Consider the following 244,145-nt stretch of genomic DNA (forward strand, 5'->3'; position numbering starts at 1 on the left):
CCCGCAGTGCGAATCCCGTCCTTGGGAGCGAAGGAGGGGGGACAATACGCTCATGGCCGGGACATGCGGCGAGAGCACAGGATGTCACAGTACCCCCCCCCCCCTTAGTTCTCCCCCTCCTTTTGGGGCTGAGAAAACATTTGAGGAGACCACGATCCAGGATGTTTTCCTCATGCTCCCAAGACCTCTCCTCAGGACCAAATCCCCCTCCAATCAATCAAAAAAAATTCCGGAAAATTTCCTTGAAAAATTTCAGAGGAATCGTAAACAGGAGTGGGAGCGGTGTTTCTTGATAACTAGAGGCTTGAAGAGAGATACATGAAAGAAGTTAGGGATGCGTAGAGAAGGGGGTAAACGGAGTTTGTATGAAACATCATTAATCTTTTGTAAGACCTTGAATGGACCCAGGAAACGAGGACCTAATTTGTAACTTGGGATTTTGAAACAAATGTATTTTGAGGATAACCACACTTTATCACCAGGAGAGAAGGATATCTTCTTTTCTTGTCTGCCTGGGTTTTCATGCGGGAGGAGGCCAGAGATAATGATTGCCGAGTCTGTCGCCAAATGGAGGAGAAATCTCGGACAAGTTCGTCTACAACTGGGACACTGGAAGAAGCTGGAACAGGAAGAGGAGACCGGGGATGATGACCAAAAACAATAAAAAACTGAGATGTTTTCGTGGACTCAGAGTCTTTTTGATTGTAGGAAAATTCAGCCCAGGGAAGAAGATCTACCCAGTCGTCCTGACGAGCTGAAACAAAATGGCGTAAATAAGTCTCCAAAATTTGATTTACCGTTTCCACCTGGCCGTTGGACTGGGGGTGGTAGGCAGAGGAAAAATCCAAACTGATGACAAGGCAGGAACAGAGAGCTCGCCAGAATTTGGACATAAACTGAACTCCGTGATCCCAGATGATATTTTCTGGAAGACCACGAAGACAGAAGGCATGAAGTAAGAAGTGCTTTGCCAGTTGTGGAGCTGATGGGAGACCGGGGAGAGAAATAAAAAGAGCTATTTTAGAAAACCGATCAACCACAACCCAGATGACTGTGTTATTATGTTATGGTGGAAGTTCGGTAATAAAATCCATAGATAGACGTGGCCACCAATAGTGCCGGGAGAGTAGAAGAAGAGTCTTGCGCACTTCAGGATGGCCAGCCAATAAGGAAGAATGACCCCAGTTTAGGACTTTGCGTCTCAATCTGACTGGTATGAAAGTTTTACCAGGAGGTAGTTGTAGAAGATCGGCAGGAGCTGCAGTAATAAGACGATCAGCAGGGATAATATGTCTTGGGGTAGGATCCAAACCCACAACGTCAGAAGATCTGGAGAGGGCATCAGCTCTGATATTCTTGTTAGCTAGATGGAAATGAATGAAAAAATTAAATCAGGAAAAGAACAAAGGCCACCTTGCCTGACAAGGGTTCAAACGTTGAGCAGACTAAAGGTACAGGAGATTCTTGTGGTCAGAATAGATGCTGATCGGATGAGGAGATCCTTCCAACAAATGTCGACAAGTTTTATAGCAAGCAGTTCACGATCTCTGATGGAGTAGTTTCTCTCCGCTGGCGAGAAGGTTTTAGAAAATAATTCACAGGTCACCGTCTTACCCGTGGCGCTTTTCTGGGTAAGAATGGCACCCGCTCCAACGGAGGAAACGTCATCCTCCAAGGCAAAAGGTTTTCCCGGATCAGGTCTTGATAGCATGGGGGCTGAAGCAAAGGCAGACTTCCGGCTGGAAAAAGCCTCTTCGGCCTCAGGAGGCCACAGCTTAGGGTTAGCATTCTTTTTGGTGAGGGAGCAACCACAGAAGAGAAATGTGGGATGAACTGACGATAATAGTTGGTGAATCCCAGGAAACGGTGAATAGCCCGAAGACCGGTAGGGCGAGGCCATTCCAAGACCACGGACAGTTTTACTGGATCCATTTGCAGACCTTGATGAGAGACAATATAACCAAGAAAGGGAAGACTGGATTTCTCATAAAGGCATTTCTCCAGTTTGGCATAGAGATGATTCCTCCGGAGGCGTCGAAGGACCAGACGAACATGAGTACGATGCTCCTAAGGCAGAGGTGCCTCAGCAGGATCCATGGCCGGATCTTACTGTAAGACTCACCGCAGACGATAGGTACCAAGGAGGTAGTAGATCCGTAATACCACGGTGGTCTGGAGCAGGAGATGTAGTAGATCCGCTGGTCCTGTGGGGCAGATGACGCGGGCCGTGACAGGGAGCGGAGTCTAAGGTGGCGCTGGTTTTCACCAGAGCCCGCCGTAAAGCGGGATGGACTTGCTGCGGCAGGCGGCACCCAGGTCGCTACCCTTGGCATGACTCGACCCCACAGGTGGCTGAGGTGAAGCGTTGCACAGAAGGGATAGGCAGGACGTAGTCAGGCTGGTAAGTGGTCAGGGCAGGTGGCACAGGAGCATAGTCAGCAAGGAAGCAGAAGGTCAATAGGCAGACGGCTAGAAAAACGGAATGCAAGGTCTGGTACACGGCAAGGAACACTATAGACTGCTTTCTCTAAGGCGCTAAGGCAAACAAAGAGTGGGGGAGGTGCAGAAACATAATAAATGTGCAGGTGTGAACAATAATTACAGGCGCACTGGCCCTTTAAATCTGAGAGTTCCGGCGTGCGCGCCCTAGGAGGCTGGGACACGCGCGCCGGACGTGTGAGGGCACAGCAGGAGACAGCAGTGAGTGACGGGCTGGGATTCACATGCGGGCGCGTCCCACAGGGCGAATTCCAGCGAAGGAGAGGGGACAGGGCGCTCACGTAGGGCTGGGCGGTATACCGGTTCATACCGAATACCAAAATTTTTTCCCTGCACGATATTACCCCTTAAGGACGCAGCCCTTTTTCACCTTAAGGACTGAGCCCTTTTTCGCAATTCTGACCACCGTCACTTTACGAATTAATAACGCGAAAACGCTTTTACCGAATATTGTTATTCTGAGGTTGTTTTTTTGTGACATATTCTACTTTATTTTGGTGGTACATTTTCGGCGTTAATTGCATCCTTTTTTGGTGAAAAATCCCAAAATTTCATGAAAATTTAGAAAATTTTGCATTTTTCTAACTTTGAAGCTCTCTAATTGTAAGGAAAATGGATATTCCAAATAAATTTTATTTTTCTTCACAAACACAATCTGTCCACTTTATGTTGGCAACATAAAATGGACATATTTTAGCTTTTTGAAAAAATTAGAGGGCTTCAAAGTAGAGCAGCAATTTTCAAAAATGTCATGAAAATTGCTAAATCTGAAGGGACAGATGTTACAGAACTACAACTCCCAGCATGCCTGGGCAGTCGAGGCATGCTGAGAGTTGTAGTTTGGCAACATCTGGAGGGCTACTGTTTGGGCACCACTGTAACAGTGGTCTCTAAACTGTGACCCTCCAGATGTTGCAAAACTACAACTCCCAGCATGCCCAGACAGCCTTTGGCTGTCTGGGCATGCTGGGAGTTGCAGTTTGGCCCCCTAGTGGTTGCCACAGTAAAGATCGATTTACTTTCACTTTCAATCCCCCCCCACTGTGGATTCCCTACCTGAGCAAAGATCCAGCAGGCTCCAGCGAAGATCCCAGGTCCCCAGGCATCTTCTCCTGCAGGTACGGCCTCCATCTTCTTCCCAGAGCCCCTCGACATCCAGGGGCGGGCTGAACGGGGGGTTGCCATGGAAACCCTATGTCCTGCGCTGCCATTGGTCAGAACTCGGTTCTGAGTAATGGCATGGGATGGGAGTAGATGGCAGCTTTGCGACCTCACTCCTATTCTTTAGGCTGATCGGGGCTGTCGTTGACAACTCCGATCAGCCCTATTTTCCAAGTGATCGGGTCACCAGAGACCCGATCAGCCCGGAATTGGAGAAAATCGCATGTCTGAATTGACATGCGATTTTCTCCGATCGCCGACATGGGGGGGTCTCAGGACCCCCCTGGGCAATGTGCCAGGGTGCCTGCTGAATGATTTCAGCAGGCATTCGGCTCCAGTCCCCAACCGGCTAGCGGTGGGGACCGGATTTCCCACGGGCGTATGGATACGCCCTCGGTCCTTAAGGACTCGGAATGCAGGGCGTATCCATACGCCCTGTGTCCTGAAGAGGTTAATTTTTCCCATACTGCAATACCGGTTGGGCCCCTCCCCCGCCTCGAATGAATGAATTATCAGCAGCAGATGAGTTGCGGCGGTGCTTTAAATTGAATGACTTGCGGGCCGTGCTTTAAATGAATGACTTGCGGGCCGTGCTTTAACCTCTTAAGGACTCAGGGCGTACCTGTACACCCTGAGTCCGGTCCCGGTGTGACCCCGCATCACACTGGGTCGGTCCTGGCTGCTAGTCATAGCCAGGACCCTGGGCTAACAGCGCGCGGCACCGATCGTTGTGCTGCGCGCTATTAACGCTTCAGATGTGGCAATCAAAGTTGACCGCCGCGTCTGAAAGTGAAAGTAAACGCTTCCCGGCAGCTCAGTCGGGATGATCGAGACATTGCGTTAAAATCGCGATGTCCCGATCAGCTAGGACGCGAGCGGAGACCCCCTTACCTTGCTCCTTAGTCTGGGTTTGATTGCTCCAAGCCTGAGCTACAGGCTTGAGCAATCGAGCCCCTATCTCGCTGATCCATGCAAAACTATGGCTTTGCAGGGATCAGGGTAAAAGATAAGTGTGTGCAGTGTTATAGGAGCTATGGGAGCTATAGCACTGCAAAGAAAAAAGTGAAACAAAAGTTAAAGGAGTACTCCGGGGAAAACCTTTCTTCTTTTAAATCAACTGGTGGCAGAAAGTTAAACATATTTGTAAATTACTTCTATTAAAAAAAAACTTAATCCTTCCTGTACTTATTAGCTGCTGAATACTTACAGAGGAAATTATTTTCTTTTTGGAATGCTCTCTGATGACATCACGAGCACAGTTCTCTCTGCTGACGTTATTATAATAATAATAATGCTTCATTTATTGTAGTCCTTAGTGGGATTTGAACCCAAGTCCCAAGCACTGCAAGGCAGCAGTGCTAACCACCGAGCCACCATGCTGCACTTAACATACAGCTGCTATGCATGGTTGCTAAAATGGACAGAGATGTCAGCAGAGAGCACTGTGCTTGTGATGTCATCAGTGTTCCAAAAAGAAAGGAATTTCCTCTGTAGCATTCAGCAGCTAATAAGTACTGGAAGGATGAAGATTTTTTTATAGAAGTAATTTACAAATATGTTTAACTTTCTGCCACCAGTTGATTTAAAAGAAAAAAGGTTTTCACCGGAGTACCCCTTTAACAAAGGTCATTTAACCCCTTCTCTAATAAAAGTTTGAATCACCCCCATTTTCCCATAAAAAAAAACCAGTGTGAATAAAAATAAACATATGTGGTATCACCGCGTGCATAAATGTCCGAACTATAAAAATATATAGTTAATTAAACCGCATGGTCAATGGCGTACGCGCAAAAAAATTCCAAAGTCCAACATAGCGTATTTTGGGTCACTTTTTATATCATAAAAAAATGAATAAAAAGCGATCAAAAAGTCAGATCAATGCACAGATGGTACCGATAAAAACTTTAGAACATGGTGTAAAAAAATATCCCTTATACTGGCCCGTGCGCGGAAAAATGAAAAAGTTATAGGGGTCAGAAGATGACAATTTTAAACGTATACATTTTCCTGCATGTAGTTATGATTTTTTTTAAAAAGTGCGACAAAATCAAACCTATATAAGTAGGATATAATTTTAACCGTATGGAACTACAGAATAAAGATAAGGTGTCATTTTTACCAAAAAATGCACTGCTTAGAAATTGAAGCTCCCAAATTTACAAAATGAAATTTTTTTTTCAATTTTGTCGCACAATTAATTTTTTTTCCGTTTCGTTGTGGTTTTTTTTGTAAAATGACAAATGTCACTGCAAAGTAGAATTGGTGGCGCAAAAAATAGCCCTTATATCGGCCCGTACGCGGAAAAATAAAAAAGTTATAGGGGTCAGAAGTTGACAATTTTAAACGTATAAATTTTCCTGCATGTAGTTATGATTTTTTTCAGAAGTACGACAAAATCAAACTGATATAAGTATGGTATCATTTTAATCGTATGGACCTACAGAATAAAGAGAATGTGTCATTTTTACCGAAAAATTTACTGCGTAGAAACAGAAGCCCTCAAAAGTTACAAAATGGCTTTTTTTTCAATTTTGTCTCACAATGATTCTATTTCCATTTCGCCGTAGATTTTTGGGTAAAATGACTAAAGTCACTCATAGGCGTGCGCACGGGGTGTGCCGGGTGTGCCCAGACACACCCTAATCAAGCCCAGGGAGGCATCCGAGGCCACCATGAGCAGCCCGCAGAGGACCCCCCCGTCACATTCGGGACATCCCTGTGTCCCGAAAGATCTTTTCGGGACACAAGGATGTCCCGGTTACCTTTCTACAGTGGCCCCCGTGTTAACTTTCAAAACACAGGGGCCGCCGGGAAGTAGCGCACGCAGGGACGTCATTGACGTCCCGTGCGTGCGCCCATAGCAACAGAGGAGCGGAGAAGGAAGGAAGGAAGAGGATGCGCGCGCCGGCCGGAATGGTAAGTGACCAACACGAGCTGGTGTGGGGGAAACTATGTGGAGGAAACTATACTGCACCTAATGTGGGGGAAACTATACTGCACCTAATGTGGGGGAAACTATACTGCACCTAATGTGGGGAAAACTATACTGCACCTAATGTGGGGGAAACTATACTGCACCTAATGTGGGAAACTATACTGCACCTAACGTGGGGGAAACTATACTGCACCTAATGTGGGGGAAACTATACTGCACCTAATGTGGGAAACTATACTGCACCTAATGTGGGGGAAACTATACTGCACCTAATGTGGGGGAAACTATACTGCACCTAATGTGGGAAACTATACTGCACCTAATGTGGGGGAAACTATACTGCACCTAATGTGGGGAAAACTATACTGCACCTAATGTGGGGGAAAGTATACTGCACCTAATGTGGGGGAAGTATACTGCACCTAATGTGGGGGAAAGTATACTGCACCTAATGTGGGGGAAACTATGCTGCAACTAATGTGGGGGAAACTATACTGCACCTAATGTGGGGGAAACTATACTGCACCTAATGTGGGGAAACTATACTGCACCAAATGTGGGGGAACTATACTGCACCAAATGTGGGGGAACTATACTGCACCAAATGTGGGGGAGCTATACTGCACCTAATGTGGGGGAACTATACTGCACCTAATGTGGGGGAACTATACTGCACCTAATGTGGGGAAACTATACTGCACCTAATGTGGGGGAAACTATACTGCACCTAATGTGGGGAAAACTATACTGCACCTAATGTGGAGGAAACTATACTGCACCTAATGTGGGGGGACTATACTGCACCTAATGTGGGGGAACTATACTAACTGTGTGTATGTGTGCGTATATATACATATATGCACGCGCGCGGCGTGAGTTTGTGCTTTAGGGTGCACACCCTAATGCAATAGGCTGCGCACGCCTATGAAGTCACTGCAAAGTAGAATTGGTGGCACAAAAAATAAGACATAATATGGATTTTTAGGTGCAAAATTGAAAGGGTTATGATTTTTTAAAGGTAAGGAGGAAAAAACAAAAGTGCAAAAACGGAAAACCCCCTGGTCCTTAAGGGGTTAAATGAATGACTTGCGGGCCATGCTTTAAATGAATGACTTGTGGGCCGTGCTTTAACCCCTTAAGGACTCAGCATTTTTCTGTTTTTGCATTTTCATTTTTTCCTCATCACCTTCTAAAAATCATAACGCTTTCAGTTTTGCACCTAAAAATCCAAATCATGGCTTATTTTTTGCACCACCAATTCTACTTTGTAGTGACATTAGTCATTTTACCAAAAAATCCACGGCAAAACGGAAAAAAAAAATCATTGTGTGACAAAATTTAAGAATAAATTTAATTTTGTAACTTTTGGGGGCTTCCGTTTCTACGCAATGCATTTTTCGGTAACAATAACACCTTATCTTTTTTCTGTAGGTCCATATGGTTAAAATGATACCCTACATATATAGGTTTGATTTTGTCGCACTTCGGAAAAAAATCATAACTACGTGCAGGAAAATGTATATGTAAAAAATTCTCATCTTCTAACCCCTATAACTTTTTTATTTTTCCGCATACGGAGGGGACATTTTTTGCGCCGTGTTCTGAAGTTTTTATCGGTACCATGTTTGTATTGATCGGACTTTTTGATCGCTTTTTATTCATTTTTTCATGATATAAAAAGTAACCAAAAATACACTATTTTGGACTTTGGAATTTTTTTGCGCGCACGCCATTGACCGTGCAATTTAATTAACAATATATTTTTATAGTTTGGACATTTTCGCACGTGGCAATACCAAATATGTTTATTTTTATTTACACAGTTTTTTTTTTATGGGAAAAGGGGGGTGATTCCAACTTTTAATAGGGAAGGGGTTAAATGACCTTTGTTAACTTTTTTTTTCCACTTTTTTTTTGCAGTGTTATAGCTCCCATAGAGACCTATAACACTGCACACACTGATCTCCTATGCTGATCCCTGCAAAGCCATAGCTTTGCACGGATCAGTCAGACAGGCGGTCGATTGCTCAAGCCAGTAGCTCAGGCTTGGAGCAATCGACGATCGGACGCCGCGGAGAGAGGTAAGGAGACCTCCGCCTGCGTCCCAGCTGATCGGAACATCGCGATTTTATCGCGATGTCCCAATCAGCCCGACTGAGCTGCCGGGAACCGTTTACTTTCGTTTTCAGACGCGGCGGTCAACTTTGATCGCCACGTCTGAAGGGTTAACAGCGAGCGGCACAACGATCGGTGCCGCACACTGTTAGCCCACGGTCCCGGCTATCATTAGCAGACGGGACCGACCCGGTGTGATGCGGGGTCACGGGGTGACCCCGTTTTTCACACCGGGACCGGGCTTAGGGAGTACAGGTATGCCCAAAGTCCTTAAGAGGTTAAATGAATGACTTGCGGGCCCGCAAGAGAAATATAGCAGCGCCTGGGGGTCATATATGATTCGTTCCTCAGGGGGGGGGGGGGGGAAATACCGTTAAATACCGTGGAACCGCCATCCCTTGCAAAAATAATGTGATATGCATTTTTGGTCATACCGCCCACCTCTATGCTCACGGCCGGGATGTGCAGCCAGAGCTCAGGATGTCACAACCGGCTGGTGTTTTAAAAAAATTACAGTTTTTAGGTTCATTGTAGCGCATACTGCATACGTACATCTAAGTAGTGTACTATTTTGTACCTGTTAATCTGTCAAGTGCCTACATACTGTGAAAGTCCAGGCAAAAGTAATCATCGGCTGGTGTTTTAAAAAAGTATAGAGTTTTTAGGCGCATTGTAGCGCATTTTTCTGCCCTTATAAATGCATACCGCAGATGTACAACTAAATACTGTACTATTTAGTACCTGTTAATCTGTCAAGGGCCTACATACTGTGAAAGTCAAAGTACTCATTGGCTGGTGTTGTGCTCAGATACTTTTTTAAGTGTACTGTAGAGCATTTTTCTGCGCTCATCAGTGCATACCACATATAAGTAGTGTACCATTTTGTTCCTGTTGATCTGTCAAGGGCCTAGATACTGTGAAAGGACAGCCAAAAGTGCACACCTGCTGCTGTTCTAGACAAATACTGTTTTAAGCGTAGTGAAGCGTATTGTACTCCCCTCATATACGCACTAAGTATGTCAGGCATAGAAGTGCTGGGACATGCACAGAGAAGTGGCAGAAGCCTAAATCCTTCAGGCAGAGGTTGCAGCAGACTAGGGGCGAGTCACAGCAGGAGTCGCAGCGAGGCCTGAGCTCACGCTATCAGCAAGCGGTCGTGTCTCGACCAGCAACCCATCTGCCGTCGTCGATTGGTTAACGCGGTCATCCACTTCATCACAAGTGACATCTGACACCCCCCAGTCAACCCTCAGTTGGCATGGCCCGGGAGCAGTCCTTGTCCTCCTATTTCCTCTGTCCTATGCTGTTTCCTCTCCTACAGAAGTATCTTATGCTGTGGTTTCAGCTCCACTATTCACTGAGGACGATCTAATAGAGGACAGTCAGCAGCTACTGCCCAGCATAGAAGTGGAGGAGACATCCGGCAGCCTACCTTTCCGGGAGGTAGTGGAACAGGGGTTCCTGGAGATGGCGCCAGTAGCAGTCAATTAGTGCAGACTGTTGGTGGGAAAATCAGCTACTCGGCGGTGGGGCAGTTTTTCATCAAGCATCCGGAGGAGGTTCACATAGCCACATGCAAGATATGTCGGCAGACGCTGAAGCGTGGCAAGGGTCCCAATGTAGGCACCACGGCCCTGCGTCAACATATGCTTCGGCACCATAAAGCGGCCTGGGAGAACCGTGGCTCTAATGTAGTGGTCCAGCCTGCTGGATCACCCAGTGGCATGCCGCTCACTCTTTCAGCCAGCCAAGGCTCCACCACCTCAGCCGAAGGGAGCTGTGTGTCCTACCCTCCTTCTGTCTTTCCAGATGCTCCTGCTCCTCCCACTTTTAGTCAGCCATTTCGCCAACAATTTATCTGTGAAGCCATGTCCAAGAGACAACAGTATGCGCTACTCATCCAACGGCGCAGAAGTTGCATGTGCTCCTGTCTAAGTTGCTGATGCTGCAGTCCCTCCCTTTTCAAGTGGTGGACTCTGTACCTTTCAGAGAACTGATGGCTTGTGCCGAGCCGAGGTGGAGAGTGCCAAGCCGTCATTTCTTTGTGAAGAAGGCAGTACCAGCACTGTACAATTTTGTGGAAGAGAAGGTGGCCCAGTCCTTGAGCCAGTTGGTGTGTGCCAAAGTGAACGGCAGCGCCGATGTCTGGAACTGTAACTACGGTCAGGGACAATACATGTCCATTACGGCTCACTGGGTGAATGTGGTTCCTGCAAAGCCACAACCCCAACTTGGACAGGTCACGCCGCTTCCTCCTCCACGCTGTCAGCCCGTTGGTCCTGTGACAGTGTGCAATTCCACCTCCTCATCCTCCACCGTGTCCTCAACCTCCATTGCCCAGACAAGTCTCAGTGGCCCTTCAGCATACCATGTGTACAGGGCACGGCGGTGTCACGCTGTTCTTCACATGATTTGCCTTGGCGAAAAGAGTCACACAGGGGAGGAACTGCTAAAAGTAATTCGTATAGAAATAAGAGCATGGCTTACTCCACAAAAACTGGAAATGGGAACCATCGTGACCGACAAAGGGAAGAACATCTTGGCCATGCTGCGACAAGGAAGGGTGAGCCATGCGCTCTGCATGGCACACGTGTTAAATCTGGTTGTCAAGCACTTCCTGAAGTGTTCCCCCCATTTGCAAGATGTCCTAACAACGGGAAGGAAACTTTACATGCACTTCAGCCACTCGTACACCGCAAAGCACACCCTCCTTGAGCTCCAGCATCAGAACGGTATCCCACAACATAGTCTGATTTTCGACGTCGCCACACGTTGGAATTCCACCCTCCATATGTTGGACCGACTTTACGAAAAGAGAAAAGCCATCACCGATTTCTTGATGATCCAATCGGATAGGGGTACTCCCCTGTGTAACTTCAATGTGAATCAGTGGCAGCTCATATGTGACACCTGCCATTTGCTCAGGCCCTTTGAGGAAGCCACATCATTAGTAAGTCGCCAGGATTACGGGATGAACGTCATTCCATTGCTTCATTTCTTACAACACATGTTGGAAAAGATGGCTGGTCAGGGCACTGGAGACATGGCGCCTACATCTCACGGCCACATGAGCCCTGTGGGAGATGAACTGGAGGAGGAGGGGAAGGGGCACAGTGGAGCACAGTTTAGGTTTCGCCAAATGGGCGTTATTTCTAGTAATCTGACAGGAGAGGAGGAGCAGGAGCAGCCAGAGGAGCTAGAGGGTTATGAGGAAGGTGAGACAGAGGACCCAGACACACCATGACAGTATGCAGTAGAGATGGAGGAAGGGAGTCCCTCCGAGTCACTTGCACAAATGGCACGATGAATGCTCATTTGCTTGTGTAGTTACAGCCGAATTGTCAACATTCGGCAGCAGGATGACTTCTGGCTCTCCACCTTATTGGACCCTTGCTACCGGCACAAAATGGGGGCCTTTTTTACACCCACTGAGAGGGAGGACAAACTGACCTACTACAGAGAGATCCTTCGTAGTCAGTTGGCCGATGCCTATAGGCGCCATCGTCCATCCACTAGCAGGTCTTACTCGGTGGGCCCTCTGCGCTCACATTCCACTGCCATGGCTGCTGGAGAGGGGTGGGGTGGCAGAAACAATACCAGCTCCATCAGCAGCCTGAGTCTACAGTCGCTGATGAGTACCTTTCTTCACCCGCATAGGGAAGCAACTCATCAGCAGGAGGTTGACATGGAGAAGCACCTGAACCATCAGCTGGTGGCATACCTTGACATGGCCATGCCAACAAACCTTGAAGATCCGCTGGATTTCTGGGCAGCCAAACTTGATTTATGGCTGCAACTAGCAAAGTTTTCCCTGGAAAAGCTGTCCTGCTTGGCCAGTAGTGCGCCATCAGAGCAGGTGTTTAGTGTGGCGGGGGCCATAGTAACCCCAAGGAGAACTCGTCTGTCCACGAAAAATGTGTAGAGACTGACCTTTGTGAAGATGAATCAGGCATGGATCAGGATTTCCACCCACCAATGCCAGATGCATCAGAGTAGATTGACCATGGTGCTACACAAGACTTCACAAATATGGATGAATAAATATGTTGTTATGGTAGCACTATCTACCCAAAATCTTCGGTTTAAAATTCAAACTTCATCTTTTTTTCTTAGGAATTGTGAAGCCCTTGTGTCTACTCATCCTGCTGCCAATTCCAGGCTGTGCCATTCAGGCAAAATATGGTTTACTGATGCTACTGGGACTGGGTCTAGGAATAAAAAATTTTTTATGGCAGCACTAGCTACCCAAAATCTTCGGTTTAAATTTCAGAATTCATCTTTAATTTTAGGGATTGTGAAGGTCTAGTGTCTACTCATGCTGTTGCCAACTCCTGGCTGTGCCATTCAGACACTATATGGTCTCCTCATGCTTCAGCCAACTTCAGGCTGTGCCATTCAGGCAATATATGGTTTATTGATGCTGCTGGGACTGGGTCTGGGAATTAAACATTTGTTATGGTGGCACTAACTACCCAAAATTTTCGGTTTAAAATTCAAACTTCGTCAGTTTTTTCTTAGGGATTGTGAAGCCCTGGTGTCTACTCATGCTGCTGCCAACTCCAGGCTGTGCCATTCAGGCAATATATGGTTTACTGATGCCGCTGCTGGGCCTGGGTCTGAGAATAAAATGTTGTTATGGTGGCACTAGGTACCCAAAATTCATCTTACCCAGAATACCCAGAATTCATTTTATAATCTTAGGGATTGTGAAGGCCTAGTGTCTACTCATGCTGCTGCCCACTCCTGGCTGTGCCATTCAGCCACTATATGGTCTCCTCATGCTGCCAACACCTCCACACTGTGTCATTCAGCCACTATATGGTCTCCTCATGCTGCCAACACATCCACACTGTGTCATTCAGCCACTATACTGTCTCCTCATGCTGCCAACACCTCCACCCTGTGTCATTCAACCGCTATATGGTCTCCTCATGCTGCCAACACCTCCATGCTGTGCCATTCAGCCAGTATATGGTCTTTTCATGCTGCCAACACCTCCACGCTGTGTCATTCAGCCACTATATGGCCTCCTCATGCTTCAGCCTCATCCAAGCTGTGTCATTCAGCCGCTATATGATCTCCTCATGCTGCAACACCTCCACGCTGTGTCATTCAGCCACTATATGGTCTCTTCATGCTTCAGCCTCATCCAAGCTGTGTCATTCAGCCACTATATGGTCTCCACCTCCACACGGTGTCATTCAGCCCCTATATGGTCTCCTCATGCTGCCAACACCTCCACGCTGTGTCATTCAGCCACTATATGGTCTCCTTATGCTGCCAACACCTCAACGCTGTGTCATTCAGCCACTATATGGCCTCCTCATGCTTCAGCCTCATCCAAGCTGTGTCATTCAGCCGCTATATGATCTCCTCATGCTGCAACACCTCCACGCTGTGTCATTCAGCCACTATATGGTCTCTTCATGTTTCAGCCTCATCCAAGCTGTGTCATTCAGCCACTATATGGTCTCCACCTCCACACGGTGTCATTCAGCCCCTATATGGTCTCCTCATGCTGCCAACACCTCCACGCTGTGTCATTCAGCCACTATATGGTCTCCTTATGCTGCCAACACCTCAACGCTGTGTCATTCAGCCACTATATGGTCTTCACATGCTGCCAACATCTCCATGCTGTTTCATTCAGCCACTGTATGGTCTCCTCATGCTGCCAACACCTCCATGCTGTGTCATTCAGCCACTATATGGTTTCCTCATGCTTCAGCCTTATCCAAGCTGTGTCATTCATGGTCTCCTCATGCTGCCAACACCTCCACGCTGTGTCATTCAGCCACTATATGGTCTCTTCATGCTTCAGCCTCATCCAAGCTGTGTCATTCAGCCACTATATGGTCTCCTCATGCTGCCAACACCTCTACGTTGTGTCATTCAGACACTATATGGTCTCCTCATGCTGCCAACACCTCCATGCTGTGTCATTCAGCCACTTTATGGTCTTCCCATGCTGCCAACACCTCCATGCTGTGTCATTCAGCCACTGTATGGTCTTCTCATGCTGCCAACACCACACTGTGTCATTCAGCCACTATATGGTCTCCTCATGCTGCCAACACCACGCTGTGTCATTCAGCCACTATATGGTCTCCTCATGCTGCCAACACCTCCATGCTGTGTCATTCAGCCACTATATGGTCTTCTCATGCTGCAACACCTCCACGCTGTGTCATTCAGCCACTATGTGGTCTCCTCATGCTGCCAACATCTCCACGCTGTGTCATTCAGCCCCTATATGGTCTCCTCATGCTGCCAACACCTCCAATCTACATTCAGCCACTATATGTCTCCTTATGATGCCAAAACCTCCACGCTGTGTCATTCAGCCACTATATGGTCTCCTCATACTGATGCCCCCTCCAGGCTCTGTCATTGTGCCGATCTGCGGAAGTGATTCTAAAAGTGATGCCGGTACTCTGCTTGTCATTATGTCACTACCCCAGCAAACTCCATATGCGTGTTAGAACACAGCAAAGTGTTCTACACCTCTATTGAGGCTCGCTGTAGGCCAGAAATAGCCGTTTTTAATATAGATTCACCGCGAATAAATTCGAATCGAAACAATTTTTTTTTTTAATTCGGCAAATCGGCCAAATCGAATTTTTCAAAAGTTCGCTCATCTCTATTGACAAAGCTATGACTGCTTACTTGCAATTGACTGTGGCTGCAGACTTGAGGCCTTCAATTACTCTGGACACACACCTAGACTCGACTTGACTGCACTGGATCTCAGCAACAAGAGCTCTAAGCTCCAAGAGAGTGAGCTAGCTCCATCCAGGGCTTACATGGGGAGACTAGCAAGGAGCCCATACGTCACCCCTGGGATCACCTGGTCACTGGTACCTCCTGGGTAACAATCACATGGTACATTTCTTTACTTACTTAAAGCAACAACACATTATATATTCTAATACATAGCAAAACATATACAGGGGGAAACAAGTACAAGGGACCCAGGGGACACTGAAGGGAGGCTGCCGGACAGGGCAGCAAGGGTACGGGGTAACACCTCCCGTACTAGGCCACCGAAACTCCCCCTCTTAAATACAGTCGTCCTTGACACCCAGTCCTGGAGGACCTAGTGACAGTTCCTGGGGAATTATGCAAAATGTCCTTCACAGGTCTGGTTATGAAAAGCAAAATGGGGGCAAGTCCTTGTAAATGTCCATACAGGCTCCTATATTTTAGGGCAATAAACATGTGGGGGTAACGGACCTTGTAACTGTTTTAGTAACACATTTAAGACACCAATACACATAAGTTGCGGATTGGGCTGTTGGAGGCTATGTTCCCAATGCCTTGGCTGCTGGGACCCATCGGTTCTCAACACTTCTCGACAGAACTCAACATACATTGTTATTCTATACAACAGTGTTACCTTTACATATTGTACTCTGTCTCTATACGTGCTTTTACCTATATCTCAGGGGAACCCTCTGGCCAATAGAATAGCCTGTACACGTGGACAGGAGAGAAAACATTATATATATATATACACATATATGCATACATTGAAGACTTGTGGACTGGGCCTATGAATGATGTTACAGTCCTAACTTAGATATTCACATGTGTGTGGACTATTTGGATTATGTATGGACTAACGATGTGTGGTACAACTTTACACATTATATTGTGACCTACTCTTTGTACCTTGCAGGAATTTGTCATGGAGGTGAGGCAGTTACGTTTCTCCTGATCTGGCAGGATACCTCCTAGATAAATCTCCATAAACACAAGGAGACATCTTAGACAACTCCGTGTATACATGTTATATACATTTTATTACAACACTCCATAAACAATATAGTACAGTAACGTGTGCATTCATCTGTGCAAAAATATAGATAAAATATATTACTCTGAATATGTATGGAGAGTACCGCTCTACAGTTCTGGTACATTTTAAGTTCTCAGTAAAGGGTCATGGCTATAAGCCGGGTATGTACATTTACGCATATGGTTACAAATAAACTTCTTGACAAGTTTGTCAGGCACTTCTTCTTGAACGTTGCATAACCTGTAACACAACAATGCTTCCGCACAAAATACAGTTAGTTGCAAGACTCAAGCACTGTGGCCTGGCAACTTTCCATCCCAACCTTGGGGGTTAGCTTGTTTTCTCGGCTGGGACATATACCTAGTAGTGTTGCTCACGAATATTGCATATTCGCGAATTCGCGAATATTCGCGAATATAGCACTATATATTTGCAATTACCAATATTCTTTTTTTTTTTTTCACAGTACACATGACAGTGATCAACCCTCTCTGCTTCCAGCTTGCGTGGTGTAAAGAAGGCTCTAATACTACTGTGTGAGACTGGCGTGTGCGAATTTTCACATATGCGAAAATTTGTAGGCAGCTCCCCCCCACAATAGTAGGAAGCTCCCCCCCACAATAGTAGGCAGCTCCCCCCCCACAATAGTCGTCAGCTCCCCCCCACAATAGTCGGCAGCTCCCCCCCACAATAGTCGGCAGCTCCCCCCCACACAATAGTAGGCAGCTCCCCCCCCCCACATAAGTAGGCAGCTCCCCCCACAGACATACAACTTCCAGCCATATAGAGTGTATGGCTGGAGGCTGTATGTCTGTGTACTGCCCCCCACAGTGTTCCGGTCACCGCTCCTCCGGCCCAGGGTCACAATCTACTGCTATGGCCTATGGACCATAGCAGCAGTCCCGGGACCGGAGGAGCGGTGATCGGAACACTGTAGATGACGCGCTGCCGGTCACTCACCAGGCCCCGGCCAGCTCTCGTTCTCCTGCTCCTCTATGGTTGTACGCACGGGACGTCACTGACATCACGTGCGTACAACCATAGAGAGGTGGAGAAGCGCAGAAGGACCGGAGGAAGACTGCAGGAGGACCGGAGGAGGATGCGTGGTGGTCGGGGAATGGTTAGTGACCCGCGGACATCCTTATGTTCCGAAAAGATTTTTTGGGGACACAGGGATGTCCGGCATAGGAATACTTATGATTATCTTCCCGGCTCCTGTGTGCGGCTGCAGGCGGGGGCCGGCCAGAGCATGTAAAAACAAATTCATGTATACTAAAAATCAGGGTGCCTCCAGCTGTTGTGAAACTACAACTACCAGCATGCCCGGGCAGCCTTTGCCGGTCCAGGCATGCTGGGGGTTGTAGTTTCACAACAGCTGGAGGCACCCTGGTTTTTAAGTATACTGTACAGTTATTAGTTTGTACATGCTCTGGCCGGCCCCCGCCTGCAGCCGCACACAGGAGCCGGGAAGATAATCATAAGTATTCCTATGCCGGACCCCAATAACCGGCGTATAAGACGACCCCCGACTTTTCAGAAGAAAATTCGGGGTTAAAAAGTCGTCTTATACGCCGGGATATACGGTATGTACAGGGGGAAACAAGTACAAGGGCCCAGGGGACACTGAAGGGAGGCTGCCGGACAGGGCAGCAAGGGTGCCGGGTAACACCTCCCGTACTTGGCAACCACACATATAGTTCTGTATATGAAATTCTTTAATATCATATAAATTAAAGGGAACCAATCATCAGATTTTACCCTATATAACGCTTGGCAAAGCATTATATAGGGTAAAATCTTTATTTTCACCATTCCCGGGGGATGCTCCTGCCCCCAGGGATGGTGAAGATATGAAGTTATAAACTAGTCACTGCCGCCGCCGTAAGTAGTCACCTGGGCGGGGAGCTCTTCTCATCTACTCCCGTTCTTAGGCCGGCAGCAACGCCCCCTCCGCTTGATTGACGTGCAGCGTCATCACTCTGCTTTGTCTGTTCAGTGAGAGGGACAATGAAGCGGCCCATCAATCAAGCGGAGGGGGCGTCGCTCCCGTCCGAAGAACGGGAGTAGGTGAGAAGAGCTCCCCGCCCAGGTGACTACTTACGGCGGCGGCGGTGACTAGTTTATAACTTCATATCTTCACCATCCCTGGGGGCAGGAGCATCCCCCGGGAATGGTGAAAATAAAGATTTTACCCTATATAACGCTTTGCCAAGCGTTATATAGGGTAAAATCTGATGATTGGTTCCCTTTAATTTTATATAAGTTATAAGTGTAACTATTGCATTTTTTCCCTTAAGTTACTTTCTGTAGATAACACATACTACACACAGATGGGTCAATGTTTCATGTTTTGTAAGAAAGCAGCAAGAATAAGATCAGTTCCTGTACAAGATTTCCTGTATTTCTCTTCCTGCAACATAATAAATCTTATCTCCTGCAGTAATATTAGTCTCCGGATCTCATTGTAATAAGGCTGAACCTCCGTCCCTCAGCTTTTGGCTAAAGGTGTCTTCCTCTGAAGTCTCAATGACTTGGAAATCCTGACAGCGAATGTCCCCAAAGACAGAAATCTCCAGGGGTCACTTATTTAGTGTTTATCAGATCACCTTTGTTTCCAGATGGAATTAAATAGACTGGGACAATTCTTGAACACCCCGTTTTCCAGTAAGTTTGTAAAAACGAAAACAGGGGCGATGATAAAAATGATAGTACATCTTGTAAATAGGTTGTGGGTCAATGCGACAAATAATAATATCTTGTATCTGATATAACAGGTCGTAACTTCCAGAGTAAGGGTAATGTCCCATTGGCATTTATAGCATTAATACTAATCTAACTAAGGGTCTTGGTAGACTAAAGATACCTTTGGCCACTTCAGAGGTGGAGAACATTTATCATTGTCTTTAGAGCTGTTTTTGTGTGTAGATTTATCTCTATTTAGGCGCAGCGCTGCGCCTCAGGCTATATTTTGCGCCTTTTCGAATTACACCTTTTTTTTTTTTTTAAAAAGAGCATACAGGGCAGATGTTAAGGGTTAATCTTGTGCAGTGGTAATGAATTTATCAACTGCGACTTTCGCAAAAAAGTCACAAAACCCCCCAATAAGGTGTAATTTTACACCAGCCCAGACCTAGCATTGCTTTTTGGTGTATGTGAAGAGTGAATTTTTAGAAAATATGTATCCTCCACCAAATTTATCACATGCCCTGCAACCCTGTAATAAATTTGGTGGAGTCGCACAAAAAAAAAACAAAAAAAAAAGAACTAAAAATTTGAACTAAATCACACACATCTTAGTAAATGTCCCCCATAGATACTATTGAATATCACTGGCGGCAGAGATGTAGGGCAGGGAAGAAAAACCTAGTGCACAAGTTCTTGATACTTACATCTTGGAGTGGGATAAAGCATGAAAACCTAGAGGACACTTAGACTCCTCAAATGAGTTTGGTCAGGTAGCATGCCTCCCAAAATGTAGAAATTGTGGTACTATACTAAGCACTCCAGTCCATCTTCAGATCCTTTAGCTTAAAGTGTTACTATAATTTATATGAATTTTTAACATGCTGCACAGACATGTCAAAAGTGAAGATTGATCAAAGTCTCAGTGCTGAGACCCCCTCCAATCATTAGCTTTAGCCGGATGAAACGGGTGTCAGCAAACATTTACTCCCAGTCTCGGCATGCAGTCCCACTCATTACAGGAGACCGGCTCCATCGTATTCTATGGAGCCCAGTCCCTATATTGAGTGCCAAGATGGTGATACTGCATGTTTATCACCGCTCCTGTGGATAAGTAATAAATATTTTTAGTTAGATAGAGCCTTTAAACGTTTGTCTGCTTTTCTTCCCCTTTTCATTAATACTAATCTAGTTAAGGGTTTTAGTAGACTAAATCTTATAGATTTTTTTGATTTGGTGACTAAAATAATAGATGGCGGCGGGGCAGTAGACATCGCATATCTAGATTTTAGTAAGGCTTTTGACACTGTCCCGTATAGAAGACTTATCTATAAACTACAGTCATTGAGCTTGGACTCCCATATTGTTGAGTGGATTAGGCAGTGGCTGAGTGACAGACAACCGAGGGTTGTAGTCAATGGAGAATATTCAGAGCAAGGTCTTGTCACCAGTGGGGACCTCAGGGATCTGTACTGGGACCAATATTGTTTAATATCTTAATTACTGATATTGCAAAAGGTCTCGATGGTAAGGTGTGTCTTTTTGCTGATGACACAAAGATATGTAACAGGGTTGATGTTCCTGGAGGGATCCGCCAAATGAAAAAGGATTTAGGAAATCTAGAAGAATGGTCAGAACTCTGGCAACTGAAATTTAATGTGGACAAGTGCAGGATAATGCACCTGGGGTGTGAAAACCCTCAGGCAGAATATAGAATATTTGACACAGTCCTGACCTCAGTATCTGAGGAAAATGATTTAGGAGTAATTATTTCAGAAGACTTAAAGGGTACCTCTCATCAAATAAACGTTTGATATATTTTAGATTAATGAATGTTGAATAACTTTCCAATAGCATGTTAATGAAAAATATGCTTCTTTCTATTGTATTTTTCCCAATCAGTCCTGTCAGCAAGCATTTCTGACTCATGCTGGAGTCCTAAACACTCAGAGCTGCCAGCCTGCTTTGTTCACAGCCAAACAGGCTGTGAACAAAGCAGGCTGGAAGCTCTGAGTGTTCTCCTTTGTGAACAAAGCAGACTGGCAGCTCATAGTGTTTAGGACTCCAGCATGAGTCTGAAATGCTTGCTGCCAGGACTGGTAGGGAGACCCCTAGTGGTCATTTCTTCAAAGTGGAAAATTAAATAGAAAGAAGCATATTTTTTAATAACATGCAATTGTAAAGTTATTCTGCATACATTAATCTATAATATATCAAAAGTTTTTTTGATGAGAGGTACCCTTTAAAGGTAGGAAGGCAATGTAATAGAGCAGCAGGAAACGCTAGCAGAATGCTTGGATGTATAGGGAGAGGTATAAGCAGTAGAAAGGGAGAAGTGCTCATGCCGCTGTACAGAACACTGGTGAGACCTCACTTGGAGTATTGTGCGCAGTACTGGAGGCCATATCTCCAGAAGGATATAGATACTCTAGAGAGAGTTCAGAGAAGAGCTACTAAACTAGTACATGGATTGCAGGATAAAACCAGGAAAGGTTAAAGGACCTTTACATGTATAGCTTGGAAGAAAGAAGAGACAGAGGGGATATGACTTAAATACATAATAGGAATTAACATGGTAAAGGAGGAGAGCATATTTAAAAGAAGAAAAACTTCCACAAGAGGACATAGTTTTAAATTAGAGGGGCAAAGGTTCCCGCAATAATATCAGGAAGTATTACTTTACTGAGAGAATAGTGGATGCATGGAATAGCCTTCCGGCAGAAGTGGTCCCTGCAAATACAGTGAAGGAGTTTAAGCATGCATGGGGTAAGCATAAGGCTATCCTTATAAGATAGGGCCAGGGACTATTGATAGGATTCATATTATTGGGCAGACTAGATGGGCCAAATGGTTCTTATCTGCCGCATAGGCGTGCGCAGCCTATTGCATTAGGGTGTGCACCCTAAAGCACAAACTCACGCCGCACGCGTATATGTCCGCCATTACCAGCGGGTCCCTGGCTGCGATCAACAGCCGGGACCTGCCGCACATGATCCGGGCATCGCTCCGATGCCCGTGGTTATGCTTAGGACGTAAATGTACGTCCTGGTGCGTCAAGTACCACGTCATCAGGACGTACATTTACGTCCTTCATCGTTAAGGGGTTAAATGGAACTTAATAAAAGGTATATTTTATCATATGGAAGGTCCCTATTCAAATCAGTGCCTAGAAGGTATGTAGGTTGGTTTTTAGCTAGCTAGGTCAGTTGGTAGCTAGGTGGATTGGTAGTTGATAGCTAGGTAGATAGCATGTAGGCAAAGTCAGATCACAATACACAGTGTCACTTCACACTTTGTATGTTTAGTTCACAAATAGAGCAACTGATAGTCACTTCACACAATCATAGATGCAGAGCCTCTAATGTTATTCATAGTGCACATATAATTAGGTGTTACTGTTTCACATTTTGTGTAAACTGCGCATTCATAAACATATGGTGCATAACTTTGCCTTGATGTCAGGACCCTTGTATAGTTGCACAAAGTCCTGTGTATTACATCGGGTCCCTATATTAGCACCAGGTAATGTATTCACTCTTCACGTCCCAACACTGCGCTATTGCATTAGTGCCCGTCACTGGTGGCCCGGGAAGCGATATTAGAAGAATACACGCTACAACGTGATCCCTGATTAATTGAAGCGGATGAAAAACGTAGGATCACCTATGGCAATGTGATCGGAGCCCAAATACTTGAAACCAGCTGCCACTACCTAGGAAACAGCGAAGTGCAATGGCATAGTGTTATACAATCTGCCGCCAATGCATAACAAAGGAAGCTGTGTACATGTGTGGATTAGGAAATGGAGTGAGGGGCACTAGTGCAATAGCGCAGTGTTGGGACATCTGCAATAAAGTGAACAGTGAATACATAACCTGGTGCTAATATAGGGACCCGATGTAAGACACACGACTTTGTGCAATTATACAAGAAGGGTCCTGACATCAAGGCAAAGTTATGCATCTTATGTTTATGAATGCGCAGTTTACACACAAAAAAACAGTAACACCTAATTATATATGCACTTTGAATAACACTAGAGCAGTGGTCTCCAACCTACAGACCTCCAGATGTTGCAAAACTACAACTCCCAGCATGCCCTGACAGCCGTTGGCTGTCCGGGCATGCTAGGAGTTGTAGTTTTGCAACATCTGGAGGTCCGCAGGTTGGAGACCACTGCACTAGAGGCTCTGCATCTATGATTGTATGAAGTGCACTGCATCAGTTGCTCTATTTGTGAACTAAACATACAAAGAACATTAACTCACATATAATTGGACTGCAAAATAAAGAGCAGTAATAAAAATTCATAGAAGTAACTGCATAATAGTGTGTCTATGTGAAAAGGGTCCAGTAGAGCAGTGTTTCCCAACCAGGGCGCCTCCAGGTGTTGCAAAACTACAACTCCCAGCATGCCTAGACAGCCAAAGGCTGTCCAGGCATGCTGGGAGTTGTAGTTTTGCAACATCTGGAGGCGCCCTGGTTGGGAAAAACTGCAGTAGAGTAAGTGTGAAGTAACACTGTGTATTGTGACTAAAAGCCCCCCACCGGGTCACCACCCCACCGGGTCACCACCCCACACGATTCCCCATCCCAAAGTACCAAAGAAAATAACAAAAAAAACTCACCTAGTCCCATGCAGCGATCTCCTGAAGAGCCGGGCCGCGTTCTCTCTTCTCCACAGTGCAGGCGCTGATGATTGACGTCATCAGCGCCTGCGTCTGGGAAGAGGTCACGGCCTTCTCTGAACTCTGTGCGCACACAGTCCAGAAGCTCCGGCAGAGAGTGAACAGCTATAAATGCCTCCCTGGGTTAAATAGACCCAGGGAGCATATCATACAGCAAAGTCTGCGGGCAGAACTGGGGAGGATTACCCCATGATCTGTCCCCCTGCATGATTTTCTGGGGGGATGTGTCCCCCCGATTCCTACGTTCCCGGGATATCCCGAATTTGACGGAGCCTGGGCTTGATTAGGGTGTGCCCAGGCACACCCGGCACAGCCCGTGCGCACGCCTATGATCTGCCGACACATTCTATGTTTCTATGTTTACATCAACTCAAGCAAATATATATTTATTAGTATTCCTTTTAACCAGCAAAAAGAATCCCGGCTTCAGGTTCCTCTCCTGGAGCCCAGTGCAATTAATGTTTTACCTTCTCACTCCATAAAAAGGCTACAACACTCCACCAACCCGCTGATGGGTGTCAATCAAGGTCCTTTAACCCCTTAAGGTCGTAGCCCTTTTTTGCAAATCTGACCACTGATTCCGATTTTTCAGGACATATTCTACTTTAACAAAGTGGTAAATTTTCTTTGTTACTTGGTGAAAAATCCCCAAATTTCAAGAAAGTTTAGAAAATTTAGCATTTTTCTAACTTTGAAACTCTGCTTGTATGAAAATGGATATTCCAAATAAATTATATTTTGATTCACAAATACAATATGTCTACTTTATGTTGACATCATAAAGTTGACATGTTTTTACTTTTTGAAGACATTAGAGGGCTTCAAAGTATAGCAGCAATTTTCCAAATTTTCACAAAAATTTCAAAATCTGAATTTTCCAGGGACCAGTTAAGTTTGAAGTGGATTTGAGGGGCCTTTCTGTAAGAAATAGCCCATAAATGACCACATTATAGAAACTACCCCCCTCAAAATATTCAAAATGACATTCAGAAAGTTTTTTTTAACCCTTTAGGTGTTTCACAAAAATAGCAGCAAAGTGGAGGAGAAAAATCTAAATCTGCATTTTTTTACACTAACATGTTCTTGTAGCCCCATTTTTTTTTAAGTGCTATAAGGAGAAAAAGCCCCCCAAAATTTATCTCAAGTATGGAAATACCTCATATGTTGACATAAAGTTTTCTGTGGGCTCACAACATGGCTCAAGAGGGAAAGAGCAATTAAAGGATTTTTTAAAACAAATTTTGCTGTCATTGTTTTTGGGGGCCATGTTGCATTTAGGAAGCCCCCATGGTGCCAGAACAGCAAAAAAGGGCTATAGTGAGCCTTAACACCTCACAGGTGTTTGACGAATTTGCGTTGAAGTTGGATGTAAAAATGGAAAATTTGATTTTTAACACTAAAATTATGGTGTCACCCCAAATTTTTCTTTTTCACAAGAGGTACCGTATATACTCGAGTATAAGCCGACCTGAATATAATCCGAGGCCCCTAATTTCACCCCAAAAACCCAGGAAAAGTTATTGACTCGGCTATAAGCCTAGGGTGGGAAATACATCATCCGCCCATGTCATCATCCAGACCCCCGTCATCATCCAGACCCCCGTCATTAACACCCTCATCATCATCACCCTGTCATCATCACCCTGTCATCATCACCGCCTGTCATCATTCCCCCCTTCATCATCACCCTGTCATCATCCCCCCTTCATCATCCCCCTTTCATCATCCCACACACCCCCCTTCATCATCACCGCCTGTCATCATCCCCCTGTCATCATCATCACCGCTTGTCATCATTACCCTGTCATCATCCCACACCCCCCTTCATCATCACCGCCTGTCATCATCCCACACCCTCCCCTTCATCATCACCGCCTGTCATCATTACCCTGTCATCATCCCACACCACCCCCTTCATCATCACCGCTTGTCAATGTCTGATTTAACAGTGGTCTGCAACCTGCGGACCTCCAGGTGTTCCAAAACTACAACTCGGCTGTCCGGGCATGCTGGGAGTTTTAGTTTTGAAACATCTGGAGGTCCACAGGTTGAAGACCACTGTGGCCTCATCATCATCCAGACCCCCCCCCCTTTAGTTTTATACTCACCTCCGCTCGGTGGGATGTTAGGGTGAGCTGGTCCGGGCCATCTGTGCTGAAGGGACCGTCCAGTGGGGAGGGATAGTTGTTCCGGGCTGTCCATCTTCACCAAGGGGGGCCTCTTCTCCGCGCTTCGCGCCCGGCCCTGGAGTAGTGACGCTGCCTTGACGACGATGCACAGGGACGTTCATGAGCAACGTCCCTGTGCGTCGTCGTCAAGGCAACGTCATTACTCCAGGGCCAGGCGCAAAGCGCGGAGAAGAGGCCCCCCCGGTGAAGATGGATAGCCCGGAACGACTATCCCTCCCCACCAGACGGTCCCTTCAGCACAGATGGCCCAGACCAGCTCACCCTAACGTCCCGCCGAGCGGAGGTGAGTACAAAACTAAAGGGAGGTCCGCAGGTTGAAGACCACTGAGGGCGGAGAGTTCACTCGAGTATAAGCCGAGGGGGGTGTTTTCAGCACGAAAAGTCGTGCTGAAAAACTCGGCTTATACTCGAGTATATACGGTAATAGGAGAAAATGGACCCCAAAATTTTAATTCCAATTTCTCCCGATTAAGAAAACGTGTGGACATTGCTGGCGCACTACAGGTCTCGGAACAGAAGTAGCGCCATTGGGCTTTTGGAGAGAGAATTTTGCTGGAATTGAAGTCGGGTCATCTGCATTTACAAGCCTCCCATGGAGTCGGAACAGCAGAAACCCCCCACATGTGACACCATTTTGGAAACTACACCCCTCCAGGAACATAACAAGGGTTATAGTGAGTACTTACACCTCACAGTTTTTTTTGAACAGTAAAAGCAAAAGTGAAAAATTTGATTTTTAACACTAAAATGATGATGTTCACATGTGTAATAGGAGAAAATGGACCCCAAGATTTGAAGCCCAATTTCTCCCGATGGGGCATATGTATATGTAAAGTGCTCTGCGGGTGCATTGCAATGCTCAGAATAGAAAGAGTGCCATTGGGCTTTTGGAGTGAAAAGTTTGTTGGAATTGAAGTAGGGTAGGGGGCCATGTGCGTTTACAAAGCCCCCATTGTGCAAGAACAGCAGTAACCCCATACATGTGACACCCTATTAGAAACTACACCCCTCAAGGAACATAACATGAGTTGTAGTGAGTACTTACACCTCACATGTTTTTTGAACAGTGGGCCGTAAAAGTGAAAGAATTGATTTTTAACACTGAATTGCTTGTATTAACCCAAAATTTTTTAGTTTCACAAGTATTAAGAGAATAAAAGCTCCACAAAATTTGTAGCCCAATTTCTCCAGAATAAGGAAATACCCCATATAAGCCAGTAAAGCACTATGTGGGTGCAAACAGGGCTTAGCAGTGAGACAGCGCCGATGAGATTTGAGGCTTAAAGTGGTGCTTCACACTGCAATGGTTGAGGTTCTGACATAAAATCTAAAAAAAAAAAAAAAAACCCTGGCAAGTGACCACAATTTAGAAACTACACCCCTCAAGGAAGTTAACAAGGGGTACAGATGAGTACTTACACCTCACAGGTTTTTTTGAACAGTGGGCCATAAATTGAAAAATTTAATTTTTTACACTAAAATGCTGGGATTACCCAATTTTTTACATTTTCACAAGGGGTAATGGGAGAAATTTGGTTGGAGGGCTTCTTCTCCTGACTATAGAAATACATCCAAATATGGAGTAATGTGCTGGGCGGGCACACAACAAGGCTCAGAAGTCATAGAGGTCTGTTTGCATTTGTGGCCTATGGCATATCAGTAACTGACGGTGACATACATTCAGAGGAAAATACAAATATGAAACACCCACAGGCAGGGCCGGTTTTAGGCTTAGCGTGGCCCTAGGCAAAATCAAAAGAGGGGCCCCAAAAGTCATAATAGTGCACTAACCAGATTTGCACATTTTTGGTCACTTCAAATACCATAAAAAATATCTTAAAAAGCAATTGAAAAGGCCCATCAAAACAAAAATGGTACAGATAAAAACTACAAATCACAGCGCAAAAAATGGCCTCATACATCCCCATATACAGAAAAATAAAAGAGTTATAGGGATCACAATAGTACAATTTTATATTTTTGTATAGTTCCCCCACATTAGGTTGGCAGTATAGTTCCCCCACATTAGATAGGCAGTATAGTTTCCCCACATTAGGTTGGCAGTATAGTTCCCCCCACATTAGATAGGCAGTATAGTTCCCCCACATTAGATAGGCAGTATAGTTCCCCCACAATAGGTTGGCAGTATGTTCCCCCCACATTAGATAGGCAGTATAGTTCCCCCCCACATTACGTTGGCAGTATAGTTCCCCCACATTAGGTTGGCAGTATAGTTTCCCACATTAGGTTGGCAGTATAGTTCCCCCCACATTAGGTTGTAGTTCCCCCACATTAGGTTGGCAGTATGTTCCCCCACATTAGGTTGTAGTTCCCTCACATTAGGTAGACATTATACTTCCCCCACATTAGGTTGGCAGTATAGTTCCCCCACATTAGGTTGGCAGTATAGTTCCCCCACATTAAGTTGGCAGTATGTTCCCCCACATTAGGTAGACAGTATAGTTCCCCACATTAGGTAGACAGTATAGTTCCCCCACATTAGGTTGGCAATATAGATCCCCCACATTAGGTTGGCAGCATAGTTCCCCCACATTAGGTTGCAGTTCCCCCTAATAAGGTTGGCAGTATGTTCCCCCATATTAGGTTTGCAGTATAGTTCCCCCCACATTAGGTTGGCAGTATAGTTCCCCCCACATTAGGTTGGCAGTATAGTTCCCCCCCCCCACATTAGGTTGTAGTTCTTCCACATTAGGTTGGCAGTATAGTTCTCCCACATTAGGTTGGCAGTATAGTTCCCCCCACATTAGATAGGCAGTATAGTTCCCCCACATTAGGATGGCAGTATAGTTCCCCCCACATTAGATAGGCAGTATAGTTCCCCCACAATAGGTTGGCAGTATAGTTCCCCCCACATTAGATAGGCAGTATAGTTCCCCCCCACATTAGGTTGGCAGTATAGTTCCCCCACATTAGGTTGGCAGTATAGTTTCCCCACATTAGGTTGGCAGTATAGTTCCCCCCACATTAGGTTGTAGTTCCCCCACATTAGGTTGTAGTTCCCCCACATTAGGTTGTAGTTCCCTCACATTAGGTAGACATTATACTTCCCCCACATTAGGTTGGCAGTATAGTTCCCCCACATTAGGTTGGCAGTATAGTTCCCCCACATTAAGTTGGCAGTATGTTCCCCCACATTAGGTAGACAGTATAGTTCCCCACATTAGGTAGACAGTATAGTTCCCCCACATTAGGTTGGCAATATAGATCCCCCACATTAGGTTGGCAGTATAGTTCCCCCACATTAGGTTGTAGTTCCCCCTGATAAGGTTGGCAGTATGTTCCCCATATTAGGTTTGCAGTATAGTTCCCCCCACATTAGATTGGCAGTATAGTTCCCCCCACATTAGGTTGGCAGTATAGTTCCCCCCCCCCCCCCCATAGGTTGTAGTTCTTCCACATTAGGTTGGCAGTATAGTTCTCCCACATTAGGTTGTAGTTCCCCCACATTAGGTTGTAGTTCCCCAACATTAGGTTGTAGTTCCCCCACATTAGGTAGACAGTATAGTTCCCCCACATTAGGTTGGCAGTATAGTTCCCCCACATTAAGTTGGCAGTATGTTTCCCCACATTAGGTAGACAGTATAGCTTCCCCCCATTAGGTTGGCAGTATGTTCCCCCACATTAGGTTGCAGTCCCCCCCCCATTAGGTTGGCAGTATGTTCCCCCCCACAGTAGGTTGCAGTCCCCCCCCATTAGGTTGGCAGTATGTTCCCCCACATTAGGTTGGCAGTATAGTTCCCCTCTACCCCCCTACTTTTTCTATTTTTCACAATTCCTTACCAGGCCGCGCTCCGCAGGCTCAGGTAATGTGGCGGGTCTTGTGGGATGTGGGGATAATATGACGAGTGACGTCTCCTGCTGGGTCCTCTATGCTGCATCAGGGACGTCACTTCTCATTTCCTGCAGCCGGACACAGAATGCTACGACACAGTTTTTTTCACTATACCGGCGCTGCAGGAAATGAGGAGTGACGTCCCTGACGCCGCATAGAGGACCCGGCAGGACACGTCACTCGTCATATTATTCACACAGTCCGCAAACCTGCCGTTTTAAAGTGACCGCGGCCGGGTTGCTTATCTTTAACAAGCAGCCGGCGCTGCTGACACTGTAAAACACCATTATAGAAAGTACCCACCCTGAGGAATAGGTATAAGGGTAAAGAGGACATTTTGAACGCACGGGTGTTTCCTATTCTTTTTTTCCAGTAATAGATGAAGGGTAGCTTTTGAAAATTAAAATTTTCAACCTTTGCTCTGCTTCATCTTTCTGGGAACAACCAACATGTGACTCCGAATTGTCGCCTGGAAATACGACAGAGCTCAGTGAGAACTCTTTGCATTTGAGGCCGATGTTTGTTACGGGCCTAACAGTTACATACATTCAGAGGAAAATACAAGAAAGGAACACCCACATGTGAGCCTATTACAAACAGTACACCCCTAGGGAAGGTGTATAGGGGTGAAGTGGAGATTTGGAACAGACGGTTGTTCCCTAAATTTATTTTCCAGGAATGGATGAAGTGTACTATGGGGGGGGGGGGGGGGGGCGATGAAAATTGCAATTTTAATATTGATATGCCAATAATTTTTCCAGAATGATGACCCAGAGTATAGCCAAAAGTAAAAATGATGCCCGCCCCAAACCCTATACTCTGAATCATCATTCTGGGAATCTGATGTGTGTGGCCGTCCCTATTCTGTTACCTCAAATGCGCACCCCGCTCAGATGGGGAGAGAGCGCTGCGCATATGAGGCAACTGCAAACCTCCAATGCTGTTGACTCTGTGTCCCATGACCCATTTTTTTTTGGGGGGGGGGGGGGCACAGTTCCAGAGGTGCTCTGACCCCCCCAAAGATGAGGGCCTTTAGAACTTCCTCTTGAAACTGCAGGTATGTCCCTGTGTTGCCAGCGTACTGGGACAGTACAAAAAAGTTATACATGGCAACTTTTTTCGTACCATACCCGTGTTTTCCGCATGGCATTATATGGCTTGAGGACTTAATCAGAAAGATCAACTCCCCCACATATATCGATTGTAGTCCAGAATACAATCGGGCTTGAGGACCGATCCCACGGTACCTCGCACAGGAACAGGGGTGCTCTGCCATTCCCATGAATTGTGGTGAGTATAAGGACATCCCTCTTGTCCTTATACCTGACCAGCAACAGGTTTTCATGGGTAAGGGCACGGGACTCACCCCGGGGGACAGGAATTTGGAGGGGATAGGAAGGAAGGCCTCTTTGATTCTTCCGGATTTTCCCACAAGTGACCGTGGATCTTGCGGTGAGGGATGTGAAGAGAGGTGTACCAGTATAAAAGTTATCCATGTAAAGGTGGTAATCTTTATCTAGCAATGGGTGCAAAAGGCCCCAAACGATTTACCCGCTAACACCCAGAATGGGGGGACATTCTGGGGGTTCAATACAGGAATCTCATCCCTCATACACCATAAAGTTGCAAGTGTACCCTGAGGTACTCTCGCAAATTTTATGCATCTTCACGCCATACCGCGCTCGCTTGGTTGGGATGTATTGCCAGAAGCTGAGTCTCCTCTTAAAGCTGATGAGAGACTCATCAATAGCGAACTCCCTTCCAGGGACATAGGCCTCCCAAAATTTGGCCCCGAAGTTATTGATGACGGCCTACTTTTCGGGGGGGGGGGGGGGGGGACATGCCGCATTATCAGCATAATGCAAACATTTCCGAATGGCCTCGAACCGAGGACGTGTCATTGCCATATTGTAGAGCGGGGTCTGGTAAAAGACGTCCCCACTCCAGTATTGCCTGACACAGTTTTTTTTTTTTAACTAGACCCATATGCAGCACGAGGCCCCAAAATGTCCTAATTTCGGCTGCATCGACTGGGAACCAGCCATTGGGCCTAGCCAAAAGTGAGCCCGGGTTTGCGGTGAAGAGCTGAGTGAACCCGACAATGTCAACATTCCTGAGTTGCCAACAAACTCAGGAATCAGAGGCTCGTGGTCTGCTGGCTCAGTCTAGACAAGTTCTCAGTACGGGGCACCAATGAACTTGGCTGGGGGGCTTGACTAGTATGAGTGCCATGGGAACTCATACTGGCATGGGGCACAGGGTCAGGAGCGGAGGAGGTTTGCTGTCCTGCATGGCAGCATCTCCGCCGCCTTGCTGGCTTATCATCAGAACTAACGATGATGAGGAGGACCAGGAAAAAAGGAAGCTGCGGTCTTCCTCATCCTCTGTGGTGCTGTCGGTGTCGGAGGCAAGTATGGCGTATGCCTCCTCCACTGAAAATGCCCTGCGGGCCATTTCCCTACTTTAATGGGAATGGGGGTGTGTGTGTATGTGTGTGGGGAAAACTTTATTTGTGTGTGGTGTGGTGCGAGACTACCTCCCTAACCCATCCTAACCTGCCCTAACCTAACTAACTACTAACCCGCCCTAATAGAAAAAATATAAACTAAAAAGGGAAAATGGACTTCTAGCACAAAAAAAAGCCATGCGCCCAAAAAAAAGCATGTACCTAATCAGTGGTGTGCGCACTGATTAGCGCTTGGTGGCGGCAGGGAGCATAAAAGTCAGTGGGGGTCTGGGTGGCATGTAAACAAAATACCCGAAAAATAAAATAATAAAAAGCTTAATCCTGAAAAAATGCACCCGCCTGAACTAAAAAAAAAAATGCTGATCAGTGATAAATCACTGACAGCCGTGGGGCAGGCAGCACACAGAGGTACGGTCCATCCACACAGCACAGGCCTGCTACTGGTGGCACGGACAACCTATAAGTGCAAAAAAAGCCGCTATAACCCGAAAAAGCGCCTGCACCACAAAAAAAAAAAAATACGCTGATCAGTACTATGGGACTGATCAGCGGTGGGTGGGCTTTAGTTAACGGTGGCGGACCGCTCTTTTATAGCTAAGTTTAGCAAAAAAAGAAATGTCTGCACCAAAAAAATATGCTGGCGGTAGACCGCAGCAACCCAGCAGGGCCCGGCTCATGCAGCTAAAGGTGCTACGGACCCGCGGACACCTACGGATGGTACGCTGAAAAATTATTTTTTTTTTTTAAACTCCTAACCTGTCCCTACCTAATCTAAACTGTCCCTGATTTCTTTCTGTGCCAAGGGGACACAGAAAAGGGGGGGGGGGAGGGGGCACTTTTTTCACTTTGAGGGGGAAGATGCCAGCATGGGATTCCGTCCTGCACTCCAGATCTCTGAGAAATGGTGGGCAGAACGGAGCAACATGCTCCTGCACCCACCTCCCCCTCCCCATACTGCTGTGATTAGTGCGGTCACTACGGCCACCCAATCACAGCTGTAATGGGGTGTGGCAACACTGCCACCTCCCAGTACTGTACAGATAATGATTGGTGGTGTATGATTCTACATGTAATCTTGTGCTTTCTGGATTTATGCTATACACACACACACACTGTGTGATTACAGGTTTTGCAAAACTATAGCTCCCAGCCTTCCCACACATCCTTTGAGTTGTAGTTTTGCAACAGCTGGAGGCATATGATTGGTAAAACTCAGATTTACAGCAGTGTTGCTGCAGGCTGTGGTCCTCCTACTGTTGCAAAACTACAACTCCCATCATGTCCACACATCATTTATTTCATTTATTCATACACATGCACATTACCTACACAACACAGATTTACACACATACATATATATCCACACACACATATATACATGCAGGGACACTTACTTTTGAAACAAAAAATCCTCCATTCAGTCCCCATCTTCAGTCGCCGACTTCTTTCATCGTCTGCTCACAGGCAGCAGTGTATTCCCACCCCTACCCCCTTCTCCTCACACAGAAGACTTTGAAGCAAACACAGACAGTGAGGGAGCCGATCACAGAAGCTTTAGATCTGCAGACATGTCAATCATTAAGTGTGTCCATGACATAGGTGATGACGAGTGGACACTTGCACAGTTTTTTGACTGGCTTTTTCTGTATGAAATACTGAAATTTTTGTAAGGAAAGCAATTGCAAAACCTATTGGTTTTGCATGCTTTACAACGTATCAAAAGTTTTTATATCTGACAGTGCCCATTTAATGTATTTGCACCCTCCGAATAGGGGACACTCCCAATAGTGGACACAGACACACGCAATAGGGGACAAAACACTCCCAAAAGGGGACAACCAGGCTTATGTGCCGTCCCACCTTGTTCACAGGGTCGCCATCAGGGGGTACAGCCAGTACCCCAGTAAGGGGCTCAGACTCCCAGGCCTCCACTGCAGCCCCAGCACAGAAGCAAAAGACCTCAGTGGTCTCATGATTCTGTACATCCGCCGGACACATCATTCACCCCCTTCTTCCCTGATCCCCCCTGCCACTTTATTCCCCCTGTGTCAAATCATTCCCCCCTCCCCTTTTACCCCCTGTGCCACATCATTTCCTTTTGATTCCCCCCTGTGCTATTTCATTCCACTTTATCACCTTTTGCCACTTCATAAAGAGGGGGGTGATGAATTTACACAGGGTAATAATGGGGGAATAAAATGGCTCAGGGTGATCATACTGTAATATTGCTTTTTAGCATGTTTTATAAGTTATACTCTGGAGTGAGTACAGTACAGTATTCAGACATTTAGGAAGGTTTTGGAGCCTTTTTTCCCCATTAGGGGACATCTCTCAATAGTGGACACTTTTTTATTCCCTGTGAGTGTCCGCTATTGGGAGATTCTACTATAATAACTTTAGAACGCACTATAATAACTTTAGAACGCTTTTTCTGAGCGGAGTGATTCTGAGATAGTTTTTTCGTGACATATTGTGCTTTATGTAAGTGGTACATCTTTGTTGACACATGCAGCTTTTTTTTGTGAAAAACTTTAATCTATTATTTATTCTGTGGGTCAGTACGATTATGGTAATATTTTATATAACTTTCCATGTTCTTTTTCCTTTTCTGAGCTAAATTGTTTTTCTGCCATTCATTTTACAACAACCCTAACTTTTTTATATTTTGTCCGACGACATTGAGTAAGAGCTTATTTTTTGCCAAATGAGCTGTACTTTTTTGTTGTTTTTTTTCTAAGGCTTTCACTACACAAGATAATTTACATTATATTTTTATAGTACACGTCATTATGGATGTGGCAATACCTATTATGTATATGATTTGTGTTTTAGATTTTTTTTTTGATGATAATACAGGGCTTTTATTGAGAAAGGGGCTTTTTTTATTTATTCTTTATTTTAATTTTTTGAAGAACTTTTTATTACATTTTTGACACTTTTTGCAGATTATGCTATGCTACAATACATTTGTACTGCAGCACAGCATGACCCGATCAGCTGCAAACAGTACAGTCTGTGCGATCCAGCCTGTCGCTGGATCTCACAGGCTTCCATAGCAGGAAGACAGGAGGTCATCAATCATCTGACCTCCTGCTGCCATAGCCATATAGCGCACTCCCCTTGTCAACACCATACATGCCGTGATCAGGATTATAGGGTTAACGCTTCTGGGACCAGAGCGATCACGGCCCCGGCAGCTGCGGCGGTACCCCGGCTGTGATTGACAGCTTGCTCCTGCAGATTAAAATTAAGTTCACTCCCATCTGACTGATTCTCTGAATTGTTAGACATATTTAAAACCCTCATATCTTGGGAATGGAAGGGTGTATCAGGAAACTGTAAAAAATGTGTTTGGTCAGGGTCTGATAACTTGCTTCTTTCTACACATTCAAAAAGAGAGTCAGCTCTAGACCACCTCAATTGGCGTGCAGGTGTCCAACCCGCCTGCCAAGGCTGGAATTACAAGACAGTTCCCCAAGAAAAGATACAGCACTTCTCACAAGGTCCTGTGTGAAAAAAAGGCTAAAGTTTTATTGCACCAATGAAGAATTCATGCAATGTTTTGGCTTAAAGGGGTACTCCGCTGCTCAGCGTTTGGAACAAACTGTTCCGAACGTTGGAGCCCACACCGGGAGCTTGTGATGGCATAGCCCTGCCCCCTCATGACGTCACACCCGTCCCCTCAATGCAAGTCTTATGGGACTTACATTGAGGGGGCGGGGCGTGATGTCATGAGGGGGCAGGGCTATTACGTCACAAGCTCCCGGCACTGGCTCCAGCGTTCAGAACAGTTTGTTCCAAACGCTGAGCAGCGAAGTATCCCTTTAAAGGGGTATTCCAGGAATTTTTTTTATTTGACTATGCTACAGGGGCTGTAAAGTTAGTGTAGTTCATAATATAGTGTCTGTACCTGTGTGTGACGGTTTTATCACAATTCTTATGTGATTTTCACCCCAACATTTATTTTTTAACAGCAAACAAAATTATTGTTGTCTCAGATTTTTCCCAGGTTGCAATGCAACCGAGACCTGACTCACTCGTCAGCTGATGACAGGGAGCCTTGTCTGCTTCAATGGGTGGTGGGATCGCTTGGTGGGAGAGAGATCAATCTGCAACTAATGCAACAGCTGTAGGCACCCGGATTGAAAACCACAGGTTAGAAATTCACATCACTCATTCATATTTTCCACCCAGAGTGGGGATTGGCCGGATGGTGGCAGCCAATCACAGCTCTTAGCGGGAAGTATGAATGAGTGAGTGGCATGCCCGAGTACAGAGCAAAGATGCGAACGCAGGAGAAAGCCGCTCTGCATTTCAGGGATGAAGGATGATCGCAGCAGGTGTCATGAGTGACACGCGCTGTGATCTGTCCTTAGCTGCAGGTACTACTACTCCCAACATGGAGCAGAGTGTGCTCCCACAGAGAATGTGCTCCATGTTGGGAGCAGTAGCACCTGCAGTTAAGGACAGATCACAGCGGATGTCACTCCTGACACCCGCTGTGATCCTCCTGTATAATGTATAGATGCGGGCGGCCGGCCGCTCTTCTACGGTCCACTGCACTGACGTATATATACACCTATTCATATTTCCCACAGAGAGTTGTGATTGGCTGGGACCATCTGGTCAATCACAGCTCTCTGCGGGAAATATGAATAGGTGTATTTATACGGCAGTGCAGTGGACCATAGAAGATTGGTCGGCCGCATCTATACATTATACAGGAGGATCGCAACGGGTGTCAGAAGTGACACCCAGGGTGATCTGTCAATTAGTACAGGTACTACTACTCCCATTGTGGAACAGTGTGTTCCATGCTGGGAGTAGTAGTACTACCTAAAAAATTTGAGAGAAAAAAGTGGAAAACACACACACTACATTTTTATTATTGTCGGCTACATTTTTAGTGCCCTGCCCGCCCACATAAATTGATCCCTGTTTAAAAATGAATTAAAATTTTGTCATAAAATAGATACATTTCATTAAATACTATTCCATCACTACTGTATTTTTTTATGCACCCTATGAAATGTTATGAAAAAAAGGTATCTCCATCACTTTTTTTGGATCACTAAAGTCCAAAAAAGAATAAAAACCGCCTGCAAAACCCCCAAAGTTAAAACCCACATGTCGTTTTTTTCCTTGCCCTTTTACTCCCCTAGACTCCTATGGGAGAAAAACACCACGATTTCAGGGGAAAAAACGCCATAGTCTCAACATGCTGCGATTTTGCAAAACCGCCAAAGAGCTAAAAAAAAGAGTGAAAAAACGCCAAAAGGATTTACAAAAATGCCAAACTGAAAAACACAAAGTGGAAAAAGAATTTAGCGATTTCTCATTAATTTACAGCTAATATCTGGGCGCGGCATTTTTTCAATGAAAAAACGCCATGGGGGCCGTTTTGTCATTTTTTGGGGAAAAAACACATACAAAACAGTGGTAACGTAGCCTTTAGCTGAAATGTTGCATGTATTCTTTATTGGTGCCATAAGTCTTCAGCCTTTTTTTCACGCCGGACCTCGTGAGCAGTGCTGTGTCTTCTCTTGGGGAACTCTCTTGCTTCTTTCTACACTATTTCTATAAACTAAAGAAGTCACGATCATGAAAGCGGATATTTTTTTGCACTTCCAAAATATGTAAGGAAGACAGAGGTTAGGCTTAGATCGTCCCTTTCACATTACACAGTTATGGCCCATAAATAATATTTAACCTATAAGACTGCAAATGAAGTCACAATGAAAAAACTTATGTGGCAAATAGTTGCATATATAACTGTTTACTAGCTGTAGTATTAGGAAATTATTTTAAGTAGGTTTTTATGCATTACGACATAAGAATCCTTGTCATGCTTTATAATATTTAATATTGTTTTATTATGTCCTAACTACTCTGTTTCTTTGTGTGCCCTCAATGGGCCAGGCCGAACCCAATGAATATTCTGAAAACATTTATGGAGCTTCCCAGCATTGAGCTACGTGATGTATCATAGCGCACTCATCGAGTGATTACTTTATAGGCTCATGAGATTTTATTATTGGCTCCTTGTAGCCCAGGCAGCATTCCTTGTAAAGATGACAAGGCCTGTATAACTGCCTGAAAACACATAAAGCTATAAAGTGAAATAACTTATATAGACACTTCAGGAATTGTCTTCATTCTCAGTGGTCTGAACAGTTTTTTGAGTTACTGAGAAAATAACAAGCAGATAAAACTATGATATGTCACACTGCTGACGACAATGGCCGTAAAGTGTATTTTCTCTCTCATTATCATACGCCATTCAGCTGAAGTTTTGTTGTGTAAGCTGCTTGACAACGTATTGTTCTGAGTGAGATACTGTATTGCTAGAATACCCCAATATGTCTTAACAACTGGCAAAAATAAAATATGTGTTGCTGTTTTGGTGCCATAACAAACCAAACATTTAGATAAAGTATCTGCAGTGTCCTATTGAGTGTTCCTGTGGGATATGAATGTTGGATATTTGTCTTTATTTCTGTTGTGTTCTAATGTTGTTACCCTGTTTTGCTTTAGTCTTTAGAATATCCTATGGTGCACTTTATTAACTGGCTATGAGTGAAGGAGCCCCTTATTTGCATTGCGGTACATTGAGGAACATTTCAGATAATGGGAAGAGTCCACTCTAGCCAACGCTCTCTCTCCAGTTCAGCCTAGTCTTAGAACAAGGAAAGGTGAGGAGCACTTTATTTCCCTCCTTTTATCAGTTAAGTATTAGTGCTCATGACCACTAGGGGTACAGCAAATACTGCAATGTAAAGGTTCTACAGGCGAAGATCATACACAGGATCACAGTAGGGAAAAACAGGAACACTCTTGTGGATCACACAATGGAAGAGGCAGACTGGTCTGTTACAGTTTAAATAGGCAGGGCCCAGCAGGGAAGGGACTGGCTAAATAGTAGGTAGCCAGGGAAACACGGAGCTGCTCATTAGTATTTAATGAGGGTAGCTATCTGCTAAGAAGCAAGTAGTGGAGCAGATGTTTTGTAGGGAGGAGTGCATAGGTGTTTTATGTGTGTTTTTCTTTTTGTTTGTTAAAAACAAAACTTTAATAAAAATTTCTGATAAAAAAAAAGTAGTGGTCATGAGGAGGGGAGAAAACAACTACAAGTGAAGATATAGAGACAATGATCTGTGGGGAAGAGATGTGCTTTTAGGGCTTTTGGCTGAGCCTAGCAATGTCATGGCAGCCTTATCACAGAATTGCCTAAGGATCCACACCCCATAGTGGGTATTGCAGTTTTTTCCCAGTGAAAACTATTATCTTACACAATATGCTGGGAGTCATTCAGTGGACACACCTCAGAGAAGAAATATAGGGCTAATATGTTACTTTAAAGGACAAGAGTGTAACATGGACTGTTCTGGGAATCCCCACATTTAACCTCACTTTAAATTTATGGCACTACCCTGCACAAGCTACTGTTTCTTCTGTAACATTACAAGAGACTGTGCCTCCTTACACTGAAAGATTTACCTGCAAGTTGTTAAGTACAGACCACTGCCTTGTTTCATTCATTTATTCCTGTGCCTGGCTCGTTGTCTTCATGTCTTAATGCCATCCTACTATCAATCTGACTGGTCACTATAGAGAATGTGCCCCAGGGGAACGTGTACCATTACTACCAGCTGTGAACTCTCTCCCTCCATTACTGTTCAAGCCCAAGGAGCATCCTGGAGAATACTGGAAGCCCTGGTGCCAATGTGACTATGCCAAGATGTAGCAATACCGAACCCAATCATCCCACAGGCTCTGTTCCCTGCTATGCCTCCTCTGCCACATATCTACTCTAGATTAGATTTCTCCCCACAGAACCCCTGCCAACTTGTATCTATCCCACTGCCCTGCAAACTACAACCCCTGACTCATTGGCAGTATGTAGCCCAGAAATTGCTGATGGTGGCCTTGCCTGTGTATATTAATACATTGGTGCATCATACTGCAGCCCCCTTTCCACTTAGACCAGCATATAAAGTACTGGACTGAATGAAATTCTCAGTAGTGTTATTGTATAATGTCTGTACCAACCTCCACCTCTCATATCTTTAAGCATCTCATATATTTAAGCATGTCTCCACATTGTCTCCACTGATACACATTCTGCCACATAGGAACATACTGAATGTGTAAAATCCCCTGTTTGGTCAATATAGGCTACATTCTATTCCAAGGTAGCGTTCAAGTTTCTCTTTGCTTGGATTGTTATAAGTAAATCATTTCCTCCCAAAAATGTCTCCCTGCAGTATAAGAAGCAGATGGGTTCACTCAAATGCTGCATAGGATTTCTCGATGCCAATGTAGAGATATAAAAAAAACTAGGCACATTGATATTAAAGTAATTTCATTATTTGCTGAGTTTTCTAATACATCGAGAGGTCGTACCTCAGAGGACTTGCTTGTTCCAGACAGTTTGGGCCATGGTTCTATCATAAACTTGTAATATTAGGCCTTGGAGACCTATTACAAAACAATCATTTATTACTATTTCTTTATTCTCAGGGGGTCTCGCATACTCATGTTGACATATTGCATTGTAGTTTAATTGACAAGATAAGGCTGCCTTCCATTAACAGAGCTAAAGACGCTGGAAGTGTAGTCCAGACTCAATATTGAGAAAGCTCTTGAGGAAAAATAAAAACTAACACGTTGCTGCTTTGTGATTGTGTTTCTATGGGAACACTGAGGAGTGGACTGACCATTTAGACATTTGGCTGGAGCAGGGACAGAATATTGAGAGGGCAAACTGGGCTATTAGGCTGAGGCCTCTCATCCTCAAGTGAACTCTATTGAAGGGTTTTATCAGGACTAAATCATTGATGGTGTAGCCTTTTTAGAGAAAATGGATATCTGACCTGTGGGGCTCCGAGCCCTGGGGCTCCTATTGACGATGTGAGTGAAGATGCCGAAGTTGTGTCTGGTACTGTACCCCAGCCCCATTCATTCTGATCAATGGCAGGGCCTGGTGGGTTCAGGAGAACCCCTTTTACTCACAAGCGTAGTGCTTATTATATATTTTCTCTTAAAGAAACTACAGCTTACAATACAGCCCACATGCTGGCTCACACAACCGACTCCTTTCTCTTTACTATGGTACACATAACCACATGCAGCACAGAAGACGACAGACTGTTTTGTGCGGCTCCCGACACTTCCTTTGGTCTTTCATCACCCTTGTTTGCCCCGAAGATGTTCTCAGGAAGAAGGATTACCATGAAAAGTCCTTCAGAAAATTAAACTGACAAAGGGTCAGTCAATGGACCAAGTTTTATCAAACTGTGTGAGAGAAAAAGTGGAGAGCTTTTCCCACAGAAACCAATCGCAGCTCAGCTAACAAACTCTGGTAAAGTGAAAGCTGAGCTGTTATTGGTCGCTATGGGAAAATCACTACACTTTTTCTCTCACACAGTTTAAAGGGGTATTTCGGGAATTTTTTTTTATTTGACTATGTTACAGGGGCTGTAAAGTTAGTGTAGTTCATAATATAGTGTCTGTACCTGTGTGTGACGGTTTTCTCACAATTATTATGTGATTTTCACCCCAATATTTATTTTTATCAGCATGCAAAATGACTGTTGTCTCAGATTTTTCCCAGCTTGCAATGCGGCCGAGACCTGACTCACTAGTCATTTGATGACAGGGAGCCTGTCTGCTTCAATGGGTGGAGGGATCAATCTGCAACTAATGCAACAGCTGTAGGCACCCTGATTGAAAACCACAGGTCTGCAACTCATTTATGTTTCAATGGGTGGGGTGGCTGATGTGTGGGAAGGAGGAAAATAGAATTGTGGGATTTGTAGTAAAAAACAAACAAACAGTCAAACAGGAAATACCAGTTCACAAAAAGCTAGCCACAGTATTATGGTAATCTCACAACATAGCCATTTAGCCCCAAGACAAGCGCAGATCCTTCCTAGGCATGTCCATTACTGTCTGCCAGGTACGTACTAAAATCACCTTATGGTGGATAACACCTTTAATAAATCTGGGCCAGTGTCCATAATTCCAGCTTCTGAAACCATCAGCAAGAAGGGAAACTGTAGAATTACTTGAAAAGTAAGGCTGCATTCACACCACGTTTGGGACATACAGCAGCCGGATCCACCAGAGGATTTTCAAAACCCCATCCTACCTGCCGTGCCATATACACCATTCATTTCAATGAGGTGACTGGAGTCAGTTATAAACATTTTCCCACCATATCCATTTTTTGGACTGGACTGAAAACCGTGGTCTACTACACTTTTCAGTCCGGTTTAAAAAACTGGATATGGTGGGAAAATGAACTGACCAGAGTCACTAGCTGACTACAGTTGACCTCATTGAAATGAATGGGTTACAGCACGGGTCGGGCAGAGATACGGCAGGAGGTGGGTTTGAAATTCCCCTGCCAGATCTGGCTACCTTATGCCCCAAACATGGTGTGAATGCTGCCAAATACATGGGTGGGCTGGGTCCGCTAGAGAAGGAGCCAGTGATTCTCTGAGACTTTACTCCGGTGTTCATCAGACAGAAAAAGTTTTATCAGTGGGGAAAACTCCTTTAAAACCAGGTATCCAGCCAACCATGTCCGAGTCCCCACTCTCCATGTTAGTGTGTTTCTGCTCCAGATTTTGGCTACCTGTTTCTGACACAGAAACAACTTACACCCAGCCGTCTCGTATTAGCTACCACCACAGAGACAAAAAGTTAAAAGATCTTTTTATAATTTTAGAAACATTTAGATATGTTGTATCTTACAGTATTCTGTATTGACACATATATTAAAATATTTTAAGATTTCCCATAAACTGTTAAATATATAAAAAAAAAAAAAAGTGTAAATTCTTCTTTACTTTTAACATTTACACATGGAGTAGATCTTGACAAAAACATTCTTAGGATTCACCTTATTTGTATTCGTATCTGCACTCATCTCCTGCGGATGTCATATGGGGAATGGTGTCCCTTCTGTAAGCCGTTCACATGACTATTTCCTGCCTACTGTAAAAACTATTTTTTCTGATGAAAATACAAAGATCCACAAGGAGGCAGTATAACAAAATCCTATTACATGTCATACATGTCTTACTAAGTTTGGTTCAGCAGAACTGTGGGGTCCAGGTGCTGCAGCTGTAACACAAATGTTAAATGTAAGTGTGTTATGACCTGTAAAACTTTACAAGACTGGCTTATACATACATTTTTTTTACACTTTTTATTAAGTTAAAAAATACAGTGGTAAGTGCATTAATAAATTCAATGGACAGTAGACATGTCATAGTTCCAGGATGCACTAGGGCCCTACCGCCTCATGCCACAATGGACCCACATTTATAATAGGACAAAAAGGGCAACAGCTGATTAGAGTGTATATGTTCTCTCTACATTTGCATCCCAACATGCTAACAGGACTGCAATTTATGAAATTGTCTCTAGTGCATAAAAAGCTATAGAAGGTTAAAGAGGTAAGAAGAATTAATAGGGGGTTCCAGGATTTTTTTCTTTAGCCTTTGAGTCCATGATGCCAAGTTATAATACTGTGTAATAGGCCTCTAATATCTCCGGGCACCACTTTGTTCCATTTTCATGCACGTAATTTACCCACCCACTGCAGCATTGCTACGCCCCCTGGAGACCATGTAATTTATGACATACTGACTCTGATCATATGGAATTCTGGGAAAGGTCAGAGACAACAGCAAAATAAAAACACTGGCACTACAGCAATTTTGGGTGTAGGTCCCTTGCATAAAAAAGGGGTGCATAGAGGTAATGGAAGCATATTACACAGTATTAGAACTTGGCATAATGGGCTCAAAGGCTGAAGGAAAAAAAAAACCTTTAGTACCCCTTTAAAGGGGTATTCCAGCTTTATACATCTTATCCCTTATCCAAAGGACATGATATCACGGCCACGTCCCCTAGATGACCGTCACGCCCCTTTCTATAGACGTGAATGGAGGGGGTGTGGCGGTCATCACGCCCCCTCCCATATACATGAATGGAGGGGGCGTGAGGTGACGTCACTAGGGGACGTGGCCGTGATGTCACATCCCAGTCTTGGAGGCAGTGTCCGGCACAAAATGGTGGGGGCTGCACCGAGATCGTGGGGAACACCAGTGGCGGGATCCCTGCAATCATACATCTAATCCCCTATCCTTTGTAATAGGGGATAAGATGTATAAAGTTGGAATACCCCTTTAAGCACATGTCACATGACCAAAGATTGAAGCCTTCATCACAGCTAATTAAATCTGCACAAGCCGTTGAGTTGCGACCCAACAGCTGCTAGAAATCCAGAATCAAATCACTTTCATTAGTTGTAATGCAAGAACCTGTTCGGCAATCTTTTCCATGTGGCGTATGTCCTGCCTAGTGTAGCTCAAGCCTAATTCACAGAGCAATATATGTCAAACATGGCAATAGTAACATTATACATTGCATGAATGAGACTCATTGGAGCCAAATGCAACATGTCACACTTTCACATTGAATACATTTATCTGATAAGATTGATTTTAAACAGAAAATACAAAAATGTAAAAAAAAGTTTGAAAAAAATCTAAGAATCTGTCATTTGTATTTTCTTCTGTCCAAAAATATATAATAAGCTGTATAATCCACATTTTTTTTGTACAAAAGTGGAATTTACAATTTGCTGACAAGGACGCACATACCTACAGTAAATTATAGCCCAACAAACCCGGCACAGATATAATGTAGATGTCAGGGATTTTCATTTGAAGAAATGTGAAGAGAAGGGGGCTATCTGCGAGACAATTGCAGTCTATGGGGACTCGTGACGCTGACCCCCTCCAAAGTCCCCTACACTCTGCGGTGACTACAAATTCCCACACACACAGGAATTACATAGATCTTCTCAGTGGTTCACCACTGCTCTCTTCCACTTGCCAAATTCAACAATGGAATCTCAAAAATATGTCTCTCCCAGATTAATTCCATTCATTTTAAGACTACACTGGCCGAATTCTCCATGTGTACCCAATGTATTTATGTTTTATTTCGGTTCACGACAAGCTTCCCTATTGTGAAACTCTCAGTGGAATTTTGGTTTCAAAAGAATAATGATCCAGAATATTTCCCTGTTCCCCTAAATTACAAAGCAAACAGTGAAATAAGGGGCATTTTGTGGTTTGCCCCGGTCAGCATAAAAATATCAAAAAATGTCAAATAAGGTAGCAATGTATCCTGCTATGCAGTCTGATGTAGGCCATGTTTTTAATATATAATATACTCTTTATATGAAATTACTGGGGTGGCACCAAAGTTGTGGTGTGACCATGGGGTGTGAAGGGTGTAGGTGGATGGGGCAGATGGTATAGCCCAGGGGCAAGGTGTTATTAACCCCTAATGTTTGTGATGCCAGAGTGGTTTTTCCTGTAACCACCCAAACAGTAGCACTTCTATCCCAAAATTAGGCAGTGCAATAATAGTCCAAGACCAGGTAAGGGTTAACTGTAGCTTTACTGAAGTTAGACAATTGTTAAAGTCTTTAAAGCTAGGCCAGAATCCCAGAGAGTCGACCATTAACTCGGAAATGGCCTTGCAGCTTGCTGGGACTTGCAGTACTTTTGGGTCCGACTTCAATACAGCCACTCTGACTGTAATTGACTTGACTAGTGACTTGACTTTGGTAGAGACAGCAGACATAGATGAGTTGACTTACTGACAGTGTGGCTGGTGTGCAGGCTTTATGGCCTCCAGGTGTACTGGATCCAGAGTGGTAGAAGAAAGCAAAGAGAGAGATTGTAATGGCTCCTCCTCTTATAAAGGGGGGCTGAGCAAGAAGCCCATAGGTCAAGCTGCAGTTCCCTTGGTAAACTGGTGCTCTTTGGGTAACATAACACATCATGTGAACATAACATGTGATACCTCCAAAGGTCCTTTATACTTTATACACATAGTTCATAGCATTGTACTGACTATACATAGTAACACTAGCTTCAATACTGGGGGAGACACTGCAGGAGAACCCCTAGGACAATGAGGGACGCAACCTGAGGGCCTAAGTACTGTACAGGGTTATATCCTGTACTGGGATATTACAAACCCCCTACTTAACATAAGCTGCCCTCGATGAAGGGTTCTGTCAAGATTGAGGGGTGAAGCGGCCTTGGGGCCAAATTCAGCCCTTTAACATCCCTTTCCAGGCTGTTTGGTTTTTGAGAAACTTACAACACAATAGAGTCTCTGTATAATTGTACATAAATGTCCTTAAATGCTCTGATGAAATTTTGCTCAATGGAGAACAGAGATTACTGGAGAATAAGGACTATGGCTAATACTGATAACTTTACTTAAGGATTATGCATACTATAACATTTTGACTATGCATAACATGACATTTCACTATACATGCTATAGCACTTTATACATGACATTGGCGGATTGGGTTGCCTGAGGCTTTCTGGCCAATGCCTTGGTTACTGGGGTCCCTTGGCATTTAAACACTTCTCCCCAGAATACTTATTACATATATGCTAGACAATTGTTATGCTAGACATTTTGAGTAGTTAACATTTGACATTCTGTTACCTTATACTTTATCACATGCTTTATTGAGTATCAGGAAAAACTTCTGGCCAGCAAAGTATCCTGCGCACGAACACAAGAACATTTGACATTTGACATTAGTGACATTTGACATTGGTGTGGTCTGTGTAGTTTTGAGTGTTAACCACAAAACTACCCAAGGGAGTCAGGGACCACCTTTAAACTAAATTGATACAAAAACCCGGGGCACAAATCCCAGGGCACAAGATCCCTATGTGGGAAAATAAACTCCCTTAAAATTTAACTTTTATTGATTATTCATATAAAACATTAACACAGTGACAAATTATTGTTAAAACATAAGCATCAGAGGGCTCTAGGTGTTACAAATTACTTGGGGCAAACCCCATAATGTTCTGGTGTAGGGACCTGCAGTTCCCTCTTTATCACTGGAATGCCTTAATGCTGTTTAAAAACAAAAATTTGCAAACTTTTGGCCAGAAGATTGTCCCCCCTCCTCTCCAGTTTGGTTGGAGTTGAGCAAACCGGTTTTATTCCGGGGCGGTCAATTCATAGCAATCTGCTCCGATCATTGGTCAACATACAATTGGGTTTGGATCCCTTCCGCTCCACCATATCACTTGATGCTAGGAAGGCATTTGACAGGGTGGAGTGGAGATTTTTATGGAGGGTCCTTAAGAAATTTGGCATAGAGGGGGAGATGTTGGAATGGTTTAAGTTGTTATATAAGAATCCTAGGGCTAGGGTTCCAGTAAATGGGTCTCTCTCACCTCATTTGAGTACAGGACGGGGTACTAGGCAGGGATGCCCTCTCTCACCTATGTTATTCGTTCTTTTTTTGGAGCCATTGGCGAGGGAGTAAAAAAAAAGCAGAAGATTTGAGGGGATTTGTGATTAAAGGAGTAGAAGAGAAATTTTTAATGTATGCCGATGATATCCTCCTATTCTTAGAAAATGCATATATAGGGGTCCCAGCAACAATCAGAATCTTTGAGGATTTCGAAAGGGTCTCTGGTCTCAAAATTAATTGGGAAAAATCGTCTTTAATGCCTTTGGTAACAGGTAATATTAATGGACCCATGGGGGTAAAAGTTCTGAAAGATGATGAGAATTTGGATTATTAGGGTATTAAATTGGCACCGGCAAAATATTTTTTTATGGAGCTCAATATCTATCCACTATTCAGTAAGTTTAGGAAAAAGATAGATGCATGGGTCAAATTGCCTCTTTCAATTGCAGATAGGATAGGGTTAATCAAAATGGCAGTCCTCCCTCATGTATTATATGTCTTGGGGCAGCCCCTTGTTGGATTCCTGTAAAATGGTTTTGTGGATTAGAAGCCCTTATGGGTAGATTGATTTGGGGGAGGGGTAAAGTACGGATGAAATATATAAGGTGGGTAGACTTGGAAGTAGAAGGTGGAGGGGGTTTACTGGAATTTAGGTTATATTTTTTGGCAAAAAATCTTCAGAACATTAGACGAGGGTGGAGTGAAGCACTTCGGGGAGAACTTTTTAAAGATTATAGGGGGCAATATGAGAGTTTTTTTTAATTTATTGAAGCTGGTCTTCCGAAGAAGAAGGATATGGGGCATGTTTCATTAATAGGGTTATTTAGGAAAATTTGGCAAGAGGTTAAAAAGAGATGTAAAATATAGGAAAGTATAAGGAACACGGTGTTATGGGATAACATAGACTTGGCACACTTTCAACGATTAGGGAGCGATTTTTTGAAAAATAAAGGGGTTAAAGGGGTTCTCCGGTGCTTACACATCTTATCCCCTATTCAAAGGATAGGGGATACGATGCCTGATCGCGGTAGTCCCGCAGTCGGGGACGCCCGTGATCATGCACGCGGCACCCCGTTTGTAATCAGTCCCCGGAGCGTGTTTGCTCCGGGTCTGATTACAGGCGACTACAGGGCCGGCGGCGTGTGATGTCACGCCTCCGCCCCCGTGTGATGTCATGCTCCGCCCATCAATGCAAGCCTACGGGAGGGGGCGTGATAGCTATCACGCCCCCTCCCGTAGGCTTGCATTGAGGGGCGGAGCGTGACGTCACACTGGGGGCGGGGGCGTGACGTCACATGTCGCCGGCCCTGTAGTCACCCGTAATCAGACCCGGAACAAACACGCTCCGGGGACTGATTACAAACGGGGTGCCGCTCGCCTGATCACGGGCATCCCCAGCTGCGGGACTCCCCCGATCAGGTATCTTATCCCCTATCCTTTGGATAGGGGATAAGATGTGTAAGCTCCGGAGAACCCCTTTAAATATGTTGCACAGATCTTTCAGGACGGAGAGACTAAAAAATTTGAAACACTAAAGAATGAGTTTGGATTGCGGAATGAACATAAACTCTGGTATATTCAATTGTGTGAAGCATTTAGATGCACTGGTAAGGAGAAATTGAAGTTATGCACACACACGGTGATAGATTATATAAATCTTGAAGGAGGTGGAAAGTTAAAATATATCTATAGGTTACTTCTTAAAACTGTATCTCTCAACTTTCAGCAAAATAAGAAAAGGAGGTGGGAGGATGTACTGGGCTCTATCGGTGAGGAAGAATGGGAAAGTATATTGATCAATGCTAAAAAGTGCTCAATTAATAAGAAATACCAAATTATGCAATTAAGAATAGTTTATCATTTATATTATTCACCGCTACAGTTAAAAAAGATGAAGAGTTGGAGTGAGGCAGATTGCCCAAAGTGTGGCGGAGCGGATGCTGATTTGATTCATTTGCTATGGCTATGCCCAAAGGTTAAAGAATTTTGGGGTAAGGTATTTCAGACTATAGAAAATAAACTTAACTTAGAGAAAGAGTGGTCGGCGACAGAAGTTATTTTAGGGGATCTGAGTAAGGTCAGGAAAGGTCGAGAGTTATTGACCCGGATACTTATGTTGGCCAAGGTTGTGATCCTCAGAGGGCTCTTAGGTAAGAGGGGGTTCCAAGTGTCACTGAGTGGGAGATGTTACTTTCGAAAATGCGAAAGTATGAGGAATGGAGGGTCGGTGGTTCCAGGAGAAAGTTAAACAACTTTAGATCGACATGGGAGGATTGGGAAGATTAGGAATTAAAAATATACAAAAAATGTAGGAGCTCAACGTAAAAGAGGGAAAACCTATAACGAGGATACTGCATTGCACATACCCATGTGCCAAAAAAGAGTACTAATAGTATAAAAAGGGAGGCAGTCCTGCTAGGTTAGGTAAGAGTAAAAGATATATGGTCAAAAATTGGAAAGAAGAGAAAGAGAAAACGTGTCAAAAATAGCATAAAATAATGACATTTATTTAGAAAATGATGTGAGGTCTGCGGCAGGGCCCTTGTCGCAGACTGGTCACTAGATAAAATGTTTACAATGGTATAAAATACTAAAAATGTCAAATATAAACAGGGATATTGCACTTCAACAATTGGACAATGAGACAATGAAAGTGGGGCAATGGGACAGTGCAAACAGTATCTGTTTAGTTATACTGTAAAGTCATATTATAGGAGCCGGGATTAATTCAAATGAAAGTGCATGGCAAAAAGTTAATAATCCAATAGGGTAATTTTCAGTAGCTCTTGAGCCTCCCAGATTGGGGCCCACTATAAACGTTTTTAGGTGCAGAGATACAGGCGATGCCCCCTCTATCCCGACGGCACGGTGACTGAATGCAAGATATAAACGCTATATAGTTTAGGCACTTTGTGCCTCTTAACGGCTACACTGTGCACGGTCAGATGTGTGCGGCTGTACTTGCGATCCGGATGCACGTCCCTCTGTCCCGGCGGTACAGGAGAAATGTAGGAGGGGTGATAGGATCTGGTGCTGGGGGTCGGAGATGATGGCTGGGAAGCAGCGTGTGGCAGCGCTGTGAAGCCTAGCGATCGCAGCAGCGTATGGCAACGCTGGAGGTATCCTCTCTACCCCGACGGCACGGGGAGCAGGTGAGAGGGTAGGTGAGGACCGGCAATGCAGTAACGATTGTCTCAGATGATGTGCAGGGTTGTCTTGACACCAGATGCGTTTCGGGGAGCTGCGTCCCCTTTTTCAATGGTGGAGGTTCAGGAAGACTGTATGGGTCATGGCTGGAAATTTCAGTCTTTTATAACCCATTTTGTGGGCGTCATCCTTGTGTAATACAAAGGCTGGATGCAGGTTTTGGAAGGGAAGTGTCAGGGTTTACAGTTAGCTTCAATAAAGTTCAATAAGGTTTTTGGACACGTTTTTTTTTTCCCCCTTCTGAACGTGTCCAAAAACTTTATTGAAGCTAACTGTAAACCATGACACTTCCCTTCCAAAACCCACATCCAGCCTTTGTATTACACAAGGATGACGCCCACAAAATGGGTTATAAAAGACTGAAATTTCCAGCCATGACCCATACAGTCTTCCTGAACCTCCACCATTGAAAAAGGGGACGCAGCTCCCCGAAACGCATCTGGTGTCAAGACAACCCTGCACATCATCTGAGACAATCGTTACTGCATTGCCGGTCCTCATCTACCATCTCACCTGCTCCCCGTGCCGTCGGGGTAGAGAGGATACCTCCAGCGTTGCCATACGCTGCTACGATCGCTAGGCTTCACAGCGCTGCCACACGCTGCTTCCCAGCCATAATCTCCGATCCCCAGCACCGGATCCTTTCACCCCTCCTACATTTCTCCTGTACCGCCGGGATAGAGGGACGTGCATCCGGATCGCAAGTACAGCCGCACACATCTGACCGTGCACAGTGTAGCCGTTAAGAGGCACAAAGTGCCTAAACTATATAGCGATTGCCCTCTTGCATTCAGTCACCGTGCCGTCGGGGTAGAGGGGGCATCGCCTGTATCTCTGCACCTAAAAACGTTTATAGTGGGCCCCAATCTGGGAGGCTCAAGAGCTAATGAAAATTACCCTATTGGATTATTAACTTTTTGCCATGCACTTTCATCTGAATTAATCCCGGCTCCTATAATATGACTTTACAGTATAACTAAACAGATACTGTTTGCACTGTCCCATTGCCCCACTTTCATTGTCTTATTGTCCAATTGTTGAAGTGCAATATCCCTGTTTATATTTTACATTTTTAGTATTTTATACCATTGTAAATATTTTATCTAGTGACCAGTCTGCGACAAGGGCCCTGCCGCAGACCTCACATCATTTTCTAAATAAATGTCATTATTTTATGCTATTTTAGACACGTTTTCTCTTTCTCTTCTTTCCAATTTTTGACCATATATCTTTTACTCTTACCTAGCCTAGCAGGACTGCCTCCCTTTTTATAAGATTAGGAATTAATTTATGTTTGTTTGTTTTTTTCTTCCTTTCTCTCTCGTTTTCTCTCTTCTGGTGGTAGGGGTGGGGGGTGAATGCAATGTACTGTAATATTATTTTCGTGAACTATGTTAACTGTATTTTAATTGCTAATTTTAATTTGATGTGTTTCAGAAACTGGTTGAAATTAACAAGTTTGTACAAAATTTGACAGTGAAAAAACATTTCCTGGACTTGGAATTACCATTACAAACGTTAAAACACATAACCAATTCACGTCATTTACATTTTCAGAACAACAACTGTTGGTTGCACTTGAGGATCTAAATTATGAAAATAAAACAGCGATCAGGGATATTACAACCAATGGCAGTCACATAAGTAAAAACCCATATTTTTATCCATAAAAGATAGACCGACAGAATGAACAGGTTCCAAGAAGTAATGGAACAAGAATTGGTTAACCTACATAGAAATTATAGACAAAATAAATGCAGTAATTTTAATTTAACACAACGTGCAGCATTGAAAGATTTACAAGAAGATGATTCTATAGATATTCATATGTCAGATGAAGGAGGTGTTGTGACTGTAATGAATAAAGATAAATATATTGCAGAGATTATGAGTTATCAGACAGTGAAGTATATGGAAAATTAGAAACAAATCATACTTTGCAGTTCGCCAGGGAACTGGAAATTCTCCTCAATGAGGGGGTAGCGTCAAAAGTGCTTACCAAAAGGGAGACAGAATATCTGTTAGGTGAAAATCCAATTACACCAATTCTGTATACATTACCGAAAACGCATATGGGGGTCAATCCCCCCCCCCTTCTATGCGACCCATTGTTTCAAGACAGGGCTCATTTAGTTTGCCATAGTAGGTACTCTGATGACCTATGTGAATACATAAAACAAGTCACATGGTTTTTAATGTCACATCATTTTTTCCGTTTTGACAAGCAATTCTACATTCAACGTAGTTGAGTTTCGATGGGGGTGAGACACTCCCCTTCATTGGCAAATTTAACCATGTCTTATTGGGAAGAAATTTTTTTTTCTGCAAACAATTATTTTTCGGATCATGTACAGTGGTATGGAAGATTCATAGATGATCTCCTTCCGGCAAAGTTTCCCTCCGGCGTACACCGGAGGGAAACTGATGCTAGAACTGATCCCATTCATTTGAATGGGACAGTTGACAATCATCCAGCGTCTCAATTTTGACGCCGGATGGTTGGACATGCCGGAGGGCACCGGACAGGGGAACGCAGCTTTGCTGCGTTCCCTGTCTGTTGCCCAGAAACAATGGATGCCACATGCCATACAACTGATGACAAGTTGTCATCAGTTGTGGCATCAGTTGCGTCGAGATTTAGGCTGAGTTCACCTATGCCGGATGCCGGACATATGTGAACCCAGCCTTACAGTAAATTTCTTAGATCTAAAATTGATGGGAATATCCAGATTAAACATTCAGACAGAAACCTTCAGAAAACCCATATCAGGTAACACTGTATTATGGGCAGACAGTAATCACCCTCCAAAAACCATTCGTGCTATATCGGTGGGGGAATTAACTAGACTCAAGCGTAATTGCACTTCACAATCCAAGTATTTAGAGGAAACACAATCTTTAGAGAACCGATTGCTCAGACGTGGTTATAGTCGGGCACAGATGTATGGAGCCAAAAGGATTGTGAACTGCAAAAATAGCTAGAACTTGATGACACCACGTGAGGATAGGAGTAAAATCCATCTTGGAAACAGTTTTAGTAAACCAGTTCTGGCCATTACATACAGCCCACAATTCAAAATCATTCGTAACATTGTGTACAAACACTTACACTTACTCAAGAAAGATGCTGAATTATCCAACATTTTAGCACATAGATTAGTCATAGTACCTAAAAGAGCCACTACACTCAGGGAAAAGCTATGCTCGAGTAATAATATTCAAACAATATTTGAATTGTAATTCTATGAATGTTGAGTACATGATTGAATGCACATCTTGCAATTTAAAGTACGTAGGGTGTACTATGCACAAGTTAAAAAATAAGAATTAGGGAACATCTGAATGATGCTGTAAGTGCGAGTGGAAACCGAAATAAATCAGGTGCATCGTTACACTTTTTTGAAAAACACAATGGCAGTGTGAATAATTTTAGGATGTATGCTACTGAAAAAGTTCATATGACAACACGTGGAGGTGATCTGCAACGCAAGCTGTTACGCTGCAAGGAATATGGCAGTGTGCGCTACAGGCAAGAGCCCCTCAAGGGTTAAATAAACTAAAGGAACTTATGTTTCATTATTAATATTGAATTTATCCCATAAGCTATTATATGTATGTGTGACATCGTTGGTGACTTGAGCAAATAGTCTACTTCTCGAAACATATATATATATATATATATATATATATACATATATATATATATATATATATATATATATGTGTGTGTGTGTGTGTGCATAGAGGTGTGCATATCTTCATGTTATCATCAAACTGACACTCAGTCAGTATGCACATGAAGTTTGTTTGGATAACATGCGGATCTGCACACACAAATTTCCAAGCTCATGTAAGTTTGTCAGCAAGCACTATTGAACCTGTTCTGTGATTTACTTTATAATTTTATATATATCTTAACCTCACAAATATGGACTCCTCCCTCTGGGTCATGTACTTAGAGGGTAAGGTGTGCACAGGTGGTATGGTGATCAAGAGCATGCATGCGCTCGAAACGCGTCCATTGGGAGTGTGTCACTGGCCGGGGGGTGTGATGTGTGTTCGTCTTGTAACTTTTATCGATTTTGAATAAAGACCGATGTTTTAAGGAATTGCTGGATCAAGCGTTTTCTCTTTTACTGTCACGTACCAAGCTGGGCCAGGCCAAGAATCCATGCAAGACTAACGGGAGGTGAGCTGAAGATTTTCTTTCATACTTTCAAATACCTGGTACAGTCCTTCAAAGATCTGCTCTACAGTCGCCTGCTCGGAGGCTGGCCAGGTGTGGACTTCCTCTACCGCTGGTCCTTGTAGTTGTCCTGTGAGCAATTGCACCTGTGTATTAGGAGGGAAAGAGTAAAAGACAAACAAACTCTGGATTCTCTTTTTGAAATCCCTCAAGGTGAAGGGGTCTCCATTGTAGGTAGGGAGGACAGGGTTCCCCATGAATACCGGTGCAGACGCTGGAACACCAGGTCTGTTGATGTTGACTCCAGGCAGGGCAGGCAGGGTCCCGACTGCTGGGGCAGGTGATGACCTCGCTGCTGGAGATGAAGGGGCGCTGCCAACTGCTTGATCTGTAGAGCTGGGGTCTGACATCCTGTTGATTTTTGAGTGCGCTGTTGCTTTAAGAGAAATAAGGTGCGTTCCCTTTTAAGATGCTTACTGAAGCGCTGCAGCGGCTTTGACTTGACCAATGGGGGTACTATAAAGGATGCTTCCCCTCTATTATGCAGGCACCCGTTTATGGATAGTCTTGCGACAAGACTTGAAGGCACCAACAGGGTAATTTTTGGTTCTTCCTTACAGTACTGAAGAGGCGTCACTGCTGAGGACTGATGGGGCGGAGCTGCGAACTCTCGCGTGCACGGGAAACACCGGACCAAGTTAACCCTTTCAGATACCGACTCTCTACAGTTCACAATGGCAAATAACAGTCTTTTCTTCACCTCCCCCTCTATTTCACAAGCGCCTAGGGTTAAACACTTTTCACTGGCAAAGTCCCATGCACTTTCTGGTGCAAATTTTATTCGCATCAGCATGCGATTCTCTGACAATACTTGACACAGTTCAGACAGGGGGAGGACTTTAGGCATAAGGCGCACACCTGTATCCTGTTCATGACGCCAAAAGTTGTGGTAGAGGGTGTGGGATGCAGGGAAGATGGCATTAACCCCTTGTATTTGTGATGCCAGGGTGTGGTTTATCCTCAATACCACCCGAAGTTATACCGCTGGATCCTGGGCTAGGCACAGGGGCAATAATGACTCAGACATCTAGTTATGGACAAAGGTAGCTTTACTGAGTGACAGATGATACAGTCTATACAGTTCAGCCAGGTCCATGGAGGTGACCAGTGACTTCAGAGACCTTAAGGGCTTGCTGGGACTTGCAGTAGATTTGGACAATTTTAGTGCAGGCCACTCTGACTTGACAATAGATGACTGTGACTGGCTTGACTTGAGACTGACAATGCTGTGGTTGTTGCTTACTTGTAGAATTGTGGCTGCTGGACTGACTTGAGGCCTCCCATGGACTCCAGACACACTCTAGGACTTGACTGCACTGCAACTCAGCAGAAAGTGAGAAGGAAGTGAAAAGACTCCTCCCAGGGCTTTTATTGAGGAGACTCCGGTAGGTCACCTTTATGTCACATGGTTACTGATACCTCCTGGATTACACTGACATGACAACTGGTGATCACATGTTAACCTCTCTTAACCCGATAACGACCACCGACGAGTATAGACGTCCAGGTTGGCGGCCGTTCCCGCACCTGGACGTCTATACTCGGCCATTATTCTCGTGGGTGCTGCCCAGTGCACCCACGAGATCGCGGCAGGGACTCGGCTGTATCACACAGCCGGGACCCTGCTGCACTGCCAGGACCGAAGTAAACTTCGGTCCCGGCAGTTTTAACACTTACAACCGTGGTCGGAAGTGACCGCGGGCTGTAAGTGTTATGACAGAGGGAGGGGGCTCCCTCTGTCACTCCTGCAGCACCCCGCATCGCGATCGCGGGGTACTGTGTGTGGCCGCGGCTGGCCGGGACCTGCCGCACTGCCGGGAGTGAAGTTCACTTCACTCCCGACAGTTTAATCCTTACAGCCGCGGTCAGAAGTGACCGCGCGCTGTAAGGAGTTCTGACAGAGGGAGGGGGCTCCCTCTGTCTCTCCTGCAGCACCCCGGAGCATCGCGGGGTGCTGCTGCATACCTGGGCAGCCGGGGGTCCTACAAAGACCCCCAGGTCTGCCCTGGGTATTGCCTGTAGGACATGCCAGAGGCACGTCTTAATATGCTGCCTGCTAGTGAAAACATATAACTGCAATGCTTTGGAATACTAAGTATTCCAAAGCTTTAAAAAGTGTAAAAATAAATAAATAAAATAAAAGTGTAAAAATAAATAAAAATGTAATAAAAGTGTAAAAATAAAAAAATACATAATAAAAATAAATAAATAAATAAAAAAAATAAAAATAAAATAATAATAAAAAGAAAAAATATATATATATATTATATATATATATATATATATATATATATATAAAAATACATTTATTAAATGAACCTAATTAAAAAAATGCATAATGTGTAGGATCGCATTGGCGGACATCCGCAGCATGTAATATGCTGCGGATGTCCACCATGTGATCCTACACATTATGCAGCAGTCACGGTAATGAGCTCCCTACTGCGGCTGGGTAGTTTTGTGTGTCCACTCATAGCGGCGGATTTCCCGCCAGCAGTCATGAGCGGACACACTGAGCTACCCAGCCGCAGCAGTGATGGATATATTCGCCATGAGTGGGTGCTTATTCCCACAACATGGCGGATATATCCATCAGGAGCCTTAACTGTCACAGACAGACGCGTTATACTGCCAGCCGACCAAGGACCAATCAGAGTGGTCCCTGGTGCAGCCAATAACTTGTAGGGGTGCGGTATATAAATGGGGTCACTTGTGGGGGTACTTTTCTGCCCTGAAAGCCAAATGGCGCTTCTCTCCTTCTGAGTCCTACCACGCGGCCAAGGAACCATATATGGCCAAAGCGGGGGTATTTCCGAACATGGGACAAGCAGCTAAATAAAATATAGGGTGCATTTCTTTCAATATCAGAAGTGATGAACAAAAAATATGCCCCCCAAATGATGCATTTGTGGAAAAATTGCAAATTTCTAATTTTTAACACTGACTTTGTAATAATTCCTGCCAAAAAACTATGGTGTTAAAATACTCACTGTACCCCCTAGTGAATACCTTGAGGGGTCTAGTTTTTAAAATGGGGTCATTTGGGGGGGTGTTCCTGTTTTCTACTACCTTTTAATTTCTGCAAACCTTGCATAGCACACAAAAAAAGATGTACTTTTCAAATTTTCAAAATTTTCAAAATTTCAAGTTAAATTGTTAGGCTTCTAACTAATTTAAAATGTTAATTAAAAACAAAAAAATGACGTCAAAATAAATTAGACATCTGAAAGTATAAGTTTCATAAACTATTTGGTCAGTATGTATATATGCAACCTATTAGTGTTAAAATAGCAAAAAATCATAATTTTTTTGTAAAAATGTCATGATTTTTTGCATTGTAAAAAAAAACTACAAATGATATCGGCTTACTTTTACTATGTACATGAAGGACAACTTGTGACAAAAAAACAATGTCAGAATTATCGTGATTGGCAAAACGTTACCAGAGTTATTCTCTACTAAAGACAGACATCCCCGATTTGAAAAAACAGGCCTGGTCTTTCAGGGGCGTACAGGTTTATTTGTATTGGTCCTTAAGGGGTTAAAGTAATAACACTTTCTACATACATTTTACAGTATAACACATGGCAAACAATATATATATATATATATATACATATATATGGGGACAGGTGTAGAGGAGGCCCAGGGGACACTGTAAGGAGGCTGCCTGAAAGGGCAGCAACGGTACGGGGGCACAACTCCCGTACTGGGCCACCACATTTTTACATAAGTACATATTGCATACATATATATATATATATATATATATATATATATATATATGCATATTATATTGCTGCATGTATCTGCAGCACATCGGTAATAAAAACTATACATTTGGATTCATAGTCAATGTGACATATGGTCAGTACATGGGTGCGTTCAATGGGTCCCACTCAAATCTGCATTTGCTGTAGACCCATTATAGTCAATGGGTAGCAAAATCATGTAATTGTACTATTTGTGTCATTTGGGGTGGGACTGGCCCACCAGTGCAAAGGAGGATCCTTATTTTGCAAGATCTAATTGTATTGCAGCGTAGTTGACAACATTTTTCAATGCAGTTAAAACAGACATGTACATGAGACAAACGTTTGGCCACAGACATTGTTTTGAGCATCCATTTGGCACATGAAAGTCCACGGTTATGGAAACAGGAGAATTTCCTGGCATAAACTCCTAACATACATACATTGTGAACATAGCCTTATAAAAGGGAGTCCTCAGGCAATTTTGGACTAAATGGCCCATGACAAGGAACTGTCTATAGCAGAACATGCCGTGGAGTGTTAGTAAAAGCGGTTCTGGAGAAAGTCATAATGATTAAGGTGATGCATACTGTGTATTTTTCTCACCTGTATTTTTATTACCTATGATAAGTAGTACTGTTGCTCACTTAATTTCACATATAAACTATTTTGACCATAAACATTTTTATGAGTAAACTGTTTTACAGCAGGATAATTGTGGCTCCATGTCATGAAATGCTAACTACATATTGTGGCTATAACTGCTACTGACTTTACTACCGTATGTGTGCATAGCAAACCACTAAAAATATCATTGCTTGCCCTTGATCTGAAGAACTGACTTTGCAAAAATCCCTTGGAAATGTTCTAAATTCCCCAATTTGCAAAAAAAATAAAATAAAAACTACACAGTAATGCAATGACAACCGGCCCCATAACCGATTCATGTTGTGCTTGTAACTTTGAGATTTCCCTGTAATGTTTACATAAATGAATGGATTGCAAATGTTTTAGAGAGGTTTTCCAACATTTTTCAAAACCTCCTGGCATGGCAATTATATTGCTAAACACGACAGATGGACATATGCTTACCTTACAAACCCGTTCTTTAGTTTGTAGACTGCCAAGATCATGCACCAAAACTAACATGTGACCATAGTAGAAAACTGCATTGGGATCTCACGAGTCTAGTTGAAAAACTAGGGGACGTGGGCGGTAATGAGTTTGTTGCGGGAGGGGGTGGGCGGTCATGGGCTATACCTATGGGTCTGGCCAATCCTGTGCACTTCCACACCGCAAAGCAGACTCCCTCTGTCTGTTATATTTCCCAGCTCACCCAACATACAAACCACAGCGAAATTCAGTAGGAATCAGACAATAGTCATGCTGTGTGTGTGCATGCAGCCTATTGTGTCCGTCTGTCCAACGCTTGGCTGCGCTGCTGTCTCCTCCGTCCAACATAAGTCGTCTTGTAGGTGCGGCAGCATTGCGATGGAACACTACGCAGCGTATATAAGTACTGGTCGGTCAGTACTAGTAGGACCAGGTACATACACAGCTGCCTTAGTGCCCACCAGACTAAGCCCTGTGCAAAGTATGCTGGGGGAGATTTATCACAACCTGTGTAGAGAAGAAGTTGCCCATAGCAAACAATCAGATCGCTTACTTTATTTTTCAGAGGTCTGGTTAAAAATGAAAGAAGCAATCTGATTGGTTTCTACTGGCAACTTGGCAACTTTTCTCTCCACAGGTTTTGATAAATCTCCCCCCATAAAGTCTACTGTACTACTAAATTACTTGTCCTGTATGATACTTGAGGATGTAAGTGCCACTACCCAACAGTGCTCTGTGCACACATAATGACATTTGTTGTACTCATGTGCTGCATGACATGTCCCTGCCTTAAACCTACTGCTAAAGTCCTTGAAATCATTTCTAAGGACACTCCAACTACCCCTTACTTTGTCATTGCTGTTAATGTCCACCATGACTGCTGGGTCTTCTTCAGCCCCTACCAGTAATTTGTGTACCCAATCGATGAACTTGTGCATTAGGAAGATAATACGCTATTTGACAATCATGGTCTTAGTGACAGATTGCCCAGTCTGTCCCCCTAATAATTGAATCCCGTTCTACCAGCACCTGTCTGACCTGCCCTGCACTCCTCCTCCCCTACATACTGTAGCAGACACTCCCTTGGCTGTCAGAGGCAATGTCTTGCTGCAGCAGTGCTAGCTCTGGACTGACATTACTCTCAGCTCTCAACTGGGAAAACTTATTGGGGTGTCAGATCAGGGCTTGCTGTCTCCCTGACTCTTATCCCTCTACCATGCCTTCTAACTGTCACATATCTACTTGCCTCTTTCTTCTGCTCCTCCATACCACTATCCTCACTATCTTTGGTAATCCTCAGATATCAGGGTCCAGGTGCTACTGCTACCCAGATACCGCTTTTAGTTCTACTCCTGGATACATCAATTTTCCAGTCATCTGAAGTTGCAGGCAAGCACACTCTCCCTTTTCTATTATTTGACAATTTTCCTGACACTTTTAAACAGAATATATGACTCACTTATTAATTCTCTGAACACTGTCATTAATTTCATTGGCACTTTGGTCAGAATGTTGTGATAGATATTTAGTAACAGAAATCTGTGAGCTCTGCCAAACCGATAGAAGCCTTTTGTTCTGTAGATCATTATGGGCTACTTACAGAATCTTAAACTTGCCACTCACTCTTGTTTTTTTCCCGCCAAAAAATTTGTGCAATGCTTGTGTGGTTCCCGAAATGTCAATAGTGACCACACAGGCTCCAGCCTAAAAAAAACACCACATGTTATTCTGGCTGCAAGTGTCACAGTCCCAGGATGTGAAATGTAATCCGTTGTCAATCCGGTGCTTCTCTCACATTAGGTTATGTTAGTCACTTCTTGGTCCACCATGCTGCACTTCGTTGACGTCACTATTGAATTCCTATTCTGTATTGTTAATCTGCTCGGTATTTACCACATGATAAGGGGACTAGGGTGTTCAAAGATACCAGTGAGTGGGGTTGGGGGGGGGGGGGGGGGGGGGCTGGGGGTCGGTACACAACAGGAGTCAGGGGTCTGTACTGGGACTCATTTTGTTTAAAATCTTTATCAGTGATATTGCAGAGGGTCTCGATGGTAAGTTGTCATGACTGACTGGGGGACAGGGAGGGTGAGCCCTAAACTGACCCTAGAAAAACTTTCCCTGCCTACTTGCCCATCCACCCTAAATGGTTGATCAAGCCCATCTACCCTAAATGGTTGATCAACAACTTGAAGCCGTTACCTCCCTGTGCTAAAGTGCAGTGGCCTAAAAACAAATAATAAACATAGTCGGTCACAGGCCAGAAACAGAATGTGAAAACTACCAGACAACCAGATATACAGAAAGAATATACACTCACAAACAGGGCAGGATATAATGTATTAACAAACAGTTCACAAACAGGAATCCACATAAATGGCAAATATGATAAAATGAACTAGACTTGGTATGCAAGTATACAGTGGAATCCAACAGATGCAGGGGATGAACGGAAGAACTGAATGAAAAAACACAAAACTGGAGTAGACAGCATAATAAAGCCAAATAGACTACTATCCAGCGGGCACACTCCACCATGTGATCAGGATGCTGACCTAGTAGGAAACAGAAATATAATACATGAAACTCTAGACTAGAACCGGATGAGTCTGTATAGACTTCAGAATACCAAAGAGGAATTATAATACATAGAACACTAGACTCAAAACCGGATGAGTAGGAATTTACTCCAGGATACCAAACAGAATTTATTACATACAGAGCACGGGTTACAAGCAAGACTAACACAGTGTGAACACAGACAATGCAGAACGGACATACATAATCCTAAAAACCGACAGACGAAACACAGGCTAAAATCTACAATAAACAAGACTATTTAGCCATGGCTAAAACTCAGATAATATCACAAGATAACTACAAGGTGCATGCTCAAACAGACATAGAAATGTATTGTACAAATAATCAGCACAGAATGCAGGAGAACTCTGGTTAAAAAAAAACTCACCTGAGTTCTCATTGGTTCAGAGCATTTACTATTCCCTATTCTGGGAGAATAGCAAAATGCTCAGAACATCCTAGTTTGTGAATACAGACCTAAACAGAAAAATACAAAACCAAATGAACAGACATTATAGGTATTAGTCGTTTTGCTGATTACACAAAGATTTGTAACAGGGTTGATATTCCTGGAGGGACACGCCAAATGGAACAGGATTTGGGTAAACTAGAGTAATACCTCTCCCTAATACTTAATACCTCCTGCAACTAAAGTTTAATGTGGATATGTGCTAGATAATGCACCTGGGTGTAAAAACTCAGAGTATAGACTATGTGACACAGTCCTAACCTCAGTATCTGAGGAAAGGGATTTAGGGGTCATTATTTCAGAAGACTTAAAGGTAGGCAGACAATGTCATAGAGCAGTGGGAAATGCTAGCAGAATGATTGGGTGCATAGGGAGAGGTATTAGCAGTTGAGAGAAATGCTCATGGGTGTATTGATGGAGGTATTAGAAGTAGAGACGGAAGTGCTCATGAGTGTATAGGGAGAGGTACTGTACAGAGAAAAGTGTTAATGCGACTGTACAAAGCACTGGTGAGACCTCACTTGGAGTATTGTGCACGGTACTGGAGGTCACATCTTCAGAAGGATATAGATATTTTGGAGAGAGTTCAGAGAAGATTAACTAAACTAGTAGATGGGATGAAGGATAAAACTTATCAGGAAGGGCTAAAGGACCTTAACATGTCAAGACAGAGGGGATATGATAGAAACGTTTTAATATATAAAGGGAATCAACATGATAAAGAAGGAGAGGATATTTAACCTCTAAAGGATGCAGGGCGTACCTGTACAGCCTGGCCCGACTCCTGCCATATAACGTGGGGTCACGTGGTAACCCCGTGTCATATTGGGTCGGTCCCGGCAACGAGCGGTAGCCAGGACCCGGGGCTAATACCGGACATCACCGATCGCAGTGATGCACGCTATTAACCGTTTAAACGCGTTGATCAACTTAAAAAAAAAGCATTCCCAGCTGCTCAGTCGGGCTGATTGGGACCACCGCGGGTAAACCGTGGTGTCCTGATCAGCTAGACGCACGAGGAGGGTACCTTACCTGACTCCTCCGCGTCCAATTGGCGATTGATTGCTCCAACCCTGAGATCCAGGATTGAGCAATCGACCGCCGATAACACTGATCACTGCAATGCTATGACATAGCATTGATCAGTGCCTGCAATCAATGTAATTCATGTTATAGTCCCCTATGGGGGCTATAACATTGCAAAAAGAAAGTGTAAAAAAAAAGTTAAGAAATGGGATTTAACCCCTTCCTTAATAAAAGTCTGAATCCCCCCCCTATTCCCATTTTAAAAAAAAGTATGTAAATAAAAATAAATATAAACATATGTGGTATCGATGCGTGCATAAATGTCCGAACTCTAAAAATATATCATTAAATAAACCGCACTGTCAATTGCGTACATGCAAAAAATTCCAAAGTCCAAAATAGCGTGTTTTTGGTCACTTTTTATAACATAAAAAAATGAATAAAAAGCGATCAAAAAGTCCAATCAAAACAAAACTGGTACAGATAAAAACTTTAGATCACGGCGCAAAAAATTAGCTTTCATACATCCTTGTATGCGGAAAAATACTAAAGTAATAGGGGTCAGAAGAGGACATTTTTAAACATATTAACCTCTTAAGGACGCAGGGCCTACCTGTACGCTATGGCTTTGCAGGGATCAGTGAAAAAGATCAGTGTGTGCAGTGTTATAGCCCCCTATGGGAGCTATAACACTGCAAAAAAAAAAGTTAAGAAAAAAAAAGTTAATAAAGGTCATTTAACCCCTTCCCTAATAAAAGTTTGAATCACCCCCCCCCCCCTTTCCCATGAAAAAAAAAAAATGTGTAAATAAAAATAAACATATGTGGTATCGGCGCGTGCGGAAATTTCCAAACTATGGCGTACGCACCAAAAATTTCAAAAGTCCAAAATAGCATATTTTTGGTCACTTTTTATAATGAAAAATGAATAAAAAGCAATCAAAAAGTCCGATCAATACAAAAATGGTACCGTTAAAAACTTCAGAACACCGGCCCGTACACGGAAAAATAAGAAAGTTATAGGGGTCAGAAGATGAGAATTTTTAACGTATAAATCTTCCTGCATGTAGTTATGATTTTTTTCAGAAGTACGACAAAATCAAACCTATATAAGTAGGGTATCATTTTAACCGTATGGACCTACAGAATAAGGAGAAGGTGTCATTTTTACTACAGTGAAGGAGTTTAACCCCTTAAGGACCGGAGGTTTTTCCGTTTTTGCATTTTCGTTTTTTGCTCCTTGCCTTTAAAAAATCATAACTCTTTCAAATTTACACCTAAAAATCCATATGATGGCTTATTTTTTGCGCCACCAATTCTACTTTGTAATGACGTCAGTCATTTTGCCCAAAAATCTATGGTGAAGCGGGAAAAAAAATCATTGTGCGACAAAATTTTTAAAAAAACGCTGTTTTGTAACTTTTGGGGGCTTCCGTTTCTACGTAGTACATTTTTCGGTAAAAATGACACCTGATATGTATTCTGTAGGTCCATACGATTAAAATGATACCCTACTTATATAGGTTTGATTTTGTCGGAATTCTGGAAAAAATCATAACTACATGCAGGAAAATTAATACGTTTAAAATTGTCATCTTCTGACCCCTATAACTTTTTTATTTTTCCGTGTATGGGGCGGTATGAGGGCTCATTTTTTGCGCCGTGATCTGAAGTTTTTAACGGTACCATTTTTGCATTGATAGGACTTATTGATCGCTTTTTATTCATTTTTTCATGATATAAAAAGTGACCAAAAATGCACTATTTTGGACTATGGAATTTTTTTGCGCGCACGCCATTGACCGTGCGGTTTAATTAACAATATATTTTTATAATTCGGACATTTCCGCACGCGGCGATACCATTTATGTTTATTTTTATTTTTATTTACACTGTGTTTTTTCTTTTATGGGAAAAGGGGGGTGATTCAAACTTTTAATAGGGAAGGGGTTAAATGATGTTTATTCACTTTTTTTTTGCACTTTTTTTTTGCAGTGTTATAGGTCCCATAGGGACCTATAACACTGCACACACTGATCTTTTACATTGATCACTGGTTTCTCATAAGAAACCAGTGATCGATGATTCTGCCGCATGACTGCTCATGCCTGGATCTCAGGCACTGAGCTGTCATTCGGCGATCGGACAGCGAGGAGGCAGGTAGGGGCCCTCCCGCTGTCCTGTCAGCTGTTCGGGATGCCGCGATTTCACCGCGGCTATCCCGAACAGCCCACTGAGCTAGCCGGCATGCTTTCGGTTTCACTTTAGACGCGGCGTTCAACTTTGAACGCCGCGTCTAAAGGGTTAATAGCGCGCGGCACAGCGATCAATGCCGCGCGCTATTAGCCACGGGTCCCGGCCGTTGTTAGAGGCCGGGCCCGAACCGCTATGACGCGGGGCCACGCCGTGGCCCCGCGTTATAGATCGGGAGTGGACACATGACGTTCCAGTACGTCATGTGTCCTTAAGGGGTTAAGCATGCATGGGATAGGCATCAGGCTATTCTTCATTTAAGATAGAGATAGGTATAAGGTTATCCTTAATATAAGGTGGGGACAATTCATAAGTATTCAGATTATTGGGCAGACTAGATGGGCCAAATGGCTCTTATCTGCCGACACATTCTATGTTTCTATGTTTCAGCTCATGGCTGTTTGCAAAGTTTTAAAATTATGTTGTAGTGTAGTAGAGGTGGTGCTGAGTTATAAAATTAGGGATTGCATTTAACTGTCCATTTTATACATAATTTTGCTCGCTTATAAATAAAGTGCAATGTATAGGATATAGAACACAATATTCATCTGGTGCGAAAAATTGCAGTCCACTAACTCAGCGCGGTATCTTCAGAACATATTCATCCCGTTCTGGGGTATTCCGTTCCTGGCAGCCGCGAGTAGCTTCCCTGTGGGCGGATTCCAAGCGCACGCTGGAGAGTGAGCGAGCAGTAGGGGACGTTTCAGGAGTAGCCTCCCTTTCTCAACCTAACTTCCGGGCACCCATCACCAAAACATATACAGGTAAACGCTTGCGTGATATTCCTGTCTAGAACGTTACCATGGTGGGAAAGAAAAAACAATCTATCCCATGATAGGAGTAGTAGTCCAAGGGCAAAGGGGCAGATCGCAGCAGATCTTTCTTCGGAGATCCGCATTTATTAACTATACAAGCCGGCGGCACATGCGGCTAAACTGCGCTGCCCGCTGGCTCCTATATACAGTTCTTATAATTCATAATCCCAGCTGGGAGATGGGAGCTCTGATTGGTTAATAGCTTTTCACCAATCAGAGTTCCCGTCTCCCGGCGGCGGGGATTAAGAATTATGACAGTGTATACAGGAGCCGCGGGCAGCGCAGTGTAGCCCCATGTGCCGCCGGCTTTTACAGTTAATAAATGCAGATCGCAGCGGGTCTCTAGATAATGACCTGCTGCGATCTGCACCTCAGCCCCTGGACTACAACTCCCATCATTGGCAGAGTCTGTCCATGATGGGAGTAGCAGTCCTTACTGTCCCAAAATAGACACTTTGGTACATGTCCTTTTATGTTAAAAAAAAACTCAGTTAAATTCGATTCTACAGTAGAAAGTGCTCTATGGTAAACTTAACCGTAGACATGGCCATAACATTTTTTATCAGATTTTGTGCAAAAAAAAAAACCGCAAAAAACCTCTTGCGCACATTTTTCCATAAAAAAATACACCAAAAAAAGCTCTATATGCAATGATAAATTCCCCTCCACACCTCTAAAATGCAAAACATTCTGTGCCCCTCACATATAGTAATAATGCCCCTTGTCCTTTGCCCCACACATAATAATAATGCCCTTGTCAGATGATTACAAATGAATAATAATGCCCCCTGTCCTGTGGCCCCACATAATAATAATTCCCTTGTCCTACAGTAACCTGTGTAATGTACCGGGTTAATATGCACAATGACTTCACAATACTGGGATAATAAACTAAGTGTTGTCACAGTACAGGGATAATATACAGTGATGTCACAGTACAGGGATAATATACAGTGATGTCACAGTACAGGGATAATATACAGTGATGTCACAGTACAGAGATAATATACAGTGATGTCACAGTGCAGGGATAATATACAGTGATGTCACAGTACAGGGATAATATACAGTGATGTCACAGTACAGGGATAATATACAGTGACTTCACAATACTGGGATAATACACTAAGTGTTGTCACAGTACAGGGATAATATACAGTGATGTCACAGTACAGAGATAATATACAGTGATGTCACAGTACAGGGATAATATACAGTGACTTCACAATACTGGGATAATACACTAAGTGTTGTCACAGTACAGGGATAATATACAGTGATGTCACAGTACAGGGATAATATACAGTGATGTCACAGTACAGGGATAATATACAGTGATGTCACAGTACAGGGATAATATACAGTGATGTCACAGTACAGGGATAATATACAGTGATGTCACAGTACAGGGATAATATACAGTGATGTCACAGTACAGGGATAATATACAGTGATGTCACAGTACAGGGATAATATACAGTGACTTCACAATACTGGGATAATACACTAAGTGTTGTCACAGTACAGGGATAATATACAGTGATGTCACAGTACAGGGATAATATACAGTGATGTCACAGTACAGGGATAATATACAGTGATGTCACAGTACAGGGATAATATACAGTGATGTCACAGTACAGGGATAATATACAGTGATGTCACAGTACAGGGATAATATACAGTGATGTCACAGTACAGGGAGGGATAATATACAGTGATGTCACAGTACAGGGATAATATACAGTGATGTCACAGTACAGGGATAATATACAGTGATGTCACAGTACAGGGATAATATACACAGTGATGTCACAGTACAAGGATAATATACAGTGATGTCACAGTACAGGGATAATATACAGTGATGTCACAGTACAGGGATAATATACAGTGATGTCACAGTACAGGGATAATATACAGTGATGTCACAGTACAGGGATAATATACACAGTGATGTCACAATACAGGGATAATACACAGTGATGTCACAGTACAGGGATAATACACACAGGGATGTCACAGTACAGGGATAATATACAGTGATGTCACAGTACAGGGATAATATACACAGTGATGTCACAGTACAGGGATAATATACAGTGATGTCACAGTACAGGGATAATATACACAGTGATGTCACAGTACAGAGATAATTCACACAGTGATGTCACAGTACAGGGAAAATATACAGTGATGTCACAGTACAGGGATAATATACACAGTGATGTCACAGTACAGGGATAATATACACAGTGATGTCACAGTACAGGTATAATACACTAAGTGAAGTCACATTACAGGGATAATACACACAGTGATGTCACAGAACAGGGAAAGTGATAATACACACAGTGACATCACAGTACAAGGATAATACACACAGCAATGTCACAGTATAAGGATAATACATACAGTGATGTCACAGTACAAGGGTAATAGACACAGGGGGATGGCACAGTACAGGGATAATATACATAGTGATGTCACAGAACAGGGAAAGTGATAATACACACATTGATGTCACAGTACAAGGATAATACACAGTGATGTCACAGTACAGGGATAATACACACAGTGATGTCACAGTACAAGGATAATACACACAGTGATGTCACAGTACAAGGGAAATGGACACAGGGATGTCACAGTACAGGGATAATACACAGTGATGTCACAGTACAGGGATAATACACCTATGATGATACAGTACAGGGATAATACACATTGATGTCACAGTACAGGGATAATACACAGTGATGTCACAGTACAGGGAAAATATACAGTGATGTCACAGTACAGGGATAATACACACAGTGATGTCACAGTACAGGGATAATACACACAGTGATGTCACAGTACAGGGATAATACACAGTGATGTCACAGTACAGGGATAATACACCTATGATGATACAGTACAGGGATAATACACATTGATGGCACAGTACAGGGGTAATACACAGTGATGACACAGTACACGGGTAATACACAATGATGGCACAGTACAGGGGTAATACATAATGATGGCACAGTACAGGGGTAATACATAATGATGGCACCGTACAGGGGTAATACACAATGATGGCACAGTACAGGGGTAATACACAGTGATGACACAGTACAGGGGTAATACACAATGATGGCACAGTGCAGGGGTAATACACAATGATGGCACAATACAGGGGTAATACACAATGATGGCACAGTACAGGGTTACAATTCACAGTGAGTGGGGGGGGGGTAGTGAGGAATGGCAGGGGTCAGGGCACAGTATTTACAGTGTTACCTGTGTAACCTGCCAGCTATGCCTTAACCATCTGCTCTCCTGCACTCTGGACCCCAACAGGCCCCTGTATGAGTCTGTGATCACAGGACTAGCAGGGGACAGGGCTGAGCAGGCAGGCCGAGATCGCTCAGTGTATGCTAGTGTTTCCCAAGCAGGGTGCCTACAGATATTGGAAAACTACAACTCCCTGGATTCACACTTAGGAAGCACTGCTGCATGGAGGCAGTGAGGGGCGGATGGGGTGACACCATTACGGGATTACTTCCCGCTTGGTAGTGTCACCCCATTTGCGGGTGTCACCCAGTGCAGTCTGCTACCCTCCCCCCCCAGGCACCCCCCTGGCAACGCCACAGAAAATTTCTTAAAGGGGTACTCCCATGCCCCATCGTTCTGAACATTTTGTTCAGTATGTAACTGATGCCGAAGGTAATCAGTATTCACATGCTGCGGTCATGATTTGACTGTGGCATCTAAAGGGTTAAACTATCCAAAGAGGAGTTTCTCCACTTCTGGTAGTTACAGCAGGAGTCCGGCTATAATACTGACAGTCGAGCTCCTGCAATCACTGCAGGGAGAGCCGCACTACCTTATTCTAGTCGCACTGTGAAAACATGGTGGGCTAGAATAAGTATACTTAATTAAAGTAAAAACCCATATCGGCGGTCATTAAGAGGTAAACGGGTCATCCGGCCCACAATGTGTTTATGAGAGCTCAGTTGTGGATAAAAAAAAAAGAGTTATACTTACCTGCCCTCATGCCCCGTCATATCCCCGTCATATCTGTACTGATGGTGCCCAGTCCCAATTTAGCAGTCTCCACATGCAGGAAGTGCCCAATTAACCAAACCTTGGTGGTAGCATTGACCAACGCTAGACAGTAATTGGCTGAGCAGGCATTTTCCCTGCATTGCAATGAAAGCAAGAAGCACTGGTCAGCGGGGACCAGGCACCATTTATACAACCGCAGCTGGGGATTGAGTATAACTTTTCTAATTTTTTTTTGCAAGTCTCAGACCTTACACAAACATCTTGTTTGGCTGGACAACCCGTTAAATACCTACATCCGTCAGGCTTCCTTTACACCTAGTTTGTTTAGTTCTTTTCTTTTTGGCAAAACATGCACTTGAAAACGCCAGCATTTGTAAACTTTGGGGTTTTTTTCAAGCATTTTTATACCAAAAACTGATAGTGATGCAATATATAAATAAATAATAGATAATAAATAGTTTAAGTATCTGTGTTTTTTGGTGGCATTTCTTTCTGTGGCAGTTTTCCCATAGAATGCCACATGTCTTGTAAAACATTTAGTTGAATAAATCCTCTTTGAATTGCATGAGTTGTGATAAGAAAAACACCACAAAAACAAAACACACGTAAACAAGTGTTGTTTGTTGTTTTTTTACAACAAAATGGGGAAAAAAAGGAATGTGTAACATGTGTATGGGAAAAAATAACCAGCCTGAAAAAAAAGTTGCCCAGTGAACCTTGTACTATGATTCCCCCTTTCATATTGAATTTAGTTTTTACTTTTGGAGTTTCACATGTCTTTAAACTTTATTGTATCAGAAATCACCAAAGTGCGCCAAAGTTTTTAACCTCTGAAAAATTACAGCATGAAAGACACCAAAAACAAGCGCAAAAATGTCATTAAAGGGGTACTCCGGCGTGATCTTCCACGCCGCACCCCGTTAGAATCAGCCCCCGGAGCGTGCTCACTCCAGGTCTGATTATTGGCGATCACGGGGACGAAGCATAGTGACGTCACGGCTCCGCTCCGTGTGGACCCTGGGCTAACAGCGCGCCTGCATCGATCGTTGTGCCGTGTGCCTTCAGACGCGGCGATCAAAGTTGACCGCCGCGTCTGAAAGCGAAAGTAAACGCTTCCGGGCAGCTCAGTCAGGCTGATCGGGACATCACGATAAAATCGCGATGTTCCGATCAGCTGGGACGCAGGCGGAGGTCTCCTTACCTGTCTCCTCGGCGTCCGATCGTCGATTGATTGCTCCAAGCCTGAGCTACAGGCTTGAGCAATCGAGCCCCTATTTGACTGATCCGTGCAAAGCTATGGCTTTGCAGGGATCAGCATAGGAGATCAGTGTGTGCAGTGTTATAGGTCCCTATGGGATCTATAACACTGCAAAAAAAAGTGAAAAAAAAAAAGTTAACAAAGGTCATTTAACCCCTTCCCTAATAAAAGTTTGAATCACCCCCCTTTTCCCATAAAAAAAACTGTGTAAATAAAAATAAACATATATGGTATCGCGGCGTGCGAAAATGTCCGAACTATAAAAATATATCGTCAATTAAATCGCTCGGTCAATGGTGTGCACGCAAAAAAAATTCAAAGTCAAAAATGGCGTATTTTTGGTCACTTTTTATATCATGAAAAAAATGAATAAAAATCAATCAAAAAGTCCGATCAATACAAAAATGGTACCAATAAAAACTTCGAAACACGGCGCAAAAAATGAGCCCTCATACTGGCCTGTACGCAGAAAAATAAAAAAGTTATAGGGATTAGAAGATGAGAATTTTTAACATATAAATTTTCCTGCATGTAGTTATGATTTCTTTCCGAAGTACGACAATATTCAACCTATATAAGTAGGGTATCATTTAAACCGCATGGACCTACAGAATTAAGATAAGGTGTTATTTTTACCGAAAAATGCACTGCGTAGAAACCGAAGCCCCCAAAATTACAAAATGAAATTTTTTCTTCAATTTTGTCGCACAATGAATTTTTTTTCTGTTTCACCGTGGATTTTTGGGTAAAATGACTGATGTCACTGCAAAGTAGAAATGGTGGTGCAAAAAATAAGCCATCATATGGAATTTTATGTGCAAAATTGAAAGTGTTATGATTTTTAGAAGGTGATGAGGAAAAAATGAAAATGCAAAAACGGAAAAACCCTGCGTCCTTAAGGGGTTAATAAATAAAGCGAAATGCATTTCACCATACTTTTTTTTAACCACTCAATAGTATATGAGGTTCAGTATAGAAGCTGTGTGTCGATGTTCAGCTCACCTGCGTGCACATGTGGGGTCACACTAAATGCATATGCTGCAGTGTCATGTGCAATTCCTCTACTGTGAAATCCTCTTCCAATGGAGATACTCGTAAAATTAGACAATACATAAATTGCAATACATTCCATGTAGTTTATGTGTTTACGTGCCGTGAGTGTGAACTGCAGTATATCGGATGCACATTGAACCCTTTAAAAGTTAGTGTGAGGAAACATTTGCCCGACATACCACACTTCAACTCACGCCACGTATCAATGGTGTCCCAACATTGCGCCGAGAAGCATGCAGGTAGAATTGCGTCCCGTATGTTGCAGGGATTGGAAAGGATTACAATCCCTGTTAGAGGGGGCAACATAAAACAAAAGCTACTAGACCGTGAGGTCTATTGGATTCTCACTCTTGAAAGCCGTCTACCTAGGGGCCTTAAAAAAAGACTAAACACTATATTACATTATTGAAAATAAAATATTATATCTATTTGAATAATAGCCCCTTAGAATATAGGTTACTCCTTTATAACCTGCAGCCTCTGATCTGAATTATTTTGCTATATTTATTATTTAAATTTTTATTTACCGTATGTTTTTCTTTCTCTCACTCATATGTCTATACAATATCCTTTTTTAAATCCGACATACTAGTGCCTAGCGTGGATATCTATTATAATAGTGGAAGATTTTTGTATTACTATGCACTTACTGTGTCTGATTTTCCTAGAACTATGTTCACACTTGTTTGTATTACATGCGTTTTGTCCCCAGCTGATACAGGAGTTTTTACTCCGAATTTGATACATTTATTTTCAATATGAATGTTGATTATAGTATCTCTGAGGACAATACGCTTATATATGTGTGCATTTGTTTTAAATTATAGATGTGTTCTGTCGCAGTTACTATGAATTGTGAAGATTCTAGTATTGCATGGCGATTCACTAAGTTAATTGGTTTGAACTCACCTGCATGCAGAGATATCGGAGTGGGGGGGGGGGGGGAGTATTGCGCCTCCCTAGTGGTGTGTGACTCCATCTCACCTTTCCTACGAAAGGATTCATTTAATCTCTTACACTTTGTATGACTAAGGCTCATTTACGGTCCGAAACGCGTCACCTGTGTCCACTTTGTCTATGTACCTGTGGTGTATTATGAAATAAAACAGCATTGTTTTAACGGGAGTAGCGCTGGACATTTTTCTTTGTTCCTATATAAGCTTCAGTATGTTTCCTGAAAAAGCCATGTGTGAAACCGCATTTATAGATAATGTGAAGATGTGAATGTCATTCCAAGCTGTTTTTGGGACTGTTTTGACAATACGACATGTTTGCGGATAAGATGGAATCTGCTCAATCGTTTTCATAAAGTGTGCGAACATATGTTTAGTCACAAGGTCACTGGAATTGCTTAACAATATTCTTTTATGTGAGCCAAATCAACAATATATTAGCTGTGACAAGGCACAAAATCGAGGAAAGATCGGGGCGGCACCACAGCATGGGACGCAAACACATCAAGCTAGATATGGACCAAGAGTAGAGAACGAAATTCTGAGGGGTGCATCATGCCATGAAAATACAGAATAACAAAATCTAAAAATATAGTAGAAAAATAGCATGAACGGCACTCACCTCTAAAACATAATTCTTTATTTCAGTCCATTAAAATCCGTTGTGTTCCGGCAGAGTAGAATGAAAAAGACGCCTCAGGCGAAGCTGGGGGTGCACCTCGTGCACGCCTGGCTTTGGCATCTTTTTCATTCTATATAAAAGTCTCTATCATATCCCCTCTGTCTCGTCTTTTTCTATACATGCTAAGGTCCTTTAACCTTTCCTGGTAAGTTTTATCCTGCAATCCATGTACTAGTTTAGTATCTTCTCTGAACTCTCTCTAGAGTATCTATATCCTTCTGAAGATATGGTCTCCAGTACTGCACACAATACTCCAAGTGAGGTCTCACCAGTGTTCTGTACAGCAGCATAAGCACTTCCCTCTCTACTGCTAATACCTCTCCCTATACACCCATGATCACTTTCCTCTCTACTGCCAATACCTTTCCCTATACACCCATGGGCACTTCCCTCTCTACTGCTAATACCTCTCCCTATACACCCACCTTTAACCGGTTAACGACCATGGACGTGTATACTCGTCCATGTGCCATTACCCGGGTATGACACGGGCTCCCGACTCGAGCACGCATCATACCGGCCGGCCCTCAGCTGATTCTTGTAGCTGAGGGCCGGCGTTAATAGCCGACATGCAGCGATCGCCGAGGCCGAATATTAACCTTTAGATCGTCGCTGTCAAAGTTGACAACGGCATCTAAAGAACCCTGTAAATGCTCCCTGGTGGTCCAGTGGGGTGGATAGCCCGCCCACAGTGCGATCGCGGGCTTTATCAATCGAGTGCATATCACACAGATCAATGTGGTTCTATGGACCACATTGATCTGTATGAGGAATCTAGTGATTCCCTAAGGGGACTAATAAAGTGTAAAAAAAAAAAGTTAAAAAAAATACACACATTAACCCCTTTCTTATTAAAAGTTTAAAACACCCCCCTTTTCCAAAATTCCATATAAAAAATATAAAAACATAATAAAAATAAACATATGTGGTATCGCCGCGTGCGTAAATGTCTGAACTATAAAAATATATTGTAAATGAAACTGCATGGTCAATGGCGTATGCGCAGAAAACTTTCTATACTTTCTTTCCCACCATTTCTTTCTCTATCAATTTCTTTCTCACCATAAAAAATGTATAAAAAGCGATCAAAAAGTCCAATCAAAACAAAAATGGTACTGATTAAAACTTCAGATCAAAATATGAGCCCTCATGCCGCCCCGTACGCAGTAAAAAAAAAAAGTTATAGGGGTCAGAAGAGGACAATTTTAAATGTATTAACTTTCGTGCATGTAGTTATGATTTTTTCCAAAAGTAGGACAAAAGTAGGACAGTGTTTTTTCTTCAATTTTTTCGCACAATGATTTTTTCCCCCGTTTCGCTGTAGATTTTTGGGTAAAATGACTGATGTCATTACAAAGCAGAATTGGTGGCACAAAAAATATGGATCATAATATGGCATCATATGGATTTTTAGGAGCAAAATTGAAAGGGTTATAATTTTTAAAATGTAAGGAGGAAAAAACGAAAGTGCAAAAACAAAAGAAAGCTTGGTCCTTAAGGGGTTAGCAGCTAGTAACCCAGTTCATATGGTTAAAAAAAAAATACAAGAGTCCTTCAAGTTCAATCTAAATCCCTACTGTGTTGATCCAGACAAAGGCAAAAAATCCTCATGAGGTTGATGCCAATTGCCCCATAACAGAGAAAAACTTCCTTCCCGACTCCAATATAGCGATCAGAATAAATCCCTGGATGAATGTTCTATCCCCATAAATCTAATAAATCTAGTATTCATAACTTGTAATAATATATTTTTCCAGAAAAACATCCAGGCCTCCCTTGAACTTGTGTATTGAGTCAAACATCACAACATCATGGGGCAGAGAGTTCCATAGACTCACTGCTCTTACAGTAAAGAGTCCCTGTATGTGATGATAGTGAAACCTTCATTCCTCTAGACGTAGAGGATGCCCCCTTGCCATGGTTACCGGCCTAGGTAGAAAAAGATCACTAGAAAGATCTCTATCTATATTTGTACATTGTGATCAGATCGACCCTAAGACGTCTTTTCTTTAAACTAAATAACCCCAAGCTTGTTAACCTTTCTGGGTCCTGTAATCCTCCCATACCATTAATTATTTTTGTTGCCCTCCTCTGTACCCTCTCCAGTTCTGCCATTTCCTTCTTATATATAGGTGCCCAAAATTGGAGAAAAAAGCCATATGTGGTCCGACTAATGATTTATACAGAGGAAAAACTATGTCCTTAAACTTTAGTTGTTTGGCCAACAGCTATATCTACTATTTAGCCCATAGACACAAATGTTTGTTGTAGCCAAGGAGGTAAGCTCTGGCGGTGACTTATTTTTCTGAAAAAAATATTGCCAGGCAGTTGAAATCCACCATGCCCAATCCTTTTGTCCCCTTACATTTTCTGTCAGGGGAGAGTCAGGATGTCTCCATACCCATTTGATGGTAAGCCAGTCCCACCAGTCCTGGCCAACTTTTCAATAATGTGTATGGGGTTTTTACTAGCCCTTACTGATCCAAGCAGATATCCCAAATCAGCACCGTAGTCAAAAGTGTTTCCTGGACTGCCACTTTAGGCAATTGGGGAGAAGAAGTACATTTAATGGGAACCCATTACTTCTGCCAATAAGAGAATAGGGCAATATAAAAAACAAAAGGCAACAGGATCCAGGTCTCAATAATGACCCTAGAAGGCAAGAATAACCAATATCCACATTTTCGTAAAATATTTTAATATTAAAAGTAATTGTACATGTGCTTTATAAACCAGTTGCATAAAATAGACCAGTTATATGAAAGCTTTGCGTCTTTTAAGGCTTTATCACAGTAATGTATCTGCTGTTACTGTTTCCCTCATAAAATAGTGCAAATTGTAAAAATACATAATTGGAAAAGGTTAGTTCAGTACAGGTCCCTATAGATCTCTTGCAGGAGTGGTGGAGGTTCGGTACGGGCCGTTGTTCACAGAATACTTGTAGTTGGAAGAGTTCGTGTGGATCAGTGGCAGGTGTGATTGGCATTGAGGAGTCCTTGTAAATCTCTTAGAGATCTGGTGGGGATTCCACACAAGTCTATTTTAGTTGTGGATGAATATAAGGTAGTAATGAAGGTACATCTACCGTACCTATCCTTGTCAACTGCTCGCAGACTTGTGTGGAGACTCAGTACAAGTCCTTGTAGATATTTGAAGAAAGATGAGTCCTTGTATATCTATTTTAACAGTGGATGGAATTTTAATATAAGTCCTTGTAGATCTCTTGCAGGAGTGGATGGAGGCTCATTTCCGTCTCCGTTTTTCTTAGAAGTTGCAAATACTGGACATGCTCTGTCACAACTTGTCTAAGGTCTGTCATCTTTTGGAGAAGTTTAGCAAAGAGCTGAGTGGAGTCCGGGTGGTTCAACTTGAGTTGCAGTTCGAGGGCCTGTAGCAAAGTGTCCTGAATATCTTCTATGGGCTTTACATTTAATAATCCGGGCCGATCTGAATGAAGAATGAGATGAACATTATTCCAAGGCAACTGATATTGATATTTGTGGCCATAAAATGTCATAAAAAAATCTATGCAATGAAAAATTATACGCCCAACAACATATAATCCATACACATGTAGACAAGAGACAATAATAGGTATCAGACTTAAGTGTGGTAAAATAAGGAAAGCTATATCTTGGCTGTCTAGGTAAAAAATGACATGTTATACAACAAAAGAGAATAGTCCGGTACTGCTAATGGAATATATTAAAGTTGTCAGCTTTCTCCCCCCGCACTAACCAGCGGTACTGGCTGGTAGTGCGGGGGACGCTGATCAGTTTGATTCTTACCGGGCTAACTGGCACTCTGACGTCAGTGCCGCTGGCCGCAGCGCCGCCCAGCTCATTAATATTCCTCCCCTCTCTCTTCATTACAGAGCGGGGAGAATAGGGAGAGGCAGAGGGAGGGGAGGAATATTGATGAGCTGGGCGGCGCTGCGGCAGGCGGCACTGATGTCAGAGTGCCAGTTAGCCCGACCGGTGCAAGTTAGCACCTCTAGTGCTAGTACTGCTGGTTAGTGCGGGGGGGGGGGGGGGGAGAAAGCTGACAGTTTTCCTTTAAAGAGTCCTGCTGTCATGGTGAAGGCAAACAGCACATGTATCTGTCCAGAAATGTCAAAGACTGTGGAGGTGGGTGCTCTTATCCAAAAGATCCATAAACGGAAAACATATGATCACAATAGAAGACTGAAGATAATGCACTCACCACAGGTAACAACACAGTTCAGCCTTTATTTTGTGTCAGCAGTAGACAGCTTCATTACACTGGACAGACACACAGGGAGCTGTAGGTGATACAGGTGAGGCGGGGGCGTAACACAGGGGTGGCAACAAGTTTCACGCTCAACTACGCTTCCTCTGGCCCGTCTCACCTGTATCACCTAACCTACAGCTCCCTGTAGCTGTCTGCTGCTGACACAAAATAAAGACTGAACTGTGTTGCATTGTTACCTGTGGTGAGTCTTCAGTCTTCTATTTTGTTCATAAAAAATGACATGTTGTTTGTCTAATAACCCTGATACAAAAATCCAATGGACAGATGCTTATATGTCAGGTGTCACTGGCAGAGCACTGCCCTACCTGTCATTACCCTCCTCAGACTTTAGTGACAGCAGTCGCTGAATAAGTCTTTATAGAGATTGATGTCACTCAGCATTGAACAGGGCAAGAGATGGATGGAGAGGTAAGTGCTCAGTTTCTATTTGTACAAGATTTTTAGATCATCAGCACTAGAGATGAGCGAAGTTACAGTGATTCGATTCGTCACGAACTTCTCGGCTCTGCGTTTGCTGACTTTGGCCTGCATAAATTAGTTCAGCTTTCAGGTGCTCCAGTGGGCTGGAAAAGGTGGATACAGTCCTAGGAGAGAGTCTCCAGCCTTCCGGAGCACCAGAAAGCTGAACTCATTTATGCAGTCCAAAGTCAGCAAATGCCGAGCCGAGAAGTTCGTGATGAATCGAATTACTGTAACTTCACTCATCTCTAATCAGCACAATGGCTGACATTTATCATTGTCTTTAGACAGTTTTTTGTGTCTACAAAAGACGCAAAGTAGGCACAAGCAGGGTTTATTAGCGCCTTTCTTGCGCCTTTTGGTTTACACATTTCTGCTGATTTTGAGTTGCAATCCACAGATTTTGGCAATACACGATATGGACGGGTTTTAGAAAAGGCACAAAGCTACTGAAAAGTCTCCAAAACAACACAAGCCCAGACTTAGCTTAGCTTTTTGGGAAGAGAGAAATTTCTGAAAATGTGACCTGCCCAAAATGTATCAAATGCTCTGCGACCATTTAATAAATTTGGTGTTCCTACACTTAACCAGCACACAAAAAAAAAAAAGGTCTAGGAAAATGCTTCATTTACACTACAATGATAAATGCCGGCCTATATGTTTTTCTACCCAGACTGGACGGCCTATGATTTTTACTCATTCACTTAAATTCCATAAAAAGTAACAATCCAGCCATACACTAAAGCCAGCTTTGTGTAGGAGAAATAAATCATAGTGAAGGTTCTCTTAAAAGATAAAAGTTTTGGCCAAAACTCTTCGAATCAGATGCAACCAGGACCTACACCAGTATTCTTCAACCAGGGACTCTGGAGCAACATGTGGATTATTGGGCCAAAACGTGGCTCTCTCCAGATGTCATCAATTGTAAATACTATTGTGCACTAGTGACACCAGGGTTGTCACAGCATTACTAAATCTTACCGTGTTTCCCCGAAAATACACCCTACCCCGAAAATAAGCCCTAGCTGGATTATCGGGGTGGGCTGCAATATAAGCCCTACCCCGAAAATAAGACCTAGGCCAGAGGTCTTCAATCTGCCGACCTCCAGATGTTGCAAAACTACAACTCCCAGCATGCTGGGAGTTGTAGTTTTGCAACATCTGGAGGTCTGCAGGTTGAAGACCACTGATCTAGGCAATGCCCGGGCTGCAAATATTAAAAAACAAACTTTAACTTACCTTCGTCCTCCGTTCCCGCGTTGCTAAGGAACAGGCTTCACTGTTCTCCGCTGCTCTTGCTGCGGTCCTAGCGATGGAACGTCACAGAGCCTCCAGCCTATCACCAGCCGCAGCGATGTCCCGCCTCAGCCGATGATATGCTGAGCGCACTGTCATGTAAGGAGTCGGCCGGCTTCTTACATGACAGTCGGCCCAGCCTACCATCGGCAGAGGAGGGACATCGCTGCGGCCGGTGATAGGCTGGAGGCTCTGTGACGTTCCATCGCCAGGACCGCAGCAAGAACAGCGGAGGGACCATGAGGCCAGTTCCTTAGCAACGGAGGAACGAAGGACGAAGGTAAGTTAAAGTTTGTTTTTTAATATTTGCAGCCCGGGCACAGGAATACTTAACTGCTCTCTTGGCGCAAAGGTATTGGCCAGTGTTTAGAAGTATAGAGGTGTGTGCTACATAAAAAACATTCAGGTGTATATGTGGGCCCTTCATGCTCAAGCTACTTTACAAGTACAGCGCAGCGGCAGATAATTGTTTGGCAGAGGGGGAGAGAAGCTGCGCTTGCGGGTGACATATGGTACGATTAGCCCCCCCGATGTGGGGTGCAGCGCTGGGTTGTTAAACCGGCGGGGGGGGGGGGGGGTGATGTTGGGGGGAAGAGCTGTGCCCATCACATGTAGATAAATAAGCCCTACCCTGAAAATAAGCCCGTGTGTTTTTGGTGACTAAAATTAATATAAGACCCGGTCTTATTTTCGGACAAACACGGTAGTACTGGGGTCAAAACCCTGGCACTGGCAGCTAACACTACTGTTAAAGTTATATAAGTAGGATTTTCCTATTTTAGAGTTACCCTACACTGCAGTACATGTGGCAACACCAGCTGCAGTATTGATAGGGGCTCATTACCCATGACAGGTTGGGGACTTCTCATTTGCATCAATTTAAAGAGTATCCCTATCTAAAGAACTCATCCACTCATTTCATTCCAGGGACAATTTTGTCTTCGCCATCAGGATGGGTGGGGGTCTAACCTTTGGGCCCCCCACCAATCAGCTTGTTTTTCCATATCCCCAGGATAACTTTTTCAGATATTATGATATACAATAAAATGAGAATATTTTATAGACTATAATTTGGAAACACCCATTTCCTTCACTATCTAATTCTCCATAAATGAGTCTGGTTTGAACTTGCTGCTATAATACTCTCTACACCTGCACAGAAGTACACCCAGTAAACTTATCCTGAAATGACTTTGCTTTCATCTGGCATTTACTGGATGGTTACACTTTAACAAATTCTCTCTCTCTGCCCAGCACTGAAGTCATACCTCATAAAATCTACCAAGTACAGCTTGGAATGATGCCATGCTATAACTACCCAGCACACAACACCCACTGGCACAGAACATATCTTACCTCCACTAAGTATAATAACAGCTATGAAGATGGAGAGGTCACTGTCATCCAATTCTAGTGCATTAAATCGTATGGCAAATTCAAACTTGGGCTCCATAAATTCACCAAACGGCTTCCTCAAGCTCTTGAGAAACTCTCGGGTCATGAATCCTTGTCCCTCGGCAATGAGAACACCATCTTTATTCATGAGAGAAGCCAGCATTGTAAATATGATCTCATGGACCCCATACTTCAAGAGAGTTACTTGGTCATTAAGGTCAAGATTGACAAATCCTGGAATGCTTTTGGCAAATTCAGTGATCTCCCGTACAGCTTCTACTGACCGAGATTGACATCTTTGGAAAATGCGAATTGCGACTTCCTTATTTTGTTCTATATAAGGAGATGACAAGTAATTGGACTTGATCTGATCCTCTCCCATCATCAGTGAGTTCATATCGTAGATCACCACAGGCTAGAAGAAGACCGACAAAATAAAATTATTCATATGTCCACATACCACCACTTTTCCATCAATAATGACTGTAGTACCAATTTAGATATATAGCTAGATCCACAATAGAGAAGGAGAAGGGTATGTACGGCACCGCTGGTCTTGAAGGTGAAGGACGGTGAGTTGGATATTGGCAAATACTGTGTGCACCTGTAATTGCGCAGTGATGTTCCTCATGAGGTGGTGCAGTAATCCATAGACAAAAGCAACAAAAGCATATACTGGAAGAAGACGGAATGGAAAACGCACTCACCGGGCAAGTTGCTGAGACAAATAATTTCTTTATTCACAGCTTTCTGTACAGGTAAGACAGGTGCACAGGGAGCTTGGAGATGGTAACAGGCAGGGGACGTGCAGGGGGCGGCAACTAGTTTCGTGCACGTGGGGGCTTCCTCTGGCTCGCACTCCGTGACGGCAACTAGTTTCACGCACGTGGGCGCTTTCTCTGGCTCGCACTCCGTGCGAGCCAGAGGAAGTGCCCACGTGCGCGAAACTAGTTGCCGCCACCCTGCACGCCCCCTGCCTGTTACCATCTCCAAGCTCCTTGTGCACCTGTCTTACCTGTACAGAACGCTGTGAATAAAGAAATTGTTCGTCTCAGCAACTTGCCCGGTGAGTGCGTTTTCCATTCCGTCTTCTTCCATTATATGAAGATATATAACTAGTCTAATAAAAATATTTCCACTTGAATTAATCTAAGTAGCGAACACATCAAAGCTGTCTTCCTAATCATTTTAATCCTTTTAGTTCAGATTTTCAGAACCTTTTTAGTGCTAGAATATCTCAAAACTAAATGTCGACAGCCTTACGGATAGGTAAGATAGGAAATTGTCAGGCTTTCGGTACTGCCACCTGAGTTCTGCCATCACAACTGAGCGCGCGATGCAGACTCTTCATTGTTTATATAAACTCCAAGACGGTTCGCACTTACAATACTGTACTAATTGTAGCAGCAGTGTAAGGTATTGCAGCGTTGTACAATTCAAGTGAACGAGACAAGGTTGAAGTACCCTGCACAACCGCTACAAATAGTGTGGCATTTGCTACCTACAAACCATGATGCTGCAGCATTTCCATGAGCGTTATGGCCACTCCAAACAGCTGACCACAAGGGGGGGCCAGGAGTCCCCCTCTGATCTAATGTTGATGGCCTGTCCTATAGATAGTCCATACATTTTTAAAGGCTGGATAACATCTTTGTTGCAAAATCCTACAATATTATAATAATATTTAGTTCCAGTCATGCAATGGAACATATTAGTATTTCTATACAACTTGTGCTGGAAGCCCAAGATAATACATGGCCTTGTCTAAAATATATATTCAGAATTTTACACATGAATATCTCTTTCAAAGCGTGTAAGGGTTATATAAAAGGAAAATAACCTTCCGAAAAGGATTACAGAAAAGTCATGCAACAGTAGAGGATAGAATCATAATAAATCATTTACATTCATAACTCCCACTTACTGATTTGTCTGTTGTCCTTCCCGTCAATATGGCTCTGGCCTTAGCTTTTGTTAAAGGGAAGGACTTGAGATATGAATCATACAAGTGCTTGGCCAGGACTCGTTGATCCGCGCATTCTGGATTCAGCTGGTCAATGTCACTGGAAATCTCAGCCAAAAGCTTCTCCTTCTCAGCCTGGGGCATCCGGCCAAACCTGATAGCTGAAAACAGATTTTTTGTGTTAGTGGGACTGAGATTATTATTAACATTATAGAGAGTCACCACATGGTGGTAAAACAAGAATGTGGTGTCATAAAGCATGCAATAAATGCGGCGCAGCACATACTGTACTTTGGTGTTTTTTTGCACAATATCTCATGCAGAACATGTTTAATTAGAACCATAAATGTATCCAACTTTCCTGACTTCCGACTGGACATTTTATTGTAAGTAACTGATCAGAGAGAACCCACAACATGTTCATAAAACATATAAAAACAACTGTATATAAAACAGGATAATGTTTATATGACCAAGTCATCCTTTAACCACATAACTAACACAAATCTCACAAACTACCCAAAACAGATTAAAGGGGTTATCTAGGAAAAAACTTTTATATATATATATATATATATATATATATATATATATATCAACTGGCTCCGGAAAGTTAAACAGATTTGTAAATTACTTCTATTAAAAAATCTTAATCCTTTCAGTACTTATGAGCGTCTGAAGTTAAGGTTGTTCTTTTCTGTCTAAGTGCTCTCTGATGACACGTGTCTCGGGAACCGCCCAGTTTAGAAGACGTTTGCTATGGGGATTTGCTTCTAAACTGGGCGTTTCCCGAGACACGTGTCATCAGAGAGCACTTAGACAGAAAAGAACAACCTTAACTTCAGAAGCTCATAAGTACTGAAAGGGTTAAGATTTTTTAATAGAAGTAATTTACAAATCTGTTTAACTTTCTGGAGCCATTACAAAATTTTCAACAGGAATTTCGCTAAGAAATTTCAGTCATAAATTCGATGCAGTACAATTCCATTGCTGGCAATGGGTTTCTGCTGCACAGTGCACAATACACTAGAATTTTAGCAGCGGGTGTTCCGCTGCTGAAATATCACCGGCAAAAGAATGAACATGTTCATTCTTCTCGTGGAATCTGCTCCGCAGACACTGTGATCTATAGGGACGGCTATGTCCACACGGTCCTTGGAATACAGACAGAGATTCTCTGTGTGATGGACTTATAGTCCCAAGGTCCCAAAACCTTCTTAGATCAAAAATAGGAAAGGAAAACAGCCGCACTCCAAAAATATACAAAAAATAGTGGTCTTTATTCACCCAAAATGTTCATTGCGACGTTTCAGCCTCAGGCTGAAACGTCGCAATGAACATTTTGGGTGGATAAAGACCACTATTTTTTGTATATTTTTGGAGTGCTGCTTTTTTCCTTTCCTAATATATATATATATATATATATATATATATATATATATATATATGGGCTTCTCAAATCTTTTAAGGGTTCATGTTTCCTTGTTTATTCACTACATGACAGTCTTCTAATATGTGGTGAAAAGAGGCAGAAAACTGAATTATTTACATGGGATCTCATGATACATAGTAAAACTGCTGTGGCAAATGTAATTGATAAGTATCGTAAAAAAATTTAATTTAGGGTAAAGGAAACAGTGGACTAAACTGAGACATTTTAACTCATGAGAAAGTCAGTGAGGGTAGAGGATTGTGAACATATTACAACGTACTCATTTATGTATAGAAGTCATGGTTGTCATTAGTCTTAATTTACCTTTCTATAGGATCGATTTGAAGATTCAAATATTTATCATTTACGTTACTACAACCTATGTCTTGATTATCTTTCATGCCCATGTCTAACCTTAACCTTTTTTCCCACCCTTCCCATTTTTGAGAGTGATCCCCAATTTGTAATATATCCTTTTTCAGTTTTTTATTAAAAATTTTTTAATTTAGGTTAGGCTAAATTAATTGTAAAAATGAAATTGCTTTTGTCTTGTATAAGGGTGATTTCACACCAGGTTTTTGCAATAAGTTTTCCGTATACGATTTTTGTTTAAAAAACACATTTCAGGAAACCGGAGCAAACCTTATCAAATCGTATGTAACCGTATATATCCGTTTGCATACGGTTAAATACGGTTACATCCGTTTTCCAGGGCAAAAAAAGTATGCGTTTTTTTCCAAAGATTTTCCAAGAATATATTTTCAATAAAGTTTTCCTTGTTCTGTTGAAATTCCAATAAAAAGGGGTTATGGTACATGAGAAAGGGGGGTGGGGTCTTCTGGCCACTCCCAGATACATCTTTCTAGAAGGTGGGGAGGAATTTTCTGTATGCAATGCACATGCGCGGAAATTAAAAACGCATTGCGATTCCCATATGCAACCGTATGCGCATACGGTTGTATACAGTTTACATTAACGACAATGTTAAAAAAAAACGTATACGGTCGTTATACGGTTTTCAACCGGACCTAAAGCCGTGGTAGGCTACGGTTTTGGGTCCGGGAAGAAAACTTTCAAAACCGTACAAGAAGACAAACGGACACAACCGCATGGCTTAAAAACCATACGGTTTATAATGATAACTCAATGAATACGTTTTGCAATACGGTTCTATACTTTTTTAAATTAAAACCATATACGGGAAACGTATTGCAAAAACCTGGTGTGAAAGCACCCTAAGGGTGCGTTCACATGGAGTAAATGAAGAGTACTTCACGCTGAAAAATTTACGGGCAAAATTATTTTTTTCGCAGGAAATTCGCACACAATTTGTGCGGAATTGCGCACGGACATGGGGGAGAAAGAAGTGAAGGGTTTTTCAGCCATTTCCGTGCAAATTGCGTGCAAATTCCGCGCAAATTGTCCGCGAATTCCGCGCGAAAACGATGTCGGGCGGAATTTTTTTTTACCATTGACTTCTATTGATTTCTGCTAGCGGATTCCACTTGAAGAATGAACATGTTCTTTCTTCAAGCAGAACGGAATTCAGCGTCGGAATTCCGCTAGCAGAATTTCCGCAGTGTGAACAGGACAGCGGAAAAAACCTTAAAGTCAATGGGCAGAGGAGATGTGAATTAATTTGGAGCGGAGAATTCAGGAGGAATTACTCGAGTAAATTCCTCTTGAATTACTCCGTGTGAACGCACCCTAATACTGCTTTATGTATAAATGTAAATTATTTTCTTGTGTCACTAGAGGGCGCTGTTGCTGGAGATTTAGAAAGCAAGGTCAGTTCTTTGTATGTTCTTTCCTCATGTATTTATACAGTGGTCCCTCAACATACGATGGTAATTCGTTCCAAACGAGCCCTCGTTTGTCGAATCCATCGTATGTTGAGGGATTCGTGCAATGTAAAGTATAGGAAGCTGTACTCACCTGTCCCCGCCACTCGAGATGGTGTCCCCGGGCCTCCGCTGGGCTCTCCGCTGTCTTCTCCGGTCCTCCGCTGTCTTCTCTGGTCCTCCGCTGTCTTCTCCAGTCCTCTGCTATCTTCTCCGGTCCTTCGCTGTCTTCTTCAGTCCTCTGCTGTCTTCTCCGGTCCTCCGCTGTCTTCCACAAGGCCTTACTGGGCCTGCATAGCGACGTCATTACGCCGCTGCGTACGCCATTCCTATTGGATGACGTGCGCAGCAGCGTATTGACGTCATCGGAGAGGGCCGAGAAGACACCGTAAGACCAGCGCTGGACCCGGAGGGCCCCCCGGAGCATCGTGGAGGGGTAAGTAATACTTACCACACCACACGGGGAACATTAAGCTGCTATCCGGCAGCAGCTTAAGGATTTGGCGCTGCCGGATAGCACTTAATGCGATGGCCCCGACATAAAAAAGCATCGTATGTCGATTTGATCATATGTCGGGGCCATCGTAGGTCGGGGGGTCACTGTACTTGGTTATGTTATGTTGGTTTTATGTCTATTATTTCTATATTTTGATAACCAGTAGGATAAAATATACGGCTGTTCTGATACAGCTTCAATTATTCATAAACTCAGATCATAATCAGTAATAATTGTCTGATTTAGCCAAACTCAAGCGTGCAAAATGCAAAATTTTGTTGAAAGAAGCTGTTCATGGATCAGAAATTGACAAGAAGGTCAGTGTCAGTCAGCTGAATTTAGAAGATGGCTAGTGAATTGTGGACACCCAGACAGTTCTGGTAAGTATAGTGGTAGAAGGACAACAAGGACTTGACATTGATCAGGTCTGATCACAGAAGTATACATGGCAATGACCTATTAAACACACCGTGTAGGTAGATGAGATGATATATGACATATGATACATGTTTACTACTCAATTGGCACAAGAATTCCCCTTGTTGTTAATGCAGTATCACCTGATGTTAGGTTTTTTATTTGTTATTTTTTTAGTATAGTTTTTTGTCTGACTTGTCCACTTGATTTACATTGGATTCATACTGCATATGGCTCTTATACTGTTTATGTTGATACAATTTAATAAAACTGAGTTGAAACGAGAAAATGACCTATAGTTTAAATAAGGTTTTTATGTTAGCCATATTTTGTAAGATTTAAAAAAATAATAATTTTCCATGTTTTTATCTATATTTTATCATTCTGAAATTTTGCAGTTTTCCTTCTGGACACCAGTTCTATAACTAAGCTGAGACTTCCCCGTGGTGTCCCCGACGCTCCGGACGTCTTCTTCTTCTACGCATGCCGCTCCTACTGGATGACGGGACGGCGTGCGCGATGACGTGGAAGGAGAGCGCTGGCCATGCAGGGGATCTCGGCACGAAGCAGATACCGAGGAGGCAGGTAAGGTCCCTCCCGGTGTCCTGTAAGCTGTTCGGGACGCCGCGATTTCACCGCGACGGTCCCGAACAGCCCGACTGAGCAGCCGGGTTAGTGTCACTTTCGCTTCAGACGCGGCGGTCAGCTTTGATCGCCGCGTCTGAAGGGTTAATACAGGGCCTCACCGCGATCGGTGATGTCCTGTATTAGCCACGGGTCCCGGCCGTTGATGACCGCAGGGACCGCCGCGATAGGTGTGTATTCGCTGTATAAGACGCACCAACTTTCCCCCCCCCCAGTTTTGAGGAAGAAAAAGTGCGTCTTATACGGCGAAAAATACGGTAGATAACACTGGATCAACCACCATTCACAACAGAGCTCAGCATCCCCCCTCCCTGTAGAATGACCCCAGAAAAGGTCACAGAGAAAGCTCAGCAATGTCTTCAATTAATATGACTGGGATAGCTCTTGTATATATATATCACTAAGTGCTGTTAAAAAACACTCGCTCAGGCGAGACGGCAGCCCCCATAATAATGTAGAAAAATTGGAGGTGATTTATAAAGCTAACACATAAATAGTAGTGATGCTGCAAAGAGTGAGCAATCTGATTATCGTTTTTATTTTTATAAAAAAAATAAAAAAACAAACTAGAAAACATAAGCAAAGATCTTATTGGCTGCAGCTGCTAACGCTTCTACTTATAAATATCCAGAGAATTGTTGTCCCCGTGAATCCCTCTATTTGCGAAAGCATCTGCCCTAAAACTGATACGACTGCATCCTTTTGTTTTAGTAATATGACATTTCTTAACCTGGAATGGTACAAATGACCTCGCCAAGATCTGTTAAACAAACAGGAAACATTTCCCTTAAAGACAATGTGAACTGCCAGCCCGAAAAATGTGATCTCCACAAGTATCTCATGATTTATTGGTCATTTGACAATGTTTTTGCAATAGCCACAGTAGAAAACAAGATTCTTTTCTTACAGTTCAGGATGGCTGCCAGGGACGCCTCTTGTATGGGTCCTGGTACGATCTGCGGCATGTAACAAACAAAATGCCACACTAAAACTGAATACCAGAACTGAAGTCCAGAAGAATTCCCACACATATACATGTAAGGCTAAGTTCACCTCTGCGCTGGAGCTCCATTCCGGAGTCCGTTCCAGACACGAACAATGGAGCAGTTGTACAACAGACACTGGACACCAATGGGCCCCAAAGTACTACTGACTCTATTTGGGGTCCGATGGGTTTCCGCCTGATGTTTGTTATTTTTTTTTTTTTTTGAGGGGGGGGGGGGGGAGGTGAAGAAAAAAAACTGCAGTAATCTGCAAAGCTTCAGTATTTTGTTCTCTGCTCAGGAATCATCATTTGAATGAATTCCCTGGATGGAGCCCCAATGCTCATGTAAGACCTTATAAAGCATGGTCACAGGAGAAGGCTCCTTCCAAACTGCATTTGTACAGTATTTTCAACATACAATGGTCTTTTCTGAACCACTGTTACTTGAAACCAGACTCAACATACTATACTACAGACAGTCCAGATCTGTGAAACGTGTCAATGGTTTGAAGAAGTGACCAATCGGAATGGGCATTTCACTGTAAACCCCTGTATTACTGAAGTGCATGCACTGACTGGTGTCTGGTAGCGCCCCCCTACACTACAGGGAGGTACTACATGTTCTGTACTCTTTACCTGTGCCAGGGTTACCTGCTCCTTTGGACACCAGGTGAGGGCGGCTCCATGTTACTTTTTTAGGACATTGTGTGTACTGTACAGGACCTTGAAGAAGCTCCCGTCCTCTACATAGACAGTGATTACAGCTCCCAGCAGATCTTTCTTACTTTTATATGTAAGGATTTGCTTTATCTATATAAGCTAACTACTTATTTTTCTTTAATCCTCACTTTTTCCTATTTTTGGATGACATTTTGGGTCTTCAGGACAAATTACCAGGTTTCCACAGAGTTATTGTTTCAACATACAATGGTTTCAACAAACAATGGTCGTCCTGGAACCGAATAATATTGATACGTGAGGGAACCCTGTATTTTTCTCAGGAAGAGCCATATGAACTTAGTAGTTTCTGTCCTTTTTAGGGTACACAAACATAGTGGTTGCACTCACGCTTGGTAGGAAACATTTACTTGAACAGATATGTACAGTTGTAGGATTTCCATTTCGCTGGTGCATGGAGGACGCTGCGTTCCACCACAAATTCTCCAAGAGGCTAATATGCACCCAAAATAGCTGACAGTTCTTGCCTAACCAAATGAGGCGCTATGGGTGAAAGGGAGACTAATCCATACCACAGCAATATCCACCTAGGTAAGGCGGCATTCACACCACATTTTTGCAATACAGTTCCTGTATCAGGTTTTTGATGAAAAACTGATTCCTCAAAACCGGACTAAACTGTATCAAACGTGATGTAACTGCGCCACTCCCTCTGCACAGGTTTTGATAAATCTCCCCCATAATCAGCTCCAGCAGACAATCTTCACCATTAAGCTCAGATTGCTGCAAAAATACTGCCATGGGCTGTAATATACAGTGTAATAAAAATTAAAGTTTCCCAACAAATTTAACAAGATTATTTTTTTTTTTAAATCAAACTATTTGAGCTTAATTATTTCAGCAATACATGACATATTAAGGGTTTCTGCTACAAAATTTTTTTTACTTTCACTATATGGCCTATACGCTTATAGATCTGTTTTGTCTAATTTTGATATTACGTATTGTTGCGATAATCACAATACTAGTAAACAGATCCACTACATCAGACATGAGACTAACAGCAAGAGTTTATATACAACTTTAAATGGACATAAAGTTTATCAGAGCCCCCTAGTGGTGAAATAGGAATCCTTTTCTGTAAATAAAATACAGCGGCACCTCTTTGAAAAAGACCACTCACAAATTAATTACAAAGTGGCGTTCTAAGGGGTGGTCTTCTCAAGGAACATGGTCAGTATAGATAGTAAGCGGTGAAATTGAAAATCTTTTACAGAAAAATCTAGTCTGGATATGAGGGCGACCTTTTCAGGGGTTTCACTGTATGACCTTGTCTATTACAAAATCATGTTATCTGTACTGTACACATTTATGATAGCAATGTATTAGCCCTTGGTTTCTTTAATTGAGAATGAATCTGTCTTCCTGTCTATCTATCTATCTATCTATCTATCAATCAAATATCTCATATATATCTGTCTATCTATCTATCATCTATCTCATATATATCTGTCTATCTATCTATCTATCTATCTATCATCTATCTCATATATATCTGTCTATCTATCTATCTATCTATCATCTATCTCATATATATCTGTCTATCTATCTGCTTTATCTATCTAATATCTATCAATCTATCTAATATCTATTTATTTATTTATCTATCTATCTAATATTTATTTATTTATCTATCTATATGTATCTTCAAGGATATAATAGATAGATAGGATAGATAGATGATCGATAGATAGCTAAGTAGATAAATAGATAAATATGAGAGAGATAGATACATGATACATAGATATGAGATAGATACAATAGATAGATAAAAAAAAGTGGGATAGCTACACGATAGATAGATATGAGATAGATAGATATGAGATAGATAGATAGATAGATATGAGATAGATAGATAGATAGAAAGAAAAATAGATACATACATAGATAGATAGATATGAGATAGATAGATAGATAGATATGAGATAGATAGATAGATAGAAGATAGATAGGAGATATATAGATAGATAGATATGTGATAGATAGATAGATAGATATGAGATAGATAGAAATGAGATAGATAGATATGTGATAGATAGATAATAGATAGATATGAGATAGATAGATAACAGATAGATAGATATGCAATGGATAAAGGCAGCACACCACGATGATATAATCCAAAAACTGTGAATTTATTCCATGATGTAGAAAACAACGTTTCGGCGATCTCTCACCGCCATTTTCAAGTCGGTCGGTGAGAGATCGCCGAAACGTTGTTTTCTACATCATGGAATAAATTCACAGTTTTTGGATTATATCATCGTGGTGTGCTGCCTTTATCCATTGCATATTCAGTAAGAACCGGAGCACCGAGGTTCAACAGGCTTGCACCCATTCCACTATTCTGGATGTGCTGCTTTTTATGAACTTTCTAGATAGATAGATAGATAGATAGAAGATAGATAGATAACAGATAGATAGATAGATAGATAGATAGGTCCACTGTGTAACAGCAATATTATAAAGCCACCATATAATGTCACGTTGTATAGACTTAATTATTAAAATAAAGAATCAGTTCTTGAGATCACTGGAGATCCATCTGACCAGCTAGTTATCCCTTATCCTGTAAAAAATGTTGCATCTTAAGATAACCCCTTTAACCTGTCTTGTGAGCCCCTGAAGCACAACCTAGCACAGTGGTTCCCAACCAATGTGCCTCAAGCTTTTGCTAAACTACAACTCCCAGCATGCCCGGACAGCCAATGTCCAGGCATGGTGGGAGTTGTAGTTTTGCAACAGCTGGAGGCACATTGGTTTGGAAACACTGCCTGAGAGAATAACAAATTACACCCACAAATCAGTGTTCTATGGCAAAACATTATGTGCATAACAGTATCACTTGGGTCGTGTGTGCCCCCGTGTATGATAACACACATCACAGCACGCACACCAAAAACCAATATTCTTTCATTGAAGTCTGCTGGAATCTGTGCAGGTACAAAGAACGACTGAACGTGTTCCCCTTATCTCAGGCCATTTGTGCTCCTGGCATGATGCTAATGTGGAATGAATTCTGAACAAACCGATTAACACTGAATTACAGGTTCATTTATCAGCACATTCCTTCTGGTCTGTTCACACTCATTTGGGGCACGGCGACTTTACTGCCGCAAAAATCATACAGCAAACAGAAAATATTAATAACTAAAAAATCATTTATAGAGCCCACGCCTTGTTTGCTAGAGAAAGACATTATTCTGCATTTCTTCATTGGGTTGTATAAAATGTGATGTAAGACGCAGGTGTAGTACTAAGGGTTCCAGCAGTGAGTATGACCAGTTAGGGCATATGGACATCATAGATCAGTGTTTCTCTACCAGGGTGTCTCCAGCTGTTGGAAAACTACAACTCCTAGCATACTCAGACAGCATTTAGCATTTAGCTTTCTGGGCATGCTGGGAGTTGTAGTTTTGCAACAGCTGGAGGCAATCTTGTTGGGAAACAGTGTCATAGATTATGGCCTACTATTCAAAACACCCTCTAAAGGCAATTTTGGGCATATGGACATCATAGATTAGTGTTTCCTTACCTGGGTGCCTCCACTTACAGCCAACAGCTGTCTGAGCATGCTGGGAGTTGTAGTTTTGCAACAGCTGGAGGCACACTGGTTGGGAAACACTGTCAAAGATGAAAGCCTCCTACTCAGAACACCCTCTATGGTCAAGAACAAAGAATCACTGTGTAAGAATGGCTCCTACTCTGGCAGACCCAACACATTCAAGCATTATATTCATGCGTTATATGGATGATGTTTTTATTTGGCTAGTTGACATGTAGTTCCACTCTTCCCCTGCAGGGGGTAATTCAGCAGTAGTTGTCACCCTTTTTCAAGAGGGGTTCTTAAAATAAGCATTATGAAATAAGCATTAAATATAAATATAAAAAATACTCATTTTGCCAATCTTCCGTCTTCACTAACGCTCACTTTACTTCCTGATCTTTACTTCCTGTTCCATCTTGACACACAGGAAGTGGTTGTTCAGCCAATCACTGGCTGCAGTGGTAACTCACCTCAGCCAATCACTAGCATTTCCAACCATTATCTGTGTTTCAAGGTAGGACTATAAAGTGGGGAAGGTCGGGGGCCTGGTGAACGCTAGAATGGTGGAGGCAGGGGATCAATGTGTAACATAAATTTTAACCCACGCTGACCCCTTTTGATAAAAACCTGTCACAATAGACAACCCCTTTAGGACTCATTCACACTACAAAGATTCCATCTATAGGGGGCACCAGCAGAAGAAGCAGGGGCTAGGACTGCTCGGAAATGCCCCGTCTCCATAGACGGCAATGCATGCCGAAAGATTGAACATGATCACTATTTCGTCCGAAGAAAGTCATTTATCTTCTGACTTCAAAGTTTTTCATTAAAGTAAAAGATTTGTGGCTGAAGAAAGAAATGCATAAAAAGTTGTGGATCTCATTAGTTTCTATGGACTATTGGTGCAGACAGTAGTCCTTTAAAAGATCTGCCCCTAACTATTATCATATAACATCTGATGAAGAGGCAGTGATAACCTAGAAACGCGTAATGTGTTGACATTTGTATTTTAAATAAACTATTATTATTATCACCAAGACATCTTGCTGAGATAAAAATGGTTTGTGCTTAAAAAGTTTTTTTTAACTGAACTACATAGCCAGATTCCTGATGCAACTCCCTGTACTGGAGACCACTCTGATCTCTACAGTTTAACCCCTTAGATGCCACAGTCAATAGCAACCATGGCATTAGAGGATGGTGGGGTGGGGTAGGGGGGGGGGTTTCTCATCAAAAATGACTGTCCACATTTGATATTGTCACATTCATACCAACCAACTTCATAAACAGAACATTTTATTTTTATGGCAGAGTAAAAAGTGGGGGGAAAAACAAAGGCAATATTTTAGGGTTTTGTTTGCATACATCTGAAAAACCCTAAAAAAAAAATAAAAATGTATTAATGAATTACTTGTATTCACCATGGAATGATTCCATTACAGAATACAACTCATCTTGCAAAAAAAAAAAAAAAAGCCTTATACAGCTACATGAAAAAAATAGCTTTAGAATGACAATTAAAAAATAAAAATAAAAATTACTGTTGGGTCCTTGGGAAAATGGTTTAACCCTATAGGGGTAAGTTACTCAGACCCAGTGTCATTGTAGCAAGAATGAAATTTAAGACATGGACAATAGGTAGAAAAATGCAGATCCCGACCAGTATCGACAGCTGTAAAATCATTGTCTGTAGACTCGTCTATCAAGAAACTGGGGATGGTTTCCCATGAGATGAAGAACACGCGTGATTTAATGCTGTCACTCACCAGCTGGAAGGGAAAATAGTGACAGCATCAGACCTAGCAGGGCCTGCAACATATCTGCATGGCTTCTCCAATGATATTTGAAAAGCATTGTCCGACCGACCTGCCCAACAGGTTTCTCCTCTTGTCATAGTGATAAGATGAAGGAATGAGGTAATTCCTGTCAGTCCCCTCCTTTGGAGCAGGCCATTCTGGTGTTGTCTCTTTCATAATGGCTCTTAGCTAGCATTGTCACGGACACATTCTGTTCTGAGCACATTCTCTGCACTCGAGCAGGAACTAGAACCTTTAGAAATAGTTGTACTAACATGACAGAAAATTCCCAGCGAGGCAAACACGAGGGTTCAAGGTGAAAATTTTGTAAAACTACCTAAGGCGCTAGAAAACAAAATTAGAACGAGCTAGTATAGTATATAGGATATATATATATATATATATATATATATATATATATATATATATATATAGATAGATATAAGACAGATAGATAGATGATAGATAGATAGATAGATATGAGATAGATAGATAATTAGGAGATATATATAAGATAGATAGATTGATAGATAGATAGATATAAGATAGATAGATAGATAGATAGATAGATAGATAGATAGATAGTTAGATACAATGCAAATAAAAACGGCACAACCAAAATCCAGAGTAAAAAAGAGATTCGGGGTGCCCGCATATCTGGAACCTGGGTCCTCCGGTTCCTTAATCCAGATAAAGCAAATTTCAAGTTGAAAAAGCCAGTGTGAGACTGGTGAAACGTTGTCTATGCACATGATGGAATAAAACCACCTTCTTTGCTACTTGTGGAGTGCTGCATCGTATTTGCTTTATCTAGATAGATAGATAGATAGATAGATATGAGATAGATAGATAGATATGAGATAGATATGAGACAGATAGATAGATAGATAAATAGGAGATATATAAGATAGATAGATAGATAGATAGATAGATATAAGATAGATAGATAGATAGATAGATAGATATGAGATAGATAGATATGAGATAGATATGAGACAGATAGATAGATAGATAGATAGATATGAGATAAATAGATAGATATGTGATAGATAGATATGAGATAGATATGAGACAGATAGATAGATAGATAGATATGAGATAGATAGATAAATAGGAGATATATATAAGATCGATAGATAGATAGATAGATATGAGATAGATAGATATGAGATAGATAGATATGAGATAGATATGAGACAGATAGATATGAGATGGATAGATAGAAGATAAATATAAGATAGATAGATAGATATGAGATAGATGATAGATAGAAGATAAATATAAGATAGATAGATAGATAGATATGAGATAGATAGATAGATAGAAGATAAATATAAGATAGATAGATAGATATGAGATAGATAGATAGATGATAGATAGATAGAAGATAAATATAAGATAGATAGATGATAGATAGATATGAAAAAGATAGACATATAGATATGAGATAGATAGATAGATCGAAGATAAATATAAGATAGATAGATAATAGATAGATATGAGATAGAATTATAGATAGATAATATATAGATATGAGATAGATATGGGATAAATAGGTAGATATAATAATAGATATGAGAAAAATATGATGATAGATCGATAGAAACAATTTTCATATTCCAAAACAAGGGTCCCCCTGTTCCCATAATGAGTAAGGACCCCTGAGGTGGAGCGTCCATTTGTGAGGCATGTGTGGTTATGAGGAACATAAGCTTCTTTTATGGATGAGTTACCAGCTGGTAAGAACTTGTATCAACAGGATGGGCATCATTTTGGTTTTTGGGTTTTCCTTCACTGCTTACTAGGAATTTTGACCAGAATAAAATAAGAGTTCACATTTTATTTGATCCCACAATATTTTGTGCCTTTGTTCCCATTACACAATGATGATACAGTTTTGGGTGACGTCTACATAGATAGTACTAAAAGAAGCAAACCTACAAACTCACCATTATGAGACATCCCGACCGACAGACACTTCTGGAATCGGCAGTACTGACATTTGTTCCGACTTTTCTTGTGAATGCGACAGTTGAGTTCACATCGTTCATAAATTAACTTCAATCTTATTGTTCTTCTAAAAAACCCCTGTAAAGGCAGGAATACAAATGGTTAAATGGTATGTCTTAATTCCACTACGTCTCCTGCTATATCATCTTCAAATATAAAATTTAGCAGTTTTCTTTTATTTTTTTGCAGTTTTTATTCATTTTCTTTTGGTTTTTACTTTTGTGCAGTATAGAAATAAACTTCTGCTACATGGAATCTGTCAACCTACAGGTTAACTTCTGTCGACAGATCTCATTACTACTGTAACTTTAGCCTATGTTTGCATGTGCGAATAACTGGGACAACCAGACTTAAAGGGTTACTCCCGTGGAAAACTTTATTTTTTAATCAACTGGTGCCAGAAAGTTAAACAGATTTGTAAATTACTACTTTTAAAAAATCTTAATCCTTCCAGTACTTATTAGCTGCTGAATACTACAGAGGAAATGGTTTTCTTTTTGGAACACAGAGCTCTCTGCTGACCTCACGAGCACAGTGCTCTCTGCTGACATCTCTGTCCATTTTAAGAACTGTCCAGAGCATGAGAAAATCTCCATAGCAAACATATGCTGCTCTGGACAGTTCCTAAAATGGACAGAGATGTCAGCAGAGAGCACTGTGCTCATGATGTCAGCAGAGAGCTCTGTGTTCCAAAAAGAAAACCATTTCCTCTGTAGTATTCAGCAGCTAATAAGTACTGGAAGGATTAAGATTTTTTTAATAGAAGTAATTTACAAATCTGTTTCACTTTCTGGCACCAGTTGATTTTAAAAAAAAAGTTTTCCACGGGAGTGCCCCTTTAGGAATCTAATAAAAATAAATTTCTAAATACCAATACTGATTGTTATATGCACACTTGCTGTAGTGCGCTGTAAGACCAAATACTGCGCAGCACAACTGAAAGGGTTTTACTGTAAATTGCCTTCCTTTCATGATGCGATGTTTATTTACAGGTGAAATATGTTAAAATATTTAACATATATAAAAAACATCACCATACCGCAAAGCCACAACAATTGGCTTAATAGATATGTTCACACATAGACATTTTAAATTGTGAATATTGAATACAAAGCCAGGACAGTTATAAGAAAAGACTAAGAGGGACATTTATCAAGGGATTTAAAGTCGCACAAAAGTCGCATTAGCACCTAAGCAAATTTTTGTGCGACTTTTGGCTGTAAAAAGCTACAAAAGAGCCTATGAAAGTAAATTTTATTTTTCACTTTGCAGTGGTCAAGGATTCATCAAGTGCGAAAGTCGCACAAAAAGTCGCAAGCCCTCTAAAACAGTGTACATGTAAGCCAGCCTGAACCTGGCTTACAAAACGACTTTGGAGAGCAGATTTTTATATTTCCCGCTAGGGATGTGCGGCGTGGGCGGGTGGGAGACAAGGGGGGGATGTAAAGCCGTGTCCATATCATTAAGTTAGGGTAGTGGGGATAGAATCAGATGGAGCCTGGTGGCTGCAGACTGGTGTCAGCCCGGGCTCCTTTTAACATACCTCGGTGCCTCAGAGTTATCTATATCCCCTACTGTAATTTCATATTTTCCGCTGGTTCCCGTGATTGGCTGGGACCGAACAGCCAATCACGGGACCCGGCGGGAAATTTGATCTTACAGGTGGGACTAGAACTACGCTGTTCCATTATATGTTAAAAGGAGCCCGGGCTGGCCTCACTGCAGCCACCCAGGACTCCATCATATATTATCCCCGCGGCAATCTGCAGCCAACCGGGACTCCTGCAGCCAGGCGGAGAGATGTGTAGGAGCCGTCTCTGCCATCCCTCAGCACTGCAGTACACACTGAGAGATGGAAGAGCCGGCTCCTGCACATCTCCCGGCCCGGCTGCAGGAGTCCCGGGTGGCTGCAATGTTATGTCAGCCTGGGCTCCTTACCACGGCGCCGCAGAGTTCACTGTAATTTCAAATTTCCCGCCAGTGGGAAATATGAAATTACAGTGATTTTCTGATCACCGCCAGCCAGGGAGTGGAGCGCATTACCGCTCGCTTCCATGGCTTGCACGACTACAATTCCCAGCATGTCCTTACAGTAAGGGCATACTGGGAGTTGTAGTTGTGGAGCGGGTGACAAGCTTATCACCTGCCCCCTGCCTCACAACTACAACTCCCAGCATGCCCTTAGAAGCTTGTCACCTTCTCCCTACTGCACATCTACAACTCCCAGCATTTCCTTACTGTAAGGGCATGCTGGGAGTTGTAGTCGTGCGGCACAGGAGATGTGCTGGCAGGTGACAATAAATGTATTAACCTATTTTTCTTGTTTTTTTTTTTTCTAATTTCAGATCCGTGTATTCTGTGGACTGTGGATGCTAATAAAATGGTTAACAAGGGCTTGTGGGGGAGTGTTTTTTTGTAATACATTTTTTTTAAATGTGTTGTGTTTTTTATTTTATTTTTTATTTACTTGATAGGCTTAGTAGTGGAAGCTGTCTAATAGACAGAGTCCATTACTAAGCCTGGGCTTTAGCCCCAAAAACAGCCAAAGCAACGATGATAAATGTCCCTGTAAGACTTCTCTTTTTAACCCCCTTGTTAATTTTGCATTCAAGAATGTGAACACAGTCTAAAGTGAAGTATTAATGCACCAATCCAAGCAAAAATGCATACATTACAATGCACTTAGATAAGTAAATAAGGACAAATATTGGGATTAACTGATGTATTATCACCAGCTTTTGGGTTGTTCCCATGTAGCAGTTTTAGGAATTTTGCAGATTCCTAAAATGCAAAAAAAAATAAAAATAATAATAAAAAAATATATAATAATAATAATAATATATATATATATATATATATATATATATATATATATATATGCTTCCTCAATCCATGTATCCGTGTCTGGGCATGCTGGGAGTTGTAGTTTTGCTACAGCTTGAGGCCCACTGTTTAGAAAACACTGTCATATATTATTAATAAAACTAAGTAAAGAACGTGCATTATGGCCATTTATATAGTTCGCAATATTTTACTAGTTACATGAGCCCCTTATTACAGCATGGACATGATGTTTGATACAGTATTATACTGTACATTATTATGTTTCTTATCACCCACAGCCATTGTCTAATACAACCAACACTGTTAGAAAGCTGCATCTAATTTTCCTTCTGTTTACAAGAGAAAACTCAAGTGAATTACAGGAGGTCACCGGGCTGGGACCACACAAGCTTAAGCTTTGTTATTGGAAGAAGATGAAATTAGGGGACTGCAGAATAAAAAAGTGCTGAATAATACGGTACATTAAGGCCTCACATTAAGGGTTCACATCTACGTCACAGTCTCTGATCAGGGCCAGAAAACGGAACTGGATTGTCCATTGCACAACAGACACCTATAGATCCCGACAGATCCCATTGACCTTATTGGGTCTGTCTGGTTTCCATCAGGTGTATCTGACCCTACAAAAAATGACTGCTTGCAGCATTTTTCTGTCCGCTCTGATACACTACTTAAACAGATTCAACAACGTAGCTCCAATGTAGACGTGAACATAGCCTAACAAGTGACTACAGGTCAGCACTAAAAACCCCAGTAACTTGTAGTGTTTCACTATTTAAAGGGACACTCCAAGGTGACCAGATGCACAAGTCATGCGTAGATCAGGGTCTGAGGGGTGGAGCAAAATTTAGGGATTTTTGCCAGCATTTATCATTGTACGTGTATGTGAAGCATTGTAGTGTGGGTTAGTCCATAAATGGTTCACTAACTTTTTTGTGTGCCCTGGCCGCTGAGTTCTCCCCCACTAAAGTTGTGTTTTGGGTCTTCCCAGTGGTGCTTTGAACGCAAGTCCCCCGTCGTCCCTCTCGCTTTGGGTCTCGGAGGAAGGGCCATGACTAAGAGCTTATACTCGAAACGCGTCGGAGTTTCACTCTTTGTTTTTATGAGTGACCTGTCACTTGCCACTATGGTGGCATACCATTTTTATGTGCACAAATATGCGTTAAGTTTTATTGGACACTGCTTTTTCCGGGAGCTGGATTTTCCTTTCCTTTATTTTCCCGGAGGAAGGGGCCTAAGCCCACCCCGTTGTTTGCATGTTAATTTTCTTCAACCCCACGTCCTAGTGACGTGGAGTCACACGTCCCCTGAGTGCAGCGCTCTGTCTGCAGTGCGCATGTGCCTGACGTTTTATGCAGCTCTCACGTCGGACGTGAGAGCTGCGTAAAAACGACAGGTGCATGCGCCCCCACTATCAGCCAGTATATTGGGTTTAGTGTGGGTGAACTAGCTGACAGTTTTCCTTTAAGAATTTGCTCCTTTTCTGGATAATTCCTGCCATAGACAGAGGTGTCAGCAGAGAGCACTGTGCTCAGTTTGGAAAGAACTACACAACTTCCTCTGGAGCATACAGCAGTTGATAAGTACTATATATTCCGAAAATATTAAGAAATGTATCGTTATAAACCAGCGTTTCCCAACCAGGGTGTCTACAGCTGTTGCAAAACTACAACTCCCAGACACCACACATGTTAAAAATGAAAGGTGTTATCCACGAAAAAACTTATATATATATATATATATATATATATAAAATCAACTGGCTCCAGAAAGTTAAACAGATTTCTAAATTACTTCTATTAAAAAATCTTAATCCTTTCAGTACTCATGAGCTGCTGAATTTGAGTTGTTCTTTTCTGTCTAAGTGCTCTCTGATGACACGTGTCTCGGGAACTGTCCAGAGTAGAAGCCAATCCCCATAGCAAACTTCTTCTACTCTGTGCAGTTCCCGAGATAGACAGAGATGTCAGCAGAGAGCACTGTCGAAAAGAACAACTCAACTTCAGCAGCTGATAATTATTAGAAGGATTAAGATTTTTTAATAGAAGTAATTTACAAATCTGTTTAACTTTCTGGAGCCAGTTGATATATAAAAATATTTTTTTCCCTGAAATACTCCTTTAACAACATAGCCACATAATAACATAACAACAGAAAAAAGCACAAATATGTTACCTTACAGCCTTCACACGCATGGACTCCATAGTGGAATCCTGAGGCTTTGTCACCACACACGCGGCATTCTATGGCAATGAGGGAGTTGGAGGCTTCGTCCTGAGATTTATTAAAGGAATGTGATTTGTCAGAATAGTAAGGCGGAGAAGGTGGCTCCAATTTTATTGTGTCTGAGGTGAAAAAATAAAAAATAAAATAAATAAACATAGAAACCATTGCGTTATATTTCATATATTTATTTACATGATGGCAACCATTTTGTGGGATGGAAATGTCTTATGAAAATTTTAAATTACCATTAAAGGGGTACTCCCCTGGAAACCTTTTTTTTTTTTTTAAATCAACTGGTGCCAGAAAGTTAAACAGATTTGTAAATTACTTCTATTTAAAAATCTTAATCCTTCCAGTACTTATCAGCTTCTATATGCTCCACAGGAAGTTCTTTTCTTTTTTGAATTTCTTTTCTGTCTGACCATAGTGCTCTCTGCTGACACCTCTGTCCATTTTAGGAACTGTCTGGAGCAGGATAGGTTTGCTATGGGGATTTTCTCCTACTCCGGACAGTTCCTAAAATGAACAGATGTGTCAGCAGAGAGCACTGTGGTTAGACAGAAAGGAAATTCAAAAAGAAAAGAACTTCCTCTGGAACATACAGCAGCTGATAAGTACTGGAAGGATTAATATTTTATTATAAATAGAAGTAATTTACACATTTATTTAACCTTCTGGCACCAGTTGATTTAAAAAAATTTTTTGCCAGTGGAGTACCCCTTTAATGTAATATAAAGTGAAAGACCCAATATTGTCTAAAAGTATGAGTTACAGACCACTATTTATATACAAATAATAATGGCTTAATTCATAGGCGATCTCTTACAGTAGGAATATACTTTGTTCTCCTGCAAAAGATTAGAAGGAAAAAAACAATATATGGGGTCTTGGTGAGAGGATGTCCCATTCTGGGTCTATTGGGCACTTTTTTTTTTTTTGTGTCAAATGGATCTGGAGCGGGTCGGAGCACAACTGACACCACCAGGTCCTGACGGATCCTAGCGGATTTCTGCTCAACTCTGATCATTCTAATGGCCAGGACGCTGGAGCTTCATTTGCCGGAGCTCAATGACAGTGTGAACGAGCCCCAACTCTCATGATTTTTGTGGGACTATCCAAATGGGGATGACTTTAACCACAATAACAGTGGTTTGGGTATGAAGAATATCTTTAAGGCAGACTCGGATCATGTATACATTTTTCTCATCTGTAACCACACACAGGGGCGTAGCTATTGAGGTAGCAGAAGTAGCAGTCGCACCGGGGCCTTGGTGCCTAAGGGGACCCAAAGCACTTCTTTCCTATAAGAGACCAGTATTATTATTGACATTTGGGGCCCTGTTGCAGATCCTGCTTTGGGCCCAGAAGCTACAAGCTACGCATCTGACCACACATTTTAAATAACACCTGACCTCACTCCTAAAACCGCTTTGATTTCAAGTTGTAAGCCTGGGTAGTGCTTGGCATTGTGCTCCACTCCCCTAGTGGCCGGTAGATCCAACCTTTTCACTGCATAAACTTCTATAGTGAAAAGTTCAGATTTGATTGACAGCTAGTGAGTGACGTACTGCCGCAAACTTCCCGGCTTATACCTAGCGTTTTCAATTGGTCTAATAGGCAACATGTCAAACTTTTTTTCAACAACAGTAACACTTTAAAAGGACTTTAGCGGGACTTATTTATTGATGTCCTATATTTAGGACAGACCCTCAATATTTAATCAGTGGTGATCCAAGACCCGCACTGCACCAATCAGTTGTTTGCTAAAGCCATAGCACCCGCATACACAGGAAATGGAGCTGGAAGAAGACAGCACCATACATTGTGTAGTGACCATGCTGGGTTATTGCAGATCAGCTCCCATATCTAGGACATGCTTCACCTGAAGTGTAATAAAGAACAGTATGGAAGGGCTCCAGAATGATGCGCCACAGCTCAAGCAAAAAGCTTATCGGGGTTACTGCTTGGTGTCGGACCCCAACTGATCAGATATTGATGCTCTATCCTGAAGAAAGACCATCAATGAAAAAGTCCCAGAATACCTATTTATTGGAGCAAACACAGTCTACAAAGTCACTACAACTGGTCTGTTTCCCGGACATATACGTCACTGAAACACTATGTTTTGTCCATAAAAGTTTGGTGTTTGGTGCCATGGTATACGTCAGAATACTTTTTTGCCGCTATTCTGACATATACCGGTGCTATAGTCCAAAAACAAGATGTGTATAGGACCTTATGTGAATAGGACCTAGTGGTTGAAAAAAAGCTAAATACTGTATGCTAGTATTCAACAAAAACATGGTCAACATAACCATCCAGTCTTAATATATGCTCTGATAACCCAACGTTACCAGTCTAGACATAGGCCCTTGTGAACCAACATAACCATCCAGTTTAGATATATACGCCCTTGTGAAATGGCCTAACCATCCAGTTTTAACATTTCTTCCTGTTAGCCAAGTTATTGATGCAATTTTTCATCCCTGTACGGCATACAAGCCACCTCTGTGTAAACTATGCTGTATATCAATGAGCAAATCATTTATACTACATAAAGGTAATAATGCAAGACTCCGAAGAACAATGATGAACATGGAATGAGTCAGCATACTTTGGCAGTCTTGTAGTTTCAGATCATACTTATAATCAGCGTCCATTTGGTCATTTCGGTACAGGAAGTTCTTATCTTCTAGAATGTCTTCATAATGGCCAGAAGAAATACTTGCAAAGTCCACTGTCGCAAAAGGCTTAATGTCGAAGTCATGGGAATGGCTCTCAATGGCAGACAGGTCCACTGTGTTCATGCCAAAATTCATCCCCCAAAATGGCATCTCTGTGTCCACCATGGTTGCTGCTGTTTCCTGGAAAATAATAAATATTTTATTAAGAGGTGAAAAAGTGAATGATATTTTGTGGCTAAATATATAGGGTTATCTTAAGAATGAAGCGGAGTGCTTAGATTTCACTAGGTCATGTATAGTGCGCCCATCCCACATACTTTACCAGCTTTCCAGTAATTGTAATCTCAGTATTGCATGGTAAAACGTGATGTCATTATATTAGTTTACCTGAGGACATATCAAATGAATTACATTTGTCAAGGGAGGGTACACAGATACAAGTCAGTCAACAAATTTCTTAATACCCACTACTTCCTTCCCTTGTGCTGAGTATGTAATATATGTGTCACCTGATAAGCAAGGGAATGCTGAATACATAAAAGTGTCTATGACCAGTATTATTACACCTTGTCTGATGTTTGATTCTATGGTGACAAAATGGTTGTGACATAAAGTGGCCCAACATGCCAAGAGACCTGCAGTTGGAGATCTCCATACATGTGGCTGTATGGCATGAAACAACAGTAGTCCTGATCACAATGACAGCAATGATGCAACAAATGAAATGGGTCAAAGAGTAGAACAAATTTATCGTGACTCCAACAACACAAATACAAAACATTTATGTACGGAAAAATACTAAGAAGTATGGCACATATAAATGCTTTGTAATGTAACTAGGAGACAGTGTAGGCAATTAGCCTTAGGCGGTGCCCTTCCATGACTGCCAAGGGTAGCACATGAGTACATATGTTTTCCATCTCCACCATACAACTGGCCATAGACGTGAGACTTTTGCCAGCAGATCCTGCCAATTTTAAGTCTACAGCCATAGACAGAGAGATGATATGTGTTTGGCCTAACTATGACAAACAATCTAAAAAAGAGAACAGAGATCCTCATAGGGCAATAATATTTATTTCAATGGGATGGTAGATGATAACACAAAGGATCTCTGTTAGGGATCTTGCTCACCTTGCTCTGTTGTGTAGAATGACACAACAGCAATATGTGACACAGCGCATCTGATGAAAAGGTTCCAAAACCTCACAACGGGTAATGTTTTGGCAAATAAAATTCTTCATTTAAGCTCACTCCTTCCTTCTGAGTGGCGGATCGCGCTCTTACATCCTGCCATTTTTTTTCCGCCTGTACCTGGCCTAACTATGAGGGACATCTCATAATGACACAGAGGTGACAGTAGAAGAAGTTACAATAAAGTGGATCTATCTTTCAGGGTGATCTATAAACTGGGGACAGGGAGCTTGAGCTCCAAAGAAGTTCCCACTAATCATGCTACACCAAAGTGACTGTCGGCTCGAAGCCTGCAATTCTTTGTCTCTTTGAAAGGCTGCCCTCCACTACAGCCTATCCTGCCCATGTAATGGTCTGCACACGTCATCTATTGGGGGAACACTCTGCACCTCCATGGATCCTTGTGACCATTATCCCACTTCTCTTTATGAATTCTGACCTCCCTTGTTTGAAAGCATGTAGTTTGCATGATAGAAGATCACAATACTCTGTAAAATGGCACTAAGCCAAACAGCAGTAGACGCAGTTCTAGTCAACATCCTTTCAAGGGTGCAAAAAAGTTCAACAAATGTTCACAAAAAAAATCTTTGTAAAGACAATGAAAAATTCCCTCCTTCGTGTCATTTAGTCTCAATGGTGGCTGCAATGTGGTCATTACAATGGGATCTGAATCTATGACAATATGACAATTACTGTAAAGCTGACATTTAACCATTACTTTAAAGTATACCTGTCATTTAAAAAAAAAAAAAAAAAAACTTTTGACATGAAACAGAGACATTTCAAAAGATTTTATTGATCAGGAGAACGAGCAGGGATAAATAATGGAGCAGCAAAGCATCACTGAGAGCCAGGAAGTAAAGTGCACTGTCGTTCGCCTATCACTTCTCGTTCTCCTAATTGGTGGGGGTCTCAGCACTGAGACCCCTACTGATAAAAACCTTTAACATGTCTCTGTGACAAGTCAAAAGTTTTTCTTTTTTATGACAGGTATACTTTAAGACTGGTACAATGAATATTGTCAGCATTATCTTAATGATGTGACAAGGAGTGGTTAAGAAGGTGTGACCAGATAATCGATGTGTAGAACGTACCACTAAAAATACCTATTCTGGCTCAATGTGCAGACAACATGTACCTGCTTGTTCTTCTTTCCCATCTCCAATTTCACATTCCCTTTCCCCATTATACCACTGGCAGCAAAAGGGCTACAACTGACCCTAAATATAATCTTGCCATTTTTAAGGGGGGAAGTAAATGATAGCGCCACTAAGATGTATCTCAGATTATACATTTCAAGCTGAGTTAAGTTATGATTTTAAATCCATAAAATACACTCATATTTGGAGGGTCATGATGTAAAACTTTAAGAGGATACAAGTTGGTATAATACGAATAATATAATCAATACTACAGATTGTCTTTTAATTCTAAAGCAACAATACATTGATATTCCGGTAAATGCCACCATATTTTCTAAAATGTCCAGGTTGTGACATGAATTTAGAGTCATAGAGGTAAATATGATATGGATTCATGATGTTGTTGCGACCAAGTGATTATGTAATAGTATTAAGATCACATGAGATTTCCACAGTTTTCTAAAGGAAGCAAGAACAAACCAGCTGATGCTCAGCTAAGACTCGTGTAACTCCCACTGTCATCTTCGATTCTGAAAACCGAGACTTCTGATGTTCCTCATTTACATTGCCTAATAAAAAAAAAGCTGTAACATTTTCTAACTTCATGCCATAAAAACTGTTACCAATTTAAGCTGTACAGTGTTAGGTCTTATGTCTTCCTCAAAGGAGAGATTAGTTTGTAACACATTGATAACATGGTAATGCCTTGGATGTGGTTATGGACTTATTACTCAAGACACTTGTCACTGGTAAGCTGGTCATACAATGAGTGGTATGTTTGCCATCCAATCCATCAATTTTAGTGGGACTGGCTGTCAGGCTGAACATGTGTTTGCCTAACATCTGAAGTGTATGGCCAACTTTACCTCCACTCGTAGTATGTTATATGGCAAGTACACTACAGTAGTATGAAACTGGTATAAGATTGAGAAACCTGGACTCACTTGGAAAAGTGTCAGGGAGGCTAGTCCTGAACTGGCAAACCCCAACAAGTTTGCCTGGTTGGCAAATGAGGGTGATGCCATTTCAGAGCTAGCAGTACTGCAGCAGAACTCTGCCTCTAACCACCAGTAAGGAGGTTCCAGTAAGGAGGGAGGAGTGCAGGGCAGGCCAAACAGGTACTGGTAGTGGGGGACTCAATTATTAGGGGCACAGACAGGGTGATCTGTCACAAAGACTGGGATCGCCAAACAGTATGGTCTTCCTGGCTCTCCAGTTTGGAACATCGCGGATTAGGTTGACAGGTTGCTGGGTGGGGCTAGAGAGGATCCAGCAGTCATCGTACATATTGGCACCAATGACAAAGTAAGAGGTAGGGGGAGTGTCCTTAAAAATGATTTCAGTGACTTAGGCCGCAAGTTTAAGGCAAGGATGTCCGAGGTAATCTTTTCTGAAATATTACCTGTACCACGAGCCACACCGGGAAGCGGGAGATCAGGGACATAAACAATTGGCTCAGAAGTTGGTTAGGAAGGAGAGGTTTGGGTTCATGGAGAACTGGGTCGACTTCTCTGTCGGATACCGGCTCTACCGTAGGGACGGGCTGCACCTCAATGGGGTTTAAACTAGGGACTGGGGTGGAGGGAACCTACAAAGTAGAGGGGGAAGATAGTGTAGATAGAGAGGGGGGGACTTAATAATGTACTTTGGGGGTAGAGCAGAGGGAGGGGTTAAAGTAGTTAATAGGGATAGGCTTCATAGGAAGAAAAAACATACACCTTTGAATTGCATGTTGACTAATGCCAGAAGTCTGTCCAGGAACTGGAGTGGTTGATGTCTGAGGAAAATTATGACATAGTGGGTATGACAGAGATTTGGTTGGATGATAGCTGTGACTGGGCGGTCAACATACAGGGTTATAGTTTGTTCGGAAGGATCGGACAAAATGGAAAGGGGGAGGAGTTTGTCTTTATGTGAAATCGAGTCTGAAGGCCGCACTGCGGGAGGATATACGGGAGGATATACGGGAGGGAAATGATAATGTGGAATATTTATGGGTAGAAATGGAGATTAAAAAAAAAAATTCTGATAGGGGTTTGCTATAAGCCACCAAACATAATTGAAGAGCCAGAAGATCAATTACTGAGGCAAAAAACAAGGCAGCAAATCAAAATGAGGTGATAATAATGGGGGACTTTAACTATCCTGATATATACTGGGAGACTGAGACCTGTGAATCTCATAAAGGAAACAGGTTTCTGACTATACCTAAAGACAATTAACTGTCTCAAATGGTGCAGGGCCCGACCAGAGGGGGCGCCCTACTGGACTTAATATTAACCAACAGACCTGACAGAGTAACTAATGTGCAAGTAGAAGGACACCTAGGAAATAGTGATCATAATATAATACATTGTAACTTGTTCTTCAATAAGGGAATCTTTCGAGGGGCCACAAAAACAATGAACTTTAGGAAGGCAAAGTTTGACCAACTCAGAAAAGCCCTTAACAATATAAATTGGGATAATGTCCTCAAAAAGAACAATACTGACACTAAATGGGAGACTTTTAAAATATCAAATTCTCACTGTAAGAGGTACAGTATAGTGGAGCTGGAGAGGATTCAAAGACGGCAACCAGGGTAATACGGGGAATGGGAGGACTACAGTACCCAGAAAAATTATCAGAATTAGGGTTATTTAGTTTAGAAAAAAGAAGGCTTAGAGGAGACCTAAATATATCAGGAGGCCATACAAAGATCTCTCCCAAGATCTATTTATACCCAGGACTGTATGTATAACAAGAGGCAGCCTCTACGTTTAGAGGAAAGAAGGTTTCTACACCAGCACAGACAGGGGTTCTTTACTGTAAGAGCAGTGAGACTGTGGAATTCTCTCCCGGAGGAGGTGGTCATGGGGAACTCTGTAAAAGAATTTAAAAGGGGTCTGGATGCATTTTTGGAGAATAATAACATTATAGGTTATGCATACTAGATTTATAGGGACAGAAGGTTGATCCAGGGATTTATTCTCATTGCCATATTTGGAGTCGGGAAGGAATTTTTACCTCTAGTATGAGGGTTTTTTGCCTTCCTCTGGATCAACTCAGTAGGGACTCATTAGGGTTATAGGTTGAACTTGATGGACTGTGGTCTTTTTTCAACCTTATGAACAATGTTACTAATGTTACTATTGGAGGCTATTTTTTTTATTTTTTTTTATTTCTCGGCATCCACTGGTCCATTCCTCTGTGTTTGAACCAACAATCCCCCATGCAGGATTAGTGTCATGACTGGTGCATGGTGCAAATTGGTGCGCTGAAGCACACGAGAAAAGACAGCCAAATATACTAAGTGGAAAGCAGATAGATAATAAGTTCAAGCCAAAATCCTAACGTGATATTATTGTGACAGCCAGATGCTATTAGTAAATATGGGCGAAATTATATGAATCATAAGAATCCTGTAAGTCTACAGAGCTAATTTAATGTTGGTGGTAGCACCTAGGAAAAATATTCTATGATCTGGAACCCACCTTATCCTTGACAAGGGCTGGCCTTCATGATGTGCAACTTGTTCAGTTATACAGGGTACATCAGTTGCCCCTGCTGAAATTGGCACCAAAGGCACCTGACCTGGCAACCGTGGCCACAAAATATCCTAATATTAATTATTTTGTTGGAGACAAAAGAATGGCAAGCATGCATTGCCACCTCTTCTCCTCTTTATTGATGGATGGATAAAATCATTGTATGCCCATCAAGGAAAAATGGTGGTCAACCACCATACTGAACCTACAGCAGCTGAACCTACAGAAGTGTTAGGACATGCATTTTCTTTTAGCATAATTGGCAATCATACATCTATTAAAGTCTTGCCACAAGCCTATTCTGGGAATTCATGAAGTATGATGCAGAACAACCAACAATCCAATGACTCACCAAAACTGGCATTCAATTTTTTTTTTTCTACAATACACTGATAAACAACTGTGTTTAGGTATTTTTCTCAACCTTTGTCCCCTTTGGAAAGTTAACAAATCTAATTTTAGACCCTAAAGCTATTGGGATGTGTCATAATCAAATGCAGCGTGACTGGTACATGAAGCTTGGGGGAGTAACTGAGCTGCTTGCGTGGTGGTCAGCCTAAGGACCAATGATGTTACGATCACTACCAGTACCAGATGACTTATATCCCAATAAGAACACAAGATGCCTATCATTGGGTTAAGTAGAATGGGAGAAGAAAAAAACCTTTGTTCTCAAGCGCTTAGGAATCCCAGAAGTATCACTACCGAAGCACGGAAGTTGTAGAATGTTCAGTTTATTGTAATGTACAGCAATAGCACTTTTCGGGGTACCACATCCCTTCTTCAGACTGGTAAAGTAATCTGAAGAAGGGGTGTGATACCCTGAAACGCGTTATTTTCTTCTTTTCTTCTCCTGTTCTACTCAGCTTCTATATAGGACATCCAGCGGTTGCTTCCTGGGACCTTTTGGGCTTGCACAGGACCTACAGCTTACACCCTTAATTGGGGATACATTTGTGCTATCTGTACGCTCAAGGTGAGTGGCAAATTTATAGAGCCTGCACTCCCCTTAGCTAAGGGTCCCCTATTTTTTCTATGGTAACGCAGAAGGCGTCATACTCTGGTCTTTCTTTTTCTTCTTCTACACAGGCATCATTGAGTTAGGTCTTTAAGATGACTGAACAGGATAGGGGGTGAATCCTTGACAAGGCAAGGGTGTCTAGTGGTGACCACCCAACAAGAGGATAGAGCAGTAGGAAAATAATAGTCTAGACACAGGAACTGCACAAACTCAGGTCAACTTTTTACACCAATTGGACAACACATTAGCGCTGCATGGCATTCAAGGGTCAAACTACCCCACTGTCATATTGCGCTGATAGAAATGCAAACTTTCAATCATGAAAATCACTGAAAATGAAAAACATATTAATAAATAACATGTTTATCCCAATGGAAGTAGATATACATGTATATCCTGATAGAACTAACCAAAGACGAGGCATCAGATGTCAGTTCCCTCCGTTGCTGCAAAAGCTGTGCCAGAGGGAATATGAAGCCAAAACCGATTCCATTCATTTCAATGGGACCATTCACATTGGACTCACCAGACCGGCACAGACAGGGGAACGCATTAAGCTGTGTTCCCCCGTCCGGTGATCACAAATAATGGATGCCGGATGATACACAACTGATGCACTTCTGGCATCCGTTGGTGCATCATTCGGGCAATTTTCATCCAGTTTTGCCAGGCGCCGGATATATGTAAACTTAGCCTTACAGGCACATAGCTAAATAAACCAATTTACACCTCACAAGGCCTTCTCCATATAGAAGTGGATATAAAGGACCCCAAACCTTAGCAGCTAGATGTTACTGTTGATCTCAAGATTTTGGGTGATAATTTGACTGTTACAAACAAAAATAAATCACATGTTCATGGTACTATCATGTAACTCAATACATTCCAATGGACTGTTACACTGCAAAAGGTATTTCCATTCTTACAAACAGAAAATGAGATTTGCGGTGGTAACCTGACATACTGGGGTAACAAAGATGTTCTTTCTCATTCATTGCATTATTTTCCCTTTGTGGTTAATACAACACGATGCACAGAAAAGTCAAGCCACCAGCTTTAGAAAGTTCAGTGTAACAGGATGTGCGGCTCCTCAATACCTGCAGCAAACTTTTGACCTCAAAGCTGAAAACTTTATAGTCTATAATTATACAGCGGAGAGATGATGTTCTGCAAATGTAAAATCCAAAATTCTTCTTTAGTATATTTATATAGCACTTTACAGGAACGTACTTGATAATGGCAGATGATATATTAGATGGCATATATTAAACTCAGTTCCTTATAGTAAACATGCATTAGGATGTGCAGTTAGTACTGTATACCTAGCCAATGTACAGACACAGTATAGTTAACTGTTTCCTGAGCAACAGCCACAGATCTTCTAGCTACTGTCCAGACTCCGCATGTTGGGGTTCTTGACATACCAGCACCATGTGAACAACCCGGTAATGGAGCACTGGAGGACCAGGATAAAAAAAGGTCCCCCTCCATCCCAAATCCATTAATAACTCTAAAAACAACTCAGATGCCTCTTAGGATTCATCAGCTCACTGAGGAATTAGGTTTCACGGTGTCTATAAAAGTCTATGGAGTGAGAAGGGGGAGGAGGAGAGAGATGCAAATGAGATACATTAAAGGGGTACTCCAGTGGAAAACTTTTTTTTTTAATCAACTGGTGCCAGAAAGTTAAACAGATTTGTAAATTACTTCTATTAAAAAATCTTAATCCTTCCAGTACTTATTAGCTGCTGAATACTACAGAGGAAATTATTTTCTTTTTTGGAACACAGAGCTCTGACATCATGACCACAGTGCTCTCTGCTGACATCTCTGTGCATTTTAGGCACTGTCCAGAGCAGCATGTGTTTGCTATGGGGACTTTTTCCTACTCTGGACAGTTCTTAAAATGGACAGATGTCAGCAGAGAGCTCTGTGCTCGTGATTCAGCAGAGAGCTCTGTGTTCAAAAAGAAAATAATTTCCTCTGTAGTGTTCAGCAGCTAATAAGTACTGGAATGATTAAGATTTTTAATAGAAGTAATTTAGTGTTTAACTTTCTGGCACCAGTTGATTTAAAAAAAAAAAAGGATTCTACCGGAGTACCCCTTTAAGAAAGAAACACACTGAAAAGCTTCTTACATTTTTTTTATATTTCACCCCAGTGCTGGATTCACAACTTATACTGCTGAGTATGGGAGACATTATAGCAGCTAATCTCTATGCGCTAGCTCATATATATGTAAATATTTTATTATATCTTTTCATGTGAGAACACTGAAGAAATTACCCTCTGCTCCAATGTAATGTAGTGAGTGCACAGCCTGTATAACAGTGTTTAAAGAGGCACTCCACTGCCCCAGCGTTCAGAACACTTTGTTCTGAACACTGGGTGCAGGCTGCGGGGGTTGTGCTGTCACGGCCATGCCCCCTCCCATAGAATTGCATTGAGGGGCGTGGCACCACATCCATACCCAACACCCCCACCCCAAAGCGCGAACCCAGCATTCAAAACAAAATGTTCTGAATGCTGGGGCAGTGGAGTGCCCCTTTAATGTTAATTCCACTGAAAATAACTCAACTCAAGACCATTAATGTCTAAACCTTGGCATCAAAAATGAGGGTGAAATTAGATGCCATAAAGGGAGGTCCTTTTCAATCTTTGATATGTAGTCCCATTTCTTACATGTACGCGACTAGACAGGGAATGTACTACTCTTCATGAAAATCTCCTGGAACAACAGGTTTAATATAATTAACTCCAATTTTCTAAAGAACAGAGGTGGCAGCTGTATCCAGACCCTGGTGGCTACGATGACCCAGTATTATAATTGTCACTTGTTACAGATATGTCGAGGTCTGGAGGCTTCAAGACCTTTCCACTAAAAGCACCAATACTATAATGGGACTGCTGACATCGTCTTCAGTATAAACCAAACAGCACTGTCATAAGACATTGAAGAGTTTCTATAGGAAATACCCCAGCTGTCCAAAACCGTCCCTAATCAGTTCTCATATTGTCAATTGTCTGTAAACACCTTATTATTACTCATCAGTAAGTCGCTCGGCTGTTTATTGCATCATCATTTAATTCACATTAAAGAGGTATTCCAGGATATTTTTTTTTTTTTTTTATTTGACTGTGCTACAGGGGCTGTAAAGTTAGTGTAGTTCATAATATAGTGTCTGTACCTGTGTGTGATGATTTTCTCACAATTCTTCTGTGATTTTCACCCCAATATTTATTTTTACCAGCATACAAAATGACTGTTGTCTCAGATTTTTCCCAGGTTGCAATGCGGCAGAGACCTGACTCACTAGTCAGCTGATGGCAGGGAGCCTGTCTGCTTCAATGGGTGGAGGGATCAATCTGCAACTAATGCAACAGCTGTTGGCACCCTGATTGAAAACCACAGGTCTTTTGAATGGATGCAGCTCAATTATATTTCAATGGGTGGGGTGGCTGATGTGTGGGGGGGGGAGGAAAATGGAATTATGGGATTTGTAGTAAAAAAGAAAACTCAAACAGGATATACAAGCTCACAAAAAGCTAGCCACAGCCCCAAGACAAGTGCAGATCCTTCCTAAGCACGTCCATTACTGTCTGCCAGGTACATACTAAAATCACCTTATGGTGGATAACCCCTTGAATAAATCACATTGTTTCACCATCCATATATGATCGTGTTTTCTTGATGATTCTAAAAATTGTGTATTTGTTGAACAAGTTTCTTTTTTGGTGTAGGATGGTATTCTTTTCGTCAGCACCTTGATGTCAACAATGCAATGTATTTGCATCCTAAAATAAACTGCACGCTGCATAATTCCCATATTGTCAGCTAACACTGTTAATATATAACTTGTATTTTTTTACAATTTATGTTTTGGCATATTGCCCAGAAATATAGAGCTAAACAATAAGTGAACATCAACCAGGCAGGTTTTTCAGTTGTGTATGTGTGTTCATTCATGCGCATGTCTGCAAATACATGGAAATAACCCAGATTATATATAAACCAAAAGGGCTTCACATAATTGTGTTTACCAATGCGGCCTTGTTTGTCATTTTCTCATGTTTTATAAAACAAAAAGTCATCTACATTAAAAATAGAATAACTTCTGCTGTAAAACTGCCATATTAGTATACAAATTAGAACCAGGAGCTGCCATCTTAAAGGGGTAGTCCAGTGGTGAAAAACTTATCCCCTATCCTAAGGATAGGGGATAAGTTTGAGATAGCGGGGGGTCAGACCGCTGGGGCCCCCTGCGATCTCTCTGTACGGGGGCCAGGCTCTCCGGCCAGATAGCGGGTGTCGACCTCCGCACGAAGCGGCGGCCGACACGCCCCCTCAATACATCTCTATGGCAGAGCCGGAGATTGCCGAAGGCAGCGCTTCGGCTCTGCCATAGAGTTATATTGAGGGGGCGTGTCGGCCGCCGCTTCGTGCGGAGGTCGACATGCCCCCTTCCCGCGGGCTGTCGGGGCTCCGTACAGGAGATCGCAGGGGGCCCCAGCGATCGGACCCCCCGCGATCTCAAACTTATCCCCTATCCTTAGGATAGGGGATAACTGGTTCACCACTTGGTCACCACTGGACAACTCCTTTAATTCTTAAGATGCTCAACCAGCTGGAAGATTTCAGTTCTGAAGCATGCAGAGTGTTAATGCAGGAGTGTTAAAGCAGGAGTGTTAAAGCAGGAGTGTTAATGCAGCCTCCGACTTTAAAGGGGTATTCCGGGCAAAAAGATTTTATCCCCTATTCAGGTGTCTGATCGCGGGGGGGGGGCACATTCTATGCGGGGTCTGCGTCTCTAGTTTCGGAAACCTCCATTCATGTCTATGGGAGGGGGCGTGGTGTCACATCCCCAGTCCCGGAAACTTGGAGATTTCCGAAACTGGAGATTCAGCACACGCATAGAATACGGGTGCTACAGGGAGATCGCGGGGGGGGTCCCAGCAGCGGGCCCCCTGCAATCAGACATCTTATCCCCTATCCTTTGGATAGGGGATAAAATATTTTTGCACGGAATACCCCTTTAATTCAAGTTCTAACTCAGGATCAGTCCAAAGTATTAGATTTTTTTTAGATTATATCTATGTAAATTGTAATATAACACCCTGTGGTTTGATCCTTCTAAAGTAACATTTTCTGACTTAAACCATGTACAGCAAGTGCTCATTTATTGGTTTATTGATTCCCCCCAACCAAAGTTCACTGAAAAGAGTGCAGGTATTTGTAGCTTGCGATAACAGGTCAGCTCGTGGTTGTGTCAGGCTTGTGTAACAGGTGTAAGTGATGGAGGCTTTCATGTATCATAACTCCCTAGATCATTACACGGTTGTTAGGCAAAGCAGAGACCACAATAAATGGCCGGTTACTGAATGGTCTTAAAAACATTAGGGGAGTTCATAAAAAGACTAAAAACGTGGAAAACTGAAAACACTTAAAATGTGAATTATCTCCTTTATTGTCTATAAAAATAAAAATATAATTAAAGTGAACATGAACTTTCAGTAAAATTTTCAGGATAGGCTGTTGTGTGAGTACATGAGGAGAAGCACTACGTCTGTCCATTATAACTTGTATACGGCATTTTTCACCAGTTTGCACCCCTCTGTAGGCTCCATCTTTAATTGTCAGTTGTCTCTAAGCTATTGGGTGGAGACTAGATGCTATGATATCTCCCTTACACTGCACACACAGAAGAGGAGATCTTGCTTCCCTACAGCTCTGTAGCACACCCTTTGAAACAGCAGCATGGAGTACATTATAGAGAAGTACTGAGCAGTGTACACTGTGAATCTGGCACTGATGTGAAATATAACACTTACCACAAGCTGCTGGAGCCCCTCCCTGTGTCTCTGTCTGCCTTTATCTATCTCTAGCCACTCTATCTCCTTACCTCTGCCTTCTCCATAGTTTTCCATGGGCAGCCTAAAATCTCATACTTCAGTGATCCGTCTTGAAATGGGCTTTCTAAATGTAGTTTTCTCAGTAAATGGTAAATACAGTATATAAATCTCATTCTCTAACGCAAGTATGGCTCAGTAGCAGGTTCCCTATAATTTGTGCCCCAACCTAAAAACAGGGGAATTTAAACTTTAAAGAGTACCAGAGGCCTAACAATAGGAGGTTCAGAGGTAGCAGTTCTACTGAGACCTCTGAAAAATAAGACCATCTCTCCATAGGATGAGAGTCCTATCGCCAATTTTACATTAGGGCCCATGGGCTTCAGGTTGCATCTCTGAAAATTACATTAGATGATTAACAGCCTCCAGATACAAGTGCTAAAGAACACGAAAGAGAAATGAACATGAGAAAGTGTCGGTCATTTCCCAGAAGCCTGCTACACATTTGATAACAAACAGAATCCTGTCCAGCATTTCACAAGTGCATAGACAATAAGACGTCCAGGACTGGAGTCCCCTGCTGTTACTCCTACTCAATAATGTTTTTAGGAATTATTTCAAGCATCATGAGAAGCCCGATGTGTACAGTTTATTAGGATATAACCTTTCCCTCACTTTTCTTATTTTAGTATCCAGCTTACACGTAATTGTCCCTACGGGAGATGGTGAACTTCCTCTATGTGAATGAATACGGCAATGGATCACTGAGATGACTCTAATACAGGACCTCAAAAAGGCAAATGATAGTGCTTAAAAGGGTTTCCGGGCAAAAACCTTTTATCCCCTATCCAAAGGATAGGGGATAAGATGTCTGATCGCGAGGGGCCCGCTGCTGAGACCCCCGCAATCTCCCTGCAGCACCCGCATTCTATGTGGAGACTGTGTCTCTAGTTTCGGAAACCTCCGGGTTTCTGGGACTGGGCACGTGACATTCATGTCTATGGGAGGGGGCGTGACGGCCCATAGACACGGCCCATAGACATGAATGGAGGGGGCGTGGCGTGACATCACGTCCCCAGTCCCGGAAACCTGGAGGTTTCTGAAACTGGAGATTCAGCAACTGCATAGAATGCAGGTGTTGCAGGGAGATTGCGGGGGTCTCAGCATCGGGGCCCCCGCGATCAGACATCTTATCCCCTATCCTTTGGATAGGGGATAAAATATTTTTGCCCGGAATACCCCTTTAAGCCCCTAGAAAATGGGTGGAGGGATAGCTAGATAGACAGATAGATAGATAAACAATATTTATTGTGACCAATGATATCAGCAGTGTGAATAGAAGTAGACACGCACTCGTTTTCTGCTTGTTGAGAATGGGCTTTAAGGGGGAGATTTATCAAAACCTGTCCAGAGGAAAAGTTGTTGAGTTGCCCATAGCAACCAATCAGATCGCTTCTTTCATTTTTCAGAGGCATTTTTAAAAAAAAATTAAAGAAGTGATCTGATTGGTTGCTAGGGGCAACTCAGAAACTTTCCCTCTGGACAGGTTTTGATAAATCTCCCCTTAAATTTCTATTGTGTTGGGCAGGACCGGATGACCATCTAATGACAGGGAATTTTTCGTGGCCATTTTTTCTGTAGGGGGAGAGAAGGATTGGATATTTCCCTGTCATTTAATAAGCCCCAAGGACAGAGTTTTTATCGGTCATGGTCTCAGGAAACTGGGGAGAAGTTTCCGACAGTGCGCTTTACTCCCCGGAGTCAGTGATCTTTTTGTTGCTGCTCTATTATGTCTAAGGGAGAGCAAGGCAAAGATCATTGAGAGTCGGGGAGTAAAGGGTGCTACCATGTGCTTTATCCCCGCTTGTCTCCTGATTGGTGGGGGTCTCACAAGAGACCCCGGCTGACTAAAACTTTTAACCATCAAATGTTTTTGTAAATTACAGGGAGACTTTCAATTTTAACTGTCTGTCTGCCAGATTCTTTTTTTTCTTGAACAGTTGGGTGAACTAAGCATTTATGTGTATGGGTGGGGGTGGCAAATCAGGATGGGCGGACAGCTATTTCTCCTGATTATCCCTCCTCTAACTTTACTGTCATTATCCAAAGGACATCTAAAGTTACCTAATAATTGATAGAGAAATAGATAGATAAGCATAATGGAGAAACTGATAGATATGAAATATATGGATAGAATGCTATATATAATCGAGTTAGATAACTAAATAAACAGCTAGATAGACAGACAGATAGATGAGACAGACAGACAGATAGATGAGACAGACAGATAGATAGATAGATACGAAATAGATAGATATGAAATAAATGGATAAATAGATAGACATTGTAGAAAGGTGGGCAGCACTAGTGTGTAGTCTGGTTCCAGCTGGTAAACCCGGTCAAAGGCCCATTAAATCCAATAGAGAAAAAGCAGCACTCAAAATCCGTGAAAAATGTATGGCTTTATTTAACCAGACATAAGGATAGCGACGTTTCAGCCGTCTCCCAAGGCCTTGACAAAGGACGTGGGAGACGGCTGAAACGTCGCTATCCTTATGTCTGGTTGAATAAAGTCATGCATTTTTCAAAGATTTTGAGTGCTGCTGTTTCTCTATTAAATAGATAGACAGATAGATTAGATAGACAGACAGATGAGATATATAGACAGACAGACAGGTAAATAGATAGATGGATAGATAAATGAGATACATATATAGATATATGTTGAGCTTTCTAGGCGTTACTTTTATATCATAGACTACAATTCCCACAGACCTGGGTGTTTTCTGACTTTTTGCTATTTTCACCCAAGTTACTCCAGTGTCCTTGAACTGAGTTATAACAGGAAACTTAAAATGGAAGTTATTGGCCAGGGCACAGCAGTAGATACACTGGTTATTTTAACTTCTCTTTCTGTGTGAGAACGTTTACAGGACCTGTGTGCATCTTGGGGGCCCAGAGCTTCCAGCAGGAAAAGTAGAAGGAATATTCTGAGAGTGGGCCCCACTGAAGGAAGGAGCAATGATCACAGCAGAGATTGTCATGTCCAATGGGTTTTTAAAAGTAAATTATAAATATAGTCAATCACCGTTTTTTCTCATTCAAAGAAATATATTGTTAACTATATAACCATCAGAAAGGGACACTGTTTTTTATATTATCAAATCTTATTATTACTTCCCAATATAACTGAAATATTGGACTTTCAGTGTCTCTTGCACCTTAGACAGAATACAGGCTGCTTATATGATGCCATTTTTGCAGGGATTTGCCTCTGTCCAACTCTTATCCCCAGAATTCCTGCTCAAAAAGTAAATTAGGGGAAAATGTATTACACGATTTACTTCAGCTTTGGCATTAAAATCGCTAGGTTTTGTGCAATGGGTTATTTCTTATTTGGATAAAAAAAAGTTGTGACTTTCTGGGGGGTGTATACATTGCCCTTGACATTGGGGCTTTCTGTGAAAGGAGTGAAAGGCCCAGCCTATCTAGTATAATTCTATGGTAGCTTGGAGCTTTACTATCACAAGATATCGCTATGTGCTTTTGTTTTTAGGCTGTGTTCACATGTTCAGGTTTTTAATTGCAATTTCTGAATTCAAAGCCAGAAATGGATTTGAAAAGAGCAGATGTTTGATCAAAACCTGTGCACGGGAAAAGTTGACCAGTTGGCCATATTAACCAAGCAGAATGCTTCTTTTATTTTAAAAGCCACTAAAAAAATTAAAGAAGCAATCTCATTGGTTGCAATGGGTAACTGGTCAAATGTTCCTCTGCGCTGGTACTGATACATTTCCCCCTTAGTCATTCCTTTACACATGTCCTCCATTTATGGTCTTTTCCTGGCTTTATATTCAGTAATTGCAACTAAAAACCTAATGTGCAAATACACTTTTAAAGGGGAAGTCCAGTTTAGGAAAACCAAACTGGACTATGCAGATAGGGGATAAGTATTTGATCTCCTGCCCGGCGCCACAGCTCTTCCCATGAATGAAGCTGTGCTGACCCCAGCATGAAGCGATGGCCGACACCCCCCCCTCCATGCATCTCTATGGAAGAGCCAGGGGGTCCAGCAAAAGTTTTTTTTTTTTTTAAACATGCCCAGTCTGCTTGCTAAAAGATAATAAACCTGTATTTACCTCTCTCACTCTCCCACAGCCTTCGTTAACAGGGCCCAGTCCCCCCTGCGCTCCACTTTCTAGAGCACCAGACAGCCAATCACTTACCGCAGCGGTGTCCTGCCTCAGCCAGTGAGGTTAAATGTCTCATGGTGACCCAGCACAAAGAAGTGTAGTGCAGTGGATACCAGGTGCTGTGACCACTGAGGCCAAGGGAAAGTGAGGGGTGAGGGAGGTAAGTATGGCAATGTCTCATGCTGACCCCAGCACAAGGAAGTGTAGCACAATGGATACCAGGTGCTGTGACCACTGAGGCCAAGGGAAAGTGAGGGGTGAGGGAGGTAAGTATGGCAATGTCTCATGCTGACCCCAGCACAAGGAAGTGTAGCGCAGTGGATACCAGGTGCTGTGACCACTGAGGCCAAGGGAAAGTGAGGGGTGAGGGAGGTAGGTACGGCAATGTCTCATGCTGACCCAGCACAAGGAAGTGGGGAGCAGTGGAGACCGGGTGCTGGCATAACTACGGCTGGGGGAAGTGAGGGGTGAGGGAGGTAAGTACAGGTTTTTATGTCTTCAGTAGACAGCCTGGACATATGAATAGAAACTTTTTGCCAGACAAATTTTTAACCAAAATGATCATTAAATATTAGCAGCTTTCTGTCAACAAAATAGGCCAGATGCTCCTCATTTGCTGTATGACCCTAATGTCCACGTGTAGTTTTGGCTAACAAAAAAGCATAACAAACTGCACCAAACGTTTCCTTTGCAATATTACTCACAATAAGCTTCCTGGGACTTGTGGTTCTAGAGTCATAATTATACCTGAGCAAAAGGAAAGGTCTTTTACTCTCTCTTTTACCACCAGCACTTGTAATATGCATTGATCTCCTTCCTATTTGTGTCTTTGTTCTGGGTTCCCCAGAGAGGTGTGAGGCTGGAAACTTCAGCTACAATTATACAAACAGTGTTTGCACAGGGCAGGACGGCTTCTTGCGTGTGAACTTGTCCTGGACTTGATAATGATCTGTATGGCCCATTACAATTTCACTGTCTTGTGATTTGCTGCCCTGGACACACCTATTATCCAGTTCCTCAACCATAAAATCTGCGGCACTAACCAGTTATCTTTATCGGTGCTTTTTTTTTTTTTTTTCACGTCAGGAGTTAATATGCTTTGTATTTATGTTCTCTTTTTATAGAATCATTACTTAGGGTTATACATTAACCTCCCAGTGGGTTGGATTTTGATGGTTTCCTGTGTTTGGCAAAGTCTGGAATTCTGTGTAACAAGAATTTGCAGGTGAAGAGATTTTAAAGTGAATAACTTTATATTATAATGCAGTAAAAAGCTTTATATATATGTATATATATATATATATATATATATATATATTCTCATGCATTACAATCACAGTCCATACTAAATCCACATGCTACTAAATTCAGATGAAATCTGTACACTGTGAATTACAGCGCCAATTTTATTTGCCACTAATATGAAATCTGTGTACTGGAAAAAAAGGGACATGTCACTTATTGAGGTGGTTTCTCCCTTAGGGTCTATTTACACGGTAGAATTTCCACTTGCAGAATTCTGCTTGCAAAATTCCGCCTCAAAGTAAAGCCCATAGACTTCTATGGGATTCCGCACTCCCATTTCTGAATTTCTGCTTGGGGAAATTCAGAAGTGGGAATGGGAGCGCGAAATCCCATAGAAGTCTGTGGGCTTTAATTTGAGGCAGAATTCCACAAGCGAAAATTCTGCCATGTTAATAGACCCTAAGGCTAGGTTCACACTGTGGAATTTCTGAGCAGGATTTCTGCTGGAGATTAAACCGGTCGGCACTAGGACCGCGTGGACTACATTACCGTTCCCATAGATGGCAATGCATTTCTGAGCAGACCTCCCAAAAGATCCACCCAGAAATGCATTGAAGTTTAGGGGGGCAGCAATGCAGTCTGCTCGGTCCTAGCGCCACCGGCTCGATCTCCGGCATAAATTCTGCCCAGAAACTCTGCAGTGTGAACCTAGCCTTATAGTCCACATGGAAAGTAAGCCAGGTAGCCTGGACGCAGATGAGCAACATCTGCCCAAACATTTATGGAAATAGGTATGTTATTTAAATAAAGGAAATTAAATAAGTGGTCCATTGATACTTTAGACACCGCCTATTTTAGGCAAGGCTCATGGCGCGTTTTCACTTTCCGCCAGCATCCTGCTGAGAACAGGATATCGACGTACACTGTGCAACTAACCTGATAAAGGGTCTGTTTCAGTCCAGAAACACATAGTTTTATGTGCGAAATTCTGGTGCAGACTCAATCAGCCGGTGCTAGGGCCGCTCGGACATGCGCAGTCTCCATTGACAGTAATACCTATTCAATTGGATTCCGTTGAAAGAATGAACATGCTCCTTCTTTCAGTGGAGTCCGGAGTTGAATTTCTGCTGCAGAATCTTTGGGAAACTGTGTTACATAACATTTTTTCCCAGGAATTTTTCATGCTTTTCTTTTGCCCAAAAACACTGTGACCAGATTGTACATGAAAGTGTTTAACACATCACAACAAATGCGTTTTCTGGTGTTTTATGCATTTTGGGGGTCCAAAGTATATATATTTTTTCTTAAAAAACTGCTTGCTCTAGGTACAGTAGGATGGGTATTTTAAAGTTGACTTCATAGAACTTGAGAAGCTCCCTAAAAAGGTGTTACACATGTATGTTAACATAAAAAGCCATAGAAAATGCTTGAAAGTGATGGAGAATGTAAAAAATAAACTGTGTAAGAAGGAAGCATTACAAGGGGTTGTCCAGGAATAGAAAAATGCTGCTTCTTTAAGAAAAAAAAAACAAGCACCACTCTTGTCAACAGGTCATGTGTAATACTGCAACTCAGTCCAATTCACTTTAATGAAGCTAAGCTGCAATACCAGACACTCCCTGTGGACAGGAGTGGTGCTATTTTTGCATGAAAGAAGCAGCATTTTTCTAATCCTGGACAACCCCTTCATCAATATTTCAATGTATAACTATTCAGAGAATAAGTGAGAAGCCCGGCACAGTTTCCCTCCGGTGTGCACTGGAGGGAAACTGATGCTAGAACTGATCACATTGGACACGCCAAAGGGCACTGGACAGGGGAAAGCAGCTTGCTGCGTTTCCCTGTCCGCCGTCCAGAAACAATGGACGCCGGATGCCATACAACTGATGACAACTTGTCATCAGTTGTGGCATCAGTTGTGTGGAGATCTAGGCTGAGTTCACCTTTGCCAGATGCCAGACATATGTGAACCCAGCCTAAAATCCCCACTGATCAGATACTTATCCCCTATGCTTTTAAAAGGTGATAAATGGTAATCTTGGGATAAGCTATTTAGGGTAGGGTAACAAACAGCACATCCGCAGTGTATTTGACGCTGCAAATGCGACCACCCCGGTGACTGCAGAGCGAGCTCCCAGCAGCAGCCTGGCCGCAGGTGCGAGCTCGCTCTGCAGTCGCTCTGTGGCTGCTGGTAGCGGGCGCATCTGCAGCGTGAAATATGCTGTGGATGTGCTGTGTGTAACCCTACCCTTAAGGATATTGACTAATTTAGATAATCCTAAACTTATTTTCCGATCTTCCTCTCAGAAGTCTTTTTGAACACCCATAACAGAACTTGGATTTATTTTCTGCCTTGGACCAGTAGCTCCTACAATGGAATATCAAACATATGTAATGTCATATACAATGTCAAACCAGTTGAATATCTGGACCAGTCAGTACTTAGCTCTTAGCTCAAGATATTCCATATGGCAACATATTTGACTTTCAATGACTCTTCTGCGGAGTTTGCCCTTTTTATTAATACCTTTTTAAAGTCACAGGCATTCATGTAATTTTAGCACATCCTAAATTTCTTCTTTATTGACCTTTTCCCTAAAGGCAATTATATTTATCCCTATAGTATATTAAATGCCACCTACACAATTAAGTGATGTAATAAATGCCCTTTAATGACAAGGTCAATGTGATGTGGTTGATAAAACTTCCCAAATTATTTTGTAAAAAGGGTTGAAGAAAGTGTAAAACAGAAGTTTGAGACCTGCGGGTTTCACAATTCACAGATGACGAACGAGACATTAAAAACGTGGGCAGAAGCAGATGACGAATGATGTGGTGAACTCCTAATAGTCCCCGTGTTATTCTGTGTGTTCATCTTTATCGCTTGTGAGCTTTGCTGAAAGCAAATATTGAATTAAACATTGCAAACAAAATTTTAATATATAGATACAAGTAATGTACCATATATTAAAGGGGTATTTAGTGGACTATTAATCACAGGCTGAAGTGGGACACCACTGTGGACTGTGATTGGCATAGGCTGCATTTACATAATGTTTCTGATATACAGGACCTGATCCGGCTGGCAGATGGGAAAACTGGGCGCTTCCGTACATCAGCTGGACCCGGTCCCCATCTCATTCATTTGAATGAGCCGACCGGAGTCAGATAGTGACTCTGGTCAGCTCATTTTGCCCTGTATCCAGTTTTGTGTCCGGACTTAAAACCGTAATATACCATGGTTTTAAGTCCGGTCACAAAACCGGATATGGGGCAAAAATGAGCTGACCAAAGTCAATATCTGATTCCGGTCGGCTCATTCAAATGAATGAGATGGGGCCGGGTCCGGCTGGGATACGGGATTTCCCGGTTTTCCCCTCTCCCAGCCGTATCCGGTCCCCATATGTACGAAACATTATGTGAATGCAACCTTAGTGGGCACTGTGTTGTGTTGAGACTGACACAAAGAGGTGATAAGCAGCACGGCCACAGGACTGGGGAAGCTGCAGGGCCGATTTTAGACTAAGTGTGGCCCTGAGCAAAAATAAAAATGGGGCCCCAGGGATCACCATGTTGAACTGCGCTGCATCTCAGCTGAAGGCCATAACACAAATGAATTATAGGGTCCAAATCTAAGCTATATAGGGGGAGATTTATGAAAACCTGTGCAGAGGATCAGTGGTGGAGTTGCCCATAGCAACCGATCAGAGGCCTTTTAAAAAATGAGAGTAGCATCCTCTTCATTGGCTTTCATAAATCTCCCCAATAGTTAATACTTTTTGTTTAAAGCTCAACTGTCACATAAAAATAGGTCAATAACCTGATCAATAGGTCAATAACCAGCACAAGCCGATCACTGGTATACTGCAGCCATACATTTGTTTTGGCACTCCTTGTCTTCTATGCTGTAAAAATGACTTTTATCTACAGTTGCCAAAAGTCAGAGAGGCTTGGTCAGGGATCTGCAATCTCTTTTCCGACATCACAGAACCGCCCCGGCACCGCTCACTGACTGAGAAAGAAACAGAGCTGTGTGCCAGTCAGACTGGGGCAGTGCTGTGGCGCCAGAGAAGAGAGGCTCGGCAGCCCCAGGACATTGTAGCCCCTGGCCCTCACTCCTCTCTGACTTTTGTCAACTGTGGGTAAAACTAATTTTTATAGCACAGAAGACACAAAGCGCCAAAACAGAGAGATGGCTGCAGTATACCAGTGATCAGCATGAAGGCTGCAGTATACCAGTGATCAGCTCATAGGCTGCAGTATACCAGTGATCAGCTCGTAGGCCGCAGTATACCAGTGATCAGCTTGTAGGCTGCAGTATACCAGTGATCAGCTCGTAGGCTGCAGTATACCAGTGATCAGCTCGTAGGCTGCAGTATACCAGTGATCAGCTCGTAGGCCGCAGTATACCAGTGATCAGCTCATAGGCTGCAGTATACCAGTGATCAGCTCATAGGCTGCAGTATACTAGTGATCAGCTCATAGGCCGCAGTATACCAGTGATCAACTCATAGGCTGCAGTATACCAGTGATCAGCTCATAGGCTGCAGTATACCAGTGATCAGCTCTTAGGCTGCAGTATACCAGTGATCAGCTCATAGGCTGCAGTATACCAGTGATCAGCTCGTAGGCTGCAGTATACCAGTGATCAGCATGTAGGCTGCAGTATACCAGTGATCAGCTCGTAGGCTGCAGTATACCAGTGATCAGCTCGTAGGCTGCAGTATACCAGTGATCAGCTCGTAGTCTGCAGTATACCAGTGATCAGCTCATAGGCTGCAGTATACAAGTGATGAGCTTGCAGGCTGCAGTATACCAGTGATCAGCTCGTAGGCTGCAGTATACCAGTGATCAGCTCATAGGCTGCAGTATACCAGTGATCAGCTTGTAGGCTGCAGTATACCAGTGATCAGCTTGTAGGCTGCAGTATACCAGTGATCAGCTCGTAGGCTGTAGTATACCAGTGATCAGCTTGTAGGCCGCAGTATACCAGTGATCAGCTCGTAGGCTGTAGTATACCAGTGATCAGCTTGTAGGCTGCAGTATACCAGTGATCAGTTCATAGGCTGCAGTTCCAGTGATCAGATTGTAGGCCGCAGTATACCAGTGATCAGCTCGTAGGCCTCAGTATACCAGTGTACCAGTGATCAGCTCGTAGGCTGCAGTATACCAGTGATCAGCTTGTAGGCCGCAGTATACCAGTGATCAGCTCGTAGGCTGCAGTTCCAGTGATCAGCTTGTAGGCCGCAGTATACCAGTGATCAGATTGTAGGCTGCAGTATACCAGTGATCAGCTCGTAGGCTGCAGTTCCAGTGATCAGCTTGTAGGCCGCAGTATACCAGTGATCAGATTGTAGGCTGCAGTATACCAGTGATCAGCTCGTAGGCCGCAGTATACCAGTGATCAGCTCGTAGGCCGCAGTATACCAGTGATCAGCTCTTAGGCTGCAGTATACCAGTGATCAGCTCGTAGGCTGCAGTATACCAGTGATCAGCTCGTAGGTCACAGTATACCAGTGATCAGCTCGTAGGCAGCAGTATACCAGTGATCAGCTCGTAGGCTGCAGTATACCAGTGATCAGCTCGTAGGCCGCAGTATATCAGTGATCAGCTCATAGGCCGCAGTATACCAGTGATCAGCTCGTAGGCTGCAGTATACCAGTGATTAGCTCGTAGGCCACAGTATACCAGTGATCAGCTCATAGGCCGCAGTATACCAGTGATCAGCTCATAGGCCGCAGTATACCAGTGATCAGCTCGTAGGCCGCAGTATACCAGTGATCAGCTCGTAGGCCACAGTATACCAGTGATCAGCTCGTAGGCCGCAGTATACCAGTTATCAGCTCATAGGCCGCAGTATACCAGTGATCAGCTCATAGGCCGCAGTACAGTGGTCCCTCAACATACGATGGTAATTCGTTCCAAACGACCCATCGTTTGTCGATTCCATCGTATGTTGAGGGATCCGTGCAATGTAAAGTATAGGCATCTGTACTCACCTGTACCCGTCGCTCCGGACCAGTTCCTCACCGCTCCCGCTGCTGTTCCAGGGGCTCCTGATGCTGTCCCGCTGCTCCGGTGTCTTCTTCGCGATCCTCCGGTGTCTTGCGCATCTTCTGCAGGGTCCGGGCCTTGCTTTCCGGTGACGTTATTACGCTGCTGCGCCGGCGCGGCGTGCGTAGTGACGTAATAACGACGCTGGAAAGCAAGGCCCGGACCCTGGAGAAGATGCGCAGGACACCGGAGGATCGCGAAGTGGACCCGGAGCAGCAGGGATCGGTAAGCCAACCTGCTGGGGCACATTACACTGCTATCCGACAGCAGCTTAAGCATTTTGCGCTGTCGGATAGCAGTTAATGCGATGGCCCCGACATATAAAAGCATCGTATGTCGATGCTGACATCGACATGCGATGGCCTCTGAGAGGCCATCGTATGTCGATTTTATCATATGTCGGGGCCATCGTAGGTCGGGGGGGTTACTGTATACCAGTGATCAGCTCGTAGGCCACAGTATACCAGTGATCAGCTCGTAGGCCGCAGTATACCAGTGATCAGCTCATAGGCCGCAGTATACCAGTGATCAGCTCGTAGGCCGCAGTATACCAGTGATCAGCTCATAGGCCGCAGTATACCAGTGATCAGCTCATAGGCCGCAGTATACCAGTGATCAGCTCATAGGCCGCAGTATACCAGTGATCAGCTCGTTGCAGCTTTAACCATTAAAATAAATCAGACCCTAAAACACTTCTGTATTGTGGCCATGTTAGAGCAGCTCTCACCTGATCAGAAGCAGTCACAGCATACAGGACTATTAAATGCAGTGACCACAGGGGGCGTCTTCTCTGATTGTATATTTTCTCCTCTCCATCCATCCCAGGCAAATATGATGATGTTTCCTGATGACTGAAGACTATACCAAGACATCTGTGGCCCCTTCTGCAGTCTACCCAAAACTCTATAGTAACACAACCCCCATCCTTTACACTGCCATCCTGCTTCACTAATGCTGTGCTTGCTGCTTCCCCGTTACCATGTCTACAGCGTACCTAGGGGACAGTGTAAAAATCTAATCGGTAGGATCCAACCACTGGAACCCCTGGGTGATTGGAGCAACAGCACATGAACCCATGTCACTCCATTCATACTCTATGGGGTCTCCATACATGTGAGTGCAGCGATCAGCAATGTTTATAAGTCCCATAGAGAACAAATGGAGCTGCAGGTGATCATGTGCTGCTGCTCCATTCATTTGGGGGACAAGGGACTCTTCTCCTCATTATCGGTGGTGGTCCCAGGGTTCAGGTCTCACCGATCAGATATTCTGTGTATTGGTGATGACCTTTGGTGTACAGACCCCAGAATGGACCAAAAGACCCTCCCCCCTCCACACATTGCTCCCCATGGCCCTCTCTCATATATACTTTTCTGTATGACCCCCTATCTCACATATACTGCTCCGTATGTCCCCCTATCTCACATATACTGTTCTGTTTGACCCCGTATTTCACATATATACTGCTCCGTATGTCCCCCTATCACATATATACTGCTCTATATGACCCCCTATCACATATACACTGCTCCCAATGACCTCCTATCACATATATACTGCTCTCTATAAACCCTATCACATATATACTGCTCCCTATGACCCCCTATCACATATATACAGCTCCCTATGACCCCCTATTACATATATACTGCTCCCTATGACCCCCTATCACATATATACTGCTCCCTATGACCCCCTATCACATATATACTGCTCCCTATGACCCCCTATCACATATATACTGCTCCCTATGACCTCCTTTCACATATATACTGCTCTCTATGACCTCCTATCACATATATACTGCTACCTATACCCCCATACTTTGCTAACTTTACCCACTATATACAGTTTATATGCTCCTCATCATGTGTACTGGTCTCTGCACCTTCCTCGCAGCCCCTTCCCCCCATGTTTTTCCCTATTACATCCTCCTCCTCTTTGTACACTGTATGGTAAAGGACCTGCAGTGTGAGCGTCTATTCTGCTCTGTGGGCTCTTTGAAGCCTGGGCTTCAACAGGGCCACTCTCACATTACTGTAGTCTGCCACAATTTGCATAAAATCGTGGCATTTTTGCCGCGATTTTACCACAATTTTGCACAAATCGTGGCAAAATGCAGTAATGTTCCTCTAGAGTTCAGGGGGCCCTTTTGGACATGGGGGCCCTTGGCAACTGCCTAGGTTGCCCCCCCTAAAACCGGCCCTGGGAAGCTGAGTACAGGTTTGTTTTTTACTCCAGCCTGAGCGTATTTACTCATAAAAACGAACCCCACAATCAAAAATCACATATAAAAGTACAAAGATAACACTACGCTGCGGCAGAGCTGGTATAGTTACCACAATTGAAAATGGTGCAGTACTCTTTATACACTAACTTTTCAACAAACATTATGATAAACTGTTGTGTGGGTACATGGGGAGCAGCATTATTTTGGCGATATTATAACTTGTATATGGCATTTTTCACCAGTTTTCTCCTCTGTAGGCCTTCAATTTTGAGTTGTCCCTGAGCTAGTGGGTGGAGCCTAGCTTCTTTTAAGAGCAGTAAGAGCACCTTGTTTCATGGTGTCTCTGCTCCCGTCTTACTCTGCAGCTAACTTTTCCTCCCATTCTTCTCTCCATAGACCTCTATGGGCAGCTTGTAATCTGATCCCTATATGAATCTGTCTGCAATAAAAAAAAAACATACAAACCTTTACTATACTGGCAATGACAGAGAATCTAAAACTAACCACAATACTACATGTTATTCTGGTAATACTCCTGTTTGTAAATACTAGAGACTTCCCAATGGATCATTTGCTGCATGCAACAGAGAATGTGGCCCCTGGTAACGTTTTTATCATGTTTTCATCTGTTTTCTGGACAATTTAGCAAAAAAAAAAAAAAAAACATGTAAAAATCCTAATCATCATACAGAAAATTTATGAAACATAATATTTGTTTTCCTATAGGAATAACTGCAGCAAACAGCTAAACTTGCTGGATGAAGATGTACCAAGCCAGCCATATTGCAAGAAGCGGCCATTGTAGGGAAGATGTACAGCAGTGCTACAAGTCATTGAGATGCCAGAGCAACACTGGTAGTCAATGTTGTTGTGAAGATCGGGCAATGTCATAATATGGCTAAGATCACTACTAAGAAGACAACGTTGGATAGTATCGAGAGATAGAGAGTGGAGTATGTGAATTGTGAGACTTTCCCTTAGAAATACATTTTCCTTATCTGAAAACTGTAATTATTTTAATTTGTGTGACAGGTCATACATGCAGTAAGCATAATAATCTCCATATACCACTCTAATGCAATAGGTTCTCACTAGAAGTCACATGCAACTAGTCATACACACCACATGCAAACTTTGCTAAATATTATCTGTGACCTTTTTTGAAGAATATGTATTAATAAAAAAATTAAAAATAAACATATTCTTGATTCACAATACAGCAATAAAGTTATTTTATCATAGTTTCACATCAAAATTGTTAGTTCCCAGTATATAATATAGCGTACAGGACAGTATACATAAAAATACTTTAATGCCGTATTGGATGTTATATTACCAAAAAAATATTTTAAAAAAATTAAACATATAAAATGACCAATACAAAATCGTGAAAAAATAAATATGCATAGCCATAGCATATTACACCCTTTATTATAAAATTACTATGTAAGAATTTTGTATATCCCGGGAATACCTCACCCGGTGTCCTGCCACTGAAGGACTGTGAGATAGGATATTGACATCCTTGCGGCACGTAGCCACTATCCTCATGCAATGTCCTATTGAAATGTACCGTCTATGTCGGTGATCTCTGGGACGGACTATTCATCTTGCATGCAGATCTTAGTGTGGTGACCCATGGGTGTATGGTGGGACCACGGGTGTAGCGGTATGTGTGGTGGGATCAGATGGTATTAACCCCGGGGCAAGATGTTGTTAACCCCTAGTGTTCGTGACGCCAGTGTGGTTTTAGGGTTCCGGAACACCACACTCCCGGTTTCTCCACTATCCCAGTTCATCAGCATCAATTCAAGCTAGGCCTGAAGCCTAATACCTAGCAGCCACAAAAACGTGAGTTACCAAAGCTCAAACTACTAAATCCTGTGTGACTACTATCAACTCAAATATCCTAAAAAAAAATAGTAGCACAGTAGCTAGCATCAGAGCTCATTGATTCTTAAGTCCCAGCAAACCTGTGAGGAGCCTGTATCCCGGTTCACTCCTGCAAAGACTGTATTGTTCATGCCGTTGCATAAAATCTGCAGTAAAGTTACTTCAAGTTTACTTCATAAAATCTGCTGTGGACATTCCTTTATTTCTCCCTGCCGTTTGTGGGACGGTTGGCGGTGGGATTATTACATTGAGGAAACTTCACCCTGGCGACACGACTATTAAGGATTAACACCAATATACACTACACCACCATTGCAACACCCTAGACTCCATTCCTCCCTTGGTTCACCACAGGTATATAACTTATCCCCTATCCACAGGGGGGATAAATGTTTGACCGTGGGCAGTTCGACTGCAGGGACCTTCTGTATGGGACCTCGGCTCTGCCCCCTCCATGTATCTCAATGGGAGAGACAGAGACACAGCGTTATTGGATTATGAAGTACGCCTTTCTTTCTCAGGCCCAAAACAGTCAAATGGAGCCATGACAGGATAATGTTGTACCTCCACATAGAATTTATCACCGTTGTTATATAAGCTTAGGCCAGTTTTCCTCAGGCATAATGGGGGAGATTTATCAAAACCTGTCTAGAGGAAAAGTTGCCCATTTGCCCATAGCAACCAATCAGATCGCTTCTTTCATTTTTAAAAGGGCCTGTGCAAAATAAAAGAAGGGATCTGATTGGTTGTTATGGTCAACTGGGCAACTTTTCGTTTTGATAAATCTCCAACATACTTTTGTGCGAAACTGCTACATTCCTTTTTTTTACTCCACTTTGGCATTTTTGTTGATGTTTTTGTTGATGTTTATCTCCCATACAAGTCTATAGAAGGGAGGGACAAACCATCCAAGCTCCCGAAGGAGCAAAAAAAAAGAAGAAACACAATTTCAACACGAAGGAGATATCAAAATAACTTGATTTACTAGAATAAAAATTATAATTTTTTGATATATAAGAATATATTACAGCTGCAGGAATACTTAACATGTCATTCATCCAGCCAGTAATTCACCCTAGATATGTAGAAATCTTCTAAATAAAATGCTACAAACCAAAGTGGGAAACCGCAAACACAATCCCATCAAATAATCAATACTATGAATTACTATGTAACTTTGTTGTAGTTAATGTAATAAAAAAAAGTTATAAAAATAATATATATCCCGAAAGCTTGTCTCTACATAATCTTGTTAGTCCAATAAAAAAGGTATTACAAGATACTGCAACTACCGATGATTTTGCTTTTTGCATCACTGGACTAATACGGCTACTCCTAACTATATATATATATATATATATATATATATATATATACACACACAAAATAAAGAAAGTCCTGGCAGCACTCCCATAAGGTGCAAAAACGATAAATGTATTGATCCAAGTGGATGATGCAACATTTCAGCAGCATCACGCCGCCATTTTCAATTTATCATTTTTGCACCTTATGGGAGTGCTGCCAGGACTTTCTTTATTTTGGATTTATCTTCACGGCCTGCGATTGGGACTGTGTCCCCTGGCTCACCTGTAGCCCACTACATTGTGGATTACTTTGGTTGTGCTGCTCCTGCCTCTCCAGTTTGTATATATATATATATATATATATATATATATATATATATATATATAATTATTATTATTATTTTTTTTCTTTTTTATCTGTTGCCAAAGAAAATCTTTCAGTCCTATTTTATATAAAAAGGGGATATGGAATATAAAATATGTAATTGATACAGCCGGTTCTAGTAAAAAAAAATGTTGGAAATGTGTGTATATATATATATATATATATATATATATATATATATATTTATATATAAAATTTTATATATATTTATTTATTTTTTTATCTGTTGCCAAAAAAAATCTTTCAGTCCTATTTTATATAAAAAAGGGGATATGGAATATAAAATATGTAATAGATACAGCCGGTTCTAGTAAAAAAAAAAATGTTGGAAATGTTTTAAGAAAAATACACAGGAAACCTCTGGAAAAACTACAAATAATGATGAAGTGATTTTGTCACATTTTATCTAATGTAAGTTTTTAAAGAGTTAAAGTAGACAATGATAAATGATCTCTTATACCAGTTTTATCCAAACAATATATCCCCAGCTGTTGCAAAACTACAACTCCCAGCATGCCCGGACAGCCTTTGGCTGTCCGGGCATGCTGGAAGTTGTCGTTTTGCAACAGCTGGAGACATGCTGTCTTATACCCTTATTCGAGGTCAGACTGGCTCCCTATAGTGCCAGGGGATCCTCAAGTGGGCCAAGGCTCTGATACAATTTCGAGCAGAAGACAACCCCATTGCAGTCAATGATCTATTTCTTTAGGATGATTTACACCGATAGTGTATACATGATAAAATCCAAATGTGTATTTCCACAGCCGAAAGTCAAGACTGAGCCTTTGATTTTAGCCGAGTATATTCTGCAAATCCATAAAAGATGAATTCAATGGGGGTTAATACTTCTTAGGCCCCTTTCTTAAAAGTCCTGAAAAACCCGTTATCGCCCGTTATTAATAATGGGCGATAATGGGTTAAAACAGCTATTAGAAAAATCCCATAGACTATAATGGGATTTTATAACGGCCGTTAGGGATTTTATAACGGCCGATTTTCAAGATTTTTATGACGGACGTTCATTACGGATGAATTTTTATAGTGTGAAAGGGGCCTTACTATCTTTCCCACCTAAAATAAGTCACATGATCTATTGCAGTGCATGATATATTCAGGTGGATTTTCGTACGGAATATCTGCTAAAATGGAGAAAACTGTTGTGTGAACATACCCTTTGATCAGTGTTCCCCAACCTTTGGCTCTGTAGGTGTTGCAAAACTACAGTTCCTATCATGCATGATGAGAGTTGTAGTTTTGCAACACCTGGAGAGCCACAGGATGGGGTACAGTGCCTTAGATAATATTGATGCTATGCCATGTGTGGATTAGCGAATCTTGTGTATGAAGCGGAAGACGAGACCTCACAATCATTTTCTAAGGGAATCCCTGTCTAACATTGCCATTAATATCAAATGTAGAGCCCAGGCTGATGCGTTACTAACTGAGGTCAAATCTGTTCCATTTCCTATTTATCAATGTAATGTTTTGCATTGAAAAGCTGGTATGAAACTGTTAATGGATAGTGTGGCACTATATCAGTATGGTGGAACAAATGTCAACAAGCACAAGTATGTATGCATTCACTTCTTTGAACTAATATCAGCAGTGTTCGCCTCAGATGGGCCATTTCCCAGGACGTAGGCCCCACAGACCTAGAAATGTTATGTTTAAAGGGAAATCTAAAAAGCCAAAGGATATTTTACGTCAACATTGTCTGCGCCGAATATGCTCGGTACATTGTATGTCTGGAGTCAGGTACTGAGAAACTACCATACGAGTATTTGAGGGCCCTAAAACTACTGGATAACATTTTACACTGAGGGCCCTAAAACTACTGGAAAACATTTTACACTGAGGGCCGCAAAACTACTAGATAACATTTTACACTGAGGGCCCTAAAACTGCTGGATTACACTTTTTACTGAGGGCCCCAAAACTACTAGATTACATTTTACATTTAGGCCCCAAAACTCCTGGATTACATATCATACTGAGGGCCTCAAAAAACTACTGGATAACATTTTACACTCAGGGCCCTAAAACTACTGGATTACCCTTTATACTGAGGGCCCCAAAACTGCTAGATTACATTTTACACTTAGGCCCCAAAACTCCTGGATTACATATCATGCTGTGGGCCTCAAAAAACTAATGGATAACATTTTATACCATGGGCCCCAAAACTACTGGATTATATTTTATTCTGAGGGCCCCAAAACTACTGGATTTGATTTTATATTATGGGCCCCAAAACTACGGGATAACATTTTAAAGGGAGGGTTCCAAAACAACTGGATTACATTTCATACCGTGGGCCCGAAACTACTGGATAACATTTCATACTAAGAGCCTAAAACGACAGGATTTTATTTCATACTGTGGGCCCAAAAACTAATAGATAACATTTTATACTGAGGGCCCCAAAACTACTGGATTACATTTTATACTAAGGACCCAAAAAACTACTGGATTACATTTTATACTAAGGCCCAAAACTACTGGATTACATTTTATACTAAGGGCCCCAAAACTACTGGATTACATTTCATACTAAGGGCCCCAAAACTACTGGATTACATTTTATACTAAGGCCCAAAACTACTGGATTACATTTCATACTAAGGGCCCAAAAACTATTAGATTTAATTTCAAAATGAAAATGTGGTGACACTGAAATGATAAAAGTCCAGTAAAGAGCCCATTGCCCCACTTGCTGTTTTAGGGTATGTACACATGGTGCAGATATGTTGCAGATTTTCAACAGCAGATTCATGTGCAGAAAATCAGCAGTGTATAACAGTAGCAGAAAAAAGACTAGGATTTGTAAAAAATTTTGTTCACAAATCCGCACAAAATCTGTGCGGTGCGGATTATAAATCTGCCTCTTGTCAATTTATTCTGCAGAATTACTGCAGATTTAGACCAGATTTTCCCCAGATTTTCCCCATAATGAAGTCAAAATCTGTAATACATTTTTGCAGATTTCAGTGGAAATGCTATGAATCTGGAGCAAACTCCGCAACTACAGATTTTACATACACAGTTTTTTGTCTACTGCAACATTCATATAATCCGCACCAATCTGCAGACAAGAAAGTGCTTTTCTCAAATAGGCAAGTGGTACACTGTAATCATTGGGCCCATTATCTTTGTGTTTTCACATCTGTGGAAAGGAGCCACCGTAAACTTTACCATGTAGAAAGAAGATAGCACCAACGTCATCCTGTGCCTCTTATGTCTATGGGTAACATAGCGGCCGCTGAGGCTCACACTAAAATGCCCCTAAAGAATGAAGCTTTTAGGTATCTATTAGGAATAACTCACAATCTAGTTAGGGATATAGGCACCTCAGGCGTCTATTACCTCTCTTAATCCAGATAAACGAATCCATAAGGGCCAGTATCACCCTATGATCCAGTGTTTTCCAGCAAGGGTGCCTCCAGATCTCACAAATCTACAACTCCCAGCATGGTTGTCACTGTCTGAACTTGCTGGGAGTTGTAGTTTTGCAACATCTGGAGGTCCACCGTCTGGACAACACTGGTCTTTACAGTACCCAGCCCCTGTACTTGACCTACATGGACAATTGAAAGATCCTGAATTTTAAGACCACTGGTCTAGACAGGCCTTTAAGCCTTTATGGCATAGTTAATGTTAAACCGTTCTATGACTTATAGGAAAACCAAAGCTAAACATAAAACCCTGGAATCACAACATTTTAGACTAATATTATTTCTCCTTGCTTTGAAGATAAGTCGCAGATTCCAAGAATAAGACCGAGAGGAGTTTACCTATTCAATAGTGTCCACCTGTTTATTCTGTGCAATGAGAACAATTAGGAACCTGACTTTCAAGGAAAAAAACCCGTCTAACATCCTCATCATTCACAGACAGTAGGAATGTGACAACATGAGCGGTCAACAGAGTAGAAGACATCACTACCGCAAGGTCTCCTCAGTACGCTGAGCGCACGGAGAAGAAGCCTTTACTTAACTGTCAGTAAAAGGTAATCTGACATGATGACCTATTGTAACTCATAGAGCAGAACATAAACTCGTGTGGCCTGAACTGCTGACAGGGTGCAAACAGGTTTATGGGTAGGACTCCTATCACAGGAACATGTAATGCTTACACTTATTAAGATAGAATCCTGGCATTGAGTGCTAATAAGAGGACTGCAGCTACAGAAACATGTTTATTTTACATGCTGCTCTTCCGTACTATATAAAAAGGATATCTCCGTAGCTCTCTGTGGATCTTCAGATGTTGCAGAACTACAACTCTCAGCATTCCCGGACAGCATGCTGGGAGTTGTAGTTTTGCAACAACTTGAGGTTGACAGTTTGCATATGTGATGGCCCAGTGCGGGAGATGTTGCCCCGTACCCTTGCTGTCCTGTCAGGCAGCCTCATTCAGTATCCCCAGGGCCCCTCGCACCTGTCCCCCCCCCCCCCCCATACATACGTTCTGCAATGTATTGTATTATAAAATGTGTTGTAAGAGTTATGTCATGTGATTGTTACCCAGGAGGTGCCAGGTGATCCCAAGAGTGACCTCTGGGCTCCCTATAGTTTCCCCCATATAAGCCCTGGGTGGCGCTAGCCCTTCTCTGTTGGAGCTTAGAGCTCTTGCTTCCTGCTGAGGTCCAGTGCAGTCTAGTGTGTGTGTCCTGAGTGTTGGAGGCCTCAAAGTCAAGTCCTGCAGTCACCATCAACTCAAGTAAGATAAAGTCACAGCTTTATGAGTCAAGTCAGTCCCTGTCATCTGTCAAGTCAGCGTGGTCTGCATTCAATTGTCCAGTCCTACTACAAGTCCCAGCAAACCCTTAAGGTCTCTGCGTCACTGGTCACCTCCTTGGGCCCTGGCTGAACTGTATAGACTTTACCATCTGTCTACCCTCAGTAAAGCTACTGTTGTCTGTAACTTGGCGTCAGAGTCTTTATTGCCCCGGTGCCTACCCAGGATCCAGCGGTATTACCTTCGGGTGGTATTGAGGATAAACCACGCCTTGGGGTCACAAATACAAGGGGTTAATGCCATCTGCCCCTAGGGTAACAACATCAGCCCTCATCACACCCCGTTACCACAGATACCTAAACTCTATGGACTTATAAAGCCTCTAAGACATTAAACAATAGACTTAAATAGAATAACATTGGTGACTAGTGATAAAAGGTTATAGTAGGAAGCAGCTTCAGGAAACGTAACACACTCAACATAATATTACAGAATACCTTGTGAATAAATCTTGAACATCCCCTTACTTGACAATTCTCTTGACCCATTTTCCGGACGTGACAAGTCAGCGTCTGGTTATGTCACTTCGACTCACACGTGGGTTCCCCAAAAAATGTACTTACTAAAATCTCTTCTGCAACATGTGACCCGGCAAATGAAATCTCTGCCATGCGATCCTGCTGATTCATGTCAAAAACGGGATCGGTGATGTCAGAGGCCAAAAAAAAACCCTGCTTTGATCTACGCTGTCATGTTTGGTTATTGGCTATAGGAGATTTATAATGGACCTCAATATAGTCAATGAACAGTGAACATCCTTTTCTTTTCCAATTTCTAAACATGGATGTAATTTTAGGGAGTGCACCAGAGCCCTGGTGTCTGAGAGGGCTCCAAGAAGACACCAGTCTAAATGGCACATGGGAGACATGGGGCCCTGTTACAGAGTTTGCACTGGGGCCCAAATGTTACACGTTAGGCCTCTTTCACATGACCGTTGAGCTCCGCTATGAGGAGCTTCGTAGGCAATTCCATCAAAACGGCAGGAGTTTAGCGGGAAAAAATAATAATATACATACTATCTGATCTCCAACAGATCCTATTTAAGTCAATAGAATCCGTCAAAACCCCATGGTGTCAGTTGTGCTCTAACCCATTTTGGGGGCAAAAAAAATTGCCAAATGGACCCAGAACGGGACAGAGCACGACAGCAATCTGAACTTATCCTTATCCCTCTGTTTCCAAACTATATATGGTTCTTACTGTCATTGCCATAGTATATAACAACAACACATCAACGAGAACTCACAATGCAGAAGATACATTTGTATTATATTTAATATGATCAGGATGATTCCCGGTAACTTAATGTATCAAAGTGATTTTTTTTTTAACGATTATATCTGAATAGTTGTAAAGAATACAGTGGCATGGAAAACAGATGGTGAATAGAGGTAAAACCATATATGCAGATTGAATAACTGAGAATTTAGATAATCTGGCTAATCTATCATTATTATGGTGCATTACCTCGAGTAATCTGAGAAATTACCATATTACAAAATAGGTAATGGGATCCGTTGGAGAACGGTCTGCTGCAATCTTTCTGTAACCCGGACACAGTACATACCGTATCAGAGCCAGTATATAGCACCCTGTCCTATTCTTATCCCTGGCTACATATTACCATAACCGACCCATCTCATACCTTCCGTATATCACATACTGACCACTTTTCTGACCTCAGTACATTATATATACTGAATACTGACTAATCTGTAGTAAATAACATAACTATCCTATATGTCCATTTAAAGTACAACTGTTAACTTTGTAGCCCTCAATATAATAATTATATATATATATATATATATATATATATATATATATATATATATATATTTTTTTATAGAACTCAGAAAAGCAGCACATCCACAGAAAAGCAGCAGCAGATTCCAATAAGGTGCACGCAGTCATAGGAGACTTGGTAAAGGACTCCAACTTCAATAAAAAGAATAGACTGCAGCACACAGAAGTATCTTGGTGCAAAAAAAGGTGATTTATTCCATCTTCAGCAAAAAAATATATAAGGTGCAACGTTTCGGTAGTCTCACACCACCTGAAGATGCCTGAAGATGGTGGTGTGAGACTACCGAAACGTTGCACCTTATATATTTTTTTGCTGAAGATGGAATAAATCACCTTTTTTTTTTGCACCAAGATACTTCTGTGTGCTGCAGTTTATTCTTTATATATATATATATATATATATATATATATATACATATATATATATCTTAGTACAGCAGAAAATGACCAGGTTCTAGCCCATTGAATAGTATTTTCTTACATGCTGCAAAACTATAACTCCCATCATCATGCCCAGAGATGGGAGTTGTAGTTTTGCAACAGCTGGAGAACTACAAGTTGTAGAACACCATCTACTGATCAGTAATAGTAACTAATAAATATTACAAACTAACTGACACTTTAATATAAATAATATTAATAAATAAATATTGAAATAGCAACAATGTTTCCAAATTGTAAACAAGCCTATGTATACTGAATAAATCGATCACTGGTCTCCAAACTGTGGACCTCCTTGCAAAACTACATCTCCCAGCATGCCCGGACAGCCTTTGGCTGTCCGGGCATGCTGGGAGATGTAGTTTTTCAACATCTTGAGGTCTACAGTTTGGATACCATTGATATGGATCATAGTGTTGTAGATGCAAATGTGAATTAAATCAATTGCTATAGGGTGACATTAGCAGGGGACCCCCCAAAATAAACAGGGATAGGTTTGTTTTGGACATTAGAGGAGATGACATTTCCCAGGCTTCCTACATCTCTAAAAGGCATGTAGCCCCTTTAATAACAGGTATGTCCCATCACCAGGGAATTCCAGGGCACATGTAGGGGATACAAGTTAGTAACATGAAGATCACTGACCTGCAATGTGTACCAGTCAGCAGGACTAGCTGTGCTCTTGATAGCCACTTGTTATCTTGCAGCTCAGTAGTAGTCAGCCATAAGCTGGGGGGGGGGGGGAGAGTCCAGGCAAGATATGGTGATAGTGTCCACTATAGCTGTCACATGGAGTGAGGACACTTCAATCTATTCTCTGTCACTGGGTCTCTTCCCTCTCATCAGATCCTGCCTGCACTATAGTGTCAAAGCTCTCTGCTGCCTGTCACTCCCCTTTCCTCTCTCAGGTCCTCCCTCTCTCCACCCCAAACCCTCACAGACTGAGGAGAGCACATTGCTAGCTGTGCTATCTATCCTCACTGACCAGCAGCCCCTGGCTGTCTCATCTGACTGCTTGTAGGGTGCCCAAAGTATTCTCCAAATATTATTTCTAATAAACCTGATTAAGGTGATACTGCCACCTGGTGGCCCATAAGTTACCTCCCTCATCAAAGTTGGGTGCTTCATGTTCAGTTTAGATCTACTGGAGATGATGGATGGATGGATAGATAGATAGATAGATAGATACACAGAAAGATAGATAGAAAGATAGATAGATAGATAGATAGATAGCTTAGAGAAAAGTTTCGGCAGCACTAGAAAAAAGTCCAGGTAGGTGCTCACTGTACAGTAACCCCCCGACATGCGATGGCCCCGACATATGATCAAATCGACATACGAAGGCGTCTCAGAGGCCATCGCATGTCAATGTTAGCATCGACATACGATGCTTTTATATGTCGGGGCCATCGCATTAACTGCTATCCGACAGCGCAAAATGCTTAAACTGCTGTCGTATAGCAGTGTAATGTGCCCCAGCAGGTTCACTTACCTATCCCTGCTGCTCCGGGTCCTCTCCGGGGTCCGGGCCTCCCTTTTCGGCGTCGTTATTACGTAGCTGTGCACGCCGACCCGGTGCACTAACATAATAACGTCACCAGAAAGCGAGGCCCGGACACCGGAGAAGATGTGGAAGACCCAGAAGAAGATGCCGGAGCAGCGGGACCCCATCGGGAGCCCCTGGGAGACCATTGGGAGCGGTGAGGACGCGGTCCGGAGTGGCGGGGACAGGTGAGTATTTAATGCACTTTTACATTGCACGAATCCCTCAACATACGATGGATTCGACAAACGATGGGCCGTTTGGAACAAATTACCATCGTATGTTGAGGGACCACTGTAGGTGGACTTAGTCCCAGAAGTCCCAGACGATACCAATAGTAGAAAACTGCAGCACACAGGTGACTTGGTGAAGAATATGTGGCTTTATTCACCAAACAATGGCGACGTTTCGGCTGCCTCTCACATTGTCGAGCCATATTGTCGAGCCATTGGCTGTGAGAGGCAGCCGAAAAGTCGCCATTGTTTGGTGAATAAAGCCACATATTCTTCACCAAGTCACCTGTGTGCTGCGGTTTTCTACTATTGGTATATAGATAGATAAATAGATAGATACCATATAGAGAAGCGGTGGAACTACAATATGGTGAAAAAAAAGTGTTGTCTTTATTAACTCCTTAGCGAGCTATGTTTCAGCAACCTCAGGCTACCATTGTCACAACACATTTTTCACCATATTGGAGTGCCACTGCTTCTCTGTATCGTAACTATTGGGATCCCTGACCCGGATCAATGACAGGAGGCACCTGTGCACATTACTATACAGGATTGCTGCTTTCTGGGATTAGATAGATAGGTAATAGGTAGATACTTGATAGGTAGAGGCACTGTAGATTATGGTTAAAGGGGTTTTTTATGGTTAAAGGGGTTAAAAGTTTTTTTTAAAAGTTTTTCCCTGGAATACCCCTTTAAGTAGATGCATAGAAGGTAGATAGATACTATGTAGATAGATAGATAGATAGATAGATAGATAGATAGATAAATTTATTTTCTGTCTGACCACAGTGCTCTCAGAAGCAAATCCCCATAGTAAACCTATCCTGCTCTGGACAGTTTCTTACATGGGCAGAGGTGTCAGCAGAGAGCATTGTAGCTAGACAGAAAAGAAATTCAAAAAGAAAAGAACTTCCTCTGTAGTATACAGCAGCTGATAATTACTGGTAGGATTAAGATTTTTTAATAGAAGTCATTTACAAATCTGTTTAACTTTCGGGCACCAGTTGATTGAAACATTTTTTTTCCCAGCGGAGTACCCCTTTAATTTGGTTGAGCTTGAAGGGAAAGTGAATTATTTCCTTCCAACAATCCCAGCGGACCTCTCATTCAGATCCAAACGGGTCTGTAGTAAATAGCACTACCAGTCTTATCTTGGTGTTGCAGATTTCCAAAATTTTCATAACTCCCCCCCCCCCCCCCCCCCCCAAATACACAGCTAGCCAAATATGAAGCAGAACAGTAAACAGAAAGAGACATTAAAGGGGCATTCATGCCTGGACAGCCGAAGGCTGTCCAGGAATGCTGGGAGTTGTAGTTTTGCAACAGCTGAAGGCACCCTGGTTGGGAAGCAATGCTGTAGACAGAAAGGAGGCTCAGCAGTGTTGCATAGCTAGAGTATAAGGGGTGCAGAGGTAACAGATGCCCCAAAGCTCGTTCTGCCATATAAAAAGACACCAGTATTATAAAGGACGCATGGTAGATGTGATCCAGGTTATGCCTCATAAAAGAATTGCCAGTGTTTATGTTACGGACTCTTAGATTAGTTATAAGACATGCAGCAGAGCGGACAATTTCTCTTTATTACTTGACCAGCTCCCCCACTGTACTGTTTTCTTACACTTGTTATACAAATAAAAAAAATAAAAAAGAATTGCCAGTGTTTCCCAACCAGTGTGCCTCCAGCTGCTGCAAAACTACAACTCCCAGCATGCTCGGACAGCTAAAGGCTGTCCGGGCATGCTGGAAGTTTAAGTTTTGAAACAGCTGAAGGCACCATGGTTGGGAAGCACTGCTGTAGTCAGAAAGCAGGCTCAGCAGTAAAGTATAAGGGGTGCAGAGGTAACACTGTTTCCTAACCAGGGTGCCTCCAGCTGTTGTAAAACTACAACTCCCAGCATGATGGGAGTAGTAGTTTTTTAACAGCTGGAGGCACCCTGGTTGGGAAACACTGGTTTAAGCACTTTATATACACTTGGAACTCTGCACTTTAATGTGACACTGGTCACATTTTAATACCTTTTATTTTGTATAGGTATAGGAATTATATAGGTATAGGTATAGGTATAGGAAGAGATAGCTGTCAGCCATACATATACATTCATCTGAAGCACATTCCAGCTTTAAAGGGGTACTCCAGTGAAAACCTTTTTTCTTTTAAATCAACTGGTGGCAGAAAGTTAAACATATTTGTAAATTACTTCTATTAAAAAATCTTAATCCTTCCAGTACTTATTAGCTGCTGATTGCTACAGAGGAAATTCCTTTCTTTTTGGAACACTAATGACATCACGAGCACAGTGCTCTCTGCCGACATCTCTGTCCATTTTAGCAACCAAGCATAGCAGATGCATAGCAGATGCATAGCAGATGTAAGTATGCTAAGCGCAGCATGGTGGCTCAGTGGTTAGCACTGCTGCCTTGCAGTGCTGGGGACTTGGGTTCAAATCCCACTAAGGACAACAATAAATAAAGCGTTATTATTATAATAATGTCAGCGGAGAGAACTGTGCTTGTGATGTCATCAGAGAGCATTCCAAAAAGAAAAGAATTTCCTCTGTAGTATTCAGCAGCTAATAAGTACAGGAAGGATTAAGATCTTTTCATAGAAGTAATTTACAAATATGTTTAACTTTCTGCCACCAGTTGATATAAAAAAAAAAGGTTTTCACCGGAGTACCCCTTTAAAGCTGGAATGTGCTTCAGATGAATGTATATGTATGGCTGACAGCTATCTCTTCCAACCCCCCCACCCCCCATACAACTGTATACTTAGCTCGGCCGAGTATGCATGTGTTCCAAACGGGGATAAGAGAAAGAGCTGCTGCCAGAATCTTGTGTTACTGGCATTTGCCCTTGGAGAACAAAAAGGATTGGGCAGGTGGAAATCTAAGGCTATGTTAATCATGTGGCGAATAATGTGCGGAATGTGGAAAACATGGGCGGAAAATAGGTTCATTGTTTCTGCCAATTCCGAAATCAGGATTTTTGAGGAAATTTCGCTATGTGAACAGTGCCGCAGAGTCACATTGAAATCAGTGGGACTCTGCTGCAGAGGAATTTCATAGCCTAAGAGTTCAAGCCTTTTTCCCCCCTTATATCTGCCATTGGGGAAAATTGGTAGTCCCTCATACACATTAAACAGTTGGCTGGTTACATTTATATTGGTGGGTTTGGCCGACATTAATCTTATGTGTATGGCCGACTTGAGACAGGTTACCTGATAAAACATGACAGAAAAATGACGTTCTGTGCCAGCAAAACCGGGATGTGCTGCAGATCTGTAGCAGAAATATATAATTATTTTGTCCTTTGGCAGCTTACACTTTTGGCACAACACCTAAAGGAAATGTAGAATAAGAATATATCCTTTATTTTTGTTTCATCACACTATAGCAGTGGTCTCCAAACTGTAGACCTCCAGCTGTTGCAAAACTACAACTCCCAGCATGCCCGTACAGACAACGGCTGTGTCTCTGTGAGGAGTCCACATAAAAAAAGTGTGCACTGAGGAAAAGCAGGGCTCTGTACACTGAGGACAAGCAGGGCTCTGTACACTGAGGACAAGCAGGGCTCTGTACACTGAGGACAAGCAGGTCTCTGTACACTGAGGACAAGCAGGGCTCTGTACACTGAGGACAAGCAGGGCTCTGTACACTGAGGACAAGCAGGGCTCTGTACACTGAGGACAAGCAGGTCTCTGTACACTGAGGACAAGCAGGGCTCTGTACACTGAGGACAAGCAGGTCTCTGTACACTGAGGACAAGCAGGGCTCTGTACACTGAGGACAAGCAGGGCTCTGTACACTGAGGACAAGCAGGGCTCTGTACATTAAGGAAAAGCAGGGCCCTGTACACTGAGGACAAGCAGGGTTCTGTACACTGAGGACAAGCAGGGCTCTGTACACTGAGGACAAGCAGGGCTCTGTACACTGAGGACAAGTAGGGCTTTGTACACTGAGGACAAGCAGGGCTCTGAGCACTGAGGACAAGCAGGGCTCTGTACAATGAGGATGAGCAGGGCTCTATCCACTGAGGATGAGCAGGGCTCTGTACTCTGAGGACAAGCAGGGCTCTGTACTCTGAGGACAAGTAGGGCTCTGTACACTGAGGACAAGCAAGGCTCTGTACACTGAGGACAAGCAGGGCTCTGTACATTAAGGACAAGCAGGGCCCTGTACACTGAGGGCAAGCAGGGTTCTGTACACTGAGGACAAGCAGGGCTCTGTACACTGAGGACAAGCAGGGCTCTGTACACTGAGGACAAGTAGAGCTTTGTACACTGAGGACAAGCAGGGCTCTGTACACTGAGGACAAGCAGGGCTCTGTACACAGAAGACAAGCAGGGCTCTGTACACCGAGGACAAACAGAGAGGACAAACAGGGCTCTGTACACTTAGGACAAGCAGGTCTCTGTGCACTTAGGACAAGCAGGACTCTGAGCACTGAGGACAAGCAGGGCTCTGTACACTGAGGACAAACAGGGCTCTGTACACTGAGGACAAGCAAGGCTCTGCACACTGAGGACAAGCAGGGCTCTGTGCACTTAGGACAAGCAGGACTCTGAGCACTGAGGACAAGCAGGGCTCTGTACACTGAGGACAAGCAGGGCTCTGGGCACTGTGGACAAGCAGGGCTCTGTACACTGCGGACAAGCAGGGCTCTGTGCATTGAGGACAAACAGGGCTCTGTACACTGAGGATGAGCAGGGCTCTATGCACTGAGGACGAGCAGGGCTCTGTACTCTGAGGACAAGCAGGGCTCTGTACACTGAGGACAAGCAGGGCTCTGTACACTGAGGATGAGCAGGGCTCTGAACTCTGAGGACAAGCAGGGCTCTGTACACTGAGGACAAGCAGGGCTCTGTACACTGAGGACAAGCAGGGCTCTGTACACTGGTGACAAGCAGGGCTTTGTACACTGAGGACAAGCAGGGCTCGGTACACTGAGGACAAGCAGGGCTTTATTACATGCTCCTGGCTCACACAGCAGGATGATTGACGAGCCAGGAGCCTGCTCGTCCTGCCCTCACTTCACTTCCTGTATTTTGTCTCCTCACAGAAATAGCTGCAGGGACAGTATTTTTTCACCCAAAAATATACAAATTATTTACCCAAGGAATATTACAAATACAGGTTTGTCATCCTGTGCTCTGGAGGGGGCGTGTCACCTCTCTGCGTAACTTATCTTCCCCCCTGAGTGTTTGGTCTCTTCATCCAACTACTGCAGGCTACTCTGTAACCCCCTCCTGTCTGTTTTCATGCTGCAATCAGATAGGACAGGAGTGCGCACAGAGGAGCGCTAGTCCCCCCCTCACTCACTATACATTCACTTCTTCACTGAGTCTGCTGTGCTGTGCTGGATGTCTTCATTCAATCACTGCAGGCTGCTCTGTAACCTCTTCCTCTCAGTTTTCTTGCTGTAGTCTGACAGGACAGGAGTGAGCACACAGGACTCCTAGTACCACCCTCACTTACTGGACTTTGTCTCAGCCTGTGATTTCGCTGGGACAAAGGTAATGCTGTAACCGGACAGGATTATGTTCTGGATGGTATGAGGTGGTTTTTATAAATGATGATTTCTATAAAGAAGAAATAAAAATTTGTATAATATAAGTCATTAATAGGTGGTTTAACCCCTTAAGGACCCATGACGTATGAGTACGTCATTAGTCCCGATCCTGCGATATAACGCGGGGCCTCACGGCGACCCCGCATCATATCGCGGCAGGACCGAGGTCATAGTAAAGCCGGGACCCGCCGCTAATAGCGTACAGCACCGGCTAGCCCGGCTAGCTCAGGGAGCTGTTCGGGATCGCCGCGGCATAATAGTGGCATCCCGAACAGCTGTAGCACAGAAGGAGGTCTCTTACCTTCTCCTGTGCTGTCCGATCGCCGAATGAATGCTTCAAGCCTAAGATCTAGGCTTGAGCAATCAATCGCCGAAAACACTGATTGATCCATTCCTATGGAGATGCATCAATCAGTGTAAAAGATCATTTAATGCAATGTTATAGCCCCCTATAGGAGCTATAATATTGCATAAGAAAAGTGTAAAAAAAATCATTAACCCTTTCAATTATCCCTTCCCCTAATAAAAGTTTGAATCACCCGGCATTTCCAAGAATAAAAAAAAACAGTGTAAATAAAAATAAAAATAAACATATGTGGTATCGCCGTGTGCGGAAATGTCCGAATTATAAAAATATACCACTTTTTAAACCGCACATTCAATGGCGTACACGCAAAAAAATTCCAAAGTCCACAATAGCGCATTTTTGATCACTTTTTATACCACAAAAAAAGGGAATAAAAAGTGATCAAAAAGTCTGATCAGAACAAAAATGGTACCGCTAAAAACTTCAGATAGCAGCGCAAAAAAATGAGCCCTCATAGTGCCCTGAACATGGAAAAATAAAAAAGTTATAGGGGTCAGAAGAAGACCATTTTAAACGTATAAATTTTCCTGCATGTATTCATGATTTTTTTCTGAAGTGATACAAAATCAAACCTATATAAGTAGGGTATCATTTTAACCGTATGGACCTACAGAATAAAGATTAGGTATCATTTTTGCCAAAAAATGTACTGCGTAAAAACGGAAGCCCCCAAAACTTACAAAATAGTGTTTTTTCATCAATTTTGTCGCACATTGATTTTTTTTTTACCGTTTCACCGTAGATTTGGGGGTAAAATGACTAATGTCATTACAAAGTAGAATTAGTGATGCAAAAAAGAAGCATCGTATAGAATTTTAGGTGAAAATTTTAAAAAGTTATGATTTTTTAAAGTTAAGGAGGAAAAATTGAAAATGAAAAAACGGAAAAAGCCCGGGTCCTTAAGGGGTTAAACTTAGACAGTGAAGAGCCACTGGAATAAATCTGGTGCATTTTAAACTTTCAAGTTTAAGTTTACACTGTCCATAAATGAGACAGTTTTGGTCAATTAAATCCATAGGGGGAGATTTATCAAAGTTGTCTATGTCCCGCATCAATATAGACCAAACCACAGAGGGTTAGTCTGGTCTATTGTTCGCCTAATTTATCAAATGGCGCACGGCTCATGATAAATTCTGCGCACAGACTTCAGGATCTATGCTTTAGACTGTATGTAAATCTGCTTTAACATGGTCTGACATTTCGGCGTACTTTCAGCCAATGCGACTTGTCGCTGAAAAGTCGCTTTTGATAAATTCAGCACCAATGCATTTTCCAATGCATTTCCGTCTAAAATAGACTAGAATGCATCATGCTCTCAAAATCCTCTAGAGGAAATGTCGCAAAAACAATCGCACATATTTAGACTGCGACTTTCTGTGCGACAAATTTAGACAGGAAAAAACAGTCTAAATCCTTTGATAAATATCCCCCATAGTGTTCTATATCTTTAAACCTTAAATAGAAACTGATGACTTACGTGGGGAACTTTAGGCCAAATAGATGCGCCAATGTTTTTCTCACAGCTTGTGCAGGTTGTTGCGCTGATGCATTTGTGTTATCATCACCATCATCATCAGCATAATATTCTTAGTTATAAAAATAGATCACTTTTTTTTTTTGATAGATTACAATCTGTGATTATCTTTGAGTTTTTTATTTGGTTAAGATAAAAAACACTTGGGTATCTATCATTTTGATTTAGGACATTTTCCTATTGGTGCAGATACACCGCTGAACACAGATGACAATTGTTCTGTATCCTGGATACAAACTATGCTAAGGCAGCACATTCACTATTGCACAAATTTTCACATTTGTCGTCCTAGAGACGTAGATGAACATCCACAAACCACTTTTGAAACCATCCTCTTAAAATGGGGATGTATGTCATATTGCAAACGCACACAAAAATAAGAGCTGTGGGGAACGAACATGAAATGTCCTAAAAACACCCCAGGATTTAGTTTCAACTTCTGATTTCTCATGAACAGGTAATGTAGAGTCGTGAGGTTCCAAACCTCTTTCACCTCAAGTATATATAAAGCCGTTTAGTAGTCAATAACCATAGAAGGAACTTTTATAATAGAAACTTTTTTTTGTTCCTGGAAGGATTTCCAGATATTTAAAGGGGTACTCCGGCCCTAAGACATCTTATCCCCTATCCAAAGGATAGGGGATAAGATGCCTGATCGTGGGGGGCCCGTTGCTGGAGACCCCCGCAATCTTTCATGCAGCACCCTGCTATTATCAGCCTCCAGAGCGAACATCGCTCCTAGTCTGATGAATCACGATCATGGGGCCGGAGTATTGTGACGTCACGGCTCCGCCCCCGAGTGACATCACACTCTGCCCCCTCAATGCAAGTCTATGGGAGGGGGCGTGACGACTTGCATTGAGGGGGCGGAGAGTGAAGTCACACGGGGCGGAGTCGTGACTTCCATTTTCAGCATGGAAATTCAGTTTTCTGTGTCCGCAGAAAGAATTGTCATCTATGAGATGGCGCATTCCTGTGCGGTTCTAGTTACAGCCCTTGCAGTTTGCGAAATTTCCGCACAGGGATTCACCGTGTGGACTTTCTGTAGTATGAACATAGTCTATGCACACTACAGGATCTCTACCCGGATAAACTCTGGACAGAGATTCAGAGGGAGGCCAGGCCTTAAAAGGGGTAGTCCAGGATTAGAAAAAGACTGATTTCTGTCCTTTTTTTGTGTGTGGTTATGCAGCTCAGTTCCATTGAAGTGAATGAAGCCAAGTTGTAATATCACACACAAACTGATGACAAGTGTGGGGCTGTTTTAATAATAAATTAACCCCATTTTTCGGTGACTGCCAGTAAAGAAGTGACCGGGTGAGTTCTCCGTGTCATGTGCTATGTTGTTTGCTAGCTTCATTTTTCTATTCCTGGATAGCCCCTTTAAAGTTTAAGCACTTCTGTGGTTTAACAATCCATACAAAATGTAACCTAATACCTTCATAAGGTACAATTATTAGGCTGGGTCCACGCAGCATTTCCACATTCCAACACAGAGAATCCTGCAGAGAATGGGATGCTAACATATACTGTGGGGGAGAGCAGCAGGTGCTATACTTTTTGATGGCACCAAGTGACTCCATTCGGGCGGTATACGCTAATTAAGTTGGACTCAATAATGCAGCGGACCTCACTATTGTGTCCTGTTAAAAAAAAAACTGGGCCATTGAAATTAAAATTGGGCCATTGAATTAATGGCACCCGCTGCTCTCCACTCCAGTATGCGTTGGCATCCTATTATGGTTAGATGCCAACATGTGATGGAAGGTGTAAGGCCATGTTCACACGTCTGGAATTTCCAGAGATTCCGCAGCAGCAGAGTCCCAGTGTATTCAATATGTGGTGGCCCAGTACGGGAGGTGTTACCCCGTACCCTTGCTGCCCTGTCCGGCAGCCTCCCTTCAGTGTCCCCCGGGCTCCCTTGTACTTTTTCCCCCTATACATATGTTCTACATTGTAATGTATTATAAAATGTCTTGTTGCTTTTAGAGTTGTATCATGTGATATGTCATGTGATTGTTACCCAGGAGGTATCAGTGACCAGGTGACCCAAACAGTGACCTATGGGTTCCCTGCTAGTCTCCCCCATATAAGCCCTGGGTGGAGCTAGCTCTCTCTCTCTCTCTCTCTCTCTCTCTCTCTCTCTCTCTCTCTCTCTCTCTTTTGTTCTTTCCTGTTTGGAGATAAGTCTTTGCTGAGGTCAGTCGTGCCTAGTGTGTGTGTCCAGAGTGTTGGAGGCCTCATAGTCAAGTCCTGCAGTCACCATCAAATGCAAGTAAGCTACAGTCATAGCTTTGTCAGTCTTCAGTCAAGTAAGTCCCTGTCATCTGTCAAGTCAGCATGGCCTGCATTACATTGTCCAGTCCTACAACAAGTCCCAGCAAGCCCTTAAGGTCTCTGAGCCACTGGTCACCTCAATGGGCCCTGGCTGAACTGTATAGACTTTACCATCTGTCTACCCTCAGTAAAGCTACCGTTATCCGTAACTTGGCATCAGAGTCATTATTGCCCCCCTTCCTAGCCCAGTATATCTTCGGGTGGTATCGAGAATAAACCACTTCCTGGTGTTACGCCGAGCGCTCCGGGTCCCTGCTCCTCCCCGGAGCGCTCACAGCGTTCTCCTGTTCACAGTGCCCCGGTCAGACCTGCTGACCGGGTGCGCTGCGATAATGTCCCCAGCCGGGATGCGATTCGCGATGCGGGACGCGCCCACTCGCGATGCGCGTCCCGACCCGCTTACCAGACTCGTTCCCCGTCTGTGCTGTCCCGGCGCGCGCGGCCCCGCTCCCTAGGGCGAGCGCTCGCCGGGTCTTTGCAATTTAAAGGGCCGGTGTGCCACTTATTGGCGCATGGGTTTTAATCAGTACCTTCACCTGTGCACTTCCCTATATTACCTCACTTCCCCTGCACTTCCTTGCCGGATCTTGTTGCCATTGTGCCAGTGAAAGCGTTTCCTTGTGTGTTCCTAGCCTGTGTTCCAGACCTCCTGCCGTTGCCCCTGACTACGATCCTTGCTGCCTGCCCTGACCTTCTGCTACGTCCGACCCTGCTCTTGTCTACTCCCTTGTACCGCGCCTATCTCAGCAGTCAGAGAGGTTGAGCCGTTGCCGGTGGATACGACCTGGTTGCTACCGCCGCTGCAAGACCATCCCGCTTTGCGGCGGGCTCTGGTGAAAACCAGTAGCAACTTAGAACCGGTCCACCGACAAGGTCCACGCCAATCCCTCTCTGGCACAGAGGATCCACCTCCAGCCTGCCGAATCGTGACACCTGGCATCACGAATACAAGGGGTTAATGCCATCTGCCCCTAGGGTAATAACATCTGCCCTCATCACACCCTGTTACCACACATATAGAGTAGGAAGATTGTGTTAGCATCGCAAAGACAATTTTCGACGTTTGAGATGTAGCACCATACTATTACTGACCAATACATTTATTATATCGACACCAATATTACCAAGAGTACCAGCACAAAAATTGTATATCTCCAGTTAAGGACTCAGGGCTATCAGCAGCCAGGACCTGGGGTTAATGCCGACACTGCCGATTGGGCCAATGTCCGGCATTAACTCTTTAGACGCCGCGATCAAAGTTGATCGGAGCGTCTAAAGTGAAAGTAAAACTATCCGGCCAGCTCAGTGGAGCTGATCGGGACTATCGCGTCAGAATCGCAATGTCCCGATCAGCTTACTGGGCAACAGGAGAGTCCTCCTGAGAAGAGATTACAGGAGATCCCCGCCACGGACCGGGACAAGGTAAGTAATGTTGCCATCAGTGTCACCTGCACTACCTGTCGGTACCAACAGGTTAGTGCAGGTGACACTGATGACAGATTTCCTTTGAGGTGAAAATGGGATGAGTCCTTAAGGGGATATATATATATATATATATATATATATATATAACTTCCTCTTCAAGGAAAACAGCACCCAACACGAAGTCCAGGTATTGTGCAGGCTACAAAGTCTTTATTTGCATCAGAGCATAAAAAGCGATGTTTCGGCTAACAAGTGGTCACCCCAACTGCTGTCCCTTCTGACTCAGGTTCCCAGGGTTCCAGGGTCACCTCTGAGTATGGCCAGTCTATTGGGGACACCCCTGCCTCACGGGTTTGGGCCACAAACACATGAACCCTGGAAAGTCTCTCCCAATTATCAACTCATGTGGCAACTTCGTGGCAATGGCCACCTCATGAGTCCATCGGTTGGTCGCTGTTGACAAAGTTACCAGGGCAGTAGGATAGTCTTTCAAGTCCCCGTGAATGCACACTACCCCCCGCTTTTCGGCCTGTATACTCTGTGGGCGGTACCAGGTCGGATCTCACCAGTGTCACCATGCTACCTGAATCTATAGGGGCCACCACAACACTATCTCCCACCCTCACCTGGCAGAGATTACCAGAGTCCGCTGCCTTGGGAACACCGGTAGCACACAGTCTCTGGACGGGCAGAGAGCATAGTTTATATCCATAGGCTCTTCCCGCTGGGGACAGTTGGGCCTAACATGTCGCGGTTGTTGACACCCCCAACACTGCAACGGGGTGGGGCCTTTGGGGAACACCTCCCGGGTATTTACTTCACCAAGGCCAGGAGCCCATCTACCACAATGCCCTTCACCTTCTCACAATATATATTTATATATATATATATATATATATATATATATATATATATATACACACACACACATTTATAGCCAGGATTTCTTTTAATTGCCGCACGTCACGCAAGTCGTATTTTGTGATGTCATAGGCAGTGAGGAATTCTGGATAGGCACTGGGGTAGACTATTACAAGCTCTGGCAGGATAATGAGACCCAGGTGAATCATCAACTGCGGCGCTGAGTTCATATGAAATATAGAACCAATACAAGTCTAAAAATGCAAGACGACTGATTTATATAGCACTCACCAGTCTTAGTTCGACATAAATAACTGCACTTTATGCAAGCTTCAGTAGTCACATAAAAACAATACACCTGGTGCAGGGAGGGAGAGAAAGTTGCAAGCAGGAGCGCAGCAAAGGAATGACAGACTTTTTTGCGTCAGTGACCGAGACCCATTTTCCAAAGTTGACCTGTGTCTCTTTACGTGGTTATAACTGAAATGTTTTTTTCTGAGCGAGGCGATTCTGAGAGTTTTTTCGTGACATTTGTACTTTATATTAGTTGCTGCAAGCAGTTTTTTGTGAAAAACTGTATAATATTGCGAACATTTTTAAAATGTTAACCTCTTCAGGACACAGGGCGTATGCATACGCCCTACATGCTGAGTCCTTAAGGACATATGGCGTATGGGTACGCCCATGGGAATTCCGGTCCCTGTCGCTAGCCGGTCGGGGACCGGACCGTAATGACTGCTGATATCTATCAGCAGGCATCCCTTTCATATGCCCAGGGGGGTCCTGAGACCTCCCCATGTAGGCGGTCGCTGGAAATTGCCGGTCAATTCAGACTGGCAATTTTTGTCGTTTCCGGATCATACGGCTGTCCAAGACACCCCCGGTCCCCCTGAAGGGATAGGAGTTAGGTGGCAGGGGTGACACCCCTCCTATCCTTGCTATTGGTCAGTCAGAAGACTGACCAATAGCAGAACGGGGGCAGGGGGGTGGGGTTAAAGTTCGGTTCCCCCTGTTCTGCCCACCGACGGTAATCCGGGCAGAACGGGGGAACTGTAGCGTGACCGGCGGCGGTGGAGGTCCCTTACCTGATCTGCAGCGGCGGGCAGCGATGACGTGCGGCTCCCTGGTGAAGACTACGGAAGCCGGTGAGTAGTCGCCTAGCAACATCTGGGGGGCTAAAGTTTGGAGACAGTGGTCTCTAAACTGTAGCCCTCCAGATGTTGCAAAACTACAACACCCAGCATGCCCAGACAGCCGTTTGGGCATGCTGGGATTTGTAGTTTTGCAAGATTTAGAGGGCTACAGTTTGGAGATCACTGTGCAGTGGTCTCTAAACTGTGGCCCTCCAGATCTTGCAAAACTACAACTCCCAGCATGCCCACACAGCAGATTGGTGCTCCTTCTCTTCTGAGCATTGTAGTGCGCCAGCAGAGCACTTGACGTCCACACATGGGGTATTTCGATATTCAGAAGAAATGGGGTTACAAATTTTGGGGGACATTTTCTCAAATTACTGCTTGTAAAAATATAAAATTTGGGGGGAAAAGCTGCATTTTAGTGAAAAAATAAATTCATTTACACATCCAAATTTAACGAAAAGTTGTTAAACACCTGTGGGGTGTTAAGGCTCACTGGACCCCTTGTTACGTACCCTGAGGGGTGTAGTTTACAAAATAGTATGCCATGTGGGGTGTTTTTTTGCTGTTCTGGCACCATAGGGGTTTCCTAAATGAGACATGCCCCCCAAAAACCATTTCAGAAAAACTCACTCTCCAAAATCCCACTGTCGCTCCTTCCCATCTGAGCCCTCTAGTGCACCCACAGAGCACTTCACATCCACATATGAGGTATTTCCTTACTCAAGAGAAATTGTGTTACACATTTTAGGGTGATTTCTCTCCTTTTACCCCTTGTAAAAATTCAAAAACTGGGTCTACAAGAACATGCCAGTGTAAAAAATGAAGATTTAGAATTTTCTCCTTCACTTTGATGCTCTTCCTGTGAAACACCTAAAGGGTTAACACACTTTCTGAATGTCATTTTGAGGGGGTATTTCTAATTTCTAGTGGGGTATTTCTAATATGAAGGCCCCTCAAATCCACTTAAAAAATGAACTGGTCCCTGAAAAATTCAGATTTTGAAAATTTTGTGATAAATTGGAAAATTGCTTCTGAACTTTGAAGCCCTCTGATGTCTTCCAAAAGTAAAAACATGTCAACTTTATGATGCCAACATAAAGTAGACATATTGTATATGTGAATCAATATATAATTTATTTGGGATGTCCATTTTCCTTATAGGCAGAGAGTTTCAAAGTTAAAAAAATGCAAAATTTTTTCATTTTTCATAAAATTTTGGCATTTTTCACCAAGAAATGATGCAAGTATCGACAAAATTTTACCACTAACATAAAGTAGAATTTGTTACGAAAAAAACAATCTCGGAATCAGAATGAAAAGTAAAAGCATCCCAGAGTTATTAATGCTTAAAGTGACAGTGGTCTGCGTCCTTAAGGTGAAAATGAGCTGCGTCCTTAAGGGGTTAAGTTTTTATTAAATTTTTTTAATGGCATTCCCTGTGCAGTAAAAATAATGTTATTTTCATTCTGTGGGGTATTATGATTATGGCAATGATTATGATTATGCAATACCCAATCTTTACAGCTTTTTATATTTTTCCCTTTTCACAATAAAATCCTTATTTTTCTCTCTCTTTTTTTGTGTAGCGACGTTCTGACAATCATAAGCTATTTTTTGTGGCACAAGTTGTTTGTTATTTTATTATATGATGCATTACAAAGCCAGAAAAAATACATAATATGTATGGCAAAATATGGAATTGCGCAATTTTGTGGGGCAAATGTTTTTTTTCAGAGTTCACAATACTGTAAAACTGACATGTTTACTTCATTCAATGGGTCTGTACAATTCCAATGATACCAAACTTGGATATTTTTTTTAACCCCTTAAGGGCCGGGGTTTTTTCCGTTTTTGCATTTTCGTTTTTTGCTCCTTGCCTTTAAAAAATCATAACTCTTTCAATTTTGCATCTAAAAATCCATATGATGGCTTATTTTTTGCGCCACCAATTCTACTTTGTAATGACGTCAGTCATTTTGCCCAAAAATCTACGGTGAAACGGAAAAAAAAAATCATTGTGCGACGAAATTGAAAAAAAAACGCAGTTTTGTAACTTTTGGGGGCTTCCGTTTCTACTTAGTACATTTTTCGGTAAAAATTACACCTTATCCTTATTCTGTAGGTCCATACGGATAAAATGATACCCTACTTATATAGGTTTGATTTTGTCGGACTTCTGGAAAAAATCATAACTACATGCAGGAAAATTTATACGTTTAAAATTGTCATCTTCTGACCCCTATAACTTTTTTATTTTTCTGTGTATGGGGCGGTATGAGGGCTCATTTTTTGCACCGTGATCCGAAGTTTTTAATTGTACCATTTTTGCATTGATAGGACTTATTGATCGCGTTTTATTCATTTTTAAATTATATAAAAAGTGACCAAAAATGCACTATTTTGGACTTTGGAATTTTTTTGCGCGCACGCCATTGACCAAGCGGTTTAATTAATGATATATTTTTATAATTCGGACATTTCCGCACGCGGTGATACCACATATGTTAATTTTTATTTACACTGTGTTTTTTTTTTTTATTGGAAAAGGGGGGTGATTCAAACTTTTAACCCCTTAAGGACTGAGCCCTTTTTCACCTTAAGGACTCGGCCATTTTTTGCAAATCTGACCACTGTCACTTTAAACATTAATAACTCTGGAATGCTTTTAGTTATCATTCTGATTCCGAGATTGTTTTTTCGTGACATATTCTACTTTAACGTAGTGGTAAAATTTTTGGGTAACTTGCACCCTTTCTTGGTGAAAAATCCCAAAATTTTATGAAAAATTTGAAAATTTTGCATTTTTCTAACTTTGAAGCTCTCTGCTTGTAAGGAAAATGGATATTCCAAATAATTTTTTTTTTATTCACATATACAATATGTCTACTTTATATTTGCATCATAAAATTGATGAGTTTTTATTTTTGGAAGACACCAGAGGGCTTCAAAGTTCCGCAGCAATTTTCCAATTTTTCACAAAATTTTGAAACTCGCTTTTTTTCAGGGACCAGTTCAGGTTTGAAGTGGATTTGAAGGGTCTTCATATTAGAAATACCCCATAAATTACCCCATTATAAAAACTGCACCCCCCAAAGTATTCAAAATGACATTCAGTAAGCGTTTTAACCCTTTACGGGTTTCACAGGAATAGCAGCAAAGTGAAGGAGAAAATTCACAATCTTCATTTTTTACACTCGCATGTTCTTGTAGACCCAATTTTTGAATTTTTGCAAGGGGTAAAAAGGAGAAAATTTTTACTTGTATTTGAAACCCAATTTCTCTCGAGTAAGCACATACCTCATATGTCTATGTTAATTGTTCGGCGGGCGCAGTAGAGGGCTCAGAAGGGAAGGAGCGTCAAATGGTTTTTGGGGGGCATGTCACCTTTAGGAAGCCCCTATGGTGCCAGAACAGCAAAAAAAAAACACATGGCATACCATTTTGGAAACTAGACCCCTCGGGGAACGTAACAAGGGGTAATGTGAACCTTAATACCCCACAGGTGATTCACGACTTTTGCATATGTAAAAAAAATATATATTTTTTTTACCTAAAATGCTTGGTTTCTCTAAAGTTTTACATTTTTAAAAAGGGTAATAGCAGAAAATACCCCCCAAAATTTGAAGCCCAATTTCTCCCGATTCAGAAAAAACCCCATATGGGGGTGAAAAGTGCTCTGCTGGCGCACTACAGGTCTCAGAAGAGAAGGAGTCACATTTGGCTTTTTTGAAGGAAATTTTGCTCTGGGGGCATGCCGCATTTAGGAAGCCCCTATGGTGCCAGGACAGCAAAAAAAAAACCACATGGCATACCATTTTGGAAACTAGACCCCTCGGGGAACGTAACAAGGGGTAAAGTGAACCTTAATACCCTACAGGTGTTTCACGACTTTTGCATATGTAAAAAAAAATAAAAAAATTTACCTAAAATGCTTGGTTTCCCAAAAAATTTACATTTATACAAAGGGTTAAAGCAGAAAATACCCCCCAAAATTTGAAGCCCAATTTCTCCCGATTCAGAAAACACCCCATATGGGGGTGAAAAGTGCTCTGTTGGCGCACTACAGGTCTCAGAAGAGAAGGAGTCACATTTGGCTTTTTGAAAGCAAATTTTGCTCTGGGGGCATGCCGCATTTAGGAAGCCCCTATGGTGCCAGGACCGCAAAAAAAACCCACATGGCATACCATTTTGGAAACTAGAGCCCTCGGGGAATGTAACAAGGGGTTAAGTGAACCTTAATACCCTACAGGTGTTTCACGACTTTTGCATATGTAAAAAAAAATAAAAAAATTTACCTAAAATGCTTGGTTTCCCAAAAAATTTACATTTATACAAAGGGTTAAAGCGGAAAATACCCCCCAAAATTTGAAGCCCAATTTCTCCCGAGTACGGCGATACCCCATATGTGACCCTTAACTGTTGCCTTGAAATACGACAGGGCTCCAAAGTGAGAGCGCCATGCGCATTTGAGGCCTAAATTAGGGATTGCATAGGGGTGGACATAGGGGTATTCTACGCCAGTGATTCCCAAACAGGGTGCCTCCAGCTGTTGCAAAACTCCCAGCATTCCTGGACAGTCAACGGCTGTCCGACAATACTGGGAGTTGTTGTTTTGCAACAGCTGGAGGCTCCGTTTTGGAAACCGTGGCGTACCAGACGTTTTTCATTTTTATTGGGGAGGGGGGCTGTATAGGGGTATGTGTATATGTAGTGTTTTTTACTTTTTATTTTATTTTTTGTGTTAGTGTAGTGTAGTGTTTTTAGGGTACAGTCACACAGGTGGGGGGTTCACAGTAGTTTCTCGCTGGCAGTTTGAGCTGTTGCAGAAAATTTGCTGTAGCTCAAACTTGCAGCCCGATACCTACTGTAAGCCTCCGCCCATGTGAGTGTACCCTGTACATTCACATTGGGGGGGACATCCAGCTGTTGCAAAACTACAACTCCCAGCATGCGCTGAGAGACTGTACATGCTGAGAGTTTTAGTTTTGCAACAGCTGTAGGCACACTGGTTATGTATCACGGAGTTTGTGACCTTACTCAGTGTTTCAAAACCAGTGTGCGACCAGCTGTTGCAAAACTACAACTCCCAGCATGTACGGTGCATCGTGTAAGGTGACTGCTGGGAGTTGTAGTTTGCAACAGCTGGAGGCACGCCGGTCGTGAAACAATGAGTTAGGTAAAAAAAAAAAACTAAGTTTCACAACCAGTGTGCCTTCAGCTGTTGCAAAACTACAACTCTCAGCAGTCACCGACAGCCAACGGGCATGCTGGGAGTTGTAGTTATGCAACCAGCAGATGCACCACTACAACTCCCAGCATGCACTTTAGCTGTTTGTGCAAGCTGGGAGTTGTAGTTATACAACAGCTGAAGGTACACTTTTCCATAGAAAGAATGTGCCTCCAGCTGTTGCAAAACCATAAGTCCCAGCATGCCCATAAGGGAATGCTGGGAGTTGTGGTGGTCTGCCTCCTGCTGTTGCATAACTACAGCTCCCAGCATGCCCTTGTTGCATGCTGGGAGCTGTTGCTAAGCAACAGCAGGAGGCTGTAACTCACCTCCTGCTGCTGCTCCATCGCTGGCTGTCCCACGCCGCCGCCGTCGCTCCTGGGGCCCCGATCCCAACATTAACGCCGGGGATCGGGGTCCCCAGCACCCGGGGTGCACGTCCCGCACCCGCTCACGTCCTCCGGAAGAGGGGCGGAGCGGGTGCGGGAGTGACACCCGCAGCAGGCGCCCTGATTGGTCGGCCGGTAATCCGGCCGACGAATCAGGGCGATCGTGAGGTGGCACCAGTGCCACCTCACCCCTGCAGGCTCTGGCTGTTCGGGGCCGTCAGAGACGGCCCCGAACAGCCAGTAATTCCGGGTCACCGGGTCACTGGAGACCCGATTGACCCGGAATCGCCGCAGATCGCTGGACTGAATTGTCCAGCGATCTGCGGCGATCGCCGACATGGGGGGGCATAATGACCCCCCTGGGCGATATGCCGGGATGCCTGCTGAAAGATTTCAGCAGGCATCCGGCTCCGGTCCCCAACCGGCTAGCGGTGGGGACCGGAATTCCCACGGGCGTATGGATACGCCCTGCGTCCTTAAGGACTCGGGATGCAGGGCGTATCCATACGCCCTGCGTCCTTAAGAGGTTAATAGGGGAGGAGTTAAATGATCTTTATTCACTTTTTTTTTCCACTTTTTTTTTTTGCAGTGTTATAGCTCCCATAGGGACCTATAACACTGCACACACTGATCTTCTATGTTGATCACTGGTTTCTCATAAGAAACCAGTGATCAACGATTCTGCCGCATGACTGCTCATGCCTGGATCTCAGGCACTGAGCAGTCATTCGGCGATCGGACAGCGAGGAGGCAGGAAGGGGCCCTCCCGCTGTCCTGTCAGCTGTTCGGGATGCCGCGATTAGCCGCGGCTATCCCGAACAGCCCGACTGAGCTAGCCGGCCACTTTCGGTTTCACTTTTAGCCGCGCGGCTCAGCTCTGAGCGCGCGGCTAAAGGGTTAATAGCGCGCGGCGCCGCGATCGGCGATTAGCTATTAGAGGCGGGTCCCGGCTTCACTATGACACCGGGCCCGCCACGATATGACGCGGGGTTACTGTGTAACCCCGCGTTATATCAGGAGAGCAGGACCAAGGGCGTACCTGTACGCCCTTGGTCCTTAAGGGGTTAATGTTTTATGGATGAAAAAAATTGAAACAAAAAAATACCGTGTTCTGCCCCTTTAACTTTTTTATGTTTCAATCTTTGGAGCCATTTTAGGGTTTATTATTTGCGCCATTGTAGTTTTTAATGGTACTAGTGCAGTTGTGGCTTTGATCCACTTTTTATGACATTTTTTCTGTGATGTGATGTGAATATAAATGATCAATTTTGGCATTTTGGAATGTTTTTATGTTTACTCCTTTCACTGCGAGGGATAATAAACATTCTATTTTCAAAGATCGGACATTTATGCATGCGGTGATACCAGATATGAATTGATTTTTTTTTATCACATTTAAAAAAATTTTGTTAATGGGAAAAGGTGATGATTTTTATTTATAAGGGGGTTATTTATTTTTAAAATCTTTATTATTTTTTTCTTACCTGGCTGGTTAGCAAATAGAGGCATTTTTTTTAACTTTTTTAACTCCTTGGGGACATGCGCCATAAATGTATGGTGCTGCAGCGAGTGAGTTTGCAGACAGCACCGTACATTTACAGCACCTATGACTCCCTTGCTGTTGCAAAACTACAACCCCCAGCATGTCCTCACTGTCAGGGCATACTGGAAGTTGTAGTTTTGCTAATAATAGGAAGCCACAGGTAGGGGACTGCTTTGCTTGGGGTGTCACCCAGTGTGGTCCGCACGCCCATAGCAACACCACTGTTTTGTACATTACTGTACCCAGATAAATGATGCTTTGGTCACATGATCCTCTGAACCAATGATTGCAACCCAACCTAGTCCAACCTTTTCATCCCAGGAGAAGGGGTTACTGGGTGACTGTTGGAACTAGTCTAGGCCTTGCTTTTACCAGAGCAACATCTCCTAGCTTTCAACTAGCTGAGTATTCCAGTCAGACAACAAAGTTTACATATTTCCTAACTCAGACATTGCTCGGCATACCTATACCTAGGCCACATTTCTTTAACCCCTTAATGACACATGGCGTAAATGTTCATCTTGTTGTGGTGGTACTAAACGCATACATTTACGTCATGTTCATGACATGAGTACCGGACCGGTGCTCGCATCATACAAGGCATGTACCAGCTGCTATCAGCGGCCAGGGACCCGCCGGTAATGGCGGACATCAGCGATCGCGCTGATGTCCGCCATTAACTCCTCAGATGCTGTGATCATTACAGATCACAGCATCTTCAGCCATGCGGGTGTTATATTGGATGATCGGATAGCCCGCAGCACTGGACGGAGGTCCCCTCACCTGCCTCTGTCCGCTGGGATGTGGAATTCCTATCGCCCGACACCCGGGACATGCAGTTCCGGGCGCAGGGCAGCTGAATTTTTCCGGCCCTTAGCCCGGCTTCGGGCAAGCAGGGCCGGACCTGACAAGCGCTGCGGCGCTCTGCAGTCTGTATGGAGCGGGCTCCCGACTCATGCCCGCTCCATACAGACTGTAGAGCGTCCTCTGAAGCAGAGCAGGGGGAGATGAGAAGCTGTCTCTCCCCTGCTCTGCCTTCCTTCTGTCATGCAGACGTGCGAGGGGGAGATGAGGGGGCATGGCTTCTTGCTCCTTGTGCAGACCTGCGTCCTCTGCCTTCGCTCCCCCCAGCTCTAGCTTCGGAGAGCTGAGGGGAGGAGCGGTCGCACGTCTGCACTGGGCGCAAGTTTCACACCACCGATAATAACTAGCATGCGATGCTCAGAGGGGTGTATGGAGCGGGCTCCGAACTTGTGCACGCTCCATACTCTGCAGCCCCCGCGATTGCCGCGGATGGCTATTAACCCTTTAGATCGCTGCTGTCAAAGCTGACAGTGGCGTCTAAAGGGACATATGTATGCTCCTTGGTGGGCTAGTGGGGTGGATCGCCCCCCCCCCGGAGAGTAATCGCAGGGGGGCGATCCACTATAGAGGTAGCCGGAGGACTTACCTCTGCTTCCTCCTGTCCCGGCTCTGTCATTGATAGATCCTGGCTGGACCAGGCTCTATCAATGGATCGCAGAGCACACAGATCAACTGAGTTCAATAGAACTCTATTCCTCTGTATGAGGAATCTAATGATTCCTCCTATAAGTCTAATAAAGTGTAAAAAAAAAAGTTTTAATAAAAGTTTACAAAAACACACATTAACCCTTCCATGTTAAAAGTTCAAATCACCCCCTTTTCCTGTATAAAAACATGCAAACATAATAAAAATAAACACATTTGGTATCGCTTCGTGCGCAATTGTATGACCTATTAAAATATAACATTATGTATCCTGTACGGTAAATGTAAAAAAAATACCAAACCACAGAATTGCAATTTTTATAATATCCCAGAAAAAAAAAAGTTAAAAAGTGATTAAAAAGTCAGATCAATACCAAAATGGTACCGATACAAAAAACTGATTATGGCACAAAAAATGAGCGCTCATACAGCCTGGTATGTGAAAAAAAAAAAAAGCTACAGGGGTAAAAAAAAAAATGGCAATTAAAAAAATTCAAAAAAGTTCAGAATTGTAAACTATACAAATATGGTATTACTGTAATCAGGAGGGCTAAAGCATGAAACTAACATGTTATCTCAACCACAAGGTAAATGGCGTAGAAAAGAAAAACCCCAAATCTGCTGAGTTATCTTTTACTATTTCAATTTCGCATTCACCTAATATATATTTTTTGATTCAGAGAATATGTTATTGAAAAATAAAAAGATATCATTATAGTAGGTAGTTATGGCTATTATAGGGCAAGGAGGAAAAAATGAGAGCGTAAAAGTGAAAATTGGCCCGGACAAGTGGATCGTCATGAGGGACAAGTAGATTTTGCTCCATTTTAGTCCCGTGGACAAGTAGTTTTTTATAAAATTTCCACACCCCTGGTCTGTCTCCTGGGGTCTTCTGCTCTGGTCTGATCGAGCAGACCAGAGCAGAGGATCTCCAATAACACTGATCAGTGCTATGCTTATGCATAGCACTGAACAGTATTAACAATCTAATAATTGCAATAAATAGTCCCCTATGGGCACATAAAAGTGTAAATAAAAAAAAAAGTTAAAGGGGTACTCCACTGGAAAACATTTCCTTTTAAATCATTTGGTACCATAAAGTTATCCAGATTTGTAAATTACTTCTATTAAAAAAATCTTAATCCTTTCAGTACTTATCAGCTGTATACTACAGAGGAAGCTCTCTGCTGACACTCTTTTTATTAGAAAAATACAAAACTTATCAAATACAAAACACAAAGCAAGCTTAACCAGCTATAACATAAATAAGAAATACTCTAGAACCAAAAACAAAACCTCATGAACAAAACCCTGCCTAACCGGCCAGCCCAGCTTTACTAAGATACTAAAATACTAAGATATTAAAATATGCCCAAAATATCTAATGAAACACTCACACACTTACCGAAAATGAACATAAGAAAAATAAATAAATAAATAAAATAGCACAACTTGGCTTGTCAAAATATAAACATAAAAGTTATCATTATCCGACTATAACTCAAAACCATCCATACTTGGGAACACGCAACAAGAAAACTAAACAGAAACGTAGCAAGCACACCTAAAAAAAATAAAAATAATAATAAATAAAAAAAAATAAAAAAATAAAAAATTTTAATAAATTTTTTTTTATATTTTTATTTTATTTTATTTTTTTTATATTTTTTCACTTTTTTAAAATTTTTTATATTTTTTTAATCTTTTTTTATATATATATATATATATATATACACACACACACATATATATATATATATATATATATATATATATATTGTCACGATGCCGGCTGGCAGGTAGTGGATCCTCTGTGCCAGAGAGGGATTGGCGTGGACCGTGCTAGTGGACCGGTTCTAAGCCACTACTGGTTTTCACCAGAGCCCGCCGCAAAGCGGGATGGTCTTGCTGCGGCGGTAGTGACCAGGTCGTATCCACTAGCAACGGCTCACCTCTCTGGCTGCTGAAGATAGGCGCGGTACAAGGGAGTAGGCAAAAGCAAGGTCGGACGTAGCAGAAGGTCGGGGCAGGCAGCAAGGATCGTAGTCAGGGGCAACGGCAGAAGGTCTGGAAACACAGGCAAGGAACACACAAGGAACGCTTTCACTGGCACTAAGGCAACAAGATCCGGCAAGGGAGTGCAGGGGAAGTGAGGTGATATAGGGAAGTGCACAGGTGAACACACTAATTGGGACCACTGCGCCAATCAGCGGCGCAGTGGCCCTTTAAATCGCAGAGATCCGGCGCGCGCGCGCCCTAGGGAGCGGGGCCGCGCGCGCCGGGACAGAACAGACGGAGAGCGAGTCAGGTAGGGGAGCCGGGGTGCGCATCGCGAGCGGGCGCTACCCGCATCGCGAATCGCATCCCGGCTGGCAGCGGAATCGCAGCGCCCCGGGTCAGAGGACGTGACCGGAGCGCTGCCGCGGGGAGAGTGAAGCGAGCGCTCCGGGGAGGAGCGGGGACCCGGAGCGCTCGGCGTAACAGTACCCCCCCCCTTGGGTCTCCCCCTCTTCTTAGAGCCTGAGAACCTGAGGAGCAGACTTTTGTCTAGGATGTTGTCCTCAGGTTCCCAGGATCTCTCTTCAGGACCACAACCCTCCCAGTCCACTAAAAAAAAATTTTTCCCTCTGACCTTTTTGGCAGCTAAAATTTCTTTGACCGAGAAGATGTCCGAGGAGCCAGAAACAGGAGTGGGAGGAACAGATTTGGGAGAAAAACGGTTGAGGATGAGTGGTTTGAGAAGAGAGACGTGAAAGGCATTAGGGATACGAAGAGAGGGAGGAAGAAGAAGTTTATAAGAGACAGGATTAATTTGACACAAAATTTTGAAAGGACCAAGATAGCGTGGTCCCAACTTGTAGCTAGGGACACGGAAGCGGACATATTTAGCGGAGAGCCATACCTTGTCTCCAGGGGAAAAAACGGGGGGAGCTCTTCTTTTCTTATCCGCGAACTTCTTCATGCGTGATGAAGCCTGTAAGAGAGAATTTTGGGTCTCTCTCCATATGATGGAAAGGTCACGAGAAATTTCATCCACAGCGGGCAGACCAGAGGGCAAGGGAGTAGGGAGGGGGGGAAGAGGGTGACGGCCGTACACCACGAAAAATGGGGATTTGGAGGAAGACTCAGAGACCCTGAAGTTATACGAGAATTCGGCCCATGGGAGGAGATCTGCCCAGTCATCCTGGCGGGAGGAAACAAAATGTCGCAAATAATCACCCAAGATCTGGTTAATCCTTTCTACTTGTCCATTGGACTGGGGATGATATGCAGAAGAAAAATTTAATTTAATCTTGAGTTGTTTACAGAGAGCCCTCCAGAATTTAGACACGAATTGGACGCCTCTATCCGAGACAATCTGCGTAGGCAACCCGTGAAGACGAAAAATGTGTACAAAAAATTGTTTAGCCAACTGAGGCGCAGAAGGAAGACCAGGAAGAGGGATGAAATGTGCCATTTTGGAGAATCGATCAACGACCACCCAAATAACAGTGTTGCCACGGGAAGGGGGTAAATCAGTAATAAAATCCATACCAATCAGAGACCAAGGCTGTTCGGGGACAGGCAGAGGATGAAGAAAACCAGCGGGCTTCTGGCGAGGAGTCTTATCCCGGGCACAGATAGTGCAGGCTCGCACAAAGTCCACAACATCCGTCTCCAGAGTCGGCCACCAATAGAAGCGGGAGATGAGTTGCACAGATTTCTTGATACCCGCATGACCTGCGAGATGGGAGGAGTGACCCCATTTGAGGATTCCGAGGCGTTGGCGAGGAGAAACAAAGGTCTTTCCTGGAGGAGTCTGCCTGATGGAGGCAGGAGAAGTGGAGATCAGGCAGTCAGGTGGAATGATGTGTTGCGGAGAGAGTTCAACTTCTGAGGCATCCGAGGAACGAGAGAGAGCATCGGCCCTAATGTTCTTATCGGCAGGACGAAAGTGAATCTCAAAATTAAATCGGGCAAAGAACAGAGACCACCGGGCCTGGCGAGGATTCAGCCGTTGGGCAGACTGGAGGTAGGAGAGGTTCTTGTGGTCGGTGTAGATAATAACAGGAGAACTTGATCCCTCCAGCAGATGCCTCCATTCCTCAAGTGCTAATTTAATGGCTAGAAGCTCTCGATCCCCGATGGAGTAGTTCCTCTCCGCTGGAGAGAAGGTCCTAGAGAAAAAACCACAAGTGACAGCATGCCCGGAAGAATTTTTTTGTAGAAGAACAGCTCCAGCTCCCACTGAGGAGGCATCAACCTCCAATAGGAAGGGTTTGGAAGGGTCAGGTCTGGAGAGGACGGGAGCCGAAGAAAAGGCAGACTTGAGTCGTTTAAAGGCGTCTTCTGCTTGAGGAGGCCAGGACTTGGGATCAGCATTTTTTTTGGTTAAAGCCACGATAGGAGCCACAATGGTAGAAAAATGTGGAATAAATTGCCTGTAATAATTGGCGAACCCCAAAAAGCGTTGGATAGCACGGAGTCCGGAGGGGCGTGGCCAATCTAAGACGGCAGAGAGTTTGTCTGGATCCATCTGTAGTCCCTGGCCAGAGACCAAATATCCTAGAAAAGGAAGAGATTGGCATTCAAACAGACATTTCTCAATTTTGGCATAGAGTTGGTTGTCACGAAGTCTCTGAAGAACCATACGGACATGCTGGCGGTGTTCTTCTAGATTGGCAGAAAAAATTAGGATATCGTCCAGATATACAACAACACAGGAGTATAACAGATCACGAAAAATTTCATTGACAAAGTCTTGGAAGACGGCAGGGGCGTTGCACAGTCCAAAGGGCATGACCAGATACTCAAAGTGTCCATCTCTGGTGTTAAATGCCGTTTTCCACTCGTCCCCCTCTCTGATGCGGATGAGGTTATAGGCGCCTCTTAAGTCCAATTTAGTGAAGATGTGGGCACCTTGGAGGCGATCAAAGAGTTCAGAGATGAGGGGTAAGGGGTAGCGGTTCTTAACCGTGATTTTATTAAGACCGCGGTAGTCAATGCAAGGACGTAGGGAGCCATCTTTTTTGGACACAAAGAAAAATCCGGCTCCGGCAGGAGAGGAGGATTTACGGATAAAGCCCTTTTTTAGATTCTCCTGGACGTATTCGGACATGGCAAGAGTCTCTGGGGCAGAGAGAGGATAAATTCTGCCCCGGGGTGGAGTAGTGCCCGGGAGGAGGTCGATAGGGCAATCATAAGGCCTGTGAGGAGGTAGAGTCTCAGCTTGTTTTTTGCAGAAAACATCCGCGAAGTCCATATAGGCCTTAGGGAGACCGGTTACTGGAGGAACCACAGAGTTACGGCAAGGGTTACTGGGAACCGGTTTTAGACAGTTCTTGGAACAAGAGGACCCCCAACTCTTGATCTCCCCAGTGGACCAATCCAGGGTAGGGGAATGAAGTTGAAGCCAGGGAAGTCCAAGGAGAATTTCCGAGGTGCAATTGGGGAGGACCAAAAGTTCAATCCTCTCATGATGAGATCCGATGCTCATAAGAAGGGGCTCCGTGCGGAAACGTATGGTACAGTCCAATCTTTCATTATTTACACAATTGATGTAGAGGGGTCTGGCGAGACTGGTCACCGGGATGTTGAACCTGTTGACGAGAGAGGCCAAAATAAAATTTCCTGCAGATCCTGAGTCCAAGAAGGCCACTGTAGAGAAGGAGAAGGCAGAGGCAGACATCCGCACAGGCACAGTAAGACGTGGAGAAGCAGAGTAGACATCAAGGACTGTCTCACCTTTGTGCGGAGTCAGCGTACGTCTTTCCAGGCGGGGAGGACGGATAGGACAATCTCTTAGGAAGTGTTCGGTACTAGCACAGTACAGGCAGAGGTTCTCCATACGGCGTCGTGTCCTCTCTTGAGGTGTCAGGCGAGACCGGTCGACCTGCATAGCCTCCACGGCGGGAGGCACAGGAACAGATTGCAGGGGACCAGAGGAGAGAGGAGCCGAGGAGGAGAAACGCCTCGTGCGAACAGAGTCCATATCTTGGCGGAGTTCCTGACGCCTTTCGGAAAAACGCATGTCAATGCGAGTGGCTAGGTGAATAAGTTCATGTAGATTAGCAGGAATTTCTCGTGCGGCCAGAACATCTTTAATGTTGCTGGATAGGCCTTTTTTGAAGGTCGCGCAGAGGGCCTCATTATTCCAGGACAATTCTGAAGCAAGAGTACGGAATTGTACGGCATACTCGCCAACGGAAGAATTACCCTGGACCAGGTTCAACAGGGCAGTCTCAGCAGAAGAGGCTCGGGCAGGTTCCTCAAAGACACTTCGGATTTCCGAGAAGAAGGAGTGTACAGAGGCAGTGACGGGGTCATTGCGGTCCCAGAGCGGTGTGGCCCATGACAGGGCTTTTCCGGACAGAAGGCTGACTACGAAAGCCACCTTAGACCTTTCAGTGGGAAACAGGTCCGACATCATCTCCAGATGCAGGGAACATTGGGAAAGAAAGCCACGGCAAAACTTAGAGTCCCCATCAAATTTATCCGGTAAGGATAAGCGTATCCCAGGAGCGGCCACTCGCTGCGGAGGAGGTGCAGGAGCTGGCGGAGGAGATGACTGCTGAAGCTGTGGTAGTAACTGTTGTAGCATAACGGTCAGTTGAGACAGCTGTTGGCCTTGTTGCGCTATCTGTTGTGACTGCTGGGCGACCACCGTGGTGAGGTCAGCGACAACTGGCAGAGGAACTTCAGCGGGATCCATGGCCGGATCTACTGTCACGATGCCGGCTGGCAGGTAGTGGATCCTCTGTGCCAGAGAGGGATTGGCGTGGACCGTGCTAGTGGACCGGTTCTAAGCCACTACTGGTTTTCACCAGAGCCCGCCGCAAAGCGGGATGGTCTTGCTGCGGCGGTAGTGACCAGGTCGTATCCACTAGCAACGGCTCACCTCTCTGGCTGCTGAAGATAGGCGCGGTACAAGGGAGTAGGCAAAAGCAAGGTCGGACGTAGCAGAAGGTCGGGGCAGGCAGCAAGGATCGTAGTCAGGGGCAACGGCAGAAGGTCTGGAAACACAGGCAAGGAACACACAAGGAACGCTTTCACTGGCACTAAGGCAACAAGATCCGGCAAGGGAGTGCAGGGGAAGTGAGGTGATATAGGGAAGTGCACAGGTGAACACACTAATTGGGACCACTGCGCCAATCAGCGGTGCAGTGGCCCTTTAAATCGCAGAGATCCGGCGCGCGCGCGCCCTAGGGAGCGGGGCCGCGCGCGCCGGGACAGAACAGACGGAGAGCGAGTCAGGTAGGGGAGCCGGGGTGCGCATCGCGAGCGGGCGCTACCCGCATCGCGAATCGCATCCCGGCTGGCAGCGGAATCGCAGCGCCCCGGGTCAGAGGACGTGACCGGAGCGCTGCCGCGGGGAGAGTGAAGCGAGCGCTCCGGGGAGGAGCGGGGACCCGGAGCGCTCGGCGTAACATATATATACACAAGCAAAAATAATAATAGTAATAATAATAATAATCATCAAAATAATCATATCACACATACATTCACTTACAAAACGTCCAAATTAACTGGATCCTCTATCCGGGACTAATGAAAATACCAAAGAAAACATAAAACAGACCAAATAACTGAAATAAACTAAATAAACCACATATCAACACAGCAACTGGTCCGGCTACCATAACACTGAAACAATATGAAACAATATAGATATTACACAATATAGGTACAAAATTACTAAATTTACTATATAAATAAAATATAATATAAAGAAAATATATGCACTACAGAAAACATCTACAAAATCAATAGAAAACCCTAGGAAAAACCCTACACTAAAACTGTACCCTCACCCACACCACCCCTCCTGTACATGGGTCAGAGTCCATACCGTTCTTACAGTTCACAAAGTCCAGTCCTTAACTGACCCATGTCAGGTCCCCCAAAGATGAACACCACCACCCACAAGCACACCCTCCCCACCTAGCACTCCTCCCAACCAACTTATACACAAACTTATACACACTGAACCACAACCCACTTTAGGCCCAAGTTTGGTCGCCTGTAAGCCCTTCATACCATATCAGCTTAAAAACAAAACAAAAAACTAGCGTGCACATGCATTATCCCACCACCAGGGAGAAGGATGGCAGACTTGATACATTCAAAATAATTTTAAACTCTTTCCCTAACTCCCCCTACAATTCTCCATAATCCTATCCCTTCATTCAAACTAACCCTGTTCTCATCCTATCTCTGTCCCTCTGACACTGTCCCTAACCAAAATAAAGGTACTCTACCTAAAAGGTCTAGTACCTAGGGCACTTCAAAGGAAAACCCTCTCCATAGGAGAGAAGCCCTACTGGTACCAAGACTGCCATACTCCAAAGACCTGATCTTCCCAAGGTCACCGGTGATGTTCCTACAGACCTCCACCTCGGAGAGGATTTTCTGTTGGGTCGACACTAAACACCGTGCATTCCACGTGTAGTACCTAACCACTAAACTGACTAAGAATAAAGTGCCCCGATATCGGCCACCCAGGTTCCTGAATGCCCCATAAGCCCACTCCTGATAGGTAAGGCCGGCAAGTTGACTCCAGCCGATGGAAGCGCCCACCCTGTTGTAAACTCCTATATTAAAGGGACAATGAAGCAGGAAATGGTCCATGCTTTCCAGCATGTCCCCGCACTCTTCTCGGGGACATCCCCGGTCATCAGAGTTCCTACACTTCAAATTGTCCCTCTCATATAGCTTCCCCTGAAAGCAGCGCCAGGCCAAGTCCCAAAACTTCTGGGGGATCCTTTTCATGTTTAAAAGGTACAACCCCACCCTCAGATCCCGACCTGGGCAGTCCCTGAGCGCCAGAGGCTTCTGGAAGTGGGTCAACAGAACCCGTTTGTCAAGGAACTGCCTTGACTGGGTCCTGATCTCCCACACTCCCAGACCCCACCGACGTATCGCCTTCAGAGTCGGGGTAGCGTAAGCCATAAGATATCCATGGGGCATACGGAGGTCCTTCACTTGCCCTCCTGTCTCCCATTCCTGGAAGAAAGGCCGAAACCATTCCCTACAGGAGAGTACCCACGGAGAAGCCCTCTCTGACCAAAGGTTTGAGATGTTAGCTTTCAAGAAGGGGTTGGTTAAGAACACCACAGGGTTTACCATAGATAAACCCCCTAGTCTCCTCGTGCGGTACGTAACCTTCCTCTTGACTAGGTTCATCCTGTTTCCCCATAACAGTTGGAAAAACAGGCTGTAGACCCTAGTGTAGTAAGCCTCTGGCAGGATACATACGCTGCCCAGATAGATAAACAAGGGGAGCAGGTACGATTTGATCAGGTGTACCCTTTCCCTGAGGGTCATAGACCAACCCTTCCACTGGTCCACCTTCTGAGCGGCATCCTGGAGCTTACCATCCCAGTTTTTGGTGGGATAATCATCCTGGCCGAATATGATGCCCAACACTTTTGCTGACTCTTATCCCGCCACACTTATCCCGGTTGATCTTAGACCCGGATGCCTCCGAGTAGCGGTCCACTTCCGACATCACCACATCGACCTCCTCTCGCGAGGACACGAAAATGGTGACATCGTCAGCGTACGCCACCACTCTCTGGGCGACATCCAGCTCCGCCAGGCTCATCCCGACTCCCGCCAACGGCCCACAATCTACCCTCCGGACGAAGGGATCGATTGCGAACACGTATAAAAGCGGGCTCAAAGGACAACCCTGACGGACTCCGGACCCCACCTCAAAAGAGCGGCCAGACCAACCGTTCACCAGTGGGAAACTCTCTGCCCCTGCATACAAGATCTTAAGCCAATTAACAAAAGTACTCGGTAAGCCATATCTCAGGAAGACGGACCAGAGGTACTCGTGGTTCACCCGATCAAACGCTTTGGCCTGATCCAGGGACAGCAAGTACCCCTTCCAGAAACCCGCACTACTCCTCTCCACTGCCTCCCTGACACTAAGGACCGCACTTAAGGTGCTTCGGCCTGGAACAGAGCAGTGCTGGGCCCCCAAAAGGAGCCGGGGTGCAAACTTCACCAGTCGATTAAACAGTATCTTAGCCAGAAGCTTCCTGTCCGTATTGAGAAGAGCTATGGGCCTCCAATTCTCAATACGGCTGGGATCTTTACCCTTTGATAGAAGAATCAGGGCTGACCTCCTCATTGACTTCGGCAGAGTGCCCGAGGAGAGACACTCATTGAATACCTCAGTCAAGAGGGGAGCTAAAGACTCCTTAAAGGTCCTGTACCACTCGGATGTTAAGCCATCCGGACCTGGCGACTTCTTAGGGGCGAGCCCCTCGATCGCCAGTCTCACTTCCTCTTCCCTGATTTCTTCTGCCAAAACATCAAGAAAGGGGTCTACCCCTGGCTCAGGTATGGTTTCAGCCAGGAAAGCCGACATCTTGTCTCGATCTAGATCCTTCCTCCCCAAGAGGTGCGAGTAGAAGGATCTGACGACCTTCAAGATCCCTGATCTGGACCGATTCAGAGATCCTGTACTATCAATCAGTCCTGAAATGACTTTACTACTCACTGACATCTTACAGTTTCTGTAAGGGTCGGGCGAGCGGTACTTCCCGAAATCCCTCTCAAAAACCAAAGATGCGTGCCTATCGTACTGACACCTCATCAGCAAGGATTTCACTCTGGAGATATCCTCTCAGCTACCTCCAGTCGAGACAAGGAGCTCGAGTTTCATCCTCAGACCCTGATACAGGCGATACCTGTTCAGGGACCTGAGGCTCGAGAGCTGGCGGAAGAACCCCGCAACCCGCTTCTTGAATATCTCCCACCACTTTGACTTACTACTACATAGGCCCAGTAAAGGTACCTGACTCTGAAGAAAATCCTCAAAGGACTGTCTTATCTCCGCTTCCTCCAGGAGGGACGAATTCAGCTTCCAATAACCTTTTCCCATCCGGGGGGTCTCTGAAACATTCAGGGAAAACAAAATCATACAGTGGTCGGAGAACTCTACCTCAACCACGGACACTGCGGAAGAGACGGCTTCCTCCTTTAAATAAAACCTATCTATCCTAGACCTGCGACTACCTTGATGATAGGTGAAACCCGTGTGGCCTGAGGGGCTCCGGATGTGGGCGTCCTCTAGGCGAGCTTCTCTAGCTATGCTAATCAGTGCCACACTATCGCAAGTCAGCAGACCATTGGAGCCTCTCCTATCTTGGGACCTCGTGACATTATTGAAGTCCCCTCCAAAGATCACTTGCCGACTCGTAAAAAGAAAGGGCTTAATCCTCACAAAGAGATCTTTACGGCCCCGCTTAGTTTGCGGGGGCGTAGATGTTAATGAGCCGGAGCTCTTGTCCCTTCATGAAGACATCTAAGATCAGGCACCTCCCCATTTCTAACTCAATAACCCGTCTGCATTCAACAGGAGCGGTAAAAAGGACCGCCACCCCACTATACGGCTCAGCCGCAAGAGACCAGTGGGAGGGATCGCGCCTCCACTCTCTTCTGGCTTTTACCAGGGAGGCTAGATCTGACAACCTGGTCTCTTGCAGATACAAAATGTCGGCTTCAACACGGCCGAGAAAATCAAAGGCTGCGAATCTAGCCGTATCAGACTTTATGCTGGCACAGTTAATAGATGCCAGCGTCAGTGGGGTGAGTGCCGCCATCCTGGGTGATTGAGTTAGATGGCCTCACCCCTTAAACCTTCTTCCTCTCCTTCCCTCCACCCCCATCTGAATCGGAGGAAGACCCTTTGCCTCTTTTTAAACTCAGGGATATATCCATCCCAGGATCTTTACCTCCAGCATCTGGTGTTACCTCTCCCCCTGAGGAAACTGCCCCAGAGGAAGGAAGCTCGGCACCTCCTGGAGGCCGCACTGCCTCCGGACCCTCGAGAAGAGGAGGGGAGATGGTATCCCCAAGGGCCTCATATCGATTTGAAAGGACGATCAGAGGGTCAGAGACTGAGTTGTTCCTTCTATGGTCTGAGGCTACAACTGAAGAGGAGGACGGTGCTGCCTTACTCTTACCCTTCTTCCTCCTCTTCTTCTTTTCCTGGCCACCATTTACTGCCTGCCCCTCCTTCTCCTCCTCATCCACAGTTTCGGATTCAGTGGCATGACTGGAGGAAGGAGCATCTTGACCTTCTTCCCTACGCAGTCTCCCTATCTCCTCATCCAGTTCGGCCCCACCCAAAGCCTCAGAGTTATTCTGACCTCCTTCTGAGCCAGTGTCTGGAGTGGGACCCCGAGCTACCCCTGGCACCTGGGCATTCTCAAGGGCCCTCTCCAACCTGCGCTTCTCCTCTCGCCTCCGCATAGAGGGGGTCTTATGTTTTTCCTTCACTGGCTTTGGTGCCCCCTCTCCTCCACTAGTCCCCTCCCCCGCTGGGGCAACCGTTAGGCTCTCCCCAGCCGGGGCGGTCACAGTGTTGGAGAACGAGCGTGGACACTGGCTGAACGGGTGACCTAAGTCACCACACAAGTTACACCGAATCTGCCCACAGGTGGCCGCCAGATGACCCACCCCACAGCAGAGGGCGCATATCTGCTGAGTGCAGTTGGCACTAAAGTGGTTTGGGTCACCACACCTGTGACACAGCCTAGGCTGCCCCTGGTAGAAGATCTGAATCCTGTCGCGTCCCAGAAAGACGGCCGAAGGGATGTGGGTGACCGTGTTCCCTGAACGCCTGAGACGAACGGAAAACGTCCAGGCCCCAGACCATATATTGTGCTCGTCAAAGTTCTTCCGGGGGACGTCCGTCACCTCCCCGTACCTGCCCAGCCAGGTCATAATGTCATAACAAGAAAGTGACTCGTTACGGGTCAAAACGGTCACTTTCTTTACCATACTCTGGCGAGATACCGCTTTTACAGCGAAATCTCGCCATCCGGGCTCGTTTTTCATCAGCTCATAATTAGACCAAAAGAGATCTAGTCCTTCCGGCCTAACAAAGCTAACGTCAAACTCGGAGGAGCCGAAGGGGTGAATCAGGGCAAAGATGTCCCCAGCCCTGAAACCCATCTGGAAAAGAAGCTCCACCACCTTGCCCCTTTGGGGGCACGCATCTTCGCCTTTCCAGACCAAACGGGCCACATTCCTGTGACCTACCTCCTGCCCGTGTGTCTGAAGGGACCATACGGTCTCCCCATTCCTCTCTCGGAACGCTCCCAGACCATGTCTCTCCACCCAAAAAGACAGGTCCATCTCCTTTCCCTCTACCTGGAGCATCCTTTCTCCTCTCTTTAGTGCCTCCAGGAGGCGCCGTTGCAACTGACCTTCACCAGATGCAGGAGGTAAAGATCCTACTGAACCCCCAGCCGCCACACTTGCATAACTCCTGACGACCGGGGGGGGGGCTGGCAGCCGGACCAGACACTGTCCCTACATTCCAGCTTAGGCCACCTGTACTGCCACAAAAGCCACTCTTATTCCTACCATCCACACCACTACTACTACTCTCATTCACACCACTATTCTTCCCATCTGCACCACTACCACTCCTCTCATTTACACCACTACCACCCCTCCTATTCACTCCACTATCACCACTCTTAATCACTTCACTGCCACTCCTCCCGATCACTCCACTACCACTCCTCCCATCTGCACCACTACCACTCCTCCCATCTGCACCACTACCACTGCCACATACACCCCTCTCATCCACAGCACTACCACTCCCATCTTTCACACACCTTGTATTAACATTGCTTTTATTGACAGTATTTTTGGGATCAGCAGCTGCTTCACCCACTACCTCTGGGCTGGCCTGGACATGCTTTAGCTTGGCCTTTTTGTACATTCTCAGGTCACCGGCGGCTGGCATTGTCGGAGACGCTGACTCCTCCTCCATTCGAGATGTCACCGCCGACATCCCCTCCCGAAGCTGAGGCTGCCCCTCCAGGCGCACCTCCACCACTCCTCCTGCCACTGATGTGCAGGGACTCCCCTCTCTCACATGGGAGATCCCTGCAGTGCCTGCGCCACACACTGCGCCCAACTGCACGGACTCAGCAGCAGGTTCTGACACCTGGACGCTCCCCCCCCCTCTCAGGGGAGTGCCCCGCAGCACCGACACTACTAGCTGCGCCCAGGGGACCGCCCCCCGAGCAGAAGATCTCACCACACACCTCAGGCGCCTGGACACTCCCCCCCCTCTCAGGGAAGTGCCCCGCAGGGCTAGTAACATTGCCCACAATACTCGGGGAACCGCTCCCCTTGCAAACTGCCGCATAACTATTGCCCACTATTAGCCCGTCCTGCTCTTCCCTACCAGCAGGACGCGTGACTGTAGCACCCGCGGCCATGTTGGATGCAGCACTGTACCCCCCGTGCTGGTCCCCTTCCACAGCAGAAGCGGGATCTGGCAGGGTGGGGGGCCCAGCAGCCTGAACCAACTTTTCAGGTGGCCCAGACTGCTGGATAGGAGAGAAAACAAACTTTATCTGCTCCTCAGCCTTTTTCTTCTTTTTCTTCCTCTTCCTCTCCTCAGGGCCCAGGTCCTGGCCAAAACTGAAATTTTCCAGACGGGTGGGTGACTCCTGCATCACTATGGCCCGCAGGAGCCCCCCACAGACCAGTCCACTGTCACCGCCATCATTACTGTCACTTTCCTCAGAGGTGAGTGGTAAGGCAACTTGGGCAGGGTTGATGTAATCCGCACTCGGGGTGACAGAGGTCTTAGGGGTACACGGGGTATCACACACATCCCCCTCACTCTCATCACCCTCACTGCCGCCATCTCCCTCACCACCTTCCTCCATCTTCTCCTCCGTAACACACAAGCACTCTTCCTCCCCTTGACTATCCTCTTCCTCCTTCACAGGGGTCCGCATGGTTTTATAGCGGTCTTCATTCTTTAATTTTTCTTTAAACATGCCTGCTCCCTCTACAATCAGCATTCGGGCTCTCACCACCTCCTGCTCCTCTGCCTTCAGCTCACACACCCTGGCAGCAAACTTAGCCCTCATAGCCTTGGCAGAGTTATCTGTTTGGTAGCGGGCAAACTTCAGGTCTTCCCTTATGATTTTCAGCTTTTTCCCCAGCTGCTCATATTCTACAAGATTTGCCTGCATGCGGGAACCGAAAGTAGCTAGCGACTCCCTGGGACCCTTCACCCCCCATTGATGGGGTTCCATAGTATCAGACACAGTCCCCGAAGACATAACCATTAGCTTCTTACCCTTCTTACCGGACGCCTTGCGGTTTCCAGCAAAAGACGGGGGAGTGGGCTCCACATTACTGCGGAGCCTGCTGGATCTTCTCACCCTGTCCTGGGAATCGGCCGTAGCTCTCTCACTCCCACCCCCCTCCGGCCTAGTTCGAGGGGTGGAAGTCTGGGGCTCCATAGCAGGAGGCTCTCCCAAGGAAGCTGCCACCCTCCTGGGGAAAAGGCTGTAGGAAACACTGCTTCAATCCTCTCTCTCTGGAAAACTATGGAAGTCAGACACACCCAACAGTTGCTGTGTTCCACAGGAAGTGCTCTCTACTGACATCTCTGTCCATGTCAGGAACTGTCCAGAGCAGGATAGGTTAATTATGGGGATTTGCTCCTACTCTGGACAGTTCCTAAAATGGACAGAGGTGTCAGCAGAGAGCACTGAGGTCAGGCAAAAAGTAAATTCAAAAAGAAAAGAACTTAAGGGATTAAGATTTTTTTTATAGAAGTGATTTACAAATCTGTTTAACTTTCTGGCACCAGTTGAGTTAAAAGAAAATGTTTTTCAGTGAAAAAAAGGAAAAATATTGAAAAATCCCCACCCCACTAAAAATGTAAATTATCCCTTTTTCCCATTTTACCCCCAAAAAGCGTAAAAACAAATTTAATAAACATCTTGGTATCGCTGAGTGCGTAAATGTCCGAACTATAAAAATATAGGGGGAGATTTATCAAAACCTGTCTAGAGGAAAAGTTGCTGAGTTGCCCATAGCAACCAATCAGATCGCTTCTTTCATTTCTCAGAGGCCTTTTCAGAAATGAAAGAAGTGTGGTGTCTGAAGTGTTGCAACGGTGTAGCAGGGTATGGTGGTATTAACCCTGTGGGGTATGGTGTTATTAACCCCTGAATTGTCGTGACGCCAGGATGTGGTTTTCTGTTTAAGGCCCTGCTGACAACCAGCCCAGAAACGGCAGGAAATAATGGAATGTCCACAGCAGGAATTATGAGATAACTGGAACTTTTACTTAAACTTCTTACGGAATAGTCTTTACAGTTATGCAGTTTCTTTAGAGGCAACCGGGATGCAGGATACCTCTCAGGCTTGCTGGGACTTGAGATTTATTGAGATTTATGCAGGCCACTGTGCTACTAATTATATGATTGAGTTGAATAGTAGTCACTAGGAATTGTAGATAGAGCTTGGTAACTCACGTTTTTAGTGGCTGCGAATTCCTTAGGCTTTGGCCTAGTTGAGATGAATTTAGTATATATGCTGCGATTGTGCTTGCTTGGTAGTCAGGAACTAAGAGAGAATTTAGAGACTACAGCCCCTTATATACTAGGGGGGCTGGACTAATCCCATTGTTGCCAAGCCTGGAGGTCCTGTACCCAGGGAACTCTGGGTACATCACATGACAGTATCACATGACCCAGGAAGGTCCTATGCATTTTATACATGTGTATAACCTTATATAGAATAGACAATATGTACAATACATTTAAAATGCATTTATATAAGCAGGCACTGATGAGCAAGGGGGAAGCTCTGCAGGAGAGCCCTGTGGACTGCAGGGACTCTTCCTGAGGGGACTTAGGACAGAAACAGAACAAGGTCCTGTACCGGGACACCACAGAAGCTATCTCATTGGTTGCTATGGGCAACTCAGCAACTTTTTTTCTAGACTGGTTTTGCTAAATCTCCTCCATAATGTTAACCACTTAAGGACCCAGGGCATACCTGTATGTCCTGAGTCCACTCCCATTCTATAACGTGGGGCCACCGCATAGCGGGTTGAGCCCGGCCTCTAATAGAGGCCGGGACCCATGGCTTTTAGCGTGCGTCACTGATCGCAGTGCTGCGTGCTATTAACCCTTTAGACTAAAGTGAAACTAAACTAATGTCGGTCATCTCAGGGGGCTGTTTGGGACCACTGCGGCCGAACAGCTGTAGGACACGAGGAGGGTCCCCTTACATGCCTCCTGGTGTCCGATCGCTGAATGACCGCTCAATGCCTGAGATACAGGCATGAGCAGTCAGGCGGCAGAATCATTGATCAATGGTTTCCTATGAGAAACCATTGATCAATGTAAAAGATCAGTGTGTGCAGTGTTTTAGCCCCCTATGGGAGCTATAACATTGCAAACAAAAGTGGAAAAAAAGTGAATAAAGATAATTTAACCCCTTCCATAATAAAAGTTAGAATCACCCCCCACCCCTTTTCCCATTTAAAAAAAAACAAAAAACTGTGTAAATAAAAATAAACATATGTGGTATCGGCGTGTGCGGAAATGTCCGAATTATAAAAACATATAACTAATAAAACCACACGGTCAATGGCGTACGCGCAACAAAATTCCAAAGTCCAAAATAGCATATTTTTGGTCACTTTTTCTATCATAAAAAATAAGTCCAATCAATACAAAAATGGTACCGTCGAAAACTTCAGATAACGGTGCAAAGAATGAGCCCTCATACTGCCCCATACGCAGAAAAATAAAAAAGTTATAGGGGTCAGAAGATGACAATTTTAAACGTATACATTTTTCTGCATGTAGTTATGATTTTTTTCAGAAGTACGACAAAATCAAACCTATATAAGTAGGGTATCATTTTTACCATATGGACCTACAGAATAAAGGTAAGGTGTCATTTTTACCGAAAAATTTACTGTGTAGAAACAGGAGCCCCAAAAAGTTGATTCCGATTTGCTGTACATTTTTGGGTAAAATGACTGATGTCATTACAAAGTAGAATTGTTGGCACCAAAAATAAGCCATCATATGGGTACCTTTTTAAAAGTAAGGAGGAAAAAACAAAATTCAAAAATGGAAAAACCCCGGGTCCTTAACCGCTTAAGGACTCAGCCCATTTTGGCCTTAAGGACTCAAACAATTTAATTTTTACGTTTTCATTTTTTCCTCCTCGCCTTCTAAAAATCATAACTCTTTTATATTTTCATCCACAGACTAGTATGAGGGCTTTTTTTTTGCAAGACCAGTTGTCCTTTGTAATGACATAACTCATTATATCATAAAATGTATGGCGCAACCAAAAAATACTATTTTTGTGGGGAAATTAAAACGAAAAACGCAATTTTGCTAATTTTGGAAGGTTTCGTTTTCACGCCGTACAATTTATGGTAAAAATGACATGTGTTCTTTATTCTGAGGGTCAATACGATTAAAATGATACCCAATATTACATACTTTTATATTATTGTTGCGCTTAAAAAAAATCACAAACTTTTTAACCAAATTAGTATGTTTATAATCCCTTTATTTTGATGACCTATAACTTTTTTATTTTTCCGTATAAGCGGCGGTATGGGGGCAAATTTTTTGCGCCATGATCTGTACTTTTTTTTGATACCACATTTGCATATAAAAAACTTTTAATACATTTTTTATAATTTTTTTTTAAATAAAATGTATTAAAAAAGTAGGAATTTTGGACCTTTTTTTTTTTTTCGTTCACGCCGTTAACCGTACGGGATCATTAACATTTTATTTTAATAGTTCGGACATTTATGCACGCGGTGATACCAAATATGTCTAAAAAATTTTTTTTACACTTTTTGGGGGTAAAATAGGAAAAAACGGACGTTTTACTTTTTTATTGGGGGAGGGGATTTTTCACTTTTTTTTTACTTTTACTTTTACATTTTTTTACATTTTTTTTTACACTTGAATAGTCCCCATAGGGGACTATTCATAGCAATACTATGATTGCTAATACTGATCTGTTCTATGTATAGGACATAGAACAGATCAGTGTTTTCGGTCATCTTCTGCTCTGGTCTGCTCGATCACAGACCAGAGCAGGAGACGCCGGGAGCCACACGGAGGAAGGAGAGGGGACCTCCGTGCGACGTTATGAATGATCGGATCCCCGCAGCAGCGCTGCGGGCGATCCAATCATTCATTCAAATCGCGCACTGCCGCAGATGCCGGGATCAGTATTGATCCCGGCACCTGAGGGGTTAATGCCGGACGCCCGCGAGATCGCGGGCGTCGGCCTTTGCCGGCGGGTCCCTGGCTGCGATCAGCAGCCGGGATCAGCCGCGCATGACACGGGCATCGCTCCGATGCCCGCGGTTATGCTTAGAACGTAAATGTACGTCCTGGTGCGTTAAGTACCACCGCACCAGGACGTACATTTACGTCCTGCGTCCTTAAGGGGTTAAGGGGTTAAGTATCCTGTATGGTGAACGGCATTAACCTAAAAAAGAAAAGTCAAAAATTGCTGCTCTTTTGTCACATTTTATATAAAAAAATGAATTAAAAAGTTATTTAACCCCTAAAGGACTCAGCGTTTTTCCGTTTTTGCATTTTCATTTATTCCTCATCAGCTTCTAAAAATCATAACCCTTTCAATTTTGCACATAAAATTCCATATGATGGCTTATGTTTTGCACCACCAATTCTACTTTGTAATGACATCAGTCATTTTACCCAAAAATCTACGGCGAAACAGAAAAAAAATTTAATTGTGAGACAAAATTTAAGAAAAAATTTAATTTTGTACATTTTGGGTGCTTCCGTTTCTATGCAGTACATTTTCCGGTAAAAATGACACCTTCTCTTTATTCTGTAGGTCCATACGGTTAAAATGATATCCTACTTATGTAGGTTTGATTTTGTCGTACTTCTGAAAAAATTCATAACTACATGCAGGAAAATGTATAGGTAAAAAATTGTCATTTTCTGACCCCCTATAACTTTTTTATTATTCCGCATATGGGGCAGTATGAGGGCTCATTTTTTGCGCCGTGATTTGAAGTTTTTATCAGTACCATTTTTTTATTGATCGAACTTTTGATCTCTTTTAATTCATTTTTTTCATGACATAAAAAGTGACCAAAAATACGCTATTTTACATAGTAACATAGTTCATAAGGTTGAAAAAAGACCAGAGTCCATCAAGTTCAACCTATAACCCTAAGGCTAGGTTCAGACTACAGAATCTCCGGGCAGAAAATTTCCGCCCGGAGATTCCAAGTGCGGCCAGCGCTGACTGAATCAGTCGGTGCTAGGACCGCGCGGACACTGCAGTCTCCAATAGACTGCAATGTGTTCCACGAGTATTTCCGCCTGAAGAAAGAGTAACCCCATTCTTCAGGCGCAAATTTCGAAGCGGATTTTCCGTTCACAAATTCCGAAGTGTGAATTTGTGAACGGAAAACCATTCACTATACTATACATTTTAGCAAGCAGAATTTCCGCCTGCAAATTCAAAGAGGAATTGCAGGCGGAAATTCCGTAGTCTGAACCTAGCCTAATTAGTCCCTACTGAGTTGATGCAGAGGAAGGCAAAAAAAAATTCCTTCCTGACTCCAAATATGGCATCAGAATAAATCCCTGGATCAATGTTCTGTCCCTATAAATCTAGAATATATAACTTGTAATGTTATTATTATCCAAAAATGCATCCAGGCCCCTTTTAAATTATTTGACAGAGTTCCCCATGACCACCTCCTCTGGGAGAGAATTCCACAGTCTCACTGCTCTTACAGTAAAGAACCCCTTGTCTGTGCTGGTGTAGAAACCTTCTTTCCTCTAGACGTAGAGGATGCCCCCTTGTTATAGATACAGTCCTGGGTATAAATAGATCATGGGAGAGATCTCTGTACTGCCCCCTGATATATTTATACATAGTTATTAGGTCTCCCCTAAGCCTTCTTTTTTCTAAACTAAATAACCCTAATTCTGATAATCTTTCTGGGTACTGTAGTCCTCCCATTCCCTGTATTACCTTGGTTGCCCGTCTTTGAACCCTCTCCAGCTCCACTATATCTTTCTTGTACACTGGTGCCCAGTACTGTGCACAGTATTCCATGTGTGGTCTGACTAGTGATTTGTACAGCGGTAGAATTATTTCCTTGTCGTGGGCATCTATGCCCCTATTGAATAACCCCATGATTTTATTTGCCCTGGCAGCTGCTGCCTGACACTGGTCACTACAGCTAAATTTACTGTTAACTAAGACTCCCAAGTCCTTTTCCATGTCAGTCTTCCCATGTGTTCTTCCATTTAATTCATAATCCCAGACCGGATTCCCCCCCCCCATATGCATTACCTTACATTTATCAGTGTTGAACCTCATCTGCCACTTCCCAGCCCAAACCTCCAACCTATCCAGATCCATTTGTAACAGTGCACTGTCCTCTATTGTGTTTACAGGTTTACAGAGTTTAGTATCATCTGCAAAGATGGCTACTTTTTCTATTCAACCCCTCTACAAGGTCATTAATGAATATATTAAATAGGACAGGACCCAGGACTGACCCCTGTGGTACCCCACTAGTAACAGTCACTCAATCAGAATAAGTACCATTAATAACCACCCTCTGTTTCCTATCACTGAGCCAGTTACTTACCCACTTACACACATTCTCCCCCAGTCCAATCCTTCAGATTTTATGCACCAACCTTTTATGTGGCACCGTATGAAATGCTTTGGAAAAATCCAGATATACGACATCCAGTGATTCCCCCAGGTCCCGTCTGGAGCTCACCTCCTCATAAAAGCTGATCAGGTTAGTTTGACAGGACCGATCCCTCATAAAGCCATGCTGATATGGAGTGATACATTTATTTTTATCAAGATATTCCAAAATAGCATCTCTTAGAAAACCCTCAAACAATTTACATACAACAGAGAGTTTAAACTAGGGACTTGGGGGGAGGGAACCTACAGCAAAGAGGTGGAAGATAGTGTAGATAGAGAGGTGGGAATTATAAATGTACCTGGGGTGGAGCGGTGGGAGGGGTTAGGATAGTTAATAGGAATATGCATCATAGGAAAATAAAACTTACACCCTTGAATCCCATTAACCCCAATAACATAAAGGATGGAAATGTAAAGTATATGTTCACAAATGCCAGAAGCCTAGCAAATAAAATGGGGAGCTTGAGGCCTTGATACTGGAGGAACATATTGATATAGTTGGGGTCACTGAGACATGGCTGGACTCCTCGCATGACTGGGCCGTTAATCTGCAGGGGTTTACATTGTTTCGCAAAGATAGAATGAACAGAAAAGGTGGTGGAGTCTGTCTGTATGTAAGAAGTGGTATGAAAGTCAGTGTGAACGATGCCATAGTGTGTGATGATTCTGAGGAGGTGGAATCACTGTGGGTAGAATTACAAAAGGAGGGAAATACTGAAAAAATAATATTTGGTGTAATCTACAGACCCCCTAATATCACTGAAGAGATAGAAGGTCGGCTGTATAAACAAATAGAGAGGGCCGCCCGGGCAGGTACAGTGGTAATAATGGGAGGTTTTAACTATCCAGATATAGATCGGGGTCCGGGGTTGGCTAAAACTACAAAGGGGCGACAATTCCTAAATTTATTGCAGGATAATTTTATGGGCCAGTTTGTGGAGGACCCAACAAGAAGTGATGCCTTGTTGGATCTGATCATTTCCAACAACGCAGAGCTGGTTGGTAATGTAACTGTGTGGGAAAACCTTGGTAATAGCGACCACAATATAGTTACTTTTGATTTAAAATGTAGAAAACAAAGACAGGCGGGGAAGGCAAAAACATATAACTTTAAAAAGGCAAATTTCCCTGGGCTGAGAGCTGCACTACAGGACATAGACTGGGGGGAGGTGTTGTCAAATACTGATACAGAAGGTAAATGGGACATCTTTAAATCAACTCTAAATAACTATACAGCTAAATATATACCAAAGGGGAACAAATATAAACGATTAAAACTAAATCCTACATGGCTGACAAATGATGTTAAAAGAGCAATAAACAACAAAAAAATAGCCTTCAAAAAATACAAATCTGATGGGTCAGCTATAACATTTAAACAGTACAAAGAGCTTAATAAAATCTGTAAAAATGTAATAAAAACAGCAAAAATTCAAAACGAGAGACAGGTGGCCAAAGAAAGCAAAACTAATCCTAAATATTTTTTAGATATATAAATGCAAAAAAAACCAAGGACAGAGCATGTAGGACCCCTTAATAATGATAATGGGGAGGTTGTCACGGGCGATCAAGAGAAGGCAGAGCTACTGAATGGGTTCTTTAGTTCTGTATATACTAGGGAAGAAGGAGCTGACATTGGCCAGGTCAGTGCTGGTAACACATCATGTAATGTACTGAACTGGCTTAATGTAGAGATGGTACAAGGTAAGTTAAGTAAAGTAAATGTAAGCAAATCTTCAGGGCCGGATGGATTGCACCCAAGAGTTCTTAGAGAGGTAAGTTCAGTAATATCTGTACCCTTGTTCATGATATTTAGAGATTCACTGGTGTCTGGTATTGTGCCAAGGGACTGGCGCAAGGCGAATGTGGTGCCAATCTTCAAAAAGGGCTCTAGGTCTTCCCCAGGAAACTATAGACCGGTAAGTCTAATGTGCATTGTGGGTAAATTGTTTGAAGGACTTATAAGGGATTACATACAGGAATACATAGGGGATAATAGTACTATAAGTGATAACCAGCATGGGTTTACTAAGGATAGAAGTTGTCAAACCAATCTAATTTGCTTTTATGAAGAGGTGAGTAGAAGCCTTGACAGAGGAATGGCTGTGGATATAGTGTTTCTGGATTTTGCTAAAGCGTTTGATACTGTCCCTCACAGACGTCTGACAGGTAAGTTAAGGTCTTTGGGTTTAGAAATTTTAGTTTGTAACGGGATTGAACACTGGCTCATGGATCGTACCCAGAGAGTGGTGGTCAATGATTCGTACTCTGATTGGTCCCCGGTTATTAGTGGTGTACCCCAAGGTTCAGTACTGGGCCCGCTGCTGTTTAATTTATTTATCAATGATATAGAGGATGGTATTAACAGCTCTGTTTCTATCTTTGCAGATGACACCAAGCTTTGTAGCACGGTACAGTCTATAGAGGATGTGTATAGGTTACAAGATGACTTGAATAGACTAAGTGTCTGGGCATCCACTTGGCAAATGAGGTTCAATGTGGATAAATGTAAAGTTATGCATCTGGGTACTAATAACCTGCATGCATCGTATGTCTTAGGGGGGATTAAACTGTCAGAGTCACTGGTAGAGAAGGATCTGGGTGTACTTGTAGATCACAGACTACAGAATAGCATGCAATGTCAGGCTGCTGCTTCCAAGGCCGGCAGGATATTGTCATGTATCAAAAGAGGCATGGACTCAAGGGACAGGGACATAATACTCCCCCTTTATAAAGCATTGGTACGGCCTCACCTGGAATATGCTGTTCAGTTTTGGGCACCAGTCTATAAAAGGGACACTGTGGAGCTGGAAAGGGTGCAGAGACGTGCGACTAAACTAATATGGGGCATGGAACATCTTAGCTATGAGGAGCGATTAAAGGAGTTACAATTGTTTAGTCTTGAGAAGAGACGTTTAAGGGGGATATGATAAACGTATATAAGTATATTAATGGCCCATACAAAAAATATGGAGAACAATTGTTCCAGGTTAAACCCCCCCAAAGGACGAGGGGGCACTCCCTCCGTCTGGAGAAGAAAGAGTTTAGTCTCAAGGGGCGACACGCCTTCTTTAACATGAGAACTGTGAACTTATGGAACAGTCTACCTCAGGAACTGGTCACAGCAGGAAAAATTAACAGCTTTAAAACAGGATTAGATACATTCCTGGAACAAAATAACATTAATGCTTATGAAGAAATATAAAATCCCATCCCTTCCCCAATATCGCGCCACACCCCTACCCTTCAATTCCCTAGTTGAACTTGATGGACATATGTCTTTTTTCGACCGTACTAACTATGTAACTATGTAACTTTGTATTTTAAAATGTTTTGTATCTTTAAGAGTTACGTCATGTGATTGTTACCCAGGAGGTAATAGTGACCAGGTGATCCCAAGAGTGACCTATGGGCTCCCTGCTAGTCTCCCCCATATAAGCCCTGGGTGGAGCTCCTCTCTCTTAGCTCTTGCTCCCTGCTGAGGTTCAGTGCAGTCGCCTAGTGTGTGTGTCCAGAGTGTTGGAGATCTCAATGTCAAGTCCTGCAGCCACCATCAATTCAAGTAAGATAAAGTCACAGCTTTATGAGTCAAGTCAAGTCAGTCCTTGTCATCTGTCAAGTCAGCGTGGTCTGCATTCAATTGTCCAGTCCTACTACAAGTCCCAGCAAGCCCTTAAGGTCTCTGCATCACTGGTCACCTCCTTGGACCCTGGCTGAACTGTATAGACTTTACCAACTGTCTATCCTCAGTAAAGCTATAATTGTCCGTAACTTGGTGTCGGAGTCTTTATTGCCCCGGTACCTAGCCCAGGTTCCAGCGGTATACCTTCGGGTGGTTTTAGGCTAAACCACGCCCTGGCACCACGAATACAAGGGGTTAATGCCATCTGCCCCTAGAGTAACAACATCTGCCCTCATCACACCCTGCTACCACACGATTTACCTACAGGGGGACCTATCTACCTACAGAATACACCTATCTATCTGTAGGGATGCCTTTCCACCCACAGGGTGCTCAAATCACCTTCAGAAGGCACATATCTACCTACAGGGGCATTTAACTACCTACTGGGGGGCTTGTACCTATGGGAGATCAGTCTACATACCAGGGCTATCTACATAATGGGTGCATCCATCTACCTACAGGGGGACATTTCTACCTCTTAGAGCCACCTATCTACTTATTGAGGGGAATCATCTATCAAGGGGAGCATTTTTATAATTTAGTGGGGAACAGGTGAGGATGAGGTTAGTAAAAGTGCAGAGCCCCATGATGTCTGTCTGGCCGCTTCATGGTGATCAAGGCCAGAAGAAAAGAGAACAAACTCTGACCAGAGAAGTCGTTGGATGTATCTGTACTGTGTTTTTTGGTTTTGGGATGGGGTTGTTATCGGTTATCTGCCTAGGGCACCAAAAAACCTTTCCTGACCCTGGCTAGTGCTTAGGATTTCCATTGAGTGGCTAGTGCTCTTAGGATTATAACATTCAATATTGGATCTGTAGTTGCTACTGCTCTTAGTATAACTATTAGATAACCATTAGATCTGCAGTGACTAGTAGTTTTACTTAAAACAACAAATCCTGGGTTCAGAAATACCCTTATTATTACCATGCTCTAAAACATCACTTTTATTAACGTAAATAAAAGTGATGTTTTCGGGTGGGGTAATAATAAGGGCATTTTTGATCCTGGGAACGGAATTTTTTGGTTTAAACGGTTACTCCACTGGCCAGCATTCGGAAGTAAATGTTCCAAGCGCTGTTTTTGCGCTGCGGGGGTCGGCCACACCCCTTGTGACATCACAGCCACACCCTCTCAATGCAAGTCTATGGGAAAGGGTGTGACGGCCCTTTAAGTTGTAATCTCCCCTTGCCCCGCTGGGGCATTATTTTGGAGTTGTACTAGTGTTTTTAGGATTACTATTTACCACTGGATCTGAAGTGATCCGTTCTCTTCTCCTGCAGCAGCTGATCCAAGGGAAATGCATATCTGACTGCATTTTTATAGCAGGTCCAGTTTTCATGACCTCCCAGCCAAAAGTCCTAAAAAGCCGGGCCCTTTCTGATCAGTTTAATCGTAGTGTCTTAATAATAAGGCAACAACCCAATAAAACAGCTCCAATATACATGTTATTGTGTTACTTCTCTATCTCAAAAGAAAGAATCCTTTAAGATCTCCAGGTTCTTCATCAAATTTCATGTGACACGGCCGCCCCGGGACAACGTGCTCAGGTCTGTTTGTCATTGCCAAGAAAGCAAAGTATTTTCATGAGAGTGGAGGAAGCTCTGCCCTCCAGAGCATAGCACATATCTAATAATAAGGGCATCTGAGTTTAGAACCAGTTCAATGACTCCGTATCACCTTGGACAGGTTATTTTATCACCCTGTGTATCAGTGGTCGGTTCAGACTTTGCACTAGTGGAGTCAGAGTAAAGAAACTAGGGGAATGTCCGCAGAAAGCCCTGCAATAATCTGCCATCTCTACAGCAAGTCAGGAAGCCTTGTGTCTGTAATGCAATGAATGTATTGTTATCTCTGCAAACTACATGTTTATGGTGTCACAAACATACTAACAAACTCCCTTTATTGCCACTAGTGCAGTCTTTGATGGTCTTTTATAAACAGTACAGGATCCACTAAGCGCACGTCCAGTTTTCTTCTCCATAGGTTTCTTTATTCCCCTGACTTACAGATTGGTAGGTAAACACTGCATGCACTGGAGATGTAACTCAAAGCTTACAGTATAAACCAGATGTTTATAACAAGGACCCTGATTTTTTATTTTAAGTGACTTTTTATATTTCGGCAACGGTAAATAGTATTTAAAGGGGCCCTGAGACATCTTATCCCCTATCCAAAGGAACAGCCAGGTGGCGACCATGGGGCAGGAGTATCGTGACATCACAACTCCGCCCGCGTGTGACGTCTTTCCCCGCCGCCGCTATGCAAGTCTATGGGAGGGGGCGTGACGGCCGTCACGCCCCCTCCCATAGACTTGTATAGCGGGGGTGATGTCACACAGGGGCAGAGTTGTGACATCACGATACTCCGGCCCCGTGGTCGCCACCCGGCTGTTTGTGAGCAGGTACCGCGGCATGCAGCTCAAACAGGTGGGTGGCGAATACAAGATTGCGGGGGTCCCCAGTGGCGGGACCCCCCAATGAGACATCTTATCCCCTATCCTTTGGTTAGGGGATAAGATGTCTCAGGACCAGAGTACCCCTTTAAAGAGGAAGTAGCATCTCTCCTTACGTGATGTGTATTTTGGTAAATACTTGCATTCTTCACTATGAGGGAGATTTATCAAGCGATTTAAGCAGCTGTTTTTGCTCACAAAATTCTCACAAAAAGTCGCACGTGCACCTAAGAAATTTTTTTTTGCAACCTTTGTGGGTAAACAAAAATACCAATCTGCCCTACCTAAGCAATTTTCAATTTTTACTTTGCAGTGGTCCAGGATTTATCATTGTGAAAGTCGCACGTAAGCAAATAAAATTCGCAAACTCCCAGCATGTCCTCACTGTAAGGGCATTTTTGACACTCCGGGCCTGTTGGTACTGGCTCTTCCCAGGACCCCTGTGGCGGTCGGTACAGGAGTAATAATTGGGGGTTTGGATGGGCAAGTAGGCAGGGAGAGCGGTTTTAGGGTTAGTTTAGGGCTCACACTCCCTGTCCCCCTGGTCAGTCCCTGACAGCTAAATCGCCATAATATGAGCATCTTTGGAAATAGCTTTGAAATTTTTATTTTCTATGTCAAAATATTGTATGTAACTTCTGGGAAATTTTGGGGAAGTTTTGGACGTCACACTGTTTTGATTAATACTTTTGGCTTCCATCAAAAATTAACAAAATGCGTTCCTTTTTGATAGCAAGAAAATAAGTAATAGATAGGCCAACAAAATGATGAATCTGGGCATAGTCCTTACTAAACACATTCTGCTCAGTATCCATGTTCTATGGGGTGATTCTGGTATTTGGAGTTTAGATACCTGTAAGTTTGCTCAAGAAGGATATAGGGAGGGACCAGTGAATGGAGGATAATTTTACATTTTTATTTACAATTGGTCACTAGGGTGACCACTAATATCCATTTTTCCCATTCACCAAAATATAATAAAACGTAACTTTTAATGCCTAAATGGTTAAAAAATATCTGAACACGCTGTTCTCCTACTGTCACTGTAACTGGAATTGTGCAGATTTGCTGCGTAACCCGTAATTCATTCATTTTAGATTCACTCTGGATTGGTACATAGTTTGATGGATATGTCTGGCAGCCAATAGTATACCTGATACTAACCAATCAATCAGTACCATAATGCTTTGCACTGCTAGTCATAATGATAGACGGATATCTCATCCTATTAGAACAGAATACGTACCTGCTGTCTTTTCATTGGCACATGCCTGTCTGACGTAGGTGCGCAGTATAAGAATGCACAATCTCTTAGTCTCTATCTAAACATCTCAGTCGCCATGCGCATGTCTGCGCAGAACGACATGCGCGAGGTGATAGCTGTCAGTGTGGTTACAGGATATAGTGCGCATGTCTGCGCGCTGGTCTCTGCGCGAGCAGTTAGACTTAGTAAATAGTATATCGGGTTATTTCTATCTGTGCAGTGCTAGATGCGCGAGCTGTTAGAATTTTTAAAGAGAAATTCTCGCTAATGTTGTGTATCACTATATTTCTTTATGCATAGCCCTGGAGGAGCTTGGATACAGGATCTTGGACTGGCTTAAGGTGGATAATGAATTCACTGAAAACGATGTATTATTAAAGAACGGTACAGGGTGGGCCATTTATATGGATACACCTTAATAAAATGGGAATGGTTGGTGATATTAACTTCCTGTTTGTGGCACATTAGTATATGTGAGGGGGGAAACTTTCAAGATGGGTGGTGACCATGGTGGCCATTTTGAAGTCGGCCATTTTGAATCCAACTTTTGTTTTTTCAATAGGAAGTGAGTGTTACGCTGAGCGCTCCGGGCACCCTGCTTGCCTCGGTGCGCTCACAGCGTATGTCCCCAGGCAGCGCTCCGGTCACGCGGTCTCGGTGGGCGCGTCCCCGCTCTACAGGGCACACGTGTGCCGGGACTCTGAAATTTAAAGGGCCAGTGCACCAGTGATTGGTGCCTGGTCCAAAGTGGTTTATTTAGGGTTAAAGGTTTCTGCTTTGACTTAATTAGGCCTGCACCTGTGCACTGCCTATGAGTACCATCTCCTCCCACAGCCTCCTGCTGGATCTTTGTTGCCTTGTGCCTGAGTGAAAGTGTTCCTTGTTCCTGTGTTACCCTGCCTGTTGCCGAACCGGTTGCTACTGACTACCGCCTGTGAACCGTTGCTGCCTGCCCTGACCATTTGCTACGTCTGACTTCGCCTGTGCCTGATCCTCTTGTACTTTGCCTTATCTCAGCAGCCAGAGAGGTTGAGTCGCTACTGGGTGGAATGACCTGGGGGTTACCTGCTGCAGAAAGACCATCCCGCTTTGCGGCTGGCTCTGGTGAAAACCAGTAACCCCTTAGACTCCGTTCCCCTGGTATGGCCCACATCATCACCTCTCAGGCACAGCGGATCCACCACCAGCTACTGCTACCTTCTGCCAGTCCGGATCCTGACAGTAAGATCCAGCCATGGATCCCGCTGAGGTAGCTCTGCCAAGCGTCGCTGACCTCTCAGCTATGGTGCTCCAGCAGTCGCAGTAAATTGCGCAGCAGGGACAACAAATGAATCAGTTGTCCGCCTTGTTGCAGCAACTCCTGTCTGCCCAGCAGCAATCGTCGCCACCGCCAGCTCCAATGTCACCTCAACAGCCTGCTGCCGCTTCCTGCAGCTCCAGAGTCCGTCTGTCCTTGCCGGAAAAATATGACGGTGACTCCAAGCAGTGTCGCCGCTTCCTGTCTCAATGCTCCCTGCATCTGGAGCTTATGGCTGACCAGTTCCAGTCTGAATGCGCCAAGGTGGCCTTTACAGTTAGTTTGCTAACCGGGAAGGCCCTGGCCTGGGCTACACCATTGTGGGACCACATGGATCCAGCCACTTCCTCCGTCCAGTCCTTCTGCCAGGAATTTCGGAGTGTGTTTGAGGAGCCAGCCCGGGCTTCCTCAGCCGAGACAGCACTTCTGAATTTGACTCAAGGAAGCTCCACAGTGGGTGAATACGCCATCCAATTCCGTAACCTGGCCTCAGAGCTGAATTGGAATAATGAAGCACTTTGTACTACCTTCAAAAAGGGACTAAGCAGTGAGATAAAGGATGTCTTAGCCGCACGAGATATACCATCTTCTCTTAGTGACCTCATACATTTGGCCACTAGGATTGACAGGCGTTTCTCCGAGAGACAAGAGGAACTTTGTCAGGAAGGGGACAGAGCTCGTCCTAGATGCTATCCTCGTCTGGCTCCGGTTTTCCAGCGTCCACCGCAACCCTCTTCTGGGCCTCCCGCAAGTGGAAGCCATGCAAGTGGACCGGTCTCACCTGACCCCTCAAGAACGGAGCCGCCGTAGAAGCGAGAATTTGTGTCTACACTGCGCCAGCTCAGAGCACTTCCTGAAAGATTGTCCTCTCCGTCCACCGCGTTAGGGAAACACACGCACCTAGTAAATGTGGGAGAGGCGTTACTAGGTGTGGATTCCTCCTCTCCACGTCTTACGGTATCTGTGCGGCTATCCGTACCCACCAAGTCACCCTTCACTGCAGTCGCTTTTCTGGACTCCGATTCTGCCGACAACTTCATCCATGCTTCCTTGATTGATAAGTATCATATTCCTGTGGTTCGTCTTCTCAAGCCCTTCAGTATCTCCACAGTCAATGGAGAGAGACTCGCTGCTACTGTGCAGTTCCGTACTCTGCCACTCCAGATGGACATTGGGATTCTTTATACAGAGAAACTGGAGTTCTATGTCTTCCCCTTTTTCTCCTCTGAATTCCTCCTGGGTCTGCCTTGGCTCCAACGCCATTGTCCTGTCCTGGATTGGACCTCCGGAGAGATCCTAAGTTGGGGTCCCTCTTGCTTCAGCCGCTGTCTCAAGCCTGTTCCTGTCAAGCAAACCTCCGCTGCTTCTCCTCCACCGGGTTTGCCAGAGCCATATCACAGTTTTGCTGATGTCTTCTGTAAGAAGCAAGCCTAGGTTCTTCCTCCTCACAGACCTTATGACTGTCCCATTGACTTGTTGCCAGGGACTACTCCACCACGGGGTAGAATCTATCCCCTCTCACCACCAGAGACTCTTGCCATGTTAGAATACATCAAAGAGAATTTGCAAAGGGGATTTATAAGGAAGTCTTCTTCACCAGCAGGAGCAGGGTTCTTCTTTGTCACCAAGGACGGCTCCCTTCGTCCGTGCATTGACTACAGAGGACTTAATAAGATCACAGTCAAGAATCACTACCCTCTCCCCTTGATCTCTGAGCTCTTTGATCGTCTGTGTGGGGCCAGAATCTTTATCAAGTTGGATCTCCGTGGGGCTTACAACCTGATCCGCATAAGAGAGGGTGATGAGTGGAAGACCGCCTTCAACACAGGGGATGGCCATTTTGAGTAACTGGTGATGCCCTTTGGTCTCTGTAACGCACCAGCTGTCTTTCAGGAATTGGTGAATGACATCTTCAGGGACCTGCTCTACACCTGTGTGGTGGTCTACCTAGATGACATCCTCATCTTCTCATCCAGTCTGGAACAACACCGGTTACATGTGAAACAAGTCCTGTCCCGCCAGAGGAGGAACCGCCTCTATGCCAACATTGAAAAGTGCCTATTTGAGCAGACCAGTCTGCCTTTCCTTGGGTACATAATTTCTGCCCAAGGCCTACAGATGGACCCGGCTAAACTCTCTGCAGTACTGGACTGGCCGCGCCCCTCCGGTCTACGTGCCATACAAAGGTTCCTAGGCTTTGCCAACTACTATAGGCAGTTCATTCCACACTACTCAACCCTTGTGGCTCCCATCGTGGCCTTGACAAAAAAAGGAGCCAATCCCAAGTTGTGGTCTTCCCAGGCCGAGGAGGCCTTCCAGTCCTTGAAAGCCGCATTCGCCTCTGCAGCAGTTTTCACCAGACCAGACCCCTCCAAGCCTTTCTCCTTGGAAGTGGACGCCTCCTCCGTAGGAGCTGGAGCCGTGCTCACCCAGAAGTCACCAAAAGGAAAGACTGTAACACGCGGTTTCTTTTCCAAGACATTTTCTCCTGCCGAGAGGAATTACTCGATAGGTGACAGAGAGCTGTTGGCCATTAAATTGGCATTAGAGGAATGGAGGCATCTTCTCGAGGGCTCTACCCACCCAGTGAGCATCTACACAGATCACAAAAATCTATCTTACCTCCAGTCTGCACACAGACTTAATCCCCGCCAGGCCCGTTGGTCTCTTTACTTTGCACGCTTTAATTTCTTGATTCACTTTCGTCCAGCAAGCAAGAACATCAGAGCAGATGCACTATCCCACTCTTCTGACGTTGGAGGTGACGAGACTTCTCCTCAACATATCATTCCTCCAGAGCGCCTCATTTCCGTTGCTCCTGTGGATCTTCGTCCTCTTCCTCCAGGCAAGACCTTCGTGCCACCTCGTCTACGTTTTAGGATTTTCAAGTGGGGACACTCTTCGTTAATAGCTGGCCATTCAGGTGTTCGGAAAACCCTTCAGCTAATTTCCTGAAAATACTGGTGGCCATCCTTGGAGAGGGACGTCACCGAATTTGTGCAAACCTGTTCTGTGTGCGCCAGAGACAAGACCCCGCACCAGAAACCTGCTGGTCTGCTCCAGCCTCTTCCAGTTCCGGAATCTCCATGGTCTCACATCGCCATGGACTTCGTCACTGATCTTCCACCATCTCATGGCATGACGGTAATCTGGGTTGTCGTGGACCGCTTCTCCAAGATGGCGCACTTTATTCCTCTACCAGCTTTACCATCTGCGCCACAGCTGGCAAAACAGTTCTTATAGCACATTTTACGTTTACATGGTCTTCCTTCCCACATTGTGTCTGACAGAGGTGTTCAATTCGTGTCTATATTCTGGAGAGCCCTCTGTGGACGGTTAAAGATCAAGTTGGACTTTTCCTCCTCATATCACCCCCAAACCAACGGTCAGGTGGAGCGTGTGAACCAAATTCTGGGTGACTATCTTTGTCACTTCGTCTCCTCTCGCCATGACGACTGGGTCGATCTTCTTCCGTGGGCAGAGTTCTCTTATAACTACAAGGACTCTTCTGCTTCCAACAAGTCTCCCTTCTTTGTGGTTTACGGCCGTCATCCTCTGCCACCTCTGCCCTTGTCTTCCACCTCCGATGTACCTGAAGTAGACGACCTAGTACGGGACTTTGCTTCCATCTGGCGCGAGACACGTCTCTCTCTCCAACAGGCCTCATCCAGCATGAAGTTACAGGCGGATAAAAAACGTCGGGCTCCTCCAGTCTTTACTCCCGGAGACAAGGTCTGGCTATCTTCGAGGTACATCCGTTTCAGGGTCCCAAGTTATAAACTTGGTCCTCGCTATTTGGGACCCTACCGAGTCAAAAAGAGGATCAATCCAGTTTGCTATCAGCTCCACCTACCTTCCACTTTAAGAATTCCCAACTGCTTTCACATCTCCCTCCTGAAGCCGGCGGTTTTCAACCGCTTCTCCCAAAGAGATGTCGCTCCTACCCCTGTATCTGGCACTTCTGATATCTTTTCTGTGCGGGAGATCCTGGCCTCTAAGTCGGTCAGGGGAAAAAATTGTTTCTGGTCGACTGGGAGGGCTGCGGTCCTGAAGAGAGATTTGGGGAGCCGGAGGGGAACATCCTGGAGCGCAGTCTCATCCTCAAGTTCTTGGGTACAAAAAAGAGAGGGAGACCTAAGGGGGGGGGTACTGTTACGCTGAGCGCTCCGGGCACCCTGCTTGCCTCGGTGCGCTCACAGCATATGTCCCCAGGCAGCGCTCCTGTCACACGGTCTCAGCGGGCGCGTCCCCGCTCTACAGGGCACGCGTGTGCCGGGACTCTTAAATTTAAAGGGCCAGTGCACCAGTGATTGGTGCCTGGTCCAAAGTGGTTTTTTTAGGGTTAAAGGTTTCTGCTTTGACTTAATTAGGCCTGCACCTGTGCACTGCCTATAAGTACCATCTCCTCCCACAGCCTCCTGCCGGATCTTTGTTGCCTTGTGCCTGAGTGAAAGCGTTCCTTGTTCCTGTGTTACCCTGCCTGTTGCCGAACCCGTTGCTACTGACTACCGCCTGTGAACCGTTGCTGCCTGCCCTGAATATTTGCTACGTCTGACTTCGCCTGTGCCTGATCCTCTTGTACTTTGCCTTATCTCAGCAGCCAGAGAGGTTGAGTCGCTACTGGGTGGAACGACCTGGGGGTTACCTGCCACAGCAAGACCATCCCGCTTTGCGGCGGGCTCTGGTGAAAACCAGTAACCCCTTAGACTCCTTTCCCCTGGTACGGCCCACGACATCACCTCTCTGGCACAGCGGATCCACTACCAGCTACTGCTACCTCCTGCCAGTCCGGATCCTGACAGTGAGTTTGGACGAATAATGTCAACCTTTTCGCCCGCAAGTTAGCTCTTCACAAATTTCCTAAAAGTCTTGAACAAAATCCTGATTTTGAAGCTAGAAGAGATCAACAAGCACTCTAAGATCTACAACAATTACATCAGGAAAGTACGACTGGTATCTCTAATCTAAACCCACCCTTTTCAAGTCTCAAACCCAGGTCTACTTTCACACCATCTATTACACAGTGCTCCACGATAGGCACATTTGTTAAAATGGTAACTACTGATTTATCTAAACTAAAAACAAAGTTGTCATCATATTCCACAAGCCTGACACATGAAGAATGGAAAGCTCTTAAGGAGATTCAAAATAACAAAGAAATTGTCTGCAAACCATCAGACAAAGGCGGCAATATCGTATTGATGAACAGACAAGAATACAAAGACATGGTTTTGAGACTCCTAAAAGACACCTCTACATATAAACAATTATATTCCAATCCTCAATTAGATTTTCTCAACCAATTACATAGATTATTGCGAAATGCCGTTAGTGACAATCTAATAACGGAAGACGAATTCAAGTTTTTGTATAATCCTACACCAACAATTGCTACATTTTACGCTTTGCCAAAATTACATAAGCAAATATTTCCTATCCCAGGCCACCCCATAGTCTCTGGCTGTGAAAACCTAACACAAAATGTCAGCATATATGTAGATCAATTCTTAACACCATTTGTGTCCACCTTGCCTTCTGTCATCAAGGACACCAAAGATGCAGTCCGTAGATTACAAGAAATTGAATTTCCAGCTGGTACTCTCATAGCTAGTCTTAGTGTAGAGTCACTCTACACAAACATACAGCACGATTTTGGGATCAAAGCAGTACATCACTTTTTAAGAACTAAAGGCACTCAATATTCACATCACAAGCAGTTCCTTCTTACACTATTGGAATTTTTACTTACTCACAACTTTTTCTTATTTGATCACCATTTTTTTTCCTTTTCAATTGAAAGGCAACGCTATGGACACACCCTGCGCACCAAATTATACTAACCTCTTTCTTGGGTGGTGGGAAGACACTATTGTTTTTTCTGAGTCACTCACTGAATTTACATCACATATTCTTTTTTTGGGTCGTTATATGGACGACATTTTAATTTTCTGGGACAGCTCCAAAGAGCACTTCCATACCTTTGTTCACACCCTTAACACTAACTCTATAGGCATGCACTTCACCTCAGAAATTCACGAATCTTCCTTGCACTTTCTTGATCTCACTATATCAAAGTTAAACATATTTGTAAATTACTTCTATTAACAAATCTTAATCCTTCCTGTACTTATTAGCTGCTGAATACTACAGAGGAAATTATTTTCTTTTTGGAATGCTCTCTGATGACATCACGACCACAGTTCTCTCCGCTGACGTTAGTATAATAATAATAACACTTTATTTATTGTTGTCCTTAGTGGGATTTGAACCAGAGTTCCCAGCACTGCAAGGCAACAGTGCTAACCACTGAGCCACCATGTTGCCCTTTGCATACATCTGCTATACATCTGCTATGCATCTGCTATGCATGGTTACTAAAATGGACAGAGATGTCAGCAGAGAGCACTGTGTTCGTGATGTCATCAGTGTTCCAAAAAGAAAGGAATTTTCTCTTTAGCATTCAGCAGCTAATAAGTACTGAAAGGATTAAGATTTTTTAATAGAAGTAATTTACAAATATGTTTAACTTTCTGCCACCAGTTGATTTAAAAGAAAAAAGGTTTTCACTGGAGTACCCCTTTAAACTTGAAGACATTATAGGCTTCCATAACTATTGCCAAAATCAGAAAATTCTGCTTTTGCCTTGAGTTAGACTAAATCAACCCCAACCCCCACCCCCCACCCCACCTCCCTAAAAAAGCTGGGTTTTCCTGCAACAACTTCAAAACACAGATACAAGGACTACACAGGCTGGGAAGAAACATAAGCAAGGAATTACAAAAACACAAGGAACTTTGGGAACAAATGCACAGAGTATATGCTATAAAGTATAAAGTCTGATATATACATGGAGAGGCTAACCAATTAGGAACCCCATTCAAAACCAGCCCAGAGCTAGCAGGAATGACCAGCTGATCCTGAGTAATAGATTAGCTGTAAGAGTTGAATAGCAATTGTGCCAAACAAGCCAATGGGACATGACAGAATATCAGGATGATTCCTGCTATTTATAATAACATGTACAAGACCATATTCACTGCCTATAGAAATGGGGTGTATCCCACTGAAGCCATACAAAACAGCCTTAAGGAAGCATACTTTTCCATCCTTTCCAAGACCAGCAGTTGGATGACTACATGTGCTGTAGTATATATATGGGCGCTACCTGTTCTTTATCAGATAGGACCCTTTTAACATGAATTGTTTGTTTCTAAGTTACAATGACCTGTACCGAGGACATGGCCTCATATTATGGCTGTGATCGGAAAAGGTCAACTAAGGCCAGCAGGAAGCCATAGTCTCAGAGTTTGCATTAGGAGTAGTCCCCATACAGTATATAATACGGCTATAAAACGTCCATTAAAATGATGCAGGAAGAGTGCAGTGTCTAACAGACTGCTATGTAAAAAGATAGATCAGATTGCTATTATTCTTGTGATATCTGGCAATTTAGATAAACAATGTTATAAAAAATTTTAAAGCTGCAGAAAAGAACATTTATTTTTGGAATACGATTTTATGTGGTTTCTCAGGAAATACACTTTATGTTCTCTGACAGCTGGCAAAATACAACTATAACAATTAACCATTATCTTTGGGTAAGCTTTGTGTCTGGAATTTGTCCATTATTGTTTGGTGAAATATTTTTTATGACCCCTTCCTACCATAATAGTAAGGTCACGGATATGTCTCAGATTTGTCTACCTGTCTTAGGACAACATGAAGGTTGGCCTATGATAATGGGCTGGAAAGTACAAATATGAGTATTTTGATTAAACAAAAGGAAATAAAGTAAAATTAATACAATTCGAACGTCTTAAAGGGGTACTCCGGTGAAAACCTTTTTTCTTTTAAATCAACTGGTGCCAGAAAGTTAAACATATTTGTAAATTTCTTCTATTAAAAAATCCTAACCCTTCCTGTACTTTTTAGCTGCTGAATACTACAGAGGAAATTATTTTCTTTTTGGAATGCTCTCTGCTGATGTTATTATAATAACAAGTCTTTATTTATGGTTGTCCTTAGTGGTATTTGAACCCAAGGCCCCTGCACTGAAAGGCAGCAGTGCTAACCACTGAGCCACCATGCTGCCCTCGGCATACATCTGCTATGCACAGTTGCTAAAATGGACAGAGATGTCAGCAGAGAGCACTGTGCTCGTGATGTCATCATTGTTCCAAAAAGAAAGAAATTTCCTCTGTAGCATTCAGCAGCTAATAAGTACTGGAAGGATTCAGGTTTTTTGATAGAAGTAATTTACAAATATGTTTAACATTCTGGCACCAGTTGATTCAAAAGAAAAAGGTTTTCACCGGAGTACCCCTTTAAGATTTTCTAGTTGTAAGACATGTTAGTCAGACCAGCCTTGTATGTTTATCATTGTTCCCACGTAAGGAATATTACCAAAATACACCTTCACCAGTATAGACAAAAAACCTTGCACTGGCCCTGCATATCCTTAGCATGAATTTTAAACAATGTTTTGTTTTATATATAAGCAAAATTAGCTTTTTCTAAACATCTGATGTAATCAATTTGACATTCTGGCTAGTTTACTTTATTTCATATACACAATCTTAGAAGCTAAACACTATGGCCGACATTTATCATTGTCTTTAGACTGTTTTTTGTGTCTAGAAAAGGCGCACAAAAGGCGCAAGCAGGGTTTATTAGCGCCTTTTTTGCACCTTTTGGTTTACACATTTCTGCTGATTTTGAGTTGCAAGCCACTGATTTTGGCAATACACATGATATAGAAGGGTTTTATCAACTGCGCCTTTTTGTGAAAAGGAGCAAAAAAGGCGCAAAGCCACTGAAAAGTCTCTAAAACTACACCAGCCCAGACTTAGCTCAGCTTTTTAGTATATGTAAAGAGAGAAATTTCAGAAAATGTGAACTGCACAAAATTTACCAAATGCTCTGTGACTATTTAAAAATTTGGTGCTCCTACACATTATCAGCACACAAAAAAAGATGTAAAAAAAATGCTTCACTTACACCTACAATGATAAATGCTTCACTTACACCTACAATGATAAATGCCGGCCTATGGGTTTCATGCACTATGTTTTCCTTATTTTTTTTAACATTGTCAATTTTTATAATTTTTTCCCTTATATGCATCAATGTGTTTATATATGTCATGAATTTTTTTTAAGTTATCTATTTAACCTCTTTGTTTTAAAGTGAAAAATTACAGCATAAAAAAAGTGAAACCTATGCCCACTTTTTTGAAAATTAGCGGAAAATTGTAAACAATGTGACAAAAATGTGTAAATTATGGGGAAAACCCATTAATAAATAAAGTGCAATGCATTTCCCTTTACTTTTTTCACCTAAATATGCAGGGAACTCCAAAAGTACAATTTTTTCATAGAGGAACACAAGTATTTAGGGGGAGCTTTATCAAAAACTGTGCAGAGAAAGAGTGGTGCAGTTGCCCAAGGCAACCAATAAGATTGCTTCTTTCATTTTTAATGAGACCTGTGGAAAAAATGAAAGAAGCAAGCTGATTGGTTGCCTTGGGCAACTGCACCACTCTTCCTCTACACAGATTTTGATACATTTCCCCTCCTAGTAATTCTCCACCCCACAAACAAAATGCTGAAACATATTTGCAAGTGGGATGTGCAGAATGTACAACACAGATATGTTTTTATAGAAACATAGAATGTGTCGGCAGATAAGAACCATTTGGCCCATCTAGTCTGCCCAATAATCTGAATACTATGAATAGTCTCTGGCCCTATCTTATATGAAGGATAGCCTTATGCTTATCCCATGCATGTTTAAACTCCTTCACTGTATTTGCAGCGACCACTTCTGCAGGAAGCCTATTCCATGCATCCACTACTCTCTCAGTAATGTAATACTTCCTGATATTAGTGCAGGAACCTTTGCCCCTCTAATTTAAAACTATGTCCTCTTGTGGTAGTTTTCCTTCTTTTAAATATGCTCTCCTCCTTAACCGTGTTGATTTCCTTTATGTATTTAAAAGTCTCTATCATATCCCCTCTGTCTCTTCTTTCTTCTATACAAGTTAAGGTCCTTTAACCTTTCCTGGTAAGTTTTATCCTGCAATCCATGTACTAGTTTATAATGGAGTGAAGAAAAAAGAGAGACCGCACGGATGGCGCCTCGTGTACTACCCCCAGCAAGAAAATGAAAAAACTAGATGTCGGGGCTGCCGACGCCTCTAGTAGATGGCCGCTCATCTCAAAAGATGAATAAATGCGCCTGTCACTCTATAATGTAGGGTGCCATAAGATGAGATCCGCTGCTGAAGCCGGGAGGTCACAGGAAGCCGGAGAGATCCAATCCTGGAGAAGTTTCAAGGAGAACAGGAGGAAGAAGACCTATTGCCCTGGCGCGGCGGATGCTTGACAAGCATGTGCAGCGCCAGGGCGATAGGTTGTCTTCCTCCTGTTCTCCTTGAATGTACTAGTCTAGTAGCTCTTCTCTGAACTCTCTCTAGAGTATCTATATCCTTCTGGAGATACGGCCTCCAGTACTGCCCACAATACTCCAAGTGAGGTCTCACAGCGGCATGAGCACTTCTTTCTTTCTACTGCTTATACCTCTCCCTATACATCCAAGCATTCTGCTATCGTTTCCTGCTGCTCTATTACATTGTCTACCTACCTTTAAGTCTTCTGAAATAATTACTCCTAAATCCCTTTCCTCTGGGTTTTTAAGCCCCAGGTGCATAAATTTCAGTTGCCAGAGTTCTGACCATTCTTCTAGTTTGCCTAAATCCTTTTCCATTTGGCTTATACATCCAGGAACATCAACCCTGTTATATATTTTTGTGTCATCAATCCTGTAACAAACCAAACTATTGTTAGCTTAACAGAATGTAATATAACATATATGAGAAGTGCTTAATGTATTACAATAAATATTTTATTGACTGACTAACTGTGTATTCTTACATCAGTAAGACAGCCTGCTAGATGGGCAACTATTCAGGTCTGCAAATCCTCAATATATATTGGCCATCCAGTGATTATTGCCTTAGCTGCAAAATGCAAAGATAGATCCTTTAGGCTGTGTTTCCACTTGGCAGTTTTTGAGCCACAGCCAGAAGTAGATTCAAAAGGAAAGGGAAATATAAAGAGAGAATTTATACTTCTTCCTGCTGGACTCACTTCTGGCTTTGGTTAAAAAACTACGGTGGTAGTTTTCCCAAAAAACTGCCAAGCGGAAACACAGCCCAAGGCTAGGGTCACATCTAGCACATCTGCAGCATATTTGAGAATTTAGGAATGCCCTACCACCCGTCTGAGTGTGCCTCCTTCTGCCCGTGCTTCCTGCTTTTGTCTGTGATCTGCGAGTTGTACTCACATACATCGCAGTCGCTCCCCCTGCTTCCTGAGCTAGGCCATGAGCGGCTGTGATGTCTGTGAGTACACTGCGCATGTGCGCGGCAACTTGCAGATCACTGTTGGTCTGTTCATAGCGGGATATTGCTGCTACGAGCAGACAAATGAGGATGCACGGGCAGAAGGAGGCATGCGCAGCGCCAAATACACTGCGGATGCACTACGTGTGAACCTACCCTAAACAATATTTTATTAGTATCTTAGTTCCAACTAAAGTTGAGCAAACTTTTGAAAAGTTCGGCTCGGTGGACTCAACGAACATTCCGAAAAGGTTTGGTTTGTTGCGGACAGGTTCTCCACGAACCAGCAATGAAATAAAGCCTAAAAACACATGTATAACACTACTAAGAGCTCTAAAGAAATGTATTCAAGTTGCTTAAGGGTAGGGTCACACATAACGTATCTGTAGAGTATATTACGCTGTAGATACGCCGGTGACCCGACACTATAGTGTGGTAAAATACACTGCGGATTCGTTACGTGTGACCCTACCCTTAAAGTGGTTTTAAGGCTCAGTTAATGTCAATGATGGTTGTTGTAGAGGAATGTGATGGAGCTTAAAAATCATCTCTGTCAAGTTAGTTTCTCTATATATCAGCTTGGAAAGCCATGAGGGTATTGTTTCACACAGATGAAAGAATTTTCTTTGGTGACACTATGGCCCAGATTTATCAAACTATGTAGAGAAAAAATGGACAGCAACCAATCATAGCTCAGCTAACGAGCACTGGTAAAGTGAAAACTGAGCTGTGATCGGTTGCTATGGGAAAATCACTCCATTTTTTTCTCTCATACAGTTTGATAAATCTGGGGCTATATCTCCATCTAAACAGCCATGCCTCTCATCCAGAAAAAGCTCAAAATGTTTCAAGTAAAATTTTACTAGGACAAGAGAGTCCTATATACAGTATATCTATCCTGCTAATAGTGGTATCTAAAGTGGTATCTAAACCTCGATCACACTTTGCTCCCTCAGCTGAGCCCATTCCCAAATTTTCTTGTTCTTTTCTAAGATCAGATAAATTACTTTCACAAATGGATGGAAATGTTTTATTAAAGGGGTTATCCACCATAAGGTGATTTTAGTACGTACCTGGCAGACAGTAATGGACATGTTTAGGATCTGTGCTTATCTTGGGGCTAAATGGCTATGTTGTGAGATTACCATAATACTGTGGCTAGCTTTTTGTGAACTGGTATTTCCTGCTTGAGTTTTCCTTTTTTGACTACAAATACCATAATAAAATTTTCCTCCCTCCCACACATCCCCATTGAAACATAAAAGAGCTGCATCCATTCAAAAGACCTGTGGTTTTCAATCAGGGTGCCTACAGCTGTTGCATTAATTGCCGATTGATCTCTCTCCCACCAAGTGATTGCTCCACTCATTGAAGCAGACAGGCTCCCTGTCATCAGCTGACTAACGAGTCAGGTCTCGGCCGCATTGCAACCTGGGAAAAATCTGAGACAACAGTCATTTTGTATGCTGGTAAAAATAAATATTGGGGTGAAAATCACAGAAGGATTGTGAGAAAACCGTCACACACAGTTACAGACACTATATTATGAACTACACTAACTTTACAGCCCCTGTAGCATAGTCAAATAGAAAAAAATTCCTGGAATACCCCTTTAAGATCATAGAGACTTTGAGACATTTTTCCTAATACAACAAAAAGACAGGTATGATACTCTCCCTTTTGACTTTGTAATAGTTTGTCATAGAGCAGAAAATAACCTGTCAGTACACACAATAGAGTTCTATACATAAGTGTCTATGTCTTTTGTTTTTTATGATATTTAAAACATAAATCATGGAGGATCTTCTTGTGTCTGGTATCACTTTGGTCCTTAACTTGTTTGCCTCCTTGACTTGAAGCAATCTATGATAAGGTCTAAGTACCATGTATTTATTATGCTGTAACAAGACCTTTAAACGTCTCCAGCCTCTGGATCGGATACGTCTTTGTAATAGCCCCCAGTTGTTACTGGTATCTTAAAAGCAGGATCATTGTGGCTACTGGTTATTTTAGACATAATGTCTTGTCTTCCTGCTGAGATGCAGCCTCGCTGTCATGTACTTTGTAATCTCATCATTTGTTAAATAATAACTAACATGAATGTAACGTGATTTTTAATTGCATTATCTGGGCCAACCTTGGCCTTCAAGGACAACTATAAAGACTTCTCCTCCAAGGCTGCAGTATGTAAATGTCATTGTGATTAAAAAGGTTTAGTTATCTTCTATTAAGACTGCTTCAAACAACAACAACTAAGTCAGATACGTTCTACATATTGCAATACTACATGTGTGATGCTTTCTCTTATGAGAGCCATATGTGGTAGCCCAGTGGGGCAGTATAGGTGTTGCTGCTAGGAGCAGCTGGCACTTGTAGTCCCACACACAGTAGGAAACCTTCATTACAGTGGCTAGAGGGGATCTGTGGCCTGAGATACCACCGGGTTTCCACACTTAAAAACAAGTGGGTCTGCACTGGTTGCTATAATTTCCCCTTGGGTACACCCTAGTAAACGTTGTCCTGGCTGGTGGTGATTGGAACAACTTTTCATGGTAAACAAGCAGATGAGGACCAAGAGTTCAAGACTTGTCTCATTTGGCCTACCCGACCTGACCTCCCCATACACATGAATGTTCGGCTGTGGTCTGGCGGTGGCTTATCACTCCCTTAACAATAGGGTTGAGCGTCAATTTGTCAGGGGAGACTCGGGAGGCCAACATACAGACAATTGGACAAACCAAGTGGAGGCAGGGTTGCCAAACTTAGCATAGAGCATATGGGCGCCTTAACTTCACTTATCAGAAAAACCTCTTCCACCGAGTAGATGTGCACAGTTTTAACAGTTCCAACAGTAACTACAAGTGGTAAAGAGTTAATCAGTGTTAATCAAAGTTAGTTTTTGAGTTTGTTAAATCCGTGAGATGACAAAGAGATCACATTGGTTGGTTCTCAGAAGTAGAAGAGTGGCCTGTACAAAATTGAAGGTCCATAAAGGCAACAGACAGATCAGAGGTCCTTAAAGGGGTTCTCCGACATAAGGTGATTTTAGTACGTACCTGCCAGACAGTAATGGACATGCTTAGGAAGGGTGCGTGCTTGTCTCGGGGCTAAATGTCTATGTTGTAAGATTACCATAACACTGTGGCTGTCTTTTTGTGAACTGACTTTTCACTGTTGAAGTTTTCTCTTTCACTACAAATCCCACAATTCCACTTTTCTCCCTCCCACATTTCAGCTTCCTCCCCATTAAACCACAAATGAGCTGAATTCCATGCTAAAGACCGGTGCTTTCTAATTAGGGTGTCTCCAGCTGTTGCTCCTGAGGTCACTCGACCCATTGAAGCAGAACAGACTCCCTGTCATCACCTGACTAGTAAGCATGTCTCAGCTGCTCTGCATCCTGGGAATACCTGAGACAGGAGTCATTGTGTATGCTGTTAAAAATGAACACCCAGAACAAAGATCACATAAGAATGTGAGACCAACCATCAAACACAGGTATAGACACTATATAATGAATTACACTAACTTTACAGCTGCTGTAGCATAGTCAAATAAAAAAAATCCTGGAATACCTACAGCAGGGAGATCGCGGGGGTCCCCAGCGGTGGGACCCCCGCGATTAGACATCTTATCTCCTATCCATTGGATAGGGGATAAGATGTCTATGGGCGAAATACCCCTTTAATACCTAAACCCCAATACTCTAAACTCAAACTTGAGAATATGTGGTCAGGAAAAGCTGGGGTTTTTTTATGGGCAACTAATTATACTAACTCCTCCACTTTCACTAGAAAGTTCTCAGATGTAAACCAGAGAAAATGTTGTTCACCCTCAGGGACAGCAAAGAGCAGAAAAGTGTATGCGATGTGAACTAGGTTAACTCTTCACCACCTGCCAAGCACATTGTGTGATATAAAAGTACAATAAGCCAAATATCATGAGCAATATAAAGTCAGAGAATAAGAGTACTTCCTCAGGTTATGTTTTGTCAGACCATAAGACAACTCCTGTAGTGGGATTCTGCATATAGATGTACTTCTCTATTTAAACATCAGAGGTAGAGATGAGCGAACTTACAGTAAATTTGATTCGTCACGAACTTCTCAGCTCGGCAGTTGATGACTTTTCCTGCATAAATTGGTTCAGCTTTCCGGTGCTCCCGTGGGCTGGAAAAGGTGGATACAGTCCTAGGAGACACTTTCCTAGGACTGTATCCACCTTTTCCAGCCCACCAGCGTACCGGAAAGCTGAACTAATTGATGCAGGAAAAGCCAGCAACCGCCGAGCCGAGAAGTTCGTGATGAATCGAATTTACTGTAAGTTCGCTCATCTCTAATCAGAGGTGCAGATATATGGGGTGCAAAGACACCAGTCACACCTGAGCTCGGGTGGCTATGTGGTCTGTCTTCTACATGAGAAGACGCCAGTATTATAAATTGCATATTGTAAGTGGGACCCTGATTTTACACTACAGTGTCTTATACAGGGACAGATTTAACCCCTTAAGGACTCCGCCCATTTGGGCCTTAAGGACACAGACAATTTTATTTTTACGTTTTCGTTTTTTCCTCCTCGCCTTCAAAAAATCATAGCTCTTTTATATTTTCATCCACAGACTAGTATGAGGGCTTGTTTTTTGCGCGACCAGTTGTCCGTTGTAATGCCATCACTCACTTTACCATAAAATGTATGGCGCAATCAAAAAAATACTATTTGTGAGTGGAAATTAAAAAGAAAACCGCAATTTTGCTAATTTTGGAAGGTTTCGTTTTCACGCCGTACAATTTACTGTAAAAATGACATGTGTTTATTCATTGGGTCAATACGATTAAAATGATACCCATGATAACATACTTTTCTATTACTGTTGTGCTTAAAAAAAATCACAAACTTTTTAACCAAATTACTACGTTTAAAATCCCCCTATTTTGAAGACCTATAACTTTTTCATTTTTCCGTATAAGCGGCGGTATGAGGGCTAATTTTTTCTGCCGTGATCTGTACTTTTTATTGATACCATATTTGCTTAGATAAAACTTTTAATACATTTTTTATTATTTTTTGGGGGAATAAAATGTTATAAAAAAGCAGCTATTTTGGAATTTTTTTTTTACGTTCACGCCGTTCCCCGTATGGTATCATTAACATTTTATTTTAATAGTACAGATATTTACGCACGCGGCGATACCAAATATGTATATTAAATACATTTTTGGGGGTAAAATAGGGAAAATGGGACAATTTACGTTTTTATTGGGGGAGGGGGTTTTTCAAATTTTTTTACCTTATTTTTTTACTTTTATTTTTACACTTTAATAGTCCCATAGGGGACTATTTATAGCAATCATTCGATTGCTAATCCTGTTCAGTGCTATGTATAGGACACAGCACTGATCAGGGTTATCGGTCATCTTCTGCTCTGGTCTGCGGGAAGGCAGATCAGAGCAGAAGACTCCCAGAAGGCAGCGGAGGCAGGTGAGGGGACCTCCGTCTGCCGTTCTGGATGATTGGATCGCCACGACAGCGGTGTGGGCGATCCGATCATCCATTTTAGTGACCGCGATGCTGCAGATGCCGTGATCTGTATTGATCACGGCATCTGAGGGGTTAATAGTGGACATCCTTGGGATCGAGGGTGTCTGCCATTACCGGTGGGTCCCTGGCTGCGATCAACAGCCGGGACTTGCCGCGCATGATCCGGGCATCGCTCCGATGCCCGCGGTTATGCTTAGGACGTAAATGTACGTCCTGGTGCATTAAGTACCACCTTGCCAGGACGTACATTTACGTCCTTCGTCATTAAGGGGTTAATGTATAATGATTTATTGACTGTTAGTGTCTAAAGTTCACTATTATAGATATTTCTATCTTGCTGTTAAAGCGCCAAACAATGGCAGCATAAGCATTATTGTTCCCCATGAGACAGCAGGGGAAATTCTGTTGTCCCCACTCCCTGTGCGCCTATTGATATGGTGTGCCTAGTAGCTTTCTAGCTTATGCTCAAAATGGTTAATGCACTACTAGTAGTAGTTTTGTCGGTCCAGTCTCTGTTGGCTTAGTGTCATGGGGTTAAATGTCTCAGCACCAAAGGTTCTACTGTCCACTGGGTCCTTTGTGCAGTAACCAATAGCCCGAGGTTTTATCACTCAGTCCTTGATCTTAAAGAGGTATTCGAGGAATTTCTTTTATTTGACTATGCTACAGGGCTGTAAAGTTAGTGTAGTTCATAGTATAGTGTCTGTACCTGTGTTTCATGGTGGTCTTGCAAATTTTCTGTGATTTTTACCCCAACGTTTATTTTTAAAAACATTCAAAATAACTGTTGTCTCAGGTTTTCCCAGGTTACAGCGCAGCCGAGACATTACATCACTAGTCAGATGATCAGAGAGCCTGTCTTTGCTTCAATGGGTGGAGCGACCGATGGGTGGGAGGAAGATCATTCTGTTTTTGCAACAGCTGGAGGCACCCTGGTCAAAAAACACTGGTGTTTTGCATAGAAAAGATCACAGGTGTGTTTTAATCGGTGATGTGGCTGATGTGTGAGAGGGACAAAAGTGACCTCACACTTACATACAAGGAATTATGGGATTTGTACTGTAGTTTAAGGGAACAAACTCTAAAAGGAAATAGCCAGTTCACAAAAAGATTGCCTCGGTGTTATGGTAATCTTTCAACACTGCCATTTAGTCCCAAGACAAGCACAGATCCTTTTTAAGCATGTCCATTACTGTCTGACAGGTAAGTACTAAAATCACCTTATGGTGGATAACACCTTTAAATCCAGGGTTCAAGTCTCTGGTGTCCAATGTTTGTGTTCTCTGCAGCTACTGGTGCTCAATAATTTTGGCAGCCAGTCAGCTATAGTTGTGTTGTGCTACACTATGGCCCTTCCATCTGAATGTTTTAGTTTTTTTTAATAGTCACTAGTGCCTATGTATGTCTATAAAAAAAATGCATTAATATAATACAAAAGAAATACAGTAAGATATAGGGAAAATATAACTTTTCTGTAGCAACGTGAGGCTTGTGGAATTAAAGAAAACATTTCATCTTCAATTAGAGAAAATAAATAGGACTAGATTACCTATTCCATTTTCACCTCATACAAAGAGCTTAACCCCTTAAGGACTCAGCCCATTTGGACCTTAAGGACTCAGACAATTTTATTTTTATGCTTTTGTTTTTTCCTCCTCCCCTTCAAAAAATCATAACTCTTTTATATTTTCATCCACAGACTAGTATGAGGGCTTGTTTTTTGCGCAACCAGTTGTCCGTTGTAATGCCATCACTCAGTTTACCATAAAATGTATGGCGCAACCAAAAAAATACTATTTGTGTGGGGAAATTGAAAAGAAAACCGCAATTTAGCAAATTTTGCAAATTTTGGAAGGTTTTGTTTTCACGCCGTACAATTTATGGTAAAAATGACATGTGTTATTTATTCTCTGGGTCAATACAATTAAAATGATATCCCTGATTATACACTTTTCTATTACTGTTGCGCTTAAAAAAAAAATTGCAAACTTTTTAACCAAATTAGTACGTTTAAGATCCCCCTATTTTGAAGACCTATAACTTTTTCATTTTTCCGTATAAGCGGCGGTATGAGGGCTCATTTTTTGAGCCGTGATCTGTACTTTTTATTAATACCATATTTGCTTATACAAAACTTTTATTACATTTTTTATAAATTATTTTTTGGAATAAAATGTTATAAAAAAGCAGCTATTTTGGATTTTTTTTTACGTTCACATCGTTCACTGTACGGGATCATTTACATTTTATTTTAATAGTACGGATATTTACGCACGTGGCGATACCAAATATGTATATAAAATCTTTTTTTTACACTTTTTGGGGGTAAAATAGGGAAAATGGGACAATTTACGTTTTTATTTCAAAATGTTTTTACTTAATTTTTTAACTTTTATTTTTACACTCTTATAGTCCCCATAGGGGACTATTTATAGCAACCATTCGATTGCTAATCCTGTTCAGTGCTATGTATAGGACATAGCACTGATCAGGGTTATCAGTCATCTTCTGCTCTGGTGTGCGGGAAAGCAGATCAGAGCAGAAGACTCCCGGAAGACAGCGGAGGCAGGTGAGGGGACCTCCGTCTGCCATGCAGGATGATCGGATCACCGCAGCAGCGCTGCGGGCGATCCGATCACCCTGTTAAGTGATCGCGATGTTGCAGATGCCGTGATCTGTATTGATCACGGCATCTGAGGGGTTAATGGCGGACATCCGCGGGATCGCGGGTGTCCACCATTACCGGCGGGTCCCTGGCTGCGATCCACAGCCGGGACCTGCCGCGCATGATGCTGGCATCGCTCCGATGCCCGCGGTTATGCTCAGGACGTAAATGTACGTCCTGGTGCGTTAAGTACCACATCACCAGGACGTACATTTACATCCTGCGTCGTTAAGGGGTTAAAGGGGTACTCCGGTGAAAACCTTTTTTCTTTTAAATCAACTGGTGGCAGAAAGTTAAACATGTTTGTAAATTACTTGTATTAAAAATTTTTCATCCTTCCTGTACTTATTAGCTGCTGAATACTACAGAGGAAATTCTTTTCTTTTTGGAATGCTCTCTGATGACATCACGAGCACAGTTCTCTATGTGACGTTATCATAATAATTATAACGCTTTATTTATTGTTGTCCTTAGTGGGATTTGAACCCAAGTCCCCAGCACTGTAAGGCAGCAGTGCTAACCACTGAGCCACCATGCTGTCCTTAGCATACATCTGCTATGCATCTGCTATGCATCTGCTATGCATGGTTGCTAAAATGGACAGAGATGTCAGCAGAGAGCACTGTGCTCGTGATGTCATCAGTGTTCCAAAAAGAAAGGAATTTCCTCTGTAGCATTCAGCAGCTAATAAGTACTGGAAGGATTAAGATTTTTTTAATAGAAGTAATTTACAAATATGTTTAACTTTCTGCCACCAGTTGATTTAAAAGAAAAAAGGTTTTCACCGGAGTACCCCTTCAAAGGGGCACTTTGCTGAAAAACATCCAAAAGATAAGATGTTTGAGCGCGGGGGTCCCAGCACTGGAGATCACCATGATCTCCGGGCCCGCGGCAGCATCCAGAACATACAACCTTGGAACTTCCACATTCTTGATGTCACGCCACGCCCCCCTCCATTCATGTCTATGGGAGGGGGCGTGATGGTTAGTATATAGCCGTTACACCTCCTCCCATAGACATTAATTGGGGCGGGGCTGTAGTTGCCAGTCATCCAGCACGGAGCAGAGTTCCTTTTGTGCATGAGTGACTGGGGTGCCGTGCCGGAGAACAGACATCTTATCCCCTATCCTTTGGACAGGCATCTTATCTTAGGGGATAAGATGTTTTTCGGCAGAGTACCCCTCCAGCGCTCCAGCGTTGTAAACCTTTTGTTCAGAACGCTCGCAGCCAGAGGCAGTGTCGGCCACCACGCCCTCTCCCATAGACATGAATGGAGTGGGCGTGGTGTGATGTCACAAGGGGGCATGGCCATGACGTCACGACCACTGCCGCCGGAACCCAGCATTCGTTTAGAATGCCGGGTGCTGCAGGAGATAGCGGGAGGCCTCAGAAGCGGGACCCCCGCGATCAGACATCTTATGCTCTATCCTTTGATAGGGGATAAGATGTCTAGCAGCAGAGTACCCCTTTAACACTAAGGCCTACACAGAGTTCCTATGAAAGTGTGAACCTAGCCTAACAAAATGTTAAAATGAAAACAGACAAATTCACAATCCAGATATGACAAGAAGAGATGATCCCATAATGGGAATTCATCACATATCTACAGAATAGAAGATAAAGGTCTATTTGCAGGGGCCCCACGGTTGTAGCTCCCACCAATCACTAGAATGAGGAAGTACAAGTGGTAACAAGGTAAAGTGTTCATCTGTTTCTGTTTGCTCCATATACAATGAATGTAGCGGCATTGTGTACGCTCGGCCATCACTCCATTGAAACTGCTTCTTACTGCCGTTGGCAGGACAACTATTTATCACCTTTCCTGTGGATAAGGCATAAACATTTATTGTGTGACTGCACCTTTAGTCAATAAAAAACCTTCCAAATGAAAGCCAGCATTGATTCTTCCATGCAGTCGACATTTTGCAATAATTCCATGATTGTGATAAATCTGGGTTTGTAAGGAAAAGGCCTCATATGCCAATAAACACTTTCTCCATGTATCTCTTTTTGTCTACATATATATATATATTTTTTTGTCTACATATATATTTAATTGTACTGTATAACCTATGTTTGCCTTTATATTTTGATGACTATACCCTTTATTAGTATTATAATTATCTTTAATAAGTTTGCAGTTCTATATATGTGTTCATATCAGTACTTTACAACTCAGTTCAGTTCTGTGGCATATATGCTGGTACAGCTCTGAAGGTCTGACTGTATCCTTAAAGGGGTACTCTGGTGGAAAACAATTTTTTTTTTTAAATCAACTGGTGCCAGAAGGTTAAATAGATTCATATATTATTTCTATTTAAAAATCTTAAACTTTCGAGTACTTATCAGCTGCTATATGCACCAGAGGAAGTTCTTTTCTTTTTGAATTTCCTTTCTGTCTGACCATAGTGCTCTCTGCTGACACCTCTGTCTATTTCAGGAACTGTCCTGAGGAGAAAATCCCCCATAGCAAACCTCTGTGGTCAGATAGAAAAGAAATTCAAAAAGAAAATTAGCAAATTAGCTTTACTAGAAACGCTCACTCCCGATAATTGGCCCATGCAAAAGGTGCAGGCGAACGAGCAACAATGTTCATTGGCTGATGAAATCTTTGGTGTGGCCATTTAAATCAATACTGGCGACACATCACACTCTGTACACAGGGGATGTACCGCCAACAGTGATGAATTTAATGGGCTGCACAAATGATCCAGTGATCGTACATGAGGCCCGGTCACAGGATTGATTGAGCTTTGTGAAGACTCGGTAAACCAGCATCGATAAGTGAGATCCGCACTTGTTGTCTGTCTGCCATCAGCCCATCTAAAAGGGCCCTAAGAGCACACCAGATTTTGGATTGTGTCTCACACTGTCTGAAAATCTGGCCCATTTCATGATTTTCTTAAATTTAAAAAAAGGCAAAAATAGGGGAGATAAGTAAAAACTGTTTAGTTCTTAGACAGTTTTAACTTAGTCTGGACAGTCTGAAATTGGGATCACATATAGTATTTTGATCAGTATTTTTGCCAAAACCTGGACTTGTTCTACAACACAGATACATGTGCATATCTTTCCATTAAAGTTATTTTCTGTTGTTGGTTCCATTTCTAGTTTTGCCCAAAAAAATACTGACCATAATACTGTGTCAATGTCTAAATCTGGCCTAAGGGTGCGCCATTTTTAACAGTGGCTCAACAAGTGGTTTGGAAATCTTGGGCAACTGTCTAGATTTTAGACCACTTTTAAATTAGATTTCTCTGTAACAAGAAATGTGCGCCAAAATTTTGGCACACTTTGACATAATTAAAGGGGTACTCCGGTGCTCCAGCATTCTGAATATCTTGTTCAGAACGTTCGGAGTCGGAGGCCGTCCGGATGTCGACATGTCCCCTCCCATAGACATGAATGGAGGGGGCATGGCTGTGACATCACGATCATGGATGCAGGAACCCGGCGTTTGTTTAGAACGTCAGGAGCTGCTGCATCACAAAATAGGTAATTAAATCAGCTCACCCATAGATCCACATAGAATGGTAGTGTTCCTCACAGTACATCTCAAGCTGGAAGCTCCGGGCTGTGCACTGAAGCCGTGTCTTCAGGTGAAGTCGTAATGGCATAACAAGGAATATAGTCCGGCTACCACGTGGATAAAATAGAATATTTTAATATACCAAAATTAAAATCCAAAACACACTGTGAATTAAAAGTACAGGTGTACAGAACGAAACGGCCCCTGACGCGTTTCGACTTATTAATAAGTCTTAGTCAGGAGCTGCTGCAGATCACAGGGGCACCATCAGCAGGACCCCCGCGATCAGACATCTTATCCCCTATCCTTTCAATAGGGGATAAGATTTCTAGCAGCGGAGTACCCCTTTAATCCATATGCCTATGTGACAATTCCACACCCATTAAAATTTCCTCCCTCTTGCCGAGACACTTGTATTCTTTTTTGTCTTGACATGTAATGGCACAAAAACTCTCCCCCAATGTGCGCTACAATTTGCCACCGTTTTGATGCAGGACTTCCCTAAACAATGCCTTGTTTGTGAAGCCACACCCACTTCCTACTAAGGCACGTATCTTGTCAAGCCCCTTTAAGTAAGTAGTGAGTGATATAATCCCTATGTTGAACAGTATAATACTTGCCACATTGTTATATAAAATGACAGCTGGCGTGTAGCATTAGAAACAGAAATCCCATAAATCTGAGTTTTGACAAACAGCGCACAATGCTGGACACTAATTCTTCCTGACTGATAGGAATCAGTTTACTCCAAAAACAATACACTTACATTGAACGAGTACCTTGGGAATACAAACCTTCCCTATCACTGCCAATAGCGGAACCTGAACTTCCTTTGGCACTGGATGAATATGGGTTAGTCTGGATAAAGGTCACTTATTTTTAAATAAATGATAATAAATAAATCTTTATTTTTGGTAGCCAATAATAGTCAAATAATCAGTAAATAATAGGTATCATATTCCAAGTTATAAAGCAAAAATATATTTGCAGAAGTCACAGTGACAAATGTGAACAGATTTGAATCATCTTGGAAGAAAACATTTCCTGTAGGGCTGGACGGAATGACCAGGAAACCCTGAGGGGGGATTTATCATTGGTTTTACCCTGTTTTATGGTAAATTGTGGTAAAGAAAACAATGTGAATGTAGCGTGGCAGGGGCATTGCTATGGACCCAAAACATCAGGGGCACGGGAGCACTCCATAATGCTCAATAAGGACAACACAAGTTAACATACTCAAATAACCAAAATTATGCTGGGAGTTGTTGTTTCAGCCATCATAACTGCAGAACTTACAAGTGACTACAGCTATGATGGGACATTAAGGCAGCATACACAATGATATCAGTGACTACAGGTGACATCTTCTCTATAGTGAGGAGAATACACAATGATATCAGTGACTACAGGTGACATCTTCTCCATAGTGAGGAGAATACACAATGATATCAGTGACTACAGGTGACAGCTTCTCTATAGTGAGGAGAATACACAATGATATCAGTGACTACAGGTGACGTCTTCTCTATAGTGGGGAGAATACACAATGATATCAGTGATTACAGGTGACGTCTTCTCTATAGTGAGGAGAATACACAATGATATCAGTGATTACAGGTGACGTCTTCTCTATAATGAGGAGAATACACAATGATATCAGTGACTACAGGTGACATCTTCTCCATAGTGAGGAGAATACACAATTATATCAGTGACTACAGGTGACGTCTTCTCTATAGTGAGGAGAATACACAATGATATCAGTGATTATAGGTGACGTCTTCTCTATAGTGAGGAGAATACACAATGATATCAGTGACTACAGGTGACATCTTCTCTATAGTGAGGAGATTACACAATGATATCAGTGACTACAGGTGACATCTTCTCCATAGTGAGGAGAATACATAATGATATCAGTGACTACAGGTGACTCCTTTTCTATAGTGAGGAGAATACACAATGATATCAGTGACTACAGGTGACGTCTTCTCTATAGTGAGGAGATTACACAATGATATCAGTGACTACAGGTGACATCTCCATAGTGAGGAGAATTCACAATGATATCAGTGACTACAGGTGACGTCTTCTCTATAGTGAGGAGAATACACAATGGTATCAGTGACTACAGGTGACGTCTTCTTTATAGTGAGGAGAATACAGAATGATATCGGTGATTACAGGTGACATCTTCTCTATAGTGAGGAGAATACACAATGATATCAGTGACTACAGGTGACGTCTTCTCTATAGTGAAGAGAATACACAATTATATCAGTGACTACAGGTGACATCTTCTCTATAGTGAGGAGAATACACAATGATATCAGTGACTACAGGTGACATCTCTATAGTGAGGAGAATACACAATGATATCAGTGATTACAGGTGATGTCTTCTCCATAGTCTTTCCTTATCTAATTCAGATGGTACATACCACCAGGACTTCATCCAGCAAAATCTTCTTTCTGCAGAACGTGACAACCAAATGGCTCATGACTATGTCAGCAAATTCTGATCCTTTATATGAAAACAATAATCATTATAACCCTGCTACACACTGCACTCTCTGAATATAATATTGCTACACACTGCACCCTCTGAATATAATACTACCTTACACTGCACTCTTTGAATATAATACTACCACACACTGTGCTCTCTGAATATCATACTACCACACACTGCACTCTTTGAATATAATACTTCCACACACTGTACCCTCTAAATATAATACTATCATACACTGCACTCTTTGAATATAATACTACCACACACTGAACCCTCTAAATATAATACTGGCACACATTGCACCCTCTGAATATAATACTACCACACACTGCACTCTTTGAATATACTACTACCACACAAGGTACCCTCTGAAGATAATACAACCACACACTGTATCATCATACATCAACATCATTGGGCCGGCCTGCCAGGGATCGCGTCCCTGCGGCTCACACACTGCAAGCCAGAAGTGTCTGCAGCGTGTGAGTGAATTGTGGAGTGGGAGCTGACAGCTGCCGCTCCACGATTCTAGTGTACTGCCTCTGCGTTCCCAGAGGCAGTACACTTACTGACAGGCAGCAGACATTCGGGGCACTGGTCTTTACATTTGGGGCATGGGCTCCGAATCTTTTGACCTAGTGATGCCCCTGCAGTGCGGCATGGTTTGCATTGTGCAGTGATTTACAAAGACAATATAAGTTTCCCCATGAGACTTTACTTTCTTGACAAATAATGGGAGAAATTTATCAAAGCTCAAGTAAAGGTAAAATGGAGCAGCTGCTTATTCAAATTGATCAAATCCCAGTTTTCATTCTGCACAGGTCCTTTTATGGATATTTGACTACAAATCATACACTTTTAATCCTCACCAATTTTGAAGGTACATACCTCAGTATAAGTTGTTGAGTAATCTTCTGCTCACTTCCACATGGATTCCATTTGCTCAGCCTCTAAAAAAGGGGAGGTCTCATCATACCACCGTAGCGCAAAATACCAGAGCGCCATTCACTGTCCATGGGGATTCCATTCGCTGCTAAGAAATCCATTTGGAGGACATTTGACCTTTGTTCCCAGGAAAGGTGAAGGCCCCAGTGGTTGGACCCTCAACGATCAGCTAGATATCTCCTATGCTGTGAATAGGGTATTGCTTTTGATCATGAGAATACCCTTCTAGACAAATAAAGAACACAGTTTTACTTTCAATAAGGTCGGGAGATATTACTTTTGCACACCCCCTCCATGATGACCTTCACCTTTGTATGAGTTGTAGTAGATGTTTTTAAAATTTTTGACCAGGGGCTGTGGTAGAGAATTTTATTTTAAGGAATGTTCCTTAATATATTCTACTCCCTTTTTCATACAGCATCCGTACAGAAGGGAAATTCATGTTTCTTTCAACCAGGTTGTAAGGACTTAGGCACTTTTAACCCATCATGTTGTGTCAAGCAGACGTACAAGAAGGGCTGCTGTAATACACAGGAATAAATCACTACAACTCTTCTGGTCTTTTTGAGGGGGGGGTTGTTGCGCAGTCACTCTATTCATTCCCTTCAGTTGAACAGCGTAGTTGGCTGTTTCTCTGGCCCATATAGAGAAATATTGGAGCAATGGTGCAGTGCATGCACAACCTGCTTCTCTAGAAATTGGAGTCAGCTTTCTCAAGATGACGGGGGGGGGAGGGTGGCAGTGGATGGACCCCCCAATCAGCTAGTTTTCCCCAATTCTTATTGGTCTTCTTATATTTACGCATATTGTTCTGTTTTATACATATTTACCTGTATGCATACCTTTTAACAAATATAATAAAAAATATATTTTTAACCTTATTTCAGTCTTTTTATTTTGAGGTCTACTTGTCGATGTGCCTGACACACCTTTAGGTGCTATTGTGTTTTTGTTTTCTTTGTAAATCCCTATTTTATTTATCATTTTTTTACATATATATATATATATATATATATATATATATATATATAAGGGACACTTTTTCGTTGGCATTCACTATTGACTTGGCTGCAGCATTTTTTCAATACTTTTTTCCCCCCGGAAAAACACCTCGCATGAAACCACCCTAAAAAGTAATTTTTGACTGGAATTCATTGGAGGATTCTGAGGGCTCATCCACTATCCGTACCAGCAATACTTAACCTGCAGTTTGCGCTTCTACCTGCGTGCAGTTTGTCGGGTGGGCTTCGTAAACCATAAGAGCTTTTCTCCTCTGCAGACAAAAAGGCTCATTGGTATTACTGGCTCCTATCACACAGTCATACACATTGGCTGCGTCTGTGTGAATGGAACCTGCCTTAACAAATGAGCAATTCCCTCAGTAGTAAGGGAAAGGACTCAAAAGGTAGCAAATGGCACCTGTCACACCAACCATGAGTAAATGGGACAGGTTACAATACTAGTTACAGTTAAACTGATTGTCGGGGTGGCCAGGAGCTTGACCAGCACCACCAATATAGAAGTCCAAGAAAAGCCTTTTAAGTAGAACTTCATGTACAACCAATGGTATATCATATTACACTGTTTGTATTTCCCTATGCATATCTCTCGTTATGTTTGCTTACGTTTGTAGAATCTCAAGAGTCAATAAGGTTTCAGTGCTCCTGTATGTTACTAGTGTGACAGTGTATATTTATAGGGCTGTGTGTAAAGACTGTGTCCCAGTGCTGCTGAGTTCCATGTAACACTGTCATAATCAGAGATGTTTTCTAGGAAAGTATTTATTTCAGCTGAAAGTCCTCTGAACTTTGAACAGCCATTTTGGAGAACGTATTTTCCCACTGACTTCTAAGGTTTGGAAATTGTCTCCATATCAAGATGGAACGGGTTGGATATAGGACCATAGTCTAAGCTGTGTATTTCTCATCAAAGATAAATATTTCACTGTTAGAGATAAAAACTGAATAGTAGAACGCTCGATATACCACTGGTCAAAAGTCACTTTTGTTATCACGGTGGTAAAATCTTTATTGTCGTATGTATCTATGGATATTAGCAGTCAATTTATAGGCCTAAAGGGGGGGGAATATAATTTTGCAACTATTACATAGAAATACACAGTAAGGCTTATTCACGTCCATGTTTAGCCTGTCTGTTGGGGTTTTGTCACTTTTAACAGCAATAATAGAGAAACATCCAGTCAAAATCCCCCAAAACCCTATTATTATGGGTTCTGCCATGTGCTGTTCAGATTGTTATACTACAGATGAATCAATTCAGGGGTCAATCCATGTTTGGATATGTAGCATTTCAAACTGCAAATCAATGGCTTAAACCCTTAAAGGGTACCTCTCATCAAATAAACTTTTGATATATTTTAGATTAATGAATGTTGAATAACTTTCCAATAGCATGTTAATGAAAAATATGCTTCTTTCTATTGTATTTTTCCCAATCAGTCCTGTCAGCAAGCATTTCTGACTCATGCTGGAGTCCTAAACACTCAGAGCTGCCAGCCTGCTTTGTTCACAGCCAAACAGGCTGTGAATAAAGCAGGCTGGCAGCTCTGAGTGTTCTCCTTTGTGAACAAAGCAGACTGGCAGCTCGTAGTGTTTAGGACTCCAGCATGAGTCTGAAATGCTTGCTGCCAGGACTGATAGGGAGACCCCTAGTGGTCATTTCTTCAAAGTGGAAAATGAAATAGAAAGAAGCATAATTTTTAATAACATGCAATTGTAAAGTTATTCTGCATACATTAATCTATAATATATCAAAAGTTTTTTTGATGAGAGGTACCCTTTAATCCACAGATTTACTGTTAGGTTAAGAGGTCAACAAAAATTGGGGGACATTTCCTCCATTTCAGAAGCTATGTACAAACAATATTTCCCTCAAATGATGCATATGTGGAAAAGAAGTAAATTAGAATTTTTTTTACACTGAATTTGGAATAATTCCATTGAATGTACTCACTACTGCCTTAGGTGGATACATTACGGGGTGTAGTCTCATAAATGGAAATACTTGAAAGTATTTACTTCCACTGGGGGTGCAGTTTTGTTCTGCCAGTTCCAATCTTTTGCAGGTAAGGAGTGGGGACAGTAATTCATATAATGTCCTAACACTGGACAAACATAATTTATGGGGTGGTTTCCATCCATTTCAGAGGCTAAGATTTGTGCTTTTAAGATTTTGTGTATGTTTACACATATTCTGTTTTTGTACTACAAGTAAACAGGTGTGCGCCATATTTGGTGTTAGTCTTTTTCCTTTCCTTGGTTTGGCTATATGTGTCAGTTATACATGGCTAGCATCCTGTTTTCATGCGTGTAGGCTGAGCCCACCATTCAGTTGGTTGTTGCAAAACGTATATAAGACTGGGCTTGATAAATCCAAGGCACCAGGTCATCCATTTCCGATACAAACAAATTGTTTTACTTACCTCTACCTTTTTTCCAGATCTGCCTGGTGGTGTCACTACTCTTGGGGGTGTCACCCAGTGCAGTTTGCAACCCCTAGCAACAGCACTGATTACTGTTTCTTCAGTGATGATAAGGAGGAGGGTGCTGGAACGTGATCAGTACGGCACTACAGTGACACCAGTAGATAGAGGAGACATAAGTAGTTCAGCCTCCTTTTTCTGGTCTGCCCCATACAAAGAATAGCATCTGGAGATGTTCATTGGGGGAGCTTTATCAAACCTGTGCAGAGGAAGAATTGACCAGTTTCCCATAATAACCAATCAGATGGCGCCTTTCATTTTTCAGAGGCCTTGTTAAAAATGAAAGAAGTCATCTGATTGGTTGCTATGGGCAACTGGTCAACTTTTCCTCTGCATGGGTTTTGATAAATCTCCCCCATTGTATCTATGTCCAGGGTGCTTGCTGTAAAGCATATTACTAAATGCTGTTAAAAACACCTCAGGCATGTTTCATTATCTGTCTCTATTGAGGAAAAAAAAATCTAGGTGACACATTCACTTTAAGCTATTGTTATGGCTATTCTGTAATTTACGTTCTGTTTTCTGCATCTACAAGATACAGCAGCAGTGAAAATGAAGAAAAAAAATGCAGAAAGCTGATGGTTTGAAGACTGATTTGCCCCTTGGGAGTCTGCCGGTGGTATTACATGTAAGGCTGTGCCACTAACAGGTGTGGCGTCTAAGTGTTCTTCTGGTTTTCACCCTTCATCCTGCTCCAGGGTGAAGAAGCTTGACTTCCGCTGAAGGGGAGCCACCAGGTCGCTACCGCGAGAGTGGTCCCTGTTAAGTGGCAGCTGGCCACCATGGGTGAGCTGACAATATTAATGTTATTTGCGCAGCAATAGAGTCTGAGGTAAGCAGCGAAACTCGCTGCACAACAGAGGCTACCAACTGCTGACGGTACATTACGCTTCATACCCATTCATGTGCCTTAGTTTGTTTACGAAAAAAACACTTAAAATGCGGTGACAGACCTCCATTCAGCAAAATAAGAATGTGCCTGGGCATGAGAGTTAGTTCTCTTGAGGTTAATCGTGTGATTCACTGGTGATTCACAGCAGTAATGCCAGAACAGAAAAGAGGTTTCCCCACAAAATTGGAAATTTAAAATTATCCAAAATGTCTTGGTATGCTGAAGCATTGAAGGGTAACTGACTGCTGGTTCACCTGCACTAAACCCAATACACAGGGCTACAGTTCCGATAAACCAAATTAAAATGATATCTTACCTGTATTGGCACCACCTATCCAGAGATACAGGGTGTATTAACCCCTCAGTTGCTCATATGTAAATGTCATCCTTTGCGCAATGGAGGCGGGTTCCAGGATCCCTGCCTGAACCCCTTTGCTATGATATGCAGGCCCACCATGTAAATAGTCATGGACCCTTTTCCCATGTAAGCCCGAGGTGAGCTGTCAGTTTCCAATCTAAGATTTCCCTTTTCTGAAACTAAGGGGCCTAGGCCAACCCATGAAAACAACCCCATAGCAACACCTCCTCCACCAAACTTAATATAGCTGGCCAGATAGAGAAGCGTGATTCTTCTACTGCCCGCTGCCTCCAGAGTCTAGTGACGGTGTCCTCTACACCACTCCATCCTACACTTGGCACTGTTCTTGGTGATGTAATGCTGGCATGCAACTGCAAAGCTATGGAAACCCATGCCGTAAGGCTCCTGGTGGGCACAGTTTTTGGGATGATTTAAATGCCACAAAAGACTTGGATTTCTATGGTTATTGTTCTGCTCTGTAACATGTGGTTTTGCTGTATTGCTGTGGTTCCTCAAAGCTTCCACTTTCCAATAATAACACTCACAGTTGATCATGGAAATTCTATAGTACCACCTATAGTACCTCCTATTACAGCGCTACACTAAATCCAGTGAACTCTTTAGCATGACCCATTCTTTCTCAAAGGTTTGTAAAGGCAACTGCATTGATAGGTGTTGCATTTTATACACCTGTGGCAATAGGACTGATTAAAACACTGTAACTCAATGTTTAATAGTTGTGTCCCCATACTTTTGTCCATATAGGCCCTCATTTACTAAGCTAAAATCCACTAGTTTTTGTTGGGATTTTTCCAAGTTATTTTTGTGCACAGTGTCTGAGACATGTCTCAGACAGTGTGCGACAGTGTGCACCAGGAAAATCCAACTAAACCGACATTGCATTGTGAAAAGCCGAAAAAGGGGCACGGTCTGTTGCAAAGGGGCATGATCGTCCCAAAGGGGGCATGGTTTTACAACCCAACCTATTTACTATGGAATTCACAGAATATCCTGTGAATAAATGGATGGAGATTTACACCTAGAAAAAGCTGGTAAGAAAATGTTCCCGAATCAGTGATCCCCATAGTAAATATGGTGGAATCCTGCAAGTCTGAAACAAGATTTCCCACTAGGAAAAACCCGACCCTCTTAGTAAAGGAGGCCCATTATCTATCTATCCTTTGCTGTACTGTATACCAAATTCTAGGGTGAGTAGACATTCTATCAATAACCATCGTCCTTACATATACTGTATACAAATACCTAAGCACATTTTAGAGGGAAAAACACCAGTGAAGGCTGCATCACCAGAGACGGACCACGGACAAGTGTGGCGCTGTTTCTAGGAATCTTAGTCTCATGTCCACCTATGGACACCCCCAGGGATCAGCTGCTATCACTGGCATGTGGCTGCTCCAAATGAAATGTAGTATTAAATGTTGGCAAGTTGAAACATTGGCTGACCATGTAATACAGAGGCTTGAGAACTCCCTCTATAATTCTACTATGCTAAAATAGGGTGTATAAAAAGGGTGAGACATGTCCTTTAGAGAACAGAGCCACCCTAACATGTTATGTATCTTAATCATTTGGGCCTGACTAGACATTTCTGGATATCAGTTTCTATAGCAATTTCCCTCAGTCTCCTGATCGGTAACCAAAGTCTCTGGTTACATCCACTAAGTTACTTGTAAAATCCAAAGTCCTCAGACTCTTACATCAGCCTGAGCTGTAGATGACTATTACTGTAGCTGCGGTAACATAAGAGTTCATATATTGTGACTTCCCCCTAGTGGAGAGAAATACATCATGATACGGCCCTATATGGTGAAATAGCTATAAGATAACCTAGGTGACCCGAAGGTATGTAATAACAAGACAAACCAGACACTTTGCCTGGATCACTGTGCAAATGTTCTAAACCTGCTATAGCCTCGGGATAAACGATTTTGGAAAAGCAGGTAGAACGTGTCAAAAAATGACACTATGTACTCATCCGACCATCTACATAAAGAACATAAAATAACAACAAAACACAAAGTATATAACTCCTTGAAAAATCATAATTCATTGCTAAAAATAATGCTATTTCTGAGATAACAATAAAATAATTAAATGCAAGAAGTTTACAAGTTGATCTACACACATTGGGGGAAATTCAATAATGCTTGACACCGGAAAACTGTTGTGAAAGTTGCAACGCTCTTAATTTTATATTTTTTCAATACAGAAAAAGTTGAAAATTTCCACTCAAAGAAATGATTGCTCAAACATTTCTCACCATAATCTTCACAAAAAAACATTGATCAATTCGCCTCATTGACTGTTTGGGAAATATTTCTCATAAAAGTAGTACAAATGGAGAAATATCTTTGCAGGACCAAAGCTAATCTGAAGATCTGAATTTATAGATCACAGCTAAGTAGTGGCTCTGCTACTCACAAATAATTTAGCACTCATTTTTTATGTGGATTTCTGGGTATTTTACATTGATGGCCTATTCACAGGATAAAGGGGAGAAAAGGGAAAGCGCTTCTTGGTGTGATAAAAGATATACCGTAATCAGTATAAAAGTGAAATAAGAAAGCAGCTCACCAGATGTGGTTGTGTAATGTCTTACACAACAATAGTAAGCGCATCAGGAGGTAGAGTATCCGCAGCCCTCCGGTTAGGCAAGGTATTCAATTGGTCTGGCTTCAAGGAGAATGCCGGTTGCACGTGGCGCAGGATACAAAAGGCATGCCTGATAAAGCTGCTTTCCCGCAGCGAAACGCGTTGCATCTTGGGAAATAAATTACCTCGATTTTATCTGATCTCCATTCCTTTTGTATCCAGCGCCACATGGAGCCGGCCTTCTCCTTGAAGCCAGACTGATTGAATATTCACAGGATAGGCCATCAATGTCTGATAAGCAGGGTGCTAACACCTAGCACCCCAAATGGTCAGCTGTTCGGCATGTACACAATGAAAGGGTCCATAAGCATATGTATTGTGCATATTACTGTGTAGTGGCCATGCCAGGTTATGACAGCTCTGCTACCATTCAATTCGATTGGAGCTGAGCAGCAGCAACCTTGCAAGCATTAAATGGGCACTCTCATTAAAACTAATGCTATTGCACTCCTTATGGTAAATAAAAAATCTTTCTAATGTACTTTGCTTTTAAAAAATAAAGTTTTCTATGTTTTATTTGTGTTTAAAAAAAAGCTGCCACTAGGTGTCTCCCTACTTGTCCAGAGCACATTTCCCCCTATCTCTTGCACAGACTTTGGACTCCTGCTGGCCTGGCAGAAGTCCAAAATAAGGAAATGCATTCTGGAGTGCTGAGGGGTGTGTGTGCAGCCTTAGCCAATCAGCTCACCCCAAACACTGAACTGATCTGGGCTGTGTGTAGCAGAGTGAGGGAGGAAGTTCTCCCCTGTATGGCTTCAGATGATGTCATGTCTGCTGGGTAACGCCCCTTCCCAGTCTGTGAATCAGACTGAGACTGAATAGAAAATACAGAGCAATATCAAGGTAGAAAACAAAAGATAATAAAAAATAAATAAAGGCAGAGGGTGGTTTATTATTATGGGGGCAGTGGACTAGGAGGATTATAAAATTTAACAAGATCATGAGAGGTACTCTGTAAGAATTTCCTTCAGTGGAACTAAGGGGCCTAGGCTAACCCCTAAAAAACCATGCCATTGCATAGTGCACTTTGGACACTCCTGTATGTACTTTTGTTAGAAAGTATTGACAGTAATAGGGGACTCCTGTCAAAGGAAAGAGTCCCTGCTACTGTAGACTGAGAGGTAAGACATACAATATATGTCTTGCCACTCAGGCAACATTTGTTGTGCTAGTTGCAGAGTAAGCATGAAAATGTAAAATTAGGTGGTGACACATTCAGCTTTGCTGCTTGTCTCCAGGTGGCCGCACACATTTGATGGACTGGTAAGCCTGTACATATCTCACATGACTGCCTATAACTGGGTTGCACACCAGTACGTTCCATCCCAATTATTGACATCTCATGTGCTTGCATGTGGTGCCTCCATACAACAACCATATTATGGTGGTTCTCTTTGCTTTATTATGCTACAACCAATGGACATGGCATACATTTTTTGCTGTCTGTTTCTTTTCACATGGAGGCATGCAGCATGGGGCACTAGCCTTCTAGAAAAGCTGTATGTTGGCTTTGCACGACTAGGAACTTGTATAGAACCATGAACCCTTTTGTATGAGGTCAAATATGCTTTCTCCCCTAAAATGCTTTTCCATAGTGTAAAATTATTGGGAACATGATGCTGGATATCAGGATTAAGAAGCTTCAGTGAATTTTTTTCTCTCTTATGCCCAAGAGGCACCGGGGTTTGGGCTGGGGCTTTCTTCCGGGTACCCGGACAGGTCACATGACACTGTGACTTAGCCTATTACCAGCCGAGGTGGGACATCACTGCGACCAGCGATTAGCTGAGCCACAGTGCTACGTGTCGGGCACCAAAAGCCAGAGGAGGACCGTGGTGGGAGAACAGGATGGCAATATCGGCGGCACTGGGGGAGTGGCAGAAGGTAAGTTAATGTTAATGTGTTATGGCAGCCTGGGCATAAGGGATAAAAAAAATAATAATAAATCACTAGAGTTCTCCTTTAATACCCAGGACATTTTAATAAACCTTTTAAAAACCTTGAGCAATTGGATGAAGCAAACAAAACATCAAACAGAGATAAAAATTTGGGAACATCAGAAACCGGTTTCTCTTATCAGTTCTTTGTACAGTTCTGACGACTTTCAGAACCCTGCAGTTTGCTAACCCTGTTACTAAATCCAGCACTGATTCATGTCATACTGAGGAAAACTACCCAGAAGTGAACAGGTTAAAGGCTTGGTAAGCAGTAGCACGTGAAGAGAGAGTGGCTGAGCACCTTGATAGGCTAGTTTGGTTACTCATTACTCAACATTAAAGAGAAAGGAAGAATGTTCTTTAGAGAAGTGCTGAATCATGGTGATCATTGGAGAGGGATGTAGGTGCCGTTCCAGTTCTCGCTCTTAAACTGCAATCATTCAGCCGCATTTCACGTCAAGAAAAAAAATCACTTGAACATAGATGACACTTCAGGTAAACAAACTGCAAGCAGCAGCACTTTCCATAATACCGGTGGAGGAGATGGCTATTGACAACGTTATCAATAAAGAAAAATAAAGATTTGGGTAGCTCTAAAACCAAAATAATGACTTATGGGTGCCAGGCGAGTACTACTATTGTTATCAATAAAGTGTTCTTCCTCTAAAACCGCTTTCACGCAAGTGTATTTAAAGAACGTATTATGTCAATTTTTTATGCAGTCTGTAATACAGAATTATTGTTCATCCACAGGGATATTCACACGGTTATATAAAATAAGTATTTATTTAAAAAAACACAGCATGTGATTCTTTCATCTGTTTTGCTCATAAAATACAACACCTACTGAAGTCTATGGAGAAGCACTAAGGTGCCACAGGTTAAGAAACATTCAATGGGGGAGATTTATCAAAACCTGTCCGGAGGAAAAGTTGCTGAGTTGCCCATAGCAACCAATCAGATCACTTCTTTCATTTTTAACAAAGCCCCTGCAAAATGAAAGAAGCGATCTGATTGGTTGCTATGGGCAACTCAGCAACTTTTCCTCTGGACAGGTTTTGATAAATCTCCCTCATTGTCTAAGAGAGATGCAAAATTCTGCTCTGGTCCACCAGTTTACACACCAAGGGGAAGATTTATCAAAACCTGTCCAGAGGAAAAGTTGCCTAGTTGCCCATAGCAACCAATCAACTTTCATTTTTAGGAAGGCCTGTGAAAAATGAAACAAGCAATCTGATTGGTTGCTCTTGGTAAGTGGACAACGTTTCCTCCGCACAGGTTTTGATAAATCTCCCCCGTAGACTTAGGCGCAGAGCTACATTTCACATCCTTAGGCCAGTTTTAGATAAGTGACAAGTAAATAATCTATAATATGTTCACAAATTACTTTGCGGAAAAATCTAAACCAAAAAAAACCATCAAACCGTTAGTAACAGAATAAAATTCTTCTTCCGTGTGTCCAAGATCATTAATGTTTTTCCTTGGCCCATGAAAGGCGTTGTTTGCAATGATGCAGGGTTATCAAGGGCACTCTTTCCAGTGGAGTACCCCTTTAAAGCCCTGTTTGCCTCCAATTAGAATAATGGCAGGAATTTATTTGTGGGATCCACGACCTGGAGCCGAGCTGTCCCCTTTCCTAGGACCCCTTACACCAATCTTTTTTCCCTTTCTTTGCTCCCTTCCATATTTCTTATGGTTTGCTAGGTTCATGTGTTTTGTTGTAGTTTGTGCCCACCATTGCAAGTCTCTAGTTATGTATTTAGGCAATGTAATCCAGCTTGCTCCACCCGTACACCCTCGACACGGATTCGCACCCAGCCTGGTGCACACAAATCCAAACGCAAGAACAGCAATCCAACGTGGGTAAGTAGAAAATCCAGATTTTATTAACTCACGGTAAAAACGGTACAAACAACCAGCAGATCAGACGCGTTTCAGGCGCATGCGCCTGAAACGTGTCTGATCTGCTGTTTTTTTTAACCGTTTTTACCGTGAGTTAATAAAATCTGGATTTTCTACTTACCCACGCTGGATTGCCGTTCTTGCGTTTGAAGTCTCTAGTTATACATGAGCGTGATGGACAACTCACTATTGGCGTACTGTCCTCTGCTCCTTTAGGACATGCAGGGTCTTAAGTTAGGTTTAGTTTTAGTTCTATCCTTTGTTATTTTCACCAAGGCTTGGTGGAGAATATTCACCAAAGGTGGAGAGCATTCAGGCTACAATTGTTATGTTGGTGTGCTGCAGTTTCTTATTCAGTTGTTTAAACCAAAGCCAGGAGTAGATAAAAAGAAACAGCGTATACAAAGAAAAGACTTCTATTCTTCTTGCTGGATTCATTTCTGTATTTGACTTAACTCCGTAAAAAAAATCTGTGGAAGCTGTTGTGCGTAATGCCAGCCTAAAATTCAAGACTGATCCTACTCTATTTTAAGTCTGATCCTAACTTTGGCTTAAAGGGGTTACCTAGCAGGATTTTTAGAGGGGGTAATTTGGTTGAAAAAACATAACAAGCCTTAGAGTACTTACCTCCCCACTCTTGTCGTTCTGGCACTGCCCAGTTCCCTCCAAGCGATACCTGATCTTAACACATAAGAAATGGTTGGGAATGCCCGATTAGCCAATTGCTTTCTGAATTGATTTACTGCTCCAGCTACTGTTTGGATAAATAGGCATTTGTTGTATGTCAAGACCAAGTACCAGAAATCAGCAGGGAACGGACAGTGTTGGAAAGGTAGCAGCATGGGAGCAGGGAGGAAAGTTAGCCTTGTTTTCCTTTTTTTCAACTAGTTTACTTCTCCTACATGACAAAAAAACACCAACTAGAAAACCCCCTGGGTATGGGTTCACATGGCTAAAATCTGAGCTGGGTTGGATGTGGAATCTGCTTTGATTTCTTCAGTGTGTTTGTGCATGGAAATCGACTTCAATGGGAGATGGCTTTAATTGTCCACACAATGCTAAAAAAAAAAACAATATCACCTATCTGTGCGTTTCCACATAGAATTGCTGCAGATTTCCTCATTGGAACAAAACGTCCACAGGTAAATATACATTAAAATAAGGGCCCAAAAATTCCACAGATTTTAGACACGGATTCTGCACAAATTTAATGGGGTACTCCGGTGGAAAACATTTTCAAAGAAACTGGTGCCAGAAAGTTAAACAGATTTGTAAATTACTTCTATTAAAAAATCTTAGTCCTTCCAGTACTTATCAGTAGCTGTATACTACAGAGGAAGTGGAGTTGTTATTTTCTGTCTGACCACAGTGCTCTCTGCTGACACCTCTGTCCATGTCAGAAACTGTCCGGGGTAGGATAGGTTTGCTATAGGGATTTGCTCTTACTATGGACAGTTCCTGACACAGACAAAGCTGTCAGCAGAGAGCATTGTGGTCAGACAGAAAAGAAAAAAAAAAAAAAGAACTTCCTCTGTAGCATACAGCAGCTGATAAGTACTGGAAGGATTAAGATTTTTAATACAAGTAATTTACAAATTTGTTTAACTTTCTGGAGCCAGTTGATATGAAAACAATTGTTTTCCACCGGAGTACCCCTTTAAAGGCTTACTTTTTAGCCTCCTAATTCTGCTATATGACCAAAGCCTAAGAACTGCATTAAAATGGACTGTGGTTAGTTATTTTATTACAGATGAAAGTTCTGGCTTGAATGCAGGACTGAGGACCCCTCCCTGGCCACACTGGTGGTTAGGCTGGGACTTGCAACCGTAATACACGTACAAAAATGCATCTTTAAAAAGCTATTATGAAACCGTCCTTTTCCATAGAGCTCCTTCATTTGTAAAGATATGTAAGTTACTGAGTGAGTGCTCAGGTACCTTCTCTTAGCTACTAATTACCATTTTCCTGTAATCATTTTTTTAATTTCTTAGATATTATCCTTAAATCAGGTGCTCCCCTCCCATATATGAGCTGTTTCCCCATAAACATGTATTTGACTGCCAAGTATATTTTCCTGTAATAATGCTCACTTTTTTTATTTCTTAGATATTATCCTTAAATCCCCTCCCATATATGAGCTGTTTCCCCATAAACATGTATTTGACTACCAAGTATATTTTCCTGTGACAGAAAAAATATTGAACCTGAAGGCGAAATCCATGTAAAGCAAACTTCATTCTTACCCATGTATATTTTACATAGGTTTCCAATTTGAAACCACATTTTTTTATGGTGCAAAAAAAACCTCCAACATTTTCTCTATAAGTGTTATGTAAGCTCTATAGTCCCTCTATAATTGTACACAGCCTATATGATTCTCCCCTGCAAACTGCTTTGTATCTGGTTTCTGCTCTATCTCCAGCCGGTGGGAGCTGTCCTCCTGGGTTTCTCTCCGCGTCTACAATCTGAGCTGGTGTGTAATGCTTTCCTCTCCCTGCTGCTATCTCTAAGGCTTCTTTCACACTGGCGATAGAACACGGCCATGTGACGGCCATTGGGGAGGCCGGGGGAGTACCCGGAGAAAAAATACTGCTTGTGCTGCCTTTTTCTCCCGCTTCAAAATAAAGATGCCCGAAGGACTCCATTATAGTAAATAGGATTCATCGGGACCCGTTATTGCCCATTGTGCCCTGTTCCGATAACGGTTGTTATAGGCTGAAACAAAAAAATAATAAATAATAAAAAAAGAACGGCTGTTTATGTACGTGGGCCAACAGCAGTGTGAAAGTAGCCTAACACTGTGAAAAAATTATCAATAAAAAGGGTGCATAGATTGCAGTTGAATTTGGGGTCATTACCTCTGTACTGTGACTTTACTATGTGCATTATCTTTGTGTTATGGTGCTTATTACTCTTATTGTGCTATGACATCACAGCATCTTTACTTATTAGAGAGATGGCCCAAAGTCGGTGACAAAGTTTGCAGTGGGGTCTAGAGAGGCCTCTGACATCACATTCTCCTATATTTGTAAAGTATCTTAATATATATCACTGTGGAATTTGTGTAATTAATATATGTCACCCATTATATGTCATTCTTCCTGTACTCTGACTCCTTATAGCACTGGGTTCCTCTATGTGCATATCAGGATGAAATATACTTTTGTCTTTTTCTTGTTGGCTCTAATCCCATTTCAGAGTCTATTTTTATTTTACCAAGGTCCCTATAGACCACAGCTTATCCCATCTCAAACCTAAGTTTATCTCTGATGCAAACTAAGTTGTCAATATTTGACAAAAAAGGAAATGAATTGTTTTCACTGGAAGACATCCCCCAGTTTCCTTACATTTAACCGCAACAACGCTATCACTGACAATTTCCTTCAAGTAGCTTTACATTGTCTGGTAAGTTGTTTCCTTTTGTAATGGGATCTTCTACATATAAGTCATTTATTACATACAAGTTAAAGAACACTGAACGTTTCTGCCAGAACTTATACAAATAAACCTACACTTTGTATATATATAGTGTGATCTATAAAGCTTTGTATAGTGGATACTGTACTGCACACTCCCAGAATTCCTTACCCTGCCCTAGATTATGACATAAGTGACGTGGAATGGACGACTGAGGCAGCTGCACCTTAGTTACGTAATTTCACAGGATAAAATGAGACTTTCTTAGACTGGGACACATTCTAAAAATGTAACTTTCTCAGCGGTTTTCTGTCTTTAAAGGGGAAAGCTTTTTTTTTAAAATCATCTGATGCCAGAAAGTTAAACAGATTTGTAAATCACTTCTCTTAAAAAAAAATCTTAATCCTTCCAGTACTTTTTAGGGGCTGTATACTAAAGAGAAGTCCAAAAAAGAAATGCATTTCCTCTGATGTCATGACTACAGTGCTCTCTGCTGACCTCTGCTGTCCATTTTAGGAACTGTCCAGAATAGGAGAAAATCCCTATAGCAAACATATGCTGCTCTGGAAAGTTCCTAAAATGGACAGCAGAGGTCAGCAGAGAGCAGTGTGGTCAGGACATCACAGGAAATGCATTTCTTTTTTGGATTTCTCTTTAGTATACAGCCCCTAAAAAGTACTGGAAGGATTAAGATGTTTTAATAGAAGTGATTTACAAATCTGTTTAACTTTCTGGCACCAGTTGATTTAGAAAAAAAAGTTTTCCACGGGAGTACCCCTTTAACCCCTTCAGGACGGAGCCCATTTTGGCCTTAAGGACCGGAGCGTTTTTTGCACATCTGACCACTGTCACTTTAAACATTAATAACTCTGGAATGCTTTTAGTTATCATTCTGATTCCGAGATTGTTTTTTCGTGACATATTCTACTTTAACATAGTGGTAAATTTTTTGTCCATACTTGCATCCTTTCTTGGTGAAAAATCCGTAAATTTGATGAAAAATTAGAAAATTTTGCATTTTTCTAACTTTGAAGCTCTCTGCTTGTAAGGAAAATGGATATTACGAATACATTTTTTGGTTCACATATACAATATGTCTACTTTATATTTGCATCATAAAATTGATGAGTTTTTACTTTTGGAAGACACCAGAGGGCTTCAACGGTCAGCAGCAATTTTCCGATTTTTCACAAAAGTTTCAAACTCAGTATTTTTCAGGGACCAGTTCAGGTTTGAAGTGGATTTGAAGGGTCTTCATATTAGAAATACCCCATAAATGACCCCATTATAAAAACTACACCCCCCCCAAAGTATTCAAAATGACATTCAGTAAGTGTTTTAACCCTTTAGGTGTTTCACACGAATAGCAGCAAAGTGAAGGAGGAAATTCACAATCTTCATTTTTTACACTTACATGTTCTTGTAGACCCAATTTTTTAATTTTTACATGGGGTAAAAGGACAAAAAATTATACTTGTATTTGTAGCCCAATTTCTCTCGAGTAAGCACATACCTCATATGTGTATGTAAATTGTTAGGCGGGCACAGTAGAGGGCTCAGAAGGGAAGGAGCGACAAGGGGATTTTGGAGAGTATGTTTTTCTGAAATGGTTTTTGGGGGGCATGTCACCTTTAGGAAGCCCTTATGGTGCCAGAACAGCAAAAAAAAAAACACATGGCAAACCATTTTGGAAACTAGACCCCTCGGGGAATGTAACATGGGATAAAGTGAACCTTAATAGCCCACAGGTGTTTCACGACTTTTGCAAATGTAAAAAAAAAAAAAAAATTTTTACCTAAAATGCTTGTTTTCCCAAAAATTTGTCATTTTTAAAAAGGGTAATAGCAGAAAATACCCCTAAAAATTTGAAGCCCAATTTCTCCTGATTCAAAAAACACCCCATATGGGGGGTGAAAAGTGCTCTGCTGGCGCACTACAGGTCTCGGAAGAGAAAGAGTCACATTTGGCTTTTTGAAAGCAAATTTTGCTCTGGGGGCATGCCGCATTTAGGAAGCCCCTATGGTGCCAGGACAGCAAAAAAAAAAACCCACATGGCATATCATTTTGGAAACTAGACCCCTCGGGGAACGTAACAAGGGGTTAAGTGAACCTTTATACCCCACAGGTGTTTCACGACTTTTGCATATGTAGAAAAAAAAAAATTTCTTACCTAAAATGCTTGTTTTCCCAAAAATTTTACATTTTTAAAAAGGGTAAAAGCAGAAAATACCCCCCAAAATTTGTAACACAATTTCTCCCGAGTACGGCGATACCCCATATGTGGCCCTAAACTGTTGCCTTCAAATAAGACAGGGCTCCAAAGTGAGAGCGCCATGCGCATTTGAGGCCTAAATTAGGGACTTGCATAGGGGTGGACATAGGGGAATTCTACGCCAGTGATTCCCAAACAGGGTGCCTCCAGCTGTTGCAAAACTCCCAGCATGCCTGGACAGTCAACGGCTGTCCGACAATACTGGGAGTTGTTTTGCAACAGCTGGAGGCTCCGTTCTGGAAACAGTGGCGTACCAGACGTTTTTCATTTTTATTGGGGAGGGGAGGGGGGCTGTGTAGGGATATGTGTATACGTAGTGTTTTTTACTTTTTATTTTATTTTTTGTGTTAGTGTAGTGTAGTGTTTTTAGGGTACAGTCGCACGGGCGGGGGTTCACAGTAGTTTCTCGCTGGCAGTTTGAGCTGCAGCAGAAAGTTTGCGGCAGCTCAAACTTGCAGCCAGATACTTACTGTAATCCTCCGCCCATGTGAGTGTACCCTGTACGTTCACATTGGGGGGGGGGGGGGGGGACATCCAGCTGTTGCATAACTGCAACTCCCAGCATGCCCGTTGGCTGTCGGTGACTGCTGAGAGTTGTAGTTTTGCAACAACTGTAGGCACACTGGTTATGTATCACTGAGTTTGTGACCTAGCTCAGTGTTTCACAACCAGTGTGCCTCCAGCTGTTGCAAAACTACAACTCCCAGTATGTACGGTGCATGGTGTACGGTGACTGCTGAGAGTTGTAGTTTGCAACAGCTGGAGGCACACCGGTCGTGAAACACTGAGTTAGGTAAAAAAAAAATTTGAGTTTCACAACCAGTGTGCCTTTAGCTATTGCAAAACTACAACTCTCAGCAGTCACCGACAGCCAACGGGCATGCTGGGAGTTGTAGTTATGCAACCAGCAGATGCACCACTACAACTCCCAGCATGCACTTTAGCTGTTTGTGCAAACTGGGAGTTGTAGTTATACAACAGCTGAAGGTACACTTTTCCATAGAAAAAATGTGCCTCCAGCTGTTGCAAAACCATAAGTCCCAGCATGCCCATAAGGGAATGCTGGGAGTTGTGGTGGTCTGCCTCCTGCTGTTGCATAACTACAGCTCCCAGCATGCCCTTTTTGCATGCTGGGAGCTGTTGCTAAGCAACAGCAGGAGGCTGTCACTCACCTCCAACGATCCACACCGGAGAGTCAGTCCCTCGTCGTCACCGCCGCCGCCGCTGCTCCTGGGGCCCCGATCCCAACATTGACGCCGGGGATCGGGGTCCCCAGCACCCGGGGTGCACGTCCCGCACCCACTCACGTCCTCCGGAAGAGGGGCGGAGTGGGTGCGGGAGTGACACCCGCAGCAGGCGCCCTGATTGGTCGGCCGGTAATCCGGCCGACGAATCAGGGCGATCGTGAGGTGGCACCAGTGCCACCTCACCCCTGCAGGCTCTGGCTGTTCGGGGCCGTCAGAGACGGCCCCAAACAGCCAGTAATTCCGGGTCACCGGGTCACTGGAGACCCGATTGACCCGGAATCGCCGCAGATCGCTGGACTGAATTGTCCAGCGATCTGCGGCGATCGCCGACATGGGGGGGCATAATGACCCCCCTGGGCGATATGCCGGGATGCCTGCTGAACGATTTCAGCAGGCATCCGGCTCCGGTCCCCAACCGGCTAGCGGTGGGGGCCGGAATTCCCACGGGCGTATGGATACGGGATGCAGGGCGTATCCATACGCCCTATGTCCTGAAGAGGTTAAACATAATACACCTAAATGTATGAAAATATTGGTGGAAAATTATTTCAAGGAGCATGTTTACCAAAACCCAAAAGATTGGACAAATGTTACAAAATAAATCAAGTGTTTCATGTAAAGATACAACTGGTCTGACTTGGCTATAGGTGGTCTGTTCTCAATAAAGAAAATACATTATGAATTCATTGGATGATCAGAATAGATGTTAAGTTCTTTGAAAGGTTCAGTTGTATTTTAATTTTATTGATCATCTCTCTGGTCATGGAAGCAATTTTTACTTTGTCAAAAAATATAACTTAATGTACCGTATATACTCGAGTATAAGCCGACCCGAATATAAGCCGAGGCCCCTAATTTCAACCCAAAAACCCAGGAAAAGTTATTGACTCGACTATAAGCCTAGGGTGGGAAATACATCATCCCCCTGTTAATCCCTTCATCAGTGGTCTTCAACATCTGCGGACCTCCAGATGTAGCAAAACTACAACTCCCAGCATGCCCGGACAGCCGATGGCTGTCCGGGCATGCTGGGAGTTGTAGTTTTGAAACCTCTGGAAGTCCGCAGGTTGAAGACCACTGCTGCCTTAATCATCATCCAGACCCCCCTTTAGTTTTCTACTCACCTCCCCTTGGTGGGAAGGAAGGGTGAGCTGGTCCGGGCCATCTATGCTGCAGGGACAATCCGGTGGGGAGGGTTAGTCATTCCGGGCTGTCCTCTTCTCCGCTCCGGGCCGGCCCCGGACTAGTGACGTTGCCATGACGACGACGCACAGGGACGTTCATGCGCAGGGAAGTCACAGACCAGTTCACCCTTCCTTCCCACCGTGGGGAGGCGAGTAGAAAACTAAAGGGGGGTCTGGATGATGACGAAGGCCGCAGTGGTCTACAACCTGCGGACCTCCAGATGTTTCAAAACTACAACTCCCAGCATGCCGATGTCCGGGCATGCTGGGAACTGTAGTTTTGCAACATCTGGAGATCCGCAGGTTGAAGACCACTGAGAAGGGATTGACAGGTGGAGAGTTCACTCGAATATAAGCCGAGGGGGGCGTTTTCAGCACGAAAAATCGTGCTGAAAAACTAGGCTTATACTCGAGTATATATGGTATTTAGGAATATACTCCTGCATGACACTACTTAGCTGGCAGCTGCAGAAAGTCTTTGTGTAATGAGCTGCTGAAAGAGTTTTTCATTTCTGCAGCTAGCTGCTCCGCAGGGGTGGGGCAATGCATTTGGATTTGCAAAAAAAATATATATATATATTCTTTAGTAGTGTGGAAGAACATAGCTCTACAAGCAGCTTTAACTTAGAATTACAAGACTCATCATATGAACAGTAAAGTGTATCCATCCTGCTCTTTTTCAGTGGTTTAGGCAAATGGTTTTGATACAGTTTTGTTGAATAGGTTTTCTTTTAAGGGAGTCTATCATCAGTGTCACCTGCACCAACCTATGGGTACAGGCAGGTAGTGCGGGTGACACTGATGAGAATGATATTTACCTATCCCTGATCCATGGTCCCATTCGTCCATTATGCTTCTTATTCGGGCAGCAGGCTTGGTGCACAGGCGGAGCTCCAGGAGCACGCTGACATCACCGCGGCTGCATCTTCACTTGGCCTGGCTGAGAGCAGACTTGGGGAA

The 244,145-nt window shown here is 43.1% G+C and overlaps 1 protein-coding gene across 6 annotated transcripts; it reads right to left on the bottom strand.

Annotated features, from left to right (window-relative positions):
- Window positions 1-77,855: 77,855 nt before the first annotated feature.
- Window positions 77,856-227,357, bottom strand: PPARG (peroxisome proliferator activated receptor gamma). Of its 6 annotated transcripts, XM_056524256.1 has the most exons (11): window positions 227,244-227,312; window positions 223,745-224,026; window positions 222,783-222,865; window positions 220,327-220,449; window positions 207,851-208,028; window positions 106,151-106,400; window positions 103,486-103,655; window positions 98,406-98,544; window positions 84,521-84,720; window positions 82,558-83,011; window positions 77,856-78,621 (listed from the first exon to the last, which is right to left on the bottom strand). In XM_056524256.1, exons 3-11 carry the CDS (start codon window positions 222,794-222,796, stop codon window positions 78,374-78,376), a joined length of 1,776 nt encoding a protein of 591 aa, XP_056380231.1. In that variant the 5' UTR covers window positions 222,797-222,865; window positions 223,745-224,026; window positions 227,244-227,312; the 3' UTR covers window positions 77,856-78,373. The 6 variants fall into 6 exon arrangements, with proteins under 6 accessions (XP_056380231.1, XP_056380232.1, XP_056380233.1 ...); XM_056524257.1 differs by lacking the exon at window positions 222,783-222,865; XM_056524258.1 differs by lacking the exons at window positions 220,327-220,449; window positions 222,783-222,865; window positions 223,745-224,026 and having other exon boundaries at window positions 227,244-227,357.
- Between the last annotated feature and the right edge of the window lie 16,788 nt (window positions 227,358-244,145).

Source organism: Hyla sarda, chromosome 6 (assembly GCF_029499605.1).
Source record: "Hyla sarda isolate aHylSar1 chromosome 6, aHylSar1.hap1, whole genome shotgun sequence".
Taxonomy (NCBI): Eukaryota; Metazoa; Chordata; class Amphibia; order Anura; family Hylidae; genus Hyla; species Hyla sarda.

Excerpts from the sequence above, each read along its gene's own strand:
- PPARG (XM_056524256.1), bottom strand. Across the intron at positions 208,029-220,326 it reads CATTCTATGTGGATCTATGG|GATTGATGACACAAAAATAT; the intron begins GTGAGCTGATTT and ends GGTTTGTTACAG. Across the intron at positions 98,545-103,485 it reads ATGCGTGTGAAGGCTGTAAG|GGGTTTTTTAGAAGAACAAT; the intron begins GTAACATATTTG and ends CTGCCTTTACAG.